Source organism: Camelina sativa, chromosome 11, assembly GCF_030686135.1.
Source record: "Camelina sativa cultivar CO46 ecotype springtype chromosome 11, ASM3068613v1".
In the NCBI taxonomy this organism is placed as follows: domain Eukaryota; kingdom Viridiplantae; phylum Streptophyta; class Magnoliopsida; order Brassicales; family Brassicaceae; genus Camelina; species Camelina sativa.
In genome coordinates this window covers 41,426,204-41,678,743 of record NC_141890.1, presented here as the reverse complement: position 1 = coordinate 41,678,743, position 252,540 = coordinate 41,426,204, and the positions used below count along the sequence as shown (strand labels likewise).

Here is a 252,540-nt window from a genome sequence, read left to right as displayed (position 1 = left end):
TACAGTCACACTTTGCCTTTACCTGCACCACAACACAAAAGAGAGGCGTAAGTATTACAAGAAATACTTAGTGATGCAATCCTCCCATCTACTAGGCTATACACATAAGCAATAAGATCTTCTCATGCTACAATCAATAAACAACATACAAACCAGGCAAAACACAAAGCCATCACAAGATCAATCACTGCTGAAGGATGGTGTCGACTGACACCCTCATGGTGTCGATCGACACTAACACCTGGCGAAAGTTGTATCGATCGACACACACTTTTTGTCGATCAATGCAGCCTCCTGGTGTTGACCGACACACTCCTTGTGTCGATCAACGCATGCTCGATATTTTTTCCGAAATCCCTAATTTGCATCGACTGACACCTCCACATGCGTTGATTGATGCTCGTTAGGTTTCTCGCGCCGTCCTTGCATTGGTGTTGACCGACACACTCCTTGTGTCGATCCACACTCATATCGAGCGTCGCTTCTCTTCGATCAGAAACTCCGAATCTCGCCTCCAAACTCCTCACATGCGTCCCAAGCATACTCTGGAGCGAATCCAAGCCTCAGGAGCCACGAAAAACACATAGAACTCAAAAGAAAACAATCACACAACACACAAAGTCACAAAAACAGAGACCTTAGCTTAGATAAGCCATGTTCATGCACTCACATTTGCCAATCAGGAAGATTCGAGCAACACACGACCAGAAACACACCTCCACAAGCTCTTCCCACATTCTCAGATTTAGATCTCCAACCACAAAGCCAAACTCACAAGAACATGGACAAATAGCTTCAGGGAAAACTTTCAGGAAACATTTCAGAATCGTTTTCTCTCTTTTTCCACACAAAGGAGGCGACAATCAACTTTCCTGAACCTAAAACATTGATCTCACACCTTAAATACGATCCCCAAACCGAACCAACTCGAACCTAGAATCCTGAAATCGAACCGAACACCCGACCATTTAAGGTGTCGATCGACACCCCTACCAAAATCCCAAACTTTGGTTCACAATTATTACACTATAAGTATGATTGGGGGGGTAATCTTTATTTTTCAGTGAATAAATGTTATTTTGACACAGAGTAGCTGCAGATGAATTGAAATTGAAGATAACGTGATTTAAACCTTGATTACAAAGAAAGCACGAAGCATTAGTTTGGTGTCTCGATTTAAGTTATCGATTTCTTGTGAGACTTATTTTTAAGTATACTATAGTAAGGCCCATAGTAAGCTATATGAGGACTCAATTAGAGGTGTAAGTAACCCAGGAGTAGAGTAATTAGAGTTGCATTGAATGCATTTAAACGTATCATTGATAGTAGTGAGGACGTAGAAGGAGAAGCCTTTACATTGTGGAGAATGACATAGGAGAAGGTGTGTGTGGGATGAGATAACTTTTACTGTTGATCTATATGTTATTAATGTTATGGTTCTGTTTAGTAGGTTGACTCAAAATTTGAAAGATTATTTGATGTGGTGGACCTTCTTTGTGGATTAAATAGAATTTAGATGTCTATGAAACTCAACAATTAGAGTTGTTGAAAATAGAAATGGACTAAAGTAAATAGATCATTAAAAAATTGTAATCAAGATTTTTTTCTTTCAACTTCTTTTGCTGCTTTATTTTGATCAACTTCCTGCTTTTTATTATATTTTTTTTTGGCATTGGATTTATCTTAAGGTTACTATTTGAACTGTAAGTTTCCAAATGACAACGTGGCAATAACTTCATGAACATGCGATACAGTTCTAATACAGTAGCAAAAATATGTATGTATAATTGTATATACATTTTTATTACTATTACAATCACACCATACTGTATAGTTCCGTCATCCTTCGGTCTAAGTCTCCAATGAAAGACTTATATAATTGGAGCCATAAAATACTTAGAGCAATAGCCTTTGAAATTCTTTCTATTTATTTGCAAATTTTCTGATAGCATTTAAAATAAAGTACTTACACCAATAACCTTTGAAACTCTTATTTCATTGTCAATGAATTTAAACTTTAACAAAAACAAAAACAAAAAAAAACCTTGAACCTATTTCAATGTATATTCTTATCTTCAAATAGCTTGTTTTAAAAATGAATAAATAAAAATCTTCCATGACTTATGTGAGATATAAGGAAAAAAAACACATAACCTTTTGTAAAGGATTAAAACATATAGTACAAAAAAAAATATAAAGAATTTAAACAAAAGATATTACATATTATAACCCATAGAAAGTCGTAGCTTCAAATTTTGTCTTCCATTCAATTTATGTTTAAATTCTAACAAAAATGGTGAAATATGAGATACCAAATTATTGTAAAAGATCTGACAGTAAAAAACAAAACAATACAATAGAATAATAAAACCCAGAGCAGAAAATATTGCAGGGAAGAAAATATAGGTCAAGTGTGGCGCAGGTGATTTGAAGGAGAGTCAGAGAGATAGATGAGCTGCCATTTAGATGATAGAAAACAGCCGCCATTTTGTTTAGCCCAATGTTGTTTCTCTCGACAAACTCACTTCTCACTTCTCATCATACAGTTTTGAAAATATTATATTTTAACGTCAATATTTTGCTACTACGTATAAATTAATTTAAAATGAAAATTGGACAATAATTTAATAAGTTTACTACAAGTCTACAATTACATCTTTTTTATTCATTTCATGCGTAATTTTTGTCCAACGAATAATAACAATTATTATCCGCTGCTCACTACAAACTCACTTAACTCTCGAAATATTTGAAACTAAAACGTTGCTACCGAAGGTAATCAGATTGACTAACCTGATGGTCAAACACTCTATGTCAATTGTGACTCGAACATTCAGATGTGAAACTAAACATATGGTTTAAAACCACTAGACTGCTTTAAAAAAACAAGAAAAGTAAAAAAAAAAAAAAAAAGACTAATATGACGATGTACTGGCAGATTGAACCTGGAGAAGGTGGTGAAAGCAATCAGCTGCGGTCGGTCGGTTCTCTTGGTTCGGTTCCAAGCACTTCCCCTGAAGTTCTCTCAACATCTTTGGCACATTACTCAATCCACACGTCTTTATCATATAACCAACTCCCCATACATCCACTTTCACCGCATGCAATCCCCTCTCCATCTCCGGTGCGTGTCTCCCACGCTCCTCTTCCTTCTCCTCAACTGCCTTAGCTACAGGACGGTTGGGGTTAAGCTGCGGGGCCTCAACAGCCGCGTCGAACCCACAAACGAACCAATCCGTGTCAGTTGTTGTTGTGGTCGTCGCCGTGCTTCTCATTACATTATCCCATCCCATGTCACGATGCATGAACGAAAGGTCATGAAGGGCAACGAGCGCTTTAGTCACACACATCAGCGAGTCAATCAGCTGGTCAACGTTTTGTGGTTTAACTCTGATTCCACGTGGCTTAAAACTCAACGACAGATCTTTCTCGCATGCCCTATCCAAATGCTCCGCGTGTGGAACTCTTTGGTCGAGAAAATCGTAGATTCCTTTCACTTTCATCCATTTTCTCTTGCTTGAGTAATACTTAGTCACCGTGTGAGGCGTTACTTCTGTCACATATTCTCCATGATCGGTTCTCTCAAAGTCGTTGTAGCATAAAGGCCTCGTAGTGCAGTACCTATCCGCAAGCAAAGGTAAGAGGGAAGCGAGACGGTAACAAGGAACCAATGCCTTGATTCGATCGGACGGTGATGAGACATTGAATGAATAAAGATCGGTGCAGATCACTCGATCTTGTGATGATAGGCTCAAAGCGCAGAAAGTTACGGTGAACCCTATTGCGTGATATCCAAGAATGTATGGAAGATCATCGTACGACCAAAGAATCTTCTCGACCAATAGTGAACAAGGATCAGCTGCACCTTCTCGTACCTTATCAGCCTCTTCTCCTCTCCATAAACCAAATCCTTTTATGAACCCCATCACGTTTGGCCACTGATCTTGTACGTTTTCAACCCAAGACGACGAGTCTGGTTTACGCAAAACCACCATTTCACAAAACTTTGAAACCATCCGGTTAATGCAGTCGTCCCAAAGTGGGATCAGCGAGTCTTTGCTTGAGATAACGAATCCGTTATTAGGTTTTAAGCGGGACATTATGGGGCCAATGATATCGTATGTGATTGCTCTACAATCTAGTAGCTCAGTGGAGGAGATGGAGAAGAAGAGCTCTTTTCCCGTTGGCAAGTCTTTGTAGACGTCTGGCCGGAGAGGAAACCGGAGATTTTCCGTCGGTGGTTCTCGAAGATATCGTGCAAGGTCAAATAAACTCGGGAGATTTCCAGCTGGTACACGCAATTTACTCAAGCAATGCTCCGATGGGTCTTGGAAGTCCAGTGTAGATATTGCTGTATTAGCATTAGTACCCATGTTAATATTATAATAATGAGAATTTTAAGCTATACGGTTCTAAATGTTGTCAAAAAAAAAAAAAAAAAAAAAAAAGAGCTACAAGATAGGAAATGAATTTACATTTATAAATGGGTTCTGAGAGTTGAAGCTGAGCTCGATCAAACAAACCTGCCACATTAACTGTTAAAAGAAAACAAAAATACAATAAGCTTTGAGAGCTCCATTAATTTTTCTCTCTAATTAATTTTGTATATTTATCACTAAAGGTTTATTGATCACACAAACTCGTCACATTAACAGAAAAAAAAATATATATTATTAAGAGTTACATTGTTTTCCTGTTTAATTTTGTATACTTACCGCAACAGATATAACACTAAAGGTGTTAACTTTTACATTTTCTAGCTCTATAGATATAACACTAGAAAACTTGCATAAATTTTAGTTACTCTATAATTTATGCTGAATCATTATTACTATATTTTAATATTTCTTCGCTGATTAGAGAGGCTCTTTGCATTGGTTTTCAGTTTTAAACATTCATTTGCTAGCCAAAGTTGTATTACTGTATCACTAAACCAATGTAAGTTACCTGAAGGTGAAGGAGCAGATGGTAAAGTTGACCTTTGTCTTCCAAAGACTTTAAGATGTTGACCAGAAATAAATTTATCCAAAGAAAATCCCTTGAGAGGTCCATCTTCGAAGGACTCCATTGTACAAGCCACCATGGAATCGTCTAAGTATGTGAGCTCGTCTGCATTCAAGAAACTCGACCCACTAACCCTAATTCTCCCATAATCAACCTCACCTTCTTCAGCCCACAAGTTAACTGATTCCTCCCAAGTTAACCGTATTTTCCCAATACGGCGAAGATCTTTTATCGAGGAAGACGAAGAAGAAGCAGAAGGGATCATCTCGGAAGTAGGAATGTATAGTGATTTATTAGAGAATAAACCTGATGATCCTCTAGCAATGTTGTGTGAATACGGATGATATTGAGGATAATCATCTCCAAGTATTGATAATGCTAATCGCTTCGCTCTTCCTACAAAGTACATAATTAATATTACTCAAAGACTAAAATATATAGAAAACGAATAATAATTATAAATATATAAAAAATCTTTAGACAATTTCATGTTCCTTCAATTCTAATCAATAAGACCAATAAACGATCGTACGAATACAATAGTCTACAAGTCCAAAATAACGCAGTATGGCACAGTGTGACTATTAAATAAACAATGCACTTTAGAGAAGTCAATGAGTAATAAATATAAAATTGTTATGGAAGAAGTAATAAAAAAAAAAAAAAAAAGTAAAATGTTACCATTGGAAGAGATCATAGGGTTGTTTTCAGTATCATATTCGTCTCTTGAAGTCATCAACGGTGGAGGATGAGGAGGAGGTAGTGCCTCAACAGAAGGAGGCGTTGAGGTAACAGTCACCGGAGCTCCCCCACCGCCGCCGCGGTTGATAGTCGGAGCTCTGACACGTGGACCCATGAAAAGAGTCAATTCTTGATAGACTTCTTCGTCAAAAGACGCGGGAAGCCGATGTTGCTTCCTCTCGTAAGGAGAGAGCCTGAAGTAACTCTTACCGTATTTTTCTTGATCTCCGCATTTTTCCCACTCGTACACTTTCCTAAACTCACCAAGCATGTTGTCCCATTTCGTACCGGCGATTTTAGAGTCTCGGTTTATGCCGTGTCGGTTTAGGAACTCGGCTACTTCCCTGTCTTTTTCAGCCCGGGTTTTGCCTCTGCCTTCGCCTGACCCGGATCCGGATCCGGACCCGGTTCCTTGGTTTTGGTACTGGATTCTCCAGGCTCTTGCTAGCCAGAGCATCTCGTTTGGTTTCCACACGGGGCTCACGTACTTGCCTTTCCTGAACTTATGTTGAAAGGACTCCGTTTCGGGTTGTTTTATTTGTTTCTCGCTGTTTGTGGCTTCTTGACCCGGCGGTGAAGATCCGGCTGTTTCGGTGGAAGAAGCTGTTACCACAGCGGTGGAAGGTGTCGGCGATGAAGAGATTGTGGAGGTAGTTGGGACGGTGGAAGGAGAAGGCAAGGCTTTCCATTGAGGAGGAGAGAGACCACCGGAAGTGCCGAAACGTGGTCGTTTGGGGATGGCCGGAGCTCCGGGAGAAGAGACGGTGGGTATGAAGATCGGAGTAGGGAGGAAAGATTGGTGGTGGTGGTGGTGGTGGTGGTGGAGGAGTGATGGGTTTGGTGCTTGGTGATCGAGTGAAGAATCTTTAGGTGAGGAGATTTGATTCGGTGATGGTTTTGTAGCATCTCCTTTTGTTGTCTCACCCATTTCAAGAAGCACTCAAATTAAAGAGGATTAAAAATAGCCCAAAATGAGTTTTTATTATTAAAAAGACAAAACAAAACAAAAAGAGAGAAAGGAACAAGAAGAACGAGAGAGACGATTTGTTTGATATTTTGAGACTCAAGCTAGTTAGCGTCTCTGGTTTTTTTTTGGGGTTTATGAAGGAGTGAAGACTATTAGGGTTTTTAGCTTTTTGGGTTTTGCTTTTTGCAGAAAAATGAAAACGAGTACTATTTTTTTTATAAGTATCAAAAGTAATTTAAACACAGAGAAAATGTTTCCAAGTTTTAATTAAGTTTACTAATTTAAGCCAGTTTAGGTGGCAGTGGCACTCGTTGTAAATGTAACTCTGCTCTTTCTTTCCGTTGATTCTCTCTTTTTTTCTCTGGTTGCAAAATAGTTTGAAGAAATAAAAGATATTAGGGATAAGGATAACAATTAGAGCAATTTACATTTTAATTGGTAGGTGTAAGATTTGCTTAGTACTTTTGTCAAAAATTACAATACCTAGCTAATACGTCATTTAGCACAAAAGGATTTCAGTCAGCTGTCAGCGTTCTCAAATAATTCATTGTATTTACAAAGCAATTTATATAGAAATCAACACATTCCTTTTCTTCTAAAAATCGTGATGGACTTTTTGTTTCAGGAAAATAAGATTAAAGTTAGGCCAAGCACCATAGATCGAAAATTCGGCTGTAAATATATCTTTGGTAATTCAAGAGGAAGATGTTAAAAAATGCGAGTGATAACTACGGATAAATTATTAAGAGTACCACTCACACGTAAATGAATGTATAAGTTTCGGTTTGTTTAGGTTTGGCCCTAATCAACCGAAAACGATTAATTTTAAAGAGATAAATTTTTTTTATCAACAATTGGGTCACACCAGGCCGGTCCATTAACATAATCTCTATATTCATAGAAAACAGGACTCGATTCCTGGTGTGATGGTGTCTTCTGCATTACAGACTTATTTTTGGCCACTGCACTAAGGTTACTTCAAAACATAAATTTATGCTCTTTGTTTGAAGATTTTCATTTTTTCATTACATTCAATTTTTTTTATCACAACTGGAAAACTAGAGCCCGAATAGTTGCCTTTTTTTTTTGGTTCTTTAGATTGTTTTGAAAATTATATAAATGTTTTTGATGAACAAAAATATATAGGTAAAGTTGGTAAATGCAAACCAGATGCAAATATGGTGTTTAACGGAAATTGTAAAAAGCAAGTAGCACTTAAAATGTATATAGAAATGTTGTATAATTTATATATATATATATATACTGAAGTTATTTATATCAAATACCAAATGCATATGATAACCTTATCTATATATACACGGATTGGTAGATCTACGTACATAGGTTTTATAAGAATTTGAATATTGTATGGTGATTTACAGTCACTAACCAACAAAAAGAGATGCCTGTGGAACCTGGCAATAATAAAGCGCATCAGTTTAACTAATAATCTAATATACATATATTTAACGTTGATGTCTGATTTTGACAACTAGAAAAAGGTATGAGAGTCCATCATTGTCCATTTGTCCTTAAGACTGCAAACGCGGCGTAAGAATTCATTTTTTGCATTATTACTATTTATGCATTTTTTCAACAATTTCTTTTGCGGTATTTTTGTTAAATTTTGGATAATTTGTTTGTTTTCATGGATTTTTAATCAACAAAGAAGTTTTGATATAAAATTTATAAAAAAAATCAGAAAAGAATAATAAATAGCCGAGGGAAAAGGGACTAAGAGTGTGTGTTTGTGCGATAAAAGGGAGAGAGGGAGAGATGTGGACACATCGGTTCCATGCTTCTGCTCCATTGACTCTCATGCCAGTTTTGCCTTTTCCAAGCTCTTTTTTTTTTTTTTTTAACTTAATTGTTTAATATTTCTTATCACATTCTAGTATAGGCTTTATAGCATTACTAAAAATACTTGAAGTATTCAATATATTTTTACTAGAAGTAGTTAAAACATGTAAGTTTTTACCTTATATTGTGTTGTCCAGCTCAACTCCACTTACCAAAGCAAGTAAGCAAGCTTAGGTCAATTTACTCAATGTACAACTACAAACTGTGTTAATTCAGTTTAAATATATTTTCTTTTAAATCAAACTCTCACTGTTGTGTAATTTGGTAATGAAAAAAATAACAATATAGAAAATATTTCATAAAATAAATTGTTGAATTTAAAATTTTGTGTCATATGCATAGAACATTCATTGTGTAAGATCCAAAATTGTTATAATGTTGTGTTAGTGTCTTTACAGGAATATCAAGGTCATATGAATCTCAAAATGATATAAACAGCATCCCGTGTATTTGCATATACGACTAGACAAAAAAAAAAAAAGTATTTGCATATACGATGAATCCACAGAAATTATTGAATATCTTATATTATAAATGCTTACATTAATTTAAAGCAGATATTGATAGATATTGAACTCGAAAGTATATATATTAATTCACAAGATAACTAATAAATCTTACTAACATGCCAGAACCGAATTCAATCAAGTGAAATCATGCATGATTAATAACCCATTCTCTGTTGGTGATACAATAATACACTGTATAACGCATAAATTATTTGCTAGATCATGACTCCAAGTCATACCCAAATTTAGAAACCGGTCGATACAAGACCCGGTGTTTTTATATGGTTTGGTAATAGCAACTCAATTAAGGACAGAAAAGTTATAAAAAAAAAAAAAAAAGAAATTGAAGCCTGCCTTGAGTGAAATGTAAGCTTATCAACAATTAAATAACTTGCATAAAATAATGCCTTGAGTGAAATGTAACGGGAAAAAATAGAGTAGGATGTCTTAAATTTCATAAACCGTTAAAAACACAGAAAGACAAGTGAAAAATGATGGGCACGATCACCAAACCATTAAAACTTATCTCTCTTTTGCTATATCTCGAGCTAAATTTTTCGGAAAAAAAAAATCTCGAGCTAAATTTAAAAATTTTAAACCCTGCTCTCTTTCTCTCTCTCTCCCTCCCTATACAACCTTTTCTCTCTCTAGGTCGGCTGCTGCTTACCTAATCAACAGACCATACACAAACACTCTCTTCTCTCTCACACTTTCTTGTCATGAAAATTTTAAATTTGTTATATGCATGAAATTAATTTATTGTTGCCCTAAAAGGGCACATACACATGCTCATGCCTCATCAATGGAAGTAAAATTTGCTTTTCTTGTTTTAACATTTATAGAAATAATGTGTCTTTGGTTCCACAACTATTTATAGGGAGGCATCACTTTCTTAGATCAGATCTATTCTATCTTCTTGATAATTGATACTAGATAGTTGATACTTGATACCAAATCAACATGATTCTTTTTTCTTTCTGGATTTCCTTTATTTATTTATTTGGGTTTTGATATATTTTGGCTTTAAATCTTATACACGTAGTGTAATCGGCATCTTAGAAAAGTAGCAAAGTGCATTAAAAAAAAAAAGAGAAAAAAGTGAGTGAGAAAATCTATATGGCTGCTTTATGGAGAATATTTAATCATGAGTATATTATATGCATGCTTATAATGTGATAACATTAATAGCTAGAGTTTGCTTTGCCTCGCGCGTATGGGCTGTGGTCATATGAAATTATTTTGTGTCACTATATACTATAGGCATTTTGGGGTTCGGTAATTTACAGAAAACAAAAAATGGTACAAAGAAAATAGAAGTGGTACTTTGAAACACTCGGCAACATGAGCACAAAACCTTTCTCCAAAACAAGGATTCGAGTCAATCATCTTCCAAATCAGAACCTTACTTAACATTCCATTATTATAGCTCATCACCAATTATCTTTCAGTTACAGGATAACCTTGGAAAAAAAACCTCACACTTCACTACATACTCGAACGGTATCTTCAACACATTGTAACAAAATTACGTGAGGATGATCATTTTCCTTTGATCCTCTTGTCATTTACCTTTCCCGTCTCCATTAGCCTTTATTATTAGACTATATCGGTTTCCAATTTTCCATTGAGGACTTCTTTCACATCACTCCTATCACTACATTTCTCCATGCTCAACATAAATATTATATTATTTTTTATATAAATAAATATAGCACTTTGAAATGCATGTCACTCTATGGTAGAAAACTAGATCTCCTTTAGTCGTGTTAGCCATATTAAATTTCAAGACTTGATTTTCCATATGAAAATTAGTTTTGCCCTTCTTTACATTAATTATAGCACTCTCATTGGCTAGAAAAGGTATACTAAGGATGAGAGAGTCATGTTGCTCCTCATCTAGCTCGACCAAAAATGAAAAATTCCTGTATGTAGCTATATAAAACAATGAAGTCGATGGGGATGTAGACGTTCCCAATTGAAAAGTGGAATATGTGAAAGAAACCAAGTCTGAATCTTCGGCCCTTGTATTGAGGTCCCATGCACCAACATGTATAATTAAGTACCCAAAAGCTTAAATTCGCATGTTTCATTTTAGTAATTGTATCTTCAATAAATCCCAGTTTTTCGTCTTGAAAGTATAGCGCATATGCTTAGACTTAGGCTCCCAATTTATCCAGTAAATTTAGTCGTGCAGATCACTTTTCCCGGTTCCGGTGAAGCATGCAGATAATGAAGAAACAAAGTAGTAAAGTCTTTGCTATTGTCTGTCGAATTTGAGGTTACATGATCACTAACGACTCGACTACGCGGAACAGTAGTCGAAATTTATAAGGTTGCGTGTTGTGATTTAAAATTAAAGATTTTGGACTAGTTCAGATTCTTATACTACAAATCTATATATAAAATCATATTATTTTCATAAGCGATTTTTTTATAAATCAAATTCCACAATGTTGTTTTAAAGAGGATATTAAGAATATTAGGATGTCCCGACATTAAATATCAAATGACCCTTATGTATATCTAAACATCCGAAGGTTCTTTCTGTAGTGCAATGTCAAAAAATTTGGGTCAAAAGTGTAATGAAGCAGCTAGTACACAGCTGGATGGTAAAAATAGTAAAAGGAAAATCGATTTAGTTCATATGGTATTCTTTTGCTCTATTTTGGGCCTGGAAAGTACATTCAAATTATGGGCCTCTAATTATGGGTTGATCTACTCCGTAACTAGATTGTCCAATTCTGTTTTTTTTATTCGACTAAAAATAGAACTCAAAACTTAAAAAGAGAATTAAAAATTAATGAAAGTATCATTTGATCCACAAAATTAAAATGTTGTCAAAAGTTTAGGATGGACTCCTAAATTAATTTAACAACTCTTCCTAAACTTTTTAGTAACACATCCTCTTGAGTTCACATAACACTGTAAACTGAATAGTTTGAAAACTAACTTAGCTTGTTCCGGATCAAGTCATCAAAGAATCTACCTCAAGATCCCACAATGGTTACAATGTTTAAAGCCTTGTAACAAATGTTTAAATGCAGGTGTTTGTCAATATCTCGACTATTTTCCCAACTTGGACCCTCGCAAAAGTTTGGATTGGGGCTAGCGACAGGTTTAGTGGTTGCAGCTAGATTTAACGATGGCGACAACAAGTTTTGAAGATGATTAAGACAAGATTTGTGAGAGGCTGAGTTTAATGCATCTTTGTTTATATCTAACTGAAATAGTCCTGAGTAAATGAAATATTTTTGATAAATATTGGCGGAAAAGTGATTTTAGCTTTCCGCTTACTGATTTTATATCCTAGAGATGGAGTTAGTAAACATTAATATATATATAGTAACCAAAATTGCAAATTTATCATTTATAGCAGTCACAAAAACCACGCCATGAAGTGTTATCACTCACGGTTTTTTTTTTTTTTTTTTGTAATGAGAAATTGAAAAAAAAGATAAAACTAGTCATTGTATTTGACTATTTATTGAGTAGTTCTCGTGGACTCTATATAGTTTTGACTTTTGAGTTTATGTTTTGAGCGGATATACCTTGCATGTAGCATGAAGTGTCAAATCCATCATCTCATCCGTTTGTTCACCGTTTACCCACCAAGGTTCGTTTTTAAAAAAACTTGGACGAGGTTCCAGTTCCTACAACAATCATGCGTCCATATTACGACCTTGTTCCCATAATTAGAATTACATCATATAACCCTCCAACTCGTTTAAAATAGTTCACCTAACTTAGTTAATCAATAATCATACTATTATTTATAGACGCCAAGTGGATTTTATTCTTTGCGATATTTGGTAAAATCGTACACCACCAAATACATTCGAAAGCTGACCAAAGTACAGGCGGTCTTCTTTGATAGTGTACATGCGGATTATGATATATATGTATGCCAACTAACTAGCATCATAAATTCATAATTAAATGGGGACCAAACCTCACACAGTCACTCACACATTCAACTAGTCAACTCTTTTAAAGCTATAGACTCAGACATATATAAAACTAAGATTAGAGCTTTGTTTTTCTTCCTCTATTTATGATTGAGTAAGCTGTCTTAAATCGTGTCCTTGATAATTAGACCTCAAATCCGTAAAGTCGTACTTCTCGAACTAAAAACATCAGAATATGTGTGCACAATTAAACAAATACCAGTTTACCAAATTTATTAGTATAAATAAACATTACAATATTTTTTGTTCGAATTGGGATCCGGCGTAAACAGATCTTTTTTTTTTTTTTTTTAGTTTTGCAGTCATCCACTTGAAGTATAGTTAGAATTTGTAAATGAAAAAAGATGCGGTCAATAATACGGATTATGCGATACCTTTTAGTATAAATATTTTGGGAAAGGGACTTTTAGAATATTATGTTTCTTTGTAGCCTATTCTATCCTTTATATTTCTTTTTTTTATACTGGTCAGAAAATTATTTAATGAATTAAGTATTTAACAACAATTTAATTAAGTATTTAACTAATTTGGCTGTCTTTATTGGAACATAATCCGATTTGAAGATCATGAATTCGTTGGACAGCATCTCTGTACTGAACCATTAACTAACAATAATTAAATCAAAAGCATATTAGGGAGATCGCAACCACTCAATCACTAAATAATTAAGATGTATTTAAATCAGAATTTATAACCTAACAAGGAGTATTTAAAAGAAAAATATATGCATAACGCAGTTATGCTATTATTTATGTGATCTAATTATCTTGGTTATGCCATGATTAATCTTTCATATAATTTACGTTTTATTAAGTGTGATCTATTATGTTTAATTATTTAGCGTGTTAAATATAGATATATATATTTATATTCAAATTTACTAATACGTAGAATTTAAATGTACATTGAATTAATATTATTTAAAATTTTATATTTTCACCCAATTTTTAGCAAACACCTTTTGCTAACAACAGTTATCATTTACCTAAACAATTTACTTTTACTACTTAAGCAATTAGAGTAAAACCTCTATAAATTAATACTCTATAAATTAATAAACACTATAAATTAATAAATTTTGTTAGTCCCAAGTCGGGCCAGTGTAAAAAATAACAAAATTTGATAAGATAATAAGATAATAATTTTTCTGAAATCCCCATGTAAAATATGGTCCCAATAATATCATAAATTAATAATCATGTAAATTTACATATATATAATGTATGTAAAGAAAAAAAAATATAATGTATGTTTCTCCTAAAGCTTATATCAACAAAACAACTATTATGTTGTATTTTCAAAATATAATGATATTAAATTCTTTTGTAACATGTCATAAATATAGCTACATTTTTTTAAAGTTTTCAATTTTTAGATATCCATCATTTACAATTCGATAGTTTGATTGACTATTAAAATACAATAATCTATATTATTATTCATAAATTTAATTTTATGTATGTCATGTGTATAGGTGAATTTGTCTATTGTATTTGTAATTTATTGTTAATAATATTTTCTAAATATTAAAAATTCAATTTCAATACCATAAAATTTTGAATATCCGAAATTTTTGTTAAAATTGTCTCAATTCATAATTTTTAAAATTTAAACTATTAAAAATATATCTATAAATTAATAATTATTAATTTACACTATAAATTAATAATTATTAATTTACATTATAAATTAATAATTATTAATTTATAGATAAATTAATATAACTATAAAATAATAAAATATCTTGGTCCCAACATTATTAACTTATAGAGGTTTTACTGTAGTTAGGTCCACTGGCTCCACTCCATATCACTCAACTTTCTATTTATAGTTTATCTCCATTACAAAATTGTCTTTCTTGACGGCAGTTTTACTGTTTACCTTAATAATATTTTTATTTAAAAATATTGCCAGATTTTCACTACAAGAAAATAGCATAAAACCGGCAGGCATATCCATCAGTTTTCCGTTGGAAACAACGATTACCGACGAATTACAGACGTAAATGTCCGTCGGGTATAGAGCGTCGGAAAAAATAATCCGTTGGAAATCTGCCGGAAATTACCGACTGATTTCCGACAAGACAAATACCTACGGATAACCGACAAACATGTTGAGTAGGTAAACCGTCGGTAAATACCGACGGATTTCCGACGGATTTTGTACCGACGGGTTTCCGACAGCATTATATTTCCGACAGCATTATACCGACGGGTTTCCAACGGAATATTTACCGACGGGTTTCCGACAGCACGAATACCGACAGATTTTCCGACGGTATTACCGACGGAACTACCGACGGTTTCACGATTGATTTTCGAAAAACTCCGTCATTTCCGACAGAATACCGACGGAATTTTTCGAAAAAATCCGTCGTTTCCGACAGATTACCGACCAATTTCTTCGAAAAAGTCCGTCATTTCCGACTGATTACCGACTGATGTAATTTTGTATTTTTTTTAAATTGCATAATTATTGAAATTTTAATACTAAATTTTTTGTTAAAATAGAAATGCTTATATATTAATATTTACAAATTTTAGGGAAATATTATTTCGTACAAACATGGAAAATGTTCTAAAAACCGAAAACATAAATATTTTACAAAACAAAGCTAGAATTCAGAAATCTAAAAGGCAGAATTTCTTGCCGGCATCTCGCTCATGAACGCTGCTAGATCCTCATCCCTCTTCTTGTTCTCCTCGTCCCTTCTTTTGTTCTCCGCTTTTTGTTCTTCCATTTCCTTTTCCAATGCCGCAATCCGAGCATCCTTCTCTTGCAGAGCTTGTTGGAACTCTTGTGTGGGAGCAAATGAGTAACCCGTTGATTGAGATAACGGGCTTTGTTGGGAGAGATTTCCAAGTCCAAAAATCCGTCCCTTGTTTTTTTCAGTTTCCTACACATTCATTTTAAAAATTATTCAAAAATTTTAAAACAAAACAAAGTAAAATCAAATTTAAAAAAAACAAATATTACCTCATAAAAAATATCGTTTAATTTCTCTCTTCCAAGTTCAACAGTAGACTCCGATCCTTCAGAAGATTGTTGGGAACTGATTATCTCCTCTTGCCACCTCCTCGAACTCTTAACAACCAGCTTAGCTCTACCATCTTGTATTTGTTTGGTCTTTTTGTTGGTATGCATATCCTCCATCAAAGTAATATGGTCTGGTACCACACCATCCCTAATAGTCTAAAAGAAGTATTTTAATTATATAAAGATTATCTTATTAATGATAAAAAATAACAATTATACGAAATCTTAAAACTTACAAGTTGGCGTTGTCGGGTATAGGCGCTAACTGGACCATTGTTGTGGGTTGCCATGCCCAACCCGCCACGGTCGCTCCTTCTATTCTGAGAATATTTTGAGGAAAGTGAAACTGTATTTACTTCACCCCAATATTGAATCAAACCTTGGAAGAGATCATCGCTCAACCCTTTTAGCACCTTTCCTTTCTTCCACTTTTGCTTCCACTCATTCAACATCTTAGAATATTGTCTAGCAGCTGCCTTCTTAAACTCTTTTCGAACGTTGTTGGTGATATCCGGATGCCAAGTGAAATCTTGCTAAAAAAAATAATAAGATAATGCATTATGAGAAAAAATATTATAAAACGATGTTATAAAATTAAAGTAATAAAGTTGAAAATTGTACCGCAAATTGCTTAAACCACATTTCTTGTTCTGACAAAGGCATCACTGAAAACTTTGCGTATGGTGTTTTGAGGATTCCATACACCATACGCAAAAGAGATTTTGTGATCCCATTATGCGAATCACAAAACCATATGGTATTTGGAGCACCATAAGGATCTAAGCGGGGGATAATTTCTCGTCCAGGTTGAGAAACAAAATCTTCAATGGTCATCTCCATGGGAGCATGTTGTGAAGCTTGTGAATCTGGAACGGGGCTATGACGTGAATGGGAACCACTAGCTTCTCCAGCAGCGTGGTTCCCACATGTGTTTGCAACATAAGAACCATAGTTTCTTTGAAAAAAAAACAAATTTAGATTCTATATGAATATAGGGAAAAAAAAAAACAGAGGCACAAAAAGATGGTAAATTTTAAGCTGAAAAACGATTGGAGTTTGATAATTAAGAAATATAAATCCAGAGTTTTAGTTTAATTAAAGAACATAAATGATTGTTTTACCAAAAACACAAAATTTAGTTTTTTCCAAAAATAACAGTATTAGTTTTTTTCCAAAATCATTTTTAGTTTTTTTCTTCAAAAACTAAATTAACACATAATTTATAACATTAACACATATTTTACAATAATAACAAATAACTAAACTTTCAACCAAAAAAAAAAATTTCTAGAAAAAAAAACAAGATAAAACAATTAAACAAAAACCAAATCATCAAAAAAAAAACGAAATCTAACACCCTAACAAAAACAAAAACGAAATCCAATTCATCATTTATCAAATCACAGTCTAACAAATCACACTCTAACAAATCTAACACTCTAAATCTTCAAATTAATCTAAAGCCAAATCTTCATAAAATCTAATAAATATATCATAATCCTAAAAAAGCTAACAAAAATTAAGGAAATATGACAAAAAATGAGAGAACTTACGCCATTCTTTAAAGAGAGCCGCCGGAGTAGATCCGCCGGAGTAGAGACAGCCGCCGGAGTAGAGAAATCCGCCGAAGTAGAGAAATCCGCCGGATGAGGGAAGAAAGCCGCCGGAATAGCAGCTGGTTTGGACGCCGGAAGTCGCCAGATTGGAAGCCGATTCGTCGCCGGAATTTTGGTTGCGAGAGCGAGAGAGAGGATTTGAGAAGTTGGCGTTATGTCGACGAGTGCGAGAAAGAAGATGAAATGACTTAGGTTTTATCGATGTTACCGACGGAAATACCGATGGAACATCCGTCAGAATTCAATAAAAAAATTAATTCCCTGCGATACCGAAAATTTAATTGTATTTCGTTCCCGGGATGAAATTTCGCAATCCGTCGGTAATCCGTCAGAAAAAACCGACGGATTACCGACATAATACTTTTCCGACGGTGTTCCGACTATTTACCGACGCATTAGATATTAAAACCCTTAATCTTATTATTTTTCTTGACAAATATGCTTATATTATGTAGTTTATATTTTTTCTTGACAAATATGAGTAAATTATGAAAAAAAAAAATGATAATTTAAAAACATTTACCCATAAGATATAATATCATTCTATTAGTACTTTAGGCAAACAACATATTCATTTTTTTAAAACACAAATTTTGAAGATTTTAGTTTAAAAGAAGATTATATAGTCATTGAAACTTCATTCTTTATACATCTCTTATTAAATATGTGCGTTATAGAACAAAAATTAGAGGTTTTACAAAACTCCATCTGACAGATTCGTCGGTAAAAACCGACGGATTACCGACAGCACAAGGAAAACCGACCAAAATTTTACTAACCCGACGAAAGTTAGATATTCGTCGGTAACCCGTCGGTAATTTCTGACGGATTACCGACGGATTTGTTTTACCGACCGAATTACCGACGGAATTTACCAGTTATTTTTAATTGATTTTTTTAATTATTAAGTTAATTACATTTATTTATTTTACTAAAAATTTTGAAAGCAAATATTTATTTATTACAAATATTTATTACTAAAAATTTTGAAAGCAAAAATTTTGAAAGCAAATATTTATTTGTTACAAATATTGAAAGCAAATATTTATTTTTATTACGCATGTACTTCAAAGTTACAATTGTTAATAATTAAAAAAATCTATTCTGAATCAGAAGAGTAATCGGTAGAAGCTGAGTCTGAATCATCTTCGTCAAATTCTCCAATTTCATCTTCTGATTCAGAGTCGACTCTGTCATCTGTGAATTGGGTGAAGTCAACCACGAGGTCAACATCAAAAGAATGCTCAACTGGGGCCATGTAGCCAATTCCGCTAGGTTGCAAAGGATCATGATCGGCAACTCCGTATATTCTTCCTCTTGGGTATATTTGCGCAACTGTTACCCAAGTATCGAGAGCATTAGAAACGCGAGGATAGCGAATGTAGCAAACCTGTTACAAATAATGTTATGTTAATAATTATGTTAACTAAATTTATTAAATAATTATTTAATAAACGGATAATGTAATACTTACTTGGTCTGCCTGTGACGCAAGGATGAACGGATCATATTTCACCAATCTACGTCTTATGTTAACGGACGTAACACCAAATCGGTCAACTCTAACACCACGATCGATGTAAGGATCATACCAATCACAAAGGAAAACAACGCATCTCAAGTTTAACATCCCCGGATAGCGTACTTCTAAAATCTCTCTAAGGACACCATAATATACAACATCACTTGTATGAGATGATATACCCGAATCGGTTGTTCTCCGCCTACTTCCTTCCTCATGAATCCGAAATGCATATCCCCTCGTGCAATACCCTGGAGAAGACGTTGCAATGTAGTTGGGACCGTTTACTAACTCTACTAGCCATGATGGAAATGTTTGACCTTTCTCGCTTTCATCGTTAACCTAAATATTTAAATAAATTAACAATATTTAATTATTGTATATATATTAAACCAAAATAGTAAAACACTTACATAATATTTCAACCAAGGCGCGAAATCTCTTTGCTTATGCTCCTCAAGTTGTGCCTCGGTATAATTTGGGTAGTAAGAGCGTATTAACGCCATGTAAATCCTATTACAAAAAAACAAAAAAAATATTTGAGAAGATTTGCACTAATAAATTTAAGTTTTTGATAATATTAATTTTAGAATGTACCTCTCATATTCCATAATATCCTCACAATTAGTGAGAATATACATATGTAAGTGCGTATACTCTTGCTGCGACAGTTGGCGATTCTTTCGTGTCCCACTGAGTCTCCCAACTTGGGTAAACAAGCTAGGTACATATACCGAATAACTAGCCATTTCGCCTCCATAATCATGACGAGTAGGACGTCGTCTTTTTGTACGAACTTGGGCAGGGAAGTAAAATTCAGCAAAATTTGACGCTTCTTCGTTTATACTTTGTGCCACAATAGAGCCTTCAACTTTGCTTAAATTTTTCACCTTCTTCTTCAGATGGAACATATACCGCTCAAAAGGATACATCCACCGATATTGAACAGGACCACCAAGTTTAGCTTCTCGCGGAAGGTGTATTGGGAGATGCTCCATAACATCAAAAAAAGATGGGGGAAATATCTTCTCAAGATTGCATAGGATCATTGGTATGTTTTCTTCCAAATTACGAATACCGTCAAAAGTAAGTGTTCTCGAGCATAAATCCCGAAAAAATGCACCTACACCTATAAGTTAAATTTTTAATGTTGAGGTTGTATATATAAATAAAAAAGTATATATAAATAAAAAAGTATATAATAAATAAAAAATTGCAATATTTAGAAATGTACCTGCAATTGCTTGGTGGACATTGTCGGGTAAAAGATGCTCAAATGCAAATGGAAGAAGTCGCTGCATCACAATATGACAATCATGGCTCTTCATCCCTGTAAACTTTCCTTCAGCCATATCAACACAATTACGCAAATTAGATACGTATCCATCAGGAAATTTGACATCGTGGGTAATCCAGTTGAAGAACGCTTCCTTTTTGCGCGTGTCTAGCCGAAATATCGGGATTGGACATCTCCCATTTTCTAGTACATGAAGCTCCTCGCGATCACATATATCCGGCAAATCTAATCTAGACTTCAAATTATCTTTAGTCTTTCCCGGGACATTTAGAACAGTGTTCATGACGTTGTCGAAGACGTTCTTCTCGACGTGCATGACATCTAGATTATGTTTTAACAAAAGATCTTTCCAATAAGGCAACACCCAAAAGATACTATGTTTATGCCAATTGTGATTGATACCAGCACCATACACAACAAGATGTCCATTACCACCACAATCTGTAGTCCTCTCCGCTCCAAAATCTCTTAACTGTTCTAGTAAACTATGTCCATCGACCTGAGGAGGTGGTGCATCAACCACTTACTTATTCTTTCTAAACAATGTCTGCGAACGCCGGTAAGGGTGACGAGCTGGTAGAAATCTTCTATGGCAATCAAACCAACTCGTTTTACGTCCATGCCTCAACTGGAACACATATGTTTTATCTTGACAATATGGACACGCTAACCTTCCATGAGTTGTCCATCCAGATAGCATCCCATAAGCTGGAAAGTCACTTATCGTCCACATAAGTGCTGCACGCATCTGGAAATTCTGCTTGGTTGATACATCATATGTTGTAGCACCATGATCCCATAACATTTTCAACTCATATATCAACGGTTGGAGAAACACATCAAGAGACCTCTTTGGATGATTTGGACCGGGAACCAAAATCGAAAGGAAAAGAAACTCTCGACGCATGCACAAAGATGGTGGTAAGTTATAAGGTGTTACGATTACTGGCCACAACGAATACTGTCTTCCATGCTTTCCAAATGGGTTGAAACCATCTGTAGATAATACTAGGTACACGTTTCGTCGCTCATACGCAAAATCCGGATACACAGATTGGAAATGCCTCCATGCTTCTGCATCTGAAGGATGCGTAATCTCTCCGTTTGATCTATGTTCTGCGTGCCATCTCATTGGACCTGCCGTACGCTCAGATTGATATAATCGCTTCAACCTTTCCGTGATCGGTAAATACCACATCCTCTTATATGGAACTGGAACCCTACCGATTCTATCCTGATATCTTGGTTTTTGACAAAATCGACACCTTGTCCTATCTTCGTCTTCTCTCCAATAGATCATGCAATTATCTTCGCATACATCTATCATTTGATAAGGCAAACCAAGACCGGCGACCAATTTCTGAATCTCGTAATATGTACTTGGAAAATGATTATCTTCCGGCAAAATGTCTTTCACAAAATCAGTTATCGCATCCACACATTCCTCAGCCAAATTATAGTCCGTCTTTATGGTCATCAATCTGCTTGCAGATGACAAAGCGGAATGACCGTCCCTACAACCTCCGTATAACGGCTGCTTAGCTGCGTCCAACATAGAAAAAAACTTGTGTGCCTCTGCATTAAACTCCTCTAAACTATCAACATTTTGACCCATCGATTGCATATTTTCCCTATATGCATCATTCACCATCTCAAGAGAACCCACACCATAATCTACTTTTGTTCTAGGTTCCTCTACTCTATCAACAATATATGGTTCGCTAGAACTATTGTACTCTGGTCTTTCACCATGGAGAAACCAAATCTTGTAACCCGACATAAAATCATTGGAATAAAGATGACCCCATACTAAATCAATCCTAATATTGTGAGAATTCTGACAAATCGAACATGGACATTTCAACTTACGGGTTTTTAGAGCGATCGGTTGTTGACAAGCCAATTCCATAAATTCACCAACACCACGAGCATACTCATCATTCAATAAATTTGATTCTGGATCGAGCATCGGTCCGTCCATCCACGATCGGAAATAAGAAGAAGAAGACATTTTACGTACGTTTTTTTTGAAAAAATGAGTGAGAACATGAGACAAAGCGATTTATTTATATAGAATGGTTTCCGTCGGTAATCCGTCAGTAATCCGTCAGTAATCCGTCAGTAATCCGTTGGTAAATTTTGAAACTGCAACGGTCATAAAACGGCTATAAGAACGGATACTTTGGGTCGTCGGAAATCCGTCGGTAATTTGAAAAATGTAAAATGGACATATTTTCCGACGGATTTCCGACGGATATTACTGACGGACTATATCCGTCGAAATCATTCGGCGTCAGATAACTGTCAGAAATCCGTCGGTAATTTCCGATAGACAAATTTCCGTCAATACGTCCGTCGGAAATTACCATGTTTTCTTGTAGTGTTTTATTTAGTTTTACTGCCATCAGATTAATTAAATTTCTAATGAAACTTATGTACCATATAGACGATTACAATAAGATTCCCATAAATGTTTAGACTGTGTTAGAAAGTTGGTAAAAGTATCCACACATATGTTCCCATCAATACTATAAACATGGTGACAATTCATCGACAAATAATCTCTTGAATGAGATTAATATTTTTTTTGGGTACATACATGTTTGGATTTTGGGTTTGATACACGTTCTTATCTGCAGAGTGGCTCCTTTATTGCCACAGTAAACTTTGATTGGGCCAAAACTAATCTAAACCACACATAATTCTTTTGTCGTCATATTGTGTTTTTGTCAACCAAATCACTAATAATTCAACGACAAACTTTCTAATTTAAGCAACCTCTTTATCTGCTTGAAAGTTTCTATTAAGAATTCTACCGATTAGTTGACTGTTCATCATGAACCATTATCATTCATCACATATATAGATCTTTTGATCAAGTCATTTTTTCTATCTAGTCACAGGCGATCGTACTTGCAGATGGAATCCTACTCACAGTTCAAGTTGCACATTTTGTGGTTTACCTGAATTCAGGGATCATCTTTTCTTCTCCTGTCCCCGCACAGCAGAGATCTGATCCTCGCTAATGGCCAAGTTACTTGGCTCGAACTTCACTACAAATTGGACTCACATTCAGTCTCTGCTTAACACCTCTGGCTATACTCGAGCTCATCTCTTCACCATACAGTACTGCTCTCAATCTGCCATTTACCACATCTGGCGGGAGTGAAACCAGCGACGGCATGGTGTGAATCCTACACCACCGGCTCAGCTTATTAAGCTTATTGACAAGAATGTCAGAAACAGACTCACTACAATCCGTAATCAGGGGGACAATTCTTTTGATGATGGGTTGACCCTTTGGTTTGCTACGAGACCATAATGAGCAGCCTCTACAATCATCTACTTCCCCTTTATGTTATTCCTGTTTTACTTTATCTCTACACAAACTTCTAAACCATGTCCACGGTAAATGTAACACAGTCTTTTGAGTTTGAATAAATTTAACATTCAATCCAAAAAAAAAATGGAGAAAAAAGAAATCAATATAATGTGATTAAATGACTTTATCACTCATAATTTCTTTCACCAAATGATTAAATGACTTTCATCACAGTTTTTTCACCCCTATCATAGAAAAAATGCATCATTTTTATTTGGTAGGAAGAAAAAATGCATCATTGTCATAAATCACATACATCATTTGGAAGAGAGCGGAACAATATGTCTCATGCATAATAATAATAAAAAGAAATCAATATAATGTGACATAAGTATGTATCTATCATGTTAATTGTTAAGCATCTACATCAACAAATTGCTGCCACATACATAAATGTGAATTTATGTATTCGACGATTTTATCGCAGTTGCAACATGTGGTAGGGTAGAACAAATCCAAATATCTTGAAATTTCAGGATATCCAGACCGAAACTATAAATATTCGGATTCAGATATGTGTGGTTTCTTTATATCTGTTGTCTTTCCAAAATATCATAATTCTTCATCTATACCATGTCATAAAACATATCAATATTCTCTTCTAGTAAAGAATTGTGTTAAAAAAAAAAAAAAAAAAAAGAATCGGCACGCACTCGCTAGCTAGTTTAGCAATAATACATACAAAGCATAAAGTTCTGTCACGTGTAAGAACTAGATGAAACTAGTACAGCAAACCAAAAGAGTTGACTAATCAAAGAAAAGAACACCTCCCGAGGCTGCATTATTTTGTAAGCCTTCATTGTTTTTTTCTTTCTTCAATGAAGTATGCTTAAAGAAGACAGACCCAATTATTTAAGGGCAGTCTCTCCTATAACCTAACAAGTTCATTAAAAAAACAAGCGAAAAAAAAAAACACGATTACTGCTGAGATCTGCGATAGCTAAACCTCAACCCATGGATCCTTGTAATAATCCTAAGAAGACAAGGCGCCAGAGTCATATGCCTCACGTAGGAGATGAAACGAAGAAGGAGAAGAAGCTTCTCCACCGCAACATCGAGCGGCAAAGAAGACAAGAAATGGCGATCCTTTTCGCCTCTCTTCGTAATCAGCTACCTCAGAAATACATCAAGGTTCATATATATTACTCATATAAACTCATTGAAGTCTCAATCTTCCTATCAAGTTCATTGATGGGAGATTTTTGTTCTCTAGGGTTTTAGTTTTCTCAGGCTCTTTCTTGGCAGGGAAAGAGAGCGATGTCAGATCATGTAAACGGAGCAGTAACTTTCATCAAGGACACGCAAACACGGATAAAAGAACTCTCCGCAAGAAGAGACGAGCTAAAGAGAGAGACAGGTGACCCTACTACTAGTCAAACTCGATCCGGATCCGGATCTGGGTCAAGTAGATCGGAACCAGCTACTGTCATGGTGCAACCATGCGTGAGTGGATTCGAGGTGGTGGTGACCAGCTCAGCATCAGGTCTCGAAGCTTGGCCACTCTCAAGAGTTCTTGAAGTTCTTCACGAGCAAGGACTTGAAGTCATCAGCTCTTTAACCGCACGAGTCAATGAGAGGCTCATGTACACTATTCAAGTCGAGGTACGTTAGCATATATACAATTATTCTAGGGTTTTTGATGTAAGCTTATCTCTATTGTGTGAATATTTATGTTTATGTTTGATATATTCACAGGTAAATAGCTTTGGTTGCTTCGACTTAGCTTGGTTGCAGCAGAAGCTAATTGATGAGTTAGTACTTTCTACGACCAGGCACTGAACAATCAAACATTCGTCTTAAGAATCTGCTCACTGAATGATGTTTTTTTTGCCCCAATCTCGTTATTTAATTAGTATCCCATAGGGTGTGTTCTTTTTGGTCCTTCCCTAGTTGGAGTGAATATTTTGTGTAATGATGATCTGTTTAGTTAGATTGAATTAGCAAATTCTAAACATTCGTTTCATGCTTCTCTCTCTCTATATATATATATATGAGTATAGAGAATCTTTTGACTAATATAAATTATTCGAGTACATCAACAAAACAAAAACAGATTGATGCATGCGGCTGATTTTCTTAATACATTTTCTAATATATATATATATATAGTCATCAATCGATGTTGAAACTGCAAAGTATTTGGGAACTGATGATATATATAACCAAAGACTAAAGGCTCATCATTCTAGTAATAACCGGTATCTTTTTAGACTTCATATATATATATATATATATATATATGCATAATGCATGAACTATTTGACAGATTATTCCACTAATGTTGAATGGTAGCTTCTCTAATGTTGAATGGCAGCTTCTCTAATGCAGGTTTAATGGAGCAGCTGCCATTCAACATTAGTGAATATCTTGTGAGTTTACTGTCGACTAAATTCGTCCGACATTGTCAGCTAGCTAGGAAACAAAATATTACATGAATAAATAAACTTTGATTTAATTGACCATACATCATACATAGTATAGTACGTAATATGACATGCACATGTACATTACATTCGAATTAATCCAGCATTTCATTCATGGCAAAATTTATTAATGACATAAAATATGGCGAGAATCCACCTTGTTATATAATCAAAGGGATAGAAGAGAGTGCTTTAATTCATGGAATTAGATTTAGGCATGTATCACAAATTTAATATAACACGTAATTATCATATAATTTCCATTTTTTTTTTTTTTGCTTAACCATAAAATTTGGATCAACAACATATCTTAATTTCCACAAGTCTGGAGGCAGTAAACTATTCATTTTGGAATAGTCCTTTTTTACAAGTGGCAATGGCATGGCCGGCCCTGCGGTTTTAGGTGCCATACACAGATTTTTTAAAAATATCTTTTCATTTTATACAAAATTACAAACAAATAGTAGCATAAAAAATTATATTCATAAAATAGTTTCTAGATCCATAAACCCGAAATATATCAATTTGATGCTCACTTACACTCATTTTGAATTCCCACATGAAAATGAAAATTATATTGTCTAATCACTCATTACGGTTGTAAATTTTTTTGGTTATTGAATTTAGGCTTTTGAATTTGTTTTGTACTACAGCAAATTTTTACTTTAAAAGTAAACTTTACTTGCTTGGTCCAAAGATCGGACCTGCCAAGTGGTGAAATGGACTCGACTGTAACTTTTTCGTCAATATTTAAAATTTTAAAAGTATTTATACATGCTTTAAGTAATTCAAAATTATAATTGTTGTTTTAAAAAAATCAAAATAATTAAGAAAAGTAAATAATGTGAAAATTTAGTCTTCATATTATTAGAATTCTCTGTATGATTTATAATTTATATCTATTAATTAAATATTAGAGGGGTCTTAATCTAGTTAAGTAATTAGTTGAATTTAAGAACCAATAAACTATTGTTTTATTCATGGACATTTTAATACGTTTGCCTTTTTGTTGCAGCATTTTAATACTTTTGCATCATGAAGTAAGGAAGACATATATGGCTGGTTGGGAATTCAACTCACGGTTTCCATTTTTCTAATGTCATTTTTATAATCACAATTAAGTATTTGGTTATTTACAAAATATATGAAGGAGAAAAATGAAATATATATATATATATATATATATATATATATATATATATATATATTCACCCACATATTCGTTTGCACATCGATTATATGACACAATATACCATTTTCTGGACATAAAATCCGAATCCAAAAATCCGAACCGAAAAAATCAGATTAAAACCAAACTGATATTGAAGAAATAACTGATCGGTTTTTGTTTTCATTACTTTTGGATATCGGATTAAATCTGATCCGAACCGATATCCGAATATAACTGAAAATATAAGAAACAACTTTATAAAGATAGATGTATATGTAACTATATACGATATACATGAATCATAGATATAGATATACGCACCTAACTATATACAATATACACGAATAGTAGATAATACTCCTATATATGTTATTGTTTACTTTGATTTTTATTTTTTGTCATTGAAATGGTTTTATGTCTTACTTTGGATGTTAATACATCACACGTTTATGTATTGGTATAATTTTATGTTAGTTTGAACTTTAAACTTGTTATTTGTTTCATTTCTATTTTTTTCACATACTCAGTTAGTATGGTTTTTTTGGGTACAATCGGATTACAAAGTATCCGAATAAAACCTTATCCACTAGATTTGGTTTAATTTTGGTTGTCGACAATATATCCAAACCGATCCAAAATTTAAATTATTCAAACCGAAACCGATCCGAATTTTTTAAATATCTGAATGGATGTTAGAGCCAATATCCAAAGAATCCAAAATCCAAAATATTTTAATCGAATCCGATCCAATATCCGAACGTCCAGACCTAATCGTGTAAGTAATAGTAACATATATTTTGTCCCGAAAAAAAAAAAACTCTTCATTTCTTTTACCTCTTCGACCTCTACCAAGCACATAAAATAAATAACATGTTATGCGAAAACTACGTACATGTCTCATAAGAGTTGAATAAATGAGGACAAAGTCGCCAAAATATTAGAACTTCAGTCTTATTCATTTGGCAGGTTATTAATAATTTAGTTATGGCATTTTCTTTATGTAATCGTGTAAAAATTACACCAAATTAATATCGCAATAGTTTCCAATCAAAGTAGTAAAAACTGCCGTCAAGGTCGACAAATATAATAATTGGGATCCGCTAAATGGATAGGATGAGATGAGTGAAGTGGGGGTGGACATAGTTAAAAGATATGACAGCTCAGGCAATTTCGGAACAAGGTGGAATAAGAGACAAGAAAGATCCTCATTTTAAATAGATGGAAACCAGCTGTTTCATCTGTCCTGAAATATCCCAGACTCATTTGGCTCCTCATGGATCCCACTGTCCTTAAAATATTTCGAGCATGTGCTTGATATCACATTTGATTTTATGTAATTATTCATTAAAACCTCAAGGCTCAAGGTAACGTTTTATTCTTTGTTTTCTTTTAGGTGCGCAAGCGTGTTCAATTACAAACACTTTTAGTAATCTCACAATATTTTTTTCAAGATAAACAGTAAAACTGCCGTCAAGGACGACGAATTTAATATGGAAACTGGAGAGACAGAGACTTAAAACAATTATTGTGACTTGTGATCGGAGAATGGACACATACAATATAGATTCGTTTTTTGTGATATTTTCTTGAGTAACCATCTTTTGATTTTCATGATCTTATCGAAGATCATGTTTAGTAATTTGAGAAGAAAACAAAATAAATGAAAATGAGAGCTTTCCAGTAAGGGGAAAAGACTTATTAATTTGTTTTGATTTTGGTTGCTCTGAAGAGACTATGTATTTTAAGCGTAGGTATCTCAAAAAAATAGTGAAACCTCTTGGACTTTAAACCTATTGCGCCTGTTGCTTTCTTTTGATTTTTTTAAAAAAATTCACTTAACCACATTTATTAGAAAATTATTATTGAGACTCTAATCTCACCTTACAAGCTTACAACACTACTTATTACATTTTAATATTTTATGCCTTTTTTAGTTAATTATATTTGGGAAATGATCATCATCATGAACATATATCGTTGTATATGTCTCCCACAAATTTTATAGAAGATAATCAGATATATATATTTTAGTTCGTGATACTAAACTTCTAACCGATGAACATTTTTTATATATATCAAAATCTACACATGTATACTATTCTATTATATATGGATTCTCAACACACCTTCACTTCCAATACTGGTAAACAATAAGCTATACATTTATACTATAAACTTTTGATCAAATATATCAGTTTAATAATTTCCAAAATATTGACTTTTAAAAAGCTAGAAAATACTTAGCTGTTTCACATCAGTGATAAAATATAAAATGAATATAAAGCAGACTGAAGCTACAAATTTTTTACTATACTATGTTTTTTTTTTTTTTGGTAAATAGTCTAAATAGATTCTGAGCACCAATATGCAGCTCAATGAGCTAGGCCTTTAATATATCAGTACATGTATATACAGTATTGGTACGTTTGTAAATATTCGTTGGTATTTTATATCAATATCAGCAGAATGCTACCAACTTTTTTTTTTTTTTTTATGACAAATGCTATCAACTTCGAACAACACCGTTATTAAACCTTTCGACATTATCAACAATTTTTTTTTCTTTTTTTTTGGTAATTTTGAACTTATTTAATAAATTCAAAAGATAAAATTGAATTATAGGCTTGTACCATGTAAACAATAAGTACTAACTCAGTTTATGAATTTTTTTTCAATCAATAAAAAACTAAACCAACCACATTCAGATGGAATAGAAATACATACATAAGATGTGTGAACACAACACAACAATTCACTACAACACAAGTACGAATAACACAAGTACGAATAAACTACGTACTTAACATATGTCGTTTGTTTGACAAGTTAAAGAGAAACCTACTCACAACCATTTACTTCATTCTGATTAATCTGTTTTCAAGTGCTGCTAAGTCAATCAAAGTTATATCGTTGACCTGCGGAACAAAAGAAGTTTTCAATATATATATATACTCTCAAAACCAATCAAAATAAAGATTTGATCATTCTGTTATAATTGGATATTCCGTGCCAATACCCTGGTATAGAAGTACCTTGAAATTAATACTCTAACCTCTAGACATATAATGGTATTCAAACTTCAGTATACCCTGAGGTGATATTATTATATAGCTAAATGCATGAGGGCTTTTGATGATACCACATGTGAAAATATTTTCTTGAAGCAAATATATAAGAACATAGCTAGTAGTAATAGTTTCTTCTTTTCAAATGTTTGATGCTCGAGATAGAAAGAATCTATATGGTTTCTATTGATGTCTAGTATCTAATGGATTCAAATTTCGATAATATATATATGCAGACTAGTGTTTTAACATTTTCACGATTACTATGACCTCACTTCTTTTCTGTGTATTTGCAATTAAATAGACATTGTTATATATTGACTGTGTGTATCTTAATTAAAATGAAATGCACCAGTTATTTTTTATAAATACAAATACGAAATTTTTTTTATAAATACAATACGAAAACCCAAAAAATCGAAAGAATCATGGAAAAATATGATTTCCATTTTGTAAAATAAATTTAATGAAAAGTTTTTTTTTTTTTTTAAAGAACAGAAATTTGCGTTTGGAACAAATCGATGTCTATATCAACACAATAAGTAACTAAGAGTAGGAGGTTAGCTAGGATAGATTTACCTCGGCCTGTATGGTGTAGATCAACCCATCATCAACAATAGAAGAGATGGAGTTTAGAAGGTAGAGACCATTTTCACTCAGCACTTGAAGAACACTCGAAAACCGCGGTTGGCCACTGCGGCAGCCACTACTAAACACGATTTCCACACCCACCAAACATTGACGAACCACCACATGATTCTTTCTACTCATCATCTCCATCTCCTCTTTAGAATCATAATTACTAGAACCCAAGAAGCTTCCTCTTGACAGTAACATAAGCTCATCTCTCCTCAAACTCAGCTCCTTGGTCTTCCTCTGTAGATACTTTATGTAGTTCGCCGCTTCGTTGACTTGATCTGACGTCGAACGCTTACCCTAGATGAGTATAAAAGATCCGACACCAACAAACAATATCAACAAACCAAGAAAGTAATAGATCTAATTAGGAATCTTTTAAGGGAATTAAACACAGTACTATAGAGTTAAGTAACAGCACAAAGTCAAAACACTAATTGCTATGATCCCTTTTTTCATTTTTTTACAAGAAAGACCAAATCAAAGGACAACGATTAAGTAGATCTAGAGTAGCCATGGAGAATCGAAATCAAGATTAGGGTTTTTTTTAAGGAGTTTGGGATAGTGAGAGTGAGACCTTGATGAAGTGAAGAGGGAGAAGAGAACGAAGAGAGGCATAAAGGGTAGCCATTTCTTGTCTCCTTTGTCTCTCAGTTTCTCTGTGCATCATCTTCTCCATGTCGTTGTTATTTTTACTACACGTCAGCTTCGTACCCCGTCTTCTTCTATTGTCCCGACAATCGTCCATGTAAAAGCTGTTGTGGTCTTCTTAAATTATAATATAAGTATAAAAATTCCTTTAGAAGATTCTCCTCATCTGGTGAGACAGTGAGATCTGATCTTCTGCGGATTTTGTGATCTGGGGTTTGATCTTAGTCTTTAGAAGAACAGCTCAGGGCTTTGTTGTAAAGTTGAGAATTATTGCAGTCTTGATGCTTGAGCGACATAATTAAATAAATGACTTTTTCTTTGATAACATTATTAAATTGAGAAGAAGATACGTTGGTTAGACGTATCAGATAAAGAGTTTTTAATATACACATTTGTTATTAGGGTACGCACGCGGTGATGACACTGTCTTCTTCGTATATCACCTCTTCTTCTATAATTAATAATATAATATAAGATGTTCTTTTTATTTGGAGATAATTCCATGCTTATTATATTTTTATTACCATTCATTTTGAGAAAAAATCCTTCAGTCTTACTACAAGAAAACAAAGATTTTACCGACCAAATAATCCATTTGGTTCAAAATGTTCTTGGAAGTTGTTTAAACATTGTCTCGATCCATTTTTAACTAATGGATTTAACATTTTAACAAAAAGATATACAGTATATACACAAAACGATGGATAATCAACAATGATAGGTCAACAAAAATTGTCGGACAAACATCAATATTTTCTGTATACTAATACCATCGGTGAATGTGGTAGTAACTAGTAACTTTTATCAGTTCACTGGTCGGTAGTTTTAAAATCTTCGGCTAAGATGGTTGGTATTTTTTCCTATTTGGTACGATTCACCCACACGTTGTCCGAAAACACGAAATCAACGTATAGAGTCTTGAGTGTATATTGTATAATTTAATAATGATCCACGGGAATAATTTTTTGCGGACAAAAAGAAACAAAACTACAACTTCAAAAATGAAATGACTCAATTTTTGTTTTAATAATAAATAATAATAATAAAAATAATAATAATAAATAAATAAATACTCTAGTGATTTTATATCCACTAGTCACCTAACCACAAACACACCAAACAACGGAAATCACAATAATTAGTAATAATTCCCATCAACGTAAACCAGAGAACCAGCAATCCTAAACAACATTTTAGGACTCAACTCTAGCAACCTAGCAAGCTAGACAACATCCAATCGAGTCCCTAGAACATCCTCCTCTTCATTGCCTTGATTCCACGATCACACTTTGCCTTTACCTGCACCACAAACACAAATTGCAATGCATGAGTATTTAATAAACACTCAGTAAGGCAATCCTTCTATCTACTGGGCTATACACACAAGCAATAGAGACATATCTAACCATCAATCAACAATCAACAAACATCAATAACAAACCAGGACTCTGCATCGACCGACACCAACCATGCATCGACCGTCACCGATTGGGGTTGCATCGACCGACACAAAGCTTGCAACGACCGACGCAAGTTACACTTGCATCGACCGACACGCACACTGCATCGACCGACGCATGCTCAACATAGCACGAAAACCCTAGTTTTAACGCACTGTCCTTGCATTTGCATCGACCGACACACAAAGTGCATCGACCGACGCACATGCCGAGCATCATTATTCTCCGAAGCTTCTCGGCGGATCTTCGTTCCTACAACCACAAAACTTGATCCCAAGCCACAAGAAAGTTTTCCAATGTCCCACGTAACATACTAACAAGCCTAACAACACATAATCAAGTAGATCAGAGAAATCTCCAGCTTAGATAAGTCATGGTCATGCACTTACCTTTGCCAAGACAACTCTGAACCTCAAACAAGCAAGAAAAAACTTCCAACTACAGATCTCTACAAAACCAGCTTCTAATCTCCCAAACTCCTCAAGAACACTCAAGAACACTTAGGAACACCTTTTCTCTCTTTTCTTTCTCTCAAAAGTGGCTAAACATGACTAATGAGACATAAACTCGTGTTAAGGGTTTTCCCTAACCCAAAACCCAGCGTTTAACTTAAACCCGTCTGCACATAACCAACCAAGCATCGACCGATGCACCCTCCAAACCGAGATTCCGGTTCACGGATGTTACAATTCTCCCACACCAACATAGATTCCTCCTCGAATCTCAAATAACCATCATTCAAGGACTCCTGTGCAACCGGCTCAACGGCCTGCACTCCTCTGACCGATCTACGAAAGGTCACCTCTAGGCAATAGACTCACGTTCCAGGTATTATTTGCTCTCGACTTTTGGACTTTCCCTTACTCATAGGTCTAAGCCTTGAGTATTTATTGGCTCCTCATCAGACCTAAGTCTGCATGCCATAATGTTGGCTCCTCATCGGGCCTAAGCCCGCATGCCATATATATAAGGAAGTCCAATATTGATCTCACGGGTTGCCACCCTACAACGTGCCCTCGGATCGTCATCCGAATTCGATATACCAACCATACTCCCAAGCCACAAAGTCTCTGAATATGGTAGTACTAGGAGAACTAAAGTCTCCCAAGAGTCGCGAGCAAAAAATTCTGAACACGTCTAAGCCCTTTCCCTATCCAGGTTTCCTTCCCGTGGCTCGCGTAAAACAACACAATGTCCTACCAACCACATATCCCCTCACTCGAATACCTCATGACCACACATGGATCATCTCACTGCCACTAGGGCCGCCACAAAGACCAAACAAATGTCCTAAACATGACCGCCACAAAGGCCAAACAAATGTCCTAAACAGGACCGCCACCAAGGCCAAACAAATGTCCTAAACAGGACCGCCATGAAGGCCAAACAAATGTCCTCAACCGGACCGTCACAAAGACCACTTGTCCTGAAGGACCATCACGAAGACCACTCGTTCCGAAAGACCGTCACAAAGACCACTTGTCTCGAAGGACCGTCAAGAAGACCACTTGTCCCGAAGGACTGTTACGAAGACCATACATCCCAAAGGATCGCCTCAATAGACCACACGTCCCGAAGGACCGTCACGAAGACCATACATCCCGAAGGACCGCCTAAACAGGCACATTGGCTAAACAGCCCGCCACAAAGGCCACACTATTGGCTAAACAGTCCGCCACAAAGGCCAAACAATGTCTCCAAAGACCGCCACACATGGGCACCATGACTCAAAAGTCCGCCACAAAAGCCACACAAGCCCCTACAAAGCCCACAACCACTAAAAATAGTCAAATTCTAACTCACAAAAAACTTACCATTATTAGAACTTTCCAATTTTGGAAACTTTCCACTCTTGGAAATTTCATTTCAGGAAACTTTCCTTTTTCGATACCGGCTTCGCGGAACTTCATATCCCGAATACCACCTCATCTTGTTACTTAGTCGTACAACCAACCACCACTAAGCGACCAAGTAAACAAGAGAGATGGGTTGGAATACTCCATTCCCGCTCCAGCCACGGACTACAACTGGAACCATGCTAGACAAGTTCAAGTCGCGACCTGCTTCTCGAACCACTTCTTGAACCTTGCCTTCATCCTCGACTATGGCTCCCAAGTCTTCTCCTCAACACCATCACAGTCCCAAAGGACTCTCATCAAAGGAACCTTCTTCTTCCGAAGTTCCTTGATCTTCCTCTCGAGAACCCTCACTGGTCTCCCTTCCAAAGTCATGTTAGGCTGAAGATCCTCAGGAATCTTAGCTAACAACTGATCATCCTCACGAAGACACTTCCTCAACATAGACACATGGAAAACCTTGTGGAAAACAAGCATAACCTCAGGTAACTCCAGTCTATATGCCGTCGGTCCCACCTGTTCAATCACTCTGAACGGACCCATATAGCTTGGACTCAACTTAGTCCCAGTCAATGACCATCTTGAGGTACACTTTGTCTCCTACCTGAAACTAAAGATCTCTCCTCCTCCTATAGGCATAACTCCTTTGCCGGTCCTGAGCTTCTTTCATGTTCAGCTTGAGAACCCAAATCTTCTCTGAGGTTTCCTGAACATAACTAGCACTGTACATGCTCCTCTCCCCCACCTGAGTCCAGCATAATGGTGTACGACACGACCTCCCATGCAAAGCCTCATAAGGAGCCATCCCAATACTCGCTTGGTAACTGTTGTTGGAAGCAAACTCTACCAAGCTCAAATGATCTGCCCAATGGCCTCCCCAATCCAACACACACATCCTCAGCAAATTCTCCAGCGTCTGGGGATGATAAGTTGTACTCAAATGCACCTTAGTGCCCATCTCTGGAATCCTTATCAGACACAATGCTCGCTGACACCCCATGCAACCTAACTATCTCCTTCACATACGTCTTAGCCAAGACCGCTGCTCCATCAGTCTTCTTAATAGCCACAAAATGTGCCGACTTAGTCAACCGGTCCACAATGACCCAAATAGCATCAGACGTCCTGGACACTGGCAAACCCACCACGAAGTCCATAATAATCATATCCCACTTCCACTCTGGAATGGGAAGACTCCTCAGTAACCCTCCTGGGACCTGATGCTCAGCCTTCACTAGCTGAGACACATCACACCTCACGACCCAACTAGCTACATCCTTCTTCATCCCGACCTAATGATAGTACTTATTGAGATCACGGTACATTTTAGTCGCTACTGGATAAATAGAAAAATTGCTGGCATTAGCCTTTCTCAGGATTTCCTGCCTCAACTCCTCATCTTAGGGCAAACAAATCCGGTCGTGTACCAAGATAGTACCATTAACTGATACCTGATACTCTGCTCAACAGATCTGCTCTATCAGCTGCCGCCAAACCCAATGACTCATGTGTAACAACACACAAACTCAACGCAGTGATCTCTCCTACCACAGACTCCATATCCTTCTCCTGAGCCGAAGCTACCCTCTTCCGACTCAGAGCATCTGCAACCAAGTTAGCCTTACCAGGGTGATAAGCTATCTCCAAATCATAATCTGCCACAAGCTCAATCCACCGCCTCTATCTCAAATTTAGCTCAGGCTGAGTGAATATATACTTCAGGCTGAGTGAATATATACTTCAGGCTGAGTGAATATATACTTCAGACTCTTATGATCTGTAAACACATGTACCTTTGCACCATAAAGATAAGACCTCCAAATCTTCAGGGCAAAAACTACAGCAGCCATCTCCAAATCATGAGTAGGATAGTTGCCCTTATGCTTCCACAACTGCCGCAAAGCATAGGCAATCACCTTCCCATGCTGCATCAACACACACCCCAAACCAACTCTTGATGCATCAGTATAAACCACATAGGGTTCTCCCTGCTCAGGCAAAGCCAACACTGGCGTAGTAGTCAACATCTCCTTCAGGCTTGTAAAGCCTTCCTTACACTCCTGTGACCAAACAAAAGGAACATCCTTCCTTGTCAACTTAGTCATAGGACGTGCTCTGCTTGCAAACCCCTTCACAAACCTCCTGTAGTAACCTGCCAAACCAAGGAAACTCTTGATTTCTGTGGCATTATGCGGTTTAGGCCAATCCTTGATAGCCTGAATCTTCTCCGGATCTATAGAAACCCCCTCTGCAGAAACAATATGATCCAGAAAACCTATCTCAAGCTCCCAAAAACAGCACTTGCTCAACTTAGCAAACAATCTCTGCTCCCGTTACTTCTCCAAAACTGCCCTCAAATGCATTGCATCTTCTTCAGGACTCTTAGAATATACCAGGATATCGTCGATGAAAATGATGACAGACACGTCCAGAAACTCCTGAAACACGTTGTTCATCAATCTCATAAACGCTGATGGCGCGTTAGTCAACCCAAAAGGCATCACCACGAACTCATAATGCCCATACCTCGTCCTGAATGCAGTCTTCCTCACATTTGCCTCATCTATCGGGATCTGATGATAACCCGACGCCAGATCTACCTTTGAGAACCAAGTAGCACCCCTCAACTGATCCAACAACTCATCGATCCTAGGAAGAGGATACTTGTTCTTCACAGTGACCCGGTTCAAACCTCTATAGTCAATGCACAAACGGAAACTTCCATCCTTCTTCTTAACGAATAACACCAACGCTCCCCACAGTGATACACTAGTACGGATGAATCATTTCTTCAACAGATCCTCCAACTGCTTCTTCAGCTCTGCCATCTCTGCTGGAGCCATCTTGTAAGGAGCCTTGGATAATGGTGTCGTCCCCGGTTCCAGTTCAATCGTAAAAGGATCAAACCGAGAAGGTGGTAACCCCTGCAACGACTGGAACACATCCTCAAACTCCTACAACCTGAATACCGCTAACCGTAGACTGCCCTACTGACTTTGACATAGATATAGCAACCAAATAAGCCTCAAGGCCCTTCTCGATCATCTTCCCAGCCTGCATGGTCGAGATCACGAGACTCTCCAAAGTCGGTCTAATACCCTGAAAAACCAACTTCCCTCCTTGACGCTCAAACTCCGCTCTACCCTGATGACAATCAAGATGAACCATATGCCGATGCAACCAATCCATCCCCAAGATAACGTCATACAACTCCACTGGACTGATAAGCAAATCCGCTGGCCACAAATCTCCTGCGATCTGAATATCAATTCCCCTAGCTCGTCCAATGACCCTCAGAAATTTGCCTCCCGCAACTCTGACAACTCTTGTACGCTCTCCGGGATCTCCCCTTATATCAGCACTCTCTGCACACTCCAGAGTAATGAAGCTATAAGAAGCTCCAGAATCAAACATAACATGAGACTTAAACCCGCCCACCAACAAGATCCCTACACAAACCCCATGTCTTGAGAACCTAACACTTTATCACGGGAAAAATATAAAATTTGAAACTACTGAAATACGCAAAGTTTAAGTACCAGAAATTATACATGTGATTGCCGCAGCACTGGTTCCACCAATCTCTGCAGTCGTGTAAACCCATGGCGCCTGCTTAATCTATGCCACCTGCTGCACTCCTGGCTGCACTACCTACTGCAAGGCTGCCACCGCCATCGGCTGGAACTTGGGACACTTGGGCCTGATGTGTCCCGGCTCCCTGCAATGATAGCACACATGAACCGCTGTCGTCAGAGCACTCCTCTAGGGATAGCTAGCTACCTTGTGATCCATGCTCCCACAACCAAAGCATCCTGCACCACTCGGCCTTTGCGTAGCCTCCCAGTTCCTCTTGGTTCCCTACGTAGGCCTGCCGCCCTTGCTAGAACCTCCTTGATGATGAGATTTCCTAGGTTACACCACTGGGACCCACACCCAGAACCCTAACATCACCGGCCACTGGAGCATCAACACCGCCCCCTCCGGCCACACTCATGGAATCCTCCTGGACACCCTGCGACTCACCAACACCCTCAACATTCACACTTTGGTGCGCAGTCTCACTTACCATTGGGACTTTGCCCCTACCACGACCATGTCCGCGTCCACGACCACGTCCGCGTCCACGACCACGACCAGCAACAGCATCCTCTCTAACTATCTGCACTACCATGAACAAAAAGGCTAAGCACGCAACTATACATAACACAAAAACATAAACTCACCTTGAAATCACACAATAGGCTCGAAGAGGATGTTCTAGGATTCCATGCCACACACAATTGACTAACTCACATAATCAATCAAGACATGCATTCCCAACATCTACAGCACAAAGCCTAGTGAACCCAAATCTAGAACCATAAGGGCTCTGATACCAAACTGAAATGACCCGACCCGTTTTTTTTTAATAATAATAATAATAATAATAAATAAATAAATACTCTACAGCTAGTGGTCTCATACCCACTAGACACCTAACCACAAACACACCAAACAGCGGAAATCACAATACCAATAAATATCCAATAATCCAATAATCAATAAATAATAACCAGTAATAATTCCAATCAACATAAACCAGAGAACCAGCAATCTTAAACAACATTCTAGGACTCAACTCTAGCAACCTAGCAAGCCAGACAACATCCAAGCGACTCCCTAGAACATCCTCCTCTTCATTGCCTTGATTCCACGATCACACTTTGCCTTTACTTGCACCACAAATACAAATTGCAATGCATGAGTATTTAATAAACACTCAGTAAGACAATCCTCTCATCTATTGGGCTATACACACAAGCAATAGAGACATCTCTAACCATCAATCAACAATTAACAAACATCAATAACAAACCAGGACTCTGCATCGACCGACACCAACCATGCATCGACCGTCACCGATTGGGGTTGCATCGACCGACACAAAGCTTGCATCGACCGACACGCACACTGCATCGACCGACGAAAACCCTAGTTTTAACGCGCTGTCCTTGCATTTGCATCGACCGACGCACAAAGTGCATCGACCGACGCACATGCCGAGCATCGTTTTTCCCCGAAGCTTCTCGTCGGATCTTCGTTCCTACAACCACAAAACTCGATCCTAAGCCACAAGAAAGCTTCCCAATGTCCTATGTAACATACTAACAAGCCTAACAACACATAATCAAGTAGATCAGAGAAATCTCCAGCTTAGATAAGGCATGGTCGTGGACTTACCTTTGCCAAGACGATTCTGAACCTCAAACAAGCAAGAAAACACTTCTAGGAAGCTCCTACAACGATCCCAGCTACAGATCTCTACATGAACAACTTCCAATCTCCCAAACTCCTCAGGAACACTCAAGAACACTTAGGAACACCTTTTCTCTCTTTTCTTTCTTTCAAAAGTGGCTAAAAACGACTAATGAGACAGAAACTCGTGTTAAGGATTTTCTCTAACCCAAAACGCAACACTTAACTTAAACCCGTCCGTACATAACTGGCCTTGCATCGACCGATGCATCCTCTAAACCGAGATTTCAGTTCGCGGATGTTATAAAAAACATTTGAAAAACAATATTTAAAAAAAAAATAACGGTGGGTAATAAAAATAATGATAGTGAAATTTTCTTCACGCAATACTTTTCTTTTGTGATTTTTTTTTGGTGGTTGACAAAATTTCTGGACAGAAACGTTTTTACCAATACTACAACATCGGTATACGCTTTTACCAGCACAACATGCTACATTTCTTTAAATGAAATTATAGATCGTATTGGTAATTGTCAGATAGTTTTAATCTTTAAATCATAACTAAAATCTTAATAAAAATAAAATTATACTTACATGGAATGAAGCTTTTTCTCATATCCTTTTTAAAGTTGTAGATTTAAAACTAGTAATTTTTGCACACAAAAAAAAACTAGTGATGTTTACTTGTTAGAATGAAGTCTTGATGTGTTTTGAGGCCTTTCAGTGGCTTTAGGTCCGGACGTTCGGATATTTTGAATTTCAGATTTTTTTGGATATTTGCTCTAACATCTATTCGGGTATTTATAAAATTTGGATTGGTTTTGGTTCGGATAATTCAGAGTTCGGATCGGTTTAGATATATTGTTCATAACCAAAATCAAACAAAAATTTATTGGATAAGGTTTTATTCAAACTTCTTAATCCGATTGTATCCAAAAAACCCATACTAATTGAGTATTTGAAAAAACAGAATGAAGCAAATGACAAGTTCAAAGTTCAAACTAACATAAAACTATACTAATACATAAAAGTGCGACGTACTAACATCCAAAGTTAGTCCTAAGTCTGTGTCAATGCAAAAAAATCAAAACCAAAGTAAACCATAACGTAGATATAAGAGTATTTACGACTCATATTTATCGTATATAGTTAGGTGTGTATATCTTTATCTTTAGTTCATGCATATTGCATATAGTTACGTGTATATTTATCTTTATCAAGCCGTTTCTTATATTTTCGGTTATATTCTAATATCTCTATTGGATATCGGATCGGATATTATCCGATATCAAAAAGTAATTAAAACAAAAACCGATCGGTTATTTCCTCAATATTGGTTCGGTTTTAATCCGACTTTTTCGAATCGGATTTAGTTTGGATTTTCAGATTTGGATTTTATGCCCAGGCCTAGCTTTCACCATCATTTCCTTCTTTTCTCACTCTTAAATGCTCACTAACTAACTCCTAAATCCTAATGTAGTTTTATTGAACTTTGGAGTCATTAGAAATTATATAACCTTTAACAAAGCCCAATTAAACCAGTGTATATTGGTATTCAAGTTATAGGGCCAGTCCAAACCAAGTTTATGACGTAACCCATTTAGCAAGAAATTATAAAGATATTAAGTTGAAGAATTTCCTGTTAGGCCCAATCACGAGGATTAGGCATTTTTTGGATTTGTAAGATTAATCACCGTAATATTTTATTCCAAATCTCATATTAATCTCAATATATTATTGCCTGCAAATGGCTATTACCATTTATACAAATTCCGCATAAATTTATGAGAGAGATCACTAAAGTACATCAATTAATTATAATTAGATTTTTCAAGCTCAAAACAGTGTTAGTGCGAAGAAATCAAGTTGCCAAGTTGCTCGAACACTAAACATCACTAAACAAAGACAGTGTTGTATGATAAATACTCTAAACCAACAGACACATCTACCACCAAAGAAACTGTTCTATCGATTCTGCTTCCTTCGTGTCTTGAGCGGGAATCGAGACTGCGGTGATGGTGAGAACTCTGTTGGCAACTCCGGTGGGCTCATGGTTCCTGTAAGCATCTCTAAAACCTCTTTCATTGAAGGTCGTGAAACCGGGGATCTTTGCAGACACTGCAGAGCAACCTTAATGCACAAAATCGCTTGTTCTTGGTCCAAAGACTGCAACTTTATATCTACAAGATCACCAAGTCTACCTCTTCTCGCCAGCTTCCTCGCCCACGACATGAGATTCGCACGCTGCATGATCTCAGACGCAGGTCCAGTTACTTCCAGCGGACGCCGCCCTGACACCAGGACTAACAACAAAACTCCGTAGCTATACACATCACATTTCTCAGACACATCATCTATGTTATTACCGCAACACTCAGGAGCAACGTAGCACATAGTCCCTCTCATACTCGGCGTGCTACTGACTCCACAACTCTTAACTGAATCTTGACTGTTTCTGCGCCGTGCTTTCCACTGTTCACCGCTTAGCCCATCTAACCACCAATCTATACTACTTCCTATACTGTTACTACTACTACCTCCTCTTCTCTTCTTCCTATACAACTCTTCATCCCCATGCCGCCTTTGATCCACACTCCCACTCATATCATCACTATAAAACTCAGATTCCAAAGTTTTCTTCTTCTTCTTCCTCTTCATTTTCTTAGCTAGTTCTTTCCTGTACTCATCCTTCCACCACTCTCTCACCATCCGCTTCTTCTTCTTCTTCTCCTTCTCCTTCTCTTCATCCAACGAAAGCCACCACTCTAACCTCTTACTACTCTTCTTCTTCTCAACCTTCTTACCTGCTTCTTCAGCCGTCTCAGCAATCCAATCACTACTCGGTCTCTCTTTCTTCACCTCAGAACCAATCCATTGCATCACATATTCCTTCCCTTTCCCTCTTCCACCACTCCCTTCTTGCTTCCACCACCAATCTTTACTCTTCCCAACAACATTACCAACCTCCAAGACACTAACTTTATCCACCATCTCCGGAGAAACAGAAACAGCAGTCTCCGGAGACGCCATAGGTAAATGTCCCGTCTCAGGAGATGAAAGAGGAACCTTATAAACACTAACCGGAGACTGATCAGTAAAACCAAAGTTAGACTCATCATAACCAGTAGTATTAGTAACCACACTCTCAACTTCCTCAACTACAGATCCACAATCCTCTACTTCTAACTTAACTTCATCACTCTCAGATCCAACTACAACCTCAACTTGTTCTGATTTCAACCTAGCTAAACCAAAGTCAGATATCTTAGCAGAGAAGAAACGATCCAACAACACATTACTAGGTTTCAAATCACCATGAATCACAGAAGGAGTCAAACCATGTAAATGTTCAATCCCTTTAGCTATATCAACCGCAACAAGAAACCTTTGTTTCCATATCATAAGCTCAGGAGATCTACGGTGAAGCAGAGCGTCTTGGAGGTTCCCATTGTCCATAAGCTCGTATAGAAGAATCAAACGGCGTCGTCTTCGATCTTGAGAGAAGCCGATTACGGAAACCACATGAGGTGAATCAATCTTACCGGAGAAGAATAGCTCGTTCTGAAACTCTCTCTCTCCTTGAAGAGAACCGGAGTCCATTACTTTAACGGCGACATTACCACCGGAGGATGGAGACAGAGTACCACGGAATACAGAGCCGAACCCGCCTTGACCTAGACGATTCTCCGGCGAGAAAAAGGCGGTGGCTTTACGGAGAGATGAGTAAGAGAATTCTTGTAACGGGGGTTTCTGCGGCGGTGAAGAGGAGGAGGTCACGGCGGCGGGAGATCGGCGTTTACGTTTGGATTTGCAGAAACAGAGGGAGAGAGTTATGAAGAGAGAGAAACCTACGACTGTAAATGGTGAGATGATGATGATGCGTGTGGTGGTGGTTCTATCATGGTGAGGTGTGACGGAGGAAGAGAACGGTGAATTTACCGGTGCCGGCGACGGGAGTGTTCGTGACGGCATTAGAAAAAATGAAAATTAAAATGTATATTTTTTTTTTATTGAGAAGTGTTGTGATTACAACTTTGAAGATGAGCTGTTTACTAAAATCATTTTGGTTTTGTGGTCACACAAGACAATAGTAGTTAATGACTTTTCCATACATTTAATGATATTTTTATTACATCACGCAAAGACTATAATTAAAGTTTGACAGTTGACACTCTGTAGCACATATATTTTTTTATTACACTATATTTTTATCAAACATTAATTTAGTGGTTTAAGTTATTGTATGTGGTTATGTTATTGGCGAACGTATAATCTATACTATTATGGCATAAGTATCCACTAAACTCAAATTGGACCGTAACTTTATTTTGATACGTTTTTCATTAAAAATGATTAGAGAATCACTTAATTTAATTAAATTATCCTATAGTTTCGATTTCAATAAATGACCATTATACCCCTTAATCGCCCACTTAATTAGAACCGGGTCGGGACGCGGATCCTCTTTAACCCGGTAATAGAAGAAATAAAACTCGCAGATCCGTTTGTAATCCAAGATTATAATATTCAGATAGTGTATTTGGTTTGATTCAAGAATAATTATTCACACAACCAAACATAGGTATTATCCCTATAAATAAGGATACTGGTATCCGATTATTTAATGACTTCAATAATATCAAATATTAACTACTATCATACTTAATCCCTATAATTATTACGAATATTAATAATAATGAGAAATCTTTAATACTTATGGATTGTGACTTTGTTGCTTCCAAAATAATCAATAGATTAAATACGAAATTGTATATATATATATGTAAACTTATTTGATTTGCTTTTATATTGTGAGATATTTACGGAAACAACAAATCAACTTAATACAATTAAATAAAAACAAATCATCATTTAGTTTAGATTTTTTAATATTTCCTTAACGAAATTATAGTAATTAATTATGATTAGTATAGATAGAAAGAATAAAAAACGCAGAAATTTTATATATGTAAAGTTGTAAACTAATTTACAGAAAATGTGTAATGTATATCCCACATCAACTAAATATTTTGGAATATGTTTTGAGTACAAATGAGCAGGAAGCTTGATTTATCAGGTATCCAAATTTAACAGTTTAGTTTGGTTCTATATTATAAAAATTTAAACTTTTAAAAAGTAAATATATTATAATATATTTACGTTTTTTAAAAAGTTTAAGAGATTATAAATATTTAAATTTTTATAGAATGTTTAAATTATTATAAATATTTGAACTCCGTCGAAAGTTTGAAATATTATAATATAATTTAAGTCTAGAAAATATTTAAGTAATATTAATATTTTATTCTTAAAAGTTTTAAAATAGAAAAAAAGTTTAAGTTAAACCCGTTAAAACATGTATTTTTATCAAACTATAAATTAAATTAGTTTTTTACAATTTTGCTGAGATTTGATATATTAAATATTACTTCTAAATGATAACCTAAATATACTTAATCTCACTATAAATACAATGGTTTTCTAACTATTGAAATATCTTACACTAAAATTTAACAAGCAATTTTTCCTCTTTTGACGACAAACCAAAATAAAGAAAATTTCATCCTCTTACAAAACTATTATCTGATATTGTGGTGTGTTTATCCTCTTACAAAACTACTATACGATATTGCAGAGTGTCTATTCTCTTACAAAACTACTACCCAATATTACGGTTGTTTCCGTGAAAAACTACATTCTATAAAGTACTTACTCTATTAAGATTTCCAATTTACTGTATAACCCCAAATATACAAATAAACACTATATAAACAAAGAAAATAAGTCAAAATAAAAAACTATATTACAAAAATACAAATTACAAAAAAAGTAATTAACAAAATATTTAATTTCGTGCTGTAGCACGGGGTATCACCTAGTTGAAGAGTATAAACTACATGGCTTATTTTGAATGGATAGGGGTTTTATCAAGAACATTAAAGTAGTATTTTTGTCCATTTTCTTTCATAAACATTTTTTTTTTGCAAAGACAACCAACTGTACAACAAAAACTAAATAAAAAGTTTGCAACAACAACATTAACTAGCTTATCTAATTATTTACTACTCCCTCTATCATAACAGATGATTTTTATTAAAAAATAATAAATGTTGTATTATTATTAATTACTTTTGTTTTATATTCTTTTTAATATTCATTTACTCATACTTTTCTCACATTTGTGATTCAAATACATGTATATATTTAATTATTTATTATAAAAGTAAAAATATTAATTAGTTATTTAATTTTAAGAATAAAAATGCATTAAATATACTAAAAATGTATCTTTTGTGATAAAAAAAAAATCTTAAAACATCATTCTTGATGATATAGAGGGATATCATTCTAACAAATTAACAAAAAAAAAACCAAAAAAACCAATAAAAGATTTACCACTCATGTGGAAGAGAGAACTCATAAAATATGCATTTGTGTCTGGTAATTTTTTTTTTTTTTTGAATAAAGAACACCGTTTTATAAAATAGAACACAAGTTTCACAAAATAGTCCATTGTTTTCTAAACACTATTAAAAAGAATAGTAGTATGTTACTAACATATTTTCAAATTTAGTTTATTTTTATTATTTTGAGGTATTAATTAATGTGATAAAATTATACGGCAGTATAGTTTATTAGTAAGATTAAAACAGTTTTTTTTTTTAAATGTAAAAAATCTTCAAACAATACTCAGTACTCCCTTGACTCTCTCTAGTCTCTATACTCTTGAGTTGCCTCGCTTAACCGAAGACTCCACTAGAATCACGAATTTATCAACAAAGCTATTGACTTCCATTTATGCACAACTACTTGCACGAAACACAAGTAATGTCTTGTAGTAGGAAATTTTTCTACATTTTGTTATATATTGATTTAAAAAAAAAAAATCAAGAAGAATTGGTAAGTCTGAATTGAGAACTAAGTAATAAAATCCACAGAAAATAATGTAGTTAAAAAAAAAAATCAAAATCAAAATGCAATTAATAGTCAAATCTTACAGAGTATATATTAGGGCAATTAATAGTCAAATCTTACAGAGTATATATTAGGTTTTTTTTACAATCTAGAATATATACTTTGAGAATATCTGCCTGAATGAGAGTTAGTTTAACCATATCATGTTACTATGTTAGGTAGCTAATTAAACCACATAAGTGATTAGTTAGATTTTCTTTTGACATTCTACTACTTTAATGTTAATTTCAGAATTGACGAATTCCAATAAAGCACTTACTAAATTCAGCATCCAAGACCATTTATAATAATATGAATTAGAGGGTAAAATTTTTTTCCCAAATCTTCACATCATCAATAATTTGGGGGCAAAAGAACTAAACCTGATTAAGTAGGAAGAGAAATGTAGTAGAATTTATGATTTGGTAGTTTAAATTTTATCATCTGCTTTACTCTTGTTTTTAAGTAAAATTTTAAACAAATTACAAAAAGAAGATTCTTGATTCTCACTTCTTCTTTAGTGGTCCAAATCTTGGAAACTAAAACAAGACGTAGGGAGAAGCTAAAAGGCCCACAAACACAATTATGATTCAAAGAAAAGTGAAACACAAACACTGAGACGATAATGACCCAAAAAAGAAAAGGACAAAAAGATTATGGGAATTATTCATTGGAACATTCTCCATCTCTTTACGCTTTTTAACTTCAAAGACATTTCTTAATTCTTGAACTTGCATTTCAATTAGGACCCCAAACTCGGTACTCGTTTATGTCTGTTCGAACTGTGTTCATCGAACTGTGAGAGTTACTTTTTGTTTTTTTTTTTGAATTGTTCTCTCTTCTTTTGTATATACATATTCTTTATAATTGCACAATAAAATATATATACATATTCTTTATAAAAGTTGAAATACAATTTGGTCCAAAAGCCCTATAAGATACTAGTTTGGTTTGGTTGCTCAAAATCTGCTTGATTCAACCGGATTAATTAGTGTAAAGATATTAAAATACTAGTTTACACTATTACATCTTAGATTGCACATAAGTGAATTCGGAATTCCGATATGACACCATTTCTAATGATCAATTGTATGCGTTATGTTAGTTCATACATTTTGTGAAGTAAGTTAAACCAACGTATATAATAGTTACTTCAGTACTTCTGAAAGACCAAACAAAACATTGACGCCTTAACTGGCGTCAAATGAACAAAAACGACCAAACCAAAGTACTACTTTGTGTGTGGTGGGTGAGTGCACACCAAGTACTACGTTTTTTTTTTTTTTTTGACCGAAGTACTACGTTTTTTTTTACCTACCTATTTAATACACACATACATACCACTTAATTACGTAAACCTCGAGTAACCTCAAAATTGTGGTCGCACAAACACAGCAACACACATTAGCCCATTTTATTGCTCAAGCCACTAAATAACCTTGTAGCCCATGTCCAAAATACCAAATAACTTTATATCTCACTCCCAAACCACTCTCTTTTCTTTTCACATGCACCGTTGCTAATATATTGGCAAGTTACCCCAATCCATAACAAAAACAAGAGACAAGCGCTAAACCCTAAAACTAATCAAGGCTCATCGCTATATCCACATCTTATTCCTCGGCGATAAGTCTATAAACCATTAAATCCCACAACCACCCAAACACTTCTGTCAAGAACTTTTCGTGAGATCAATGACAATCACACTTATATTGTCACTGCTTTGTCGACCCAAAGCCAACCGTGTAAGCAACGTTGCAGCCAACACACTCCTTGAAGGATTCTGTTCTCCACCAACATCGTCTTCTTCAGCCGTTCTGTTCAAATCTAGTCCCGAGCAAGCAGCTTCTTCACGGAGACAAAACCTAGCTATGTCACATGCTAGCTGACTCGAGAGCACATCCCAAAGCCCGTCGCTCGCTAATATTAAGCATTCATCTCCAGATTCCCTTCTCATGAATGTCACTTCCGGTTCCCATGCTACAATTGGTTTAAGATACCTATCCCCTGATTGTACGTTACACAACACAATATTTATAGTTAACACTTGAGTCAACCTCCTGTTTCGTCTAATATAAACCCAAAAAAAAAAAAAAATTGGTAAAATGATCAACAATGAAAAAAGTAGAAGAAACAAAGAAGATATAATAAACTTCACTTCTTTTGATAATGAGAAGTTTGTTTCAATGGCCACACATTTCTTATTTTAATTAGTAGAAGGATTCAATTATTTCTGTGTTATAGATTGCTACAAATATAAATTTGTCCAAGTAATTTTGTTTTAAAATATAACCTTACATAGAAGATATAAAATTAATAGTTAACATTTGACCCCCAAAGATAAATTAAAGTAATTATATATACCAAGAATCAAAGAATTGAGAAATATATACCTATGGCCCTTGACGTGGCTAGAATTCCTTCAACTCTAGCTCCATCGACTACTAAAACTCGACCACCAGCTGCTTCGATCCTTGCACGCTCGTCTGGTCTATCCGGCTGCATAAAACTCAACAACTTAAACACAGAGACTCCTATATTCTCCAAACAGAGTAGTACTACAATACAAGAAAACCACCTTGTGATCGTTACTCAGAGGAATAGCCATTCCATTTCGACACAACACCACACGCGAGTCACCAGTGTTGGCTACAATGACATGATCTTGCGTCAGAACCGCGGTAACCGCGGTAGAACCCGAAATCGCAGCTTCCCTAGGATCGCAGTTACACAACGGCACACTAGTCCCACACACGCATGTGCTCGTTGCCATCTCATCCATCCTCTTGAAACTCCTCTTCATCACTCCCCGCCATACTTTCTCCACGACATCGTTCTCGCTTCCTTCTTCTCCTTCCTCCTTTTGCTCTAGCTCCTCTTTAACTAACGTGTGCATCGTCGTGCCGCACAATGTTGACACCTGCCCATACACATGCATCACATCAGCCTCTTAATATCAAATAACCAAAACACCCCTAGTACATATAATACTATTTTCCTTTTCGCTTACCTGAGAACCGCCATGCCCATCGTAGACAGCGAAGAAATGAACCGGTCTATTCCGGTTAATTTCCGGTTTACATAAATTCGGTTTAACAGTAACCGAATCTTCCATCTTACGAGATCTTCCCATAACCGAAACTATACCGTACAACGGCTCATCCTCTGTTTCTTCTCCCTTCCACGTCACCGGCGTTTCCGATTTATGGTGGGAAGAAGGAGCCGGAGACGTGAAGAAACCTCCGATATCCGTCGGAAGACCACCGACCTCCGTCGTCCTCCGAGCTTGTTTCTTTAATGGAACGTCAAAACTTGAGTAAACATCCATGTCCGTCCGATCACGATTCCTACTCGTTGAAGAAGACGAGCTAGGATCGCCGAATACAGCCGCTTGCCTCCGCATCTCAATTCTCCGGCGACGGCGTTCACGGCATTTAGTCGGCGAAACGTCGTCTCCACGTCCGGTTGAAATTGTTCTGTAGATTTCAGTCATCTTTTCAACATTCGACTCGGTGGATCAAAGTGAGGACCGCTTTATATACATAGGCACGAGAGAAAAAGAGAGAACTCCACTTCGAACATAAGAAGCTTACGAGGAAGACAGAACACGCGTCGGGGTCTCGACGTATTCGCGTGTTAGGCTCAGGTGTTAAGTTGTTGTCCACGTGGAAACCGCCTTCGTTTTAATGTTAAAACGCATCCGGTTTTGAGTTTTTTTTTTTTTTTCATTGGTTTTGAAGATGATGCATGATGCTCGATCTTTAGGCTCTTTATTAGCTTCTTTCACCTTCTCCTTATCGTTCTCTTACTTGAACCTATGAGCCAGAACTAATGTTTCAAAAGTCTCAATCTATGTGAACTACAAGATCAGATTGGTTCTTAACTAAATTAATCAAAAATAATAATGAAAAACTCATATACCAAACAATGAAAATGCATGTAACAATATTAAGAAGAGAATTCATTTTTGCAAACCATCTTTTTGAAAGCAATTTTTAAATTAAGAAAACAACACGTTCCAAATCTGGAAGGGATATTTTCTTAGTGAACATATTATTGTTAGAGTAGTGAACAACTTTATTTCACTCAAAGGTAATTTAAGGCTTTGCTAATTTAAACTAGGTTAGTTCACTACTATAACATTAATTTTCTTTTAATCACCTAACTAAACCAAAATTCAGAGTGCAATTAGATAGAGAACATATATTAAAATCATCATAGCTGTAATATATCATTGTTTCCTTTTTTTTTTGTTAAAGTATCATTGTTTCCTTTTTCTTTCTGTTTGAGAATTTTGATGTCAAAACAATGACTATGCATGTAACAAATTACAAGATTTAATTTTTGAACACCATATTATGAAAACAATTTTACTATATTAAAATATGGTTCTGAGCGTTCCAGATCTCAAGGGATATTTTCTATAAATAAACCCTGAAAAATATTACTTAAACCAAATCATGGGATAATCCATAAAGTTGGAGATATCGTCGGGGAGAAAGGTTGACGAATCCTCAATCGTCACTAGTCACTCTCTTTTCGGTGCAACACATGTCACATAGTGATCAACTACAACTTCTCGATTCCTCAGGTTGAGCGACTAGTCCCAATTAAACACGTAGCATAGTATGCCAGTTTAGTCTATCAGGGCCATATGCCTTTATTCTTTATTTGGTTTCCTACAAAGGAAGAAAAACGGCGAGATAGATATATTTTATGCCAACAGATTAGATTTGTTTTTATAATATACAGTATAAAACCATGTAATGATTATTCAAATACTCAATAATTAAGACATCTATGATCAAGGTTTACAACTGTCTTTGAAGTCAGATTTTTTTTGGAAAATAATTATCCCTCTTTCTAGTATAAAATTTTTGTGAAAATAATTTTGTATAAATCCAAATTTCCTGCAAAAGAAAAAAAAATGTGTTGAAGCATGGAAACACCAATGAGTTGTTTTCTGAAGATTCTCTGGCACTCAAAACAGTATATCTACTCATAAAATTTAATCGAAAATAACAAAGAAAATAAAATAAAAACAAATTAGATATTAGTTAAAAATCTTATTGAAAATTAAAAATGATACTATTATAAAACGAATATACTCCGTACTAAACATTATATTATAAGCACGGAAACATTGTCAACAAATTTATATCTCGTCTATACAAATTCTGTGTTTTTCTTGGTAAATCAGTTTTTCATGTTTACTCATTTCAGATAGACAGATACAGTCAACAATTTCAAAAATCACAAAAAGGAGAATCATTAAAACTGAGGTGGGAAAATGAGAAAATTATCTTTAGAAAAAAACACATGTAATCCACGTGGTCGTATGGGAGTTTTCTAAGCTGCTGCAAAGCCACCGTCCAGTCCCTAAATGGAAACCAAGGGGCAAGCCTTATTTCCAATGACTTGCCGCTTTTGCATCACACATCTCATTGTTTCTGTTTTGGATTTTCCATAAATAGAAGCTACTCGAAGTTCCCTTTTACTTTGTTCTCATCTTCACTATATCGACTTACTACAATATTTATCATATTTTTTTTTATGGGAGTTTGTTCGTACTTCGTAGGATAAAGTACATAGATTGAGATCTGCGTCAAAGCATAGCGATCTAGCTCGAAAACTTATCGTCTCAAACCATTATAGATACCAAATTTAATTTTTAGTTTGACTTTACCAAGTTTAAAAACTTATTTGGCCGCTCTTAAACTAGAGGTAAACTACCTAAGAGTCCGTATCTTGAAAGGACAACTTCAAATGGATCGGAACCTGTACGACACACAATAAAGAATAACTAAAGCTTGTTTAATTACGAAGTATCAGTTTCATTCTAAGGCTGTGCTAACAGCCTAACACACAAGTCTAGATACTTTAAGTAGTTTCATTCTTCACGACGATATTTCCATATTACTTATAGTTATATTGATTATGATTTGCCACTAGTGAATTTTATGGATCGACGCTGATTTCTACCAACACCAACCTGGTCTTGCTAGTAACCTTTGGTGTGGTTGGGGCTTGATAAAATATAAAAATTTAGGTGAGGGAATTAATTGGAAATCTCACATATTGTCGCAAACAACATATGTTTAGCGTAAATATATTTTTAATGCTGCCAAAAAAAGAACAGAAATGATTATAAAAATTACTAATATTCAAAAACAAAAAATAGTATGTATTAACATCAATCAACTTATCTATAAAGCTACACAAATATTAATATTTTATTGTACATTATTAATTTGAACATTACATACATCCATAATTAATCATTAACAAGAAGCAAAGTACGTACACAATAAAATTAAAATACAATATTGCGTCGGAGCCGATGCGATTAAAGCGGTCTAGGCGATTTTATAAAGCTATATAACATAATTTTATTGTTAAAGAATGTTTATTGGTTTTACAACGTCTTACTACTCTACCTTGTATGGGACTGGTTTTAGAAACTCACACGTCGTTGTCATTTATTTAGTTTGTTGTGGGTGTGTGTGTGTGTGTTTTCAATTTTCATGCTCGTTCCTTATGTTGTATTTGAGTTTGTTTCGTTTTTGTGCTTCAAGTTGATTTTAATTGTGATCGAGTGTGGGCAACCAAAACGACTTATAAATAAGAGAGTTATCTCGCCCTTTGTGTAGCTTAGAGGCAAAGACCTGTGCATAAGGTAAAAGACATGAGTTTGTTTGTTGATTTCTCAAAATATATGCATGAAGCAAGAAACACGAGAAGAAAGACTAGAAGAGTTTATTTGTTTACCAAACCTTTCATTTCCTCCTCATTGGCAGTTCTATAAATATCTCTTCTTGAAGTCATGTTTCTCAGCCTGAAAATCCTCAAAGAAAACTATTCTGTTAGCAGTGAAATTATATAAAGCAAAGTGATCAGGACACTAATTATCTAACTGAAAATACGGAACAATAAAATAAAACTACTGAAATGTATAGGAAGAAAAGAAACTTACGACGTATTGTGCAGAGTCTACTCTAATGCGAGATTCGATTGTTACCTCGATTGTTTTTTTTCTTCTAGTCTTGCCAGGATATCTTGATACAAAATCATATCTGTTACAAATAAACTGAGAAAAGACGCAAGACCATAAAATAAAAGTACAAATTAACACAAATGTACTTTACTGGAAATCTTACTTGAGCTGATCCAAGCCTAGATTTGACTACTTATAACCATAGCTGAAAAACCAAATTTTCATATAGTGATACTGAAAAACGTTTACAAAGTATGATGATTGAAACCAATTATTTTTGTGTTAATTTTCTCCTTTGCAAAGTATGTATTTATAAGCGTTTTGTATAAAGAAAAAGTAAATGAGAAAGTTCACTTCAAAACTGAGAAAGAAAACATTGACAAATAAAAAACACATAATGATTACCTCTTCTTTTCTCGGGAAGACTGAATGGTTTTCTTAAATTTGGTTCGTTTCCGGATAAGAATCCACTATCTTGGTACAAAATCATTACGTTAGCAGTACACAAGACCATAAGAAAACTACAGAAACTCTGAAAAGGGATGAAGATAGTTTATCTACCTTACCCTTCCTTTTCCCGAGGTGACTGAATCACTTTCCTAAGTTTAATTATTTCCAGCTTAAAAGTCCTCCATCCTGATACAAAGCCATTCTAATAGCAGTTACTAGATACTAAATAAACCACAAAATAATGCTAATGAACAAACTTATAGTGGAAATCTTACTAAGTCTGATCCAAGCCAGTATTCGCCTGCTTTGCTCTTGTTGTTTCTATTAATCTTGATAAAGAAGCAATGTCCATAGGCGATATATTGAAAACATGTAGATAAAGAAAGTTTTTACGATAGGTTTTTTCCTTTTTGAAGTATCGATTAATAAGAATATGTGTATAAAGCAAAAGTGAATGAGAAGAAATCGAAAAACTTCACCTTAGAGTAGCATAAAAAGTATGCAGGACACGATTTCGCTTGTAGTGGCTTGAATTTCACTTTTAGAGTAGCATAAAAAGTACTTAGTTTAATTCACTGTGACCAACAAAATGATGAAAAGTTGTAAGAGAATAAGAAAAGAAAGAGAAATGGGAAGAGAAAGATACTTCACCTGAAACTTACTTGGCAGCATATATAGTCTCAAAGTTCTTACCAATAAAGGAAGTTACTTATCGTGAAGTCCCCTTTTGTGCTAGTTTTGTGGTGTGCTGTGTTTTGTTTGTCCAATAACCTGTCGACAGGACCTATGCATGACACAAACAAACATGAAAATAGAGGGAGAGATATCTGACCTCTCATATGCTCTTAGCTACAAAATCACCTTCTGAATTTTGGTTCTTTTGGAGCACAAAACTGCATGAAGCAGGAGACACGACCCCTCATTTTTCTTTTCTTTACTGAGCCAAGACTTCACTTGAAAGCTGCACCGGAAAGTACAACACACAAACCACAAAATCAAACTTGATTGCTTGCTAATCTTTTTTACTTTTATAAAGAATCCAACTGATAATGGCAAGGGATTCACTTACAAGAAAATTAAGCTTAACCTTATATCTTCTGTCCCTGTAGACTTCAAAGAATGGCTTTTTTGTTACTAATGGCACTAAAAAATAACACACTGGAGAGTGGAGACCAGTGAAGCAATATGGAAACTATACATGTAAAAAACATCATTAATTAAAAGCAAATACAAATATATACTTACAAGAAACTTTAGCCTTACATCTTTTATCCTTCCAGACTTCGTAAAATACTAAAATGGCTTTTTGTTACTAATGGCACTAAAAAAATAACACACTAGAGACCAGTGAACCAAATATGAAACTATATATGTAAAAAACATCATTAGATAAAAGCAAATACAAATATATAACAATGGATTCCAAATATTTATTAGCCTGTTTTTGTATCTAAATAATTTTCGTAAAATGGCTTCTTGTTACTAATGACACTATAAGAAAATAACACACTAAAGGCCAGTGAAACAATATGAAACTATATATGTAAAAAACATGTAGCTAATATGAAACTCTATGGAATGCTAATAAATGTACTGAAAAGAGAATGCCATGTGGTATAAGAGGAGATGAAGAAATTTAGTCACATTAGCACTGAAGAATATGTTTTGATTGTCTCATATGCAAAGACTCTCCAACTACAAGATTCTGATCCATGGCTTCGTCAGTATTGTACCTTGCAAATCGAGATCTAATATGATATATTTTATTAGTTATGCAAGTTAATTAAATATTTCCAGAAAAATCATTGTATTAATGTGTGCTTATCTACCTGACCTTCTTCTTTCGGGGAGGCTAAATGGCTATCTTCAATTTGATTCTTTACCCCTTATGAATCCTCTATCTTGGTACAAAACCAATATGTTAGCAGTACAAACGATATAAAAACTACAAAAACTCTGAAAAGGGATGAAGATAATTTATCTACCTGATCCTTGATTTTTTTCTGAAGCAACTGAATCACTTTCCTAAGTGTAGTTATTTTCGGCTTAGGAGTCCTCCATCCTGATACAAAGTCATTCTAATAGTAGTTACTAAATACTAAATAAACCACAAAAATAATGCTAATGAAGAAACTTATAGTGGAAATCTTACTAACTCTGATCCAAGCCGGGCTGCGACTGCTTTGCTAATCTTGACAAAGAAAACAATGTCACAGCTGAAATTTAGACCGTGTTAATACGATTGGATTTGTCCTTTGTGAAGTATGTATTGATAAGAAAGTATGAAGCAAAAGTAAATGAGCAAAAAACAGAGAAACTCCACCTTACAAGTCTAGTTTCATCTTGGATTTTGAATCATCAATTCATCACCGAGCTTCCCTTTACATGGAAGCACATAAAGAAACATATCTGATATCTAAATAATATTCGTAAGCAGGACACTGCTTGTAGGGAATAGGCATCAAAGTACGAAACTGCAAACAAAACATACTAAAATTGAATGTGACTAACAAAATGATGAAAAGTTGTAAAAGAATAAGAAAAGAAAGAGAACTGGGAAGAGAAAGATACTTTACCTGAAATTGACTTGGCAACAGAATCTCAAAGTACCAATAGAGAAATATATTAATCTTATGTTGCGTTTGAGTGTGTTTAGAGTTTTGTTGCTGTGTGATGTGACTTTTTTCCTTTTTTTTTTGTATTGTTTGAGTTTTGTTGTCTTTGGGTGTGTTTTGAGTTTTGAGTGCATTGTGTTATATTGTGTCTGTGAACGTGTATGTTTTCATTTTTGTGTGTGTTTCGTGTCTGTGAAAGTGTGTGTAATCAGATTGTGTTTTTTTTTCGTGTATGTTGTCAGATAGTGTGAGTAACCAAATGCGTAAAACTTTTTGAGATGATCCAGAGAACCTATTCATGACAAAAAATAGACATGAGGGAATAGAGGGAATAGAGGGAGAGAGATACCTGACCTTTTTATATGCTCTTAGGAACAAACAAAATCACCTTCGAAATTTATGTTCTCTGGACCCCAAAGATATTTGCATTGATGCAGGAGACACAACCCTTCATTTGCTTTTGCTTACAGCTTCACTTAAAAAATTACTGCACCTGAAAACACACAACACAACACACAAACAATAGAATGAATGCACAAAATCAATGCCAAGGAAAAAAAACTTAGTTGTTCTCATCTCCAAATTGCTGAATAATATGTGGCCGCAAAACTGATCAGAGCTCGGAGGACATAAAACAATGCATATTGTTGCATAAAATATAACAATTTTGACCAATTTTTTCCAAATCAGTATCCACAGAATCACATATAAACAAAGACATTGATAAGAGTAAGACTGATCATGACGCCACAACTGATTATGCGATTACGATACATATTAAAAAAAAAACATGTCGACTCTGTTTCCACAGTTTCAGAACATTAAAACTCTCCGATAACCAAATTTGAAAAACCCATACGCGATTACACCTAATTGGAAAGCAAATTCCGAAATCAAAACCCTAGATTCCCAAATCAACATACACACCAATCAACAACTCAAAAAGAAGAGAGAGAGAGAGAGATCACGATCGCACCTTCTTCGATTTGGTGATGACTATAACACGATTTGGATTCAAACCAATAGAAAATTCTTAAATCCTCACAATCAATCATCATCATCATCGACCCCAAGATCAAATCCCGAATTGGACTGAACCCAAACGAATCAGAGACGCCATGTAGTAATTCAATTGAGCGGAGAGAAGAATCATAATTCATAAGAAGAAGGTGTCATCTCTCCATCGCGATAATGTAAAACCCTAACAGGAATTGAATTTTGAAATTTCAAATTTTCGCTGACCGTTACTTGTGGGGAGGAAGAGGAGGAGAGTTTTTGAACGTTGCGAAATAACGAAAGATCTAGAGAGAGCAGTGAAGCCGAAGGCAGCTAATTTTTATCTGATTTTTTTTTTCTTTCTTTCAAAACAAACGAGCATGTTAATATATGCTTATGGTCCTATGGGTTTTCAAAATTTTGGTTATGGCTTTGGAGTACTTTAGAATTATCAAACACAACTAGATTTTCACCCGCCTTATACTATTTTTTAATACCGCGTGACTATTTTTTTAAAGAAAAGAATAATATAATTTGTTTAGTAAATAAACTATATATTTGACTAATACTTCTTTTAATATATTTTACATGGTAACCTAAATCATTTAGTGTTCAATATAATTACGTCAGCGTAACTAAAGTCAATAAAACAAATAATCTATCGCAGTAGTATTAATTGTATTAGACAAAAAAAGTTATGTTAATTGTTAGCTTATGACGGAAACTGTGACGCCTACCCGTTCACGTCAGTTCTTCATTTTGAAATATCCCTCCAAAAGCCAGAGGGATACTAAAAATTGTGGCATTCTCCAACAGTGTGGTGCACCGCAAAATTTCTGTTCCCAATCTGTCAATTTCCAAGAGTAAGACGCACCAGTTAGAAGTAGTGAACAAATGTAGTCAGCAGGATACCAATGAATGGAGAGACAACATAGTTAATTGAGTTGGCAAAGAATAGTTTTACTTTTTTTGCTCTTACCCTATAGTTAAATAGAATGACATAAATCACTATAAGAATACATAATTAGTAATTTCGTGTTCTATTACTCTAACATTAGTCTCTATGTGGGTTGTAAGATTAGACAATAACCCACTTTTTATATTACCTCTAACTGCTAGCTATTACTTATTATATATGTATCTCTTAGCAGCAATTTAAGTGTTCATCAACTATATGAGAGCTTAAAAGTTCTGAAGCAAGAACTGAACATAGATTATAAACAACACAAACAACAACGCTCACCTTGGGTTAGTAGTCGATAGACGTGTTGTGCATAGTATGACGTGTGGAATCATGCATAGTATCCAAAACAGAAACATGTGCATAGTATCCAAATTAGTAAAGCCTCAACAACAAAGCAAACGTTTTTCAGAACCACGTTCCACTCAAAAAGCTCAGGAAGTCAGAATATAGTCAAGCTTTACTATGAACGCTAGCGTATTTTCTCACCAGATCATAAATTCTCTCTTCTTGCACTTGTTTTCCATACTCTAGGTATCCCTTTAAAAGGGTGTTGCATGATTCATCATTCATAAAGTATGATTAAAAAAATCAAAAGTAGCAAAGAGGAAGAATCAAACCATTACAATCCCATTTTTGCACTTGATTCCAATAACAATCCTGCCAAAAAAAGAAAGAAAGGAAAACACCTTTAAAATCCCAAATGTTGATATGGTGATCTTGGCACACATCCTTATCTCGATTTCACCATATCGAGAGAGAATCACAAAGTTTTTTCTAGCCATAATCTATTGAGATACCAACACAAAGTTTCACAAAAAAACAAAAAAAAGAGACAGTGAATACGCACACATATATGTATATACCCTGCAAATTTAGCACAAAAAAATGACAAATACATACATAATTCGTGTTGTCTAGAGAAATCATCAGTTTATAGGGTAGAGAAATGAATCAAATTCCTAACCTCAATCAAAACATAAATTGAGAATCCCCTTCACTTTCACCAGAGTTCTTATGCACGTAAAAATAAATTGAACATTACTTGAAAAATCTTAACCTATCATTGCTATAAAAAAAAAATAGAAATGAGATAAAAATAGAAAATTTTATTAACCTGATGCCATTCATATCTTATCGGTTAATAATCTTGAAGCCCTCGAGTTCTCTGCGTAACCCATAAAAAACTGCAATAAGCCTTTGGAAATGTGATGAAGCCATGTTTTATCTCCATTGTAGATGATAATGATGAATCAGATTATCAGAAGAAGGATATAGATGCGAGAGAGATAAAAGATATGTTGTACCAAAATAAAATCTCCGCATGAGATTAGGCAAGATTTTTTAATTTTCATGGATGATGATTTGATTTAAGCAATGTTACTTTCTCAAATATGTCACGGAATATATGGAGAATATGCCATATAATTTGTTTCTCATTTAACGACTGAACCACGGAAATATTTTCTTAATTATCGTTAGCATTTTTTTTTTTCTGATTTTTCATTTTTAGATAATAAATGTCAATGGCATCCCCGTAAATAAGTGTCAACTTCAGGATTTATTTCATAAATGTCTCCAAAAATATATATAGATTATTAAAAAAATACCAGTGGAAACCTAAAAAATTATAATTAGTTTATGATTTTTTTATGATTGTTGACAAATTTTTTGTTTTTTATATGATTATTTAATTGGAAAGAACTACTGTAAAACCTCTATAAATTAATAAGATCGGGACCACGAAATTTTCTTAATTTATAGATATTTTAATTTATCGATAAATTTATAATTATTATTTTTTCAATAAATTAATAAAATATTAACTTATGAAGAGGTTTTTTTAATTTTCATATTTTAAAAAGTTTTATATTACAAAATAAGATATTTTTGTTATCATTCATATTTTTATAGAATTTTCTTAATATATAATCTTGGCTATCACAATAGGATTGATGCTAATAGTTTACTAAATTATCCAGGTGAAAATAATAATTGTTAGAAGTTTAGAGTTTAAAAGAAATTGCTGGTATTATCCTTATGAAGTTGAATAAGATATTGTGATGCCTTTAGAAACAGTTACATGTAAATAAGTAATCATCGCATGTAGAACTATCCACAATTTTTGGATACAATTTGAGAAGATAACACCAAAAGTTTTTGATGCAACGAAAATGATTAAAGATTAACTTAACTAAAATTCAAATTCAAGAATAGACAAACAATAATAGAGTCATAGTTCACTAAATTTTCTTATATATATATATATATATTTAGTTTGTATCATTATTAATTTATATAATTGATGGACCACATTTTTACATAGAAATTCCAAAAAAAAAAAAATATCTTATTATTTTATCGAATTGTGTCATTTTTTACACATTTTTAATTCGAGACCGGAAAATTTTATTCATTTCTAGCAAGTATTAATTTATAGAGGTTTTACAGTAAAGTGTTAGATTTATTTTATTTTGATGTATTTAAACTGTTTTCTTACTATGATGTTTTTGAATTTTATTAATTTTGACTATGTATCAAAAATGAATTGAAATAATTGTCATTGTTTAAAAAGTATATCTAATTATAAATAAAATTTAGAACATAAAAAAAATATATAGCAGCAAAATTGAAACATGTCCATTTTAATCATATTGATATTAAAGAATAAAGATGCAACATTGACATGCAAAAAAAGCAAACAACACCTTAACAAATAACGATTCATTATTGCAGGTTTTTTATCCATTGATCCAGAGAAAGCTCTCATTACATGAGGAATGTGTTTTAGATCTGCATATCTTCAGTACAAAAACCAAAGAAACGTTTAGTATTTTTTGGACTCTATCTAAACCTTAACCTCTGTTAAATTTGTGAGCCATATAAAAAAGAAGAACCATAAAGCTCTATTGGAAAATTCTTAACTAATACAAACGCATTGTGTTCTCAACATAATCCGGAACAGTCCAGATTATACAATCGGTATTCCTTTCCTTGGGATAAATGCCTTCAAGGTACACATTTCTTGTTCTACTAATTTCCTTTGAATTCGGATCATAATAAAAGACACATAACCTGTCTTTAATGCGGTACGGACACTTGACAAAAACGATCTCACCACCACTAGCAACACCCATGCTACTCTTAGGAACGTACAACTGTTCACTAAAGATAATCTTGGACCATCCTTGTGTCTCCATAACCCAAATCTCTACGCCCTTCTCGCAGCACCCGAATCCTAACTTCCCTTGATAGTTTATCAGATACGAACGATAATCCATCAATGTTTTAGGAGCGTCGACATTATAAAACTCCTCGGACCTAACATCAAAACTCATCAATTTATATAGAGAAGTAGAGTCGTACTGATCAGCGATCCCTGCTTGGTAATAGATTTTCCCGTTGAAGCAAACTGCACCTTGCAATGGATGGTGAGATTCAACGCCTTGGATGGACTTCCACTTCGTATTTGTTTCTCCCAATGTGAAAACTCGACAAGGCTGCTCCGGATTGTACTTTGGTAGGAACAATACTTTATATTGTTTCTCAAGAGGGTCGTATCCGATGAAACTAGTCTCCATGTACATGGTTTTCTTCTTTGGTAAGTACAAGGACTGCCTCGTGGTAGGGTTATATAGAACTACCTGACCAGATTTTGACCAACAACAAACCAAGCCGCGGAGGTAATGCCGAATTGTTTAGGGATTAGTATTGTCTCTTTGTCTTGATGAGTACTAGACAAGAAGGTTAAGTAACATTCTCGGTAGTCGATTGAAGCGATGAAATAGCCATCACGTGGAGGCTGAGCCAAAGAACGATTCATAACGAAGTCAATGAAGTCTCTACGCATGGTGATAATTGATGACCATTCCTTCGAAACGAATTGGAACCTCGCTATAGATTTAGTCGGGAGCTTTTTTAGTATCTCCACCGTTACATCGAGAGGGATTTCGATATCTCCACCGTGACGGAGTCTTCTTGTCGGCGATGGTAAGGTCTCTTCGCGTCTTCTCTTCATCATCTCTATTCTCTAGCTGTTTTGTGAAAAACCCTAGAGATCAGGTCGTAATCTTATGTAACGTAAGTCGGAAACTAGTGTCATCTTTCTTGGGCCTCTTGACAAAAAAGCCCATGTTTTTGTTTGCTATAGGAAAGTCAACGCGGAGACATCTGTCTTGGGAGTAAATGGTAAATTTAGCTTTTGTAAGAACATGATTTGACTGCGTTCAGTCCAGTTCTCTTGTTTAGGCTTTTGGTGAAGCGTTCCCATTGAGAAAAGAACATATATGGTTGTGAATTATAATGACAAGAACAATTCTATTCAGGTTTTACAACATCGATCTAGAGAAGAGCTCTCATTACATGAGGAATTTTTTATTTGTGGTAACTAAAAACATTAGAATTGCTCAAACATTGGTTGTTGATCTACAGAGGAGGCAACCATGTGATTATAACCGGGCTACGAACTTTATGTGTCGTGCTCTTCCACACAAGACCACCAAACTCAGGCCTCTTCATCCGCATTCTTGTCGTGAAAGTAACCGTGTAGGAAAGCTTCTGGTGTTTTGTAGTGAAGTTGAGTGTTTTAGGTTGGACAGTGACGGATGCGCCTTTGAAAGGCGAGACAGAAACCTTGTAGCTTGCAATGTGAGGACCAACGTTGGTCACAGTTCTTCTAAGTGTCATGGATTTAACGCGTGTGTTCTCTGGGAACAAAGCTGAGATCGCCGGGTAGTTCAAGTTTCCAGGGTTCTTGGCAAGAGTGTGTTTGCAGGATCTGTTTGAATGTTTTGTGAATACCTTAAGCTGTGAAGGACTTAAATCTTGAGTGCAGAGGAAATAAAAGTAATCTTGAGGTCCAATGTCGTAGACCAAACCAGGATCTATAGCTTTTAAAGGATCTATATGTCCTGCACCGTGATCATAAGGAGATGAAGGAGCTGCTCCTGATGCATCCGTAAGTGGCTTAAGTGTGTTGTCGTGAACATAAGCAGTTGTCATGAGAGCTGATTTGATTGCTGCAGGGCTCCAATCTGGATGCCTTGATCTGATCAATGCAGCCACACCGCTTACATGAGGACATGACATTGAAGTTCCAGACAGTATATTGAACTTAACCCTCCTTGGATCAGATGATAAACTCGATGGCGCCAAGTCTCCAGTCCAAGCTGCAAGGATGTTAACTCCTGGAGCCAACAAGTCCGGTTTCAAGATCTCTAGGGATAAGAAGTTTGGTCCTCTTGATGAGAATGCTGCTACAACTGGTGAAGGTTTGATCCCAATTCTTGTTCCAAGAACCTCTAGAGTTGCGGTAGCTTTTCTACTCGTCATTGCGTACTGTTTAATCAGTTTACCTTCTTTCTCTCCAACTGCAACAGCTGGAAGCAAATGAGAATCTGCAACAAGCTCTTCACCATTTGTAGCAGTGTTGGTCAAAATCATCCCAATCCCTCCTGCTCTTTTCACAACCTGACCCTTTTGCACACGTGGACTAACACCACGGTCGCATATCACGATCTTCCCCGCTACATGACGCTGATCCAAAGCACCGTCTAGACAGAACGAAGTCGGATCAGGGCTACTAGCGTTTCTTCCTAAGTAAACCAGAGGATACTGTTTGTTTTTAGACAAAACTGCTCTGCCTTTGTAGAGTGACACTCCTTTGAATGTTCTCATAGTTCCAAGCTTCACTGTTGCTGGAAAGTCTCTGTCCATAGTACTTGCACCAACTGTTGTGATCCATGGAGAAACATTAGTGAGACTAATCGGATCAGGACCTCCATTACCGGCTGAACAAGAAACGAAAACTCCCATCTCCATTGCTCCAAAGGTTGCTATAGACAAACTGTCTCTGGAATAAGTTGAGATCCCACCACCTAATGATATAGATAGAACTTGGACTCCATCAGCAACAGCTTGATCAACAGCTGACAAAATGTCTGAGCTGAAACATCCTCCGACCCAACAGACTTTGTAAGCAGCTACTCTAGCCTTTGGAGACATCCCTCGAGCTGTCCCATAAGCAAATCCAAAAAGATTAGCTCCTTTAACAGGTGAGCCAGCTACAGTAGCTGCAGTGTGTGTCCCATGACCATCTTTATCTCTTGGTGATTTGTATTCAAGCTCTTCATCGATCTTCCCCGTTGCAGCTTCATAGCCTCTATAGAATACTCTAGCACCAACGATCTTTCTATTGCAATTACGTTTCAAGAAACCTTTTCCAGTTTCACAAGTTCCTCTCCAAGTAGAAGGAACAGGGGACATACCCGTGTCGTTGAAGCTCTCACTCTCAGGCCAAATACCAGTGTCTAAAACACCAACTACCACATCATGGTCGGTGACTCTCTCAGCCCAAACTTTCTCGCTCTCTTGTCTCTCTAGGCCAAGAAATGTTGGACTTCTTGTAGTGTGAAGCTCGTATCTTGTCTCAGGTATCACAGCTACAACACCATCTTCTTCCTTGAGCCTCTCTGCTTCTTCTTCAGTAAGCTGAGCAGCTAAACCGTGAAAGGCAGTCTGGTAAGTGTAGAGTATCCTGTCGTTACCTTCTTCTCCTTCTTGAGATTTGCGTTGTGTTACAGAGTTAATCTTGGAAGAGTACCATTGTAGCTGATTAGTGTAAGGTGAAGGCATGGCTGATCTATCCATGTGGATAACAAAAGTCTTCTTGCCAGAGATTTGAACAGTTTCTGCTTGAAGAAAGATGAGATTGATGGATAAGATTATGAAAAGAAAGCATTTTTGAAGTGGGTTTTTGTTAGCCATTGTTGGAGTGGAGAGTAAGCAGGAGATTCTTCTCTCTATCTCACTGGAGAAGATAAAGAGATACAAGAGAGTGTTGGTGTTGTTACTTCGGAGGAAATAATAAAGGTGAGAAGGCAGAGGTGGTTTTCATACATGTTCTGTGTGCACAATTACTAACCAAGTGGTTGGTAATGGCAGAGAAGAGTAATTAATGACCTCATGGCTTCTTTCTCCTACTTCTATGCAATATTAGTAGTACCGTTAGGTTTGAGAATTTATGACTCATATCGAATTCAATTATTTTATGCTTTTTTGTTTCAGTTTGAGGTTAATTTTAGTATTACTGATGTAACTATGAAGGCATGAGATTATATATTAAATAAGTTGAGTTCTTGGAGTCTACGAGCATGTTCTTGATTTATCACTTTCTCTTTTTTCATTTTACGAAGGAAACAAAGTAAGTCACATCAAGCTTTGGATTTTTGTGAGCATAGGAATATAAACAAGTGTATTCAAAAAAAACACATGAAATTTTTTAAAAAGTAGAAATTTGAGTTGAGACAAAAGTATGTAGGATTCTTCTCTTTGGTAGACTACTAGACTGAATCATTCGTATCTCTCTTTAAATGAAAACTTCACGCTGTGATACATGCGGTGGATCCGTGTTGCCGTATCTTAAATGGTATAAACCTAACCTCCAATATTGTTACAAACATGATGTGAAAATTGTCATTGTCTAAAGACTAATAACATCATAATAAATCTCACGTTTACTCATAAAAATGCTAACTCTGTTTGACACAAATGTTAAGTATAATGCTATTTTCATTGGTCAAAAGGTATGTGAATAATTTGGGTAAAAATACAGTTTCAATCTCTTTCAAAGGAATTGAATTTACTGAGAATATCAGTGGTCAGCTCAACGGTCTATCACAACATTTATAAACACACATTTAAAGCTCATAAGCAAAATTGGCCCACTTTTCACTCTCAAGCTATTATGCCAAAAGAAGCAAAGAAACTTTGATATTTCTGATTAAATTTTATCAATAGATCAAATATGATAGATAGATATATTCAATTCTGTGTTTGAATGTTATTTTCCTACTCCCACCATTTGCATTTTCTATGTAAAAAGATACTCATCTACACCAAACTATTCAAATAATGTACAGACGCAAGCTGAAAGATGAGTAGAGAAAGGCTAAAGAAAGCCTTCTATGCCTTGGCGACCTGATTGGATTTTTCTATAGATCATTAGTGCTTCTTCCATCACATTTGCTTGAGCCAAAAGCTTTGACCTCGTTTTCCCTGAGGGATGTGTCGATAGATAGTCTCCGAGTTTGTCTCCACCGAGCTTTCCCAGCTTCTCATACACTGTGGGAGCTACTCGTGGGTCATATCCCGTAGATGCAAGCAACAACAAACCAATGTAATCCGCTTCCATCTCCATCCTGTGATGTAACACACAAAAGAAGAATCTGAATGCATCAGAACTTGTTTTTATTCCTCATACACACACGCATATATCATTTCTTCTTAATTTCTCCTACCATTACCCTAACTACAATAACAGCCGCTAAGACATTAGTTCTTAACTAGATGATTAGTTTGTTAAACAAACATTCAATCTATCCTATTGTTGCTCCTGATATACTGTAATTCGCACAAGAATGTGCAAAAAACTAACTCACAAACCTTTCTTGTTCGCTTCTCCTGTCATACCTAACTACACCAACACCTTCTTACAATTTATTGAAGTTCCGAACTATTGTTCCTTATCATTTCCTAAAGAATGTGAAAAATGAACCCAAAACCTCCCTAGAAAGCTAACTTTTTCCTCAATGCCACAGACCTCACCTCACGAGTTATTTGAGAACGAAAGAGCTATTGCAGTAAAAACAAAGGATTGACAGTAAAAAGAGAGTAGATAATATTAATGTAAAACTAACTCGCAAACCTTTCTTGTTCGCTTTTCCTACTATTCCTATCTACTCCAACACCTTCTAATGTTTAACCAAATGATTAGTTTCTTACAATTTGTTCCTGATCATTTGCTAAAGAATGTGAAAAATGAACTCAAAACCTCCCCAATGAAAGCTAACTTTTCCACAACACAGACCTCATAAGTAATTTGAAAACGAAAGACCTATTGCAGTAAAAGAGAGTACATGATGTTGATAGGAAGAGAGGAAGAAGAATTACTTTTCTGGAGAAAGGAAGCTTCAAGAAAAGAGCAGACATATATAGTGTTCACAAGATCAGGCATGACAAACTGATAGAGCACGAGTTGAAGGATTGCAAACCATAAGTTCTTTGTTATTCCCTCAGCTATATGTCGAGCCACCGCATGACCAACCTAATCCGATAAACAGAACAATCAGACAATCAGACAAAGAAAAAAAAAACCATGCTTTAGTTCCAATAGCAACTCTCCTAATCATTTTCAGATCAACAAGCAGCCAAACAGACATAACAAAGAACATTTTACAAATGCAAACAATCAAAAAGGTTTTTAATACCTCATGGCCAATCACAGTGGCAACTTCAGCATCTGACTTGAACTGATTAAGCAGGCCAGTAAACACCACAATCTTTCCACCAGGCATACTAAACGCATTAACATCAGGCTGATTAACCACAAGAACCTCCCCATTAATCCCTTCAAGATGAGAGGTGGCTCCATGAGCATGTGAATCTTTCTTCCTGTTTTGTTGCAATCTTTCTTCCATTTCATATCAGTCATAGTCCCTTCTTCACCACCACTTGTAGCCATTGCAGTCTCCTTCACTCCCTTATCAGTAGTCTCCGTAGAAGCATACCCTAAATCAGACCACACACGCTCGTTACTCAAACCTCACAGAACTGAAGGATCTGTAAAATTCATTGCGTCTTTCTCTTCTCGACGTGATAAACTTTGCTCCAATTTCTTGAAACAATCCAACAACGCATCATATTTCCCCTCAATTTTTTTAATGCCAATTTTTCAAATCAAAATCCGATGATTTGCGATGAGAAAGACACAGACGACTTCTCTCGGCAAACTTTTTTTTTTTTTTTTTTTTTTGTTACAAATTATCAGCCAATCAGATCGTGCTACGACACAGGTTTTTTTGTTTTAATTTAGGTTTTTGTTGTTTTAATTTAGGTTTTTGTTGTTAATCAAAAATATTTTAAAGAAAAAAAGGAAAATAAGAAAGGAAAAATAGAAAAAAGTAAGAATAGAAAAAAGGAAATTACATAAACGCGTTAGGAGTCCGATTTGCTTCTATAAATATATAACACAACACAACACTACACCTTCTCGGCTTCTCCACAATCTCATCTAATCCTTTACGAATCATCTTTCGCTCTGTCTCTGAGTTTTCTTTTTTTTTTTTTTTTCTGATTTCACTCCGACAATGAATACTGAATCAATCAAACTCGAGGTTAATCTAGCCGTTACGTCTCAAGATCCATCGTTAGGGTTATTGAGCACGGTGAAAATCACTGTAAAGAGAGGGTACTTCGAGGAGTTTATCATAGAGAAGAACGATGATGATGATGGTGATCATCATAGCATCAAGAGTGTCGGATCTTACCGGATTTCTCCACCAGGTCCAGACTCTAAATTCATTCTGAAACTCCGAACCCTCGAGCCTAAGGACGTATATCGAACCCTCCATAGCCAACTCCACGATCGTCTCTTGTCCGAATACATAGCTGATGAGATTTTAGTCCAAGCCCTACGACAAAGAAGTAAGAGTTCTAACTTGTCATTGCCACAACAACCTTTATTCATGAAAGGTACTGTCAAACTGACACAGAAGGTGTACAACGTTGTGCGTCGCAACTCTGCTCTGTCTCTGTCGGCAACAGATTTGACGACTTGTGCCATCTGTTTGGAAGATCTGGATCTGTCTAGAACCGAGGATTACTGCCACCTGCCTAACTGCTCGCATTGTTATCATGAAGAATGTCTCAATAAGTGGGTAGATCGATCTAATGGCACATGCCCTCTCTGTCGCGAACAGTTTGACAAGCAGCGTGAAACAGAGCCTAATTAGGGTTTCGAAATATGTTTTATTTTGTGGGTCTTAATGATTTGCTAATTTGTATTTCTTTTTGTGTAATGATATTGATACTGTCTTTGTTTGCAACATGTAATGCAGTTTGATTAAATGAAATTAAGATTTCTTTTAGACTTGAAGCTCAAATTAATAATTCCATCTACAAGTTTGATTCAGTCTGCAACATATGTCTCATCCATCACACACCATTGACTTAAAAACACACTTTGCTTCAGATAAAAAGAAGCACCTTCGAACTTTTTGATGTCGGTTTACCAAATTGAAGGAAACAAATAAACAATCCAACAATACCAGAGTTTCAGAATTGAACTAAACGTTGAAAACATCTCTCAAATCACCAGACAACACTAATGACTCTTTATCTACAGATTAACCAAATCCTAGATGACTTTTAGATAAGATCAAAGCTCGACGTGCTTGAAGTGATACTCATCAATTGTCGAGTATATCAGACCTTCTCCTTCCAGTGATTGATTAACACCCCTATATATACACCAGAAAGAAAACAAAGCAAACTCATGAACACAACAACTTTGATAGTAAAGAGACAAAAGAGCATACTCTAGCTTGTTCTTTGGGATCTTCAATTGTTGAGCAATTTCATCAATGTGTATCCCCTGTTGTCTTGCACTGCAATGAACAAATAACAATTATCAGACCGACTTTAGGTGGTGCAGTGTGCACAGCAGACTCAAAAGTCACATGCAAGCAAAATGAGTTTTGAGAGGACATCACTCTTATCTGTGTATCTTTTGTGATGGGAAAATATAACTAAGGAACTTGCAAAGAAACTGGCAAAGATACCTGCACCTTCAGTTTCTCAAGTTACTTCATCCTCTGAGGATCACAAGAAGGTGATTTAAATACTTTTATACTTCAGTCTTGTTATGTCTCCTGTTTTAATTGTGTAGTGTACCTTTTAGGACTCAAGCTAGCTCTTGTATTTGCGTTTCTGTACTTTTATGTAAGATCTTCATTTTTTTCTCCAACCGCAATTGACGATATACTTCTTGTCGATACTGTTCTGTTTATATATACAGGCTGCTAAAGCAGATAGCAATACTCCTAAAAAAGAGAGCAGTAGTAATGTTTCCATCAAGGAATCTGATATACTGGAGAAAGAAACCTTGAAACGAATGTAACGTCCGTCCTCTTCTGATCACCATCCTCTTGTAAAGACCACTAAGGTAGGCTCAGAGAGTCTCTTATTCATTCCAGTTACTCAAGTTACTTGTACCTCAGTCTTGTTAAGACTGTCTCCTGTTTTAATTATGTAGCTTCCCTTTTAGAGCTAGCTGTTGTATTTTCTTTTAGAAGCTCTTTAACCCTTGTCACCCTATATACATGAGTCTTGAAACTGAGAAAGGCTTTTTGATAATTTATTTGGTTTTTTTTTGTGTGTGTGTGTGTGTGGTTGTAATGATTTTAGTTAATCGGAAGTCTAATTAGGGGGTTCACTTATAATTTAGATTTCACCAATAGATAGATATATTCAATTCAGTGTTTGTATGTTCATTTCCTACTCCCACCATTTGCATTTTCTATGTAAAAAAATATTCATCTAACCAAACTATTCAACTATATGTCTCAATCAGAATCACTTTTAATTGCATCAATCAATTTAACGACAAGAACATACTAACATAACATGAAAGCTGGAGGATAAATATAAATAATGTACAGACGCAAGCTGAAAGATGAGTAGAGAAAGGCTAAAGAAAGCCTTCTATGCCTTGGCGACCTGATTGGATTTCTCGATAGATCATTAGTGCTTCTTCCATCACATGTGCTTGAGCCAAAAGCTTTGACCTCGTTTTCCCCGAGGGATGTGTCGATAGATAGTCTCCGAGTTTGTCTCCACCCAGCTTTCCCAGCTTCTCATACACTGTGGGAGCTACTCGAGGATCATATCCCGCAGATGCAAGCAACAACAAACCAATGTAATCGGCTTCCATCTCCATCCTGTGATGTAACACACAAAAGAAGAATCTGAATGCATCAGAACTTGTTTTCCTTCCTCATACATAAACACACGCATCTTTCATTTTCTTATACATTTCTCCTACCATTACCCTAACTACAATAACAGCTGCTTAATACATCAGTTCTTGGAGCAGAATGATTCACTAGATAATTAGTTTTTTAAACATACAACCAATCTATTTCGCAAATGAATGTCAAAAACTAAGCAAACCTTTCTTGTTCGCTTTTCCTACTATGCCTAACTACTCCAACACCTTCTAATGATTAAGCAAATGATAAGTTTCTTACAATTTATTGAAGTTTCAAACTGTTGTTCCTGACCATTTGCTAAAGAATGTGATAAATGAACCCAAAACCTAACTTTTTCCTCAATGCTACACAGACCTCATAAGTTAATTGAAAACGAAAAGTAACTGACAGTAAAATACAGGAAGAGAGGAAGAGGAATTACTTTCTAGAGAAAGGAAGCTTCAAGAAAAGGGCAGACATAGTGTTCACAAGATCAGGCATGACAAACTGATAGAGCACGAGTTGAAGGATTGCAAACCATAAGTTTTTCGTTATTCCCTCAGCTATATGTCGAGCCACCGCATGACCAACCTAATCCGATAAACAGAACAATCAGACAATCAGACAAAGAAAAAAAACCATGCTTTAGTTCCAATAGCAACTCTCCTAATCAATTTCAGATAAACAAGCAGCCTAACAGAAACAAAGCACATTTAAATACCTCATGGCCAATCACAGTGGCAACTTCAGCATCTGACTTGAACTGATTAAGAAGCCCAGTAAACACCACAATCTTCCCACCAGGCATACAAAACGCATTAACATCAGGCTGATTAACCACAAGAACCTCCCAATTAATCCCTTCAAGATGAGTGGTGGCTGAATGAGCATGTGAATCTTTCTTCCTGCTTTGTTGAATCCAACTATCATCAAGAACCTGATCTTCTTTAGACCATTTCATATCAGTCATAGTCCCTTCTTCATCACCACTCATAGCAATAGCAGTCTCCTTCACTCCCTTATTATCACTAGTCTCCGTAGAAGCATACCCTAAATCAGTCCACACACGCTCATTACTCAAACCTCTCTGCAACGCATCAATCACCTCTTTAGCTATCAACCTAACCCTAATGCTCTCAGGATGAATCGCAGGTAGGATTTTACCCTTGTACTGTTTTTTAATCTGCTCAAACTGAGCTTCACCGAGTCGTTTCTCCATAGGTTTCGACAAGAGGATGAAATGTGTTCTCTTTGTGTAAGGAACGGTTTCTAAATTCCCGAAATACAAAGTGATTAGAGCGGCGGAACCGACGAGCGTCACCGTCAACACTGCTCTAGGGTTTTGAAACCATCTCCTTGGTCCTCGTGGCTTAAAGTGACGAACTTGGTATCGATCGACGTAGTAATGTCTCTTGGGTAGACTCAGAAACGGGTTGTACGCGATTCGATTCGTGTTTTGGTGGCCGAGAGATGTGTATGATCTTAACCCTAGCGAAGGAATTGAAGAGAACCCTGAGAAATTAGAGCTTGGATTAGAAGAAGACCCAGTTGGATTGATTCTCGAAGGAACATGAGGACGAGATCGAGGTAGAATCTTCGGATTTATGTTACGACGTAAGGTGTCGAACACGAGTTTTGTTCTTCTGTACCATGACATTGTTGCTGAAGAGGAAATTGGGATTATTGGTGTAAGAAAATTTTCGGATCAAAAGCTGAAAGATTTGGCGAAGAAGTTTCAAGAAAGAAGAAGAAGAATTGTGCCCTTTTTTAATTAAGGGGGAGGGTTTATTTCGGTTATTTCCGGTATAATTTTCCGAATAACCGAACAAACCACCCGGTTTTGTATTTTTTTGGCTTTTAACGAACTAATCCTACTCTCCTCTTCCTCTCGAATACTCTAGTCTCTAGCTAAGGTGGGAGAAACGGTCCGATTTTTTTGCTCTTTGAAATCAAATAACACAACCAAAACGAGGTAAAAGCGGAAAATGCAAACAAAGCATGTTAGACATTACAATTCATAACATACAGAGGATAATATTTGATTCCATTGACATGATCAAAAAGAGTGTTCAATTAGAGTTTCTTACTCTTCAAATTCCAACCAAAGCCTTAACTAGAAGGTTACAAAAAAAAAAAGGTGATAGAGAAAAGGTTGAACCATGTCCTGAACTATGTCTCTTCTACTAACTCATCGTTTTTGTCGTAGATGAAGCGAGTCTTCTTGCTCCCGGTTTCATGGATGGGTCAACATGGTTCCTTTTCATCTCCACCTTTGCAGCCTTTCTAGCCTTTCTCAGTTGTAAAGATTCAACAGTAAGCTTTCTTCCCTTTATGAGAGTTTGATCAAGAATTTGCACTATCTGAGGATCATCAATCATATTGATATAAGCACCTCTGATCAAACCTTCTTTGTCTCTTCGAAAGTAAAGACCTTTCACATCTGTAGTTCGGCTAAAATGCTCAATCAACTGCACCTTAATCTCATGCTCTGGAAGACTTGTGTCAAATCCTTTAACATAAATCGTGTACAGACTGTTGGGAAAACGACGGAGATACAAGGGGCGACCAAAACATTGGTTACCTTTTAACTTCAGGCCCTTTGTTGCTTGTTCATCAGACTCAAACCGAATGGTCGCCTCTTTGCCATGCTCATGCTCTTCCGTATCAAATTCAACTTCAACTTGACCAACTACTGCAAAGAAGTCCTTAATAGCAGATTCCTTAATTGAGGGATGCATACCAGAGGCAAACAAGGTGTCTCGCTGGTAGTATTCATCTGAGCTTGAAGGACTCCAAGGTGTTTTGGCATAAGGTGGTTTGAGAATCAAATCAACAGATGATTGCAGAGAGTTTACCATTATGGACAGAGTCTACCAATGGTATGAGATTATACAAATCTTCTCTGATGGAAGCCACATCTTTTTTGATACACTCCACACTTGCTTCCATGGAAGGCCAAACTGTTTCACTCTCATGCTTCTTCTTCTTCTTCTTCTCCTTTGGATTCCCCAAATCTGTTTCACTCTTCTTCATCTTCTTCTTTGGCGAAGTTGAGAATTGTTAGGTTTCCGGGAGGAGAGAGTCGGCAGAGCGAGGATCGATTTGTTTACGAATTAGGTTTTTATTTTTTTGGTTTACTATCATCAGGTTTAATCGAACTCACAATGGCTGAATTAGCCGATTAACCGGCCGGTTATTTGTGAAATTGGACCGTTTCAGAACCGAATTTTAAAGAGGACTCTTTTCTTCTCCTTCTCCTCCTCTCTCACATAACAAAATCTTCTTCACCAAATCATCCCGTCGGTCCGAGCAATGTCATGGTACCGAAGAAACCAAACCTCGATTACAAAAGCCAATCGAAGAGTTCATCTGAGATCTTCTTCCTCCATTTGTTTCTCGCACAGTTTCAGTGACCGATGGATCAAACTTTCAGGTAATTGGAGATTTGAAATTTGTTGCTTCGCAATGTCAAAATCAAAATCAATTTGCTTCGAATTAGCTGCTAGTTTTGAGAATGACGACATGGTTAGGGCTTCTTCTTTCTTTTTCTGTATTACATGTTAAAGCATTTCGAAATGGCAAGTATTCAAATAGATCCGTAGAGACAACTTGTGGAGCTCTCTTATACGAACTCCGTCCAGGTTTCTGGGAGATTTAAGAGTCCCCTCTCAATTTTTCTGTGTAAAGTCTTTACAAGATCTTGTTTGTATTGTTTTGTGGATTAGATCATTTGGGATTAAGTTGGAGAAACAGAAATTGATAGGGATTGCTTGAGCTTGAGCGTGAATGTTTTGGAAGTATATAGCACAAAAGTTGACCAAGCTAATCGATCTAGAGCTCAGCTAAGGCAAGCAATAGCTGATGCTGAATCATGGGGGAACGTCCTGTGCATATTAGCAGGTGAGTTATCATTATGGCTGGTATGATAATGATTTGCCTAGTCTATGGTTATGTATTTTTCAACTGTAACCTTCTTTTGTACGTGTCAGTCTGATCAAAGCGTTGGGAGCTTGGGACGATTCTTCTGAACTGGAATAGATGCAAAAGAGGTAAATTGATGGAAGGAACCAGTTCACTGTTGTCCTGGAGGAAGCAGATAGTATTACTAATGATATCAAAGGTGAAGGAGAACATGTTCACTCTAAGCCACTTCTCGATGATACTGACTTGTCTATGAGAAAGCTTGAAGACCAGCTGCAAGCAAGCACTTGAGAAGGAAAAAGGTGAAATTTGATTTGAATTTGCGTGATTGGCTTCTTTGTTTTCCTTTGGTTATTCCAACCATTAGATATGTATATACTCCTTTTGTGGTGTTGTTTCCCTTAGAGTGATCGTGTGGAGACGATTCGGAAGCACTTTGTTTACTTTTGTATTCGAAAGCAGGAAGATTGATTTTCAGTTTCTTGCTAACCTTTTTTTGCTTTCCTGCTGGGAAGATTGTGCTGTTCACTGGGCTGCCTGAACACTCGAGGTCATATTCTGAAGTTGCTACCGTGATCGTGCATGAGGTACAAAACCTTTAATCCTCTCGACATGTGGAATCTGACATGTTGGTACTGTGCTGTTTGATCATTTTCTGGTAGTAGATTCTGAAGTTGCTACTGTCATCTGACATGAGGTACGTAGTCGTACACAACCTCTAGTCTTCTGGATGAATCTATAAGAAAAATGGCGTTTGATAGTTTCCATTTCGAAAATGTACTATGTTAATGTACATTTTAGTGCTTTTATTCGATCCTGCTTTTACTTTATTTTTTTTGGCTCTTTGGAGGGGTTCCGTCTCTGGTTTCACTGAAGGAGTTTCTCAAATACCTCTTGTTCTTCTCAGTGGCAGCTTTTTCCTAAGCATATACGGCATTTAGATCCTAGTTTCCGTCTATTCCCATCGTATAGCCCGATTCTCTCTTTCTCTCTGATTGCTTGCTAAGTCTCATTGAGTTAAATGTGCTTAAAACGCCTTGCTCAGATTTGTTTGATAGAAACTGGTATAATTTGTCGGTTTGTGTTAGAATCATAGATGTTTTGTCTCCATTAAAGATTGTATATTTCCCATTAATCCTAGATTTGTACCTGACATTGTTCTCCGTGTGTATCATTGGTATTAGTTACGTGGGACTAATGGTCGTTGCTGACTTATTGAAATATCATTGTATATGATCATCTCCTTGTTCTGATTTTGGTCAACGAGCCAAGCTCCTATTAAAGCAAATGCTGGTCCCTGCACCAACCCATGCATATACGATTAAGAGCAGTAACAGATAGTGCAATCTGGGAACATCACATGGGGCAAACTAGTAAACTTACAGTTCCTCCAACTGTAGGATCTGGTGTATGCAGAAAGCTCATGAAATTACCAGAGACTCCTCCGAGAATGTAAATGAGACAAAATGTGATTAGTCCATAGTCCCGGCAGACTTTTGGTCCAAAAGTAAGCAGAGCCCAGGAGCTAAGGGCTACATGAGGAATCCCAGAGTGCTGTAACGTACAATAAAAGTGATTCAGAGACAAAAAGGAAAAATCACATGAAACCAAGTCATCAAGAGTACTAAATGTGGTGGTAAAAAGATGCAGCGGCATGAGAAAAAAAAAACAATATATACTTATAGTTTTGACAGTAAAGTTGTCTTGACTGTGTTTTGGTTGAGTGTGTTTTTAAAACAGTAAAGAATGGGAGAACAGACCCAATTTGTTGGTCTTGTACCAGAAACATGGGTGTGACCAGTCTCCACCATTATCCAGCAATGATTAAATCATTTATCTTTGCTCCATATAACAAAGGGAGTGATAGCAGTCCCATATCGTAAAGTCTTTACAAGATCTTGTTTGTATTGTTTTGTAAATTAGTTTGTAAAGTTGGAGAAACAGATACTGATAGGGATGATACGATGTTGCTTGAGCTTGAGCGTGAATGTTTTGGAAGTATAAAGAAGAAAAGTTGACCAAGCTAATCGATGTAGAGCTCAGCTAAGACAAGCAACAGCTGATAGCTGATGCTGAAGTAGCTACAATCCTTATTTTACTTCTTATTAACAACGCTTTTGTTACTTTTTACTTCATTTTACGTTTGTTGAACCAAGTGGTTTGTCGTTGCCAACGCTTATTTCGGTTTAAGGGGAAATATCTTTTTTTTTTCCAAGTACTTTGGCTAGACTCGGATGATATATATGTGTGTATACAGTATTTTTTTTAGTGTATTTCATATACATTCCATATAACATACTTGATCGATCCAAACAACACAACATGTGATCTGGTGCCAAAGATACGAGATGAATTCAATTTTTCTATATGGGATATATTTGTAAACTTTAAAGTTGGGCATTAAGTTTTAAATTTTAAATTTACGACTTTGTTACTTTTAATACGTTACTAATTTATACCTTAATGCTCTACTTTTGATGTAACATTATTATTATGTTACTAATATTTCTTACTAGAATTGGGGAGGGATTTTAATTTAAAATATTTTTTATCAATAAAAATTGTTGAGCTCAAATATAATCATTCCAACTTTTGAGTATAAATATACAACTTACTTTGCTCAGTGATATACAACATATATATTTTTTAAGATAATATTTCTTTGTTATATCTATTTGCGATTTTACGTGGAATTTTAGTTAAATTTTTTATCAATAAGAATCATTAAATATGAATATAATTTGAAGATTAAAAGATAAATCTATATAAATGCCGTACTTATTTTACTAATCTATATATAATATATATTGTCTAGTGTCGCAATAATATTGTCGACAATCTTCTCACCTTTTATCTTTAAAAGAATTCATTGCATATTCATATCCCATGAAAACATAATTTTAAAAGTTCTAACGTTAATGTCGATCGTTGACCTAATTATAGAGACCATTTAAACATATCGATATCCTACATAAAATGCGAATATACAAAGTTTCATGAACAATTTTACTGTTATGTCGCTACAATGAGGTTGTCCAAATGCATCATCTGCCATAATAGAATTTCGGACTAAGTCAAACATTTAAACCCCACAATGAATATTTATTCACTAATACAAGCTACATATTTTTCTAAAATCTCATATGTTATTTGCATATGTTAATTTTGTGATGCAACGGAGCTTCGTTTTCTCACAAAAAAAACATAGTGTACTTTAAATATGTTGTTTTTGCCAATGTTTTGGGTTAAAAGCATTTGATAATATATATATATATATATATATATATATATATATATATATTATATTTGTTATATATGTTTTATATCATATACTTTATATACCTTATGAGATATGCTATACAAATCACATGCCACTTTTTGTAACGGCTTGCATATTATTTTTTCTATATTTCCTGATCATTGATTTTGTTTTGTAGATAGATTATTTTTTCAAAATTCTTTTTCATAGTTTTCCCAAAAAAAAGTATGCCCCTTACAATATATTTGTTTTAGATCAAAACTTTTAAGTTAAGTTAAGTAATTAATCTTTTCTTTCTTATAAGTAAAAATTAATAATAAATCTTTATGGTATATGTTTCTTAGAAACTAATGTTTCACTTCAATTTTATTTTCATGTTTAGATTTTTATAAATACAAATACATAACTTGTTTTTTTACTCAACCATGCATTAAAATCTTACTTACATTCTAAAACTCATTAACCCATTCTAAATTTTGGAATATAATTATTTTTTGGTTATAATTTTAATAATAACATTATTACTAAAACAAATTTATAGTATTATTTTTACTATTTTAAAATTTTCATTTAATTTACTTAATTCATTTTTAGATAGTTATTATTTTTATTATTTACTAAAAAAATTATATTATTGTTTATACTATTTTAAAACTTAACTAATTTTAGTGAATTCGTTATTTATTTATTTTTACTGTTATTAATTATAATTAATAAATATGCAATGAATGAATATTAAAAAATAGTATTTTTTATGCAAAACAAAAAATTGATTAGGTGGATGCTGATGTGGAGGAAGGAGAAATGAACAAAGTTAATTTTATATATATAGATACATTAATTTTCAAACAGTGTTCATATATTTGACATATTTTTCTAAAAACAATTTTATTTATTATAGATATTTTATTACAATTTAATTAGAACTACGAAATGAATAACACATGAATTAGTGAAACAATATTTCTTGGATTAAGACCAACTTATAAGAACAATGTAATTTTTGTAACTTCAAGAAGCCAACAAGAAAATCTGTGATTCAAATTTCTCTAGAGACTCATTGTATTCTAGAAGCATCCTCTCAACATGTTGTACATGTATGTTGTAAACTTAGTTTTTAGACTGCACCTAATTAAAAATACCAGCACAAAGACTTATCCATTTTCACGAGTTTTTGGAGATAGAACACGAGTATTCGTTTTTCCAAGAATCTTGGACCAACCTGCAAGGAAAAATTGTACTGCTCTTTGAAACTTGCATAATGGAAAGCAATACTTTACAGTATTTTCATCATCCAAATGAGTCACTAACCAGATTAATGCAAACATAATGAAAAAGTACATAAAATTTTAAGGATTGGAATCCATAACCAATAACAAGGAGTATATCCCATGCGATTAAGATATCCATTGTTGATAATATGATATCCCACTCGCTTTCTCTAACAAAGAACTGTTTATATTTTTGTTTTAAAACAAAATTTGTTAAATCTATAGGAACAAATATTATAGTGTATTTTGTTTTGGTTTGTCAACAAATTTATAGAGAATCACGTTATAAGAGTATAATCAAAGTTTTCTCAAATTCTATCTTAATGTATTGTGAATAAGTTATAAATCGATTTACAAAATAATTAATTTCAGAAAATTCTAAGTATATCTTAATATGTAGCATTTTTCACTATATTAATATTACCCACATGTTTGCTATATCAATATTACTCACTCGATGCGTAGGACACTCCCTAGTAATATAATATAGAATACCAAAGAGGGTGAGAAAAAGCGACTACCAAACATTATTTGAAATCTGAATTGATAAAAGCGGAGAAAAGCCTTCATCTTAGCCTTGTGGAAGACATTATTTGAAATCTAGTATCGCCTAATCAATAGACAGACTGATCTCAGACAATATCATCATTGCACACGAAGTGGTACATGCCCTAAGGACGCATTATAGAATGTCAAAGGATTATATAGCTATAAAGACGGATATGTCAAAACCTTTTGACAGGGTAGAGTAGACTTACCTTCATCAGCTTCTTCTTGCTTTAGGGTTCAACTCTACTTGGGTCGAAAGGTTGATGAAATGTGTAATGACTGTCACCTACACTGTTCTCATCAATGGTCAGCCTCATGGTCTAGTGTCCCCACAACGTGGACTAAGGCAAGGTGATCCCCTTTCACCTTTCCTGTTTGTGTTATGCACAGAAGGACTAACTCACCTGTTGAATAAGGCAGAGCATCAAGGAACTTTGACAGGCATGAGTTTCTCAGAAGAGGGTCCCTCCATTCACCATTTGCTTTTTGCTGATGATACTCTGTTTGTCTGCAAAGCGGAGGAGGAACAATGTGAAGCCCTACAGAACATTCTTAAGGTCTATGGAGTTGCTACTGGTCAAGTGATAAATCTCGACAAGTCAGCTATCACTTTCGGAAATAAAGTGGGTGACGCGGATAGGATATCTAACAAAGACATTCTCGGCATAACAAACGAAGGGGGTACATGCAACTATCTGGGTCTTCCTGAATGTTTTAGTGGCTCAAAAAAGGACATGCTGGCTTACATTCATGAAAAGCTCAAAAACAGGTTATCAGGTTGGTTCGCCATATCACTCTCTCAAGGTGGAAAAGAGATATTACTCAAGACGGTAGCTATGGCCATGCCAGTGTTTGCCATGTCTAGCTTTAAGTTATCAAAATCCACTTGTGAGTCGCTGTCGAGTGTAATGTCTTCTTTCTGGTGGAACTCGGCAGAGAACCAGAGGAAAATTCACTAGATTGCCTGGGACAAACTTTGTTTATCCAAGGATCAGGGAGGTCTTGGTTCCAAGGATATAGAGTTGTTTAACCAGGCTCTTTTGGCTAAGCAAGCGTGGCGCTTGATTCAGTCACCAGATTCTCTCTTCTCGCTTTTCATGAAAAGCCATTATTATTCTGAGACTCAGTTCCTTTCTGCAGAAGTTGGATCAAGACCCTCTTTTGCATGGAGAAGTATTTTGCATGGGAGAGAACTTTTAAAATTGGGTCTAAAGTAGCGAGTTGGGGATGGTGTCTCACTTAAGGTATGGACCAAACTTTGGCTAGAAGATGGCAAAATGAGAGCCCCTCTAATGAGAGCCCCTCTGCCCTCTGGCTAGACAAGTGTGGGCACTTTCAGGTTTCCCTCTTCCAGAGGATGGGTTTGACCAACATTCTATCTATCAGAACCTTCACTCGGTCCTCACTCTCAACAAAAACAAGATGTTGCCCTTACAAACCAGGAGAACTCTCCCTTGGATTTGTTGGTTACTTTGGAAGTGTCGCATCAACTTAGTGTTTGAAGGTAATGTCTTTAATATCTCTGATTTGCTCAAAAAGATAAAAGAAGACACAAAAGAATGATTTCAAGCACAAGAACTGGATCAGCTTGAAGAAGGACGAATTCAGAAAAACAATCAGTCCAAGTTGCAGGTTTGGAAGCCACCAGATAAACCTTGGCAAAAGTGCAATGTGGCTAGCTCGTGGGATAATTTTAAAGACACAAGTGGAGTGGCTTGGGTGTTAAGAAACTCAGAAGATACAATTCTTCTCCATAGTAGAAGATCCTTTGGGTTTATTACTTCAAAAGGGGAAGCAGAGTTACAATGTCTCCTTTGGGCTATGGAAAGTATTGGGAGTTTACATATACCCAAAGTAATTTTTGCTACTGAACAAAAGGACATGGTTGGGGCTATTTTGAGACCAACAGCTTGGCCTAACTTCAAGGTTCAGTCCGAAAAGTTGCTGCAGACACTCAACTTTATCCCAGCTTGGAAGGTAGTTTTGGAGGATAGAAAGACAAACACAGGTGCTCCCCTCATAGCAAAAAGCGTCACTCGGGATGAACGATCACAATCTTATGTAGCTCAGGGCTACCTTTTTTGGTTACAGGAGGTGTTCGAAGCTGAATCTATATTTGCTTAATTTTTGGCTCCGGATGTGATTGTCCTCGTTCCCTTGTTTAAGTGTAACTCTTCAGTAACATTTACCTTAATATAATCATTCAGACGAAAAAAAAAAAGCCTTGTTTCACTAGATAATAATCTTTTTTATTCAATTAGACGAGTATCATCAATACATCACCCAACAAAACGAGAAACAAAAACAAAAAGAACTATTGTTTCTTGAGAAGAAGAGGACCAACATTATCTCCATTAGCTTTGTTGTGCTTCACATGACTCCCATCACACAATGGAAACGTCCCAGACCTCCAACACCTAACGCCAAATTAAATCCATCACCATGTTTTTTATATACATGCACACAAATAGAGGTCCATACAGTTGTTCTTTTGTAAAAATATAATAAGAAAAGTCTCACGAAATAAGCTTTAAAAAAACATATATGGATTAGTAAAAATACATTAATGAAAATCATTAATTATATGCATGATTTTAACAAATACATAGTAGATGACTATATATCTATGTGAAACCTGCAATAGGGAGTTATGTTCTTGGAAAGCTCTGTGACGACGACAGAGTCAACAACCTTCTCTTCGTTCTTTCTGATCTCCGGATTGATTCCTCCTCCTCCTCCGCCGCCTTCTGCTCTCACCACCGCCATCCTCTGCTGCTTACGTCCCACCTCTCCGGCGGTGACTCGCCTAAACGGAACCTGTCCGGCGTAACTTACCCCCGTGCCGAACGTGTTTCCGAGTATAGCCATTGGAAACTCTCTTTCTCACCTACTCACTCTCTCTCTCTATGTGGTAGTGATTTGTTTATGAAGTAAGAAGAAGATATGTGAAAGTGTGTAAAGCTTGTGGCCATCACGCTCTCTCTAATAAACGATGTCGTAAAGTGTGTGTTTTGTGGCCATTAAATGATTTGGATTTGTTCTTGAACCACCTTGGTTTAGCAACAAAAATGCCAGATACTAAATTATCGTATTTTATTGGTATAGTGCGAAAAGGACCAAACCAATCGTAATCGCATTCGCACGTACCCTTCACTAATTGACAATTAACAAATATATTTAACAACCATTCAATACAAATTTTTTTTTTCCATTGATTCAATTTCAAAATTTTGAATCTAATTGGTTATATGATTTTAATGGATTTGGAAATTTAGACAAAAATCATGTGTTATTCAATTATTAATTTTAAAATACTTATCAAAATGATATATTATTGATATACAAATAATTATTAAAATCCTATATTATTTATTTAATGATTTGTTTTTGAATTTCAAAATTTACATTATATTTTAAATGGATTTGAAAGTATAAAATAAAAGGATTTAAATCCAAAAATAAAATATGTTATTTCAAAATCGAATTCTAGAATTTATAATTTTTTATGGATTTAGAAATAAATAACAGCCCGTAGAAGACTTTGAAACAAAAACACAAATAGAAAAGAAAAAGAAGGAATAATAAATCAGAAATTTCTCAGAAGCAAATTGGATTCGCGGCGATTCCCAAATTGGTGGGATCGAACAATGGCGAGATTCGCAGTGATTGGATTAACGTTCCTCCTCTTAATTGGTACGTCTTTATCAGCGAGATCTGATGAAGAAACGCGGGAACGGTTTTACGGCAACCTGGTGAACTCGACGGCTCCGGGTAACGGTGAAGGAAGTATCGCTAAAATGTTCGATCGGGTTCTCGAGAAAGAGTTTTCCGAAAACGATTCACCTGAAGGTTTTGTTTCTCCTTCTTCTTCTTCTTCTTCGATCCCCTTTGGTTCAATGTGCAAAAAAAAAAAAAGAGCATAAAATAATTTTGTGTTTGTGATTGTGATTTGGTGGATGATGAAGATTGAAGAAGCTTAAACATCTTCTTTTGTTTTTTTTTCCTTAGGATCGGATGGAGCTAGCTTTAACAGCAGTGTTGCTGATCAACAAGTAGGTTTTTAGTTACTTGTTATAGTTTCTGAGTGTGAGTTTTTAATGTTCTTGAAGCTCTGTATTTATTATCATGGTTTTTGGCAGGCTGAAATAGAGACTGTTGCAAAAGTAACGCATGAGAAGGGTAAAAGGAATGATACACAAGAGAATAAGTATGCTAGAACCTTGTTGTAATTGTTGAATATTGCCATATTTTGATTAGTGGTTCAATGTGGGTTTTATGACTTGTTTCTTCGAATTTATCCAGTGGTACGAGACCGTTTCAACTTCAAGATGTCTTTTCCCTGGAAAATGAAGATTCTGATGATATGACTCTTATTGACAAAAAGGTTTGAGAAGAAGACTAATCAACATTTGTTATACTGATCTTTCCATTTTATTTATACTTGCAGCTAATGTTCTTCTTTGCTACTCTGCAGAATAATGTCTTTGTCATGTCGAACAAGAAATCTAAGTATCCCATACTTCAAGTAGATTTGAGGTTGGTCTCTCTCACATTTCTTCTGTATTTGGAGCATTTTGGTACACGCACTGTTTCAGACTTGTGATGTATAGGTTCTTGACATTTCTTTCAGACTGATATCAGATTTGGTGGTCATTATTGTTTTTGCTGCGATTGGTGGGATCGTCTTCTCTTGTCTTGGACAACCGGTTTGCAACTTTACATAATAACATGAAATACATTTGAGATTAGGTTCCTAGTATCTCGAGCTTCACATTGTGGCCAAATACCATTCTGATGTTATGTTATACTATCTTTATATGCTTTAGGTCATTGTTGGATATCTTCTTGCGGGGTCGATCATTGGGCCAGGGGGACTGAAATTCATCAGTGAAATGGTTCAGGTATGATAATAGGCATGCAAATATTTTAATAGGACATTTATGGGGATGTTGTCATATGTATTCATTTCCTGATTTTCTTATTGAACTTTTACAATAAGGTTAATTAGAATAGAATTCATCTACTGTATTGCAAGCAATCAGAAATTTGGATAAACTTTTTGCTTCTTGTCTGAGCATGTTAAAAGTGGCTTTACAATTATCATTTGTTCTTGTTGTGTGAGTTTAAGTCATCAGTACTGTTATACATAGAGGTAGGACGTGGAACCACACATTCATATGGATAAAGTATTCTGGTATTCATATGTTCTGTATTTCTTCTTCTGGTTCTATGGCAGGTTGAAACCGTAGCACAGTTTGGCGTTGTTTTCCTTCTTTTTGCTTTGGGCTTGGAATTCTCAATGACTAAGGTAGACATCCATTTACTATTGAATGCAACTTCATGTGGATTTTGTAATCTTAATCTAAAAATCATATGTTCCTGTGTGAATGCTGCAGCTGAAAGTTGTTGGCCCGGTTGCTGTCCTTGGAGGGCTTCTTCAGATTGTCTTACTTATGTTTTTATGTGGTGTAACTGCCTTGGTAAGGGAAAATAGAGCATTTTTTTTCCAGTGCATATATAGGCAATTTGGAGATAACTTTTTAATTTGATATCTGTTGTCATTGCAGTTGTGTGGAGCAAGGTTGTCAGAGGGTATTTTTGTTGGTGCCTTTTTATCTATGTCATCAACTGCAGTGGTACTTTTTTCTTGTCTTTTGTCTTCTCAAGTTTAATACAAAAGCTACCTTTTTCCCCGCTTCATCTCAGAGTTTCTGTTTATTATCCACATGTCAATTTGAACAGGTAGTAAAGTTTTTGGTAGAACGGAACAGCACAAGTTCTCTTCATGGTCAAGTTACAATAGGGATACTTATCTTTCAGGTTTCACTCATAATACTATATTTACAAATTGAATATTTCGTTATATGAAGATTTTGTTTCTTTAGCTATTTTCTTCCTTCATCTTAAATTTTCAGGACTGTGTTGTTGGTTTACTATTCGCCCTGCTTCCAGTTTTGGGTGGTAACAGTGGTTTATTACAAGGGATTATATCAATGGGAAAGCTGTAAGTGGTTCTGTAGTAAGAAATATGTCCAGGAACCTCTTATATATCCTCATTACCCTATTTGACATAAAACATTTTCTTGTTGTAATTTTAGGCTACTGATATTGTCCATATATCTCACTGTGGCATCTCTATTAACCTGGTCATTTGTACCCCGCTTTCTGAAGCTAATGATTCAATTATCATCTCAAGTAAGTCTTACACAACATATCTTTTCAGACATTACTTTGACTATCTTCCTTTCTTTCTTCAAGTGGGATCTGAATTATTGCCAATGTCTCTCATTATATAATGCAGACAAATGAACTTTACCAATTAGCTGCTGTGGCATTCTGCTTACTATCTGCATGGGTAAGTCCAATTCTATCATTTCTTTGCATACCGGTGCTTGCTTAGCTTTCTGATCCCTTTTGGTGTATTATAACATTCTGAGTAAATAGTTACCTGAGCTTACATCTTACTAATAGACTACAGAAGAAAACAATGATGAGTTCGATAGACACTAAAGTAGTTAAGTGTAATAGCATTTCGATGACTTTAGTGTTGGTTCTTTGCAAAACGTTTTCAGTGCAGTGACAAGCTGGGTCTTAGTCTTGAGTTGGGATCATTTGTGGCTGGTGTTATGTTGTCTACGACCGAATTTGCTCAACATACACTAGAGCAGGTACTGATTTTTGAACTCATGTTGTTTTTACCCCTTGGTACAGAAGTGAAGTCTAATGGTCAGGTTATTGACATTTCTGAAATCTCCCTTACTTTTTGATGTAGGTGGAACCAATTCGTAATTTGTTTGCCGCTCTCTTTCTATCCAGTATCGGGATGCTCATTAATGTTCACTTTCTCTGGAACCACGTGGATATTCTTTTGGCTTCGGTGATTCTAGTGATAGTTATTAAGACAGCAATTGCAGCATTAGTTGTTAAGGCGTTTAGATACAACATGAGGATATCTTTCCACGTGAGTTTTTGCCCCTCCTGCTAAAGATTCTATGAGTTCCTTCATATTGTATCCCATTATCCACCAACCACGTAAATCTGTTGTCACAAATGTAACAGGTCGGGGTATTACTTGCTCAGATTGGAGAGTTCGCCTTTGTTCTTCTAAGCCGAGCGTCAAATCTACATGTTATCGAGGTACACTTTTATTCCTTGTAATTGAACACACCCTTTACCATTTTCTTCTTAATTAACTTTGGGTTAAACGAATGACAAAATAGGGGAAAATGTATCTCCTCCTTTTGGGCACAACAGCTCTAAGTCTTGTAAGTTACCTCAACGTGCAAACAACCTTTTTTCGCATTCCAAGAGAACATACTTGAAATAGTGTATTATAGTTAAAAGCTTATTTACACCTGACAATGCGAACTGTTACAGGTAACTACTCCATTGCTGTTCAAGTTAATACCGAGTGCAATGAACCTCGGTGTCCTCCTTCGATGGTTCCCTTCTGAGAACAGTTCCCAGAACGAGGTAATCCCCTTCTCTTTTCCAGAGCTATATAAATGAAAATAGATGTATTGATAAATTGCAATGAGTAATCTTATGGGAAAGTGTTATAACTTGTGACTGAGAGTTTTGTTTATAGAATTTGCAGGAGAAAGCATCATTGATAGAAGTACATAACAGAACCAAGTGATCTCTCTTTTGTACATTGACTGAAGATTTAAGAAAGGAAAACAAATTTTGATCCGAAACTAGACCAGGAAGCCAGAAAAAAAAACATTTAAAACTGACTAATCAGATCCATGACTTGCTTTTTCTAGTTTCTTAAATCGTATTATGTAATATGGTATATATATATATATTATATTTAGTATTCACAACCTCGTGTAGTTCAAGCGACTTGTAGCTTGTTTATTTGGTGTAAGCTGTAATGATATTAGCTTTGTATGCTTTTAAATACATCTCTCTTTGTATTACATATTTTTCAAAAGCTCACTCTATTAATTTGGTTTGGATTTCTTTTGAAAGTTTTTATCTGAAAACGAAATCATTTGGATCGTCTTTTATTTTAAAGTGAGCCAGATTTGTCACTAATTCTTTAGATGTTTGAATAAATGAATCTTTTTTTTTTGTTACGAGAAAAGGGAAAAAATTAAAATTTCGGCTTACATGTATTATAGAAAGTAAGTCGTCTCTCCCTCCATTTATGTTGTAGAGGTGGATATCCATTCGAGTAGTTTTATATTTTTTTTTTTTGATTTTGGGTCAGGTTTGAATAAACATTAAACACTCGTTAGATTTTGGTAATTGTGGGTTATATCCAAACCTTCAAAATATTTTCGGACGGTTTGATTATTTTTTTTTTAACTGAACCATCATATAAAAAAAAGTCCGAAACTAATCCGAGTTCAACCAAAAAAATATGAAATCAGTCCGAATTCATTGATTGTAATCATAAATAAAAAGAAAACCACAGTTATCAAACCAAGTTAACTGATGAAGAAAAACAAAAGACAATTCCAAACACCAAGTTAATAACCAATAGGTCTTGACTTATGGAAATATCGAATGATAGCAAATTCAAGTTTAAATTATATTATCTATCTAGACTAACATGAAGTTGAGATTTATTAATTTATAAAAGTTATAATGTATTGTATATCAGATTAAAACATTTTTCAGCTATAACATATGCTGTTCACCGGAATACTTATTTAGTTTAGATAAGAGTTTTTCTTTACTGTTATTTAGTTTAGATAAAAGTTTTTTTTTCCATCAGTAAAAAAATATTCATAGATTAGATAGATATTCATAGTCTCCTTATATCAAAAATTTAAATTTATATGCCTAACTGAGAGTACCAAACCTGATTCAACAACCAATTTTGAAAGCTTTCTTGGAGTAAATTTATATGATGGTTGAGTGAATTAACTTGATCTACAGTGAATTTATCCAAGTTGATCATCGTAAGTGCTTTTTTAATTAGAATAGTTGGAGCACGAACATTAGCATAAACATATTCAAAACATTTTACAAGACATGAGCGTCTATGTAGCAAACTTCTTAACCCATCATAAATGTATGATGTTACGGCTACCTTTGTTCCAAAGACCTAAAACATTTTGTCAACCTCGTCTGAGAGTAGTGACCCTGCCCGTTTTAACATCACTATCTGAGAGTACTGATTTGTTTGTCATAGAACATTCTCTACTTCAATGTAACTCATTGTGCCAGGTTTGAAAATCAGAGTTTTTGGGATAAAAGTTTTAGCAATAGAAACATTTTGCTTTTAGTTTTAGAAGCATCAGAATGCTTTTAGATAATAAACTCATTCATGCATAATTTTTTTTATCTTATATTTATTTATAATCAACTTTCATATATTGTGTTCATATGACAAGCAAAAAAATATTGAGACTTGTTTATCCAAAACTAAATGTAAATGTACAATGAAAATTTAATTAATAAGAAAATATATATTTCATATTGTATTGTCTTTTAATAATTTACTAGAAGATATCCCGTGCTTTAAGCACAGGTCAACATTTAAAAAAAATTACAATATAATAATAAAAATTATTGTTATATATTTTTTAAAAATTTATTTTGTTTTAGATAATATTTATTTTTAATTGTATATTACAGTTTTATATTGTTTGTTGTATTTGCCTAAATATTTTATAAAATATAAAGTAATAATTTTAATATTATAATTGTGAGCAAATAAAATTTATTAATTTATCAACTATATAAAATTCAAATCACAACATATGCAGAAAAATTCTGCATATTTATTAATCATAAGTATTATATGAAAATTCTAAACAATTTGTAAATAAAATAATTTGAAATCTAAATTTGAAATCTTTGAAATCTAGTTATTAAAAATAATTTTATTGTCTACTTAGATATAAAATCTTAGTTTTTGAAATTCTGATTGATATATTTTTTAAAAAAAATATTTACTAATTTTCGTCTATAATTTTATTAGAGAGAGAAAATATTTTTTTTAACTAATAATTATCTGTATTTTTTAAAAATCTTAGCTGTTCTTTTTTATTTTATTTTTTTCAAGTATAAATTAGTTTTGATTTGAATAGATTTTTTTTTTACTTTTCTAGATTTTATACTTTTGATCTGTCAGCTTTTTTTATTTTAATTAATTATATTTATTTAACTAATTAATTAATTAATATTTTCTAATGGCAATTGAATGTAATTTTTTACACATTTTAAGGTTAGTTTCATATTTGTACTTCCCAATTAATATAGTAGGATACAACATATTCGATATTGAAGAATATTTCATATAAGTCTGCACCTTTTGTTTAACATAATACATGTTAGAACTTCTAATTTATTTTATTTTTAATTTTGTTAGTTATGATTTTATTTAATCCATCAACATTTTATGGTATATATTAATTAAATTTAATGCAAATTTTATATGGTATTATTAACATTTGAAACTCATCTATATAAGAACAATCAACTCTCCCTTTACTCACTAAGTGGTTTTACAAAATACTTCATAGTAATTCTTTTGTAAACATTTTTCTAGAAAGATGAGGACGCATCCAAAATCTCATTTTGTTGCTCTTCTATTGATCATTTCTCTTATTGTTAATGTTCAATCTACTCATAAGATTTTGTATTTGTAAAGTCAAAATATGCAAAATTGTCAGTATACATATAATTATCATTATTTTTGTAATTAATGAAATTATTATAAATCTTATAATAATTATATATTTTTGTAATTTAATTAATTTTACAGGGATTATGGATGATTCAGACGATTGTAAATACAAAGGAACATGTCACAAGAGGGAAGATTGTTTCCAAAGATGTGGACTAAAAGCACCTTCTCATGGTGCTTTGTGTGTACCTTCAGGAAACAATCTGGAACGTGTATGTTGTTGTCTTTATTAATATGCAACTGGATATGTTTGACAATGTTCAATACGGTTTAAAAAAGATATTATATCATCTCTACATATATTGTTTCATATTGTTATTTTTCCAATTTACATGTCTCAATATAGGTTCAATGATATTTCAATCATAACTACATAAAAGAATAGGAGATCTAACATAAGTTATACTAAACAATAGGTGAAAAATAATGAATATATGTGTTTTATAACTTATACGTTTTACTTTTGTTCTTTTGTAGTTTCATGTTTAGGTGCAAATAAACAATTCTATGATATTTTTTTGTGTGCATACGAACCCAATATATGAAAATCAAATATGAATAAGACTTAAATGTCTAGCATATAGTGTTTGTAAAAATTGAAAGCCATACACGTCTGTTCACAATTTAACAGATAAAAAAAAAGTTTATGAAAAGAAGATAATATAGAACAAAAAAAGAGAGAGAGTAAAATCAGTCGATCATATTCGACTAATACCTTTTTAAAGTAACATTTCTGACTGACTTCGAAAGCAGTTTTACTGAGACTATAAAACTGATGAGTCATATATGTTGATAGGCATAGCAGTTTTACCGATGAGTCACACACAACCACATAATATATGTCGTACTTCTAAATTCCTTAAATCTTATTATGTATTATGGTATATATTATATATTTAGTATTCAAAACCTCCTTGTGTAGTTCAGGCGACGCGTAGCTTGTTTATTTGGTGTAAGTTGTAATGATATTAGCCTTGTATGACCTTGAATACATCTCTCTTTGTATTACATATTTTTCAAACGCTCACTCAATTTATTTTGTTTGGATTTCTTTGAAAGTTTTTATCTGAAAACGAAATCATTTGGATCATTTTTTATTTTAAGGTGTGCTAGATTTGTCACTAATAGTTTAGCTGTTTGAATAAATGAATCTTTTTTTTTATCAGACAGGGTAAAAAATCAAAATTTCTTCTTTGGTGTACGTAGCTTACATCTATTATAGAAAGCAAATCGTCATTAGCTTCAGCTCTCGCTCTATTTATGTCGTAGAGGAGAGGTTTGTGTTCAGATATCCGTTCGAATAGTTTAATATTTTTTTTTAGGATTTTGGGTCGGGTTTGGATATACATTAAACACTCGTTATATTATATATGGGTAATTATGGATTATATTCAATACCTCAAAATTTTCGGACAGGTTTAATATTTTTTTTAAAACAACCAAGGTAAAAACAATCCGAAATTAATCGGAGTTCAACTTAAAAAATATGAAGTCAGTTCAAATTGTTTGATTGTAATCAGAGTACCTAACTAAATATGATAACATTATTATTTTACCTATTTTAGCTAGTTTTAGTATAATTTTAGGAAGAGTTTGATATGATTTTCAAGACTTTAATGTATATTATCAAGTATTTTAGGTTTCAAAAGGGTTTTATAGGTTTTAGAGCAAAATGTACCAAAAAACAAAGGTAAACAGATTCAGAGCTTAACAATACGGAACATCTTTGAAGAACTTCCAACAAAATCGGTGTCTATGTAAAGAAAGAAGAGTCATTTTTCTCCTCGACGTAGAATCGAGTTATTTAGTTCATCCATTTGGAAGATATAACCGATTTACCAGAACGTGTCGCAAACCAGTGGTAAGATAAGTTTGAAGCCAAATGAACTTTAATTACTAGCCCGATCAGCAATCTTCACGCCGGCCTGGTCCAGAGGAGTCACGACAGTCCAGAACTTTCCTTTGCCGCCCCATTCCATGCACACAAAACATTTAAAAACGTTTACCCTTATAAACCCCTAAGCCTTAAACACACTATAAATACTCATCTAAACCTAGGGTTTAGTGTGTGTCTTGAAGCAACCCCTAGGAGTCGACCAGAAGAGAAGAAGCCACAACCAGAGACCTCTCTCGTTTCTCTCCTTGAAGCCTTGGAGATCACCAAACTCTTTAGTTTTCTATAATATTTGTTTTTGTTTTTGAAGGAAGAAGATCTTTACAACTTTGTATAATCATTGAAGTAATATTTAAAACCCTTTTCTCTATTTATTCTTTTATGTTTGTGGGTTTATTCAACTTTGTTTTGATAATTCCCTTAAACAAGCTAGCGTAATTTTCTAGTTGGGTTTAAAGGGATTAATCAAAAGGGGGGGGGGGGGCGATGATCTTAGTCTAGGTGACAATTTTTAGGGTTTATAAATTTATATTTCATTTATTATATACTTTAATTCTAAGTATTTGCTTAAACTTTAAGTTAGCCTCACAAACTAACTATGATCCAAAGTGTGTATGCTTTGCTAACAGCTTTCATGTGTGATTGACCTAGCTTAGATGTGTGTCGTGTCATAGGAAGTACATACCACTTACCTATGAAAATTTCTGGATTAGAATTGGATCAGTTTTAAATGTTTTGATCTATGCGTCGTTGCATGCAATAGTTGAGTAATAGAGTATACTGATTTTTTACGGTTATCTTGTCATAATTATTAAATTAATAATTTATACATTTTTGGAGACAATTATGAAATAAATCCTGAAGTTCAAACCTATTTACAAGTATGCCATTGATATAAATTATCTATTTAATAAACAAATTAACTTTACCTATATTCGATTTTTTTTAGAAACTAAGTGTTTTAAAATGTAACAAACATAATTGCAAATATATACAGATTTTATTTTCTTATTTTATAAGGAAGTGAATGAAGAAGTTTACTCTAAGGGTGAACCCAAGTATTGTTCTTTACTTGATAAAAGTTTGAAAAATTGATTAGATAAAAATTGACTTTTAGCCTCAGATACTATATTTTACTTTCACGGGTTTCGTATGATGAGTTTTTGCAGATTTAAAATCTTTGAACATGTTGTGTGATCCGCCTAGCATGTCGGGTTTGGATTATAGAACCAACATTAAAACTATTAGTTTATTTCATATACTATAGATTTGTAGTCATAGTTTGAAAATTTAACTTATAAATTATTTAGTATATGAACTACAAAATATTATACATACTACAACTCAATCTTAATATTCCAAAAAAAATTGTATACACAAAATATACATTAACATACCATATAGGCATATACCTCTGTTTAATACTAGAAAACAAAACTAAGTGTTTTAAAAAATTATATTCTATCTAATAACAAATTTAATATAATTAGGTTATAAACTGTATAAAAGATAAGAAGAATGAAAAATATTCTAAACAAAATTATAAATTAATTAGATAAAAGTTAATTAATTAGAAATTTGAAAACTAAATAAATTAAAATTATTATTTAAAATACAATAATTTATAATTTAGTCCCGCGATGTATCGCGGGTGAAAACCTAGTTGTGGGTTATATTCAAAACCTCAAAATTTTCGGATAGGTTTAATATTAATTTTAACTGAACCAAAGTAAAAAAAAAAATCCAAAATTAATCCGAGTTCAACTTAAAAAATATGAAGTCAGTCTGAATTATTATTAAGGCCTTGAAATCAAATCAAAGTACCTAACTAAATATGATAACATTATTATTTTACCCATTTTAGCTAGTTTTAGTATACTTTTAGGAAGAGTTTGATATGATTTCAAGACCTTAATATATATTATCAAGTATTTTAGATTTACAAAGGGTTTTATAGGCTTTAGAGCAAAATGTACCAAAAACAAAGGAAAATACGTTTGAAGACAGATTCAAAGCTTAATAATACGGGACATCTTAAAAGAACTTCCGGCGAAATCGGTGTCTATGTAAAGAAAGAAGAGTCATCTTTCTCCTCGACGTATAATCAAGTTATTTAGTTCATCCAATTGGAAGATATAGCCGATTTACCATAACGTGTCGCAAACCAGTGATATGATAAGTTTGAAGCCAAGTGAACTTTAATTACTAGCCCGATTAGCAATCTTCACGGCGGCCTGGTCCAGAGGAGTCACGACAATCCAGAACTTTCCTTTGCTGTCCCATTCCATGCACACAAAACATCTAAAAACGCTTTTACCCTTATAAAATCCTAAGCATTAAACACCCTATAGTGGATATCTTTAGGCTTCTGATACCATGTAAGTGTAGAACACTCGATGATAATTCACATTGATAATAGGGAAGTATATATACATACAAGAATCATATCTAGTGAGATCTTAACTATACAAGAGATTCGTATATTCCCTAATCAGATAAGAGCGTATCTTAACTAACATATTTTTCATCATCACGGAGATTGAATTTCCTGGAGCCCACGTAATAGATGCATGCATGGGAAATTAAAGAAATGCACCACCAAAGCATGAATGAAAGAACCGTATGGCGGGAGAGTAATGCTCGAAGACATGGGGAGGTGCCCAGTTCACAGATTGCTCTTCTTGGTTGGATTGACAAACAAGTGCACGCACAACTTCTAGCCATCGACCGTTTGGGAGATTGTCGCTATGCTACAGGTCTTTAGGTATGGTTTGTCACACGCTACTAGGTGGATTGTTTTTTTTGGTTGGGTTGAATTTTTTCTTAGCATAATCTATTTTTTTGGCCTATTTTAAGCTCTAAACAGTAAACATGCATAAGTAACACATTATTTTTTTTGAATATAATTTAATATTTATTCAAAAACCCGTATGGGTTGTCGTCACCGGCTTTGCAGACATGACTCCACCGCGCTTAGAATGTTATCTTTGTAAGTCGAAATTCTAAGAGAAAAAACTGAAAGGCTTCTTGTATTAAAATTAAAGAGTTACAGGAAAAGGATTTATAGTAGAACTACAACTCAGCACTACTTCCTAAAAAACCTGCACCTTATTCAACTACTCCTACATGTTCGGAAGCCACATCCCTACGACTTGACTACTTCAAAATTGATGATAAAACACTTTAAAAGACTTAATAAACTTGATAGTAAACTTCATTTCCTCCCCTAAACTGGAATGCCACCTTTCCAGTTTACACTTCCTTAGCTCCTACTCCCATCCTGCTCCTGAGCTTCTCGAACACCTCAAGCTTCACAGCCTTCGTCATTATGTCTGCTATCTGATCTTGCGTACCACAATGGTTGAGTTGAATGATCCCCTCATTCACCAACTCTCTTAGATAGTGAAACCTGACATGTATGTGCTTACTCCTTCCATGTAGCACCGGATTCTTTGACAACTTTACAGTGGAACTGTTGTCACAGAACAGAACTGCTCCTTCCTCTTGTTCAAACCTGATTTCTGACAGAACATTCCTGAGCCAAACTGTTTGACAAGCTCCATAAGCTGTTGACACGAACTCTGCTTCTGTGGTAGACAGCGTCACCCATGATACCACTGCTCCTCCCAACATAAAGACGTATCCAGAAGTGCTTTTAAAATTATCAACATCACCTGCATAATCAGTGTCCACATATCCAACCAGCTTCTGTTCTCCTCCATACTTGTATTGAATACCAAAATCTCGTGTTCCCTGAATGTATCTCAGAATTCTCTTCGCTGCAACCATATGCTGCTCATTCGGACTTTCCATGTATCTGCTAACCAAATTTACTGAGTAAATCAAATCTGGTCTTGTAGCAGTTAAATACCTGAGGCTACCAACAAGCTGCTTGAATGTCGTGGGATTCACCTCTTCTCCTGCTCATGTCTTACTCAACTTATGACCTGGAACCATGGGATTCTTAACAGCATTGCACTTCTCCATCCCGTACTTCTGTAGAGTTTTTGCTGCATACTTCTTCTGATTTATGAATATCCCCTTCTCATCCTGAACAACCTCCACTCCCAAGAAGTACTTCATTTTCCCTAGATCCGTCATTGAGAACTCATTCATCATTAAGCCTTTAAACTCCTCAAGCATCCTAGTTAAGTTCCCCGTATAAATGAGGTCATCAACATAGAGACTTACAATAAGATAGTGCTCCCCTTCCCTTTTGACGAACAGTGTGTGCTCACAGTAACATTTTTCAAAGCCCTCCTTCTGAAAATAACCTTCAATGCGACTGTACCAAGCTCTTGGAGCTTGTTTCATCTCGTATAGCGCTTTCTTCAATCTATAAACCTTCTCTGATTCTCCACTAACCTCAAACCCTTTTGGTTGTTCTACGAAGACCTCCTCCATCAGTTTTCCGTGTAAGAAAGCACTTTTAACATCTAGTTGGTAAACAATCCAACCGTTCTATGCCGCTTTGCTCAGTATTACTCTTATAGTATCCCATATTGCAACTGGTGCAAAGACTTCATGAAAGTCTACTCCTTTTTTATGATAGCCCTTTGCAACCAGTCTTGCCTTGAATTTATCAATCTCTCCATCTCGTTGAGTTTGGTTTTGAACACCCATTTTACTCCGATCACCTTAGCTCCTTCTGGCAACTCAATTAGTTCCCATGTGTTGTTTTCTTCTATTGCAGCAATCTCCTTTTCCATTGCTTTTCTCCACACTTATTCTTGTGTTGCTTCCTCATAGCTCTTAGGATCCTCTATGAACAGTGCTAGTATCTCTCCTTCTTCTTCTGTCACCAAGAAACCAGCCCCTCTAGTGTAAAAGTCTTTGAACCACATTGGTCTCCTAATATCCCTCTTAGATCCTTCTCTGACAGGAACTTGAGCTTCTGCAATTGGTTCAGCTTCCTCTGCCATTGTATTTTCTTCTTCCCCAACTTGATTTTCTCCTTCTACATTCTCTTCTCCCACTAGTTCGATCTCAGAATCATCCCACGCAAATTCTTTCTCTTCTTGTTTTTCTTCCCAGTTCCAACATTTACCCTCATCAAAGTGAACGTCTCTACTTATCACCATTTTCTTAGTTGCTGGATTGTAGAGACGATAAGCCTTTGATTCTTTGCTCACTCCGAACAATACACACTTGATACTCTTCTCATCAAGCTTGATGCGCCTTTCATATGGTACAAGGCACTGCTCTCGAATACTCTGAGATTACTCACCGATGGTTTATGGTTGCTCCACTTTTCTTCTGGTGTGATATCTCCTAGTGCCTTTGATGGACTTCGATTCAGTATGTGAACTGCATATTGGACAACTTCTGGCCAGAAACGTCTTGGAACCCCCATCTCTAACATCATACACCGTGTCATGTTCATGACTGTTCTATTTTTCCTCTCTGCAATCCCATTCTGTTGCGGTGTATATGCAGCTGTGAGTTGATGTTTGATACCATACTCTCTGCAGTACTCATTAAACTCCTTAGAATTGAATTCTCCTCCCCTGTCAGTGCGTAGACACACCAACAACTCTCCTAATTCCCTTTCTACACCAGCTTTGAACTCCTTAAAGACTTTAAAAGCATCTGATTTCTCTGACAAGAGATAAGTCCAACACTTTCTACTGTAATCATCTATGAAGTTGATGATGTACCTTTTCCACTCTCAGAGATTGGAGTGATTGGTCCACTTATGTCAGTGTGAACTAATTGGAGCCCACGAGTTGATTTCCACAAGCTTTGCTTTGGGATGCTTTTTCGATTCTGCTTCAGATATCACATATAGCCTCTTCTGCTTCTTGACTCAGCTTTGGTAATCCAACCACCATGTTCTTTTCTGCTAGCGAGCTCAAGCCTTTGTTGTTGAGATGTATGTATCTTCTATGCCATAAGTTGTTTGTCTTCTCAATCATCTGTAGGCAACAACCTTCTTCGGATTCTTTTGCATCTCTGACAACAGCAAGGACTATGAACATCCGATTCTTTGACATTATTGAGTGCATAATCATTCTCTTCTCCTCTTTGTGCCACACTTCACACACTCCATCTTCAATGATGACTCTTAGTCCTTTCTCCTGCAGCTGTCCCACGCTAAAGAGATTGTTCTTCAGTCCGAGTACATAGTAGACATCTGAGATTACTTGGATCCTTCCATTGATATCAAGTCGAAGCTTTCCTCTTCCGTCTACAGACATTCTCCTGTCATCTCCCAGCTTCACATTTCTTTGAAAGGTATTGTCAAGCTCAATAAGCCATTCCTTTGAACCACACATGTGATTGCTACAGCCTGAATCTAGGAACCAAACCTGCTCCTTTTCGGTTTTTACCTCCTCAATGCGTGCCATCAGAAGCAAGTCTTCTTCCATCTCGACATAATTTGCTTCCTTGTCCCAATCTGGACATTCAGACTTGTAATGTCCCATTTTATGACACTTGAAACACTCCACATGTTTTTTACCACGGCCTCTCCCTAGATAACCTCCTATGCCTCTTCCTCTGGCTAGGTATCCTCCTCTGCCTCTACCTCTGATCGGTTTCCATTGATCTCCAATCTTCAGAACTTTCTCCTCTCCATCATGTTTGATCATGTTTTGCTCATGAACCATCAAGGAACTCTGTAGACCATCTACCGTCAAGCTCTTGATGTCTTTAGACTCTTCAATTGCACATACTATGTATGTGAACTTCTCAGCAAGAGTTCTGAGAATCTTCTCAACGATTTTCGGATCGGGCATGTCTTCTCCAAGATTGTGCATATCATTGGCAACCTCCATCACTCGTGCGAAATACTCCTCTATCGTCTCACCATACCTCATCTCAAGGACCTCAAAGTTTCTTCTCAGCCTCTGTAGTTGTGCACTTTGCACCCTCTCATTCCATTGATGTTTCTTCTTTATCGATTCCCATAACTCCTTAGTTGTGTTCTTCTTGAGAATCGTTTTCAGAATCTTCTTGTCAATTGAGGCAAAGAGATAATTCTTCACTTTGTGATATGTTACTGTCTTCTCCGCAATCTTCTCTTGCAACTCGTTTCTTTGTGCACGTGACAGAACGGTTCCCCTCTCCTGACTTGGAATCCCGGTTTCTATCAGATCCCACCACTCCTTTGACCGGAGAAAGTTCTCCATCAGCATCGCCCAATGCTCGTAGTCGCCATCGAGCTTTGGTACGATCATCACGTCTTTGCCACCCATCGTTTCTCTCAGATTAGTAACAAGCTCTGATACCACTTGTAATCTTTGTAAGTCGAAATTCTAAGAGAAAAAAACTGAAAGGCTTCTTGTATTAAAATTAAAGAGTTATAGGAAAAGGATTTATAGTAGAACTATAACTCAGCACTACTTCCTAAAAAACCTGCAATTTATTCAATTACTCCTACATGTTCGGAAGCCACATTCCTACGACTTGACTACTTCAAACTTGATGATAAAACACTTTAAAAGACTTAATAAACTTGATAATAAACTTCATAGAAAGCTTCTGATTCGGAGAGCAGGCCACTCAGCCTCAAGATCGTCGCCAGAAACAATCGGAGAGTGTTGTAGCCTCACGTCACAGAGTTGGTGGTGGATTCATTAGAGAGATTCTAAATTCTTCGAAACCGGTTAGGTTCGGGTCACTAATCGAGAGTAAAAAAAAATTCTAACCGGTTCTGTTCGGGTCACTAATATACTTCATCGCTTTTCGTACTACTGTTCTGGTTTCCAAATTTAAGTGAGACTAGTATTGAAATTATCTATAGAATTTTGTACCGGTTCCCCTTTGATTTGCTTAAATGTTTAGGGGTTTTAATATTTTGAAATTAAAATATTTAGGGTTTTTAGTATTTTCTAAATGGGTCAATTATTACTTTTTCATAGATAAAAATTTAAATTAATTTAGATTTTTTTTTTTTTTTTGGTAAGGAATTTTAGATTAATTACAAACTTTATATAATTTAGATTAAATTATAAACTTTGTAATTCTCGCGAGATATATATATATATATATATTCTTAGCTCCGTTGATTTTATATTCTACTCCCAAAAAAAAACTATCTCACGAATCTGGTCCACTGAGAGAATGGAAGTAAGATCGGGAACGAAGAAGCTTCAGTGCCAACGTATTGGCTGCAACGCCATGTTCACCGATGACGATAATCCCGAAGGTTCTTGTCAATTCCATGCTTCTGTACGTCTTCTCTTTCTTTTCCAACAACTCTTTCCCCTGAGTTTTCTCCTTAAACCCCTTTTCATTGATTAGTTCAATTCGGATCACTTTTGGGTTTTAATCGGAGCTCTGTGGATTTATTTTTATCATGTGTGAATTTGAGAAGAAGATGAAGTGTTAGATTAGGTTTTGGTTAGCTGTAGATTCATATAGGTGTAATTAAGTGGAAGCCTTGAGAACTGCTTTTTTGATTCTCTAATTTTCAAATTTAAAAAACTCACTGCTTAAATTTAGTGAACCCTAAGTGAGCCTCGTTAGAACAACTTGATACAAAGGAAACAAAACTATGATTGTGTCTATGTACAAGGAATAGACCTTTTGGCTTTGTTTGGTAGCTTAACCGACCTATGCTTGCTGCGTCTACAACTTTTTGGCCTTCTCGAGCTTTTTTATTTGTAATTCATGTTCTTTTTTTCCGGTGTGGCTGGGGATCTTCTTTTCACCAACTACCGGTTTTTGTTCAAGCAGGGAGTAAGTCAAATATATACTCTTCAAATTACTGTTTATGATTATGAGCTTTTTGTTTCACAATCAGAGAAATTAAAGCTATGATGAATGTTCAAAACTCGCAGCCGTTTTTTCATGACGGAATGAAAGAGTGGAGCTGCTGCAAGCAAAGAAGTCATGATTTCAGTTTGTTCTTGGAAATTCCTGGGTACTAATTGTATTGCCTTTTTGATCATCTTATTATAAGCTACGCTATCTCTTTCATGTAATGCAAACAACACTAATACTTTTTTGTAATGAAGATGTAAAACAGGTAAGCACACAACTGAGAAACCAGTCCTGGCCAAACCGGCTCCAAAACATCCTATCACGGTTCCTACTTCATCTCCAGTTGCCAATGCTGCATCAAAAAACTCTTGCTCCAGATGCCTGCAAGGCTTCTTCTGCTCAGACCATGGTTGGTATCTTTACTCTCTCTCTCTGGTCTAAAATTCTCGTTACAGGAACTCTCTATCTTACATTGTATCCTTTATCACTCACACAGCCTCCCAACCCAAAGAACAGACCAAGCAGACCCTGAACACACCAGTACAAGCAGAAGAAGAAGAAGAAAAGATTGAATCCATAGCACCTCCAATTAAAAAAGTTGTTATAGACATTAATCAACCGCAAGTATGCAACAACAAAGGATGTGGCAAAACGTTCAAAGAGAGAGACAATCACGAGACTGCATGTAGCTATCATCCAGGTCCTCCTGTCTTCCACGACAGAGTGAAAGGGGTGCGTAACACCCTATCTTTTCTCAGTCAGCTTCTTATGACCCTTATTGAGTTTGTGTTTAATTACATCAATGTTTTCTTTGTGCAGTGGAAATGCTGCGATGTTCACGTGAATGAGTTTGACGAGTTCATGGAAATACCGCCTTGCGCTAAAGGTTGGCACAGCAGCAACCCCTCTCAGGCCGTCTGATATTATTTTTTTCCTAAGATTTTCAATACAAAAGTTTATCACCTTTTAGTTTTGATATAAGAACCTTTCAATTGACAGATATATGTAGTGATTAAATGCTGATGTACTGTGTTCTGAATGCTTCCATAAAGGTCAAGTTCGGACGAAGTTTTGGATCATTATCAGGGGTTTGATTGTTATTTTCAAAACTCTTGGGATCTTTCAATAATTTCACCAATATTAAAAGGGCTGTTTAGTTAACTTTACAAACGTAGAGACAAATTCCTAATATTCAAAAGTAATTTGCCAATCTATCTCAAAACTTTTGTATTTATTCAACACTTTGCCACACATTTTTGTCTCTCTCTCTCTCCACTTCGTTACTCTCAACGAACGGTTCGAATCTCTTCAACGCCGGAGGCAACTCAGGCGGAGTAGTTTCCGATGAGGCTGATAGTACCTCTACGTGGCGTAATCCAAGGCCGTGGCGGTCTCTTCGTCGGCTCTCTCATCCCTTGTTGTCTCTTTTACTTTCTCCAGCTTTACCTGAAAGGACGCCGTCCTCCTCCCTCAGACCCGACGGAGTTACCGAGAACGTCGTCACGGTCTAATCTCTTCTCCCGCGGAAACTCAATCGGACGAGTTAGAGTCTCCTCTCGTGCTGTTCCTGTGGCGAAACCTCCCGATTCGCCTTACTATATTGGATTGGAGAGAGTCAAAACGGATCCGTACGATCGGATTACGAATACAGATGGGATTATTCAGCTTGGATTGGCTGAGAGTACGGTGAGTGTTGTGATTCTCTTTTGATCTTTTGTGATTGTTTAAAGAAACTTATTCATGGAGATTGCTTTTTTTTTGTGTGTGTGAGTTTTTGTAGCTGTGCTTTGACTTGCTTCAGAGATGGATGTCTGAGAATTTGATGGAGTCGATAATGCAATCTGGTGATGGTGAATTCGATATTAGTAGTATCGCTATGTATAAACCTTTTGAAGGATTGCTGGAACTCAGAGTGGTAAGTGTAGATATAACCATTTTGTAGTGCTCTTTGCTTTGACTACAGAACTGTATTAGTTCTTTGGAATTTGCTTGATGGTGTGTCCATTGTCACAACACTGAATTGAATCTCACTGCCTCTTCTATTTTCTCATGTTTTTTAGGCTTTTGCTGATTTCATGTCACGGATAATGGGAGGTAAGGTGTCATTTGACCCTTCTAAGATGGTTATAACAGCTGGTGGGACTCCTGCTATCGAAGTGTTGGCCTTTTGCTTGGCTGATCATGGAAATGCTTTTCTGATTCCGACGCCATATTATCCAGGGTAAGTTTAGCATTCACTTCTTAGCTTTTTATTATCTGATGGAAGTGTTTGATTCATCATTCAACCAGTCTTCTCTTTCTATGTGATACACTAAGGGGATTGAATTTTTGCAGCTTCGAGAGGGATATTAAATTTCGGACAGGAGTTGAGCTTATACCAGTACACTGCCGTAGCTCTGACAATTTTACAGTAACGGTTTCCGCACTGGAACAAGCTTTTAATCAGGCTAGAAAGCGAGGAAGCAAGGTTTCTGGCATCCTATTTTCAAACCCATCAAATCCTGTTGGAAATATACTATCGAGGGAGACGCTTCATGATATTTTGAAATTTGCTCAAGAGAAAAATATTCATGTTATTTATGATGAAATCTTTGCTGGTTCTGTTTACGGGGAAAAAGAGTTTGTTAGCATGGCAGAGATCGCTGACTCTGGTGACGTTGATAAGAGTAGGGTTCATATCATCTATGCCTTATCAAAAGACTTGTCAATTCCTGGTTTTAGAGCTGGAGTCATCTATTCCTTTCATGAAGACGTGGTAAGTGCAGCGAAGAAGCTGATGAGATTTTCATCAGTGTCAGTTCCAGTCCAAAGGATACTTATCTCTCTGCTATCGGATGTAAGATTTATTGAGGAATACATGACAGCGCACAGGCAAAGGATCCGGGATAAGCATGTTAGATTCGTTGAAGGTTTGAAGCAATTAGGGATTCCTTGTGCTGAGAGTGGTGGCGGGTTGTATTGTTGGGTTGACATGAGCAGTTTACTGACATCCTACAGTGAGAAAGGAGAACTTGAGTTATTTGAGAAGCTATTAACTGTTGCTAAAATTAATGCTACTCCAGGAACAGCCTGTTTTTGTATAGAACCGGGTTGGTTTAGGTGTTGTTTTACCGCTTTAGCTGATGAAGATATCCCAGTGATTATGGACAGGATCAGACAGCTTGCTGAATCAATTAGATCTTGAGGTAAAATTTGATTTTTTGGTTAGTGCGGTATTGTTTTTTTTATCGATAGATATTGTTTTGGAAAGTTTGTTAAAGATTTTAGAAGATAAGAAAGAGATAAATGATATGAGTTGCGTGTTCTACACCACAAAAGAGTACGGCATTCAATCGCCTCGAATTTACTATACTGCATTTACAAGTTTCTTGTCTATGAAAAAAAAAAAGAAAACAACTTCTGAAATGTTTGGGGATGCAAATTGTGAGGACCTTTGTAAAGAGTTTTCTTCTAAATGAGCTTCAACCTCGGTTGGTATTTTTTCCACTCAAGTCCTTCTATCATTTTGATGCCCGGCACAAAGAGGCAACAGCTATCAGCTCCACTCTTTGTAAATTCCTGCTAGTTTTATCCAGGCAAGTGTCAACAATTTAGAATCGTAATATTTTTTTCGTGATGGCTTTGGAAGAGACTATGAGAAAAGTTTTACCGTGTAAAGATTCTTCTGCTTTCTCATTTCAACAGCTCTTCTCATATAGCTTCTCCTTCGGCTCATCATTATTAGCTCCCCAAGTGTCTGTGGCGTCCTCACAGGAAAACCAATATTCATGTTGTCGGATTCTGTAGTAGGCTTAACTTCTTCATGCAACGGACGAGTAGAAACCTTAACGTCCTCAGAATCAGCAGCTTTGACCTTTTCTGATGGAAGAAGACGTGGAAAAAGCTTTTCCAAGAACGAAGCTCCCACAAGACTGGAAGCTCCAGTCATGTAACTGCTCGTACTGTCATCAGATTCATAAGTTGGCGACGATGGCAATGAGGTAGTCTCTCTATTCAGATTGTCATCAACATCATCCATTGCCACCACAGTACCGGATATCGAAACCGAGCGGTTTGTTGCTAATAGAGACGGCACAGAGCTGAAGGAATCACTGCTTGCGTCATCAAAAATATCACTGCTGGTTTCAACCTCACCGTACATGGGAGGAGGTGGCAGCGGTTGATCCAACGGCTCAGATGGATTGAAATCAACAAAAGTTGCAAAACAAGGGTATGGTTGTCCAGGCGTTTCTTCCCAATCGAACGGAACTGAAGTAACCAGCTTAACCGGAACAGGAACTGGAGGCGGTAATGGAGTTGTCGTAGTGGTTTCTGATGGTGGATGTGGAAGCTGAGGTGGGTCATTTGAGGAATCAGGGAGAGGTTTTCCAGGCGTTTCTTCCCAACGGAAAGGAACCGATGTGACCAGCTTAACCGGGACTGGGACAGGTGGGGGAAGGGGAGGAGGAGAAGGCACGAAGGTGGCTAACGAAGGTTGCCAATTCTTCTTGGGGTGGCCAGGCCTCTCTTCCCATATGAAAGGAACAGAAGGAGGCTGTCTCAATTGTTTTCGAGGTGGCTCTGTTTCTTTGTGTTCCATTTCAGACATTTGTTCGTCTCTTATTTACATGGTCTTCTATATTTATAGCTTTTAGAATTTGATTAGTCAACGAGATGTTGTGTTAATAACTAAAACCACTTTAGTTCAAAGTGTGCGTGTTTAAGGCCAACTATTTTTTGTCATGAAGATTCACCTAAACCATTTTGGTGCCGTGGCACCAAACTAGCAGATCCACTTCATGCTGACTTTATAAACTCTTTTTATTTTATGTCATCATTGTCTGTTCCACTTAAACCCACAATCTAATCCATTAATCTTATCTTCATAATTTTGTTTCCGATGAGGCTGATCATGTCAACATTTGGAGTTTTTGATATAGAGTATGAACATAATGGTCTTAAGCCCAAACTCAATTTTGATTTCTCATTTGGGAACAATAGCTTCTTATTTTTCTTTTTAGTTCAATCATAAATCAATCAATTTATATAAGTGTTTCTTTCATACACCAACCCATTAAGGCCACTGTCTACGGGTAAGGCCATTAAAGCTTTATTGCTCTTTTCTCTTTATCTGTGTATTACTTTGCTGTTGCAAATGTTTTTGATTTGTCAACATTCTTGTGTCTCTGAAATTCTATAGGTACATGGTTAATAACATTATCTGGTGTCTGTTTTCGACCTTAGATCAATGTTCATAATAATTTCTGTGTTTACCTCTTCATTTAGGTCCCAGGTCTCCGAGTCAGCCCGCGCTTTTTCGAAGTTTGTCAACCATTATGTGTCTATGAAATTCTAGGTGCACCAAGTACTTAAATTATGCTAATGATGCTCAAATAACAGTTTTTGGTACAAGCGATACAAATTTGGTATGATCTTGAAATGTTCCTGGTCCAAGGAATGCCAACTGGATGCACATCCTCTACCAGATTACTCTTCTTCCCTTCAAATCTTCTTTATAAAGGAAACAACGGAACTGAACGATGGTATATTGGTACGTGTATTTGATGTAGAACGGATCTGATCCACATAAAGTGCTGAACAAAGCTGGGATGATGATAAACGGAGTGGTAATAATAGAAGTGAAGCCGGTAGACCTAATACAGAAGCAAGCGTTGACTTGCTAATCAAGATAACTGCTCTAAGAGTCGGCTAATGCATGTCTGAAGACACGCAGTGGGTCTTATGACTCTTATTATAGCCCGTCGATAAAACATGGGTTGGGATTGAGGGAATCACCGCCACACCGGTAGCTGGAAATAGTGGCGGATCTAGAGTAAGGAACAAATGTAGTAAGTATATTTATAACCTGATTTGAAAACCAAATTTCACTTAACTATATATTAGAAACAAAATTTATGGCTGTGCAGCTCAATTTCCCTAAAACTAATCCATCAAAGTATTATGAAAACACAAAACTTAGTTGACTCTTGATCTCTAGCATGAGCTGGACCATCTAACTATTGATTAGTACTTTAATAATGTAAAAGTCAAAACAAAAACTTAAAGTATATTAGGTGCACTTAATATATTCGACATCTAATTCTATTCTCTAGATTCATTTCATCAATATTCATATTGAACTTTTTCTAAAAGTTTTATATTTGTTTTCTTAATTTCGGCTCCTCCCAACCAACGGAGTAAAGCATACAACTTTCCCTGCGGAATCCATAAGTATAAAGTATAAACTACTAAATAGTCCCACTTAGGGGCTCTTCTATATAGGGACGATTTTTGCTTATGAAATTTACTATATTTTTAAAAAACCTAAGGTTTCCCAACTTGAATCGACCAAAAAAAAAAAAAAATTGAAACAGAAAATAAATAGAATAAAAATTTCCATTTTATTGAAAGTTATTGGTAAATTTAAAATATAATTATGATAGTTAAAAACATGTGGTTTGATTAAACTGAATAATGCATTTTGTTCTTATCATCTCTATTCATACAAACACACTTTTGAGTTTGAATCTAGAGACTAATACAAACAACTAGGATATAACCTTGGTTAAAAGAAAAAACCTTTAAATAATGTATATGTAAATAATTTACCCACCAAATTTCATTTTAAGAACCGGTTTAATCCAAATACCATTTCCTAACCTCTACTGGACATGTTTTCATTTTATATCTAAGACTTAGCAAAACAATCACTCAAATTCATTCCAATATATACATTGTTTTACACTCATCACATCACCTTTCTTATATATCTTTCTCTCTCGAGTCAAGAAAATTAACCCCACCCAAATCACTTTTTATCATTTTCATAACTTGTATTATCAAACTAAACCCCAGGAAAAAATAATAAAAACCAACCCACCAAAACAAGAACAAAACAAAAAAGGACAAAACTTTACAGTAAAATTAGCTGTGATTATGAGTAAGAGGAGACTGTAGATTGAACAGAGCTTTAGCAGTCATCTCTCTTTGGAATCTCCAGATGTAGTTCAACCCAACAAGAAGCTCTGTTATGGCTGCTTCTGTCTTAACTTTATCTGCAAACACAAGCGTCTGAACTAACATCACTCTGTTCTGGCTATTTGCTGATGTCGCCATGTGTTGCTGCTCGAAGCTTCTCTCACTCTGCCACCTAATCATATTCTGCGCCAACGGTAACAACCACCGTAAGATCCGACCTAATGCCGCCTTCCACTCCGTCGCTAAACCACCGTCCGTCGCCGTGAAACCAACTCCTTTTAGCCTCGACCTTAGCGACGATCTCACGCTAGCCGGCAACATTGAATACAGATCGTCTCTCGCGTCAAGACCTACAAGCTGAGGTTGCTTTATCATCTTCTCCATCACGACTATAAGATTCGCGTAGTGAAGCGCTACACCAGCTCCACCGAGAGTTGTCTCCGGTGGTTTCAAAAGTCTTGAGCTCTCTTCAAGAAACGCAGAGGACGACGCCGTTTTGTCTCTCTCCTCGTCGTTTGGGCTCGGGTGAACAAGATTCATAGAGGAAGAAGAAGAAGAGAGAGAACGAGGGAGAGAAGACACGACCGTCCCACCCATGTAGCTAGTGGCTGCGGCGGAGGAGAAGACGGATTTGAGTCGAGCGAGTGCTGTGAATACCGATCTTGCGAGAATCAACACGACGGTGTCGAAGCTTTTGTTCCAGAGAGATCGATCTTTCAGATACTTGACATGTTGTTTCTGTCTCTCAATCTTGTTCTGTAGATCTATCACTTTCATTACATCTTTCTTGTTCTCGTAGTCGTCTTCTTCTTCTGTGAATTCGATCCCAATCTGTAAACTTTGTTTTCTCAGAGAGTTCTCTAATATCGTCATCTCTTCCATCTCTCTATACAAAGCAGTCGTCACACTCACGTATCTGTTTCCATTAACAAAACAAAGAAATAATCTCAATCAATCTCTCTGTTTTTACTCTGTTTTTTTGGCTCTGTTTTTGTATGTTTAAGTGCAAATAGATTTGGTTTACCTTTCGATTTTCTTGTTCTTAGCTTCTGTGTCTTTAGAGCTCATGACCCAGCCATGAGGATCACGACCTATGTCAGCGAACTCATGGAATAAGCGGTGGAATGAGCGGAGGCTAGGGGTAGTGCAACGGTGGCTCAGCCTTGAAACAGAGTTAGCTGCGTGGGCGAGACTATCTGCGAGCTCAGCACAAACGAGGCTGAGGTGGAATATTTCATCTCCGGTGACGATTTTGGTGAGACCTTCTAAGGAGAGAGAGTGGTCTCGGAGACTGAGGAGATTAGCGTCGGTCAGAGAATGAGTGAGGTGAAGGATTTTGGTCATGACACGTGCCACCTCGAACGATAAAACTCCGACGGAGGAAGTGGTGGTGGTGGTATTGATCAAAGGAGATGATCGAAGGGGTCGAGTCCGAGAAGAGGGTTTGGATGAAATAGCGTTTTTGAGTTTTATTAGGAAAGTTTCGAGAGCCATCTTGTGGTGGTTTTAGGAGCAAAGCAATTAAGCAATAGGAATGATTGATTTGAAGAAGAAGTAGTAAAATGAAGATAGTGTGAGATAATGAGAGATTATAATCTATAGTTTCTTTCTTCTAGGGGGCCTATAATAAAGTTGAAAGTGTGAATGGCTCGTGGGGTGTTCAATCCATCATTACACTTTAGATTTTTAAAATTTTTTGGTATCAAGAATATATTATTTATGGAAATAATGCGTTTTGTTATTCGCTTACATTATTTAAATGATTGGGAGGAATGTAATAGAAGATGTGTATGTCAACTAGAGTCCTCTTCAGCACATACATTTTCTTGTTTGTAAGTCTGACCAATATTTTTATACCATATTTGTTTCTTTCTACAGAGGTGTTTGTAAATCTTATTTGGTCAAAAAAATTTCCAAAAGGTAGAAGACAAATAGTAACATTGCTATGTATAAATTCTTCAAAAAGCAATATTCTAGAAACTATTTTGACGTGAAAAGAAAACATCAAATTTGTGATCATATATAGTCCTAGAAAATGCTTGACAATTACACCAATGTATCAAGAGTATGAGTTAAGGAGTTGGAGTTCGAAAATGAGGTAGAGCAATACGGCACATGAGGAGCAAATAAAGGCGTAACAAAGGCATGACCATAATCATAATGAGATAGTTTAACTTAAAATACTATATTAACGACAATAATAATTAGAATAAGATTGAAGGATGCATGCGAATGCCAACCAATGGTAAGGCAACCATTTGTGAGGAAGACAAGTATTGTCGTTAATTGAAGAGGCACAATCCCATGCTTCCATTCCTTTCTCTCTCTCATGTTTTTTATATATATTTTTTTTTTATAAAATCCAAAACTATTCATGTTGTTATTTTTTTCTTTCTATATACTTTTATTTTTTATTTTTGTTTCTTTTTGTTCATTTTGGATTTTATGTATATTTTGAATGAAAGAAACCAATCATTTTGTTTCCAAGAACTTACATTGATAATTTTGGTAAGATCATATATCGAAGCTAATATACTAGAAAATACTAAAACTAAATTTTTGGAACTTGTTGTTGAGTTTCTCTTTTAATTTGTTTTTGTTACGATAATTTACTAGATGTGTTTTCTATGTCCATTTTCATCTTTTCTTCTCTGTAATGTTGATTTCAGCTTCGACAGACAAACTACAATTGGTTGCCTTACCATTGACTAGATGATATATATTACTCTTATTACAAGAATATTATAATTCTAAACTCAAAATCTATTATAGAAATTTTGTTTACTATATGTTAAAAAAGAGGGCCCTTACAATGAAAATGAAACTTACTGTACAAGCCCAAGTCAACTCCATTGATTGTTAGTATGATATTGTTCGCTTTAGGTCCAAGTGGCAAACCCCGCACAGATTTCTTATTGGGCTCATTCTCAAAAGGTCTCATACTAATTGGAGTTGGTCTTGGCTTATATATTAGAAACTTATTTTCTAATCTTCAGATGTGGGACATTGTTTGTATCCTAACAAACCTCCCCTCAAACTATGTACCACGATACTTTGGTCTCCCCTTCAGCGAAACCCAGGTACCTAGGCTCTGGTACCCCTTTTTATTCCTGAGCCACACCCACTCCCTTAGGTCCACTTTTTGACCTAGACTCTGCTACCAATTGTTGGGCTTTCCAAGCCCAAGTCAACTCCCTTATTAGTATGATATTGTCCGCTTTGGACTCAGGTGGCAAAGCCTGCTCGAATTTTTTATTGACCTCCTTCCTAAAAATCCTCGTACTAATTGGAGTTGGTCTTCGCTTATATATTATAAACTTATTTTCTAATTTTCAGATGTGGACATTGTTTATATCCCAACATTTACAATAAATTTTCACACGTTGTGTGAAGATTTTATCTAAAAATTTGCCTATAAACATCGTAATAAAAACATGTGTTTGCGGACAAACTATATATAGATGCATGCATGTTCATACTTTAATAATTGTCTCAATCAACATTTATGTCTCTTCATGAATCCATTCTATATATCTTTCAAATCAGAATGCATGCATCATGATCTAAATTAAGAACCATAAAGACAATTTCATAGTTTCAATTCATCAGTCTTGTAATTTACACTACAAGCAAGTTACACTAATGGAACGGATCCACTCGTGAATCAATAATATTTTGTCGGTAATGAAACTTTCATGCAAATATTAGAAAATAAAGGAAAATCTAGAGCAAAAAAAATAAAACTTTACAAACTAGTCGAACTTTTTGTTTTGGGGGTTGTTTCTAATATTAATAACAAAAATGAAATAAAATTGTATTAATCCTGCTGATGCACCGGGATTTGTAGTGATTGGAGAAAGAGACATCCCGTCAAATTAGCATGAAGGCCCCCAATACACAAACTACATTTTACATTAAACTGTGTATTTATTATAAACATGCATATCTTTAGACATCCCACTTGCTTAATCAATCTTGCAAATGTACATAAATGGTCAACTGAATACTTTCATACTTTGAAATTGCAGAGTTGAATGAGAAGGAAGCTTCGTGAGAGAGATTGGGTTATGAGATTTGAGGACGCACATCCCTAAACGGTGGCATTTTTGTTTGCTTTTGACCCGATTCACGATTTTAGTAAAAGCCTTAACCATTCTTTGATCATCTCAAGTAATTTTGTCTGCCATTATATATTATACTATATAAGTGTAATTTTACAAGAAGAAAGAAAGAACAATTTGATGTCTTACTTAAAACGTGTTTCATCCAAAACAGTCTTCACACGCCGCAAATCTTACATACGATATTATGGACCATATAGATAAACATAGATTTCGCATTAAAATGAGTCCATTAATTACTCTACACAACCATTTGACAAAATATAGTTAGAATTATTTTGTGGCATTGGATATCGCTCTACTCTATACGTACACACGTTCACTTTCTAGTCTTCACATGCATAAAATTTGAATAAATTGAAAAATGTAAGTAACATTTGATATGTTAGTAACACTATTTTTCTAATAGAAACTAATAAAGTAATGAATTATATTTGTTCAATCATATGCATTAACTCAAAATAATATATATACGCTTATTCACAGAATAGAATGGGAAGGTCTTCGTGATCTCTATATTTAGTGTTTACTTTGTGATTATAGCATGAGAAGGCTAGAAAAGCCAGACACAATTCTGCGAGATATGGCTCGAAAATATATATATATATATATATATATATATATATATCTATATGGAACGTCAAACGGAACTAGTTAAGAAATATATCATAATAATCTTTTTTGTGTGGCAATCTCAACAATTCTTCAAACAAAAATTATTAGAATAGAAAAAGCTAATATAAATCATGGGATTTTGAGATGATTTTAAATTTCTAATGGATGAATTTGGGATGCAAAGTCAAACGGAGTCGGAGTGCGGACTCTAAAAAAAATTAGCACTACTTTAGATTTGCCAATAATTACTAAGTCAACGCAAATGGTGAAACACACAAATACAATGGATTTCTTTAGTCAAATATTTTTATATTCAACCAAATTACATTAATTCCTTTAGTTGAAAATTGTTTATGGTTCAACGCCATATTAAATGGATTCTTATATATATATATATATATGGATCTTATATGTTTAACCTAATATGCTATATTTCTTATTTTTAAAATATATTTACGCATTAACACAACAATAATTCTTTCTTATTGATTTAGTAGTCGTGTTTCTTGTAGCAGATAGAAATACAATAAAGAATGAGAGAATAAGAAGTAAAATAACGTCAGAAAAAGAAAAGAAAAGAAGAAGTTAGAAAGATGGATTCAAATCCAATCATAAAATGTATGTAAGAGAAAGGAGGCAAAAGGAGAAATCGCTGACTTGCAACAGTACACATACGCAGTCACGCTGCTAACCATATCACCAACATTCTCCTTCTGACTCCAATTATATCTTATTCCTTAACTTTTACTAGTTTTGCATATTTTTATGTAATTTTTTGTTGTTTATTTCGATATCCTATGAAGAAACGATCAACTTTGATGAGATGAAAATAAAAATATACAATTCTAAATTCTAATGCAAAACAAAGATATAGATATCAAACTACCAACTAAGGGATAGGTTGGCAAAAGATGTTATATAAACAACTGTTTGGCATTTTGATATCACTATCCAATATTGGGGTGTGGAGTATTTTGAAACGTGCCGAGTTTACAATATTCCCACCTGTGGCGGTGGAGTAGGTTTTTTTAGGATTGATCCATAATTTCTCCAAATCAAATTTCAACAACCGAATAGAGAGATTCTTGGAAGAGAAAAGGGAGTAGTAAAAAGGAACAAAAAAGGTTTGTGCAAGTAAAATGACGTTACTTTGGTAGACATTCCAAAGTGAAAACAAGATTGGTGGTGGAAAGAGACAACATGTTACTATGATTGTGTTTCGTTTTTATTTTTTTAACTAAAACTTTTCTAGATTACTTTTTTTTTTTCTTTAAGTACCATTTTGAGTGTGGAGTGGTGAGTATGTGTGCACGTGTATGCTCTTTGTGTGATGGACACAATTATCACTCCCTTATCAAGCCTGCCCTTTTGATTTGTACAACATTTTATAGTTAATTTCATTTTCACTATCCCAAATCGCAAGTTAAATTACCATTCAAATTCCTTTCTTGTTCAAAAAAAAAAAAAAAATCCATTTGAAAAATTATAAAATACTCAAAATTAAACAAGAGTACCATAATTAACTGTCCAGATCTCACGTAAACTGAGTATTCAAAGCAAACATGAAACAAACATTTTAAAGTGGAGAGAATCTGAACATAGTCTAAATGTCACAAAACATCACAGTTTATGATTGTGTTACAGTTACAGCATTTGTACAACATAAGCAACTCTGCCATTGCTCTTTCTTTGTCGGTCCATGGATGAACAACGTATTACGATCTGCCTTTTGCTTTCATCTTTCACAAGAAGCTGGTTCCGACAGAGAGCTCAACTAAATTGTCTAGAATCAGAGATCGGTTTGTCCCAACCTGTTGAGCAAGTTGAAGCTGTTCCTCCAGTGGAAGAGTCTCGTAACTGCAAAAAAATTTCAATACCATAAGAATATGCGTCTATGATTGTTCTATTGTGTGGTTTTCGAGTATTATCCTATGTGCTCTCTCTCTCTCTCTCTCTACTTTGAGGTCCATTTGTCGTACGGCTATTACTACTGGTTGAACATATAGAATGCGAAGAAAACATACTGGCATAGTAACTCGCAGTCGATTATGTTGTCAGGCCCAGATCGTCGAGCCTTCCCACTTGAGCGGAACTGACGGAAAGAGCGTGGGTTTAGACCCGCAACATGAGGAACAGCATCCACGAGCTTTTTCTGGAGAGACTGTAACCTCCGGAATGTGATCTCATCGAGTGGAGCAATGCAACCAAAACTGCCGTCTAGAGTACCAAATAACGAAGCATAGCGATTTGTTTTATCCGCGCCAGAAGAAACCATCTGCAGACGTAGGAACTTTGTCACATGGGCACCAACGTGAAATTCCGCCCTTGAAAGAAGTTTCTGACCCTTCCAGCTCTCGGCCATCTTTGGTGCAAAATAGAATATCTGTAGGGGATCAGTACAAAGTCAATTTACGAGTCGGGTTACTTCACAATATCAATCACGTACATAAGTAAGGCCTAAACTCATCATGTACACACTAGAGGCGATAAGAGAGAACCTTGATATCAGGTGGAATATCGAATAGCTGTTGGCCTGATACCATCACATACACACTAAAGGCGATAAGAGAGAGAGATGCTAACCTGTACATTCTTTTGTTCATCGGAGACAGCCAGGCTAAGCGTACTTCCATCAATCAAGAACTCTGTAGCAAAACAATCGAGGAATCCAAAATCTTTGGCTAGTAAGGTAAGTTGGGACCCTTGTTCCTTCCAGCTAAGAAAGTATATGCTTTGGTGAACATCACCAAGAAGGATGAAATTCTTTACCTGCAAGTAAAAGAAAATTACCAAAGTCAGATCACGCAGAAGAAGACTGATCCTCAGAGCCAAGTCAGGTCAGTTAAATGAAGTAAGCTCAAAAAGGCAACACAGCACTAGGCCAACTGGCCAAGGAAGTAAAACGTACAACATTCATGCTGACTACGTAGAGCGGCGGAGCATCATAGAAGGCAACACTATTTAAGTCGGTGCCATTCCATTTGTGCAAGTTGATTTTAGGACCAGATGATATTAGAAGATGACCCTGAATGGAGGCTACAGCTGATATAGCACCTTTTAGCTCCTTTGAGTAGACTTCGGTAACCTACAGAAAAGTGGCTTCACAATAAATCCAACATCCAAGATGAAAATGAAAGCAAATAAAAAGATTCACCAGATTGTAGGCCCAACATAACATACCACGTTTTGGGAATTATCGCCATTTTTCCCAAAAGAGAAAAGAAGCACACGTCCCCTTGCAGCAACATCCTCCCCTTGGACATAGGCAGTTCCAACAGCAAGAAGTGTTTCATTCTCCCCTGTGCTTGCATTCTGAAACACCGCATGGAGTAGGTTAATGTGGCTCAGTTATTACAATTAAAACAAAGAGATTTGATAGATTTGATCCCTAGATCTGATCACAGCAATATTCTTTTGATTATCATGTCATAAAGATAGAGAAGCTCAACATTCTTCATGGAGGCAGAGAATAATTATATGACATTAGGCGGGTTAGTAGCTAACTCACAAGAAGTGTGACAACTCGAACAGTCAGTGCATGTTCTGAGCTCTGCATTGGGATAGTGGCTTTAGTTTCCCAGGGGCCACCAGATCTTTCTGGTTCCAAAATTCGGATTTCAAATTCCTCTACAGTGTATGTCCGTTGGAGATCATCTGAGCTGAGATTGTGGTTGTCAATCTGCTGACCAGCTTCTTGATCAACTAGTGAAGAAAGAACTTGATTTAATGGCTTGCTGACCTTCAAAAAGGAGAGAGAAATGACATTGCTTTTGTTAATAAGATAAAAAATTAATATCAAACAATGTTGGTCAAATAATTAGACGGGCAATACATAATTTGGCACACAACTTGCTTTTTCCTCAACAAAAAGAAAAGTATGATCTACTAATATTATTGCAGCCAAGAAAGTCAACCAATTTCTTTGATATTCACGAAAGAAATTCAGAGAGGCATCCAGTTATTTAATTTGCAAAGGGTAAATTTCAAAATATGAATAAAGAAAAAATCAAGATAGCTTAAAAAGGAAAACGGGGAGCTGGAACAGCCATCTCAACCACAAAAGAGTTACAAATTCATTGAAGGAAACCAAAGAGAATCGGATCGGGTAAAACAATTTAGAATATATTATCATGCTAACACGCTCACCGGATATGATACTATCAGCGGGTACAAGTTCTTCTCCGCGTAGTAGGTAACTTGGTGAGGCGTGGCCTTCAGAGGAATCTAAACAAGAAAGAACATCAGGCAATCAATGTGATCGATCAGTCCTTATACACTTATTATTTTCCATCTAATCAACATGCAACAACAGTATGCAAAGATGATTTTAAAAAACTAGAATTACCTTCTGCACTGGCCAATAATTATCGTAGATTGACACTGAGGGTAATTGGCAAATCTTCAAAACTCCCTGATACAAGTGAATATGAATTATCTTATCAAAGGAATTGATAGTCTAGATGCCACAATAATAAGAATAGAAAAGTAACAATAGAAATGTGGTGTAGACACATTATTAAACCTGTGATGTGACATATATGAACCCGTGATTGCAATTCACATTGTGAAGAACAGTAAAGGCCGCAATAGATCCATCGCACAGCTGAAAAATTTATAGCATGAAATGAGGAACTTGATTCAGAAAAACCAAAAAAAAATTAACAGATTAAAATGATAGGTAGCATACCTGTGAATGAAACCGAAGTCGCTCTCGGAACAACATACACCACCCTGGCCTTGAGCCGGAAAGAAATAAACCCTGGTGACCACTAATATTCTTGAACATGGTAATTCTTTTGGATGCAACTCCATCTGAAGTCTCCTCTCTTGTAGACGTGTCCAAGGGGATGCGTAGAAATTTCAGATTCCTAAGCTTAGAACTATCAGAGGAATTTAAAGCAGCAGGATTTTCCGAAGATAAACTATTCTCTGCTTTGATACTATCAACACCCTCAAATAGGTACGCATGGTAACAAAGAATTGTGCCATCAGCCAATACTGCAAAGAGAAATGGGCGTGTATGATGCCCAGACCATCTTTGCATAGCTAACTCAACGACCTTTGTATCCTTTATCTCCTCATTCCTTGACGAAGCATTCTTCTCGGAGCTTTTGTTAAGTTCATACTCTAACTCATGAATAGGCATATCACAGAGGTGGCGTCTTCCAGACGCAAATTTATCAACAGAGAACACACAATTAAAACTAGGCACATCAAATATCTCAAGGGCACCACTTTCGTAACAGAGAACACAGTATATGTCACCCTGATCTTGAAGTCCACCATCAGCACTATCAACCTCTCCAACGCCTGACGAAAGCCATGCATCAGTGCTAGCTTTCCTTAGCCATGGTTCTGGTCCTTTATCATGGTACAAAGTACAGGCTGATATCTTCCGTTTAGAGCCTTCAAGTACAGATGGACTACTTATGGAAACTGTGCAAGTCGAAGGATCTGTAATTTAAAGTTTCATAATAGACTGCTTGAGTAAAATGTTTCAAGATACTCAAGTTAATACACGATCATCAATTGCAATACGATATTCATCTTTCGATAACATACCTCCAACAAGCAGACGAATACTGTCATCTGTCATTCTAAGTAAAACATATGGGTCAGCGATTGAAACAGATGACACAGTGGAACTTTCAGAACCGGAATTTGATTCTGAATTGGGAGCTCCAAAGCTTAATTCTTGATTCATAAAAGAACCATCCAGGATACGGGCACCATGCTCAAACACCTGGATTACTCGACGTCTGAAAAAGAAAGATGGAAATTAATATTACACTATTTAGTATCTCTTACAGCTGCATAAAGTAAAAACAACTCAATGACTGAAAAGCCATGGATAGAGCTTACTAGACATCGGGAATAATAATAAAAATAGATAATTGTAAAGGAAAAAAAATGCTTCTCTAACAAACATATCGCAAAAGATGCAGCAAAAAACATAATAAGGCAGCTAATTACCTTCCGAATAGATTTCCAGCAGCAATTGTTCTTCCCTGAACATAATAGTCAACACTCTCAGTGACTTCTGTGAGAAGGTCAGCAGTTTCAAGTACCTGAAAAGCCAAACATTGAAGGTATTATTTCTATGGATAATAGACGGATCTAATGAAATACGACCACAGTACAGAAGCAAAATATACCATCGTGCGAGCCTCCAAACTTATAATCAAATAGGCATGATATTCATCTTCATCAGCAGCAATTTTAGAAGAATCGACATTGTGACCACGGGAGCTCTTGTGATAAACTGTCCATATTCCTTTGCAGCCTGGAAGTTCAACCTACCCCACAACAACATGCGGAACAGAGTGCTTAGGATTGAAGAGACTAGGTCACATACAGAGCATTACTAAGTAAGATCGGATACATCCCCATTTTTCTACAGTGAGGTCCCCCTAAGTTCTAACTTGTACTTTTCACAAAATAATTTCCACTTTTCTTTTCTATATCACTACTTGTGAAAAATATAACCCCACGAGACTGTCCTAATAATGCCTTCCCTTCAGAGCTCACTACAAACTAATGCTATTTACATGAAATGGTCTATGCCACAGTAACGGGAGTAAGGGTTTTTAAACTAAAAGATTCACAAATGGAAAATTCCCATTCTTCGCATATACCAGAAACAATTTGAGATATAGGCATACCTCAGTAATCATTTCCGGTCTAATTGACTGCCGAAGAACACATAAAGCACCATTCTTCCCATGACCAGAGCAGCACACCTAAATGCCAAAACACAGATATTTAGTTTGGCGTTTACAGTTCTTAGAGAAACACGAGGCAAGCATGTAAACACTAAAAGTTGTGGAATAATAGATTTCATTGTTAAGTAAAAGAATACTTCAAAAATCGATATCACTAAATTACAAACCTAAGCAAGTTATACTTTAAAATAAAACATTTCCAAGGCTAGTATAATATAAGAACTTCTAAACAACCGGCTCACCAATTCATAGTTGCTCTGTTTGGAAACCCCAGTGGCATTTGCATCAGCATTAATCCTTAAGCCATAAGCAAAATCTTTCACTGGACCAACATTAACTAGTGAATCTCTCACTGCAAATGAAAACGATTTCTGCATTTATTGGAAAAGAAAAGATGAGAAACTACATGGATAGAAGAACATAGGGTATCTAACTCTTATTGATATAATACATGCTGCACAAAGGAAAACTCTTTCTTGAGTAATTAAACTACCGAAGTCATATTCCGTTCAACATGAGATTTTTAGATTGAATGTTTGCTACTGAAATCACACACAGATATATATTTGGAGAATTCTGCAAAAGAACCCCAATTCATATAGTAGTGCCATCTAATGATAGAGAAGAATATGAACCTCAATAGAAAATTCTACAAAATTCTAACTAAGGCAGAACTTGCTACCTGTGCTGAATCGGAGGTATTTGGAGTTGAACCAAACAGTGATAGCTCCTCATTTCCAATTGTATCTTGAAAAGTATCAGAAGATATCCGCAAGCGTTTTGCTTGATGACCCTCACCTTCAATGTCTTCATCCTGCATAAATTAAGGAAATTTTCAGGTTCTGATTGAACATTAGAAAAAAGAAGTTACTTTGACGAGCCTACGAAAGATTGAACTATCACCTCATCTCTCAACCCAGGTAATGATGCTGCAGGCCCAGATCTACAGGAAAATTGCACCAGTAAACTGTCTCCCAACCGGCTACCTAAAAAGAAAAGGGAATTTCCAACACTAGTAATGTCCTGCAAGAAATTTCGTATATTATCGTAGGGAATCTCTAATCGAACTGAATCCCAAACTGAAGCACAAATATGCTAAAAGAACATATTGACTAACCGAAGCAAGCACAGAGGCTTTTGATTTGGAAAGATCAAGTCTCTGTACAGCACTTCAAGAAATAAAGTAGTAGTCAGTTTCACAAATTATAAACAAAATAAGTTGCAGCAAGATTTACAAGCGTCAGCAGAGTTATTTAAAGAAGATCAAAATATTACCGCCCATCATATATAAGAGTCAGCAGTAACAATTCCCCTGATTTTGTTGACAATAGGGCCACATCGTTTGAAATCCAGGTTCCATGGGCAGCATCGAGTTCCACACTGAAATTCGATGTAGGCAGTTCTTGACTGAAAGAAATCAGACACACAAAGAGAAAAAAATATGGTTAACAGTATAAACAGATCTTTACAATTGTTAAAAGTTGATTCTAAGCTATTGAATTCTAAACTAAGATTGAGGTACCAAGATTATATCCATAAGAAAAACATGTTTTGAAGAGTGGAGAGTGTGCGATAAATATGTACCTGCTATCAGCTAAGGAGGCATAATTGTTCAGTGCCAGAGCACAAGAGGCTGACTACAAAAAAAAAAAAATGGTATCTCAGATGTGTAAGTAATGTAGAACTTTATCTTCAATAAAAGAAATATCAAACGTGGTGGAGTTGCTGGAATTTGTTGAATTTCAAACAATAAACAACCAAAAGCTAAGTAATATAGACATACCTGACTATGATAATGGATTGTATTTGCGCACAACACAAGAACACCTCCAATCGGAGATGGTACTGCAAGTAGTTTGTAGGCATCATGGGGCAAATTCTGGAAAATACCAAAAGAATAGGAATAAGCATGATCAGGGACTAAAGTCTGCCGAAGGGCTTTTTCAGAAGGATCATCTTTCCAGTATGCATAAAATAGCTTGTTATTTCCTAACGAAAGATTAGCCAACCCTTTGAGCATTATAAACAAAGAACAGAGAAGAAAAGACAGCTGATTGCAAAGCCTAGTCATGTAACAACATTGAATATACGATAACCTTTAATATGACTTTCATTTCTGCTCTCAGCTTATATTTGAATTCTTGGGAAGAAAATTATTTTTGAGGTAGAAAGAGGAAGCTAAGAACATACAATAGCTGACCAGATGACTGGGTGTTGTTTTAATGTTGTATTGATACTAAGGGCAGAAAGCATGCAAGTATGGTGCTTCCATGAAACTCGCCCAGCCCAAGTATGCTCTTCTTCCTGAAGGATGACAATTACAGGCTCAATATAACCTGAACAAAAAACAAGATGCAAAAACACATAATTATAAGAGGAAACACCATTTTTTTTGTCACATAATACATACTGGGAAAACCTTGCTTGCTAAACCTACCATGTAGAAAAACAAAATCTTTGACGTGTTTCATTTCCAGATCACGCAAGTTGATTATGTAAGATGATTCAACTCGAGCAGAGACTGTCCCTCCAGAACTGAACGCATCATCATCTCCAACTAGTTCAGAGCCAACCTGAAACACAAAGCATAAAGCTAGTAAAAGAAGAGATAGAAGGTTGGAAACTTGTAGCAGATGAAGTGAAAAATTAAACTGAAGCTGATCAAGGATGCCAAAAAAATAAACCTGGGAAGCCTTGAGTATGATCATCTGCAAACAATAAACAAGAACGCCGCCACACCTGCCTTGGGGATCTACTTTTACCAAGGGGCCTCTTGGAAAAGACACTCTACCTCTTTTAAGATGAAGCCAATCTGGACCCTCAAAACAATGCATCGAACTGAAAAGGAACCACAGATTCATTAGTATTTGTTAAAGTCAAGTATGGGAGGCAATGCTACATAACTTGGATAACTAGAAGAAACAATCAGACAAAGACAATAAGAATGCTTCAGTATAGGAGCCTACATAACTTGCATAGCTAGAAACAATAAGAATGCTTCAGTACAAGACCAAAATTTGAGAATTATCCAAAACAGTTGGACACAGAATATCTAGTATATAGGTCAAAAAGAAACAGTCCGGATGCAATCAAGCAAACAGATGCAATTTGAGAGGAGACAGAGCTGAAATTCATATTCCTAGTCCGACCAAAAATAACAAAAGAAGAACACACTCACGTCATTCTAAGGCTGTGAATTGAATCATCAAACTCAAGAACGGAGATTTTGGCGTCACGAAACGTCACTACAATCGAATCTCTCCCTTTGGAAGAACTCCCACCCCCCATAGGTAGAACCGCAATTGACTCAACGTTACCGTGCAACCTACAATCCAATACAAACCGCATCGTCACTTCGAAATCAAAGTCCCAGATTGAAGTAACTTAAAGGTTGAATTTGTCAAAAAAAGACATACCTATAATGGCACACAAGCTCGAGATAAACACCAGAGAGACCATCCATAACTCCACCACGCTTAGCAACAAGCTTGGGATTCCTCAGCTCCTGAGTATTTCCTTCCTCTTGAGCCCTAACCACGTACACCTCGAGTATATTTGCGGCGGTTATAACGACGTTGGGCAATGGACGGATACCTCGCTTAGGATTAGACCACTCGGCTTCAAGATCATCATCGCCGGAAACAATCGGAATCTGTAGCGTTGAATCGGAGAGAGAGTGGGTGATATAGCCGGAAGCACAGTTCTCAACGCCGGTCGGCCAATGCATCATCTTGTAGGCCGCGAAACTCATCCTCTCTACCGGAATCTGGGATTCACAGATGAGAATTGAAATTGAACTAGAGAGAAAGATTGAGCAATTTAGGTTTTTCGATTTATGAAGAATAAAAATTAGTCCTTAAACCCACGGGTTTTAATTTTAGTATATATTTTTTTAAAGAAATTGGGAAACAGTTTAAATTTTATTGTGTTTTATATTTTAGCTTTTTATTGTGTTTTTAATCTTTATTGTGTGAAGTGATCTTAGTGCAGTGGCCAAAGGTAAGTCCCACAAGGCACCATCACACCCGGGATCGAGTCCCGCTCCCTACGAATATAGGGATTAAGCTAATGGGCCGGCCTGTTGTGGCCCAATGGTTGACCAAAAAAAAAAATCTTTATTGTATTGTGTTTTTATTCATTGTGTTAAATTTAAAATTTTATTACTTATGAAAATAAATTGGTTGGTGTTGATCTTTGTTTGTGCTAATTTTAATATAGTCCACCACACTAGTGATTTTGTTTGATTTTTATTTTTGTTTTCTTACATTGAAAATTTTGTATAATAGTTTTTTATTAGTCCGCATTAGTATTTAAAATAAAATATGCAACAGTACTTATTTTCTTATCATTAAAAATGGCCAATATATGTGTTGTACGAAAATAATTTTCTTGTAATAATATTTATGTACCTTTTTCAAGAAAAAAAAATTATGTAATACTAACTTTTTCGATTTATTTTAAGTATAATTTTTGGAAACTAATTTAAAATATGACTTAAATTAATTTTTTAAGACATAAATAAACTTTCTTTAAAGCATGATTTTTAAGGTAGGTCTTCTAAACGAATTGTATACCTTTGGTTAATCCTCCAAAACCCAAATAAGGTTTAGGAAATGAACTGATAATGTCACCTAAACCACATCTTAGGTTTTTCGTCGATCGATTTGACGTGTTCAACATACATGTTGACTTCGGCATTAGTCGTTAGAGAGGTTTATTTAAGTCACTCATCGTTTCAGCCAAACGACAAAATTAGACGAAGCCATCCACCACCCCAATACTTACTACTGGATCCAAGTAGAAGCTAGGGGGTCAACTGACCTGGGTAAAATGTTAAAATACATTGTTTTGCATGTAAAATATTGAAGTTTCAGTAGCTTAGTTGGTTTTCTTCAATGTTCTCACACCCCCAAACCCTTGTTCAATACCCTCATTCTACACCAATAATCTGTTTTTCCTATCTTAAATATTTAACTGTGTAAAAATAGAATTATTGACCTGGGTAAAATTTTCCCTGTGTCTGCCACTACTAGTGTATAAGGAAGGCTATATAAACTTTAAAGGCCAAAATAACTATTTTTATTTATGAAACAAAATAATGGAACAAACTATATATTGATGAGGAAAAAAAACAGAAAACAAAACTATATACACATAGATTACATTATGTTTATTAGAAAACAATAAAAATGTATCTAGATAGACATAACCTCTTTGTTTCTTGTCAAATACAACTAAATCACAATGACAACAAAGCATAAAAAGGAAAAAAGAAAAAAGAAGAAGGCTATAAACACCAGTCACATTATTTATATTTTTCAGTACAGGTAAGAAAATAATTTTAATATTAGACTTGTAAAATATTTTAAATAATTATTAATATCCAAAAAAATATTATTTTCTCTCTCTAATTAATTATGGACCAAAATTGCTAATTAGTTTTTAAAAAATTGTAAACTAATCAGAATTTTAAAAAGTAAGATTTTATATCTAAGTATACAATATGATTATTTTTAATAACTCTATTTGAAAGATTTTGTTAAGTTTAAAATTCTGATTCTCCTATCATCTTTCTTTTATTTCATTTACAAATTGTTTTGAAATATCATATAATACATATGATATATAAATATGTAGAATTTTTTCTACATATGTTTTGATTTAAAAAAAAATAAAACGAATATATATTACTCAATCTATGAAAAAAAATGTGTGTTTTAATGTTTCGCATGGCGGATTTGTAAAACTGAATTTATGTGGTTGAAACAATAATAAATTTTATTTGCTCACAATTACAATATTAAAATTACTATTTAAGATATTTCACAAAATAATATAAAACTATAATATACTTCAAAAAAATTAAATATTATATTCTTCTAAAATAATTAGTATTCAAAAAAGATATATGTAGATTTACCAAACAATTGCAATATTAAAAGCAAATATTTTCTCAAACAAAGTAACTTTTAAAAATAAATATAACAATAATTATTATTATTATATTATAATTTTTTTTTTAAATGTTGATCCATGTTTTATAGTACATGATATCTCCTAGTGACTATATAAGTGAGAATCATTTGGCTAATGATCCTAGTAAATTTTTTGAGGACTTTTGCGACTTACTCAAGGGTCCACAAGAAACGACTTATATGGAAAGTAAGGGTCCGAATGGTGATCGCATATTTGCGGTACGTGCGGAACAAATGTATTTGTGGGACAAGTGCGGTTAATGCAAAATAAGTGGTACATAATAATGTTTGATCGGTAAAAAACTACTTGTGGTGCGGATTTCATATTATTGTATTAACAATTAATATAATTATATATTATAAATACATATTATAAATAAATATTATAAGCAAATATATTATAAATTAAATTATTTTATGTATTGTTATTATTTATAAACTTTAAAAAACAAAAAGAAAATTAAATTAATCATGTAATCATGTATATTGTTACTAGTGAAGAAATACATTGTTTAAATATAATTTCGTTTCTTGAGGAAACTATTATTTCTTTTTCAAAATTTTAAATCTAATTAAAATAGATATTATACTTTTTAGATGATATAATTTAATCATATATTGTGATTAAAACTGACTACAGTTTTTCTATAAATCTATTTTTCATATTAAAAATGATTATTTTATAATTTGTGGAGAAATAATGTATTTTTCTGACAAAAAATAATTTATTTATGAGAACTTTTTAAAAAATTTAAAATTGAAAACAAGTTTAACATAGAGTTATTATTAAAATACTAGTATATTGACGTTATTCTCTTTCTTAAATAAATAACCAAAAAAAAAAATTTAAAATTTGTTCATGTGCGTTATTGAAAAACGCTATGTATCTGGTTGCTGAAGAAAAAAAGTGCGGTCCATAACTCCTCCTACAAAAACGCCAACTGCTTTTTTTTTTTACTTTTTTGAAAAACGCAAATTGCTAAGTAAATGTGTGATTGGTGATTTGATACAGATTTCCTAAAAGAAAATTGAAATACGCACGTAAAGGGGGTTCCATTCACAGCCTTAATCTGGGCTTGGAAAGCAAGTAAATAAATCTTTATGAACGGAGTCATGAATGGAGTCATCATCATCAATTCAATTCCGCCCCCCCCCCCCCAACTAGGGTTTTGTACCACCTCTATTTGTTGAGGAACTAACACATGCAATGAAGTGTGAACAAACAAAATATTCATAATTCACATCCTTACTCATGGGGTCAACTCGTCTTTTTTTTGTTGGTTCTCTAATCATCACTGACCACTAAATATATATGAAACTAAAATTGTAGAGACAAATATTATTTTAAGATTTATTATCCTTATATATTGTGAAAGAACTTACTTCTTCTACTAACTACTCGTCTTTAAGCATTTTAATTTTTTTATTAACAATGTATTTACATAAAGATTTCTCTTTCAATGATGATATTTTGAGTAATTTAGCAGTTCATATTATTTTCCAATTATAGATTTCAATTGATCATTTGCAAAGGTTAATTTTTGTAGCAAATAAAGGCAACATATAAGAAAACAACATGATGTATCTTATTTGTCACAAATATTCTGTTGTTGAACCAATTCTCTTGGAATTATCATGCCGTTATGCGTATTGTGTTGGATGTCTCATTAGATGGTTTGAAACAAATCATATATATCTATGTTACCTTTTAAAGTTACTTTTTAAAGTTAATTACATAAAAAATATATTTGTTTAGCTCGATTATCGATGAATGCTTAAAATTGTAGAGGCAAATGTTATTTTCATATTTATTATCTTTATTAATTGCGAACGAACTTGCTTCTACTACTAACTACTCGCCTTTAAGCATTTGAAAGTTTTATTAACAATGTATTTACATCAAATTTTCTCTTTCAGTGATTAGGGTTTTGAGTAATTAAGCAATTCATATTCTTTTCAGTTATGGAATTTCAACTGATCATTTGTAAAAGTTAATTTTTGTAATAAATAAAAGTAAAATATAAGAAAACAACACATTGTATCTTAATTGTCACAAAGATTTCGTTATTGAATCAATTCTCTTGGAATTATCATGCGGTTATGTGTATAATGTTGGTTGTCTCATTAGATGATTTGAAAACAAATCATATGTCTATGTTCCTTTTAGAGTTACTTTCTTCAGTAAATTAGATAAGTTAAATAATTATAATTCTAAAATATCTTAGTAATTATAACATACAATTTATAGTATTGTAGTTACAATAAACTTCAGTATATACTTTAATCATAAAATAAAATAATAATTTATTATTATGGGAGGAACTTGTGCTAATGTTGTTCAATGTTCACCATAACAATAGCATTTGTGAATATATATCATAATAACCACTCTTGTGGTTCTGGTTGTGCAAAGATGCATATAGCTAAAGAAGCTAAATTAATATATTGTTTGAGGATTAAAAAACTGCAATTAAAAACAATAAGTGAACATAAAGTTTTTGATATTCTAATTTATTCATTCTATGTTGTAACACAATGACAATGGATGCAATTTCCAATTTCAAAAATGATTTATTTAAATAATTAACCTTAATGATATTAGATTAATACTGTTTAAGACAATAATATTGTTTAAATAAATAAACATAAATTTTACATTAAAATGAGTCCATTATTCTACACAACGATTTCACAAAATATTATCTAAATTCTTTGCTAATATATGTGGTGTAGGATATCATTGTTCTATACGTACCATATTCACTTTTCAATCTTCACATGCATATGCATACAATTTGAATAAACTTAACAATGTTAGTAATATTTGCTAATTTATTTAATGCGATATTAACACTATGTTTTCCAATAGAAACTAATAAAGTAGTAAATTATATATGTTCAATCATATGTCATAATATGCATTAACTAAAAATTATATACGTCATTCATAGAATAGAATGAGAAGGACGAAAAAACCAGGCAATCAGACACCATTATATGGAACATATTACCCTTGATAGACACTCAACATGAACATCTCCTTCTTCAACTTTACTTCCCAATAGGAACCCTTGGAACAGTAGCCTCCTCAGTAACTCTGAAGCAGTAGCATTTGGAGTAGCCTCTGGGGCAATAGCATATGGTCATCTGGAGCAGCATTTGGGGCAGTAGAATCTGGAGCAGCATCTGAAGTGGTAGCTTCTAGAGTGTTATTCCCCTTCCTCCCCTTTTCTTTCTTCTCTAGCTTCTGTCTCTTCAAGTTGTTCTCTTTTTGCTTGTTCTCCCTCATGACTTTTTCAATGAGCTCATCCTCCTTTTTCTCTAGCTTTTTCAAAGCTTTTTTGAGTTGTTGCTTGTTATTTGCCACTTCCCTAAATGTTCAGCAGTTTTTTTCATCCCAAACTTGATCCACTTAGAGAGAATCATCTTTATGATACTCTCCACGTCATCCTCCTCCTTGTTCTTCTCTTTCATCTCTTTGTCTATCTTATTCTCTTTAAGGTTCCAGAGAATGGCCAATTTTTCTTAAATCTTAAAGAATTTTTGTATCAAAGCTATCTTTCTTGTTAGTAGCTTCAGAAGAGGTGCACTTGGTGTAGTTGATCTTACCATACTCAAGCTTAAAGTGATGTATGACACATGGGTATGTAAAAGACATAGATCCATCATTTTCCCATGATATATCAGCTGCATCCGCTTCTTTCTCCTTCTCCAGGACCAGAACAATTGGACCTTGCATAACCACCTTCTCCAGAACTCCCTCTTTCTCATCATGATTCTTTGTTTCCTTCTCCTTCTTTTTCTCCAAAACAATTTGTTCAAATCCTCTTGTCTATGTTACTACTTTCTTAAATTAATTAGATTATAAATTGAATTTGATATACTATAATTATAAAATAAGGTAGTAACTCATTAATTTAAACAATAATAAAAAAATTTATGGGAGACAACTTGTGCATACGTTGTTCAACTATGCATATGGTAGCATTTTGTATAAAAATAGTGATTCAGCACTATAAGAAGTAAAATCTGATATAAAAGAGGAACTTGTAATATTTGTGTTAAAACAACATATATGGAGGCTCAAAACAATCATAAAATCAGATTTTTTTGGTGGCGAGCTATTTTAAAAGCCTTCACTATGTCGAGCATTTAAGTGTCCATGGTATTCTCATGAATCTTTGTTATCAAATATTTGGAGTTGCAATTGAACTATTTGCCATGTATTACTCAATTTCATTGTTGCAAAACATTTTTTTGCCTTTGATTACATTCCTTGGCCGCAAAATGGTTTATCTCCTTCATTTTTCTGAAATATATGTATTTTTGTTGAATGTTATATAGATTATGCTCTCTGATATGCTCAAATTTATCCTAAAACTATTATCTCAAATAGATCAATTGTAGTACTTAAGGGTCGAATTCGATACAGACTCTGGATTACGCAATAGATTATCTAGTTTCAAATTAACCTACACCAAATAAATTGTTTTGAAATAAAATGCAAGAAAATAAATTAAAAAAAAGAGTGTATTCAATAGAAGGAGACATAAGTTCATGGAATTTCTCAAGTAATTCAGAATTACAGATTAAAATGTCACAACTAATTAAGAACATATTCTAAAAATCAAATCACAATGATAAATTAACTAGCTTTTGTTGCGGGTTTTATCTATGTCTAAATCTAAAATTCCAAATTTTTTTGCTAAATTCAACAATTCAGACAAGCATTAAATTCAAGTTTGATAAGTTCACAAAGTCTCTAAACCAAATTTATTTGCGAATAGGTAGTTTGCTTATCTAAGATTATTTCTAAAATCTCTAAATTTGTCTAAAACATACATAAACCTACAAAGACTTGAAATATACTCTAAAAACACCAAAAAAAACTCTATAAATAAAACTTCTATCATGACCAAAAACCCTATATACCATGATATATCAATCTCATTCCATCTCGTATAAAAGAAGGTATTCTTTGAATTTTGTGGATGATATGGAAGAACTGTAATGCAATAATTTTGGAATGTAAGAAAGTAAACATCAGGAGGGATACAAATATACATACTAACTCTGAATTGGTAATGAAACCACTAGCCGCAAGAGATTTTTGAAGGGAAAATATTTTAAACCTCATAAGAGAAATTTGACATGTAATGTACATGACAAGTCATTAAGCATGCGAGCGTGAGTCATTAAGCATGCGAGCGTGAGTCCGACGAGATCATACAAGTCAAGTTAAATGTCATTTTAGAAATGTTTTTGTTTTGTATGACTGTAGATTTTTTTTTGGGACAAAATGATTAGGGTAGAAATAAAAAAAAAATTGTATTAGTAGAAATTAAACTTGGTGATATAATTATTGTCTTAAGACGGTGATTACGACAAAAATTATATCACTGAGTTTATTTGCGGTTTGGGCATTGTACTAATTATAGAACAGCTTAGCCATATGTTTTTCTTCATTGTCTCCCATCGAAGCAAAATGTCAGACCTATTGGACGCGTCAAATTCGCTTTTCCGGCCCATATATTCATTCATACAACAATGCCAACCACTATGAAATACACTCAGCTGATCAGTAACACATAAGGTTTAGACTTTAATTAGAAAAATATATATACGCTGAAAATTATTATAGAATTTTTGTGTAAAAAAGAGACTCATGTTAAAAAGGGAAAGTAAAAATTGATGTGAATTGGTTTTCAATTCAATGAAATCAAATTTAAATAATACAACTAATTTTAAAATTTAGAACCTAGAATATAGAAATAAAACGACGAATGTCATTATGAAAAATAAGTTATATATCTCAAAGTGTATTACGAAAAGATAGTTAAGATTTATCAATTAAATACTACAACTACAAGTACATGAAACTTCCCCATGTTAGGCTTTTACAACAGAGCTACTTTTTCTTCTTAGGTTTAAGAATAGGAGGGTTGATGTATATCCCCATGTTAGCTGCAGTTCCTGCAATGGTTCATAAGTAACAAAAACGAAGCTGGAGGTGTCTTGAGGATAAAAGTGAAACTCTTATCCTGAAACCACACATGTAAACAACTTCATGAAACACCAACACATGGAACTATATTTATGAACCGTACGTAACCAATCACCATTATTTAAAAACCAATCTTTTGACGAAAAACTTCTCTTCTCTAGTTGAGAATTTAAATCGGATATAAAGATTTTAGTAAGAGAATTAAAAAAAGATTAGGGTAGAAATTAAAAAAACTAACATCGTAGAATGTGCTTACAACAGGAATTATATCACCAAGTTGATTTGCGGTTCGGGCATTGTACTCCTTGGAGAAACGCTTAGCCATATCTTTTTCTTGATTGTCTCCCCTCAAAGCAAACACCGAAATAATTTGTTGCCCCAAAATTGCTTTTCCGGCCCATACATTCATTTTTACAATTCCAATCACTATGAAAATATATACACGCATCTCTCTAATTAAGTAACGCTTAGAATTAAGGGTTTAGACTTTAGAAGAAATCGGTAGTGAAAAGATATATTTTACCTTTTTTGGTTTTGTCTCTGGGTCTCAGGGAAGCCATGGGGAGAAGGGTGAGAAATCTCGGGGTTGAGGAGAGAAGTGGGGACTTCTTTCCTAGAAACTGAACGGAAACATTTGTTTTGATGGTTAAGTCAGCCGAAAGATAACGTGAGAGCTTAGGGTTAGGATACAAAGAAGACGAAGTGCAACTGCAAAGGGTTCGTAAAGAAGAACACGCCATTGATTCAGAGCGAAGAAGCACAAATTAGCTAGGGTTAGTACGTACCTAGAGTGCGAGTTCATGTAATAATAAGTAACTTTCCTAATATAATATTTACAATATGGGAAAGTTTAAGCGATATATATAGCAGTTTGCCAGTTTTTTTAAATAGGAAGATTTGGATGATATTGCAGTTTTGCTTACTCAGCATTCGAAAACATTGATCTTACACGAAAAAACGTTAAACGTTCGACAATCACAATATATTATTATGCCATCATCTACACTTAGTCAAAACTAGACGTAGATTTGAAAAGAATTATTATTTTTGGTATAATTCAATTTTTTCGCTAGTGTTTATATGTTGTTTGTAAAATTGTAATTCAAATCTAATGGTAGTGATGAGGTCAGATACTTCTCCATTCTACATATTTTATTTTGCTTATTAATATGAGATTTTAATCTTTAAATGTTTTAAAATGATATTTTGTGTGTATACAGTGTAAGAAGTTAGGCACATAATTCAGTTATGAGTTATTGAATTGTATAATAAGTTACATTTCATGTAATGTCCCCGTCTATGTTCGATTATTTGGTTCGATATGTAATCATACCACGCCTAAACCAAACACAAATTTCTCAAGTTCATAGCCAATTAGTTACTAAACCAATCTCTGTTTGATTAAACTACACTGATCAATGAAGAACATTGAATTTCTAAAGAATAACTTAATCACATACTAAACCAATCTCTGTTTGATTAAACTACACTGATCAATGAAGAAAATTGTTAAATTTTGGTTTGGTACGAATATCAGACCGAAATAATTGCAATCAGACCGGTTCTCTTCTTAAATAAAATGGGTCGTCGTCGGCTTTAGATTTTCGTTTGTGAGATCTCAACCGTTAATAAGGAATAAGAATATCGCAACGGTTAATATCTATTCCTCTACTGTAAGCGCGACGCACTAGATTCTAAACACCCTAAATCAGATTTTTTGAAATTCAAAAGTTCGAAAAAAAAAAATAGCATAAAAAATGCAAAAAAGAATTAGAAGAGCTGGTTCGGGTAACGGACGAAATTCCCAATCTCACCATCATCATCACTCTCAATTCAATCTCTCTCTCATTAACCCAAAACTTTTTAACATCTTCGTAACGGCTCTATTAATCTCTTCTCTCTCTTTCTCTACACATTGAAACACTTCTCGATCTAGGTTTCTAAATTTACTTCTCTCTATCTTCTTCTTCTTCAATCTACTCGCGAAAGTTTCAGTCACAGATTCAATCGATTAAACTTCCAAATTCAATCATCAGTTCTGGAAAATCTTCGAGAAATCTCCCGTTTCAGGCAAGTATTTTGAGTTTCTCTCAGTTCAATTCAATTCGAAATTTTTTGTTGATTCGCAATGTCAAAATCAGTTAGGTTTTCTCAATCAATTTGCTTCGAATTAGCTGCTGATTTCGATTAGGGTTTCTCTGTTTCAAATCTGTTACAGGCTGAAGCATTTCGAAATGGCTACTATTCAAAAAGATCCGATTCTTCAAGTAGAGACAACTTGTGGATCTCTCTTATACGAACTCCAGGTTTTTGGGAGATTTTAAGAGTCTTTTTTTTTTTTTTTTTTTTTTTTTTTTTTTTTTTTATCTTTCAAATTGTTTGTGTGGAGTCTTAAGAATGAGATCTTGTTTTGTTTTGTGGATTAGATTATTTGGGATGAAGTTGGAGAAACAGAAACTGATAGAGATAAGATGTTACTTGAGCTTGAACGTGAATGTTTAGAAGTTTATAGAAGAAAAGTTGATCAAGCGAATCGATGTAGAGCTCAGCTAAGGCAAGCAATTGCTGATGCTGAAGCAGAGCTAGCTACAATCTGTTCTGCTATGGGGGAACGTCCTGTTCATATTAGACAGGTGAGTCATTCTTCTGAGTGATCTTGATAATGTTATTCAATAGTCTATGGTTATGTTATCTTTTTTCAACTTTTAACCCTTTCTTTTTTGTATGTGTCAGTCTGATCAAAGCGTTGGAAGCTTGAAGCAAGAGCTTGGTACGATTCTTCCTGAACTTGAAGAGATGCAAAAGAGGAAAATTGAAAGAAGGAACCAGTTCGTTGTTGTCTTGGAGGAAATAGATAGTATTGCTAATGATATTAAAGGTCAAGGAGAACTTGTTCACTCTAAACCACTTATCGATGAGACTGACTTGTCTATGAGAAAGCTTGAAGAGTTACACTGCCAGCTGCAAGCACTTCAGAAGGAAAAGGTGAGATTAGATTTGAACTTGCATAGTTGGCTTCTTTGTGTTTCCTTTGGTTATCCCAACCATTAGATATGTATTTACTCTTTTTATGGTGTTGTTTCCCTCAGAGTGATCGTGTGGAGATGATTCGAAAGCACTTGTGTACATTGTATTCACATTGTTCAGTACTTGGAATGGACTTCAATGAGGTTGTTGGCCAAGTGAATCCTACATTGAGTGATCCAGAAGGACCAAGAAGCTTAAGCGATCATACAATCGAGAAACTGGGGGCTGCAGTTCAAAAGCTGAGGGAGGTCAAGATACAGAGAATGCAGAGGGTAAATGATGATTTACTTTGACGAGTTATGTATAATTTTCTTTCTTGTTGTTGCTTATAGTTGCCTATTTAATTTGATGAAGCTTCAAGATCTAGCAACAACCATGTTGGAGCTCTGGAATTTGATGGATACACCCATAGAAGAGCAACAAGAGTATCAGCATATTACCTGCAATATAGCTGCATCAGAACATGAAATAACTGAAGGCAATAGTCTCTCTGAAGACTTCATTAAATATGTAAGCTGTGGATGTTCTTTTCATGGTTACATTGTTTTTATAAACTCTACGACCAAGCTTATAACTTAAGTGAAGCTTTTTGATGTCCATGTTTGTAACCATAACATGACTTCCATTGCTGTATGCAGGTTGAGGCAGAAGTTGTTCGATTGGACGCTGTCAAAACAAGCAAAATGAAAGAACTTGTTTTCAAGAAAAGGTCAGAACTGGAGGATATATGTAGGAAAACCCACTTGTTGCCAGTGTCAGACAGTGCTATAGATCAGACTGTAGCGGCGATAGAATCTGGTATTGTGGATGCTACAATGGTCCTGGAGCATCTTGAGCAACATATATCTAAGATCAAAGAGGAAGCTTTAAGCCGAAAGGAGATACTAGAAAGGGTTGAGAAATGGTTATCTGCCTGCGATGAAGAAAGTTGGCTTGAAGAATACAACAGGGTTAGAGTCGGATCATTGAAACTTTTTTAAACTTACAAAAGCTCGATACATATTCTGATAATTTTCACTCTACAGGATGATAACCGATACAATGCTGGACGAGGGGCTCATCTTACTCTCAAGCGTGCTGAGAAAGCTCGTAATCTTGTTAACAAGCTTCCAGGTAAGTTACTCATTGCTGTCAATGTATCTTACATGTTTATGCTCTGAATAGATTATGAAGGTAGTATCTTTTCATATTTATTCATTCAGGAATGGTTGAAGCACTGGCCTCGAAGACTATTGTTTGGGAACAAGAAAAGGGGATTGGATTTCTCTATGATGGTGTATGAATTCTCTACACATTCGCTATTGGTTTCACTTGGTTATAATTCATTATGTCTAGCTGACCATTCGTAATTCTCTTTCTCTATGTCCAGATCCGTCTCCTTTCTATGCTTGAGGAGTATAATTTACTGAGGCAGGAAAGAGAAGAAGAACACCGTCGCCAACGGGTATGTACAAGTCCTTTCTTTTCTATTTCCATCAGAAACTTCTGACCAATATCATCCTCCTAATTCAACTCTATGTGATGCAACTGTCGTTTCTACATATTAAAGGATCAGAAGAAGCTTCAAGTACAGCTCATAGCTGAACAAGAGGCTCTTTACGGGTCCAAACCGAGCCCATCTAAACCCCTTGGTGGTAAAAAGGCTCCAAGAATGTCGACCGGTGGTGCAACCAACCGAAGACTCTCCTTAGGAGCAGGAATGCATCAGACTCCTAAGCCTAACAAGAAAGCAGATCATCGACAGAATGATGGAGCTTTATCAAATGGTAACTCCTGTCTTATAGTATAATGTGCTCATTTGTTATCAACATAGTCTTGAGTAGAAGATTTCCTAATTGCATTGGTGAATGAATCTGAAATCTTGCAGGAAGAAGAGGGCTTGATGTTGCAGGGCTTCCCACAAGGAAACAGTCAATGAATCCTTCTGAACTGTTGCAATCTCCATTAGTTCGCAAACCATTCTCGCCCATTCCGACTACGGTGGTTGCATCAAAGGCCAACATAGCAACAACAACACAACAACATCCGAAACACAACGCAGTGAATGAGATATCATCATTTGCAACTCCTGTCAAGAACAACAACAACATTCTTAGGAATTTGGAAGAAGAGAAGATGATGACTATGATGATGCAAACACCGAAGAACGTTGCTGCTATGATTCCAGTCCCATCAACACCAGCAACAATCTCTGTTCCAATGCATACCGCACCAACACCATTCACCACCAATGCAAGATCAATGTCAATGTCTGAAAAGCCTGAAGTTTTGGAGTATTCGTTTGAGGAACGAAGACTCGCCTTCATGCTACAGTCTGAATGTGGTTTGGTTTGATGACTTTGATCATCCTTTTGGTTTCACAATCTGAAGTTGTTTTATTTGTAAAACTCAAATTGAATGTGGTTTGGTTTGTAAAAAGGTCAATTATATGATTGGCTTTTTCTTTTAAGTAGTCATTTTATACACGTATGGTTTGGTTTCTTCGCGAGACTGACAAGAAGGAAAAAAAACTTGTCCGTGAAGTGGAGCTGTAGAGGAAAACTAGTCAACCTAATTTGTATTTTAGTTTTCCTCAAATTATTACCTGACTTGTCATAATCCTTTGTGGCTCTTTTCGTTTTTTTTTTTTTTTTTTTTCCGTCATGCTCTACTCGTTTATTCATTCACATTTTTTTTCATCTCAATCTACTGATGCATTTGACCACTTTCTCGTCTCCATGTAGGAGTTGGGTGACTAAAGATTTTACCACTATGATAATAATCTTCAATCGATTTGTTATCCATAAATTAATTTCGGACCTTACATAAATAATACTTCCATGTAGTTTTTTTTTTTTTTTTGACAATACTTCCATGTAGTTTGTAGATGTAAAATTTTTGCTCCTAGAATTTGAATTAGAACTCACTAAATAGGAATATATTGTCATAGATACAGTTCCTAGTCAGAGTTTTTAGACTAATAATTATGTCTAGTCGCATGACCTAGTAGAAGACCAACTATAACTTACTTTCGGAAGTGATAAAACGACTGAACTATCTTGTGCAATTTGTTATGTTACTTAAATAACCCCAACAACAATCATGATCAATTATATAATTCACACTATTATCTACTCCATTAGACAAAAGAGGATAATGTTGGTACGGAGCCATTACCAAACTCCAAATGGCAGGGATTAGGACAAGAGATTTTATGTAGTTGAGATTTTGGAAGGCTAAATTGGTCAAGGTGTTGTTTTGGTTATATAGTCAACGTGGGTAGACTGGAAAACGAAAGAGAGATAATATTAGGTGACAGAAATGTCTCTAACTTTTTTTATTTTTATTTTAAATAGTATATATGGAGGAAAAAAAAACTCAAAATCAAGTCCAATTGTATTTTTTTTGGGTCAAACAAAGTCCATTAGTATATTAATATATTAAAGTAATTAAGCTTTAGCTGTATCCCAAACTCCAAGACTTGTTAGGAGAGGTGTGTAAATTTTTTTGAATTTTCTAATTAAGCCCATTATTACAATTTTCTTTTTAAGAATTACACTTTCCTCGTTTCTCTCTCCCTTTTTTTAAAAAGAAAAAACTTAATTTATTTATTAAAATAAAATAAAAAATGTAGTAATGTAAAATAAAAAATATCTGCTCTTTTGATTTTTATTTTATTTATCTCTTTCCATTCTCCTCAAAACCCTAATTTCTCACATCTTGTAAACTTAACCCACTCGTAGAAAAAAAAAAAGAAAAGAAAAGAACAAAGAAAAAAAAAAACTGCAGGTAATTATGAATGTTTTAGGAGAAAAATTCTTCTGAAATTAAGATTCCGCCATGGAAGCTTTTGATCTTTCTCTTCTTCACTACTAGTACTACTACTTAATTTCAAAAAAAAAAAAAAAATTGATTTTTATTTTTTTCCCCTTTTCTCTGAATCTTACGTCCTTCTGGATCTCTTTCCTCTCTCTCTCTCTCTCTCTCTCTCTCTCTCTCTCTCTCTCTCTATTGTCTATACTTTAAGTGTCTGTCTGAAGACGAAGCTTGAATCTGTCGTGATCAAAACAAGTTCTCTTGTCTTTTTAATTTTGTGTTCTTTTTTTTTGTTGGGTCTTCTTCTTCTTCCTTACTTGTCGGAATCAGAATCTTTCAGATGGAGGAGAGAGAAGGAACTAACCACAACAACAACATCGCTACCAGTTTTGGTCTGAAACAACATCAACAACATGAAGCTCCTCGTCCTCCTCCTCCTCCTCCTGGTTACCACATGGAACCACCGCGGTCTGAAAACCCTAATCTTTTTCCGGTGGGTCAATCCAGCACTGCCTCCGCCTCTGCGTCGGTGAAAGCTCCTGAGAATGCTGCTCCTCCTTTTAGCTTGACAATGCCGGTTGAGAATTCGTCTTCTGAGTTGAAGAAGAAGAGAGGGAGACCAAGGAAGTATAACCCTGACGGCTCTCTCGCTGTGACTCTATCGCCGATGCCCATCTCCTCCTCTGTTCCGTTGGCGACGTCGGAGTTTGGCTCTCGGAGACGGGGTAGAGGGCGAGGGAGAGGGAGAGGAAGAGGAAGAGGAAGGGGACGAGGAACTGGTAGTGGAGAGCCCAACAACAACAATAACAATTGGCACAAGGCTCCTCAGATGTTCGAATTCGACAACAGTCCTAGTTCTGGTAATGTCTTTTTATCTCACAACTGTGTTGTCCTGTATTTACAGTGGTCTCTCTTTAGAATCAATAGATGCCTTTTAAATGAATCTTATATGCTATATTGGATCTCTTTGTCTTTGGTTTGACTTGTACAAAAAAAAGGAGTTGGAATAAGGACAAAGGACACACTTGTCCTATAAAGCAAAGGAATGTTACTGTCTAGTAAACTGGATTTGTGTGAAAACTGAAAAAGGCTTGTATTAAAAGGGAAATTGCCCTGAAGAGTAGATGAAAAAGAAAGCAATTTAGGGAAGCTACTTAGGATTCTTTGATGAGTGTGATTAAGAATATACATATAGGCACTGGTCTTGTTACATAAGGGCTTTTCACTTGAGTTAAGTTTTAGCAATTCGTCTGTTTTTTACTGATTCACTTCGATGTTAGCTTTTGCAGGTGGAGGCCTTGCAGAACTTGGCAGTCCAAGTTTTACCCCTCATGTGCTTACAGTAAATGCCGGTGAGGTATGTCTTTGATAATTCTCTTTACTTGTGATTTACTGAATACATGTGAGTATAAATGTCAGTTTAGCGACCTTAATACGAACAGACTTATTAATCTTGACTAAGTCCTCTAGATTTCTTACTCTTTTTGTCCCACTCGTGTTCTAACAGGATGTGACAATGAAGATAATGACCTTCTCTCAACAAGGCTCTCGTGCTATCTGTGTTCTTTCAGCCAACGGTCCTATTTCCAATGTTACACTTCGTCAGACTATGACATCTGGTGGTACTCTCACTTTTGAGGTCTGCTCTCTCTCTCTTCACTCTGTCGTGGCTTCCAACTTTTTTCTTTTTTTACTGAATTTAGTTAACAATTTGTTGGTCAGGGTCATTTTGAGATTCTTTCTTTGACTGGTTCATTTATACCAAGCGAGAGTGGAGGAACCAGAAGCAGATCCGGCGGGATGAGTGTGTCCCTTGCTGGACCTGATGGTCGTGTCTTTGGTGGTGGCCTTGCCGGTCTCTTTATAGCCGCTGGTCCTGTTCAGGTAAATAACTTAGAACATAATGTGTTGATCTCTTCAATGGACTATGAGTGTTTGTATCGTTTTAAGCATTGTTGGTTTGGAACTTAGGTGATGGTAGGGAGCTTTGTAGCGGGTCAAGAGGAAACGCAGCAGCAGCAGCAGATAAAGAAGCAAAGAAGGGAAAGACTTGGGATCCCAACAACAACACAAGCTTCTAACATCTCATTCGGTGGATCAGCGGAAGATCCTAAGGCTAGATACGGGCTCAACAAGCCTGTTGTTATTCAACCACCAACCGTGTCTGCACCACCACCTGTGTCCTTTTCGCATGAGCCAAGTACTAACACAGCCCATGGTTACTATGCAAATAACACCGCTAACCATATCAAGGATCTCTTCTCTTCCCTCCCTGGAGAATATGAGGAAGAAGACGAGGAGGATTTAGACGGTGAAGATGATGAAGAATTTGGAGGCCATAGCGAATCTGACACCGAGGTTCCAAGCTGATGATTTGATGGAGTGACTCCCCTGACATTGATCAACCATGATCTTGAGTTGCTGCGGCGTTTTATCTTTGATGTCTTCTGATTTGTTTAGAGTGTAATGGTATTTTTTTTTCTCAGATTGTAGTTGTTTTGCGTAAACAGAGATGTTTCATTAAAAGTTAGGGTTTATTAGAGGATGTAATCTTTAGGGTTCTTTGACTTGCTTCTTTCTTTTTATCCCCAAGTGGTCGTTGTAGAAGTGAAAAAACTTGGTGTGTGTTCTCAAACTCTCTCTTTTATTTAATCTACTATGTTCACTGAACTAGCATATTGTGTATCTACGCTACTTTATAGTTTAACGTACTAGTAGTTGTATTGTACCAATTATAATATACTTTTGTTAATATATGTATCAACAACACAGTAATACTAAAAGAATACTCTTTGATCACGTATTTAAAGAAGCATAAAAGTAGAATAATATACCAATTTTAGCAAAATTATGTAGTAGTACTGTAGTACCGTCTATCATCTATCAATTTTTTCATTTGCACCAAATTGTGTTGAAATTAATTTATTTTGTAACGACCTCAAATAAAATGTTTTAATTTCGCAAGACAATGGGTTTCAAAAATATATTGAAGTGACATTGAGCTTGAATTTGAGTCATTTGACTAAAGCTCGCTTACATAGTGTGTATGATACTAATCAGAATAATTTAAAAAGATAGAAAAACAAATTATTTTTCTTCATTACAAACACTTCAGAGTAGAAAATATAATATCTGAAAAAATATTAAGGCTTTTTCATTTCACTTTTATTAAGTTTTGCAATAGAAAATATATTGTATATATGTTAATTTATCCAGTCTTATAATAGTTAATTTTTTCTATTGCAATTAAAAACATCAACTTATTATTTGATTTATTTAAATACATTTTTTCCACAAAAAATAAAGCAATATATTTGATTGTAAACAACAAAAACACACAATATTTATTTTTAATATATAGAAGATAGAAGATCCAAAAAATTTATTTTGCAAAATAATATATTTGACTGTATTTCTCAAAATATATATATATATATATATATATATATATATTTGACTGTAAAAATGTTGACTATTAGTTTAGCTTCAAAATAAAAATTACTAATTATAAGAATGTATACATTAAAGATGTAAACACAATATTTAGTTATATAATATAGAATGTCTTAATTTAAAAAAAAAACTATAAACTATTTCATATAGCAATTTATATTTTTTTGGTTTTTAATAGTATACATAAAAAAAATTAGAATATTTTTTTGGTCAATTTTGGTCAATGCCGGAATAAGTCAACCAGTGTATCGGAAATTGTATGTTTATGGTATTAACCACATGACATCATATAGTTTATGCATGTGGTCATACAATACATGAATTTAGGTCATATAATACATCTAGTTCGTATAGTTGAGAGTACAATATTATACTTGGCATGTGTGATCATGCGAGAACGCATACTTCGTGTAGCTAGCAATCTTTTTTCCTTGTAAGTTTTGTTGCAATTAATTTTCTTTGAACAAAAAAACCTCAAACAAATGTATTAATTTCACAAAACAAATAGTTTTCAAAGGTTGTGCATTTGAAGCATTAAAGGTCGATCACCAACTAATTTGAAAACCTAGTGGAAAGAGTAACAATGTAACCAAAAAAAACTCAAATTATTGGTTCATGCATTGAACTCATGTATGTGTTTATAGTGAAATAAAAATGTATCATATTTTAGTTGTTTTCTTAAACAAGTATATCTCATTCAAATTTTGAGGTTTATGTTTAGGGTTCTTTCACTTATTTGTTATTTTCATATCCCAAGTGGTTGTTGTAAGAATTCAAACAAAATCTAGTTAGAGATTTAAACTCTCTTCTTCAATCAATTCTTCAATGACTTCATTTTAATATTCAACTAGGTTTTATTAACTCCACTCTATATAATCTATCTACTATTTACAACTACTCGATTTATAACCATGTGTTCATTGAAGTGACATTTATATTTACATTATTATGTTTCAATGCTACTTTAAGGTTTAAACCATTGGTTGTTATAAATACATCATCGTTGATATGATTGACAATCAGAATTTAATGTTATAAATATTATAAAATTTACTTAACAATCATAATAATGTTATAAAACAAACAAAATCACCCAACGATGATGTAAACATTATTAAGTTGTTATAAATACATCATCGCTGCATAAAGTTTACTTAATCTAATGTTAAATGGTTTTTCGCTTGTCAATATTATAGAGAATTAATATTGAAGTTACATTTTTAACTTTAGAATCGTATTTAGCAAACAAACTAAACATAATATGATTTATTTTCTTTGTTGGGTGATTTTTATGTATCTTAATTTTCATCGAGTATGTAGAAATTATATGACCTTTCATAATTTTAAATGTGAAGTGCTAAAACAAACTTTGTATTAAGTTATTTCATATTTATTGGCTTTTGTATCTAACAAGTAATTTAAGATTTCAAATAATTTTTTGCATGAACCACTATTTTTTTTTAAATAGTAAACTTCTAAACAATTGATCTATGTATAAAATTCAATTAGAATTTTGGTAACAAATAACTCTTTTATAAATAAAGAGTTGCACTTAAAAATGGTTAAATAAGTGAATGAATATATTTTTCAGCTAATATTTTGTTAAGAACTTTTGGATTGTTTGAATTTGATAAAAACTGGTACATATAGTGTTTTATATAACTGGAATCATTTAGAAAGAAGAGAACACAACTAAAAAATTTCAAAACAAATAACAAGAAAAAAATAGTTATGAGATTTCCCAAAACTATCATCTGCATAATAAACAACAATTCTTTACTTTTACAAGGTAAGAAATAGTTTATAATGTTTTTTTGGATACCATCTTTTAAACCTACTATCTTATTCAATGAATTCATTTTCAAACTCAACTAAATTTGGTTAATTCATCTTTTTTGGAATCTATCTGCATAGTACATTCCATGATTGTCTCATTCATAAATATGTGTTCATTAAATTAATCTTTTGTGTACCTATGTTACTTCAAAGTTGTTAACACACTAGTAGTGGTATTTTACTAGTTATAAGTACTTAATGATATCATATACTTTTGTTTATATGTGTATTTTTTATCTTCTTGTCAATATTTCATAAATTAAGTATTGATTTTTTCTTATATCAAATAAACATTGATACTAAATGAATATTATCTGATTAATTGTTTAATACAAAATAATATAGTTTATAAAAGATATATCAACAAACATCTATTTAGAAACCCTACTACATGATTTTATTATAATATTAATAAGGTTTATGTTTAGGGTTCTTTCATTTGTTTGATATTTTCATATCCCAAGTGGTTGTTGTAAAATTTCAAACAAAAAAATAATTAATTTATTTGAACTTTTTTCTTCAATCAATTCATTTTAATACTCAACTAAATTTTATTAATTCTTCTATATATAATCTACCTACTTTTTACTACTACTTTATTTATAGTCATATGTTCATTGAAGTGATAGTAACACTTTCAAAAACTAGCAGTAATTCGCATAATAAATAACCATTTCTATTTTTCCCAGTTATAAAAAAATTTGTTGAAAAGAAGTTGCAATTTAATAAACAATATATAATCTTGGTGTGGATCTCGTCCTTTAAACCTAGTCCCCCTTCAATAACTTCATTTTGAAACTCAACTGAATTTTCTTGATTTGTCTTTATAGAGTAATATCTATATTCTACAATATATCTACTGTACATTTATAGAATTAACATTTTAATTTTATTATGTTAAGATAGATATCTATGCTATTTTTAAACGCACAAGTAGTTGTATTCGTTTACTTATAAATCACCTGGTGGGTTGGGGCCATGTATTTTTATTAGTTTCTCTTTGTCTTTTTCTATAAATTTTGGGATAAAATGAATATTAAAAGTACATTGTTAAATTTTTTTTAAAAAAATAGTATTTAAAACAAACAAAAATGTGATGTGGTATAATTTAACTGATTTTTTTTTTTGGGTCAAATTTAACTTATTTTTTCTTCTATATTAATGAAGTATCCCATTGATTATATAAAAACTAGACAACTTTTCCATTAAAAACAACTTTTTTTTTAGTGTCAAGTGATATAATTTCGTGTCATAAAAACCATCCTGGTTTTTTTTTTTAAAATCTTAGAACTTAGAAGTATTTTAGGTTTTAAACTTTTTTACCGACACATTCTTTCTCAAATCGCGAACTTTAAGACATTTGATCTATATCTCAAACTAACTTAGACTTTGATAATGGAATCTTCTTTTTGTAAATAGAGTGTTGGACTCGAATTTGTTTTGCCAAGCATGCAAGTGAATGAAAATTATTGTATTCATTTTCCTAACTCTCGGAGTCTATGAAGTTGATAAAGGCTCATCTCATATACATATATAGTGGCTGACAATGACAATAAAAAAGAAGAGACAAAATAAATAAAGGTTCATAACAAAGTATATTCAAAAATCAGAAGAAAAATACATCTACGAGCCTCCAAAATTTGGCATTCACATAATAAAATAACAAAATTCAAATGAAAAAAACTATGAACTTGAAAGATTAAAGAACAATTTTCTTTATTGATTTAGAAACTTTTCAAAACTAAATCTTTTTCCTTTTTTAGATCTTATGGAACATCTCTCCATGACCTCTTATTTATATAGATCTTAACAACCCATAAATCTATATGGAAAAGGAAAACTTACAAAACTTCAAATATTTAGACCTTATTTGTATTTTCTATTTTCTATATCTTCTAGCATCTTCTAGAAGGAGATTACTTTGTCTCCAAGTCTTGGAATTATCCAACATTCTCCCCCTTAATTCCAACTTGAATTCCGGGAAGCTTTGTCTCTACAACTCTGATTAGACTTCTCATTTCTTTAAACTTTATTCTTGCCAACGGCTTAGTAAGAATATCCGCTTTCTGCTCCACACCGGGTACATACTCCACTTCAATCTGTTCATTCTCTATGCATTCTCGAATAAAATGGTACTTTGAGAGTATGTGTTTGCTCCTCCCATGAAACACAAGATTCTTGGTTAAAGCAATGGCTGACTTGTTGTCAATCTTTAGTATGACCTTCTCGTCAATACAAAGAACCTCTTTTAACAACTCATTGAACCATATAGCTTGCTTTGCGGCTTCCGTCGCTGCCATAAACTCTGCTTCACATGAGGATAATGCGACGGTGGGTTGCTTTTGTGACGTCCAAGTGATTGGCGACAAACCGAAGTAGAACATGTGACTTGAAGTACTTCTCCCATCATCGACATCGATATTGTGACTACTATCACTATATCCTATCAATCTCTTTGATCCGTCTCTTCTAAAATGCAAACCAAGGTTAGTCGTTCCTTTCACATACCTTAACACGTGTTTGAGAGCTTTTCCGTGTGACTCTCTCGGGCTTTGCATGTATCGGCTTAGAACTCCAACTTCGAATGCCAAGTCCGGTCTTGTGTGAAGAAGGTATCTCAGACATCCTATGGCTCTTCTATAACTTGTTGCATCGATCTCAGGTTCGTGTTCTGCTTTGGAGAGCTTTAAGTTTGACTCCATCGGCACATGAGTCAAATTACACGAATCCATCTTAGTATCATTAAGGATCCCATGTGCGTAACCTTCTTGTTTTATCATGATCCCATCTTCTCCTTGAAGCACTTCGATACCAAGATAATATGTTAGCTTGCCTAGATCCGACATCTCAAAATTCCTTGACATATCTTCCTTGAATTGTTCAATAACCTTGCGTGAAGTTCCTGTTACGAACAAATCATCAACATAGATTGCCACTATCAAGATTTCTTTCTCATTCTTCTTGAGATATACCGATGGCTCTTTGATGCACCTTTTAAAGTTCATCTCCTTTAGAACTTGATCGAGTTTTGTATTCCATGCTCTTGGGGCTTGTCGTAAACCATATAGTGCCTTACAAAGTTTATACACGCGATCTTCTTTTCCCTTCTTCTCGAAACCTTCAGGCTGTGCTACATAAACTAACTCCTTCAGTTCACCATTTAAGAATGCGGTTTTGACGTCTAGGTAATGTATTTCCCACCCACTTGTTGCTGCGATAGCTATTAGGAGCCGTATAGTCTCTAACCTTGCTACCGGAGCAAAAGCTTATTCGAAATCTATCCCTTGTTGTTGTACATAGCCTTTCGCCACAAGTCTTGCCTTGAATTTACTCACCATTCCATCTGCTTTTCTCTTGATATTGTATATCCACTTCAGTCCTATGGGCTTAACACCAATCGGTTTATCTACGAGCTCCCATGTCTCGTTTCTTACAATCAAATCTAACTCAGCTTTCATTGCATCAATCCACTCTTGTTGGTGTTCAGCTTCAAGAAAGTTTCCTGGTTCTCCGTCAATCGTAAGCAACAATCTTCCACTTTCTTGGTCTGCAAGTAACACATAGTCATTAAGATAAGCTGGTCGTCGTATGATATGACCGTATCTCGTTGTCACTTGTTGATTTTCTGCTCCATGATTCACGCCATTGTCACCCTGTTCTGCTTCTTCCTCCTCTTGGTTCATAGGATCTTGATCTGGATCGTGATAGTCATTGTTTTCATCATTCCCATGTCCATCTCTATTTTCTATGAATCCGCCATGAGAGAGCTTGAACATTCCTGGTGCTTCATCAGTTTCATTTGGAGGAGACCAGTCCCAAGCTTTTTTCTCGTCAAATACCACATCTCTACTGACCGTTATCTTCCTTGTGAGTGGATCATATAGACGATATGCCTTGGAACCATGTTCTGTTCCGAGATTGATCACACTTCTTGACCGATCATCTAGCTTCTTTAAATGTGGTTCGGTGATCTTGACGTGAGCTACACATCCAAAAACCCTTAAGTGCTCGAAATTGGGTTTCTTGGACCATAAGCTCTCATACAGAGTTTGACCTTGTAATGCCTTTGTTGGAACTCAGTTGATAAGATACGTTGAATGACGTACGGCTTCTCCCTACATATCATTTGGAACCTTCATTGCTTTAAGTAAGCTTCTGGTCATCTCCATTAATGTTTGATTCCTTCTCTCAACCACACCATTTTGTTGTGGCATATATGGTGCGGTTAAGTGCCTAGAAACTCCATTCTCTTTGCAAAAACGATTGAAATCAGTAGAAGTGAACTCTCCTCCTCTATCGGTGCGAAAGGTTTTAATGTCCTTGCCGGTTTGTTTCTCCACAAACTCTTTAAACCTTTTGAACCGATCGAACGCTTCACTCTTCTCCTTTAACAACATTGTCCACATATATCTCGAGAAGTCATCTATCAAAACAAACACATACCGGTTGTTTGCTAGTGTTGGTGGTGATATTGGCCCGCACAGATCTCTGTGAACCAACTATAACACTTGTGTTGCACGGTAAGTTGCTTTGATTGGGAACGTGTGTCGGGTTTGTTTCCCGGCTAGACATGCATCACATACGTTCATCTCACGTAATACTTGTGGCATTCCTACGACCATATCTTTTCTCACCATATTGTTCAAGACACCAACACTAATGTGACCTAGCCTCGCATGCCAAGTCCATGTAGCTTCTTCTTCTTGAATTGAGAGACACTTCGGAAAACTGATCTCCAGCAGCGTTTTGTAGAGACGGCTTGGCGACCTTACAACTTGAACTAGTAGTCGACCGTACGAATCACTTAAGGTCAACGTGTTTCCCTTCATGTTTACTTCACATCCATTCTCCGTTTCTTGTCCAAGGTTGATGATGTTGTGTTTTAAATCCGGTATGTAATATATTTCTTTGAGAGCTCTTCTTTCACCCGACTTGGTCACAAAGACAATTGATCATTTCCCGATAATGTTTACATACGACCCATCACCAAACTTTACTCGCCCCTTGATGTTTTCGTCTAAGCTTGAGAAAAAACTCTCTGTTTCCTGTCATATGGTTGCTTGTGCCGTTGTCGAGATACCAAACGCTTGCAGTGCTAGTATCGTAGTTATCAGGAAATAATTTATCTTCGCTCAAGAACACCACTTCATGAACGTAGAGGGCTTCGGCTTCTTGAGTCTCGTTTAGGTTTGTTTCTTGGTGTTGCAGAGGCTTATCGGGGAATCTTGAAGCATAGTGACCCGACTTGTCACATCTCCAACATATGACTTTGGTAAGATCTTTCTTCTTTTGGTCCTTTTCTGAGATTTCTCCTCCTTGATTTTGACCGTTATATCTTCCTCGGTCTTGTCCTCTACCTCTACCGAAGCTTCCTCTTCCGATACCACCTCTACCTCTGGCTCCTCCTCGAAATACACCGTACCCTCCACGGTTATTGGTGTTTGAGAACATGAGTTTACCTTGATCTTCACTCAAGGTCTCCTTCCCAACTCGTTCTTCATAAGCTTTTATCCTTCCTACTATATCTTCGAAGGTTGTTGTGTTTAAGTTGAGGTACTTGTTCAAGAGATGCTACGATGTGAATAAATTTTTCTCTTGGAAGTCCCGATAAAAACTTCTTCACAAGTTTTGTTTCATCGATCGCTTCTCCTAGGGAAGTTGATTGAGTGGCGAGTCCTGACATCTTCCCTGCATACTCATCTACCGACTCCAAATCTCCCATCGTTACCCGATCTAGCTATGCTTTTAGAGTTTGAAGTCTAGCTTCTTTCACCCGGTCTGCTCCCTGGTGACGAGACTTGATGGCTTCCCACAGGTTTTTGGCTGAGTTTTGCTCTCCGATCTGCAAAATCAGCGACTCAGGAATCGACTGGAACAACAGAGCAAGCGCCACATTGTTCATCTTCACGTCGGCGGAGCCTGGTTCTATTGTGTCACACACTTCGCTGACTCGAAGCGTGATCTTCATACGCATCGCCCAAACTGTGTAGTTTGTCGATGTTAGCATCGGACAATGGATCGAGGGTGATCTAAGGTCCTTGGTTCGTGGTGGATTGTTGTCTCCCATACTTGGCGACGAAGCTTCTTCAACCACCGTCTTCTTGATCGAGTCTTCTACACAAGCTCTGATACCAATTCAAATCAAAAGAACTATGAACTTGAAAGATTAAAGAACAACTTTCTTTATTGATTTAGAAACTTCTCAAAACTAAATCTCTTTCTCTCTTAGATCTTATGGAACATCTCTCCATGACCTCTTATTTATATAGATCTTAGCAACCCCTAAATTTATATGGAAAAGGAAAACGTACAAAACTTATAATATTGAAACCTTATTTGTATTTCTTATTTTCTATTTCTTCTAACATCTTCTAGAAGGAGGTTACTTTGTCTCCAAGTCTTGGAATTATCCAACAAAAATTTATATTTTATTTTGTATAAGAGAAGTTGCAATTTCAAGTAAACACTAGTTTTACGAATGTTGGATATGGATATCGTCCTTAGTTGGCCAGTGATTTATAATAATCTAGGATATCATATCATCTCTGTCGGATTTATTCATATGCTAGCTTTGTTTTTCTCTTTCTTTTTTATCTTATTGACTTGTGGATTCGATGAACTAGAAAGATGCCTTTTTCTCTCTGTCGAACAACAAACCATAAAATAAATTGTAATAATTCTACCAACCAAACTAAATTGCATCTACACAAATTTACGCGACTCATGCATATAGTATTCTTTTTTCTTACGTCGTTTATGTATTTTTGTTTTGTGCAATGTTGTTTTTGGTTGGTTGCAAAGAGGTTTTAGGCTTTATAATCCCCACATGTACAAATCCTTGTTGAAATATCGGATCAGAAAATATATGATATGTTTTCTAACTTGATTTTATAATGTGTCGTTTTGCATTTGTTTCGCTTGTTACTTTGTTTGATAGTAGTAAAACTTCTCCTTAACAATAAGAAAAATTAGGAATGATTTGATTTAAGCTGGTTTCAATAAAAAGTTAGCTAACTTAATTCATAAGAAGGGAATTACAATTACTATATGTCTTTAGTTATTAATATGGACCTACTTAAGCTTTTTCCCTTTCAGTATGTAGAGCATATTTTTTTCTCATTAAGTATAAACAAAAACACTGATTAATGTAAGAGTTAATTACTCTTAGTGTTCTCTGATTTCCATTGAGTATTAACTTTACGAATAAATTCTTCAACTCGTCTTCGAAGCACAACCTCCATTTCGCTTTCATTCTCTTCTTCTAGTCCTAAGTTCCCTTTCTCGTCCTTCTCCGATAAACCTAAACCGGGTTTTGACGTTAACGATTGCTCAGAACCGGCTGGTTTGGAGGAGAGAGTTGACTTAGATATCAGCCCTGGTTCTTGTAAACCGGGCTTAGAGGTAAGATTCGACTTAGGTACCAAAACGGATTTTTGAAAACCGGGTTTGTAAGAGGAAACTGGCTCAGAGATTAAACCAGATTTCTCATAACCGGGTTTGGGAGAGACATTCGACTCATATTTCAACACGGAATTTTCAAAACCGGGCTTGGAAGAGAGAACCGGTGTTTCAACACCGGGTTTGGGAGAGACATTCAACTCAGATTTCAACACGAAATTTTCAAAACCGGGCTTGGAAGAGAGAACCGAGTCAGAGAACATCAGGGAACCGGGATTTGATTTGTCTTGAGAACCCGGTTTATAGTTGCCCATGAGGATTAAGATGATGATGAAGTTGCAGAAAAGGAACATGAATAAAGAATTGGAAGTAGTCTTGTTGACAAGCTCCAAAACTGAATCTATCATCTTCTTTAATCAAGAAAAAAAAAAAAAAACAGAGAGATTGAGAGAAATTGAGAAAGAAGAAGAAGAGAGGTGGTTTGTGCGAAAGAGACGGGTTGAAAAGAGGTATAAATGGAGGATGAGAGACTTCGAAGACAAGTTCGATTATGACAAAGACTGCTGAATAAAGTTGTTGGAATCTAATTGTTTAATGAAAAATTTCAAACAAGTGATTAATATCAACTCCTTGCCAGCTAAGTTGTACATAAGTATCCAAGTCCTCTTAACAACTATGTCTTTTTTATAACACATGTTTCTTTCTTAATTCAAGTATTTATAAAATATATTGAAAAATAGTACACATGGGTCTCTAATATCAAAGCATGATTGTGACATGTGAAAATGTATTCCACAGTATTTTCTATGGTTGGTTTGGTTCACTTGGTTGGTTGGACTATTTTAGATTAAAATATTTAGAATGATAGTAAGGATAAAAATTCTTATTATACACATTATTAGGAAAAAAAAATTATGAATTAAGAACGGGAAAAAGGATGTGTTAATGATGATCTATTTGATGTAACACAGATTATTGAAAAATTGGTCGATGTAAAAAAAAATTATATATATATCAAGAGGAACAAAGGTAGAATTTGTAACTTGGTAAATCTCCCCTGTCCTCTCTTGTATTCATTCCTCAGTATATATACAAGTATATTAAGGTCACATAAGGTCATAATTGGAATATTACAGTATTCCTAATCTATCACTCCTACGCAGTCGAAGCCAGATTGGTCATGACGCGGAGACTGGACTTAAACTCCATGAAGAGAGGTGTGTGAAGACCTTCGGTGAATATGTCCGCATATTGGCTTGAAGAGGGGATATGAAGAACACGGATGTGACCAAGGGCAATCCGTTCCCGGACAAAATGAATATCTATTTCCACATGTTTTGTACGTTGATGTTGTACGGGGTTGGAAGAGAGATACACAGCACTTACATTGTCGCAGTATACTAGTGTGGCGGTGGTGAGAGGGCAATGCAGCTCAAGGAGTAAGTTGCGGAGCCAAATAGTTTCAGCGACAACATTGGCCACACCTCTGTATTCCGCCTCAGCACTTGATCTGGAGACCGTATGTTGGCGTTTGGACGACCAAGAGATGAGGTTGTCTCCATGGAAAATGCAGTAGCCGGACGTGGAGCGTCTTGTGGAAGGGCAACCTGCCCAGTCTGCATCAGTGTAAGCGGTTAACATTGAGGTTTTTGTTGCTGTGAGCTGCAAGCCATGCTGAATAGTCACTTGGACATAACGAATGATGCGTTTAAGAGCAGTGTAGTGTGATTCGCGAGGATCATGCATGTACAAACAAACCTGCTGGACAGCGTATGCAATGTCTGGGCGAGTGAAGGTGAGGTATTGAAGAGGCCCTGCTAAGCTGCGATATAGAGTCGGGTCAGAAAATGCAGGGCTGTCATCAGCCGAGAGCTTTGCTCGAGGATCCGCCGGTGTTGTGCAAGGGTTGCAGTTTGCCATGTTGGCCCTCAAAATTATTTCTGTAGCATATTGTCGTTGATAGAGGAAGAGACCTGCAGAGTTCCGCTTGATGGAGATGCCAAGGAAGTACTTCGCCGGACCAAGGTCGGACATGGAGAACTTCCGGTGAAGTGAATCAATGATGGCATCACGGAGAGCAGTCGAAGACGCGGTAAGTAAGATATCGTCGACGTATAAGAGGAGATACGCCCGGCCATGAGAGGTGTTGTAGGTGAACAGAGAAGAATCACATTTGCTCTGTTTAAAACCAACACGACAGGCATAGGATGCAAACCGTTGATTCCACATACGCGGTGCCTGTTTGAGTCCATAAATGGACTTGTGTAGAAGACAAATGTGGTCTGGTTTCGACGGATCACGGAACCCCGGTGGCTGGTGCATTTACACAGTTCTTCAAGATCACCATTGAGGAAAGCATTTTTGACGTCAAGTTGATGTATAGACCAGTTGCGAGAGAGAGCAAGGTCAAGCACCATTCTGATTGTGGCTGGCTTCACAACCGGACTAAATGTTTCATCACAGTCAATGCCAACCTCTTGAGACTTACCATTTGCCACCAATCGAGCCTTGTAGCGGGTTAGATTCCCATCTGCATCATATTTGTGAGTAAACAACCACATTGAACGCACAATATTAACATTTTTTGGACGTGGAACCAAAGACCATGTCCTCTTTTTAATTTGAGCACCGTATTCCTCATCCATTGCACCATGCCAGTTAGGATCCTCTAGCGCTTTGAGGTGAGAAGAAGGGAGAGGGAATATTGTTTGAGTAAGAAGAGAGAGAGGCTGGCGTGGTTTGGTAATGCCACTTTTGCTGTGGGTTACCATTTTGTGAGCTGGAGGTGGAGCCACGATAGGAACGGGTGGCAAAGGGTCTGGGTTTGGTGACGGTGGTGCCGGTGTCGGAGCCGCGGGTAGGGGTGGTAGTTGACGTAGCAAGGGAGAGACAGGAGGTGGGGTATCATCATTGTCGAGTGGTGTTTGAGGTAGCAGAAGAGTGTAAAAGGGAAAGGTAGACTCGTCAAAAGTAACATGACGAGAGATGATGATTTTGCGGGAGGTCAGATCGAGACAACGATACCCGCAGTGAGAAGTAGGGAAACCCAAAAAGACACACGCGGTTGATCTGGCCGCAAGTTTGTGTGAGGTGGTGGCTAAGAGGTTCGGGTAGCACAAGCAGCCGAATACACGAAGGTGTTCATACGAGACTGGTTGCTGGTAGAGTTTGTTGAATGGTGTTTGGTTATGAATAGCTTGTGAGGGAAGAATGTTGAAGAGATGAGCAGCCATGTTCAAAGCTTCTACCCAATAGGATGCAGGCAAGTTTGCTTGAAAAGGAAGAGAACGTACAAAGTTATTCAAGGTACGTAAAGTGCGTTCAGCTTTTCCATTTTGTTGGGAGGTGTGAGGACAAGAAAAACGAGATGTGATGCCGTGGGAGGCAAGGTAAGCAAGAAAATCTCGGTTGTTGTATTCCCCACCACTATCACATTGTAGTGATTTGATTTTTTTACCAAACTGATTTTGATCATAGGTCAAAAAGTGTAAGAAAGAGGAAAACACCTCTGATTTTTTCCTAAGAGGATATACCCAAAAAAAATGACAAATGATCAAGAAATGACATAATATTTGATCCCACTGATGCTGGAAACCGGTGAGGTCCATACATCGGAGTGTATTATTTGAAATGGTTCAGAAATAATTAAATCAGAGTTATCAAAAGGAAGGTGAATGTGTTTCCCAAGTTGACAAGCATGACAAAGAGAAGAATCTGGTTTTGAACATTTTATTGAACCAGTAGATATCAGAGAATTTAAAATAGAGTTCCCCGGGTGGCCAAGGCGACGGTGCCACACGGTGGAACTGACGGAAGTAGACAGAAAATCTTGAGGAGAGGTGAGAGGGGTGGACGAGTTGGTGATGGAGTAGAGGGAGCCCGAGCTGTCACATCGGAGAAGTGGTGTCCGTGTGCTCAAGTCCTTAACGAGAAAACCGAAGGGATCAAATTCAATGGAAACCCAATTATCTGTGGTAAACTGACGAATAGACACAAGATTTTTAATGATAGAGGGGCAAACAAGGACATTATTAAGGTGGAGAGGTCTGGTCTTAGAAGGAAGATAGTGATAGCCAATAGAAGTTGTGGGAAGAGAGGATCCGTTACCAACAGTTATAGAGGGAATGGTGCTCGAATTAAAAACAGAAAGTAAGGTACCTGGTTCCGACGGGATGTGTGCCGTGGCAACGGTATCCATATACCAATTGGAATCCTGCGGATTCTGCAGTGTCATGGTGCCAAAAGCTTGAGCAATGTTGGGTGGAATAACAGTTGGCATCGGAGGTCCTTGTGGCACGGCTGGAGGATAAGCTCCGAGGATGCTAGTATTGGGAGGCAGAGTAGTGGAAACATGATACGCCATGGGGGATGGACGCCACTGTTGTTGATTCCACTGTTGGTGTGGAGGGGGAGCAGGCCAGTACGATGGTGGTTGCGGCATCCATGAGTTGTGGTGAGGGTTGTGCCGACCACGACCACGATACCCGGTGTTGCGACCACGACCTCGCCCCCTGTTGTGGTGTCCACGGTTGGTTTGAGGAGGGAAGTGTTGCGGAGATGAGTTGCGATTGTTGGTCGCAGGGTATGACGAAGGCGTTGCAGGACTCGCGTCGGTGTAGAGCAGATGAGGTGTAGAGATACCAAGAGGTGCAGAGGTTACCTGTTTGGAGGGTTTGTTGAGATGCTCCTCCTCTAGAAGCAACATAGATCGTGCAGCAGCAAACGAAGGAAACGGTGACTTGTGTTTGATGACATTGTGAATATTGTCAAATTTCTCAGAAAGTTCATTAAGCATATGGATCACCAATGAACGCTCAGTGATAGGAGAATCGACATTAGCAAGCAGATCAGACATAGATTTGAGTTTTTGACAATAGTCATGAACAGAGAGATCACCAATCGTGAAGGGTCGCAGCTCGTTCTCAAGCTGAATTGCTCTGGCCTCCTTGTTGTCACGAAACAGGTTTTCAATAGTAATCCAAAGCTCACGAGCAGTTCAACGCGATTTCAGAACCGTATCAAGGAGGGAAGAGGAGATCGTTCCATAGATCCACATTTTGACAAGACCGTCACACTCTTTCCAAGCTGTGTCTTGAGGATTTGCAGGAGCCGAGGTTCCATCGAGATGACCAGCGACATTGTATAGCATCCAGAAGAAAGTGGTTCAAGATCAACAAGTTGATTTCTTAAAGAGTTCCAGCTTTGATCCAATCTTTCGATGGGGATGTATGTAAGATTCCCCGAATGAACAACTAATAATTCTTTTGTGGTCAGGTATTATAAGAACGAGCATGACTCAAACAAGAAAAACACAAATAATTAAAACCCACATATGGCCCCCGTCGGCTCAACTTTCTTATGTTCCTCTTCATAAGAATTCAAGTATTTTGGGTTATTATATATACTGTAATAACAATAATACCACCATAAAAACCATAAAAAATAAAGAGAGGCAAAATCCAACAAATTCACACTGGTATAACATAAATTAAACCATACTCTAAGAAAGGCAAAGAAACAAACTCAATTCACAACCCCAAAGTGAATCTTCCTCTAGACTTCGCTAACCTGAGCACTAGCCGCCTCCATCATACCATTGCGTATCTGGTCACTGATGTCCCTCACATGTCCTGGTCCGTGAGGAAGAAACACTGTTGTGTTCTTTGACGAATTTCCAAGGTCTCTTATAGTGTCAAAGTACTGTGTGATCATGATCAAGTCCATCACTTCTTTGGCTGATGTGCCTTCTACTTTGTCAGAGAAGTTCAATATGTTCTCCCTCAATCCGTCTGTGATTGCTTGCCTCTGTCTAGCCACTCCGACACCACCTAAGTATTTGGCTTCCGCTTCTGCTTCAGCTCTCTTCACTTGGAGAATCTTCTCTGCTTCTCCTTTGTAAACACTCGCGAGCTGGAGCCTTTGGGCTGCATTTAAGTATTTGAGAAACAAAATAAAACGCAAGTCAACAAACTGTAAATTAACATCACATGAAGTCTTGACAAAACATACTAATAGAGAGTCATATAATCATATAAAGTATAAATGTTTCTGCTTCAATGTGTAGCGGAAACATTTTCCCCGGAGAAGGTCTAAATTTTACCTGCATTGATTTCGTTCATTGCCTTGCGCACAGAAGGATCAGGAAGGATGTCAACCATTAGAATGTGCTCAATGCTGTATCCATAAGCACCCATCACCTGCAGAAAAAATTCCAATCATGACCATTACAGAACTCTTCACCAGTCCCAAAAGTAGGAATATTTGTTATTATTTTTCTAGTTTTCTCTATGCAATACACACATATCTATGATAACACTTTATAAGGCTCAAAATTCACCCACTAATTAGCTCAAATGCAGAATCACGACAAAACATCAAGAATCTCACACAACTGATACCTATATTACCATGAACAAAGAGTCTCAAACAGAACCAAATATACACTAAATCTTGTAACTAAAAGTCTAAAACATGTCTACCTGAATAGCACTTACTCAAGGCTCAGATTCATCCATTAGGCTCAGTATATTCAGGATCACGATAAAACATCAAGAATCTCACAAAATGATATCTTCTATCTTATTATGAACAAACAGTCTCTAAGCATACACAAATGAATGAGATAATTAAAGAAACAACGAGTTATACCTTCTCAAGCTCCTCAAGAACAGACTTGGCAACTTCACCCTTTTGTTCAAAAAGAGCATCTAGCGTCATCATTGGGACCAAAGCTCTAACCACTATGATTCAAAAAACAAACATACAAATCAAGAATCAAAAACAAAAAAAAAAACCAAATCTTTACAGAGAAGTAGAGAAAAAAAAAGTACCATCAAAGACATAAGCTTGGATCTGCTCTCTAGGGTTTTGAAGCTCATAAAACGCATCATCAGCACTAGCTTTCACTACACGGTACTGAATCGAACAAACCAGCTGCACAAACACATTATCCTACAACAACAAACCAAAAACACAAACCTAATTCAACATGAAATTTTTACAATAATAATACATAACAAACCAAAAATTCCCAAAGATCAAAACAAAAGTAAGTGATCACAATTCACAAAACCTTAGTTTTGGTTTCAATCTTGACATCAAGAGAGTTGATCCTAGTGGATAAAACTCCGGCGAGCCATTGACCAGCGAGAGGGTTAAAGAAATGACAACCTGGCTCAGCTATATGCTCGAATCGACCCCAACGTTCAACCACACCAACGCTCGCTTGATCAATACAACCACCGAGGATACAATACGTGTTCCCCATCTCTACGCGTCACTCTAAACAAAAAAAAAGCTTTTCAAGAAGAAGAAGAAGAAGAACAAATCTTGTTTATAAATCTGTGATCAAAGTCTTTTATTTAGATAACCGTACGATCAAGCGGTTTAGGAGAACTTGGACGGTTAGGATACGTCACCTATTTCTTCCTTTTTTAGATATTTTCGTATAATCCTTTTTTGACCAAGGAAAAAAGTATTTGTGTAATTTGATATTTTCTCTCCTAAAGCCAATTTTTTATGTTGTTGACAAAAAAAAAAAAAAAATTAAAATTATTTTATTTTTATATTTTATATAACGGATTCACAGATGTAAATTTTATTGGCTTTATAATTTTATATCCAGATCTAGATCCAATTTGTGACTTTATGAATTTGATATTGATTCATTCTCAATATCAAAAATAAAAATGTAATTAGAAGTTTATTATAACATTTAATCATAATAACACTGAAAATTAATCTGAATATTACAGGTTTTTAAATTTTAACTACCCATCAATTATAATATACATATACATATTATTAACTCTTTAAACTTTAAATATTAAGAATACTTAAACTTAAATGTATAAAATATTAAAATATGTCTAAATGTTACTAGTTGTAATATTTGATATTTATATATATATATATATATATATATATATATATATATATATATGCATCAAGATTTCTACAGTTTGGCAAATTGGATAGAGTACCATGTATACTTTTTTAATTACCAGTAGTCATCGTGGAAGTCTTTATCGAAGAGAATATCTCAACGACATGAATTAAAAAAAATCAATAAAAATAATAACTACCGTTAGATACTAAAATTTTAGGTTGGATTGATATAAAATTTGGGAATTTTTAATTTTTTTTTTTACTTTTGGCAATATTCCATTGATATATAGATAATAAGCTTCCTTATCGATCCAAAAATTGATTTCATATTTTATGCAGTATTTCATATTTTTTTATCATTATAATGCTACTATTTTTTAGTGTGTATGTTTTTCATGTATTTTAAAGTTTTTTAATATGTATTATTTTGTAAAATCACATGAAATTATAATTTTTTTGCATATTTATAAAGTATAATTTTTAAAACTTAACTTTTAAAACTTAAAGATGTTAAGTTTATCTTACAAAAGGAGAAATATCCAACAACAAAAAAAAGTCTATTTTTTGTTAATTAATTTTATAGTTTAATATGTCACTAACAATAATTTTGTTTTCCAATTAGAGGATTAGAGAAGACTTTTGGAGTAGCCTTTAGTGTATTAGCATGACCCACCACAATTGACAAAGTTATTATATAACTATGAGTCAAACCATCGATCAATATATATCAAAGTTATTATAAGTTCTGTCTATGAGTCAAACCATCGATCATTGATCAGTATATATCACTTATCAAATAATCATGTTAGAAATATTGCGGTGAATATGTAAGGTGATTTTAAGAACTTTTGCTGGACGAATTTAGCCCATTGGTTTCCGTTTTTTTTCCTCTGAACATATTCGTTGAGTTTTATTTATGGTGACAATACTGTAATTAGATTTTGAAATGTAATTAAAAAGATTTTGTTCCATAAATATGTGGAAGAAGGAGTTATAAGTTATTTAGGAGTTTATTACACGAAGTACCATAATTATCTTCAATCTACTGGTCTTTTTTGCAGTTAATGTAATTGTCTTCGACTTCTTCTAAGGCTGAAGAACTTAACAGAACAAATCATACCAACACATCGAACAGTTTTAAACGTCACTGGGAAAGGGAACAAGCACATTTTCTTAATCCTAAACAACAAGAAAAAGTGACTAACAAACCCTTTCTTGATTCCTAAGGTACATCACAAATTGGTTACAAGGAGAGTTCTCAAAGACAGCTACTACAGTTCCCGAGCTCATGAACAACAGCTTCCACGGATGGTCTTTCAATGGGAGATTCATGAGTGCATAGCCACGCGATTCTAGCTAGCTTTGTGGCTTCGTATTCAAAGAACCTTCCTTGAAGATTTGGATCGATGTAATCATTGAACCTACAAGCTTCAGTTCCAAGCTTAACAAGATGCCTAACCTTCTGTTTCCCAGAGATGATCTGAAACACAAGAACCCCGAAAGCGTAGACATCGGTTTTCTCGGTGAAACGTCCTGTTGTGATGTATTCTGGAGCGAGATAGCCCATTGCTGCACTGTCTTTGAGTGCAGAGAAGACAATGTCGTTTGTCAGAAGCGTGTGGAGACCTGAGTTTGAGAGCAGTGGATTGTATCGTTGGTCGATTAGAACCTTCTCCGCTGAGATGTTTTGATGAACTAATGCGGGTTTGCTTCCTTTGTATGAATGTAGATAAGAAATCCCTAAATACAAACATGAAACGCATAAACAAACAAACAAAATCAAGTGGAGGGAAGGAATCAAGAACACTAAGAAATTGGCTTACCTTTTGCGATGCCTTTGGCTATGGAGACTCTTGTGGACCAATCAAGAACATGTGTATCACCATCTTTGAGATCAAGATAGCTCAGTAGATTACCATTGGGAGCAAAATCATAGATGATAAAGCATTCTCCACGGCCTCTTGAACAGCAGAAACCTCTAAGTCTTGCCAAGTTTTCATGTTTCAGAGACGTCAACATGGTGAGCCCTTTCAAGAACTCAGGTTCTTCGGATTTGCAACTGGTTTTACTCAACCGTTTGATCGCCACAGCAGAGCCATCTCTCAAGATTCCTTTGTAAGTCGCTGAGAAGTTGCTTTTTCCAAGCAAATTCACTTCTGAGAAATACTGTGTAGCGGTTTCAACCTCTTCAAGATTGAATCTAAAGCTCTGGATAACTTCTTGAGCAAAGACACTGAGGTTCCTATTGTCTGAAAGTGGATCCCAACCATGGGTATATTCAAGACTAGCTAATGGAGAACCACTGTTCTTCCTAAAGCCTCCTCTTACGGAGTTGTTGGGCCTGGTGTCCGACATTTCATAAGAGGTTGAAAGCTTCTGTTTGCGTCTACGATAATGCGTGAACAAGAGGATGCTAACAGCAGACAAGGCAATGGTCGAGACAACCAAACCAATAAGGATTGCACCTTGGTGAGATTTTGGAGGAGCATTACAGTTTGTTCCATTACAAGGTAACCGGAGAGTAGCTGATTGCGGTATATCTCGGGATGGAACATCGGTCACAGTTGCACCGAATGGCTTGGCTCCAACATGAGCGGTGCCATTGCAAGAATTCAAAGAGGGGAACTCAGCTCCACATAACCCCAAGTTGTTATCAAAAGCAAAACCTTCATTAAGTCTCTTCAGTACTGTCAAATTGGTGCAAAGGAAACATAAACCACAATGAGAAACACTACACAAATAAAATAAGTCTTAACATATACATAACTAATGAGGGAATCAGTTGTCTTACCAGGAGGTACACTGCCAGTGAGAGAGTTGTTGCGGATGTCGAGAACTCGAAGCAGAGGAGGGTTAGCTAACTTGCCAGGTACAGAACCAAACAAGTGATTGTAGCTCAAATCTAGCCGCTCTAGAGCACTTAAATCCCCTATACTCGCGGGTATAGCTCCCGTGAGTTTGTTAGATTGAAGAGCAAGAACACTGAGCTTGCTCAGTGAACCAAGCTCCCTTGGAATGCTTCCTGTCAAATTGTTGTAACAGAGCTGCAAAACTACACAACAATAGAGAACAGATCAGCTTAGCAATACCAGAAACATAGTTTTGTCTTACTTTCTACATCCGTTAACTTAGAATTGAATTCTAGAATTTGGTCCTACTACTAATTCAAACTCAAATTTAAAGCTTTTTGGAGTAATTGAATCAATGATCTAATTGAACAATAATTAAATCAAGAGAAGTACAAGTATCTTCAATTCAAGGCCATGTTATGTTGGGACCAGTAAGCAAATAATGGTTCCAATTCAAAGTTCGTAGTATCTTTTAAAGTGAGCAATAAATTTATTGACTATTCTTCATTAGAGGAAAATTACAAAAAAAAAGAATCCTATCAAAAAGACATGAAAATGACGTTTTCGAAGACAGATCATAAAAAAGCATTAAAGTTCATCTACCATTTCAAAACTTATTCAATACTTATCAGAGATACTAGTGAAGTAAGTAACTAAAAAGTAAAAAAACCCTTAAACAAGGAGCTCGGATTTCTAGATTTCAGTACTTTGCACAAACCAAAGATCTAACATTGCTAAATAGTACTACAGGTTTTAATTTTAATCGATGATTATGATTAAAGTTAAATAAAAAAAACTAACCTTGCAAGCCTTGCATCTTCCCAAAGTTTGGAGGAATCTCACCGGAGAGGTTATTAACATTGAGATAAAGATCCGTAAGCTCCGACAAGTTACCAAGTTCTCTAGGGATATCTCCGACAAGAGCATTGTAATGCAAGAACAAACCAGTCAAATGTTTGAGCTTCGCAATGTTCGGAGAGATTTTACCAGACAAGCCTTTCCCTTGTAGAGAAATGTTAGAAACTTGTCCTTTCCAATCACAACCAACGCCTTCAAAGTCTTTACATAGATCTCCACGAATGCTCCATGAAGCTAAGTGTTTGTCTTCTGGGTCAAGCTCTGTTTTAACCTCCATCAATGTCTGTAACTCGTCGGTGGTGGGCTCTGCTCCGATTAGGCTACTGAAGTAAACGAAGAGAAGTGGGAGGAGTAGAAGATGAAGCAGCATTTGTGTCGCCGTCATTTTAATTTTTCTTTCTAGGGTTTGGGTTTTGAGCTCGAGTGTATGGTGAAGCTTGAAGAAGCTTAAAGGGAGATGAGAAAGAATTAAACTTTTTTTTTTTTTATCTCTTCTCTTTCATCGCTGGCTTTTTAAAGTTTCAGTTTTTCAAGGAGAGGAGAGAGATGATAAAGACACAGAGATGTCGCATGCTTTTGTTTCCATTCAGACAAAAGAGTTAAAAAAAGGAGTGTTTGTGTTCTTGTTTTTAAAGATCCAGAGATAGATTAAAGCTGATCGTCGGATCTTGTTGTTATTGATGTAAACCGTTGGATCTCTTTAGAATGTTTTTAGTTATGGTAAGTTAGTTTGTATGATATCTTTCTTTCGTTCGTCTTGATCCACTCTGACGGAGGCATGCATGTTCTATTTGTTTTCTTTTTTTTTGGTTTATGCATATATTTCAAATTCTATTTCTGTTTTTCTTTGGGACAAAATTCAAATTCTGTAATATTTAGTACACTCTTTAACTAAAACTTGTTTTCCATTTTTTTTTGGTAGCTAAACAAAAAAAATTTTGGTCAAAACAAAAAAGATATTTCTTCTATCACTAATCTAATACAATCAAGGCTAAAGTACTCATAAGTATTCTCATTCAAAAGTCATTCTGTTTAAGATAATTTATTAAACTTTTATTGAAAATATAATTGTAACTTAATTGTTGATGTAATTCGGATTATTAACGGTAGAAGAAACAATAGATGTGATCTGATTGAAAAATCTAATCACTGTATTTATTAATTACCAAAAACCTTTTTCTTGTCAGAGTTGTGATAAATTATAGAAAATAAATATATGGGTCTTAAATTTGGTTTCTGATTTTTTGGTCCCGATTTTCTTTTACTTTCAAATTTCAATCATAGTTCATTCATCCCTTAATAAAAAAAAAGTCCCTATTTTCGAATTATAAATTATTTTAAACACTAGTATAATTAAAGGAAAGATTTATAAATGCTCAAGGATCTGATTTTTTTATGTAAAAACTGTAATGTATTTGTTTTATGTTTTAGAAACTAATGCCATTAATAATCAAAATTAATGCTGAAAATTCACAAAAGTATCATTACTTTATTTCCTTTAATATTTTCGCAAATCATAAAAGTAGTAATAAACGATTAGACTAATTCGAATCATGTTCTCCAAATTGGGCTTTAAACAACATTGCGTGAAGCGAGAGTAATAAAATTGGGCTCTAGTAAAATGATAAAGGCCCAAAACACATTGTTTCTGCGTCAGAATTGTTATTGAGCACTAGGTAAGAATCCTTGTCATGCTATGCATGCATATTTGAAACTTAATTTTTAAAATTTATGTATAATCTGATTAATAGTAGATAATTTATACATACATTTATTTTTCAAATTTTATCATTGGATCTCCTTGATATACTCGTGTGATCGTTTTGGGTTTATAACTTGATGTTGTTTTGTTTTGAAAAAAAAATATGAATCTATATCAAAGTTTACTTATTTATTGAAGATATACAAATTTTTGGGTTGATGATTTCTTCGAATAAGATGTATTCAGAATATAAACAAGATTTTCATAGTAAAATGGACTAGTAATCTGTTTGCAAGAGGCAAGAGCTATATTATGTCGAAAAGATCTCCTGAAATATTTGTCTACTCACGTCACTCAAACTTCTCAAACCAGAGTGAAAAATAAAGGAAAGTCGAGAGAAAAATCGGGCGAGTGAATCCCACGCGCGGCGATTTTTCTCTTTCAAAAGCTTCCTTCTTCTGATCACAACCTCGTGCACCGACGCCGGATCCTCCATCAATTCTGGTGGCGGTGAGGACCCTCCAGTCCATGGTTCTTCATTCGTGACTTGTTGCATCATCCTGGCGAAGCTGTTGGACGAAATCAAGGGAGCGGTGGAGAGGAGAAGCATCCGCGAGACGCTGACGGTAAAGAACTCTACTGGAGGTGTTGCTACGCGGAGCGGAAGAGGGAGATTCACGGCGAAAAACGAGAGAAGAGGGTAGATAGATCTGGAGATCGGAGATTCTGGAGGTCTCACCGGATTGGTTATGACAGGGAAGTAATCTCCGATCTAGTGAAGCTAAGCTACCGTCGACGGTCCTCTTATCTACTCCCTGCTGCCTCTCTCTCTCTCACGACTGAGCATGGATCCTCCACGACAAATGACAGATTGGATCTCTTCCTCCTTCTCAAAACGGTTCTACGGTGGCGGGATGGCAAACGGATTTTGGATCACCATCTCCGTTCGGTTACCGTCGTCCAGGCTCGCCAGAGGTCCTGTTCCGATCGAATATCCGCAATTATGGATGGCGGCTGCAAAACGAGTTCTTCGTTTGTAGATTAGGGTTTCACGTAGTGCCGGTTTAATCCGGTTGTTGTAACCCGGTCGGTTTTGTTTTTCCAACGGTTTAGTCCGATTTGATGTAAACGAATTGGACACTTTGGGATTTCTGTATGGGCCTACTCCGAAAATAGTCCACCGAACATTATATTTTTATAATAGAATACCTTTTAACAAAAAAAAATATTTGTCTACTCGTGGTTTATAAATATAAATGGTACTACGTACATTATCTATTTTCAATTGGTTGGGCAAACAAAAATTAAATTGTTTGTGGTTTCATTCGTTTTCACCGAAGCTGTGTAAATAAATCACTCATGTGGGTCACGCCTCTGTCACCTTAAATTATTGATCCCAACATTTACGACATAAAAGTTCAAAATAAGCAAATACATAAAAATTAAATCTCGACTCTTGAGTGAAAAATATTGATAGCAAATACAAAAGGTCCAAACAGCAAAACTCACAATATATTTATTCACCGTATCTACACGATTTTTACATAGATATTTTTATGTGGGCATGAGTAGGTCCAGTGCCGGCCCACTCCTAAAGCAGGCAAAGCACCTGCTTTAGGCCACATGATATATTAAAACTTTTAGCAACACATGTTTGAGAGATTAGGCATGGATTCAAGCCTTCAACTCTGCTGGTTCATTTACATTTTTTTTTTCTTTTTCTTTTGTTTTTTATTTACAGGTTTTGGTTTTGGTTTTTTTTTTGTTGGAATAGTCTAAAATTTTTTAAAAATTATTTATTACTTTTTGGTTTTTAACATTAAAATCTACAAAAATTTGAATTCACTTGATTACAAGATATTATAATATTCAAACAAAACTAAAATTTTATACAAGAACATCAAAATTACTTTTTCTCCTTAATTTTTATTTTATTATAATAATACATTATTACCAACTATTTTTCATTAGCAATGATGTCTACTGAGTATTTGCTATAATAAAAGTTACAATATTTAAATTTTAGTTATTTCATTTTTTTCATGTTTTTAATTATATTTTAGCATTGTAGTAAAAAAATATTAATTTTATATAATAAAATAAAATTATTTTTCTATGCTTTAAGCCACCAAAATTTAAGACCCGGCTCTGAGTAGGTCTCTCTTGTCACACAATAGCTAAAATGATGTCATTTTGAAGATTGGTAAAAACGGATGAATATTAATTTTTCCAGACCTGAATACTAGTAATAGTCTAAATGTTGACATATGAACTATATAAATCTTTTGACAAACAAAGAAAAAAGAACTATATAAATCTCTGAAAAAAACATTGTACAAAAACCTAGTCCACGAATGTGAAAACGTGAAAAGAAAAATCTCATTGTCAAGAAAGTCAATTGGTAAATTGTACGTTACAAAATAGTTATAAAACACCAACTCTAATGTCTATACAAAATTTTTAATGCACACGACCAAACAAAAAAAAAAGTATCGATGATGGACCGGAGCGTATCCTTGACGCGCTGGAGTTAGGAAAAAAAAAGTCCCGCAAAATTCACGCGACGTCTGTCTCTTTCACACTACGATGACGTGTCAATAAGAAAACAAGGAGTCAACACTGTGCCAGGTCAGCGTATAAATCCACATATATGCCAGGTGTCGTCAGTAGTTGTCCTTCTGTGTCACCGTAACGTCAGTGTAAAGCCAAGTAAAAGTGAGACCCCCTCAGTGGACCAATTTTGAGCACAGAGCTTTCAATCTCAGCTGTACCATTCTTTTTTACTGCTTTGCTGACTATATTTATTCGGATTTTTATAGAGAAACTCTCCCATTTTACAAAGGAAATACTGATAATAATTTGTTTATTTACTTTTACTTGAATTTTTATACACAACTCCCCCCCCCCCCCATTTTACAAAATAAAATAAACAATAATTTTAAGTTTTTTTTCTTTTCTAGATTTAAAAATAAAAAGTAGAGTAAAAAGTGTTCACATCAATAAACATTGACAAGAGAGCCGCGCAATTCGCTCCGCGATTGAGACGGGGCCCATTCCTCCTTATCCTTCCCAGGTTTTGTTTTATTTTATTTTATTTTTTCTATTTTTCGCTCATATTTATTTTGGATAATATTTTACATAAAATTTTCAAAAGATAAAAGTCGATGTTTTTTTTGTTCGTAGATTTTAGTGGAATATGCTGAAGAGGACAAACGAACAGCTAATATCCGATTTTTAAAATGTCTTTTTGGGTTATCGGAATATATACTGTATGTTTTTTTCCTGTTTTGTGATGGTTTTTATAATGGTGAAACTAGTAGTAAAATATAAAAAACGAAATTCTAAATATTCTCATCGGAAACTTCATATGCGAATTACGGCACTTATGGGATACAGTGATCCACACCATCACCACCTCGTATATAGTAGCATCCGTGCTCATGTGTCCCTAATTTTTTAACTCTTCTTTTTTTTGTTCTTTTATGTAACTAACGTAGAAAATTCTGACGTTTATTTATTATAATTAAGCAAATTGGAATAATATATATGGTGTAGAAATCGTGGTTAGGTTTTCTAGCTAGCTTACTTGTTCCCAAATTTTCTCCTACCATAGTGCATTATTGAGATTTATAATATAATTGATCTCTGAACTTGTAGTCGTGGACATTTGGTATCTACGTAAAACCACAAGTCTAGATAGGTGCTTGCTTTTGTTGTTAGGGTTCAAGACTTTCAGGTTAACTATGATATTGAGTTAATGGATGGTATATCTTCTTGTATAGTATTGTGAAACATATAGGTGACTAAATCAATTTTATCTTTATTTATTTTCTTAATTTATCGTATATATTACAAGGTACTATATTGTTGATGGTAACTCTTAAAATAAAATTAGCTAAAACCAAAAAAAATGCTTCATAAATTTGGATCATAGCTGCCTACTTGTTTGGGTGACAGGATTTTCAATCTTGCATACTATTGCTGATAGCGATAACGAATTTTTTTTAAAAAAGCTATTAAAAAAAATAAAAAATAAACGGAATTAATTTATGTTTAAAAACAAAAATGTTTTCAAGCTAGCCATTTCATGCAACTACAAAAGCAAAAGTATTAGAAAGCAGCTTTGAGAGTGATATATGATCCACAACTAGGGAAAATTAACTATATATATTCAAGCTTAGGTATATTGTTTAACTCGGTTTCAACTAATTTAATTAAGGTCATTCTCTCAATGATCCGGTGTTGATTAGTCATTTATCTAGTAACATTAACCATGTTCCGAAGCCTGTCATTACTTAACGTCCGATCAACTTCATATCAGGACGACTGAAAACACTCCATGCGACATTCACATAAAAGTACTATCGTTGGTGATGACACGATACAATCGCCACGAGTAACAGAACTGCTATCATACCAAAGTTTGAGTTGAAAATTTTAAATATATCGCCTTATCTTCAAGCCTAATTTGATGTGTCATTGACTTCTTCAAAGAACATTGTCGCAGCGATATATATAGTATTATTTAGATGGAAAAGAATATAGAGTAATCTTGAAAACACAAAACATCTTTTTGGGTATTAAAAACAAAAAGCCAATTTAGTGATTAGTGGTTTTACACCATCTCCAATAGTTTTTTTTCTTTTATAATAGAGGATTTTTATAATAGAGGTGAGTTTTACTCCAATAATCTTCTATTCTCAGCTCTAAAATAGAGATTGTTATTTTTTTCTCTATTTATAGAGAATCTTTTGTAAAAGAAAAATAAGGTTCTTTTGTAAATAGAGGAAAAAAATAGCAATTTCTATTTTAAAAGTGAAAATAGAGGATAATTGACGTAAAAATCTCTTAAACTCACTTCTATTATAAAGTTTCTATATTATAGAGATCGGAGATGTTCTTGTTAGTTCACGACGATATTCCTATTCATTTACTATCCTCTCAAGTTGCCCAAAGACGACAAATAACAAATACACATATCAATTTTTTCTTTTTTAAACACTTACAAAGAGTGTTCTCTTCAAAACTCGTGGTGGTCCCTTTTTTATGTTATATTTTAATATATTAGTAATTCTGAAAAGTGAGGTCCATACCTCAGGAAAAAAAAAATGAGAAATAGTTGAGAGTGAAAATTTCATATTTACCCTTGCAAGAAAACGAATAAGATTTTCCCGCGCAATGGGGAAACCAAAAGAACAACAACGAGGGTTTGATAAATAACGTCAGATGAAAAAACAATCGGACGGCTATTAACGACGCCGCGTGTTATTACTACAGGTCCTACTTGTCCACCTCACTTTTTCCATCTCTCTCATCTGTCCTCCATTACCCCTTTTTTTTTTTTTTTTTTCCTACCCCATTTCTCTATGCACATTCTCTACTCCTTAAATTCTTACAACATTTTGTTTTCTATTATTTTCTCTACTTACACTTTTTTTATAATTTTAATCAAAAATTCCATTTTACCCATTAACAAATCAATTAGTTGAGAGTGATTTATAATTTAATGACGGAAAAAATAAAAGATAAATAAACGTAGGAATATTTTCAGTTTTGATATGGATATTGTAATGAATTAAAACAAAAACTATACAAACTCATACCACAAGAATATTGTGGCTACCAAAAGTAATCTTAGAAGTCCTAAACCTCCAACTAAAACAAACAAATTAAAAAGCTCTATTTTGGGATGAATGAGCCAAAAGCAAATTAGATTTTAATTTTATAACAAATGTAGAAATGAATTAAATAATGCTATATATACACCTCACTTGACACTCCATATCTCTACTCTTCAGACAAGTCGGTCCACCAGTTCAATTTTTCCTCTTTTAATTTTTCTTCATCTTCTCTCATTCATTCCAATTATTATTTACTTTTTTTTCACCCAATCCCTTTAAAAAAAAAAAAAAAAACATGCATTCAGTTCCGGTGATCCTCACCCTCACAGTACTTACGGTGCTCTTAACATCACCGGCGCAAGTTATCGGATACCGTCCATACCCACCTAAAACCAACGGCTCCGATCAAATCTTCGGCTCTTCTAAAAAATTCGAAGGCTCATCAAACCTCGTCCGCCTCCGTTACCACATGGGTCCTGTCCTAACCAACAACATCACCGTCCACCCAATCTGGTACGGCACGTGGCAAAAATCCCAGAAAAAAATCATCCGCGAGTTCATCAACTCTATCTCAGCCGTTGGATCCAAACACCCTTCTGTCTCCGGTTGGTGGAAAACCGTACAGCTTTACACTGACCAAACCGGATCTAACATTACCGGTACGGTTCGTCTCGGCGAGGAAAAAAACGACCGGTTTTATTCTCACGGCAAATCGTTAACCCGGTTATCGATTCAGTCCGTGATCAAATCAGCCGTCGGTTCTAGATATCGGCCGTTGCCGGTTAATCCCAAAAGCGGTTTGTATCTTCTCCTCACCGCCGATGATGTCTACGTCCAAGATTTTTGCGGCCAGGTCTGTGGATTCCACTACTTCACGTTCCCGTCGATCGTCGGATTCACGTTACCGTACGCTTGGGTTGGGAACTCGGCGAAGCTTTGTCCCGGAGTCTGTGCTTATCCGTTCGCCGTACCGGAGTATATACCGGGATTAAAACCGGTTAAATCGCCGAACGGTGATATCGGAGTAGATGGGATGATAAGTGTGATTGCTCACGAGATTGCTGAACTGGCGACGAACCCTTTGGTTAACGCTTGGTACGCAGGACCCGACCCGGTGGCTCCGGTCGAGATAGCGGATCTTTGTGAGGGTATTTATGGAACAGGAGGTGGTGGTTCGTACACAGGACAGATGTTGAACGATCATCGTGGTGCCACGTATAATGTAAATGGGATCCGACGGCGGTATTTGATCCAGTGGTTATGGAGCCACGTGGTTAGTTACTGTACCGGACCCAATGCGCTTGATTAGTAGCGAGAGTGAAGTGAAATGGTTTGGTTTGTGTTTAATTTGTATTTTGGGAAGGGTAATTTTGTCTTTTTGAATATGAGCTCGACGATGTGGGAAAAATATGATCAAGAATGGGATTTGTGTGTCGATGCATTATTAAAAAAATTAGTTAAATGATAGTGTTATTTAAGTTGCTTGATTATGTGAAAAAGAGTCGCATATGTTGCTTACCTTTCTTCTTTTTGTTGAAACAAATCCAGTCTTAATGCGAAATATATCTAAAGGCTTAAGTATGAGTTTATTTCAATTGGGTTGAATTTTGCACGAGTTATCTTAACAAAAGACAAAAGTTATCTTTTTAATTATTAATATAATTGGTTTTCGTTTCGTTAATCATTTCGAAAATTCAGACATTGCATAATGATTGCAAATTTGCAATTATAAACGTTGATTTTAATATTTTGGAAAAAAAAAGTTTTCAAAATGTTCATGATAACTAAACTTATTCCATATTTGAGGATTATGGCTGATCATCCCGGAAAATACTAATTGCAAATGTAATTAGATGAAGAGCACTGTCCGCAAAGACAATAATTAGTATTATTATTATTATTATTTTTTTTTTAAAGACAATAATTAATCTCATAAGTTTTTGTGTTTTTGTTTGTTCTAAAACTACAATCCTTGTGAGAACGCTTATGTTCATCATGCATAGCTCGAAATCCAAATGACATAGTTAGTTGTAAACCATAAACTTAAATTATGTATGTAAATGGGTTTAATGTCAAGATTATGTAAAACTGTTTGGAGCTAGCGCAGAAAGATGTATATATCAATGTCGCATATAGTTTATTGGGTCTATAGTTAAGTAAATATTTATGTGCGGTTTTGGAATTTATTGGGAGATATTTTCTCGAGGCATCATCAAGTTGGAAAAAAGTGTAAGAAAACGAAAACAGAAGACAAGAGGATAAATCATGATATGTAAGGAGATATTTTTTTGAGGAGTGTGAGTGTGAGAAGAAGGGTAGGTGAAAGATCCAAACCTAACATAATTGTCCTTTTAATGTTTGTTTTTTTTTGGATTTTTTTTTTCACCTTAGACAATCCTAACTTATTTACCCTGATTTGAGGCAATCTTATTGTTTACTTTTGTTTTTTACTTTTTTTTTCACAGAGGCAATCTTGTTTTAGAGGTGTCATTTTCATGATTCATCACATTGAAATGATACAAAGAAAAAAACTTACTACAGTTTACAGAGTAGAAGCACCACATAAACTTTTACCACAGTCAGACAAGTTGTCTGAAACACAATTACCATTCTCTCAGTCCAAAGTAAAAGAGAGCAAATTATTCACATGATTAAAGTGTCTTTAATGTATGAAAATGAAATTGGAGAAAAAGATAAAGAGAAAAAAAAAATGTAAAAGGAACTCGTCAAGCAGTTTTTTTCATCATAAGTGTTTTGTTAGTTTTGCTATAAGTATCTAACAATTTTGAGTACATGAAATCATGAATGCATACGTCTGTAATGTAGTCAGTATTTTGCTTATTGCATTCAACGCCGTTACTTTTATTTGAAAGATACATTGATGGTGGTCTTTGAACAGGGACGCTTGTCGCTCTACGTATCGTTACATTGAATTTACAAGTATTGATTAGTTGGTGTGTTACCTGAGCTTAAGGTTGATGCTTTTTTTTTTCTAATAAGAAGTCAAGTTAAAGAACAACAAAAAAAAGAAATGTTGCAATAGTTTACAGTCATAATGTTTTCTAAATCAAAACCAATATAGAAGAAAAAAATCAAAGCCTTGATACAAAAGGGTCAAAGGGAGTAGTAGTAGTAGTAGTGTAGTTGGATGCCAATTTAAGTGAAGAGAGAAGTCTACAACTACAAGTCCGCAAACTTAGACGAGAGACTTTGAAAAGAAGCTACGTATATAGTACTAGTTAATATTACAAATAAACAAAAAACAACAAAAGAAACTTTTTCTAGAAAAAGAAGTGAAGAGAATCAACATCATGCTAATCAAACATCAAAACAATGATAACAAATGAGCAAATCAATAGCACGATGTCTTGATAGTGGGAGCGAGGGACTTAGCGGCGCCTCCTATTAGGGCCCCAATACTTGACTTTCACCTCCAAATTTTGGTGATTCATCATTATTATGTTGTGTTTATATTAGTTATCCCCCCTAAAAGAACTTTTTACTTTTAGAGAGAACAAGAAGACTCGAACTTGTTCATTTTGGTCAAGTATTCTTTGGTTCCGGTCCATTTGTATAACAGACTCTTGTAGCCATGTTTGCTTTTTAGCCTTGGTGTTTAAGAATGTATAAGTAGAGAGGGATTGATAACAAAAACTCGATATTCTTGGAACCGAAACCAAACTGCCCAAGCAGGTTTAGTACTGCATAGACCGGATCTGCCCCTAATATATATGTCCAAAGAGATAAATCGGTACGCCCTACCATGACTGGTCAGGTCAGGTCGGCCCGTGAGCTTTTCTCTGGTATTCATGGCAGCTAGACATAACATTTATGGTTTGACTCTTGATTTTTCATTTTTGTTGAGGATTAAAATGAAAATGGCACCTGAATAACATCAAACTGATTTTAATTTTACATAACCAACTCTCTGCATATACAACGACTAAGGTCAGATCAATACACAAACTCTTCTTTTTGGATCGCATAACCAAAGTGAAAACATCCTTAAGAGTATCCACTGCACTTGCAACACACAGTTTTTGAAACCAATCTCTCTCTATTCATATGATCTAGCTCGAATATTTGTATAGTATCACTCTTGACCCTTCATTTTCTCATTCTGTATGTACTTAAGAACTCCATATGCAGTTGTCCCAGCCACAAATAATACAACCGACGGAGTGAACACTGGATACACATACTTCACAAAAAACTTATCCAACTCTTCGGGGAGGAAACCTGCAGAGCCAAAAACAAACACAAAGGAGTTTTCAACAACTGTGTATCACTATCCCCCCCCTCAATTCTATCTTCTGTGAATTCTATTCTCAACTAATTTATGTATTAGTCGAAAAGGAAAAAAGATGTTTAATCTGGCCGTAACCAAGTAAGATGACAAGCTCGACTATCAGATATAGTCTAAGCACAGAAGTGAGTATATACAGCTGCACTACACACTTAGTTTTCGATACAAGCGAGGCAAGCCTGTCGAGGCAAGTAATGAGCAAACATCACTCTTCTAAGATTCCTTTCAAGACTACTATGAAGAAGCAATGTCAAGTATCTTCTTGATCATTCGTTATATCTCTAGCTAAAATCTCAGATTTTTAACACTTGGCTCAATCACGAAACTAGAATCAGACTATTAAAACGTAAGCTACAACATCACGATAAATTCTCCGGAAAGTTATAGTTCTCAGAATCACCGGAAACCTAATGAATGGTTGTTCTCGGCTAAAGATTCTACAGTCATATGAAAATGCCCAAATTCGTATAATCATCTTCAGCATGCGTGTACCTGAAGCGGCTAGTGTGAGTCCTTCGATGAGGATGACGATACCAAGCCCAAGCCAAGTAAGAAGAAACGCGTTCTCGTTCTGTCTCTGCTCCTCTGCTTTCGCCGCTCCTTCTTCGCTCATAAACACCGGTTTCTCCACCGGAGCACGCCGATTCACCACTCTCTTCCCTTTCCCTTTCTTATTATTCCCAGATGTATCCGCCGCACTCAGTTTCTTAGCCGGAGAACCGAACCCTACGCCGGAAGAGCTTGAAGAATTCTTCGGTTGAGCTGGATCCTCCGTTTCGATTTGGGGATTTTGACATTTGATTGCGAAATTAGGGTTTCTGGTACTCAAGAGACGATGAAGATGATAAGGTCTCGAGGCCAAGGTACACGAAGAGTGGATTTGTAGCGCCATTTTGTTTTTTGTTTTTAATCCGATAGAAATAAATTATCCAGTGATCATTATATTTCACTCAAAACGGCATAGCGTTTGCTCAAAACCAAACTGCTTGCCGTTCAGTATCGACTAAAAAGATTTGAAAAGTTACATAGTTTATTGTTCTTCTATAGTCTCAGCTCATTTAAAAGGCCAGTGGTAGCAGGGATAATGCCTTCACCATGAATACTAATGATCTTTTTGCCTGCTAGATCCATGAGCAGCTCAGATGGATCTTTGGCTCCTCCATGTTTGAAGAACTTCTCTCTCAGCAATGTTCCTGTGCTCAACGAAAGAGGATCCTCTTCACATATTGATTGCCATATTGTTGAGGCAAAGCATTTGGCGTATAGGTAGCTATAGTACCCTGCATCAATCCATGCAATATGTATACACCAGAGTTAAAGATACATCTGTGAAATCGCTTTTTTTTTTTAAAAGATGTTTATGTAGATAGATTTATATGTACCAGCTCCATAGTTAAGTAGGTGGCTGAATCGAATATGCCAATGAGTTCCTTCGACATGGTTCCAGCTCGTGTGTTGCCGTTTCAGTTCAGCTACGAGATGACTCACATCTCTTGCTGTGTCTGGTTGTTCCCCGAATAGCATTTGGTCAATCAGCGCATAAAACACCTACCAAACACCATACAGAAATTGACGTTGATATCTGTCAACCACATTTGTTTTTTTTTTTTATGCATTGAGCCTATTTGAGAGGTGAATCAATTAAGCTGACCTGACGTTGCAGTTCAGTTGCTGCAAACATGTTCCTCGCTCCTTGTAATGAGTTCACTAACTTCTCGGGTATTGTCTCACCGGTAGAGTAATGCCGGGCAAATCTCTTCAGGAGACGATAGTCCCATGCATAGTACCTGAGGGACGCATCAGCACATTTTCATTAATTACACTACACTCAAAATCGAAACAGTATTGAAAAAAGAGTTATTATCTCTGGGAATCATACTCACTCAAATAGATTTGAAGGCATTTCTGCTAAGTCAAGAGCCACCCGGGTACCAGAAAAATGTTGATAATCCTTCAAAATCCAGAAAACATAGCAATCAGCAAAGCAAGAGTGAAATTTGAGGGGGATACGTATATTGATAAATTAGTACAACACCGTTCGTGAGAGGAGAGAGTGAAGAGCATGGCCGAATTCGTGGAACAAAACTTCAACTTCAGAGTGATTAAGCTTCACAACTGACGAATCACGAGCTCGTGAAAAATTGCAAACAAGAGCCAAAATCTGCAATTGGATTAGATCAACAGGCAGTGTAAGAAAATGGTAACTTTTTTCCAAGGAGTAAGTGGTCTTCATAATTTTGGCCATACAAATAAAAAAAGAAAAATGATGGGAAAAAACGAAGCATACAGGAAGTTGGTATTCTGTCTCAGAAATCTTGCGTCCTCCTCGGATTGCAAAGCTAGCACACCCCGGGTATTTGTCTTTTCTGGAGTACAAGTCAAGGTAAAAATACCCGAGATCACCCTGCAAGAAACAGTAGCATGATTTGTGAGCATGAGGGACCAAAGATGGAGTGGTATGAAAAAAATGGAATGAACTATTCCTGTTTTTGCATCGACAAGACTTATGCAAGGATTATCTTAGTTTTGTAAATAGCATACCTCGTCCGGGTGATGAAGAGACAATTTCAGCACATCTGGGTGCCAGGATTCACTTGGGGCCAGAGGAATGGTATGGAATGTTGCACCAAATAATGATTCAACAAGCATTTTTAGGCCTTCAATACATTGAGGCAGAGGAAAATATGATGCTACAACCTGTACAAGATTATTCCAACAGAGCATGATAAGAGAAGTCTCCGCAACAGTCTCTCTTGACGAAGACATGATAAAAAAAAGATCCCAGAACGAAGATACTATGCAGCGCACTAGACAGACACAGACATTAGAATATGAAAAAAACTTACAGCGGTGTCCACATCATTGACGGAAGATTTCATCATTGAAGTATAGTAAGTTTCATCCCATGGCTCTAATTCTGCAGATTTGTTACCACATTTCTCTCTTTTAAAGTCTCTAATGGCTATGAATTCCTACAGAGATGGGAAACTGGTTATTAGAACCTCAATTTTCCACAGCAAGAACATCATTAAATGCCAGACATAGTGCAAAGGTCAGCTTACTTCGTCTGCCTTTGATTTGACTGTCTTGCTCAGTTCTTGTAGGAAGGATGTCACAACCTTTGGCGATTTTGCTAAGTTTGGCTCGACCATAAAGTGAGCGTAAGAGTTACACCCCATTATCTGAGATCAACAAAAAAGAAGAAGCTACTATAAAAAGTAAATTTGAATACTGGGAATATACTACATAGCATCATCAACGAATATGTACTAACCTGGGCAAGCTCATGGCGTGCAGCAATAAGCTTCTCAAGAACTCCGTGATTTGCATGAGGAACAGAGTTCCCATGAATATATACCATTTTTCTGACCTGAAAATAGAGGTATCGAATTACAGTGGTCAACAGAAAAATGGATGTAGGTGCATAACTAAAGCAACTTCAAAGCACATGTCCCTGTCTCTGATACACTCTGGGGTGGTTGATTAGAAAACGCTTGTAATCAATGAGAAACTGTTTAATCTCCCACCTCTATCTATAAAAGGATGTCCTAGAAAGGAGATAGAATAAATAGGTAAAGTAGGCACCTCTTCGTCTGATGTCCATTGCAAAATGGAAGAAAGGGTCCGTTGATCAGTATTTATTCGAAATCCCTTCTGTTTCGACTTATGCATTGCTCTTGTAGACCCTCTTGAACCCCTTTCAGTGGATCGGTAGATAGGGTTGAGAAGATGATGCACATGTCGAGGGATGCGTGATGCTGGAAATATATCAACATGTCCTGGATCATCAGCAATGTTTTCGCTGAACCTGAATATAGATCAAACGGAAATTAGCACTAACAGCACAATGCACCATTATAATATCAGATTTTCATAGAAACAAAACTTGTGTATTCATCGGTACTCACTCCCTGCATAACTGAAAAATCTTGGTTGTTAAGCTATTCACTTTATCTAGCTTGTCTGCAAAGAATAAAAGAGGCGTTTAACATCAGGTACACCAGCCACATCATCAAGGCCTAAAGGGTAAAGAAATAACCGCAATAGATAACAAACCAGAGTCTAGATGAATGCCACCCCGTTCAAAGTCCATTCGGAGGTGATGTGCTGTCCTACTTGCTTCTTTGGTAAGCAAGTTAGAATCTTGCTCTGCTTTTTTCACCGCGGCATACAAAGTATGGTTTGTGTTAAGATGCTGAACATCAATAACCCAAAAATAGTTCAGAAATCGCCAAAAGAATAAACATAGACTCAACTCTGTCTACTCTGCTGACATGGAAGAGAGTCTAGAGATGTTTATATCCTCAGTTTGATAACATTTAATGCCTCAAGTTTCTACGGCTGAAAGGAAAAATCTATTGATTTGCAGATCTTTTTGGACAGGTGCGTATTCATATCTAAACAAGAACAAAATGTTCAAAGATGGAGGAATTTTCATGTCTTTGTTATAGGCATTCCAAGATTCCAACACGTAAAACGAAGAAAGAAAATCAAAGCTGAGCAAATTCTTGGTCACCTCACATGTAGATAATCATTCATCTCTATTGCTGCTTTATTCGCTTCCTCAACAAATTCCCTATTCATATTAATAGAGCAAAGTAAACAAGTTAAACAAATATATATATCAAAGAACATAATAAACCAAGTATTGAAAGCTCAGAACTAGAGAGAAAAGAGACCTATCAGGATGGGTTTGTCGACAGAGTTCAGCAGAGTCAACAACACAACAAACCTACAAAAAGTTTCGAATTCAGAAAAACAGCAGTCAATACAAGCACCATAAGAGCTAGTAACAAGTAACATAAGTGCAGCAAGAACCCTACCGTGTCTGAAATCTCATCCATGGCTTTAATAATCTCCGGAGAAGAAGGCATTCCTGATATGTAGCTCACCAACTCACTAGACCTAAGACAATGGTTCCAGAATCATTCTTCAGTAAGCAAATTACATCACAACACAGCACAGTAGCACAACAGAGCTCTCTACTGATTATTACTAAGCTACAATATCATTCCCATCAGTATCAATGGCTATTTTGACAAAGCACACTTTTACTAATTTGATAAAAATCATACCTTTCAATGGCATCAGCGACGAAGCGCTGAAACCCTTTAGCCGTTTTAAGATGATCGAAGCCGTAGAGACCAGTGGCGTCTCCAGACTCTCCGCTCCGGAAATTTCGGATTAACCATCGGGTCGGATTGATATGCGGCTGCAATCGCCGCGTTAGCTTCCACATTGCTCTGCTTCTTCTTGCGGCTTTGCTTGTCCGGAGGAAGCGCTCAGGGTTTTGGTAGGGGACAAAGCGATGTGCTGCCGTTTTGAAATAATAAAAACGGCATGCCGTTTGAGACAGGAACTAAAATAAAAAGAACATTGAAAAGGCTATAAAATGTGAATTGATGTGTCGTTTTTCTACAAGCAAAACATTACAAAGATTGAACTTCTTAATCTTTCAAGTCCAAACATTACATGAAGACCATTCTACATTTGGGTCTTAGTGACACTATTTTGTAAAAAAATATAACAATAAATACTTTATTTGTTTTTTATTTTCATATTTTGGAATTTCTTATTATTAGTAACTAGCTATAGTTGTTAGCATATCTCTTTTTATCTATCAATTTTTTAGTTTTTCGGGAAAAAACTATATTCAATTGATGATTTTTTCTCTTATAAAAAATAATTTATTTAAATGTATGGGCAATTAGAAATTTAGAATTATTCAGCTTTTTCTAGAGTGGATATATTTTTAGTAATCCATATGATATGTGTAGATTGTCAAATTAAATTTAATATTGTATTTGTCCTCTAATTTACTTAAATGTATATAAACTAGGTACTATCCCCCGGTTTTCCGCAGGTTGAACTTTTTTTGATGAAAATTTGTTATAATTTATTTTTTATTATGTTATTTATAATGGTTTGTGATTAAAAATTTGTTGCTTATATTATAATTTTATATTTTAAAAATATTTATTGAAAATCATTCTTATAATCATATAATACTAAAAGTAAATTCGTTTCTAAACAAATATGGGAAGTTCCTCTCATTTCCTCGAGCATCTGGTGAAGTTTTCAATTGACCTGGTCCACAGCTTGACAATGGTGAATTCTACTGTAGCTTTGTCAATTCCGATGAAATTGGAATAAAGTACTTGGATATCCACTACCACAAACTGGATTTTCAAAGCAGTGTGTCAGTACAGTTGAACTGAATTTTACTGAGTTGAATTGAATTCTTGTTTCCTTACCTCCGGTCACGTGGAACCATGCAGCATAAGCAATCGCCAGCACAGACCTGAGGCCGAAGATGGAAGAAGAGAGGACCAGAAACGAATAGACTTTAATTGACCCGAGACCCACCAATACAACCTCCTTCTCCTCTGCTGAAAACCAAAGATAAGTAGGTATGTTGATCAACGCAGAAGTGACGAAAAACTGCACGTCTCTGCCAGTGGCGGTGAAGAAAATACTCACAGCAGCTCCTAGATTGATGGGATGATTACAAAATCTTCTAATATGAAATCAACACTCATGTAGTTATTATTTCAACAGAGATATTATAGTAGTAAAAGAAAGACTCATTCGTCCGGCTCAACAAAAAACAAATAATTGAAGTTCTCCACTTTTTTTTTTTTTGTTTTTTTTTTATGTTTTGCTTATAATTTGCTCATGTTTTTCTTATATTTTGTTTCTCTTTTTCAAATTTTTATATTATTCAAAAGTATCAATAATTCTTGTGTATTGTACATGTGTAGTAAAAAATAATGCACCGTTTAAATTCATTCAAAACTTAATTTCCTGTTTAAAAAAATATGTGATACAAATTTATTGATTTATAATACTAACATCTTATGAATTTTCAATTGGAAAATATAGAACTATAACAACTTTTTTAACATCAAATCCTTTAAACTTTTTGTCTATAAGAAAATTAAAAATCTTATCTTTTCTGAATCTTGTAAGTTGACTATAGTTATCATTCTCATTAGACACAATGTTATTGCTAAGAGATATCATCGAAAAACAAATTTATGTATTTAATGATATTTTTTATATATAAACAGAATTATATGATTTGAAATTAAATGTATTGATATCAACTATGATTGGAATGAATATTAAATTATTCAACGTGACATCCCTATTATTGTAACGAGAAAATAAAAACTTGAAATAACTACCATTGTTAATTCACACGTTTCGAGTGGAAACTTTATTGTAATCCTTTAACTGTATAATATGAAATTCAGAAATAATGTCTAGAATCAACCATATCCTCAAATACCAAGAAAACCAAATTAATCAAATAATAATTTTGTTGTAAATACAAAAATCGATTCAATGACTATAAGAGAACAAAGTTAACAACAAATATGAATCTAGGTTTGCCGAATCTTAGTCAGATAATCAATTTTGGAAGATATTCACGTAACACAACTTTAAATCATTATTCTATCAAAATTTATAACCATAGCTACAACCCACCAAATTGACTTAAAAGATAGATCTATGAAAAATTAGAAATCACAATCAGTTACCTAGATTAATACTTGGAAGAGATGATTGATGAGGGTATAAAATGGAAAACGACACCAAAAAATATTGAATAAATGAATCAGTAAGTAAAACAATCAAGATTTTAACGAACATGAGTGAATCAACGTCGATTAATAAATCGAAAAAAATAAAACTTATATTTTTTAAAACTCGAAGGTGTGAAACAATACTCATTGAAATAAAAACTCTTTTAAAGGTCCATCAAATATATACATATATATATATATATATATAAAGAGGTGTGAAATAAAAATGTGCGAAAAACTAAGGGATGTGAAACAAAAATGTGTAAAAAAATAAGAGGTGCGAACATTGAAAGTTAGGGGTACTACGAAGAAACGTTGTTTTATCAAAATACATATTGCAACTTTTGAGATCATTAACAAATTTAAACCGTTAGATGAGATGATAAAAACAATCTCATCTGTTAGTTTAAATTGACCATTAAAAGTGGGTTTGATATTATATAAACAATACAAAATTTAAAATTAATCAAAATGAAATAGAAGTAAATGTTATGTTATTATTTTACAAAAAATATCATTTTAACACAGTTTCACACAAATAAAAAAAACTTAAATTTACGTGTGTGTCCCTACTTAAAAGTGAGCTTTGGATTAAAGAATAAACTATAAAACTTAGTGTAAAACACATTTCAAATATAGAATGACACTTTTTGTAAAATAAATAAAAATACCTATTATAACACTTTTTGTGTAACATGGGAAGCAGTTTACTCCATAAATTTAAGTGGCCATCCAAACTCGAGATGTTTGAATGATTTTGGCAAGAATCTGTATTTTGAAAACTTATTGTGAGAATCTTTGAAGTTTTAAACGTAATAGTAGATGCCACTTATTAAAAAGTTATTTTCAATGGGATATTTTCTTGGTAATGAAAAAACATTATCATGGTTTATCTCACAAAATTTTTTATTTTTTTAAGGATAATGTATCTTTCACAAATTTATCCTATAAAATAATTTGGTTCAAGATTTAGTATGATTTTGATGCCATTTTAATTCGACTTAACCAAATTAGACAACTCTATTCTAGTAACCAATAACCATGCACCGCGGAATTCACATGCGTGGCTGTCTGTTTTTCATAGTAATGAAATGTTTTTGTTTGTTTGCATGTAGACTACTTATATATAGTTAAACTAGTTATTCGTTGTTGAATAGGAGTATAATTTATTTGCTAAAGTTTTTGACATTTTACTAAAGCATAATAAACCTATACATATATATGTGATATATATAATATGTCATACAAGTTGGCTTAATTAATTAAATGCACTCTAACATGATACAATATAATATAGTAGATACAATAACTTCGTCGCATCAATTTTGACGTGAAAAAAAAAAAAAGAAAACATGCACATGCAAGGAGTGGTGATTAATAATTCATCAATAATTTTCATAACCTTTAAAAAAAACAAAAAATCATTAGCTAGTAACGTAGATTCGTAATAAGCGCCAAGGTATTACTCGTCGTCATTGCAAGTTCCTCAACAACCTTCTTAACCTTCTTCGTTGTTTCTTTATTCACTTTCACCTCCTCGAACCCGTCCGTGCAAGTCCCTTCGTCTGTCAACGCCGAGCTCACCCAAGTCCTAACGTTTGTAATATGCTCAGCCACAGAATCACCGTCTTCTAGATTCTTCATCTCTGTGATCGCTTGCTTGAGCTCAATAATTGTGTCCTTCATCTCCTCGAGGCAATCCTTGAGAATAAGTGTCTCCGATAACATTTTATTCTTTCGTCCCGCGGTGGATTTCTGAGACTTTTTGAGAAGCTTAGAGACTACGGAAGTCGCTTCCTTTGCGGATTTCACGTTTAGGTTAAGCGCGGTGATGCATAGCTTGATTGGGTCGGATTTGATGGTGGTGGAGTATGAGGATAAGGACTTGTAGCATTTGTCAGGGGATGTTGTCGAGTTGCAAGCCGTTTTCACGAACGTTTTGTGGTTTTGGGAGTAGGATGGTGGACCGGCTGCTGTTTTTTGGATGTTTGTCGATGCTAGGAATATGAAGACGATCGTTAGAGAGCAGAGGAACTGCGACATGTTGATGGTGGCCCCAGCTTCCGTTTTTTCTGTATTTTCTTTGGTGTATTTGTGGACAAATTTTGTTGGTGCGAATTGTGAAACTATGTTGTATGTTGTGTGTATTATATATATACAACACACATGCACATCTTGGTTTTTAAATTCAAAAGGAACTGAATAGATCTTTCTTTCTTTAATGTAACTATTTGGTTAATTATATCGATCTAGATGTATCAAGTTTCTTTATATAACAACAAGATCGTATTATGTGTATGTGTACGTAACTTAATTTTTTAAAATGGTCAAGAGATCGTATAATAATATATCAGGGTCAACTCCCAACAGTTCGAACTTAGATATTCCCAATACGAATGGTGTTTTTTTATACAACAGTAAAGATGATTCAGTTGTGATTATGGCTTTCTTCATTTGCTATGGTTAATAAGTGTATACTCAACAAGGCCACTAATGAGTAATAATTTACGCCCTGATTATAATAATATCCGCATTCATTGATAATATTTGACTTACGCCATTTTGAGTCTGCTAGGGACTAACGATCTCATTAACTCCTCTCATTCATACATTTAATTGTTAATTAAGTTTTTTGATTGATGCCAATATATTTTTCACCATTTCAATTTTGCTAAAAACTAAAGTTAGTTCCCTACCAAAAAAAAAAAAACTAAAGTTAGTTTGATTTTGGGTCATAAGTTCATAACAATCAGAAACTATTTGTAGATCTTGTGAAGCTTTTTAAAAAATGTAATTTAGTGCGGAAATTTTGTTTTGGTTTTTTATTTGTAAATGTAAATCGTAAATTGTATGCATATCAAGAAAAATTCAACCGAACTATATTCGAATAGAGAACAATCTAATGCATGGTATCTTTCTTTAGCAACTATCATCATTGGTTGTTTGATTTGTTCGCCGAGAACGCTCCTTTGGGTGTGAAAAGAGATAAAATTTTCAGAAATAATGTATGGTGTGAAAAGAGAACATACATAAAAATTTATAATATAGAAATTAGGAAGTCTTAAATTGTGTTCAAATAAAACTAAAACATTATTACAAGTTTATACCGCAATTCAAGCCTAATGAAATGTTAAGTACGTGACACGTGATGTGATGAACATGGGATTAGATCTCCTATTTTGGAGGAATAACTCATTCTTCTCGATCGGTCCTTTTAGTTTTCTTCAAAGAATTAATTATTTGCAAATTGATCTGTCATGCATTACCTATACGGCTATACCTATACGACACATAATTTTTGAATTGGTTGGCACTTGGCATTTCACAAGTTAAATAACTTGTTATTTGAATTGAAGCCATATTTAATACGCACCGTTTGCTAATTCATTTTGATTTAGATATATGAAATACGACGAAATTTGATTAAAGTAATAGAAAGGAGATGAGCTAATCTAGTAGTAGTTAGCTTTTTTTGAATTACACTCTCATGAAACTTAACAAAAAAAAAACTAAGACAGAAATTATATAATATGATGAGAATCTTGCTCTTTACTCATGATTCGATACTGTTTAATGTTTTCTTCTATATATGTGCAATCCGAATATCAAAAAAGAGGAGAAATTAAAGTGAAAAAGGTCCAAATACAAACTCCTAACCAAGTATGGCGGGTGAAGCGGGTCCATTGAACATGAATAGAGTGTTTTCTAATGTTCTACGTTAATGCGAATTTGTTTTTTCTATTGTCATTTGCAACGTATTAAGGACGTGTTAACGTTTATCAGTTACCATTACATTATGGCTAAGTGTTACTTGCCATTTCAATATTTTATTCTACAAGTTTCGAACTTGATATTCTAGCTAGACAAAAAAATATATTTTAGCCTTGCAGCTGATCCCGTGGTCTATGATATAATGATATATACTATCATAGACTGTCGCAACAATATTCACATATAGTAGCCAAAGAACATGTGATAAGTACGGTTTCCACATAGGAACCCTGATTATATTATCATAGAAAACAATAATACTAATCTTTCAAGAATATTGAAAAACCTAAATCAATCAAATGAGAATTGAGAAGAGGACATGACATTAACATGGGCCACTTGGTGTTCTTGGCTGGAAAACAACATGACCGTGAGCCTCATACAACACAGTCTCATTATTCTTTAGTTATAATAACATTTTCGTCGTCTGAAATTAATTAATATATATAGATTGCTTCCCGTAGGTACCGGCCGGCCGGCGAGTTATTTTTATCATTTTGTATTTGTGAATTGAAGTGTTAAGCAAGAGATCGTAACTGTCGTTGATCTTTTTGTTCGTCGAAAACTACGTTGATTTAACCGTCTAAAAAATGAAAATGAAAACTTGATGTTTGTAAGAAACACGACTTACATTTCAGCTAAAACAACACAGCCAATTTAGACCTTAATTATTTCAAAACGCATTAGTTTTTTTTTCGTTTGCTTTTGTCATTACAAGTGAGACTATTACGGTATATATACTCATGTAGGGATGTTAAAAGTGGGTTAAAATCCGATGGGTACCCAAAACCCATGTTTAATATCGGGTATGCGGACCTGTTTTTTCAGTAAAAAAAATATGGGTTTAAAACGGGCGGGTACCCAAAATTATAGAATCTGACACGGGTTTACCCATTAAGAATATGGGTATCCACGGGTTTTTTTCTCTCACCTATCAGATACCAAAAAGACAAAATTTTATATTTTTCCTCTCTGGAAAATCAAAACACGAACCCTGAACCCTAGTCCAATTGATTTTTTTTGTTTATGCGTGAATGATTTTATATTTTGTGGGATCTCGTTGGGTCTCAGATCGATTTGAAAACTTAAACCGAAAATGAAATGAAATTTGACAATTCCGGTTTGTTTTGATTTTGTTCATGTTGTGAAATTTTCTGAAGTTAGAAGCAGTGCTCGTGGTCTATTTTGATTCGGTCGGCTAATAGAAGCTGTGTGAAGATGGGTTTGACTTATGATTGATTCTTTCAGGTTTCCGTAGGATCAATGGAATCATTCAGTTTTTTTTTTTTTTTTTCCTGTGCATATCAATGTTTTTATTCAGCTAAAATGGTAAATGGTGAATTGTGTTTTTTTTTTTTTTTTTTTTTTATAATTTCAATTTATTCTTTTTATAATTACAATCTAATTTACATTTTTGGTGTTTATATCAAAATAATATCATTAAATTTTTATAAATTATGAATTGGATTTAGATGAATATATAGAAATTTTAGATGAATTATATATATATAACTAACAAATACATATAAATCCAAAAAAAAAAAAACAAACTGAGGTATAAAACTTCGGGTACCCACAAGCTACCCATAATTTATTGGGTTTTTTTTGGGTTTATCCACTAGATTCACCCATCAGGGCTTTTTTAATTCAGGTTTTTTATTATAACAACCCGTCACATGGACTCCACTAGCCTACCCGCTAGCTTGCTCCCATAGGCCCCAAGCTGGCCTTGCAGAGCATTGATCCTAACCCCTCACCGTGGACAGGAACTATTCATCCAAATCCACCAGTAAGTTATTGGTGCGCCAGGCGTTCCTAGAACTCTGGTCCTCACCCTTTAACAATCTTCCCACATGACAAGCTGTCACCAATTGACCCTTAAACTCGAGTTTTGTCGAATTCGACGGATATGGCCGTTTTTGAGAGAAAACAAGGGAGAAAAGAGTTCTTAATCGTTCTTAAGCGTTTTGGGAGATTCTTGGAAGTTTTTGGTGTTTCCTGGTGAGATCTGAGGCTTAGGACGTTGTAGGAGCTTGCTAAGAGTATAGATCTTGCGTTTTAGAGTCAGAATCGTCTTGGGCAAAGGTAAGTGCAGGACCATGGCTTATCTAAGCTAGAGCTTCTCTGATCTGCTTGTTTATGTGTTGTTAGGCTTGTTAGATGGTTATTTGGGACGTTAGGAAGCTTTCTTGTGGCTTGGGATCGAGTTTGTGGTTGCAGGAACAAAGATCCGGCGAGAAGCTTCGGGGAACACGATGCTCGGCATGTTGCATCGGTCGATGCACTTTGTGTGTCGGTCGATGCAAGTGCGAGGACGGCGCGTAAAACCTAGGGTTTTCGTGTTATGTCGAGCATGCGTCAGTCGATGCAGTGCGACACGATGCATGCATAAATTGCATCGGTCGATACATCCCTTGTGTCGGTCGATGCATCCCCATGTGGTGTCGGTCAATGCATGTTGGTTTTGGTTGATGCAGAGTCCTGGTTTGTTATTTGTTGTTTGTTGATTGTTGGTTGATGGTTAGAGATGTCTCTATTGCTTGTGTGTATAGCCCAGTAGATGGGAGGATTGTCTTACTGAGTGTTTATAAAATACTCATACATTACAATTTGTGTTTGTGGTGCAGGTAAAGGCAAAGTATGATTGTGGAATCAAGGCAATGAAGAGGAGGATGTTCTAGGGACTCGATTGGATGTTGTCTGGCATTTCTAGGTTGCTAGAGTTGAGTCATTAGAAACATTGCTAGGTTGTTGGTTCTATGTTTCCTGTTGGTTGAATATTTTGGATATTGTTATGTTATAATTATTGGATATTTATTGAATATTGGTATTTGTTATTCCGCTGTTGGTTATGATTGTGGTTAGGTGGCTAGTGGGTATGAGACCAATAGTTGTAGTTTATTTATTATTACTATTATTATTATTTTTTTTAAAACGGGTCGGTCGTTTCATTTATGGGCAGGCTTAATTCGGGTTCGGGTCGGATCGGGTTTTTTAACCCACAACAACATCCCTATACTCATGTATCATTTAATAGTACATTTTTTTTTAAAATACAGTCTTTTGCAATATATACGATACAAATGTCAAATGCAAACAAGTTTTATCCATTTGTTTGCGTATGACTTTTAAATTTATGATTTACATATATATATATATGTATATACTATATTAAGACCCGTGCTAGAGCACGGATTGAAATTCATTTTATTTATATTGTAATTTTTTTATAAAATATAATTTATGTGATTATTTTTAAAAGTTTTTTTGGATAAAATATTATGTAATAAAATCATATGCTAAATATGATGACTTAAAAAAGACACTTATTTTGTAAGTTTTATATTGTTAATGATTCTAGATAAGTATCCGTGCTATAGCACTGATTAAATTTTATTTTATACAAAATTTTGTATATTTTCTATTTTAAAATAAAATTTTAATATGTTGTATTAGTTTATGTACGTGAAGTTATTTCAACAATGTATATTCTACCTCATGACTTGAATGTCATTATAAGACATAATTTTGTGAATTTAGTTTTTAAAAAGTGAGTTATTATATTATGAGTAATTTAATATATTGTTATACTTTTTGTTTTAATATACTTGGTTTTTTAAATTCTTTCATATTATAGTGACATATTATTGGCATTGCTATAACAAACCAATTTAGAGTGTTTATAGTTTCTAACTTTAATATCAAGTTTCAATATTTTAAAAATATTTCAAAATAAATTATTTAAAGTTTATTCTATTATATAAAATTATAAAATTCAACAAAAAAATATGAAATTGAATTTAAATATTTAAATTTTGACCCGTTACCCAGTAAATTTTTTAATTCAGTAGATATTATTTTTAAAGAATAATATTAATAAATTGAATATTTTATAGATTGAATCATTTATATTTGTTTTTTTTAAATTCAACTTATGGTATATCCGGAAATAAAAGTATTTTTTAATTATATAATATGAGAATTTATTTGTTTCACAAATTGGCTCATATATAAAAAATGAGAGGTGAAGTATAATAATAATTAACAAATTAATATGTTAAGTTAGATATCAAAGGATTTTATTTGATGAATAATTTAATAAAGAAAATTAATATGGTAAGTTAGATGATATCAAATAATTCTTTAGAATATTGTTTTTAAGATTTTTGGAAACAATAAATCCAGACTATACAAATAATATAAAGCTTAATTATAATCTATTTGTAACCAACTTATTAAAATTATATAGTCTACAAAACAATGTTGTGTATTTCCGTTTTATTATATAGGTGATTCTTTATTTTTTTCTCTTTTTGCCGTCAACATAGATTCTTTACTTTTTTTTTTGGCAACTGTGCTTTTTATTCATCAAACAAAAGCCAAAATAACATACCAATATTTTACAAACACGAGAATATAGAACAAGCCTGTAAAACAAGTCTAATAAACAAAAGCCCAGACCCATAAAATAAAACCTTTTTTGAGACAGAAGAGAAAAGCATTGACACACCAAGCACGTGGCAAGAAAGAAACGGGAATGACTGACACGTGGGAAGTCGAAGAGGGTAGAGACTCCAATCACCGACAGACGAAAGTAGCGCCGGTAAACTTGAAATCCGGCCGAAAGGGCCGGAAAGTTACAAGAAATCCCGATCTACACCCAAAGAATAAGGCGAATTCCAATTAGCTGAGAGAATGGCTCCACGTAAAACTTCCTCATCTTCGTCTTCAATAAACATTTTTTCGATCTTCAAGAAAATAGATCTACATCATAAACCCGGATCTAAGTCTAGCTAAATACCACCGAGAGATGGATGACAGATCTATTAGAGTAAAGCCAGCCAAAATGGTGTTAAGGTAGCCACCGCTGCCGGAGAAAGAGCCGGCCAAAACAGTGCTAAGATAGTCACTGTTGCCGGATAAAAGCCAGCCAACCCTGTTGACAGAACCAGAAATACCAGAAGCGAGCTCGATACACGGAAAACTAAGCCGAAGAAAACCAATCCGGCGAACAAAAAACTGATCGGAGAGAGTTTCTTTCTCTCTAAAAAATCGTAGAGAAAAGAGAGAGAAAACTCTTCCCGCAACACATAGATTCTTTACTTAAAACGCTAAAAATTGTTTAAAAATAGATAGTAAAGCCTCTTTAACTATTACACCACTTTTAACCGTTGACTTTGGCAAAGAGAAGACAATAACAAAAGCATTTATCAATCATCAATCTTATATCGCCATGCAGTGAAACTATTGTACATTTGTACATATACTACTAGTTGAGTTATGAGTTATGAACGTAGCTTCAGTTCAGTAACGTCTGTTTGCTTGATGTCAGCGGAGATAATTTTGGCGTTTTATTACAACCTTTGAAGTTGTGTCACGTTTATCAATTTTATTGCTGCATAACCGTTTGAATTCGCAGATTGAAATGGTCAGTACCCAGAAACACTCATCTCTTGTAAGTAACGACACTATGACCAAATTTTGCTATTGTTCATTCTTTCATTTTTATAACATTACGAATTATGAAAGGGATCTTCATACTGAGGAGTTGTATTGGTTCTGCTGTCCAATCACAAAAAAGGCAAGTGCTGTACTAACGATCTCGTACCATTCTCTCTTATCACTTCTAACTATGTACAAATATCTTAAGAGTATCCTCTTACCGCTAATCTTTTTTCCCTGTCCTATGTCAGCAGTCAGACTTTACATAATATATATATAAAGTGAATTGTATTTTGACGACCTAGTTAAGGGACTTAATCTTATGGTGCATCGCTCTATCAGCAATGTGTTTTGAATGATTAATTGAAAAGGTTAACGTAATTTTTAACAAGAGTTGTACAACTGTTCATTTGGTAGAGAAAACTAAACCATTCAAAACTTCAAATTTCTGCCAGCAGATCGGCAACTAGGTAGTCCACTGTCCATCGGATTAAGGTTCCTCTCTTCTTCCCTCATAATCCTCTCCATTTGTCTGCTTCTTTTTGTTTCTTCTTATATGGGTTCTTGAAAGGAAGTTTAAGAGCTCAGAGATTAACTTCATTTTCATTCTTATTCTTTTCATTTTTATTAGATTTTTTTACTGTTTAGTTATAAGATAGATATAAAAGCCTATCATTATTATTTTTTTGTTTAATGTATTTCAACTTTTCCCTTCTCAAGGTAATTATAGTTATACAGAGAGAAAAATAATTCAAAAAATTTGTCTATGGGTTGAAGACTTATTTATAAACATTTAGAATTAAAAACAAGACCTTTGGTTTTCATTTTAATTTTCATAAGATTTCCTTACAGATTCTTTACTTATTACATACGTTCGCTCATTAACGTAGTCATCCTTTCTATCGAGAGTAAGCAAAACATATTGATGCAATTGCTAAGATTATTACGTAAAAGTAAAGTAATTGAAATTAATAAATTTCATTTCTAAATGGGAATAAAGATTTTTTTATATTGTTTAAAATTCTCATAAAAAAAAAGAAATGTTCGATCACTAACTTAGTCATTGGTCATATGAAAATTATGTAACAGTGTGTAAGAGACTGATAATACTTTTGCAGGGGTGAAAATGCTTTTGTATTGCCTAATGACTTTGTGTCAGTTTAAAAGAATATATCGCAAAAGGTTTTTGTAGTCTTAATCATCTATTTTTAATTAATTAATTCTGGTTCCCAAAATAGATACAAGCTTACCAAAATATTCAGAACTTTAAATCATTTTTATTGGTCTTTGACTATTTTCTGGTTTTATTATTTTATAAAATTTAGCGTTGATTTTTTTCTCTTATAAGAAAAAAACAAAAAACAAAGAAAAAAGTAGTAGTTTAGCACCGTTTAAATCTGCAAACTTAAAGTATGCTTGTCTGTAGGTACGATTTGGTCTCAAACATCACCACAAGAGAACCATAAATATTCCAAAGAACTTACCAAAATTGCATTAACAAAATAAAAAACACACAATTAATAACAAATAGTAAGTAGTTATCTTCAAAATAAGCAATGGTCGTAATTTTCTAGTTGTTTTCAAATTTGATAGTTCTTTAGAATTATTGAGATCTTGAGTTTGGTTTTGAACTTTTGATATGTCGATTTCATTTTGATTCATTTTGTATTTCAGTGTTGTAAGCGATTCTTTTAATGTCATTTATAACTCTAGCCATGATAAATCAACTTGATTAGACATCAAAATTTCAAACTAAAAAATGAAATTGATCTAATATTGAATTTTTATACATATTTATCATAAATTGTATATTATCCCACCCATATTGTTGTATACCATAAATCAAATTTGTTTCACCATAATGATAATTCATAATTGATATGTCAATTGCGTTTGGGCATGATTTGTACTAACTACTAAGTAAACATTTAATATTTTTGAAACTAATGAATAGACCATGACAAAAACAAGGCGTAAAAGTATCTTATAGAGTAATATTATAAACATGATTATCACGATAGCTTATGAATTAAAGATTCAACTACTTTTTTTCTTGGCCATCACTATTTTATATATATAAAGTAGAAGAGGATCCGCCCGATGTACGGGTTTAAAATTTTTTAAATTAAATTAAATTTAACAAAAATATATTATCCCACCCATATTGTTGTATACCATAAATCAAATTTGTTTCACCATAATGACAATTCATAATTGATATGTCAATTGCGTTTGGGCATGATTTGTACTAACTACTAAGTAAACATTTAATATTTTTGAAACTAATGAATAGACCATGACAAAAACAAGGCGTAAAAGTATCTTATAGAGTAATATTATAAACATGATTATCACGATAGCTTATGAATTAAAGATTCAACTACTTTTTTTCTTGGCCATCACTATTTTATATATATAAAGTAGAAGAGGATCCGCCCGATGTACGGGTTTAAAATTTTTTAAATTAAATTAAATTTAACAAAAATATATTAAAATTTGTTGTACGTTATTTATAAATTTTATATTTGTTATAATACACTGATTTATATCTATTTACAATTTTTTTTATGTATGTTACTATTAGAAGTGTATTTTTTACACCTAAATATACTTTATGTTACAAATATATTTTTTATCACCAACTATTTTACTCTCACTTCTGCATAGTTTTTTAATGAATAAAATTGTTGGCTCAAAAAATATTTTGAATAAAAAAAATATTACATAATATACTAATTAATGATGTATCATCACAATAATGTATGACCACCATTGAAAAAACCTCGGCTTCGTCCTCATCCCTTATGAAAAGAACTTTGCATACAACCTCTTCTACCATGGAGAAAACCTTGGCTTCGCCTTCCTCCCATGGGGAGATAACCTTGCGTCCAACCTCCTCCACCTTCCTCCCTTAGGGAGATAACCTTGTGTTCAACCTTCTCCACCATAGAGAGAACCTCGGCTCTGCCCTCCTCCTGTGTGGAGAGAACATATTCATGTCTTTTTGCTATCTCAAAATAGCTTGGTCTGACAACCAATGAAAGTAAAAACATTTTTCTTACGTCACAAAATCTTTTGATAGTAACTAATGTTAAATTTTCCAATGTATTCATGAAATTGTCTTTGACACACCATGATGTAGCCTCGGTCTTTGTAATGCCTTAACCGCCACCTTGATTAGTGAGCCCATGTCCACTTTCAATCTATGGGCCCACCTTCCTAAGTGGGCCCTACATCTATTCCTGGCCCGTGGACCCACCCATATTCGATGGCCGGTTAGTTAAGTATGTGACCAAATCAATGTACATCTACATTTTCCAATGTATTCCTCACTCACACAGTTCCAACAATCACTTCCAACAATCAGGACCCTTGACCGGAAAAATAAGTGAATTTTGGTGACATATGTGACCAAATCAATTCTTTTAAACTTTTCCGCAAACCAGGATGTCATAGTCTTTGAGCTCCTATGGATCTATCAATAACAATTTATGTTTTTCTAATCTATCTATCTATGTTTGTTGTAAACTTGTGTTTGATTAGCCTATTTTATTTATCCATTAGGTTGATGAGTTCTACTGGATATATTCTTTTAGGATTGAATGAATAATGATAACAATAGAAAATTGGAAAAATAGAGAATTAAGGATTTATGACCAACCAATCAAGGTTGAGAAATTGGAAGAAAATTAATTTGACTTAATTAAAGAAACAATAGAAAATTATAAGCACTGTAATATATGAATCCCAAATAATTCAAAGTTGAAAATATAAATTAAATAAAATAATCTAAAAATATTACAATAAATTTTAAATTACAGTATTAGGAAAAGAAGACGCATATATTATTTTTTTTAGGAAAAATTTTGGTTAGAAAAATAAACAAAATTTACCTTCCCATTAAAAAAATTTCCCAATTAAACAAAGTTGAAAGCAGTGTTTTTGAATAAATTATTTAAATATAAGACGATCTATGTTTATATAGAAGTGAGTATTTACAAAATTTAGAATTAATAATTAACTGTATATTTTACTTAATCACTTTTCCTATTTTTCAAAGAATTAATAACTTAAAATTTAAAATAAGTAAATAATATTATAATTTCGAATTTTATGAAATATATATATATATAATCTCCTTTGTATTTTTTAATAAATTCAGTTAGTTTTGATAATTTTCTTTTTACATTATTAATATTTTTAAAAACAAAATATTTTATTTTGTTGTAATCAAATTCTTCCTATTACATATTAACGTTTACACATGTCAAAATCTGAGATTGATAACTTGACACGACACATGTCAAAATCCTGTTAATGGCTAACTTTCAAAACTCAACTTTATATAATAAGATATATATAGCAAAAATTTAAACATTTTATTATATTTTTGATTGAAAAATATACTTTAGCTTAAAAATACAACTATTTATCAGAAATTTAAATATTCCACTATAATAAAATATTAACTAAAACTTTAACTGACACTGATATATTGCTAAATTTTATGGTAAAAATAAAAGTTTTTGTTAAATAAATTAGACATTTCATAAAAAAAATGCTATATACAGAAAAATTCAAAAGTTAAACTAAAAAACCAAATTATACCGTATACAAACTTTTAAATTTGGATGTTTGTTAAGTTAAGCATCATGCTCATTCGAATTTGGGTTCATTTTGATCTTATTTAATTTTTAACTATGAATTTTTGTTTAAACATTTTAGCCGATATAGGACGTTAACCATACATACTTTTCATTAATTAGTTAACATATGTTTGTTTAATAAAAAAAAATCAATCACAATATATGCAAAAAAAAAATGATTTTTATAACTTGATGTATTATATGATGACTCAAAAAAATAAAAAAAAATGTGTATATTATATATCGTGGAACAATATATTAATAGATGGAATGCTAACAATTATTTGTAAAATTATTTGGATACATAGATAAGTCATATAAAAATTTGTAAATTTTTGGAAAATAAAAATTTATTTCAAACTTGTACTTTAAAAAAACTAGCATAGATTTAACTTGTTAGTTGTGCCAATCATGTAGCCTTGAAGTTCTGTCACGTTTACCAATTTTATCACTTCTAACCATGTACAAATTTTTAAGAGTACTTCTTACCGCTAATCTTTTCTCCCAGTCCTATGTCAGCAGTCATACTTTACATAATCTCTGAAGTGAATTGTATTTTGACGAGCTAGTCAAGGGAGTTAATCTTATGGTGCATCGCTCTATCAATAATGTGTTTTGAATGGTTAATTGAAAAGGTGTAAGTCATTTTTAACAAGAGTTGTACAAAATATTCGTTTTGTAGAGAAAACTAAACCGTTCAAAACTTCAAATTTCTTATGTAGGAGAATCACACACTGACACAGACCCGATTTCTCTATTTCCCTATGCTGCTTTCGTAGGTGGAGACATGTTACTGACAAGGGAACCCGTAACGACGATCACGAATATCTGCACTACCGCTCCTGCATTTCGACACAAGAAAACATAATATTTATAACCCCCAAATGAGTAACTCATGTCGTATTATGAGGGGATGTACTCGAAGAAGAACTGAGTAGAATCTTCTGGATGTTTTACCTAATTGAGCACAAATGAACCCTACGAGCTCAAGCTTCGCTGTTGTTCCCGAGCTATCCCGTTCCTACATCATTTATCGAGAGTTAGGTGATAGCATCAATGCACAAGCTAAATTTCATCTTTTGTGATACCATTACTACCACAATCACCCTAGTACACAGCTAGGTATGCTTTGGATCATTATCGGATCTTTAACATGTATTTCTAACTAAGCAAAGCTTATCAGCTAATTGACTCATGAGGTACAAGAGTGAAAGTTTGTTCGACTCAGTTAAGTTACCTCCATTGTTAATCTGCTCCTAACAGCACAAAACACGGAAAGAACCATAACAATGGTAGAGGCAGCCGTGTAGAGCCTCAAAAGGTTTACTCTGCTGCGTCTGCAACCTTTTTCAACAGAGACAAAAAAAAACATATATAAAGAAACAAAAAAAAAAACAAAAAGGATGTCTTTCGTTATGCCTAATCGGCAGAACAACAAAGAAGAGAGGGTTAAAACCTAATTCTCCTATCAATGAAGACACAAAGCCAGCAGCAGCTGCTGCAATTGCAAGGGTGTTCATCTCATCCTTTTTTGAAGTTGTCAGAAACGCACACGATACTCCGATTAAATAAATCGCAGCCTGCGAAAGCCAAAACCAGAGAGATTTGAGCTAAAAGAGGATACATCTCCAAGAAAACATCAAGCATTTTAACTAATGATACAACAACTTCAAGAACACTACAATCTCAATGACATCAAAGCTAAAAAACTATGAATTTGCTACACACTAAACTAAAAGATTTGGTTAATCATGAGGTAAAGCTAGTAAAAAGTGACTTAATGTATATGAGATTTGAGCTAATTGCAATTTGTTCAACTCCCTCAATTGTGAGAACCTGATCATATGAACTACAATTGTAACAACGCATCACAAAATCGAATTCTAGACCAAAACGAATCCAAATCAAAGAGTACCTGAACAAAGATCAAAGGACGGAGACGAGCTTTTTCTTTAGTGACCTTCGTGTATCCTAAAACAAAATAGTAACCAACACACGGATCAAGAATAATTAAGGATCTGGAGACAGAGGAGACTTGGGGTTTTCGTAAAACTCACGAGAGTCAACGACCATGCGGTATGAGAAATCTGATCCATCGGTACCACTGGGTCTTCCCGCCGTCGGCTTTCTCTGCTGCATCTTCTCCGGCGAAATTGGGTAAGGAAAGTTCGGCGTCGATCGGAGATTGAAAGAGTGAGGTTACGTCGACCAAGTTTTATTAGATTTTTTTGTTTGTTTGTTTGTTTTTGGATTTGGATTGAACATTTTAACCGAACTGAACCGTACCAAAACCAAACTAAACCGAGCTAATTAGAGAGCTAACCCAATATACTGCGTTAGAGTTTAGTAAGATAACTGGAATGCTCAAGGAAAAAAAAACACTAGTGTCCTCTTCAAAACATGTCAGTGACCCGATTGTAAAAAAAAAAAAAAAAAAAAACATGTCAGTGACCCATTCGGATTTTCTCGTATTTCAGATTTTTGGGTTTTGGCATTTAGAAATATTAGACCTATTTAGATATTTTTATATATCGGGTCGGATTCGGGTAAATACCCATCGAGTTTATGTATTTTCGGATTTCACCCAAAACTTCAAATTATATTTCGGGTTCAGATCGGATTTGTAATTTTTTAATCTAAACCAAAATAAAAGAGCCCAAACTCAATCCAAATTCAAAAAAAAAATGCAATCAATCCAAATTCATTAAAAATGATTATAATCATAAATAAATAAAAAACAAAGTTATCAAACCAAATTGAATTGATGAAAAGAAAAGGACAATTCTAAATAACAAAATACCAAGTTTACAAGCCGATAATTTTTGACTTTTTAAAACATCAAATGGTATCAAATTCAAAGTTAGAACTATATAATATATCTAAATTAACATATGAAAATTGACATATTTAAAAATGAAAACTAATTTATCTTGTAAGTTGTAATAGTGATTATAAAATTACTTCTGAAACTTGTAAATCAACTCAATCTGTTGTTAAATATATATATATATATATATATATATAACTTTGGATAGTTTCGGGTATTTGTTCGGGTGTTTGGATATACCCAATCAGGTTCGGTTATCTATTTCATTTACTAAAAGCATCCAATTGGATATTTTTAAAGTTTGGATTCGGGTTCGGATCGGGTATTTTTAATTGGGTTCAGGTTAAATTTTTGAGTTCGGATATTTTGGCCATGCATATCACTTAGCATTTTCAATATTAAGTATATACTATTATTTCTATCAAATTTAACTTTTGTGAAAAGGAAGTGTTTATAATAAAGTAGTTCACAATCACAATATATATTTGTAACATTTTTTATTGGAATTTTTAATTTTATTTTAGCGCGTTATCCTCTATAACTCAAAAAGATTTATTGTATAAAAAAACCCTATAAATCAATGGAATACACATTAGTAGTACTTTTAATTTTACTCTAATCTAACTCTAAACCACCTTTACAAAAAATTGTGATCTCTACAATCTAAGAATTGGGGTAAATCAATTTAAAAAAAAAAAAAAATTGGTAAACAAAAATTTCTATTTTTTTTGGTCGGAGTCTCGAAGACGTCCTTCAGTTGATCGACATAACAAGAGTTCGATTAATATACTAATAAACTACTCAAGTTATATGTTACATTTTTTAATAAAAGGTTACTAAAAGTGAAACAATGTACACTACAAAAATGTTCAAAACAATTCATATGATCTATATTAAAATATATGAAAAGTAATACAAAAAAAAATAATATAGATTTTAGATTTGTTTATGAACGTTGGTTAGGAAATGGGGAGCTAGTCAGCCAGGTCTAAGAAAGAAAAGTCCATTGGTCTAAATTTGATGGCCCATGTTTGATCAACCAACCTCAAATTATTTTTTCCCGTTAGTTTTGTGGACACCGTTTTCTCAATACATAATAATATCATTATCATATTATCATGTTCGTAATTACTTTTATTCTGGAATCTTGAAAACAAAAATCGAAATCACATTACGTCAAATGATAAGCGAATACTGCGGGGGATAATACTATAGATAAAGCACAATTAAGTGCTTATCATTACTTTAGAGTCAGTGCTGCAATGCACGCAAAGAAGTCAATGACAACTTCTGTGTCCTGTCTCGTACAGATCCAATCCAAACCATAAGTTTACCATTCCATGTGCTTCTTGACATTCACGCAACTTCAATTAATGACTTTTGCTAGTGTATATTTCTATAACGACTGAAAATAAATTCTACACAAAAGTCGAAATGGATATCTCTTTAGTTCCGAAATTGGCCCTATTGTGCAACTGTTGTGACTTATCTACCGATCTGGTTTGATCCACGGAAAATGATTTTCTCAAAATTCGAAATGCGAATTTCGCAAAAAGATTTTATAGAAATGTTTTAAGGTTGTGGCTAAGAACAAGACTAAATACTTCCTCGTCTACTAGGATACACAAAACGAGCCTTCACATCTCGATGATGAAGCTAATCACGTACGGGTGGAAACTGGCAAGCGGTTGATAAGGCGTACCATGACTTATATTGGACGCACATATATATACTACAACCTTTTCGATAAATAAAGATATTTTTCGCGGCGAAACAGTTGTTTACAATAATCTTAGAAATGAAAGATGAAACTTAAAATACGCAAGAGAGCATGACGGGAGATGTACTTGAAATCTGGTGGTTGCGTGAGAGTGTGTGCATGGACATTCGAGGGATCACATGCATGGGCCATTTTTTCTCGTACGTATTAATTTTTTTTTGAATTATTAAAAGGTTTCGTGTGTATAGACCCGCATATCTCTTTGTGCCAGAAATCAAAACATTTTATAAGGTCTCTTTCCAAGCGCCGTCATTCGAACCGGCGACCTCTAAACTTTACCAAAAAACAATATTCTAAAATTAATAAATTTATATTGGCAAAATGACATAAATTTTTAGCAGCATAAAATTAGTTTTCAATAGTGTCCTAATCGGATTCAATTCGATCAAGCAAGGTTATATACTTATATGTGATATACGTTACAAAATTAATAAAGAAAAATAAAATAAAAAGTTGACACTAATCTAGGGTCTGGGTGATAACATAGAAAAAATGTTAACAGGTTTTGCATTTAATTGTGATTTGAATGTAATAGTTAATTATGTTTGTTGACGATATTAATAGCACGTGAAGTGAAGGATTTACAGCAGAAGTGCCAGGATCGGAGCCAGAGAAAGAAAATGATATTGCAACTTATTAGTTTAAGGTGTTGATTGGTTCTCTCGCTACCTCTCGCAAATGTTACATATGAACTTACCAAAGACTAGTATCCTACATTTTTACCAATAGAATTAATGAAGTTTTTAGGAAAAAAGGGTTGAATATTCACTATTTTATTTGTATGCCACAAGCATGTGTTTCACCTGCTTGTGTCAAAGGCCGGCTCTGCATTTAGTCGCACAAACGGTTGGGAAATTTAATTATTCTTCTATAGAAAACATCCAATATTTAACAAACAAATACAATATAAAATATAAATAGTAATAAAAATTATATGCAAAATCTAGTTAGACATCAAACCACAATCAAATTATTGTGTTATATATGCAAACCCCATTTCAGTTAACCCACATATCCAGAAATCTTTTCTATTCGTACGTTTTTTTTATTATTAACACGTTTCGAAGATCTAACTACTTGTTTGGGCAAAAGTAATTGATTCAATTAGAGACTACGAAAAACAAGAAATAGATGTTGAATAGTCATTTTATTGATAAAGTATCAAGCTCAAATACAAGAATTCAAGGCACAATAAATGAATCCATAAATCCTAGCCGCGTCTTAGAATTGAGTTGTGTGTTTTATGGTTTAGGTCTCTTGTTTTGCTCTCGATTTCATCTCGTATTGTGTAGAGGTAGCTCTCTTTTTATAGAGAAATCTCTTAAACCCTAATCCTCATGGAATTCAGACCTGAATAACCACCTCTTCACGAGCTAAGGTCGTTCTTGTGACACCACAGTTTCAGAGACATGTGGAAAAGTTTAAAAGAACTGATTTGGCCACCTGTCACAAAAGTGCACTTATCTTTTCGGCCAAGGGTCCTGAGAGAACTCCAGAGTTAAGCGTGTTTGAGCTGGAATAGTCTTAGGATGGGTGACCTTCTGGGAAGTGATTGTCAGAACTGTGCGAGTAAGGACAAAACACAGGGAAAGATCATGTAGTGATTTGTAGGGACGGTAACAAGTCTTCAAAGCCTCCCAAACGTAGCAAACCGGCCGTCGGATATTGATGGGCTCACGGGCCTAGTGAGAGGACGTGAGTCCCATTAAGGAAGGTGGGCCCATGGACTGGGATTGGACATGGTGCCCACTGAGAGGTGGCGGTCGGGGCATTACAAGTGGTATTAGAGCCGAACCCAGATGAGTGTGGAGTCGAGTGGGCTCACACCATCGTGGGTGACGGTCTTGGTGCGTAACGAGGACGTTGCGATCTATTAGTAGGGGTGAATTGTGACACCCCGGTTTCAGAGACTTGCGGAGAGGTTTAAAAGAATTGATTTGGCCACCTATGTCACAAAAGTGAACTTATCTTTTCGGTCAAGGGTCCTGAGAGAACTCCAGAGTTATGCGTGCTTGAGCTGGAGTAGTCTCAGGATAGGTGACTTTCCGGGAAATGAATGTCGGAACTGTGCGAGTGAGGATTAAACACAGGGAAAGATGATGTGGTGATTTGTAGGGACGGTAACAAGTCTTTAAAGCCTCCCGGACATAGCAAACCTGCCGTCGGATATTGATGGGCTTACGGGACTAGTGAGAGGACGTGAGGCCCATTAAGGAAGGTGTGCCCATGGACTGGGATTAGACATCATGGTGCCCACTGAGAGGTGGCGGTCGAGGCATTACAGTTCCGAATATTCTCTTCACAAGATTTAGTCAAATATCTTCTTGATAATGTCGTAACTATAACATCCACGAACCAGAATCCCGGTTTAGGGGATGCATCGACCGATGTCGGTTTTGCGGACGAGTTTAAGTTAAACATTGCGTTTTGGGTTAGGAAAACCCTCGAATCGCTTATAAAAGTAGAAACTCGAGGGTTTGGCCGGGTTTGGCCGAGTTTGGGAAAAAGAAAAGAGAGAAAGTGTTCTTGAGCGTTCTTGGTGAGATTTTGGGAGTTGGTGGCTGTTCTTGCGAGATCTGTAGCTGGGATCGTTGTAGGAGCTTTCTAGGAGTGTAGATCCGCTTGTTTAAGGTTCAGAATCGTCTTGGCAAAGGTGAGTGCATGACCATGGCTTATCTAAGCTTGATATTTCTCTTATTTGCTTGTTTTATGTGTTATTTGGCTTTTTGGAACGTTATTGAGACGTTTGGGGCTTTGTGAGGCTTTCTTGTGGCTTGGGATCGAGTTTTGTTGGTGTAGGAACGGAGATCCGGCGAGAAGCTTTGGAGAAAAAAAATGCTCGGCATGTGCGTCGATCGATGCATTTTGTGTGTCGGTCGATGCATTGCGAGGACGGCGCGATTTGACCTAAGAGCGTAATTAGGATTTTTGTGTGATATCGAGCATGCATCGGTCGATGCAGTGTGAGTGTTGGTCGATGCAAGTGAATCTTGCATCGGTCGATGCAACCCCAGTTTGTGTCGATCGATGGATGTGTTGGTGTCGGTCGATGCAGTTTTCCTGGTTTGTTGTTTGTTTGTTGATTATTGTTTGATGGTAAGAGTTATCTCAATTGCTTGTGTGTATAGACCAGTAGATGGGAGGATTGCGTCACTGAGTGTTTATCAAATACTCATGCATCTCAATTTGTGTTTGTGGTGCAGGTAAAGGCAAAGAGAAGGATGTTTTAGTGACTCAATTGGTTGTTGTCTGGCCTTGATAGGTTGCTAGAGTTGAGTCGTTAGAATGTGGTTTAGGTTGCTGGTTCTTTGGTTCATGTTATTTGGATTATTGGGTTAATTGTTATGAATTAATACTGGTTATTTATTGGTTATTGGTATTAGTTATGTTATCCGTTGTTGTGTGCTTGTAGTTAGGTGGCTAGTGGGTATGAGACCACTTAGATTATTATTGCTATTTATTATTCATTAAAAAAAATGGGTCAAGTCGTTTCAGTAACAAATTATTGATATTTGTCGTTATAACCCGTATTGGTTCGACATTTGTCGTTACGGCCCGTATTGGCTCGACACTTGTCGTTACGGCTCAGATCGATATAATCTTCTAAAGAAAATATAATTATTCATATATATATAATTATTATATTTACAACATAATTTATCTATTATAATTTATATAGTTAAGTTTATGCCCAACACTACTCAATAGTTTCTCCTGAATTTAAGTTTCTATACAAAAAGAGATGATTACTCTAGTATATTTTGTCTTTTATAATTTTTTTTTATGTTCTCTGCATAGAACTTAATATATCTTTTTCTTTTTCTTTTCTTAATATATACGACTGGCGAATAAGTTAACAAAACAAAGATGAACGAGATAGTATTAAAGATGTAAGGAAAATAAATCAGTTTGCATAAACCATGTTTTCATAATGGTTTAAGGGAAGACATGTATCATGCATGATGCATCCATCCACTCCATGGGTAATTAATCCACAAACTGTGGGTATTTATCTTAACATACGGTTCTAGGTTTGGGTTCACTAGGCTTTGTGCTGTAGATACTATGGATTTGCATGCTTTGATTGATTATGTGAGTTAGTCAATTGTGTGTGGCATAGAGTCCTAGAATATCCTCTTCGAGCCTAAAGTGTGATTCCACGGTGAGTTTATGTTTTGTGTTCTGTTGAATTGTTTGTTTTGCCTTCTTTTCATGGTAGTGCAAATGGTTAGAGGTGGTGTTGTCGCTGGTCGTGGACGCGGACGTGGTTGTGGTAGGGGCAGAAGCCCAGTGGTTAGTGATACCGTGGACCAGAGTGTGACAGTTGAGGGAGTTGGCGAGTCGCAGGGCCTCCAGGAGGGGTCCATGAGTGTGGCCGGTGGGGGTACTGATAGGACCGTAGACGCCGAGGGAGTCAGTGTGGGCAGTGTCGGTGCCAGAGTGGCCGGTGATGCTAGGGTTCCGGGTGTGGGAGTCCCAGCCGCGACTATCATATTGAAAAATGTTTGCTCGATGGGTAAGCGTCCATAAACTTTTCAAGTGTGTCAATCATTTGCGTTTGTTCCCCACAGGTAAGCATTGCTCTACTGGTTTTCTCATCAGTCCATGGGAAGTTGACAAAATATACTCTTTGAGTAACCTAATAGCACCATGCCGTAAAAATTGAGATGTCATTGACATCTTTTTCATTTTGACGATTGCGCTCCTCCCTTTTAGTTTTGTTTATAGTTTGATAAGGTTCTTCATCTTTACTTATGACGTAGTGTTTCCGCTTTGATGTCTTTGGTAAGGTTATCATCTCGTGTCGATCTTTCGTTTCTCACTACGCTAGAGTCAAAATTTGACGAATGTGTATGTTGATACGATATATTTTCTTCCCATTTTATTTGTGCACAATTCCGCGAGAGCACATCTTCCATGGTTCCACTAATACTTGGTAAGTTCTTTGTACAAGTCACCATCATGAAGTAAACCTCGTTTAAATGCCGAGATGGAAGTTGACATGTTGCAACTAGGTATTGATATCTTCTCCTTGTTAAAGCATCCCACATAGGCACGCAACGACTCACCTCTTTTTTGTCGTATTTCATAAAGATCATCAGTTGTTTTCTCACGATTCCTGCTACTTGCGAATTGCTCCACAAAAAGATTAGTCAATGACGCAAACAAATTTATTGAGCCATTTGGCAAGATGATAAACCATTGAAGTGCAGCCCCCATAAGGTTTGAGCCAAATCCTTTGCACATGGTAGCTTCTTGATATTCCCTTTGAATGGCACTCGTCAACATTCGTTATTTGTATTGTGCTATGTGGTTGTCCGGATCGGATGTTCCATCATACATCTTGATGGTTGGAAACATGAATTTCCTTGGCATCTCAGTGAGTAGGATTTCGTCAGAGAAAGGAGTGTCAACATACGAGTGTAAAGTTCTCTTCCGAATTGGTTGAGCTACTCCAGGTAGTCGTTTGATCATCACTTCCATCTATCCAAAACGTTTGTTGAACATTGCTTCTAACTGAGCGAATTGTCCATGCTCGATTCCTGTCAAGTTTGCAATGTTCCCCGCTCCTTGTTGATTTAAGTTTTCTTCTGGAGTGAGATTTTCACGAGCATCCCTCTTGCCATGGTTTATTTTTTCATGTTCTTGACGCGGAGTTTCCAACCGTTCATTCACCATTGTGAATGTTTGAAGATTAGCTCTAGGTGTTTCTTTAAGATTATACATCAAACTGACTTCCATGCCGCGAAATCTAGAGCCTGCTTCGGTAAACACTCTCCCTGCTGTCACCAGCGAAGTGTTCTCGTCCCATAGCTTAGTGTTATCTGCTTCGATTTGTGTCAGCTTTTGTACTGCCTCGTTCAGCTTAGTAATCAAGACTTCAAGCTGAGCAGCAACATTCGTATCAATGGTAGTCGTATCACCTCTGTTTCCCGTCATCTCATGTATATTACTCTTGCCCCTCCTTCTAGCGCTAATTGTTAGGGCAAAAGTAATCGATTCATTTAGAGACTACGAAAAACAAGAAATATATGTTTAATAGTCATTTTTATTGATCAAAGTATCGACCTCAAATACAAGAATTCAAGACACAATGAATCAATTTATAAACCCTAGACGGGTTTAGAATTGAGTCGTATGTCTTGTTCTTTAGGTCTTTTGATTTGCTCTCGATTTTTTCCTGTATTGTGTAGAGATAGCTCACTTTTAATAGAGAAATATCTTAAACCCTAATTTTCATGGGATTTGGACCCAAATAACCGCCTTTTTATGAGATAAGGTCGTTCTGATTATTTTCTACACGAGATTGAGTTAAATATTCTTATAATATCATAACAAATTAGAGTCGGTCCCAAGTCCAGTTACGACCCGTATTGACTTGATGTTTGTTGTTACTTCCCGCATTGGCTCGACATTTCTTGTTACGGCCCGTATTGGCTCGACAATTGTCGTTACGGCTCAGATCGATATAATTTTCTAAAGAAAATATAATTATTCATATATATAGAATTATCATATTTAATAGAATTTATCTATTATAATTTATATGGTTAAAATTATGTCCACCACTACTCAATAGTTTATCCTGAATTTAACTTTCTATAAAAAAAGAGATGATTACCCAAGGACTAGTATCTATTTTTTTTAATAGTGTTGAATCAGTATGTGGCTCAAGATTGTTTACTTTTCTAATAACATGTAATGATAAACCTCTATTTTGGAAAGTATACTAATATTCAAATAGTAATATCAAACTACTAATAATAACTATAACTCATATGTACATATTATTTGAAAGTTTTAGAAGTGTCTAATTTTGTAAAGACTATCAAATTTTTTGTTTTTGTTTTTGTTTTTGTTTTCTTTGTTTTGGTTTATAATAAGGTCTTGAATGGAGAAGGTAAAAGCGGTGCGATTTTTCATTTTTAATCAATAACGCTTTTCTGTCACCATTCAACACAACTTCTACTTTTTGGGGCGTTTTTCAAAAAAAAAAAAAAAAATTGCTGAATTAACTGGTGGATAAAGGCATGGACCACTTTTTAAAACCAAACTAGTATTTATACATCTGTTTTTGTAAAAACCGCACACTGGATAATAAACTTCCTTTTTTTTATTAATATAAATGTCTATATATATGTATATACACATTTGTACAGGAAGAAAACAAATTTTTCTCTCTCACTATTATTTTTTAGTTTCTTTCTTTTTGGTAAGTTTTCTATACAAAAAAAATATATTTATAATTCAAATATTGATTTTTGAAAACTCATTATATAATTTATAAAATTATTTTATAGTTAACCAATTTGTACAATTTTATGTTATATAAAATAAAATTTCAATGCAAATTTATAAAATAAACTATAGTTTTCATTACAACAATGTTTTAAAAAAATCACATGTATTTCTTCACTATTTGACTAAATAAAATTTACCCGGTTAATTCAAAATAAATTTTGGTTTTTAAAGTTCATATATAATAGATCAAAATGTTAGTTCATTGACATTTAAATCAATAATAATTAATTTAAAATTATAATATATTTGTTTATATTTAGATTTATAATATATATTTTGCTATTTTGTAGCTATTTTAAAGTTTGTCAATACATAAAAATGTTTATTTATTATTATAAAATAAATTAAAACAGATAATTATAATAATTATTAACAAAATAATATGAAATCTGCACCGCAATTAGTTTTTCACCAATCAAATATTTATTTCAGCATTAACCGCACTTGTCCCACAAATATATTTGTCCCACACGCACCGCATTTGAACCGTACCGCACTATCAAATCATTCATCCCACACAACTAAATTTACTGAAATTTACTGTTACCATTCGGACAGTAAGTATCTATGTGAGTAGCATTTGTTATTGAAAATGTTAATATTTGTACAGTCCATTTGATAGCTGATGAAAAAAGACATTACTAGAGTATATTTTGCTTTTTATAGTCTTTTATTATGTTCTCTGCAAAGAAATTGGTCAATCTTTTTCTTCTTTATTTTTTTAATACATAGACGAATAGGTTAACAAAACAAAAATAAACTAGTATTAAAGATGTAAAAAAAAAGAATTTTGTATAAACCATATTTTCAGAATGGTTTAAGAGAAAACATGTATCATGCATGATGCATCCATCCATTCTATGGATAATTAATCCACTAACTGTGGATGTTTATCTTAACATAGGTAACACAAACTACCTGAATTTTATAGTATCAACTAAATATTTTGCTATAGTAAAAAAAATAATTTGTTAGAAGTAAGTAATATAGATTAACTATTTCATAACTTCGACATAATAACCGTTGTTTTTTTTTTTAAAATAGTGTTTTATTGTTTAGCTATTTTTATTTATAAACAATACTACAAACTTGTCCGATGAAAAATGTTTTCCAAATAATGTACCGGATATACTATTTTCCCATCAAAATATTTCGAAAACGAAAAGACAAATCAAACAATACACTGTTTAAAATATGGTCATCTCTACAACTGTTTGTGTGACCATGTTCTCTTTTTCTAGACAAAATAGAGAAATGAAACCAAATTAATTAATATTAATTTTTAGTTGGTCCATGATGCAAGCACGTGTCCACATAAGGACAATAAAGCACACATCAAGTCGTCGTGATTAAAAAATGAAATCGTTCTAAGAATAACCATTGGACCAAAATATAGAAAATCCATAGCATAAGGACATATATAAATAGCCAGATTATGTAAATACTACCTTTTTTAGATATAGAAGCTTAGTGATTCTAAATTTCTATACAGGCTCTGATTGGTAACAACATTTAAATGAAGCGATTGAAAAATTTTCAGTAATTTTAAAGAAGGTGGTTAAATATAAAGTGGTCAAAAAAGATGGAAGAAAAAAGTGGTTAAGTTAAAGTGAGTAATTAAGTTAAAGTGAATGATTAAGTAATAGTTTTGATTGGTAACAAGCGGTTAAATAGTAAACAAGTTATTATAAAAAACAATATAAAATAAATCAAAATATGAAAATATTTTTAAAAAAAAGTTATTTATATTTTTATTAATTCCTTTAGAAAATCATATATATAAATATTATTTTAAAAAATTTAAATAATTTTAAAAAAATTCAACCACCTCGTTTACAAACAAACCGTCTTGTTTTTTAGGCGGCTGGCAACCTCCCGTTTTCTCCCTTCCAACCACTTTCTTTAACCATTTTCTCCAATCACCTATTCCAACCGCTTCTTCTAATTGTCATGTTGATTGGTAACCTTCAAAGGTGGTTGTAGGTTCAAACTCATAGTATTGTCCCTGTGTGCATCGACGATCTCTATTCTTATATATTTATCGTTCATGTTACTGTTTCCAATTTAAACAATTTATCTATTTCTTCCATACTTATTATTATTAATTACATTTGTTACACGTACAGAATTATAGCTTAAGATTATTTATATATAGGATATCACGTCTTTGTGCATAAATCTATATTTTTTGGAGAATGATATTTTTTTAAGATCAAAGTAATCTGAGTTTGGTTTTTAATTAATAAAATCTAAAAATGTTGTTTTCGTGTAATACCTTTTGGGTAACTCATATTGCTTTTTATGTGTGTGTGTTTTTTTTCAAGCACAATAAAAGCTTGTTGTAATGTTAACAGCTGTCCCCAAAGGAGCAGCTTGATTCGTTGTTAAAGACTCCAAGATTGCAATTTTTTGTTTTGCATGTTTCAATTTAGAATTATTTTTACCTCTAATAAACATATATTCTATGCTTCTTTGAACATGAATATTAAAATGAATCTTATTTAGTTTATTAACTGGTTCAACTTATCTCACTATTACAATAATCCGATAATTGTGACTCTAGTCGATTCGGATCTTGTTCATCTTCAACTACGAAGGTTTTTAATAAAGAATTTATATAAGGAATTAACTAAAAAAATATGGTTGAACCATTTGATTCACACACTAAAGATAATTATTTTTAATTTAACAATCATATTAGTATTGAGTTCTGACATATGATAATTAATAACCGCGGATTTAGTAATGAAAAACAAACAAGTTGATAATGCGGTACAGTCTAACTGCGGTACATGCGGGACAAATGTATTTGCGGGACAAGTGCGGTTACTGTAAAATAAGGGTCCACCGCATATTTGATAGTGCGGGACAACCGATTTGATAGTATGGTACGGTTGAACTGCGGTACGTGCGGAATAAATGTATTTGCGGGACAAGTGCGGTTTGTTTGGGCAAAAATAATCGATTCGTTTAGAGACTACGAAAACAAGAAATAGATGTTGAATAGTCGTTTTATTGATCAAAGTCTCGAGCTCAAATACAAGAATTCAAGGCACGACGAATCAATCTATAAACCCTAGCCGCGTTCTAGACTTGAGTCGTGTGTCTTGTGTTTTAGGTCTCTTGCTTTGCTCTCGATCCCCCCTCTCGTGGAGGCCGCTCTCCTTTTTATATAGAGATCTTTTTACCCTAATCCCTTAGGATATGTCTTGGCTTGCCGACTCTATCTGCGATAGGATCGGTCATTAGACTCTTGGCTCACTGATAAAGTCGGTCATTAGACTCTTGGTCCATTAACGATCCAGTCATGTGACTTCTGGCCCATTGACGAAGCCAGTCATGAGATTCTCGGCCTATAGACAAAGTCAGTCGCGAGATTCTCGGCCTATAGACAAAGTCAGTCGCGAGATTCTCGGCCTCTAGACAAAGTCAGTCGCGAGACTCTCGGCCTATTGATAAAGTCAGTCACAAGCTCTTGGCCTAGTGACAACATCGATCACATGACTCTCAATCTATTGACGAAGTAGTCAGTCACATGACTTTTCTCTTAGTAGATTGGCAGACTTGTGTTGACTTTGTCATGTAGAATATGAGTTTACTCTATCCAATATCTTCGTGAATATTCTCTCTGCTTCTCTTGATTTACCGGGTTTGTCGAACTGATCATGAAATTTATTTATTGAATAGAAAAGATAAAATTATACCCAACACGGTTAATGCAAAATAAGCAGTACAAAATATTTTTGATTGGTGAAAAACTATGTACAGCGCGGATTTCATATTTTTTTAATTAATAATTAGTATAATTATATATTTTAATTTGTGTATTAATAAATAAATATTTTATTTTTTGTATAATATTTGATATAAAGTATAATTAGAATGTAATTTATAATGTATGTTCATAGAAATTGTATATATATTGTTTTGTACTAGTTGTATGAATAAATTAGTAAATGTTTTGTATATGTTATTAAATTAAACTTTTATTACAATACATAATATACACCATGTACTAAGAAAATTATTTATTTATTTATAAATAAAATACATAACCTATTCTTGTAATATATTTTTTTTCCAAAGAATATAGATTAATAAACATTAAACCACATTACTACTTTTTATTAATTAATAAACAATTCCAAATATAGAAAAACATGTTTTAATAGATGGGTTAAAATTCTACAAAAATGTAATCATATTTTATTAGCTATAGGTATACATACATTAAATTATTAATCTATGAGAAAATAGTTTAAGAATTATTTTATTTTGATGTAACCTATATATAGCAAATATACTAAATTAAAAACAAAAGAAAAACAAAAAAGAAAAAAATGCTTTTATTCACTAGATAAGAGATCTAACCTATATATAGCAAATCCAGTTAAAAAAATGCTTTTATTCAGTTAAAAAAAATAATGTAAAAAAAAAAGAAAAAAAATGCTTTTATTCACTAGATAAGAGATCTAACCTATATATAGCAAATCCAGTTAAAAAAATGCTTTTATTCAGTTAAAAAAAATAATGTAAAAAAAAAAAGTTTTTATCCAATGGTCACTGCGGTTTTGGATTTTGTCCAAATCCGCTGGATAATAACTGATGTTGTGTAAAAAAGCGGTCCAAAGCAATTTATTAGCTAAAATTCCGCAATTTTTTTTTCCTTAAAAAGTGCAAATTGTCATTAATTTTTGCTGATTGGTAAACCAAAGCGGTTTTCACTTTTTTCCTTTCCAAATACGCTTTTTTATTGTCACCAATCATGGCCTAAGTGGTACAAAATGATGTTTGATTGGTGAAAAACAATTGGCAGTGCGGATTTCATTTTATTTTATTAATAACTAATATAAGTATATATTTTCATTTGTTTTGTATTAATAAATATATATTTTAATTTCTGAAGTTAAAATACCAAAAGTTATTTAAAATTAAATTTTAATAATACATATTTATTACTGAATCAATTACTAGTTCAATCATAAAAAAAAAGTACAACACAATAAAAAAAACCATTATCAAGCTCTTTGATTTATAAATCTATTCATAATATCAATCGTTAGTTCCAAATTGGTTTAACTAACAATAATATCATAAATTATATTATATATTTTAAAACAACATTTGAGTATATATATATATTTTTTTTGCATAAAAGACTTATTAAAAATAAGTCAAAAACATTACCTATAATACAATGAAAAATAATAGCGAGAGAGAAATTTGTTTTCTCTGCATAAATATATATATTAGTTATATTAATCAAAAAATGTAATACCCTATGCGGTTTTTGTAAATCCGCTGGGTAAACTTGTTTGATTTGAAAAGCAGTCCATGTCTAAGTCAGTTAATTGTGTTGAATAGTGAAATGTTTGCGTTATTGATAAAATCACAAAAAAGCCCCTCATTTTTGTTCTCCATTCCATTCACGGCCTCGACTTCTTGGATTCTATATTTTTTGGACGTTAATAAATCATAATAATTTCAAGTGAAGGTCAATAATTAATCGTTGTTGGATATATTTTAATTTTATTTAAAGAATCGAAGATCATTTAAATAAAATTATCTAGCTATAATCGCTGCAAATCATTTACTATCGGACCTGTCGGTAATATAAGTTAGGAAAAGTATAGTTGTTTAAGAACTTGTTTATTTTAGCTTATATTGCAAGTTTTTGAGTTAAACTAAGAATAAGTAACAATTAGAAGAAGAAAAAAAAAGGAAAAAACAAAACAAATTTACCAAATATCTCTAGATCTTCAATGGAAAAATGCGTTAAGATTATACGAGTTTGAATTACATTTAAATCCATTTATCTATATTAACATTTTTACAGCAGTTTTGTCAAAGTAGTCTTGAAGTTTGAAGGTATTTACAACCAATGCTATTATCATTAAAACATTTTTTTAAAAGAACTAAAAGATAAAATCGAAATATGCAAAAATAAGGTATGTGAATTAAATATCTTCCTATCAATCAAGTAAAATGTTCCTAAATTATCTCCACCTCCAAACCTAATTTTCTGCAAAAGTAAACAAAAATTTTGCCATTCCAATATAGGAAAATCTATATTCGCTCCAATCAATCATATTCAATTACTTCAATTTTTTTAGTTTTGTTTAAAATTTTAATGTTATTATCTATATAGCTAATTAATTTTTATAAAAGGTTTACAATATATTATTTAATAAAATTTAATAAATTTAAATTATTTTGGGACGGGTTATGATCGATATTCTTATAAATTTAAAATGACAATAATCCATCGCTACAACCATCGGTTTTATATACTTAAAAGTAATAAATTTCTAAAGATATAATTTATAGAGAAAATATAGACCTGCGGTGTACTGTTAAAAGATGGTCCTCACAATTAAGTCTATCGGGATTATGGATTTTAGGAAAGTACGTCTGCGGTTGGCGGGTTGTCCCGAAAACTACAAATATATGATTAAAATAAATATATTATATATAAGTAATATTTTTACATAGTTGTTATTATGTATATATAATACGTGAAATATGTGATAATGTGAGAAAATTTAATGTATACCAATTAAGATATTTACAAAATATCAGTATAATAAGTTATTTAAATTTTTTTTTCTTTGCCATTAATTTTTAAAGAATAATTAATATAAAATATAGGTCGGGAGCATGATTAGGCATAAGTTTAATGACCGCGGTCTTAGCGGATTGACTCGCTGCGGTCCAAGAAAAAAGAAATGTAAAGCGACCTGTTTGATACCTCTATATACATAATTATTATAAACAAACATGTACAACTTAATAATATAAAAGGATATTAATACTATAAATTAATTTATAATATAAATAAATTATTGTGTTGTACATTGCAGATTAAATCGTAAAATTAACAATCAAAATACAACAATATAATCTTAAACATCAAATAAAACATATAAAATTAATTAACAATTATAACTTGAAATTTAATAATTTTAGTAAAAAAAATAATCTCGTGGTGTATTGCGGATTAAAATCTAAATTAAGTAATGACTTTTAATAGTTTTATTGCCACCGTTTAACTCTCTTTGACTCTTTGCACACACGAAAGTTACGTGTTACTAGCTATAATCTTTTTTTCCTCAGTGAACAAAACTGGTTTTGCTCTTGTTCTTGTACAAAATTAAATAATTAATTGTAAACAATATATACAATATGTCACTTATATAAGGGACATTTAGCATGAGAATATGAACTGTAAATTGTAATGGGAAGAGCCGAAACGTCTTAACTACCTAATAAGAAGATAATAACCTAAAGAATAGTTGTTTACAACTTATACTTTTAACCCATAAACCATGAAATCGAAACTATCATAAAATCCTAAACCCTAACTCAGATTATTGTATCAAGCACGTACGGTCAAAGTCATCATCCTTATTATGTCCCTCCAAGCAAAACCCATAGGTATTCTAAATCTATTATGTTTCTGTTTATTTTTAGTGTTTTTTGTGTCATCCAGATATTATAATATACATGATTTGAACTAAGGACTTTTATCGAAGAAATTTACCATAAAAGTACTTCCTCAAACCCCCTACTATCTTTATACTAAAACGAAAGTGATCGGATCGTTCACGCAATAAAATTGACATCACTCATGACCTCATAGTACATGAATTGTTTTGGTTAGTAAACATAATATAAATTTTGTTTGCTTGTTTTGCTTTAATGTTGATATCACCACAATATATATATATATATATATATAAGCTAGATTGGAATCATGTTCTCACTCTCTACTCTGTACTCTCTTAACATTTTACTAATGTACTACATTCAATTCCACCTCCTCACACCACACCACATCAGTTAGCAAAAGAAGCAACATGATGAATATGATCACGCACAAAATCTCTTTTTTATTACTACATTCATTATTACTCTGCCTCCGTCCTCTCACCAGCTTAGCCGACGGCAATTCTACCGGCATTGACCCGTGGTGCGACCAAACTCCATACCCTTATCCATGCAAACGCTACTTCATAAAACACAGCGGTTTTGAACAGCCAACACAAATATCCGAGTTCCGAGTACTACTCGTGGAAGCAGCCATGGATCGGGCCGTATCCGCTCGGAACAAATTGACTAATTCCAGCAAGAACTGCACTGACTGCAAGAAACAAGCTGTCTTGTCAGATTGCCTTGACCTCTATGGAGACACTGTCATGCAGCTAAACCGCACGTTCCAGGGCGTGTCTTCAAAAACCAGTGTCGGGAAACGGTGCACTGACTTCGACGCTCAGACGTGGCTGAGCACCGCGCTAACAAACACCGAGACTTGCCGACGCGGCTCCTCCGATCTCAACGTCACGGATTTTGTAACACCCATCGTTTCAAACACTAAAATCTCCCATCTCATCAGCAACTGCTTAGCCATCAACGGAGCCCTCTTGACCGCCGGAAAAAACGAGAGCACCACCGGTACTGATAAGAGGGGTTTTCCGACGTGGGTTTCCCGTAAAGAGAGGAGACTTCTGCAATCGCAATCGGTGCGTGCCAACATCGTGGTGGCCAAAGATGGATCGGGACATTTCAAGACGGTGCAAGCGGCTATTGACTTGGCTGGACGGAGAAAGGTGACGTCAGGGAGGTTCGTTATATACGTGAAGAGAGGGATATATCAAGAAAACATAGACGTACGTCTCAGTAACGATAACGTAATGTTGATCGGAGATGGAATGAGATACACCATTATCACCGGTGGTCGAAGTGTTAAAGGAGGTTATACCACTTACAGTTCCGCCACTGCCGGTAAATTAATTAATTTTTCACTAATCTTTTTTTGTGGCAGCATTATAAACGTTACATTTACCATTTGATAATCTATTTTATTTTTTTCTGAGTATGGAAACAATTGGCTAAATTGTGTGTGATCTAGGTATCGAGGGACTTCACTTCATAGCAAAAGGCATAGCGTTCCGGAACACCGCCGGTCCGGCCAAGGGACAGGCCGTGGCACTCAGGTCATCCTCGGACCTTTCAATCTTCTTTAGATGCTCAATCGAAGGATACCAAGACACATTAATGGTCCATTCGCAACGCCAGTTTTACCGAGAGTGCTACATCTATGGAACAGTCGATTTCATCTTTGGAAACGCAGCCGTCGTTCTTCAAAACTGTATTATCCTCCCTCGCCGACCACTTAAAGGTCAAGCCAATGTAATAACTGCGCAAGGTCGTTCTGATCTATTTCAGAACACGGGGATCTCTATCCATAACTCAATGATCCTACCGGCTTCTGATCTAAAACCGGTGGTTCGTAGCGTTAAGACATATATGGGACGTCCTTGGATGAAGTACTCGCGCACTGTAGTTCTTAGGACGTATATAGATACTGTTGTGAGTCCCGTAGGGTGGTCTACATGGACTAAAGGTTCGACATATGGTCTCGACACGCTGTTCTACGCGGAATATAAGAATATCGGACCGGCTTCATCCACGAGGTGGCGTGTCCGTTGGAAAGGGTTTCATGTGTTGAGTAAAGCTTCCGATGCATCTGCTTTTACAGTCGGAAAATTCATCGCCGGTACTGCATGGCTCCCACGCACTGGCATACCCTTCACTTCCGGACTCTGAAGGCCGTCTTTGGTTTTTCATGCTTTAGTTTACAATGATGTAAAATTTTGTAATTCTAAATATAATTCATTATGAAAATGAAAGAACCTTTAGCTTTAAGCATAATGAATTCAGTATAAGACCTTGCGGAAACAAAGATTGAAACGGGAATATTAGAAGCATGTTCTATTTAACTTAAGCAAGATCTTGTTGTATATGATTGTCTATTATGAGTGGTTTCTAATAGAAGATTTAAGGACGTTTGCGCGTAATTAATGGACTTATTTAAACTATGTGTGCGCTTCTGTTCTTTGTTTTTTACAGATTAATTGCGTGAGTAAGTGTGCATGGAACACTCAAGGGATCACATGGGTCATTATATTTTATTCTTTCGAAGTATTTAATTAGAGAACACGAACATGCCATCTTTCTCGACAAGTTGAACGTTCATAATCATATATAATGATTCGAAATGTGTTTTAATTACAGCAATTCTATACTGAAAATACTCAACTTATGTTTTCAATACATAAAAATAAAATTAAAACATATTTAATCAGATCTGTTCTTTATATATGATTTTTTACGTAAAGAAAATTGTTAACCTATAATGAAAACACTAAAACAACAAATTAAACGATCCAGTCTTGCTAATAGTTAAAAAATGTTGACAGGTTTTGCATTCAATGTAGATTTGAGTGTGCATGATAGTTAATTATGTTGGTTGACAATATAAGTAGCATGTGAAATGAAGGTTTCACATCAGCAGAGGAGAAAAAGGATATAAGCAAGTAAAAGTAAGCAACTAAGCTTTTTTATAATTTTTTTACATCTTGGATTCTAGACACATAGGATGTGAATAATCATATTTAATGCATAGTTAGGATGTTAATACTCATATTTAATACCTTCAAGTGACGATTTTTAATTGTTGTCAGATTTTTAAAATCTTAGTATTCAAGATCTCGTACAGCGTTCTTTTAGGAAAAGTAAAATTGTTTAAGAATTTCTTGTTGCTGACTGATTTTACAATAACTTTTTTAGTCAAATTACGAAGACGTAATAATTCTTAGAAAAAAAGAAGTTGTGTGACATCTTTGGTAATTGTTTTATTAATCAAACTTTTATCTACTATACTAACAAAATATTATCAACTATTACAAAAGTTAGGACTTTGAAAACTAGTTATTGTTGCTTTTATTACTAGTACCAGATGTCAAATAATGAGAAAATTCTTACTTTTATCGTTCCTTTTTATCAAGCGTTTTGAAACATCGTGTAAGAAACATAGCAATACATGGAGGGCCATTATAAAAGATAAGTAAAAGAGAACTAAACACGTAATTATAAAGTTTTTGATCATATCATCAGTTGTTTATAACATGCACGATTTTAACTCCAATTTACATCAGGATTTTTTTAACAAGCCAATATTACAAAAAACAATTTTTTTGGTTAAAGTGTATGAGTATATCCTGAAAACCCCCTAAAACAATACCTTTATTACTAAAATTAAGTGATAGTATCGTTCACGCAATAAGAAGACAGCAGCCATCGAGCTAGCAAAGGTAGATCTCATTCATAACCTCTCACAATATAAATTTTGTTTGCTTGTTTCGCTTTAAATGTCAATACCACCACAATACATAATTATAGATTTAAGATATAGATTGGAGTCATGTTCCCACTCTCTAGTCTCTAGCTATTACCTTGAATTATATTGAATTCCACCCTCTCTCACAGTACCAAAACCACATCAAGATGATGTTGCTAAAATTCTCTTTTCTATCTCTACATTTACTATTACTATCACTACTCTGCCTCCGTCCTCTCACCACCTTAGCCGATGGCAATTCCACAACCGGTCAAGGTATTGACCGGTGGTGCGATAAAACTCCATACCCGGATCCATGCAAATGCTACTTCAAGAAGCACAATGGTTTTCGACAGCCGACACAACTATCCGAGTTCCGAGTAATGCTGGTGGAAGCAGCTATGGATCGGGCCGTATCAGCTCGGGACGAGTTGACTAATTCCGGCCGGAACTGCACAGATTGCAAGAAACAAGCCGTTTTGACAGACTGCATTGACCTATATGGAGACACGATCATGCAACTAAACCGGACGCTGCAAGGCGTGTCTCAAAAAGCCACGGAACGCTGCACCGACTTCGACGCTCAAACATGGCTGAGTACCGCACTTACCAACATAGAGACTTGCCGACGCGGTTCATCCGATTTCAACGTCTCAGATTTCATCACACCCATCGTTTCAAACACCAAAATCTCCCACCTCATCAGTAACTGCTTAGCCGTCAACGGAGCCCTCTTGCCCGCCGTGAACAACGGAACCACCACCGCTGATTTTCCAACGTGGGTTTCCACTAAAGATAGAAGACTTTTGAGAACCGTTCGAGCCAACCTCGTGGTGGCCAAAGACGGATCGGGACAGTTCAATACGGTGCAAGCGGCTATTGACGTGGCCGGACGAAGAAGGTCAATGTCAAAGAGATTCGTAATATACGTGAAAAGAGGGATATATCAAGAAAACATAAACGTACGTTTAAATAATGATAACATAATGTTGGTCGGAGATGGAATGAGATCCACCATTATCACCGGTGGTCGAAGTGTCCAAGGAGGTTACACCACTTACAACTCCGCTACTGCCGGTAAATAATTTAATTCTTTTCATTCTTTCATTAATTTCTAATTAGTAGATTGGATCTAACAAGTTTCTATATGTCATTTAATGAAAAATAAATCGAATATTCCGTAGTACGACTTGAGTTTTCCAATCGATAAGATTCATGGCGGAGACGTCCAAAGTAAATATACATTGGGATCGTAATCAGTTATTATCATTACTTAAAAAAATATCTATATAATAAACAAACGTAACGGTGGTTTTTTTTTTCCCGCAAAATGTGTAAGCGTTACCATTTAAAAGATTCTGTCATTTTTCTCTCATTGTGAAACAGTTGTCTTACATTGCGTGTGATCCAGGTATTGAGGGACTTCACTTCATTGCCAAAGGCATAGCGTTTCGGAATACAGCTGGTCCAGCCAAGGGACAGGCCGTGGCACTTCGGTCATCGTCGGACCTCTCAATCTTCTACAAATGCTCGATTGAAGGATACCAAGACACACTGATGGTCCATTCGCAACGCCAGTTTTACCGCGAGTGCTACATCTATGGAACAGTCGATTTCATCTTTGGAAATGCAGCTGCCGTTTTCCAAAACTGTCTCATCCTCCCTCGCCGGCCACTTAAAGGTCAAGCCAATGTAATAACCGCACAAGGTCGTGCTGATCCGTTTCAAAACACAGGGATCTCTATCCATAACTCACAAATCATACCGGCTCCTGACCTAAAACCGGTGCTCAGTAGCGTTAAGACTTATATGGGCCGGCCTTGGATGAAGTACTCACGCACCGTAGTTCTTCAGACGTATATAGATACAGTTGTGAGTCCGGTCGGGTGGTCTCCCTGGATTGAAGGTTCGGTGTTTGGTCTTGACACTCTGTTCTACGCAGAGTATAAAAATACCGGACCAGCTTCATCCACAAGGTGGCGTGTCCGTTGGAAAGGGTTTCATGTGTTGGGTAGAGCTTCCGATGCATCTGCTTTCACTGTTGGGAAATTTATCGCCGGGGCTGCGTGGCTCCCACGCACGGGAATACCCTTCACTTCCGGACTCTAGAGGCTGACTTTGGTTTATCCGTACTTAAAATTACAATAAATAAATTTAAAACTTTTGAATATAAGTCAGTACGCATATCATGAAACTTAAGTTTTAGCTTATAGATGGAGAACCGAGATTTCAGTTCAAGACACTGCGACAACGAGTATACAAATCATGTCCTATTTTATTTTCATTTGACATTCAGGAATGGAACATGACGGATCACAATGAGATTCTCGTCCTGTCCCGTCCCAAAATTGTGATGATTGTCACAATCAAAAGTAGCATTGCTTATCTCTGATATTAAGGACACGAGGATAATGGTAGATATTAATGTAGAATATCCATAAAAGAGAGCTTTAGATACAGTACAGTTGCAAAAGAGTTGAACAAGGATCATGATTAAAGTCCAAACAACCTATATAACTATGAAGAACAAAGCCTTAGACACAAACGCTCACGAACTAAGGTAGTTTAGAACCACAACGAATATATGATCTGAGTACCTAAAAATCAATAAAATGAGAGAAACACAACGAATTCAACAGTTGGATATATTCTCCATCTACAGCCCTAACCAATGGGAGATCAGAATACCAGACAAGAGTAGATTCGCAAATGATGCAACGGAATCAGCAAAAAGACCAAGACGAGGCAAGAAATATAATCATCGTGCTGAAAATTAGTTTCGCCGGTCCATTTGGTATTGATTTCGCAGCAGAGCTGTGATGTTGTTCCCTGCAGGAAATTAACAAAGCAGAGTTTCTTAGTTTTTTTTTTCATAATCTGAAGGTTAAACTAGAGAAGGAGAGAGTGAAGTTTTTGATCCTTACTTTTGCAAGGTCTGAAGAGCACCACAGTACAGAACATTTGGAGGCGGATCCATTTCCGTACTTCCGTTCTCCTCGGGGTTTACAATTCGCATGTATGTTTCTTGGCCAAGATACCATCTGTCAAGATTCTCAACTCGGATATTCCAAACTCCGACATTATCGAGGGAAACAAGTACAGCAGTCCATGCCCCTGGATAAACCTGAAACAAACATTTAAAAAAAAAAATCCAATTAAGTAAACCTGCTGACCAATATTATAATAACTACAGTTGGTGAACAAAGACAGATTGCAAATGAGAAACAACCTCAACCGTGCTTCGTGATATTGCATCCCAGTTGTTATATGAACCTTTCCTGTCTTCTGACCATATACCAAAGTCCATCCTGGAATGCCAAAAATTTGGAAATCCACATTAGAGCAGTGAAAATGATCGAAAATATAATAAATGTACCCAGGAGTGGCATGATTTACTTACCCAACCACGTAAAACGAAGATCCGTCCATATGAAAGCTCTGGATTTTGGTGTCATTGTTCTGGAAGATAACTTGTATAAAGCCCTTGTATGTAGCGTTGATGATAGAATTGTCTAGTCGTGGATGCCTATCATCAAGTGGTCTGTCTGGGAAATCTAACTTATAATCTCCTTTCACTTTATGGTGATCTGCAAGCCTCATGGGGGTGCTTGGATTGACAAATGAAATACCATTAAGCGTTGCACGAACTTTCCCATTGATTTTTGTTGGAGGCAAACTCCTCAAGATGTATGTGCTTGTGATATTTATCTGTCCGTAGTGAAATGATCCTTGCGGATTTGGACGAGCTCCACCTGCAGATGTGTTTTGCCTGCAAATGAAAAGCATTAGGATTACATTTACATGGCTACAGGGTAAATTCAAACATTCACTTGCTTGAAAAGTTTTCTAGACATACTTTATGGCTCTTGGTTGGTTCATTGCGGACCAAGGGTGATAAACGTCAGTTGCTGGAACTGGCAGAGGACCAGAAGCAGGTCCTTTGGAATTGGAATAATGGAGAATGCCAACACCTGTGACTCTTTGCCACACTGTTTCATTAACAAATCTAGCACTCGCCACAATGTAGTAGTCGCTTGTAGCGTTTTGGTCCATGGTGACCAAGAAAGAGTAAGACTGTCCCACATGAACATCGAAATCTGTGAAGTTCATTTGGGAGGTGTAGCGACCCTCAGTTTCAATCAAGAGCAATTTGTGGTTCTGAATCCTGAAGTTCAAGCTTGTCGAGATACCAACATTGTGAACTCTGATCCTGTATGTTTTCCCTGCAGAATGTAACTCGAATGAAGCAAGAGGGAATAAATCTCAAAGCCAACTTTGATTTGCAATACAATGACAGCACAAATAGCTGAAACTGGAGATCCAATTCACACAACTCCTTAACCAAAGTTCGATTAGGATGTAAATGGGAACAGAATGGAAGCGAAGTTACAATACAACTCTCAAAATGTTACCTGGATTAACATTAATGGTTTCATGTTCAATTCCATCAGGGACACTGCTATTGTACTTGAAAGGACCCTTCCCATTGATGAGAACTCCATCCGGCATCCCAAGTTCTTTACCAGAGTCAAGTAGACTCCTTAATGCCTAAAACAAAACAGAGTTTCACAGATGTAAACACACTGAAACTTATTAATCAAAAGAAAATAAACACCAACACACCCCAGTCCTGCACTTACTGTATGGTTCTGAGTATACCAATCACCAATAATGAAAATGATCTCTCCATCAGGCTTAGGGAAAGGAATGGGAACAAGGTCACGGTTGTTGATTATGATAGCACCAAAACCACCAGAAGCTCTCTGAAAGTTAAGTGAAGGAGAGTAGAAATAACTTCCAATCTGATCTTTCAACTGAAAATCATAAGTGAAGTTCCATTTAGGAGGAATTGGACAGTTTGTGCCAAGAACACCGTCTTGCCACGAGTCACGCCGCATCTGAACACCAGGCCTACCCAAAAAAAATTTCAAAGAAAATGTCAGGAATCATCACACATAAAGCAGAGGCTCATCCAAATGAAAAAAAAAAAAGTGCCAAAGAGTAATGTTTAAAAAGGATCATCACCAAGTGAGTAAAAGAGGCTCATCCAAATGATTGATTACGTTAACATCAACATTGTAGTTTGTAGTCGCATTAATCACCGGACCTGGAAATTTCCCATTGACGGCTATAACCTACAAAAGGAACAATACAATTCAATCAGATACATCATTTTGCAAAACTCCGAATCCCAAATCAACATGTAAAGATAACAACAGTTCGTCTCCTTAGAGATCAAACAACAAGTTAAACGTCAAAATCATCATCATCATCACTCGCTTAAAAAAAAACCCCCAAGTAACCACCTCCAACGAACGAACGAACCGTAATGTTTAGATCTCCAGAGCAAACAGGTACGATATGAGTTTTTAGCAAAATCAACTAGATTTTAACACCTAAGATGATCTGATTACATCAACTTAAACCTCAATTTCACATAAAAAAAAAAAAGGTGAAACGAGACCTGTTGAGGAACACCGAGAGGAGAAGCGGTGATGTACGACAGAGTGAAATCGTAAGAGACGTAAGGATCACCAGCGAGAGAGAAGCTAAAGAGAAGAGCCAAGCAGACGAAAACTAAAAACCGCGAAACAAAATCAGTAGCCGCCATTTGTGTAAAATCTAAGGTTTCTTCCGTCGATGATGATTTCTTCGGTTACAGAAACGACAACTATCTGAGCAACCAAAAAAAAAACGAAGAAGAAGAAGCAAAGAAAGGAGGAAGATGAAGAGTGTGTAAAGTATGTGTGTGTGTGGGTTTTTGAAACTGCTCTGACAAAGAGAGAAAAGAGAGAGAGAGGTTGAAGAACAAAAATACTAATAATTAATGTGACAATGACAATGACAAACCAATAAAAAGAAAAGAGTATTTTTGTTGTTGATGATATTAAACGCGTATTAATTAATTTACTGGTTTACCGAATTAAACCGGTTTGTTTAAAGGTTAAACAAATGTGTGTGAATTACAAAAGGATCATCATTTGATTTTTTTTTTTTTACTTTCTAATTTCGATTGATTACCTACCATTAACGATGTGTAAATTGTGATTAGTTGAGGAAACTTCCATAAAAGATTTGATTTTGTTTAGTGTTTTTGTGGTAGATAATAATTGTGTGCTATGATTGTGTTTTTGCGACATTTTTGGTTTATAAATATTTGTAGATTGCACTTACTAATAATTAAAGAATTTCTAATCTATAGAGAGATATACTCTTCTTTTTATAAATGTTTGTTGACCCAAAAAAAAAAAAAAGATATACGTTTTGGGATTGTGAGAGGAGGATACACCCAACTCATACATTTTCTGTAGATAGATACGTGTATTTTATAGTATGTGTCTATACATATTCTAATATACTTTGTGTTTTAAATATTATTGCAAAGTGTTATTAAGGAAAGAAAAAAAATTCTAACAACTAATACTACCTCTGTATTATAAGAGTTGATTTTTTAGGATTAACCCCAAGATTAAGAAAAATAATAAATGTTGTATTATTATTAATACTTTTGTTTTATATTCTTTTTAATGCTCATTTACTTATATTTTTCTCACACTTGTCATTTAAATGCATGCATATATTTAACTCTTTATTATAAAAGTAAAAATATTAATTAGTTGTTTAATTTTAAGAATAAAAAATGCATTAAATACATTAAAGAAATCATCCTTTGTGATACAAGAAAAAATCCTATAACATCAACTTTTATGATACAGAGAAATTTTTTTTTCCAAAGTAAAATTTAATGAAAAATATTTTCCTATTAGTTAATTAATTAATGTTGGCCACATGCTATTTATTTGCTCTGTAATTTCCAACCAAGACTACTTTTTTATGGTAGTATATATCTAAGAAGGCTGTAACGTATATATATGGGATCTTAACGATTAAAGAAATTTATTTCTTAATAAGTACTTTCCTTAAGTTATATTACTACTAAAATAACCTGAAATCAATACTCATCACAGAAATATCTGTCTCAATCTACTACTAGTAATACTTTATGTCAAATAATTAATTACAATAAAAGGATTTACACAAAATGATACAAATTGAGAAAATACATGAAAATCAAGTTTTCAAATTATTCCATTTTGTTTTTGTTTCTTTGTTCTTTCGTTACATTTTATCTGATCTTTCTAATTTCTAAAACGTACCACATTTTTCCTACGTCGCCGTTGGGTTGGGCCTAGTATCGATCATGGGGACAATCTCTGCAAAAAAAAATTTCCCTAAAAGTATAAGTGACAGAGGAAAAAAAAGTGGACTCAGCCACTCAGTGGCGGATCCAGAGTTAAAAACTATGTGGAGCACTAGTAAAGATTTTTTTTCAGCAACAGAAAAACATTGAAAGAAAATATGAGAACATTGAGAAAACAAACAATAAAATGGGAAAAAATTGGAGATGAAGGGGTTTGAACCCTCTCCTCATGCATAGTATAAGGAACTCTTTTCCAAATGAACTAACAAATACAATATTGCAAGGGATAATTGAACAATTTTTAAAAAGGAGTGTGGGTGCCCCACCCCTTGTGGCTGTAGATCCGCCCCTGGCCACTCTAGTAACTTTGTAAGCAACTGCAAAACCAAATCGCGTACGCATAAAAGACACACTTAGAAAAAGTTCAATACAAAAAAGAAAAGCGAAACATATAAGTTAAGGGTACAAGTTTGCCTCGTCCCGTAATGTTTGTCCACGAGCTTTTATTTTAGTATGCATACAAATGACATAAAGATGATTATGCATGACGAGAGATTCCAATTAAGGCAGGGACTTCTCAGTAAAGAACCGAGCATGAACCCTTTTCTCTAAAATCCTCAAGGCCTCGGAAGATTTGATGCAAATGGGTGTCTTGTACTGAGTCGAAGAAGCGCCTTGGTTGATGAAAAACTCCATGACAGCATCAAAAGAGCCTTGTTGCACCACCCTTATCTCGAGAGCTCCAATTGATCCTTCTCTACTCCTATAGTCTCTATAATAACTGTTCAGTGATTCTTCCACCACATAACAACATTCTGCTAAAACCTTGTTATCAAGTTCAGCAATGTCGTCGTCGTTGTTGTATTTGGCTTTGAGTTCCCAGTAAAGAACATAGTGACCTGGACTAGTAGAAATATCCGCATAGCTTGTGAAGTCCATTAGCATCAAATTTGATGATTCAAGAACCATTTTTGCATGCGTCACCCCATTTAAAAGGTCTTCATCTGTTGTTGTCTCCATATTAACACTTAGAGTCAAATTTCCTCTACGCACAAATCTAAACTGAGGTGCACTATTGTAAAATCCAGTCACCTGTAGAATATCACCCATCTTATATCTGTGTAGGCCTAGCAAAAACAAAAAACAAAAAACAAAAGACAAAAATATTAATAAATTAGTCGAAATATATACATATACAGACATTTTTCGTCAAGAAAAGGTCTATATATTAATTAACTCACCGGAATGATTTGTGACCAAAGGCTCGTAAAAGCACCCTAACTTGACATCCACAAGATCAACAATTTCGAATTTGTCACCCGCGTCAACAAGTAGGAACTCAAAATATGAAAAGTTGGGCAGAAATGTGTATGACACATCTTCAGGTTTGCAAAGAGGATTCATATTAATCCCAAACATAGTTTCCGAAGATACGTAACTCGACGAAATCAATGGCAGCTTGTTAGAGTAAAAATCTACTGTTGGGATGTGTTGAGCCATTTGACCAGTTGCAATGCTTTCAATGAATTTGGTTTTAGGCCAAAGTCTTGGGATTATACCTTCCCATGATTTCTTGGTGCACTCGTTTTCTATGAGATCAGCCAATTCAGGATTAGGTTCTCCAAGGATCTTTGAAACACTTTCCCTACAACTAATATCAGTGATCCACTCGCTAAGATGACCAGAACGGATATTAGTGCATATTTCTTTCCAAAACTTCTCAAGAAAAATGATTGCTCGGATCAAAACAGAAACAAAGGCGGCACCAACCTTCACAACCTCGTTTCTTTGAACAATGCCACATAGAAGATGACAGTACAAAGTCTGATTGGTGTCTGGACACAATATGACTTCGTCAGGGCTAGTGAATGACCAATTCCAACATGGTGATCGGTTCTTGAAATAATCACTCTTGAAGAAGCTTGTTGTCGCAGCTGCTGATAGCAAACCAGAAGGAGTTGTGTTCTCTGGTGTACAAAAGTTAAACACCATCCCCTTTCCATGCTCAAGACCATCTATATGCCTATGAAACCAAAAGAGAGACTTCCATCATTGATTTACAAATATATAAAAACTGTCTTTTATTTTTTAAAACACAATTGTGCTATCATTATTACTTGCTTATAACGAGCGAGCGGTAATAATAGATGAATTTGAGGTTTTCCAAGTACTTGTTGTTACGAGGAAACATCTTCCGTTTTACTCCGGACGTTCCGGAACTACATTAAAAAAACCATTAGAGTCTTGAGTATCAGACATCACTCACATTGATCAAATAATAACCACTGATATATAAGGTTGATTTATACATTTTGGAAAAAAAATAATATAAAAGCCAAGAAAATGTAAATTATGAACCTTAGAAGGAATCCTGTGATGGGTTTGCCAGAAATAATATCAGAGGACTCTCCATTCGCGACACGGTCGATAAAAGGCTTCACATCCTCGTAGGACACCACGGGAACGTTCTTCTTGAAAAGCTCTTTATCGGAGCTCCCATGGAGAAAACGTCGAAGATACTCGGTGCTAGCATTAAGTGTGAGTATCTCCTTCAATACATTATTTTGTATTTGCTTCACATTGGATGTCAAGTCCTCCAAAATCTTCTCGTCTGATCCCTCAATGAAATCAGAGCATAAACTCATATTTGGCTGTCTTTTAGTTCACCTGAAGACAAGATTTGAACTCTTGGCTCTTTAAATAGAAATAATGGGGTCATACCATAGACATCGACATATTGCTAATTTATATCCACGAGTTCATGACTATTATTATCTATTAGCTATTTGTTTTTCTTTTCTTTTTGTTTCCAATAGTATAAAATAAAACAATTTACGTCTTTCAAGTTCAACATATAAGTTTTAACAATGGCCATATGTCTACTATATACGAGACACTCATACGAAGAATACATAGATTATATATACATCACATTCTCAATTTCCAGATTTTATAGTTAAAAATAATACAGTAACTTACAGGGGCAAATTGTGTGAAGGCTTTATAGCAAAAACTCATGTAAATTTTCGAAACATTCAATTTGTGTCCACATCCAAGAGACGACAACAAAAAAAAGGAAATTTTTTTTAACCCATGATAACAAAAAAAATGTTTAAACTAACTATTGATAATCAACAATAACCTTACTACCGTCACCGATACCAAAATTTCTAATTTCTTGGGGCATATTTTTAGATATTTCTACCCATTTAATTTTTCATACGTTCAAGCAAATTGTTACACATATAATTGGTTGGTTGCTTTTGTTTATAATTTCACTGGTTCTATATTATCTTTAGAGATAAATCAATAAAATGCATCATCAATAAAATTATAAATGCGTATAAGATTTTCCTACTTTCTAGGATGTTGTCTTCTGTTTTAATATGATATTAAGTTTTTAATGATTCATTTGATTTTTGTCATCGGATCAAACAAAATATGTTTCCCTATGATATTATTAAGTTTATAAACATCTGAAACAAAACGGAGTTACTGATTTGTACGAGTGGGTACGTAGCTTAATTATGAATCATGCTCCATGTTTATAAAAATTATTCAAGTACAACAAAAAGTCCCTCAAGTGGGGGAAAACATTTCTATTTGTTTGACTAGAGTATACTATACTGTAGTTCGGTCTTAGGGAAACATGTGAAACGATCAGAAAATACGGTAAGCTATACCCAGATAAAATATTGAGCCGGGCCTGGCTATACCTACCACAAAATGCTTCATGTTTGTACCAACAATATTAATGTGCGTGAGTGTAAACTTAAGTACGAATCTTCACTGATAAATGTGTCTGAGATTAGTTGCGAAAAACTAAATGTGTGTGATCGAGTAAATCCTACGAGTCTTAGTTTAACTATTTAAACTTAACTAATCGATCAAGTTCCCATGCACCCATGACCTACCTTTACGTAAAGCGCACGGTTGAACAAATGCACGCTATTCCAACTCACATACCACATGTTAATAGACTTGGTTAATGCGCAGTTTTGAGTTTTCCATGTAAGAAACCTTCGAAGTCCTTGAAAAATGGAGCTAAACATCGGTTATACTAGTAAATAGAGTTATTACAATAACTACTAAGACAAATAGATATTAAGTATTTTTGTTTTTTTTTTTTTTGTCAACCAAATACTTATTAAGTATAAAAATGGCATAAGAATTATTTTGTTTTTAATATGTGTGCATAACCTTAAACATGAAACTTTATGAAACAGATAGTATTATTAAACTAGGGATTGCTAAATAAAAAATTAGTTTATGATTCATAAATGATTACAAATATACCAAATTTTAGTGTAAGATGCCATTTTTATCAATGTATTTTTCATGATTTTATTTATTTTAAATTTTTTAATTAAGCTATGAAATCTATTTAAAAACAAAACAAAATAGCTATGAAATCTATGATTTACTAATTAAATAAAAATACTCAAAATTGATTTGAATATGCGTGATTTAACATTAAAACCAAAAAAAAAACATAAGATTTGTTTCTGGTCAAGATATTAATTGGACTTATGAACTTAAAAAGTCATGATACAATTATCCTTCGCTTTGTTTGGCGTCTCATGTTCATCTTGTTCCTTTCATTTAAAAAGGCTATTATCTTAGATGTAAATATTCCTCATTTTTAATTTATAATTTGATAAAAATACATTATATCAATTCATAGAATAGCAAAAAATTTAATTACATTGTAATTTTTGCCAATATTCATCTGAAAATTAAAGGGAATTTAGTTGATTCTACCACATTTTGTTTTAAAATTTTCTATTTTACCACATAATGAAATACATTTTCCATTCTACAATAAAAAATATTTAAAAAGACAAAAATAATCTTAGCTTTATGAACGAGAATTTTGTTATTTTATGACAAAAGTCAAACATGATGTTTGGAATAGTGGAAAGAGAAAAGAAAATATAAAAAAATACCAATTGGTGTGACGTTGAATGATTTTGACAGAGGTGGGTGCAGTAACGATGGACCATCATAAAATAGATTTTGTAAAGAAATTAAACTAAATTTATATAAAATAAAAAAACTCTGTAAATTAAATATGTTTCTTGGTTTACATAAGTCGTAGAGTATATGAGGGAGTGGACAAAATTGGACTCGTGGACAAGATGCATATTAACTTATCCATTAGCTAGAACTTATCTATTTATTAAGCATGTTGACTAACGGACAAGTGGTAAATGAAACGAACTTGTTAAGTATGTTGACTAATAGACAAAATGCATGTTATTTTTATAAAGATTATGAAGATATGAACTTGTCCATAAGGTAAATGAAAGAGTTTCGAATTTGTCTATTTGGCAGAATTATCTATGAGTGAGCCTACTAATGGCAACATTTTCTGTATAATTAATACAATGATTTATTGTATGGAGAAATGTTTTCATTTGTTTTGTGGACAAAATTTGATAGTGTATGCAAGAGATGTTGCTATTAAAGATATTATTAAGGTTTTCTTCAGTTGACAAGTAATGTCTTCTCTTTACACATAATGTATGTGGTAGACAAACGTTCTCATTTGTTTGGTGGACAAGTGTTGTAGACAAGAAATGAAGTGCTGATTGTGAAGAGTCTCTTGATAAATAAAAGATTAATTGTTTTGTTTTCATTTTTGAACAGCTACTTTAATTTGATACTGGTCTGACATAAAAAAAAAAGATAGAGGACATGACAATTATTTTTAAATGGTCTCTTGTTTTAATTGTCAGTTGTAATAAATGAGTAGGAGAGATGTTGAAAGAAGATGGAACAATTCTAGAAGGGTATATACATCTTTTTACCCATAAATTGTGGTATTGTCCAAAAAGAGTAAATGAATGTGGTAGAAGTCACAAGTTTGGATTTGGAATGCGGTGGATTCGTTAGATTTCTCAAAATTAAATATACGGTAACATTTGTTTAATTAACATAATCTAACGAATTAAATCATATGTTTTGACTTCCTAATTGCTATAACATGTTTCATATATAAACAATGCAAAAGCATGAAAGTAAAATAATTTTAGATATTTGAAATACTGTTTAGATGTTTCACTCGTAATCTCTCTATATATCCAGTATCATTTACTTGGCATATATGCTTATGTTGACTTTGTACTAATCTTGTGTTCCTGTGTCCAAGTAAAATATGCAAAGGATCGTTAAATGAAGAAGTAAAATACATATTTTTCCATTCAGTATAGCTCCCAACGTAATCTTGTATTTAATTTTAGTTACCACAACTGAAAATGATGAAACTAATTAATATTCCCTCAAATAGTATGCATTTTAGAAGAATTAGTGATTATATATATATATATATATATAGTTGTGAATGGTTTATTATTATTATTGAGATGATTTATTTTTATTAAAATAAAATAAAAAATGGAGGTGATATATACTTTATGGATTTGATCTTAATTCTTCATATTCAATGAATTTCCCTATACAGTAGAAATTGATTGACCATGAATATAATCTTCTAATGCACATGGGTAAAACAGATATATGAACTTGCCAAATTAATTTTTATAGTCAAACTTTCTTCATAAACTTTTTTTTTCTACATAAACCTTGCAAGAAGATAAACAACATCTCTAAAACATTGCAAAACTCTTTTCTGTATTCACCAAAACAAAGATCTCAACTCCATACAATTTGAACCCACAAAACCAATTCTTTTTGAAACTTGTGAAAAACATTGAACTAAAACAAACCAAAGTGGTGATCTTCTTGGTAGTCCTAATTTTGGCATCTATCATCCGACCATCGAAATCACATCCACCTGAAGTTTATTGCATGACAGACAGGATATTCAAAGTGCCGGGATGTTGCGATGCGTTGAAGTTAGCGGTATTAGTCAGACATTAAAAAATTATCAGTAGAGTGCTGCAGAGCAGTATTCGCAACACTTCCTCCTACATGTTTATTGAAAGTCAAGGGTGACGTAATTTTACCAATGACTAGCTTCACAGAAATTTGTGATTTTGCGGTCCCTGCAACTGCAGAACCAAGTTCATGATGTATGTTTGGTGTATCTTTCAATGATATGATAATAAACAAGAGATGAAGCAAAGTGATTACATGTTTTGACTTGGTATCATGTTTCATATAAACCATACAAAAGATGGATCGTGAAATCATACATCTTTGAAATATCCAGTATCAATTCTTAACAAATATAAATATTGGTATACTGGACACAAATTTGAATCCAACAAAAATAAATATTTATCGGTCAAACTACAATTGTGTTTAGCTTATAAATGTATTGTTCTTGTTTGAACAAAAAAAAAAAACTTGTGTTTATCTTATAAATGTATTGTTCATTCGACTAAAGTAAATCACACACACACAAATTACATCATCTCTCTTCAACAATACAAACCCCATCATCCCTATCTCGGGTTCCATACGTAATGTTGTATTCAATTTCACGTTTACCAGAGGTGAGTGACCTTCTGTTAATCGGTTAATTTTAGTATCTTACATCTCAAAGATGGACACAAATCTTAATTTTATATAGTTTCCTTGATACTATCACATAATTGATACAAATTTACTCTGAATATCCTTAAAATGTGTAAATGGGTCAAACAAAAATAGATAACTTTCCTAATCTTTTTAATCAAATTACATGAATAAAAAAAACATTCCTTACTAGCATAAAATTCTCTTCTTTTATATACAAAATAATATTTAATCGTTAAAACTAACACGTGTCACGATCTGGTGAGTTACTAACTTTGAGAACCAAAATTTATATAATAAGATGATTTATATGAAGGAGACAAATAACTGGTTGTAAAGATAAACCACATATTTTTTTTTTTCATATTTTTTCTTTCTTCTCCAATCTGGCAAATCTCTCACATTCAAACACACACACACACCAAATCAAAACCTCCCTCTTCTTCTTCTTACGAGTTGCACCGAAACACTTAAACAAAACCAAATTCATCCAAATTGGGTGAACGAAGAAGAGATGGAGATATATCAATACACTTATGCAGATATATCTTGTCAATTGATAACAAAAAGTGATGCAGAGAAAAAGATGGCGTTTGTTGATGAATTCATTGTAGAAACCTAGTTTCGACAATTGGTGCCGTCTGTGGGGACGCAAAATCGTCTTTACAAGTTAGTCTTTCAAAACAGCACGACCAAACAGCTCCCTCAAAGCCTACGACAATGTTTCCAATTTCCACAAACGAAGTCATCGGCGCAAACTGCACCTCCTCAAGCGTATCCGACATCACGGGTCTTGCACCTTCTCAGGACGACACCACAGCACAAGGCATCGCTCCAACTACGCAGACCCCAACCGTGTATGTTCGTTGTAACACCACCATGTCGGTCAACCTAAACTGCCCCGACCTCCCGGCTGAGACCGGACTCGAAGGGGAACCCAGTCAAGGGACGGGGCGAACTCGCGAACAACCAGTCAACCTCGAGACGGAGCGTTTGGATGAACAATCCTAGAGCGGGGAAAATATGCGCGCCACCGAGCAGCAACCTGGGGCCCGAACCGATAATCTTCCTGATTGCACTACGACTGTGGTACAAACCCCCCAGGTCGTCTCTATGGAAGATTTCAAAGCCTTGTTCGGCACCATGAAAAAGGAGATCTACCAGATGATCTCCGACACCAACCACAGAGTTGATGCTGTCCTAACCCATACGATCCCATCACCACTTTCCGCGGGGCAGTCGCCAGTACTCAGGACGGGCGATCTCACACGTTGTCTTGATTTCTCGGACATACCAACGGTCAATCAATCGGAACAAAGGACTCTTCCCCCGCACGCAACGTCGAGTATCCGGCCATCGAACCAGAACTCACAGATTCGTGAGACCCCGACTATCCAGATCCCCCCCTCGACCAACACAGGACCTTGCCTCGAAATTGAGGAAATCCAGTCGCAGATTCGCAGGATGAGTTTGCTCCTTCACCGGGATATCAGTACGGCTCCTGAGATCGATAGAATTGTCGAGGTCACTCGGCGAACTCCTTTCACTCAGCGGATCCTGCAAGCTGCCATACGAAACGTCAAGCTGAAGCTCCTAACCTACCTCGAAGATAAGGATCCAGTCCTTTTCATGACATCTTTCATGGCAACTGTAGCCAAGGCGCGATTTACAGACGAACAGAGGGATATTGGATACTGCCAGCTGTTCGTCGATAGTCTTTCTTGTCCGGCCTTAACTTGGTTCACAAGGCTTGAGTCAAACTCGATTGACAACTTCACCCAATTGTCAACGGCTTTCCTCAAGCATTATCGAATTATTATCGAGCGAGGCGTGACAAGTTCGGATCTCTGGGAGATGGCCAAAGAACCTGGCGAGCCCATTGGCAGTTTCCTGGACAGGTTTAAAGAAAAACTGGCAAATGTCTCCATCCCATAAGACGCTGCGATCGCTGCTTTAAGGAAAGGTCTACTTTCCGGTTCACCCTTACGGAAGGACCTGAACATCCGAGAGCCCAAAGACATCGACGACGCACTGCATTGGGCCTCTCGATTTGCACTCGTGGAAGACGATGATGCCCGAGTAGCCAAGAAAACAGCATCCACACCCTTAGCCCCTGCGAGGGCTAAGAATCGGGACGAATACCACGAGCCCCAAAAGCACCATGATCCTCAGGACCAAAAGAAGGGCGTGGTCCATGCGGTCTCTGAGGTAGATGGTCAAAGTAAGCCGACGCCCGACCCAAAGGATTTGTACTGCGATTTCCACATGATACCCGGCCATTCCACGCACGAGTGCCAACACCTGAAGAATTTTCTATACGGATAATATATTTTTGGCGATGTCGAGGCTGTCTTTCAACCCAAGAGTTTCCGCTGGGGCAGAGGTTGCCGCGGAAGCTGGGGAGGTGGTCGATCTAATGGTGGCCTTGGTGCAGGATGTGGTGGTCGATGCTACACAAACAACAGTCCGGCCAACGATATTAAACAATCGGCGAATCAGGTACTCGCAGATCATCAAGAGAAAATTCCCCAAGAGAACGAATTACCCAGTCCCCCCCAAGCGACAACAGGGGCAGAATCCCGAGCGCGCTAACTCCCCCCTCCGAGGACGAATAACCATGATACCTTGCCCACCGGAAGATTGTACTGACTCCGTTCGAGCACTAAAGAAGAGGGCGCGTCAGGTTTGCAAGTTGTGCCTTCGACGTCCCATCTCTGCCTTAACTTCCCGAACACTACAGGGATCTTCACGCTCTACGGCGATCAGAATATGGCCCGAACTTGTTCTATAATCGAAAAGAATCAAAGGAAAAAAGAGGAGGCATAGCAATTACAGGGCATGGACTATCTTACCGGTCCCCATAAGCCGGAGCGAGATCTGCTCAAGTCTCCGGAGTGTCGGGTCGTCCATGCTAATATCGAATCTTCGGATCCCTCAAGAACCGTTGGTATCAGAGCTGAACTGGAGGACCATATTAAGACAAAGCTCATTGCCTTCCTACAGTCTCAGTCCTCCAAATTTGCTTGGTCCAAAAAGGACAAGGTCGGGATCAGTCCCGATGTCATCTGCCACAGGCTCAATGTCGACCTCACGCTCAAACCATTCCGACAGAAGCGTAGGCGTTTGGGTCCAAATCGGGTAAAAGCAGTCCAAGACGAAGTCGAACGGCTGTTCAAAGCAGACCAAATAATGGAGATTCAATACCCCGAGTGGTTGGCTAACCCAGTCGTGGTTAAAAAGGAGAATGACAAGTGGACTGTCTCGTCGAGGCCACATCCGTTAACCAACTGCTCTCATTCATGGATGCCTTCTCGGGATACAATCAGATTGCCATGAGTGTGATGGATCGCAAAAAAACAGCATTCATCACGGACAGGGGAACTTACTGTTATAAAGTTATGCCGTTTGGACTGAAGAACGCCGAGGCGTCCTACCAACGATTGGTGAACATGATGTTCGCCGACCTGCTCGGGCGCACTATGGAGGTCTATATCGACGAAATGTTGGTCAAGTCTTTGATCGCGGAGCAACAAATTCAACATCTCGCCGAATGCTTCGACATTTTGGACCAATTCGAGATGAAGCTGAACCCGACGAAATGCACATTTGGGGTCACATCAGGCAAATTCCTAGGATACATTGTTACCGAACAAGGAATAGAGGCAAAACCCCAAACAGATCGAGGCCATACTTGGACTGCCATCTCCAACTAACAAACGGGAAGTGCAACGTCTGACCGGCCGGCTCGCTGCTCTAAATCGCTTCATCGCCCGGTCAAAATATAAATGCCTTCCTTTCTATCAACTCCTCCGAGGAAACAAGGATTTTTATTTGGACGAAGACTGCGAAATCGCCTTTCGACTATTGAAAAAGTATCTGACCAGTCACCCGGTGCTAGTCAAATCAGAGGACGGCGAAACGTTATGCCTCTACGTCTCATTCTCTAGTTCGGCAGTTAGCGGCGTATTGGCGACCGAAGACCAATCTTCTACACTAGCAAAGCCCTCAATGATGCGGAGACACGGTATCCCAGGCTAGAAAAATTGGCCCTCACCATGATTGTTGTTGCGCGTAAGCTTTGACCTTATTTCCAATCGCATTCCATCGTCGTGTTTACCGATCAGCCGCTCTGAACTATCCTCCATAGCCCCCTCCAATCCGGACGAATGGAGAAATGGGCGGTCGAGTTGAGCGAATACGATATTGAATATCGCTCTCGTCCAAGTTTGAAGTCGCAAGTCCTGGCTGATTTCATCACCGAGCTGTCTCCTGAACTCGGAGACCCTACCCCTAATGAGGAACACTGGACGATGTTCGTCGATGGTTCGTCGTCTCATCAGGGGTCTGGCGTGGGACTCATTCTCCGATCTCCGATTGGCGAAGTACTTGAGCAAGCATTGAAGCTTAATTTTAAAGCATCAAATAACGAAACGAAGTATGTAGCCGTCCTCGCAGGACTTTGGTTAGCACGAGGACTCGGGGTGACACGCCTGCAAGTTTTCTGCGACTCCCAACTAGTAGTCAGCCAGTTTAGTGGCGAGTTCGATGCCAAGAACAAGCAAATGGGAGCATACTGTCAGTTGGTCCGGACATTATCTAGGGAATTCACTTATTTTTCTCTGACGAAGGTCCCACGAAACAAGAACGCATCAGCTGACACTCTCGCAGCCTTGGCGAACTGCTTGGATCCGGATTTGCGACGAGTGCATCGAAACATCCAGCATCGACCTAGTCAGCCTAATCTCCGTCATTAACGACGATTCGGTTCCGATGGAAGTCGACGAGCCAATAGAAAACATGTCGGATGTCACAAAGCCACCCGGTGATTGGCAAATTGAGATTGAGCTTTATATCTCCGATGGAATCATCCTGCCGGATCGTTGGGCAGCCCGGCGTTTAAAAGCCCAAAGTGCTAAATACATCCTCTTGGATGGAAACCTATACCGCCGCAGTTCGTTTGGGGTATTCCTTACCTGCGTTAGCCGCGAGGAGGCCAAACAAATCATGATGGAAGTGCACGAAGGTGACAGTGTCAAACATTCCGGCGGACGTGCACTTGCTTTAAAGATCAAGAAGGATGGTCATTACTGGTCAACCATGATTGCCAACTGTGAGGCTTTCTCAGTGAAGTGCGAAGCTTGCCAGCGTCACAGGCCAATGCGACATGTCTCGCCCGAACTGCTGACTATTGTTACAGCTCTATATCCATTCATGTGCAGGGCCATAGACCTTGTAGGACCTTTGCCACCATTAAGGTCCAAGAAGTTCATCTTTGTGCTAACTGATTACTTCACCAAGTGGGTAGAAGCGGAGTCGTTCACTAAGATCCAATCTTTAGACGTGACCAATTTCATATGGAAAAACGTCATATGTCGTCATGGACTTCTGTACAAAATTGTCACCGACAATGGCATGCAGTTCACCTCGTTGATCACCAGGCACTTTCTAAGTAAGTGGCAAATTCGTCTGAGTACCTCGAAGCCCCGATATCCTCAAGGGAATGGTCAAGCCGAGGCTACAAATAAATCAATCATAGATGGATTGAAGAAACGACTCGGGCGAAGAAAGGGAGCATGGGCAGATCATCTCGATGTCGTACTATGGTCTTACCGAACAACCCCGCGGCAATCTATGGGCCAGTCCCCATTTTCTTTGGCGTACGGGATCGAGGCACTCGCTCCGCCAGAAGCAGGTGTCCCGATACTTCGTTGCACCATGATGGTCGATAATCCCGACCTTAATAATGATATGTTGATCGATCACATTGAATTTGCTTAGGAATTGCAGGACCAGGCTCTGGTCCGGATTCAACACTACCAAGACGCAGCAGCTCGGTACTAAAAAAAGACTGTTCGTCAGCGGAGTTTCAATGAGGGCAACTTGGTCCTACGAGAAGTTTACGAAAACACCAGAGAAGTCAACGCCAGTAAACTCGGCGCTCGATGGGAGGGGCCATACCTCGTATCTAAGGCAGTTCTTCCTGGCGTTTACGAGCTCATGACCATGGCTGGTGAACAAGTCAGGAACTCATGGAATGCAACCCATTTGAAGCGTTATTATTATTAAGTCATCTTCACGACTTTAGCTGGGAGGTTCGGGGGACCCGACCTTCACTTATTTTTCGTTTGTAATATGAACTACGACTAGCTTGATCCCTGTCTCAGGGTACGTAGGAAACTTCATGTCTTTTTGTTTAGATTAAGCGAGTGCAGATAGACTATCAATAAAGTTTCTTTTTGGCAAAATTTCCATTAAATTCGAATTGATTACATTCAGTTCGGCAAGTCGCCAGAATAAAAATAAAAAATAATAATAATAAAAAGCGACAAGCGTCCTATCAACGAACTAGTTCCCATGGGAAGGCTAATCGCGAGTCTTTTGATCTCAAACTGATTCCCATCACTAGCATTCTGGACGGTCATGTCGTCTCAGAATGGGAGCCGGACCAGATAGATTGGACTCCAACGGTTCTTCCACCACCAGCTTGCTCAGTTAAGATCACCAGATTTGACGCTCCCGCCTTAAGGCTTCAAGCCTTTCCATCGGCACTTCGGAGCCCTTGGACACCATCTCCTCCAGGAAGGCACATGGACCTTCTACGGCATGGCGTTCGCAGAAGAAATGGTCCATCGATTCCAAGTAGTTAACGTACCGCCTCAGCCTCTTCAGGCAACCTAGGTAGGCCCAGACGTTTGTGATGCGCGGGAAGTCAGACTCTCCCAAAGGTTCGTAATCACCTTCGGGTAAGTTGGTCACCACCATACGGGCGACATGTTCTTCGCACGAGGCATGCTCAGCAAGTAGACGAGTCATGCGCCACTTTGCCAGAAAGAAATCTTCGGCTATGAGCTCATCCAGGACTCGAATAGTCCCTTCCAATCGGCAGAACCGAAACACTTGCTCGAGTTTAAGACGAAGTGCTTTAATATATGCGCCTAGTCTCTTGCGGTGAGCTCGGTACCTCTGGAATTCCTTTTGCAAAGGATCCCCTTCCGATTCGACGATGTTGAAACTCGGAACGAGTTCACGGGATCGAGACGTCTCTGTCTCCTCTTGAGGGGGGACATTATCCGACACATTCGGATCAAAACCGCTAGCTCCAGCGGCTGTCCGTTCTCGGGCTTGTTTCAACCATGCAGATCGGGTAGTCACTAGCATTTTTGCTAGTTTCGTTCTAGTTTGGAATGCTATGAACATTTCCAACCCTTCCCCTATTTATATTAAAATCTGGAACGTAACCGCCATTGATTCCATCAATCAGATTGCGGAAGGACTTTCGCTGCGTCCAGAGAATCACTCTAAAAGACCGTGCAAACATTCAATGTTTCTTGCCACGCGAACCTTCTCTCAAAAAAAAAAAAGAATATTTGTATATACATCAACATTTTCACTCCGATCTGGATTGGATATTAATCAGTTCGGACCAAACTCATTAACAAATACATTCGTAGTAGAATATATACTTCGTTGACATCCTGGCCAGATGATCAACTTGCGTCACAACGCATTAACTTTCATTTGTAGGGATAAGCCGAACCCAGAGTATTTGTTTCGCACTCGACCTCTAGTTTTGACGGAATGGTTAGCCGAACCCAGAGAATTGTTTTGCAGTCCGACTTCCGAACAAACACATTTTGTTAGGGATAAATGTCCCACCTTCGGAGCCCAGAGTTTTTGTCTCCACAATTATTTAACATAGAAATTACTTGATGTAAGCCGGGAGACGTCCCGCCTCTTGTACAATTTAAAAAATAAAAATAAAATTCAAGTTTTATTCAGTCTATCATAATACGACAGTCTTATTATTAAATTAAAGTTTGAGGCTCATGTCGCCAATACAAAATATGCTAATTTCGAGCTAGTGCACCACTAGCGGCAATCTCACGAGCACTCGTCTTGAGTCGCTTTGGCATCGGCCACAACAGCTGTAGCCTAGTCTTCTCTGATTCCTTAGGGCGAGTTTCCAATACTCTAGCCTTCTGTTCGGCTTCATCGAGCAAATCAATAGTCCTTTTTCTTTTCACCTTCAGTTCAGCGATCTCGGCTTCCAGACTTGCTAGCTGGCGATCAATCCTACGTTTCTTCATATGAAAGTACTGAAGATCTTGGCTTAGCTCCTGATGCATGGTTTCAACCTGCACAAAAAATTTGGGATTCAAAGCGATAAGGGATTAGCTGTTCATTAACAAAGAAAGACAGTTACCTGGCGAAAGATGGTATGGGCCTCAGCGACGTCGGTCTCGTTAGCACGCCTATTTATGTAAAACGACTTAATGTCAGTCGGAATGAAGTCACCGTTTAAAGAAGGATCTGTTTGGGTAGACTTCTGGTTCGCCTCCCGAAAGCACTCGTTGCAATACGCAATCAAACACGGCGGCAAAACAGCTATCCTGTCAAACCCATTCTCGATCCAGTTTCTTGGATGGGATTCAAGCAGTTTGAGTTTAAGAAATAATTCACGCTGTACTTGTTCCGAGGAAGCAAGTCGATCACGATACTCAGTATGACGATCCTCCACTAAATGGAATTTTTTTTCTAGATCACGTCTTTCTTCTGAATTGACATGGAAATTAATATCCATGGAACCCGGATGTTCGGATAATAGGCCATTCCTCTCTCGATGGCTTCCGCATTCGATAATGTTGGAACATCATAGGTTTTCTCAACTTGGATAGTTCTGAATAAATAAGAGACAATGCTAGTCTATTTTCCATTTTTACGAAAAGGAAAAATTCCAATAAATAAAAGGAGAATTCCGAAGCATTAAGACCTAAAGGTGAGAATGGGCCGAACAAGTCGGCAATGTCATTACATGGGCATCAAACCCGAATCCAATAATCCGAAAAAAGAAGAAGTAACAAGACGATCAAATGCCAGAAGGGTCGGATAGATCAGCCCGGAAAAGACCGGCGTTGGATCCATGCGGATCTCTAACTGAGTCTAGAGCACAAGTCCCTGGGTGGAGAAGCCCGAAGCCGAGAGTATCCGGGGACATGTTAAGGTCGCCTTCTTCTAACTCGATTATGTCTAAGGCCTCAACAATTGCCCGAGCTTCAGCTTGGTTCTTACTAATATTAGCGATCTGCTCCTAAGGAATAACCGCCCCATTTTTGAGTAAGTGGTTCACGGTTTCCTTGACTCCGACAGCTTGATTGAGCACATCCTCCTTTGGGCGAGCTACTTTTTCCTGGTCAACCAAATAGGCTTTCACCTTGTCAAATCGGTCTTGAATCTTCTTTGTCGTCCTAGTCACTTGGGCTAGGCGGTCGCCACGCAGTCATATGACCTCCGAGGTGAATTTTGATTCCAGATCGCTGAAATCCCGCTGCAGTTTAGATTTTTCTTCTTCGAGAATTTTTTGACGAAATTCCAGTTCGCCAATCTTCACCTCGGATCTAGCGATGGACTCATCCCTCTTAACGATCATAGCCTGCAACTCTAGGATCCTCTCATCATTGGCTTTGTCAGCGGCCCTGATCTGCTCCAAGTTCTCTTTCAGATGGTCGAACTCATAAGCTGTCGACGTCTTAAGACGTCTATTCTACAACTGAGTCATCGAGTTGACATGGGCGGCGGTCTGCGAAAACAGAAAAAGAATGTCATGAGGAAATCGTTTAAACAAAAAGAGAAAGCAGTAAAAAGAAAAAGTATGTACCATCAGAAGAGATTGAGCGGTGTTGAGGTATGCTTCCTCGAATTCCAAATCGCTTGTCTTGGGGAGAATCCGATGAGAAATCTTCAGATTCCGAAAGAGCTCGCCCGCAGCTGCTCGATCTGTCACTAGGGGGCAGTCACCAAAATAATCAATGGCAAACTTATCAGTTCGGTCATCTTTCCTTGTAATTCGGAATCGGTCAGCAGATTCCGCAGACGAGCTCTTCGATGGAAGCCTAGTGGGTTCTCAAATGAGTATTGGTCGATGCGAACATATAAATAATGGGCAGCCCACTTTTTGAAGTTACTAACTTTCTTTCCAAGAAGAAAGTTGTGATTCGGTTTCATGTTCACCACCCAGTTTTTGTCGCCTTTCGAAGCATTGAACTCCGATCTCGACTCCTACTTCAGCCGCTATAGTAAGGGCGGCGGTGAAATTACAGATACTACTCGGGGTGAACTGGCAGATCGGCATCTTTCGCCGTTGGGCGTATAGCGACAATAAAGCCGGAATTGGAAACCAAAGGAGACATTCAGTAAAGTGATCCTCGTACAGGCGGATGTATCCTTTCGGGGGATTCCAAGGATGCTGGTCATCTCGTGGGATTAGAATTGTAACGCTGCTGTTCCCCAAGCCGCATGAGTTCAGCATGTCGTTGACTAACTTGATCGAACTCAAGGTTTTTTCGCCTCCGATTCGCCCTTCATGGTCCAACGATGGCGGAATGTCTTCGATCGAGATTCCCAGAGGAATGAACCGATCTTCTTCTAGGCGCAGGTCGACAGAGGGTGGTTCAATGTTCCCATCCTCGTGGCGATTAGATTCTGAGTCTAGGGGTTGAGCCTGCGAGGAAGAAGCCCCGGCCGAACATCGAATTAAAGGTGGTTGAGCTTCAGAGCCCGAACTGCGTGACACGTTCCAGATTGGGCACTTTATGTTTGGAATTGCGCCAAATTATTTGATCAATTTCAGTTTCAGGAGAAGAAACGGGTTCCGAAGTGCTCGCCATGACAAATGATAGGAGAGTGTGGAGGAAAGCCGAAAAATACAACAATAAATAAATGCAGAAAGAAGAGAGAGAACAGAGCAAAATATCTTGTGTTGTCGGCGGAAAGTGAGAAATGATGGGGGAGCTGCGTATTTATAGAATTACATGGGCGGCAACCCTACGAAAAATCATCATAACCTACACGACCTTTCAGCTTCCGACCTAGTTGATGCAACACATGTGACACGTGTTACGACGACAAAGGGTGGTGAAGCGGTACAGAAGTCCAAGTGAATAAATCTGAATTTCTTTATGGTTTAGATCGAATATTTTCTTTCTCATAGTTCCGATATTCGAATTTACTTCCGAATATTCTGAACTGGGGGGGACTAATTGTTGGTGCGGGAATTAGCACCCCCGACATACCGGTCTAAACCAGAAAGATAAATCGATTATTTAACCAGGAATCCGGTCTAACCTTAAATTGATAATTTACTTGAGGCCCACTCGGATCGGAAGGCCCAGCCGCGAGGATGGAGAGTCGACTTCCCAATTCACCTCGCGACCGACCTGACGAAAAAGAAGAAACTTTCCAAATCTTGGTTAAAGTTATAAGGAAAGTTAATATATTCTGTAATCTTGTAAAAAGTATAAATAAGGGGAGACCCTTCCATTGTAAAGGATCGAGCAATTGAATACAAAAACCCTTTTATCTTTGTTCTTGCAAAAACCCTAACTTGAGCCTTAAGAGATCTAACCCCCTTTCTGATTTCTAGCTTTGATCGAGTTCCTTGTGAGAATACTTATTGGAATTTGTTTTCCCCATCAAACAAATTCATTGTAGAAACCTAGTTTCGACACTAGGGCTAATATTTTGCTACCAAGACCTGGTTTCCCAATATATGAGCTATGTGTTAAGTTTAGACACCTCGAGGTTCATTATGTAGATCTTCTCCCAGAAAATGGATGGGAGATTGATCTTGATGCTGTTGAGTCTATTGCAGACGAAAACACGGTTGCTTTGGTTGTTATAAACCCTGGTAACCCTTGTGGGGATGTCTATAGTTACCACCATTTGATGAAGGTTAGCTTGATAATTTCTGTAACCAATGTTTTTTGTTTCTTGTTTGAGATTTGATGTTTACGAACTTGAGTTTTTTTTTTTTTTTTTTTTTGTGGTGTAGGTTGCGGAAACAGCGAAAAAGCTTATGAAGTTTATGGTCATCTTGCTTTTGGGAGCAAACCGTTTGTGCCAATGGGTGTGTTTGGATCTATTGTGCCAGTACTTACACTTGGCTCTTTATCAAAGAGATGGATAGTTCCTGGTTGGAGGCTCGGGTGGTTTGTGACCACTGATCCTTCTGGCTCGTTTAAGGACCCTAAGGTTAGTAATTTAGTAATAGCATCAATCTTTTTAGAAATCAATGATGCAGAGAGACGCAAAATAAGCTGTTTACTTACTGATATCTTGTTCATTTTGGATCAGATCATCGAGCGGTTTAAGAAATACTTTGATATTCTTGGTGGACCAGCTACATTTATTCAGGTATAATATTGATATTAGTTAGATTAGACTAAAATATTTCTGATCTTGAGTAATGAATTTAGTTCTTGATTGTGTTGTGCATCAGGCTGCGATTCCCACGATTTTGGAACAGGCGGATGAATTATTCTTCAAGAAGACTTTGAACTCGTTGAAGAACTCTTCGGATATTTGTTGTGACTGGATCAAGGAGATTCCTTGCATTGATTCCTCGCATCGACCAGAAGGATCCATGGCAATGATGGTGAGCAATCTATATACAAAACTATGAAAGAAAATTTTCACAAATTGTTGTTACACATCTAGGTCTTTTAAATATTTGATTTGTGTACTTCGTTCAGGTTAAGCTGAATCTCTCGTTACTTGAAGATGTAAGCGACGATATCGACTTCTGTTTCAAGTTAGCTAGAGAAGAATCAGTCATCCTTCTTCCCAGTAAAGATATTTTTTTTCAGTCTCTTGTAACGAAATTACAAAATTTAAGAGTAGTCCTTTTTGTTTTTGATACTTTTGTGTGGATGGATGTGGCTATACAGGGACTGCCGTGGGGCTGAAGAAACTGGCTGAGGATAACGTTTGCGGCCGATGCAACTTCGATCGAAGAAGCTTTCAAAAGGATCAAATGTTTCTATCTCAGACATGCCAAAACTCAATATCCAACCTCATAGTTGAATTCTATGCAAGGTCAAAGTGTGCTTAAAAAAACACAGATACATCATATAGTGTTTTATTTATTTATAAATTTTGATATAAAATTAGCTTTACTGTAATAAAATCAACTCTTAATTTTAAAAATATATATACATACTTGTTGAAAATAAATAATTTATCAAATTATAGAGTAGTTTCCTACAATATGTCTAATGTCTGTTCGTCAATATGCCTAAGTCTATTAACACATATCAAAGGGGCATCAAAGCGTTACTTTGTTATTAGAATAGTTAAAGAATCAGACAATGGCCCAACATATTTGGTCAGAATTCGTAAATGATCGTTGTCTACGATACAAAACAGGGCGTATCTCAAAAATGTCTCAACATAACGATTCTGATATGCTAAGGCCTAAGAAAGAACTCTAAAACAAGATGCATTGTCCCAAAGAGAACAAAAAAGTGTTCGTACTTTTATTTTAATAAACATTTTGCTTAGATGATAATGCTATTAAATTTAAGTAGGTACGATACGACCATCCCACGTGAATACATGCATGTATTTGAGAAAACACTTGTTAATCAACTAATTTATTTTAATTAATTAATCTGAATAGTTACTTTCTAATAGTCCCAATTCATTATTTTGAATAGTACGGTGGGTCTTTAAGGAACAGTGAATTGGGCCTTTGTACCCCATAGCTTTGATTCCCAAATGACCCCCCTTCTACATAAACCGACTCCTCTATCTTGTGACTTGTGTTAATATTTCTATCCAGTTTGTACTAGTGACTATAATTTTGTTCTAAATATGCAAATGCGTGTAGCGATTTCTCATTTTAAAATGAATTTCTTTTCTATCAATGCAATAGTAAATTTGACAACATAAGTTTATGTCTTTGTAACTTAGCTGTCAAGCTAAGATTAAAAACTCTGCTAGCTAAGTTTATGTCAAGCTTATAACCCAACAATCTAATCTTAGTAATTTTATATCTTTACATAGGACGCTTCAATGTTTACATATGTGTGTGTGTATATATATATGCATGCGTAGCCACAACGTTGGAGATAGCACAACCAGAGCCGGCGCTGAGAATAAATGGGCTGCAAGCCAAAAAAAATTTAGGTGATAGTGAAACTTGAACTCAGTACCTCCGCAACAATACCTACACCCTTAATCAACTGAGCTCAGTCTCTCGAGCTCCAACACTGCACTCTTCAGTCCAAGCTCAAAGCAGCTCTCTCCGACAATGCAAAGTTAGAGCATCAAGTGCAGTTTCTCCAAGATGAGCTGAAAAGATCGAGGAACCAGCTTGCTCTGTTCACAAATCATGATTCTCCTGTATGTAATTCTAATCTAGGTTCTTGTGAAGAACGTCACGATGATGAAGTGGTGGTCTTCGACGAGCTTTACGCTTGTTTTGTTAGCAATGAATAGGGCTGGGCATTTGGGTAACCCGTTCGGGTTCGGGTATTATCTGTTCGGGTTCGGGTAAACGGGTTTAGAAAAATAGAATCCATTGAGTATTTTTAGATATATGGGTTCGGTTCGGTTTGAGTACTACTGGGTTTGGGTCGGTTTGGGTTATATATTTTAGAACCCGATTAGTACTCGAACTACCGGGTACCCGAAAAAATATAATTAAAATTAATTAAATTTCAATAAATTTAGTTAAATTTTGACTTATGTGACAAAATATTTTAGATATTTTGATTATTTTTGATATTTAGGTATAAAACTAAATGAAATATTCAAAATTATAATCATATTTTGGGATAACTGCATTATATTAATGATAAATATTATAAATATGTTTATGCTTTCGGGTTTAATGGGTACCCAAACGGGTACCGGGTATTACCCGACCCTAACCCGAACCCACGGATATTAGAAAATAGAACCCAATAGAGTTTTATAGGCAAACCCGTACCCAACCCAAACCCGGTTTTTTGGGTCGGGTATTCGGGTACGGTTTTTATGCCCAACCCTAGCAATGGACATGGATCTTCATCAACCTCATGGGTTTGATTCTGTTTCAACACACACAAGATTCCAATATATAGTCTTGTTTCTGTTTTTTGTTTTTTTTTTCCTTTGTTCGCTTCCATGCGGTCTGAATATAGAATTGCAATCTGTAATTGAAGTCACTGAGACATTCACTAATACAAAGAGATGATTTTTCTTAATTTCTTGTTATGGTTATAAGAATATAAGAAAAAATTGGGATCAAGAATTGCAATGTTAAACAACTACTTGGTCTAGTTTCATATTACCTTTCCTTATTGGTCACATCAAGTCTTTTCATTCTAGATTTTGTATCATGTACTAAATTCTACAATGATTTTACAAACTTATCGGCGTATTCAGGACTAAGCAGATGCTCCTTCAATTTGGTATGAGATAAGCGGTTTAGTTTATTTATAGAGACTCTAATTATTTTTCTTCGTTTTTTTTTTGTTATAAAAAACTTGTTCCAAAATTTACAAGAGCATTATATATTATTAGAAATTACTAGAAATTATTTCTGTGGCACTAAAGTAAAATAATTATAGAAACTAATACATATCTCATTCATGAAAGTAAAATCGCATTTTTGCCTCTATAGAAAAAGACAAACGGTGAACAAAGACAAATCTCTATTACAACATAGAGAGAAAGACAAAACACTAATGGTCTAATTTCACTTCATGGTCTAAGGGAGGTATTGAACTTGACATTTTTAAGATTTTGTGGGATTTTAATATTTTAGAATTTTGAAAGATTTTAAGTGAATCTTTAAGAAATTTGATTGTGTTTTAGAGTTTTTATATTTTTAAACAAAAAATGAAATGGGATTCTATGAAATTTTATTATTAGACTTTGAGTGATTTTAAAATATTTTAGAACACAAAAAAATAAAATTTTATACCAAAACAAAATCTGATCAAGAATCTGCAGCAATGTCCTCAATTCATATATGATATAGTATATACGATAGTGGAACATGTCTCAGTTCATATATAGAGTATCTTGTCTAAGTTATATTTCACGTCTTCTTCTCTCATCTAATGAACCCCTATTCCATCTTCTTCTTGATTCATCATCCTCTTTATCCTCCTCTTGCTCGTAGCGGATTTCCTTTTTCCTCTTACGCTCTTTATCTTTCTCTTTCTCCTTCTCCTTTTCTCTTTCTTGGCGTTCCCATTGTCGAAGACAAGCCTGGTAAGCACGCTCTGCATCCTCAAGTTTCCTCCTTTGCTCTCTCTCTTTCCTTGCCCGTTCTCGCTCAGCCTCCCTCTCGTATCTATCCATTTCTGGCTCCTTTTCACTTCTTTCTCTGCTTCTTCGGCCATTTCTCTTATTCCAATCAGGTGAGCTTGTGTCAGGCCTATTGTGTTCTCCAGAAACCTCAACATCATTTGCTGCAGCATCTACATGAAAAGAACATCCTATCAGACCCATATATAAAGGAAATTAGATAATGGCAGCCGAATTAAGGACAAAGAATAGTGGAGGAAAAACAGCCCAATGATAAAAATCTCAGGGAAGTCATGTATTTGTAAAGCTGCAGGAGATGAAGGACGTCACTTCATCGCCACCACCACCATAGTCTAAATCTGGTCAAGCTGATCCACCTAATAACATATTCAATGCTTTAGGAAGTGAAACTTCATATCCAAGTGGAGCAGGCAAAGGGAAACCTCTTGGTTCATGATCACAAGCCTGGAAGGTAAAAATTGGGAATATATCATTAAAAACTATATAACAAAGACCAAACTAGAAACTGGAGCTGAATAACAAAAACCAAACTAGAATACTTGAGGTGAAGCTTGTGCAAGATGTATTCTTACCCCAATGTTGATAGAGACTTGTTGATGTTGGTTGCTTCTTTAAGGCGCTCACCTTCAGCTCATTAACTATGTTGCCGATATTCCTGATGTTAGCAGAATAATTTAAAAGAGAAGGGTAGTCAATTTTTTGAAGTTAATCTCAGTATCCAAAGCTAATAGATACTGAGGTATCCAACGCTTTACCTCAGTATCCATTCACAGCGATTAACTTCTTGAAGGGTAGTCAATTTTTTAATCCACAGACGATGATTACATTTGTCCTCTAATAGATACTGAGGTAAAGCGTTTCAATACTTTAAGAATGGTAAGTGGATTCTCCCAAGTGCTTCCTTTCTATTTATTCAAAGATCCGAAAAATGGATATGTCTCGGAAGGGAATAAATGCGAGTTTGGTGTTGAAGTCATGGTTGTTCCACCCATTACCAATTGGGAAGTCGTCTCTTTTAACGAGAGACTTTTTAATCCCAAATTCTCATTTATTGTCGAGGATTTCTCCAAATTGGTAAACAAGCTTCATGTATCAGACAACTTTTCAGTTGGTGGAAAAGAATGGTAAGTAAAAGTAAGGCTACAAAATCATTGGTACATTATATACATATATGTATGTTTACAAAATAATGTGATTTCTATGATTTCTAGAGTTTTGAAGATGTATCAAATAGATAGAAGAACTAAAGAAAATGGCAAATCGAAATCATTGTCTTTTTTCTGCAATTAGCTGATAGTGAAACCCTATCAGAGGATGAGAAGATTTATGTGGATGCAGATCTCCGAATATCAGACACATACTACGATGACAATCACATAACAGGCGAAGTACGTACGTCTTGAAACTACTGTTTTTCTTTTGCTTTGTGTGCAAGTCTTAAACCAATTACATATATTATTTTTTCTTGCATGCAGTTAAGTGCTGGTACAAGACACCAGGCCAAGACTGGTGTTGGGAGTTTGACAATTTTGTGGCTTCAGCTAAACTTTGGGAAAGTATTCAGTTAGACAATGACACTTTGACATTAGAGGTCGAATTTAAAGTTGTTTTTACAACTAGGTATTCTAACTCATGATCTTAATAAATAGCCTTTTCTTTTAGACTATCTACAACAATTCCATA

The 252,540-nt window shown here is 35.3% G+C and overlaps 37 protein-coding genes, 3 long non-coding RNA genes and 4 pseudogenes across 63 annotated transcripts; 13 read left to right on the top strand and 31 right to left on the bottom strand.

Annotated features, from left to right (window-relative positions):
- Window positions 1–2,620: 2,620 nt before the first annotated feature.
- Window positions 2,621–6,819, bottom strand: LOC104728809 (uncharacterized). Of its 2 annotated transcripts, none has more exons than XM_087471017.1 (4): window positions 5,686–6,819; window positions 4,948–5,400; window positions 4,476–4,523; window positions 2,621–4,351 (listed from the first exon to the last, which is right to left on the bottom strand). In XM_087471017.1, the coding sequence occupies exons 1-4, from the start codon at window positions 6,671–6,673 to the stop codon at window positions 2,916–2,918; spliced, it is 2,925 nt and encodes a 974-aa protein (XP_087327143.1). In that variant the 5' UTR covers window positions 6,674–6,819; the 3' UTR covers window positions 2,621–2,915. The 2 variants fall into 2 exon arrangements, with proteins under 2 accessions (XP_087327143.1, XP_087327142.1); XM_087471016.1 differs by having other exon boundaries at window positions 2,764–4,351; window positions 4,476–4,535; window positions 5,686–6,714.
- Window positions 6,820–15,573: 8,754 nt separating this feature from the next.
- On the bottom strand, window positions 15,574–17,026 carry LOC104728808 (uncharacterized). Its single transcript, XM_019232079.2, has 4 exons — window positions 16,704–17,026; window positions 16,319–16,615; window positions 16,023–16,238; window positions 15,574–15,942 (listed from the first exon to the last, which is right to left on the bottom strand). Exons 1-4 carry the CDS (start codon window positions 16,920–16,922, stop codon window positions 15,676–15,678), a joined length of 999 nt encoding a protein of 332 aa, XP_019087624.2. The 5' UTR covers window positions 16,923–17,026; the 3' UTR covers window positions 15,574–15,675.
- Window positions 17,027–18,797: 1,771 nt separating this feature from the next.
- Window positions 18,798–20,848, bottom strand: LOC147935258 (uncharacterized). 3 transcript variants are annotated; one of them, XM_087475690.1, is made up of 6 exons: window positions 20,455–20,848; window positions 19,818–20,349; window positions 19,634–19,733; window positions 19,173–19,562; window positions 18,971–19,088; window positions 18,798–18,886 (listed from the first exon to the last, which is right to left on the bottom strand). In XM_087475690.1, exons 1-6 carry the CDS (start codon window positions 20,831–20,833, stop codon window positions 18,798–18,800), a joined length of 1,608 nt encoding a protein of 535 aa, XP_087331816.1. In that variant the 5' UTR covers window positions 20,834–20,848. The 3 variants fall into 3 exon arrangements, with proteins under 3 accessions (XP_087331816.1, XP_087331817.1, XP_087331815.1); XM_087475691.1 differs by having other exon boundaries at window positions 18,798–19,088; window positions 20,455–20,515; window positions 20,621–20,848; XM_087475689.1 differs by having other exon boundaries at window positions 18,798–19,088.
- Window positions 20,849–21,040: 192 nt separating this feature from the next.
- LOC104728806 (uncharacterized) lies at window positions 21,041–22,528 on the bottom strand. The gene has a single exon (XM_010447736.2). The coding sequence runs from the start codon at window positions 22,526–22,528 to the stop codon at window positions 21,041–21,043; it is 1,488 nt and encodes a 495-aa protein (XP_010446038.2).
- Window positions 22,529–24,716: 2,188 nt separating this feature from the next.
- LOC104725686 (transcription factor bHLH120) lies at window positions 24,717–25,903 on the top strand. Of its 2 annotated transcripts, none has more exons than XM_010444384.3 (3): window positions 24,717–25,030; window positions 25,145–25,501; window positions 25,595–25,903. In XM_010444384.3, exons 1-3 carry the CDS (start codon window positions 24,854–24,856, stop codon window positions 25,676–25,678), a joined length of 618 nt encoding a protein of 205 aa, XP_010442686.1. In that variant the 5' UTR covers window positions 24,717–24,853; the 3' UTR covers window positions 25,679–25,903. The 2 variants fall into 2 exon arrangements, with proteins under 2 accessions (XP_010442686.1, XP_087332228.1); XM_087476102.1 differs by having other exon boundaries at window positions 24,720–25,030; window positions 25,113–25,501.
- Window positions 25,904–30,149: 4,246 nt separating this feature from the next.
- Window positions 30,150–32,202, bottom strand: LOC104725685 (transcription factor bHLH36-like). The gene is made up of 3 exons (XM_010444383.2): window positions 31,772–32,202; window positions 31,138–31,494; window positions 30,150–30,408 (listed from the first exon to the last, which is right to left on the bottom strand). The coding sequence occupies exons 1-3, from the start codon at window positions 31,940–31,942 to the stop codon at window positions 30,346–30,348; spliced, it is 591 nt and encodes a 196-aa protein (XP_010442685.1). The 5' UTR covers window positions 31,943–32,202; the 3' UTR covers window positions 30,150–30,345.
- Window positions 32,203–42,199: 9,997 nt separating this feature from the next.
- On the bottom strand, window positions 42,200–44,489 carry LOC104725683 (receptor-like serine/threonine-protein kinase At4g25390 pseudogene; annotated as a pseudogene). The gene has a single exon (XR_015572926.1). The product of XR_015572926.1 is annotated as a receptor-like serine/threonine-protein kinase At4g25390 pseudogene (transcript).
- A 4,225-nt stretch (window positions 44,490–48,714) lies between these two features.
- On the bottom strand, window positions 48,715–51,165 carry LOC147935257 (putative protein phosphatase 2C 75). The gene is made up of 4 exons (XM_087476116.1): window positions 50,361–51,165; window positions 49,929–50,270; window positions 49,744–49,849; window positions 48,715–49,357 (listed from the first exon to the last, which is right to left on the bottom strand). The coding sequence occupies exons 1-4, from the start codon at window positions 50,841–50,843 to the stop codon at window positions 49,023–49,025; spliced, it is 1,266 nt and encodes a 421-aa protein (XP_087332242.1). The 5' UTR covers window positions 50,844–51,165; the 3' UTR covers window positions 48,715–49,022.
- A 2,549-nt stretch (window positions 51,166–53,714) lies between these two features.
- On the bottom strand, window positions 53,715–56,001 carry LOC104725681 (uncharacterized). Of its 6 annotated transcripts, none has more exons than XR_015572967.1 (10): window positions 55,864–56,001; window positions 55,656–55,755; window positions 55,488–55,578; window positions 55,274–55,369; window positions 55,070–55,123; window positions 54,911–54,980; window positions 54,750–54,818; window positions 54,324–54,437; window positions 54,124–54,185; window positions 53,715–54,015 (listed from the first exon to the last, which is right to left on the bottom strand). It is a non-coding gene; the product is annotated as an uncharacterized LOC104725681 (long non-coding RNA). The 6 variants fall into 6 exon arrangements; XR_015572966.1 differs by having other exon boundaries at window positions 53,877–54,015; window positions 54,906–54,980; XR_015572968.1 differs by having other exon boundaries at window positions 53,877–54,015; window positions 54,324–54,423; window positions 54,906–54,980.
- Window positions 56,002–56,356: 355 nt separating this feature from the next.
- LOC104774641 (uncharacterized) lies at window positions 56,357–58,809 on the bottom strand. Of its 2 annotated transcripts, XR_015572973.1 has the most exons (9): window positions 58,652–58,809; window positions 58,386–58,501; window positions 57,798–57,902; window positions 57,371–57,701; window positions 57,118–57,268; window positions 56,951–57,010; window positions 56,780–56,856; window positions 56,624–56,695; window positions 56,357–56,542 (listed from the first exon to the last, which is right to left on the bottom strand). It is a non-coding gene; the product is annotated as an uncharacterized LOC104774641 (long non-coding RNA). The 2 variants fall into 2 exon arrangements; XR_015572972.1 differs by lacking the exons at window positions 57,371–57,701; window positions 57,798–57,902; window positions 58,386–58,501; window positions 58,652–58,809 and having other exon boundaries at window positions 56,947–57,010; window positions 57,118–57,356.
- A 129-nt stretch (window positions 58,810–58,938) lies between these two features.
- LOC147935256 (uncharacterized) lies at window positions 58,939–60,409 on the bottom strand. Its single transcript, XR_015572974.1, has 3 exons — window positions 60,334–60,409; window positions 59,649–60,026; window positions 58,939–59,252 (listed from the first exon to the last, which is right to left on the bottom strand). It is a non-coding gene; the product is annotated as an uncharacterized LOC147935256 (long non-coding RNA).
- Window positions 60,410–62,113: 1,704 nt separating this feature from the next.
- LOC104728805 (putative F-box protein At1g32420 pseudogene) lies at window positions 62,114–63,384 on the bottom strand (annotated as a pseudogene). The gene has a single exon (XR_015572965.1). The product of XR_015572965.1 is annotated as a putative F-box protein At1g32420 pseudogene (transcript).
- A 251-nt stretch (window positions 63,385–63,635) lies between these two features.
- LOC104725680 (subtilisin-like protease SBT1.3 pseudogene) lies at window positions 63,636–66,373 on the bottom strand (annotated as a pseudogene). The gene has a single exon (XR_015572964.1). The product of XR_015572964.1 is annotated as a subtilisin-like protease SBT1.3 pseudogene (transcript).
- A 766-nt stretch (window positions 66,374–67,139) lies between these two features.
- On the bottom strand, window positions 67,140–69,251 carry LOC104725679 (mitochondrial metalloendopeptidase OMA1-like). Its single transcript, XM_019232078.2, has 3 exons — window positions 68,633–69,251; window positions 68,316–68,469; window positions 67,140–67,564 (listed from the first exon to the last, which is right to left on the bottom strand). The coding sequence occupies exons 1-3, from the start codon at window positions 68,840–68,842 to the stop codon at window positions 67,497–67,499; spliced, it is 432 nt and encodes a 143-aa protein (XP_019087623.2). The 5' UTR covers window positions 68,843–69,251; the 3' UTR covers window positions 67,140–67,496.
- Window positions 69,252–69,432: 181 nt separating this feature from the next.
- LOC104728804 (uncharacterized) lies at window positions 69,433–70,291 on the top strand. Its single transcript, XM_010447734.3, has one exon. The coding sequence runs from the start codon at window positions 69,512–69,514 to the stop codon at window positions 70,154–70,156; it is 645 nt and encodes a 214-aa protein (XP_010446036.2). The 5' UTR covers window positions 69,433–69,511; the 3' UTR covers window positions 70,157–70,291.
- Window positions 70,292–71,763: 1,472 nt separating this feature from the next.
- On the bottom strand, window positions 71,764–74,123 carry LOC104725678 (mitochondrial metalloendopeptidase OMA1). The gene is made up of 3 exons (XM_010444378.3): window positions 72,894–74,123; window positions 72,615–72,763; window positions 71,764–72,142 (listed from the first exon to the last, which is right to left on the bottom strand). Exons 1-3 carry the CDS (start codon window positions 73,827–73,829, stop codon window positions 71,893–71,895), a joined length of 1,335 nt encoding a protein of 444 aa, XP_010442680.1. The 5' UTR covers window positions 73,830–74,123; the 3' UTR covers window positions 71,764–71,892.
- Window positions 74,124–76,598: 2,475 nt separating this feature from the next.
- LOC104725676 (RHOMBOID-like protein 9, chloroplastic) lies at window positions 76,599–77,974 on the bottom strand. Of its 2 annotated transcripts, none has more exons than XM_010444377.3 (3): window positions 77,874–77,974; window positions 77,477–77,647; window positions 76,599–77,390 (listed from the first exon to the last, which is right to left on the bottom strand). In XM_010444377.3, exons 1-3 carry the CDS (start codon window positions 77,880–77,882, stop codon window positions 77,274–77,276), a joined length of 297 nt encoding a protein of 98 aa, XP_010442679.1. In that variant the 5' UTR covers window positions 77,883–77,974; the 3' UTR covers window positions 76,599–77,273. The 2 variants fall into 2 exon arrangements, with proteins under 2 accessions (XP_010442679.1, XP_010442678.1); XM_010444376.3 differs by having other exon boundaries at window positions 77,854–77,968.
- A 5,425-nt stretch (window positions 77,975–83,399) lies between these two features.
- Window positions 83,400–84,236, bottom strand: LOC104725675 (CDGSH iron-sulfur domain-containing protein NEET). Its single transcript, XM_010444375.2, has 2 exons — window positions 83,808–84,236; window positions 83,400–83,589 (listed from the first exon to the last, which is right to left on the bottom strand). The coding sequence occupies exons 1-2, from the start codon at window positions 84,038–84,040 to the stop codon at window positions 83,487–83,489; spliced, it is 336 nt and encodes a 111-aa protein (XP_010442677.1). The 5' UTR covers window positions 84,041–84,236; the 3' UTR covers window positions 83,400–83,486.
- A 417-nt stretch (window positions 84,237–84,653) lies between these two features.
- LOC104725674 (K(+) efflux antiporter 5) lies at window positions 84,654–89,094 on the top strand. 4 transcript variants are annotated; one of them, XM_010444373.3, is made up of 20 exons: window positions 84,654–85,021; window positions 85,181–85,224; window positions 85,312–85,379; window positions 85,475–85,556; window positions 85,647–85,708; window positions 85,803–85,878; window positions 85,999–86,073; window positions 86,409–86,480; window positions 86,569–86,652; window positions 86,740–86,808; window positions 86,915–86,992; window positions 87,088–87,176; window positions 87,271–87,367; window positions 87,474–87,527; window positions 87,745–87,840; window positions 87,945–88,133; window positions 88,232–88,309; window positions 88,393–88,437; window positions 88,550–88,645; window positions 88,761–89,094. In XM_010444373.3, exons 1-20 carry the CDS (start codon window positions 84,820–84,822, stop codon window positions 88,809–88,811), a joined length of 1,707 nt encoding a protein of 568 aa, XP_010442675.1. In that variant the 5' UTR covers window positions 84,654–84,819; the 3' UTR covers window positions 88,812–89,094. The 4 variants fall into 4 exon arrangements, 2 of the variants coding, with proteins under 2 accessions (XP_010442675.1, XP_010442676.1); XR_015572962.1 differs by having other exon boundaries at window positions 84,709–85,021; window positions 87,750–87,840; XR_015572963.1 differs by having other exon boundaries at window positions 84,709–85,021; window positions 87,750–87,840; window positions 88,770–88,995.
- Window positions 89,095–101,667: 12,573 nt separating this feature from the next.
- On the top strand, window positions 101,668–103,496 carry LOC104725673 (cysteine and histidine-rich domain-containing protein RAR1). Of its 2 annotated transcripts, none has more exons than XM_087476114.1 (5): window positions 101,668–101,883; window positions 102,495–102,577; window positions 102,672–102,826; window positions 102,914–103,149; window positions 103,237–103,496. In XM_087476114.1, the coding sequence occupies exons 1-5, from the start codon at window positions 101,776–101,778 to the stop codon at window positions 103,336–103,338; spliced, it is 684 nt and encodes a 227-aa protein (XP_087332240.1). In that variant the 5' UTR covers window positions 101,668–101,775; the 3' UTR covers window positions 103,339–103,496. The 2 variants fall into 2 exon arrangements, with proteins under 2 accessions (XP_087332240.1, XP_087332241.1); XM_087476115.1 differs by having other exon boundaries at window positions 101,672–102,393.
- Window positions 103,497–103,587: 91 nt separating this feature from the next.
- LOC104728803 (putative aminotransferase ACS12) lies at window positions 103,588–105,734 on the top strand. Its single transcript, XM_010447732.3, has 4 exons — window positions 103,588–104,103; window positions 104,198–104,332; window positions 104,478–104,638; window positions 104,752–105,734. Exons 1-4 carry the CDS (start codon window positions 103,762–103,764, stop codon window positions 105,599–105,601), a joined length of 1,488 nt encoding a protein of 495 aa, XP_010446034.2. The 5' UTR covers window positions 103,588–103,761; the 3' UTR covers window positions 105,602–105,734.
- Window positions 105,696–107,197, bottom strand: LOC104725672 (uncharacterized). Its single transcript, XM_010444371.3, has 2 exons — window positions 106,067–107,197; window positions 105,696–105,975 (listed from the first exon to the last, which is right to left on the bottom strand). Exons 1-2 carry the CDS (start codon window positions 107,003–107,005, stop codon window positions 105,868–105,870), a joined length of 1,047 nt encoding a protein of 348 aa, XP_010442673.2. The 5' UTR covers window positions 107,006–107,197; the 3' UTR covers window positions 105,696–105,867.
- Window positions 107,198–109,091: 1,894 nt separating this feature from the next.
- LOC104725670 (protein PSK SIMULATOR 1) lies at window positions 109,092–110,969 on the bottom strand. The gene is made up of 2 exons (XM_010444368.3): window positions 110,399–110,969; window positions 109,092–110,290 (listed from the first exon to the last, which is right to left on the bottom strand). The coding sequence occupies exons 1-2, from the start codon at window positions 110,866–110,868 to the stop codon at window positions 109,321–109,323; spliced, it is 1,440 nt and encodes a 479-aa protein (XP_010442670.1). The 5' UTR covers window positions 110,869–110,969; the 3' UTR covers window positions 109,092–109,320.
- Window positions 110,970–115,584: 4,615 nt separating this feature from the next.
- LOC104725669 (cleavage and polyadenylation specificity factor subunit 1) lies at window positions 115,585–124,747 on the bottom strand. Of its 2 annotated transcripts, none has more exons than XR_015572960.1 (26): window positions 124,249–124,718; window positions 124,011–124,157; window positions 123,517–123,670; window positions 123,270–123,405; window positions 123,023–123,168; window positions 122,616–122,711; window positions 122,417–122,469; window positions 122,108–122,239; window positions 121,950–122,001; window positions 121,736–121,855; window positions 121,515–121,646; window positions 121,075–121,203; window positions 120,773–120,850; window positions 120,266–120,406; window positions 120,084–120,178; window positions 119,673–119,869; window positions 118,798–119,564; window positions 118,633–118,713; window positions 118,456–118,521; window positions 118,257–118,334; window positions 117,619–117,844; window positions 117,291–117,422; window positions 117,019–117,195; window positions 116,694–116,879; window positions 116,135–116,493; window positions 115,585–115,967 (listed from the first exon to the last, which is right to left on the bottom strand). XR_015572960.1 is itself a non-coding variant. In XM_010444367.3 (26 exons), exons 1-26 carry the CDS (start codon window positions 124,581–124,583, stop codon window positions 115,853–115,855), a joined length of 4,335 nt encoding a protein of 1,444 aa, XP_010442669.2. In that variant the 5' UTR covers window positions 124,584–124,747; the 3' UTR covers window positions 115,585–115,852. The 2 variants fall into 2 exon arrangements, 1 of the variants encoding a protein (XP_010442669.2); XM_010444367.3 differs by having other exon boundaries at window positions 117,619–117,849; window positions 124,249–124,747.
- A 7,968-nt stretch (window positions 124,748–132,715) lies between these two features.
- On the bottom strand, window positions 132,716–133,551 carry LOC104728802 (large ribosomal subunit protein uL11c). The gene is given in 4 exon segments (XM_019232077.2): window positions 132,716–132,791; window positions 132,793–132,848; window positions 133,050–133,237; window positions 133,335–133,551. Coding segments are annotated over 4 exon segments (537 nt in total).
- Window positions 133,552–134,545: 994 nt separating this feature from the next.
- LOC104728801 (65-kDa microtubule-associated protein 3) lies at window positions 134,546–138,436 on the top strand. Its single transcript, XM_087476113.1, has 12 exons — window positions 134,546–134,881; window positions 135,030–135,117; window positions 135,238–135,444; window positions 135,545–135,796; window positions 135,901–136,110; window positions 136,193–136,348; window positions 136,477–136,788; window positions 136,864–136,951; window positions 137,041–137,114; window positions 137,208–137,282; window positions 137,388–137,604; window positions 137,706–138,436. The coding sequence occupies exons 2-12, from the start codon at window positions 135,046–135,048 to the stop codon at window positions 138,170–138,172; spliced, it is 2,130 nt and encodes a 709-aa protein (XP_087332239.1). The 5' UTR covers window positions 134,546–134,881; window positions 135,030–135,045; the 3' UTR covers window positions 138,173–138,436.
- A 1,056-nt stretch (window positions 138,437–139,492) lies between these two features.
- On the top strand, window positions 139,493–142,303 carry LOC104725668 (AT-hook motif nuclear-localized protein 4). 3 transcript variants are annotated; one of them, XM_087476112.1, is made up of 6 exons: window positions 139,493–139,606; window positions 139,974–140,493; window positions 140,923–140,990; window positions 141,141–141,272; window positions 141,356–141,517; window positions 141,605–142,303. In XM_087476112.1, the coding sequence occupies exons 2-6, from the start codon at window positions 139,974–139,976 to the stop codon at window positions 142,001–142,003; spliced, it is 1,281 nt and encodes a 426-aa protein (XP_087332238.1). In that variant the 5' UTR covers window positions 139,493–139,606; the 3' UTR covers window positions 142,004–142,303. The 3 variants fall into 3 exon arrangements, with proteins under 3 accessions (XP_087332238.1, XP_087332237.1, XP_010442667.1); XM_087476111.1 differs by having other exon boundaries at window positions 140,914–140,990; XM_010444365.3 differs by having other exon boundaries at window positions 139,605–140,493; window positions 140,914–140,990.
- A 7,602-nt stretch (window positions 142,304–149,905) lies between these two features.
- Window positions 149,906–150,644, bottom strand: LOC147935255 (uncharacterized). Its single transcript, XM_087472924.1, has 2 exons — window positions 150,546–150,644; window positions 149,906–150,493 (listed from the first exon to the last, which is right to left on the bottom strand). The coding sequence occupies exons 1-2, from the start codon at window positions 150,642–150,644 to the stop codon at window positions 149,906–149,908; spliced, it is 687 nt and encodes a 228-aa protein (XP_087329050.1).
- A 1,271-nt stretch (window positions 150,645–151,915) lies between these two features.
- Window positions 151,916–152,809, bottom strand: LOC109127497 (uncharacterized). The gene has a single exon (XM_019232361.2). It carries the CDS (start codon window positions 152,725–152,727, stop codon window positions 152,077–152,079), a length of 651 nt encoding a protein of 216 aa, XP_019087906.1. The 5' UTR covers window positions 152,728–152,809; the 3' UTR covers window positions 151,916–152,076.
- Window positions 152,810–157,636: 4,827 nt separating this feature from the next.
- On the bottom strand, window positions 157,637–159,699 carry LOC104725666 (hypersensitive-induced response protein 4). The gene is made up of 5 exons (XM_010444363.3): window positions 159,393–159,699; window positions 159,151–159,271; window positions 158,969–159,060; window positions 158,421–158,517; window positions 157,637–158,244 (listed from the first exon to the last, which is right to left on the bottom strand). Exons 1-5 carry the CDS (start codon window positions 159,585–159,587, stop codon window positions 157,874–157,876), a joined length of 876 nt encoding a protein of 291 aa, XP_010442665.1. The 5' UTR covers window positions 159,588–159,699; the 3' UTR covers window positions 157,637–157,873.
- Window positions 159,700–161,308: 1,609 nt separating this feature from the next.
- Window positions 161,309–164,516, bottom strand: LOC104725665 (protein CLAVATA3 INSENSITIVE RECEPTOR KINASE 6). Its single transcript, XM_087476221.1, has 4 exons — window positions 163,858–164,516; window positions 162,999–163,259; window positions 162,031–162,894; window positions 161,309–161,947 (listed from the first exon to the last, which is right to left on the bottom strand). The coding sequence occupies exons 1-4, from the start codon at window positions 164,297–164,299 to the stop codon at window positions 161,466–161,468; spliced, it is 2,049 nt and encodes a 682-aa protein (XP_087332347.1). The 5' UTR covers window positions 164,300–164,516; the 3' UTR covers window positions 161,309–161,465.
- Window positions 164,517–170,990: 6,474 nt separating this feature from the next.
- LOC104725664 (protein EXORDIUM-like 3) lies at window positions 170,991–172,736 on the top strand. Its single transcript, XM_010444359.3, has one exon. It carries the CDS (start codon window positions 171,533–171,535, stop codon window positions 172,544–172,546), a length of 1,014 nt encoding a protein of 337 aa, XP_010442661.1. The 5' UTR covers window positions 170,991–171,532; the 3' UTR covers window positions 172,547–172,736.
- A 2,391-nt stretch (window positions 172,737–175,127) lies between these two features.
- On the bottom strand, window positions 175,128–176,453 carry LOC104725662 (protein LPA2). The gene is made up of 2 exons (XM_019233275.2): window positions 176,036–176,453; window positions 175,128–175,476 (listed from the first exon to the last, which is right to left on the bottom strand). Exons 1-2 carry the CDS (start codon window positions 176,433–176,435, stop codon window positions 175,331–175,333), a joined length of 546 nt encoding a protein of 181 aa, XP_019088820.1. The 5' UTR covers window positions 176,436–176,453; the 3' UTR covers window positions 175,128–175,330.
- Window positions 176,435–180,974, bottom strand: LOC104725663 (mitochondrial intermediate peptidase, mitochondrial). 2 transcript variants are annotated; one of them, XM_010444358.3, is made up of 17 exons: window positions 180,619–180,974; window positions 180,367–180,448; window positions 180,223–180,275; window positions 180,065–180,119; window positions 179,600–179,738; window positions 179,452–179,506; window positions 179,129–179,351; window positions 178,818–178,913; window positions 178,606–178,725; window positions 178,390–178,515; window positions 178,085–178,240; window positions 177,831–177,947; window positions 177,579–177,704; window positions 177,427–177,494; window positions 177,195–177,330; window positions 176,926–177,091; window positions 176,435–176,823 (listed from the first exon to the last, which is right to left on the bottom strand). In XM_010444358.3, exons 1-17 carry the CDS (start codon window positions 180,780–180,782, stop codon window positions 176,585–176,587), a joined length of 2,121 nt encoding a protein of 706 aa, XP_010442660.2. In that variant the 5' UTR covers window positions 180,783–180,974; the 3' UTR covers window positions 176,435–176,584. The 2 variants fall into 2 exon arrangements, with proteins under 2 accessions (XP_010442660.2, XP_087332236.1); XM_087476110.1 differs by having other exon boundaries at window positions 180,060–180,119; window positions 180,619–180,892.
- A 3,396-nt stretch (window positions 180,975–184,370) lies between these two features.
- Window positions 184,371–185,369, bottom strand: LOC104725661 (pectinesterase inhibitor 4 pseudogene; annotated as a pseudogene). Its single transcript, XR_015572806.1, has one exon. The product of XR_015572806.1 is annotated as a pectinesterase inhibitor 4 pseudogene (transcript).
- Window positions 185,370–197,614: 12,245 nt separating this feature from the next.
- LOC109124678 (uncharacterized) lies at window positions 197,615–199,357 on the bottom strand. Its single transcript, XM_010444354.3, has 6 exons — window positions 199,049–199,357; window positions 198,907–198,962; window positions 198,448–198,571; window positions 198,229–198,335; window positions 197,949–198,012; window positions 197,615–197,833 (listed from the first exon to the last, which is right to left on the bottom strand). The coding sequence occupies exons 1-6, from the start codon at window positions 199,128–199,130 to the stop codon at window positions 197,754–197,756; spliced, it is 513 nt and encodes a 170-aa protein (XP_010442656.1). The 5' UTR covers window positions 199,131–199,357; the 3' UTR covers window positions 197,615–197,753.
- A 7,167-nt stretch (window positions 199,358–206,524) lies between these two features.
- Window positions 206,525–206,887, bottom strand: LOC147935254 (uncharacterized). The gene has a single exon (XM_087472923.1). The coding sequence runs from the start codon at window positions 206,885–206,887 to the stop codon at window positions 206,525–206,527; it is 363 nt and encodes a 120-aa protein (XP_087329049.1).
- Window positions 206,888–216,654: 9,767 nt separating this feature from the next.
- LOC104725659 (putative pectinesterase/pectinesterase inhibitor 60) lies at window positions 216,655–218,611 on the top strand. The gene is made up of 2 exons (XM_010444353.3): window positions 216,655–217,681; window positions 217,809–218,611. The coding sequence occupies exons 1-2, from the start codon at window positions 216,757–216,759 to the stop codon at window positions 218,504–218,506; spliced, it is 1,623 nt and encodes a 540-aa protein (XP_010442655.1). The 5' UTR covers window positions 216,655–216,756; the 3' UTR covers window positions 218,507–218,611.
- Window positions 218,612–219,890: 1,279 nt separating this feature from the next.
- On the top strand, window positions 219,891–222,317 carry LOC104725657 (putative pectinesterase/pectinesterase inhibitor 59). The gene is made up of 2 exons (XM_010444350.3): window positions 219,891–221,156; window positions 221,491–222,317. Exons 1-2 carry the CDS (start codon window positions 220,247–220,249, stop codon window positions 222,186–222,188), a joined length of 1,608 nt encoding a protein of 535 aa, XP_010442652.2. The 5' UTR covers window positions 219,891–220,246; the 3' UTR covers window positions 222,189–222,317.
- A 174-nt stretch (window positions 222,318–222,491) lies between these two features.
- Window positions 222,492–226,035, bottom strand: LOC104725658 (monocopper oxidase-like protein SKS2). Its single transcript, XM_010444352.2, has 9 exons — window positions 225,544–226,035; window positions 225,105–225,214; window positions 224,720–224,990; window positions 224,492–224,627; window positions 223,936–224,302; window positions 223,480–223,848; window positions 223,309–223,387; window positions 223,004–223,203; window positions 222,492–222,908 (listed from the first exon to the last, which is right to left on the bottom strand). Exons 1-9 carry the CDS (start codon window positions 225,688–225,690, stop codon window positions 222,803–222,805), a joined length of 1,785 nt encoding a protein of 594 aa, XP_010442654.1. The 5' UTR covers window positions 225,691–226,035; the 3' UTR covers window positions 222,492–222,802.
- Window positions 226,036–227,519: 1,484 nt separating this feature from the next.
- LOC104728799 (4-substituted benzoates-glutamate ligase GH3.12-like) lies at window positions 227,520–229,976 on the bottom strand. Its single transcript, XM_010447729.2, has 4 exons — window positions 229,639–229,976; window positions 229,398–229,499; window positions 228,522–229,303; window positions 227,520–228,407 (listed from the first exon to the last, which is right to left on the bottom strand). The coding sequence occupies exons 1-4, from the start codon at window positions 229,923–229,925 to the stop codon at window positions 227,842–227,844; spliced, it is 1,737 nt and encodes a 578-aa protein (XP_010446031.2). The 5' UTR covers window positions 229,926–229,976; the 3' UTR covers window positions 227,520–227,841.
- Window positions 229,977–235,785: 5,809 nt separating this feature from the next.
- LOC147935253 (uncharacterized) lies at window positions 235,786–237,087 on the top strand. The gene is made up of 2 exons (XM_087472922.1): window positions 235,786–236,660; window positions 236,721–237,087. Exons 1-2 carry the CDS (start codon window positions 235,786–235,788, stop codon window positions 237,085–237,087), a joined length of 1,242 nt encoding a protein of 413 aa, XP_087329048.1.
- A 1,841-nt stretch (window positions 237,088–238,928) lies between these two features.
- On the top strand, window positions 238,929–239,516 carry LOC109127421 (uncharacterized). The gene has a single exon (XM_019232075.1). It carries the CDS (start codon window positions 238,929–238,931, stop codon window positions 239,514–239,516), a length of 588 nt encoding a protein of 195 aa, XP_019087620.1.
- A 6,054-nt stretch (window positions 239,517–245,570) lies between these two features.
- On the top strand, window positions 245,571–247,769 carry LOC104728798 (putative aminotransferase TAT2). Its single transcript, XM_087472921.1, has 7 exons — window positions 245,571–245,681; window positions 246,250–246,445; window positions 246,590–246,789; window positions 246,892–246,951; window positions 247,037–247,192; window positions 247,290–247,383; window positions 247,485–247,769. Exons 1-7 carry the CDS (start codon window positions 245,571–245,573, stop codon window positions 247,646–247,648), a joined length of 981 nt encoding a protein of 326 aa, XP_087329047.1. The 3' UTR covers window positions 247,649–247,769.
- Window positions 247,770–252,540: the final 4,771 nt, after the last annotated feature.

Excerpts from the sequence above, each read along its gene's own strand:
- LOC104728809 (XM_087471016.1), bottom strand. The coding sequence starts at position 6,673 with ATGGGTGAGACAACAAAAGGAGATGCTACAAAACCATCACCGAATCAA. Across the intron at positions 5,401-5,685 it reads CCCTATGATCTCTTCCAATG|GAAGAGCGAAGCGATTAGCA; the intron begins GTAACATTTTAC and ends TGTACTTTGTAG. Across the intron at positions 4,536-4,947 it reads ATCTGCTCCTTCACCTTCAG|TTAATGTGGCAGGTTTGTTT; the intron begins GTAACTTACATT and ends TTCTTTTAACAG.
- LOC104728808 (XM_019232079.2), bottom strand. The coding sequence starts at position 16,922 with ATGGAGATGACCATTGAAGATTTTGTTTCTCAACCTGGACGAGAAATT. Across the intron at positions 16,616-16,703 it reads TGTGGTTTAAGCAATTTGCG|CAAGATTTCACTTGGCATCC; the intron begins GTACAATTTTCA and ends TATTTTTTTTAG. Across the intron at positions 15,943-16,022 it reads TAAACGATATTTTTTATGAG|GAAACTGAAAAAAACAAGGG; the intron begins GTAATATTTGTT and ends ATGAATGTGTAG.
- LOC147935258 (XM_087475689.1), bottom strand. The coding sequence starts at position 20,833 with ATGCACGTCGAGAAGAACGTCTTCGACAACGTCATGAACACTGTTCTA. Across the intron at positions 20,350-20,454 it reads TGTCCACCAAGCAATTGCAG|GTGTAGGTGCATTTTTTCGG; the intron begins GTACATTTCTAA and ends TTTAACTTATAG. Across the intron at positions 19,089-19,172 it reads TTGCGTCACAGGCAGACCAA|GTTTGCTACATTCGCTATCC; the intron begins GTAAGTATTACA and ends TATTTGTAACAG.
- LOC104728806 (XM_010447736.2), bottom strand. The coding sequence starts at position 22,528 with ATGTCTTCTTCTTCTTATTTCCGATCGTGGATGGACGGACCGATGCTC.
- LOC104725686 (XM_010444384.3), top strand. The coding sequence starts at position 24,854 with ATGGATCCTTGTAATAATCCTAAGAAGACAAGGCGCCAGAGTCATATG. Across the intron at positions 25,031-25,144 it reads TACCTCAGAAATACATCAAG|GGAAAGAGAGCGATGTCAGA; the intron begins GTTCATATATAT and ends CTTTCTTGGCAG. Across the intron at positions 25,502-25,594 it reads TGTACACTATTCAAGTCGAG|GTAAATAGCTTTGGTTGCTT; the intron begins GTACGTTAGCAT and ends ATATATTCACAG.
- LOC104725685 (XM_010444383.2), bottom strand. The coding sequence starts at position 31,942 with ATGGACGATTGTCGGGACAATAGAAGAAGACGGGGTACGAAGCTGACG. Across the intron at positions 31,495-31,771 it reads TCCCTCTTCACTTCATCAAG|GGTAAGCGTTCGACGTCAGA; the intron begins GTCTCACTCTCA and ends ATACTCATCTAG. Across the intron at positions 30,409-31,137 it reads TCTACACCATACAGGCCGAG|GTCAACGATATAACTTTGAT; the intron begins GTAAATCTATCC and ends TTTGTTCCGCAG.
- LOC147935257 (XM_087476116.1), bottom strand. The coding sequence starts at position 50,843 with ATGACTGAAATCTACAGAACAATTTCAACCGGACGTGGAGACGACGTT. Across the intron at positions 50,271-50,360 it reads ATGGGCATGGCGGTTCTCAG|GTGTCAACATTGTGCGGCAC; the intron begins GTAAGCGAAAAG and ends GTGTATGGGCAG. Across the intron at positions 49,850-49,928 it reads CTCTGAGTAACGATCACAAG|CCGGATAGACCAGACGAGCG; the intron begins GTGGTTTTCTTG and ends AGTTTTATGCAG.
- LOC104725679 (XM_019232078.2), bottom strand. The coding sequence starts at position 68,842 with ATGGAAGAAAGATTGCAACAAAACAGGAAGAAAGATTCACATGCTCAT. Across the intron at positions 68,470-68,632 it reads CCACTGTGATTGGCCATGAG|GTTGGTCATGCGGTGGCTCG; the intron begins GTATTAAAAACC and ends TTATCGGATTAG. Across the intron at positions 67,565-68,315 it reads AGCTTCCTTTCTCCAGAAAA|GATGGAGATGGAAGCGGATT; the intron begins GTAATTCTTCTT and ends GTTACATCACAG.
- LOC104728804 (XM_010447734.3), top strand. The coding sequence starts at position 69,512 with ATGAATACTGAATCAATCAAACTCGAGGTTAATCTAGCCGTTACGTCT.
- LOC104725678 (XM_010444378.3), bottom strand. The coding sequence starts at position 73,829 with ATGTCATGGTACAGAAGAACAAAACTCGTGTTCGACACCTTACGTCGT. Across the intron at positions 72,764-72,893 it reads CCACTGTGATTGGCCATGAG|GTTGGTCATGCGGTGGCTCG; the intron begins GTATTTAAATGT and ends TTATCGGATTAG. Across the intron at positions 72,143-72,614 it reads AAGCTTCCTTTCTCTAGAAA|GATGGAGATGGAAGCCGATT; the intron begins GTAATTCCTCTT and ends GTTACATCACAG.
- LOC104725676 (XM_010444376.3), bottom strand. The coding sequence starts at position 77,904 with ATGGTGGAGACTGGTCACACCCATGTTTCTGGTACAAGACCAACAAAT. Across the intron at positions 77,648-77,853 it reads GTACAAGACCAACAAATTGG|CACTCTGGGATTCCTCATGT; the intron begins GTCTGTTCTCCC and ends TGTACGTTACAG. Across the intron at positions 77,391-77,476 it reads ATCCTACAGTTGGAGGAACT|GGACCAGCATTTGCTTTAAT; the intron begins GTAAGTTTACTA and ends GGGTTGGTGCAG.
- LOC104725675 (XM_010444375.2), bottom strand. The coding sequence starts at position 84,040 with ATGGCTATACTCGGAAACACGTTCGGCACGGGGGTAAGTTACGCCGGA. Across the intron at positions 83,590-83,807 it reads AACATAACTCCCTATTGCAG|GTGTTGGAGGTCTGGGACGT; the intron begins GTTTCACATAGA and ends ATTTGGCGTTAG.
- LOC104725674 (XM_010444373.3), top strand. The coding sequence starts at position 84,820 with ATGGCGAGATTCGCAGTGATTGGATTAACGTTCCTCCTCTTAATTGGT. Across the intron at positions 86,653-86,739 it reads TATGTGGTGTAACTGCCTTG|TTGTGTGGAGCAAGGTTGTC; the intron begins GTAAGGGAAAAT and ends TTGTCATTGCAG. Across the intron at positions 87,368-87,473 it reads TGATTCAATTATCATCTCAA|ACAAATGAACTTTACCAATT; the intron begins GTAAGTCTTACA and ends TATATAATGCAG.
- LOC104725673 (XM_087476114.1), top strand. The coding sequence starts at position 101,776 with ATGGAAGTAAGATCGGGAACGAAGAAGCTTCAGTGCCAACGTATTGGC. Across the intron at positions 102,827-102,913 it reads CTTCTTCTGCTCAGACCATG|CCTCCCAACCCAAAGAACAG; the intron begins GTTGGTATCTTT and ends TCACTCACACAG. Across the intron at positions 103,150-103,236 it reads TCCACGACAGAGTGAAAGGG|TGGAAATGCTGCGATGTTCA; the intron begins GTGCGTAACACC and ends TTCTTTGTGCAG.
- LOC104728803 (XM_010447732.3), top strand. The coding sequence starts at position 103,762 with ATGAGGCTGATAGTACCTCTACGTGGCGTAATCCAAGGCCGTGGCGGT. Across the intron at positions 104,104-104,197 it reads TTGGATTGGCTGAGAGTACG|CTGTGCTTTGACTTGCTTCA; the intron begins GTGAGTGTTGTG and ends GAGTTTTTGTAG. Across the intron at positions 104,639-104,751 it reads CCGACGCCATATTATCCAGG|CTTCGAGAGGGATATTAAAT; the intron begins GTAAGTTTAGCA and ends GAATTTTTGCAG.
- LOC104725672 (XM_010444371.3), bottom strand. The coding sequence starts at position 107,005 with ATGTCTGAAATGGAACACAAAGAAACAGAGCCACCTCGAAAACAATTG. Across the intron at positions 105,976-106,066 it reads AGCAGAAGAATCTTTACACG|GAATTTACAAAGAGTGGAGC; the intron begins GTAAAACTTTTC and ends TAAAACTAGCAG.
- LOC104725670 (XM_010444368.3), bottom strand. The coding sequence starts at position 110,868 with ATGGCTCTCGAAACTTTCCTAATAAAACTCAAAAACGCTATTTCATCC. Across the intron at positions 110,291-110,398 it reads AAGAACAAGAAAATCGAAAG|ATACGTGAGTGTGACGACTG; the intron begins GTAAACCAAATC and ends TAATGGAAACAG.
- LOC104725669 (XM_010444367.3), bottom strand. The coding sequence starts at position 124,583 with ATGAGTTTCGCGGCCTACAAGATGATGCATTGGCCGACCGGCGTTGAG. Across the intron at positions 123,671-124,010 it reads ATTCACAGCCTTAGAATGAC|TTCGATGCATTGTTTTGAGG; the intron begins GTGAGTGTGTTC and ends GTTCCTTTTCAG. Across the intron at positions 120,179-120,265 it reads GTTTGGAGGCTCGCACGATG|GTACTTGAAACTGCTGACCT; the intron begins GTATATTTTGCT and ends TTGGCTTTTCAG.
- LOC104728801 (XM_087476113.1), top strand. The coding sequence starts at position 135,046 with ATGGCTACTATTCAAAAAGATCCGATTCTTCAAGTAGAGACAACTTGT. Across the intron at positions 137,283-137,387 it reads AAGAACACCGTCGCCAACGG|GATCAGAAGAAGCTTCAAGT; the intron begins GTATGTACAAGT and ends TACATATTAAAG. Across the intron at positions 137,605-137,705 it reads TGATGGAGCTTTATCAAATG|GAAGAAGAGGGCTTGATGTT; the intron begins GTAACTCCTGTC and ends GAAATCTTGCAG.
- LOC104725668 (XM_087476111.1), top strand. The coding sequence starts at position 139,974 with ATGGAGGAGAGAGAAGGAACTAACCACAACAACAACATCGCTACCAGT. Across the intron at positions 140,991-141,140 it reads TTACAGTAAATGCCGGTGAG|GATGTGACAATGAAGATAAT; the intron begins GTATGTCTTTGA and ends GTGTTCTAACAG. Across the intron at positions 141,273-141,355 it reads GTGGTACTCTCACTTTTGAG|GGTCATTTTGAGATTCTTTC; the intron begins GTCTGCTCTCTC and ends TTTGTTGGTCAG.
- LOC147935255 (XM_087472924.1), bottom strand. The coding sequence starts at position 150,644 with ATGGGAGATTTGGAGTCGGTAGATGAGTATGCAGGGAAGATGTCAGGA. Across the intron at positions 150,494-150,545 it reads CGATCGATGAAACAAAACTT|CATCTCTTGAACAAGTACCT; the intron begins GTGAAGAAGTTT and ends TTCACATCGTAG.
- LOC109127497 (XM_019232361.2), bottom strand. The coding sequence starts at position 152,727 with ATGATAGATTCAGTTTTGGAGCTTGTCAACAAGACTACTTCCAATTCT.
- LOC104725666 (XM_010444363.3), bottom strand. The coding sequence starts at position 159,587 with ATGGGGAACACGTATTGTATCCTCGGTGGTTGTATTGATCAAGCGAGC. Across the intron at positions 159,061-159,150 it reads CCAAGCTTATGTCTTTGATG|TGGTTAGAGCTTTGGTCCCA; the intron begins GTACTTTTTTTT and ends TTTGAATCATAG. Across the intron at positions 158,245-158,420 it reads AATGAACGAAATCAATGCAG|CCCAAAGGCTCCAGCTCGCG; the intron begins GTAAAATTTAGA and ends ACTTAAATGCAG.
- LOC104725665 (XM_087476221.1), bottom strand. The coding sequence starts at position 164,299 with ATGACGGCGACACAAATGCTGCTTCATCTTCTACTCCTCCCACTTCTC. Across the intron at positions 163,260-163,857 it reads GAAGATGCAAGGCTTGCAAG|TTTTGCAGCTCTGTTACAAC; the intron begins GTTAGTTTTTTT and ends ATTGTTGTGTAG. Across the intron at positions 161,948-162,030 it reads AGCCAAAGGCATCGCAAAAG|GGATTTCTTATCTACATTCA; the intron begins GTAAGCCAATTT and ends GTTTGTATTTAG.
- LOC104725664 (XM_010444359.3), top strand. The coding sequence starts at position 171,533 with ATGCATTCAGTTCCGGTGATCCTCACCCTCACAGTACTTACGGTGCTC.
- LOC104725662 (XM_019233275.2), bottom strand. The coding sequence starts at position 176,435 with ATGGCGCTACAAATCCACTCTTCGTGTACCTTGGCCTCGAGACCTTAT. Across the intron at positions 175,477-176,035 it reads ACTCACACTAGCCGCTTCAG|GTTTCCTCCCCGAAGAGTTG; the intron begins GTACACGCATGC and ends TTGGCTCTGCAG.
- LOC104725663 (XM_010444358.3), bottom strand. The coding sequence starts at position 180,782 with ATGTGGAAGCTAACGCGGCGATTGCAGCCGCATATCAATCCGACCCGA. Across the intron at positions 178,914-179,128 it reads AATGGACATCAGACGAAGAG|GTCAGAAAAATGGTATATAT; the intron begins GTGCCTACTTTA and ends CTCTATTTTCAG. Across the intron at positions 177,331-177,426 it reads ATGCCTTCAAATCTATTTGA|GTACTATGCATGGGACTATC; the intron begins GTGAGTATGATT and ends TGCGTCCCTCAG.
- LOC109124678 (XM_010444354.3), bottom strand. The coding sequence starts at position 199,130 with ATGCAGCAGAGAAAGCCGACGGCGGGAAGACCCAGTGGTACCGATGGA. Across the intron at positions 198,572-198,906 it reads GTCCTTTGATCTTTGTTCAG|GCTGCGATTTATTTAATCGG; the intron begins GTACTCTTTGAT and ends TGGCTTTCGCAG. Across the intron at positions 198,013-198,228 it reads GGAGCAGATTAACAATGGAG|GAACGGGATAGCTCGGGAAC; the intron begins GTAACTTAACTG and ends TAAATGATGTAG.
- LOC147935254 (XM_087472923.1), bottom strand. The coding sequence starts at position 206,887 with ATGTTGACGAGTGCCATTCAAAGGGAATATCAAGAAGCTACCATGTGC.
- LOC104725659 (XM_010444353.3), top strand. The coding sequence starts at position 216,757 with ATGATGAATATGATCACGCACAAAATCTCTTTTTTATTACTACATTCA. Across the intron at positions 217,682-217,808 it reads TTACAGTTCCGCCACTGCCG|GTATCGAGGGACTTCACTTC; the intron begins GTAAATTAATTA and ends TGTGTGATCTAG.
- LOC104725657 (XM_010444350.3), top strand. The coding sequence starts at position 220,247 with ATGATGTTGCTAAAATTCTCTTTTCTATCTCTACATTTACTATTACTA. Across the intron at positions 221,157-221,490 it reads TTACAACTCCGCTACTGCCG|GTATTGAGGGACTTCACTTC; the intron begins GTAAATAATTTA and ends CGTGTGATCCAG.
- LOC104725658 (XM_010444352.2), bottom strand. The coding sequence starts at position 225,690 with ATGGCGGCTACTGATTTTGTTTCGCGGTTTTTAGTTTTCGTCTGCTTG. Across the intron at positions 224,303-224,491 it reads AACCATTAATGTTAATCCAG|GGAAAACATACAGGATCAGA; the intron begins GTAACATTTTGA and ends TACATTCTGCAG. Across the intron at positions 222,909-223,003 it reads GCTCTTCAGACCTTGCAAAA|GGAACAACATCACAGCTCTG; the intron begins GTAAGGATCAAA and ends AATTTCCTGCAG.
- LOC104728799 (XM_010447729.2), bottom strand. The coding sequence starts at position 229,925 with ATGAGTTTATGCTCTGATTTCATTGAGGGATCAGACGAGAAGATTTTG. Across the intron at positions 229,500-229,638 it reads ATCACAGGATTCCTTCTAAG|TTCCGGAACGTCCGGAGTAA; the intron begins GTTCATAATTTA and ends TTTTTAATGTAG. Across the intron at positions 229,304-229,397 it reads CGCTCGCTCGTTATAAGCAA|GCATATAGATGGTCTTGAGC; the intron begins GTAATAATGATA and ends TTGGTTTCATAG.
- LOC147935253 (XM_087472922.1), top strand. The coding sequence starts at position 235,786 with ATGCGCGCCACCGAGCAGCAACCTGGGGCCCGAACCGATAATCTTCCT. Across the intron at positions 236,661-236,720 it reads ATTGGCAGTTTCCTGGACAG|GAAAGGTCTACTTTCCGGTT; the intron begins GTTTAAAGAAAA and ends CGCTGCTTTAAG.
- LOC109127421 (XM_019232075.1), top strand. The coding sequence starts at position 238,929 with ATGGAGAAATGGGCGGTCGAGTTGAGCGAATACGATATTGAATATCGC.
- LOC104728798 (XM_087472921.1), top strand. The coding sequence starts at position 245,571 with ATGGGCGGCAACCCTACGAAAAATCATCATAACCTACACGACCTTTCA. Across the intron at positions 246,446-246,589 it reads TTTGGTTGTTATAAACCCTG|GTTGCGGAAACAGCGAAAAA; the intron begins GTAACCCTTGTG and ends TTTGTGGTGTAG. Across the intron at positions 246,952-247,036 it reads GACCAGCTACATTTATTCAG|GCTGCGATTCCCACGATTTT; the intron begins GTATAATATTGA and ends GTTGTGCATCAG.